Source organism: Archocentrus centrarchus, chromosome 7 (genome assembly GCF_007364275.1).
Source record: "Archocentrus centrarchus isolate MPI-CPG fArcCen1 chromosome 7, fArcCen1, whole genome shotgun sequence".
Classification (NCBI taxonomy): Eukaryota; Metazoa; Chordata; class Actinopteri; order Cichliformes; family Cichlidae; genus Archocentrus; species Archocentrus centrarchus.
In genome coordinates this window covers 1,218,326-1,491,770 of record NC_044352.1, presented here as the reverse complement: position 1 = coordinate 1,491,770, position 273,445 = coordinate 1,218,326, and the positions used below count along the sequence as shown (strand labels likewise).

General features: G+C 46.4%; 6 protein-coding genes and 2 non-coding genes across 20 annotated transcripts in view; 5 read left to right on the top strand and 3 right to left on the bottom strand.

Annotated features, from left to right (window-relative positions):
• The first annotated feature begins 1,823 nt into the window (after nucleotides 1-1,823).
• On the top strand, nucleotides 1,824-10,894 carry commd7 (COMM domain containing 7). Its single transcript, XM_030733125.1, has 9 exons — nucleotides 1,824-1,982; nucleotides 3,684-3,737; nucleotides 3,947-4,049; nucleotides 7,885-7,941; nucleotides 8,032-8,069; nucleotides 8,858-8,948; nucleotides 9,604-9,653; nucleotides 9,730-9,778; nucleotides 10,724-10,894. The coding sequence occupies exons 1-9, from the start codon at nucleotides 1,902-1,904 to the stop codon at nucleotides 10,798-10,800; spliced, it is 600 nt and encodes a 199-aa protein (XP_030588985.1). The 5' UTR covers nucleotides 1,824-1,901; the 3' UTR covers nucleotides 10,801-10,894.
• Nucleotides 10,895-32,114: 21,220 nt separating this feature from the next.
• On the top strand, nucleotides 32,115-172,106 carry LOC115782780 (nucleolar protein 4-like). Of its 4 annotated transcripts, XM_030733194.1 has the most exons (11): nucleotides 32,115-33,431; nucleotides 63,489-63,641; nucleotides 66,845-66,956; nucleotides 73,403-73,509; nucleotides 117,602-117,755; nucleotides 156,251-156,720; nucleotides 160,217-160,408; nucleotides 161,428-161,616; nucleotides 163,734-163,847; nucleotides 164,601-164,838; nucleotides 165,218-172,106. In XM_030733194.1, the coding sequence occupies exons 1-11, from the start codon at nucleotides 33,045-33,047 to the stop codon at nucleotides 165,460-165,462; spliced, it is 2,361 nt and encodes a 786-aa protein (XP_030589054.1). In that variant the 5' UTR covers nucleotides 32,115-33,044; the 3' UTR covers nucleotides 165,463-172,106. The 4 variants fall into 4 exon arrangements, with proteins under 4 accessions (XP_030589054.1, XP_030589057.1, XP_030589056.1 ...); XM_030733197.1 differs by lacking the exons at nucleotides 32,115-33,431; nucleotides 63,489-63,641; nucleotides 66,845-66,956; nucleotides 73,403-73,509 and adding an exon at nucleotides 83,229-83,365; XM_030733196.1 differs by lacking the exons at nucleotides 32,115-33,431; nucleotides 63,489-63,641; nucleotides 66,845-66,956; nucleotides 73,403-73,509 and adding an exon at nucleotides 109,322-109,338.
• A 1,669-nt stretch (nucleotides 172,107-173,775) lies between these two features.
• srms (src-related kinase lacking C-terminal regulatory tyrosine and N-terminal myristylation sites) lies at nucleotides 173,776-197,901 on the top strand. The gene is made up of 8 exons (XM_030733153.1): nucleotides 173,776-174,477; nucleotides 178,801-178,922; nucleotides 186,078-186,244; nucleotides 189,565-189,712; nucleotides 191,831-191,989; nucleotides 194,561-194,742; nucleotides 195,900-196,056; nucleotides 196,353-197,901. Exons 1-8 carry the CDS (start codon nucleotides 174,098-174,100, stop codon nucleotides 196,550-196,552), a joined length of 1,515 nt encoding a protein of 504 aa, XP_030589013.1. The 5' UTR covers nucleotides 173,776-174,097; the 3' UTR covers nucleotides 196,553-197,901.
• An 11,846-nt stretch (nucleotides 197,902-209,747) lies between these two features.
• Nucleotides 209,748-228,165, top strand: LOC115782752 (protein-tyrosine kinase 6-like). Its single transcript, XM_030733152.1, has 8 exons — nucleotides 209,748-210,367; nucleotides 220,068-220,189; nucleotides 220,629-220,792; nucleotides 220,973-221,138; nucleotides 224,941-225,102; nucleotides 225,878-226,059; nucleotides 226,796-226,949; nucleotides 227,638-228,165. The coding sequence occupies exons 1-8, from the start codon at nucleotides 209,949-209,951 to the stop codon at nucleotides 227,829-227,831; spliced, it is 1,563 nt and encodes a 520-aa protein (XP_030589012.1). The 5' UTR covers nucleotides 209,748-209,948; the 3' UTR covers nucleotides 227,832-228,165.
• A 23,102-nt stretch (nucleotides 228,166-251,267) lies between these two features.
• ppdpfb (pancreatic progenitor cell differentiation and proliferation factor b) lies at nucleotides 251,268-255,865 on the bottom strand. Its single transcript, XM_030734661.1, has 5 exons — nucleotides 255,686-255,865; nucleotides 254,347-254,441; nucleotides 254,054-254,131; nucleotides 251,902-251,995; nucleotides 251,268-251,739 (listed from the first exon to the last, which is right to left on the bottom strand). Exons 2-5 carry the CDS (start codon nucleotides 254,399-254,401, stop codon nucleotides 251,625-251,627), a joined length of 342 nt encoding a protein of 113 aa, XP_030590521.1. The 5' UTR covers nucleotides 254,402-254,441; nucleotides 255,686-255,865; the 3' UTR covers nucleotides 251,268-251,624.
• A 660-nt stretch (nucleotides 255,866-256,525) lies between these two features.
• Nucleotides 256,526-256,607, bottom strand: trnas-aga (transfer RNA serine (anticodon AGA)). Its single transcript has one exon. It is a non-coding gene; the product is annotated as a tRNA-Ser (tRNA).
• Nucleotides 256,608-256,820: 213 nt separating this feature from the next.
• trnae-cuc (transfer RNA glutamic acid (anticodon CUC)) lies at nucleotides 256,821-256,892 on the top strand. Its single transcript has one exon. It is a non-coding gene; the product is annotated as a tRNA-Glu (tRNA).
• Nucleotides 256,893-258,294: 1,402 nt separating this feature from the next.
• Nucleotides 258,295-273,445, bottom strand: part of tpd52l2b (tpd52 like 2b) — a 21,314-nt gene continuing 6,163 nt past the window's right edge. Inside the window, exons 4-9 of one of the 10 annotated variants that reach the window (XM_030732796.1) lie at nucleotides 269,077-269,124; nucleotides 265,339-265,440; nucleotides 263,832-263,858; nucleotides 263,277-263,321; nucleotides 261,540-261,588; nucleotides 258,295-260,405 (exon numbers count right to left, since the gene is read on the bottom strand). In XM_030732796.1, coding sequence (XP_030588656.1) covers nucleotides 260,322-260,405; nucleotides 261,540-261,588; nucleotides 263,277-263,321; nucleotides 263,832-263,858; nucleotides 265,339-265,440; nucleotides 269,077-269,124 — 355 coding nt within the window. In that variant the 3' untranslated portion in view covers nucleotides 258,295-260,321. Of the gene's footprint in view, nucleotides 260,487-261,539; nucleotides 261,589-263,276; nucleotides 263,322-263,831; nucleotides 263,859-263,930; nucleotides 264,325-265,291; nucleotides 265,441-269,076; nucleotides 269,125-273,445 lie in introns of those variants that run through there. The other 9 variants (XM_030732799.1, XM_030732804.1, XM_030732805.1 and 6 more) reach the window with 9 other exon arrangements.

Genomic DNA, 273,445 nt, shown 5'->3' with positions numbered 1-273,445 from the left:
GCAAACTGTGGTTTTCAGAAAATTTCAGCCATGTTCATTTTTCCAGCCCATCATCGCTATGAGCGGGCCCTAGGGGGCCATGCCCTCCCACTGATACGCTTGGGCCCGCCCTGGCCCGCCCACCCAAGCCAGATCACAGTCACAGATCTCAAATAAATAAATAGATAAATAAATAAAATAAATAAATAGATAAATAAATAAAATAAGCAAATTAAATAAGCAAAAATAAGCTAATAATAGTGGTGCCCCCCTGTTGGATTTCATAAGCCCCCCTTAAGACTGAGATCTGGTGACGGGACTGGCCCATCGTACTCTCAGCGTCACCCAGAATCCTTCCAGAAGCACTTCTTCCCACTCACAGACACCCTGAGACTCTTATTCTAAAAGTATTCTTTGTAATTACTGTAATTATCCTGAAAATCAGAGCAAGTGCATACATTTGAACCTGCATTATATGGCCACCAGGGGGCGACAGTCATGATTTAGACTTCAGTCGTGAAGTGGAAAATGACCCTCGGCCCTGACCTCTGACCCCGTAAATGCTTTCCTGATGAGTTCGTGGTCTCAGTGACTCATTTCAGGTTCAGGGTCATCTCGTACATTTGAGTGTCGGTAAGGAGGATCCTGCAGAGTGCGCTCACTGGCTAAAGACGTGTGATTGACATTTGGCATTACATCAGTGTGCGCAGATGTGTGCTGCTCTTTTGAACTTTTGGGATTTATAGAAGATCTGTCTTTTTTGCGGCCTCCAAAATATCAATACAATTAGAATAAATAAGAAGTTGTTTTTAATACCTTACCTGGTTAGATGGGGGGGGGTCCAGGAAAGCTGCCAACAGTCTGGATGAGCGCACATCAACATCTGTGAGCACAGCTGCATACTCTCACACAGCAGGGTGACTTATAATAACGCCACGGCTCACAGCACTGTGGCGGTCAGCTGTTTCCACTGCTGACCCCCTCCAGCCTGCTTCAAGGCCTCCACCGCTGCTCCCGTCCCCAAAAATCAGCCATCACAAGCTTTACAGTCCCTCTGACCTCTGTGGTTATGAAGACATGTCAGCGCCTTGTGCTGTCCCATCACTAACCTCCCAAACCCCTGCAGTTCACCTACAGAGCCGGCAGTTAAAAGGGCACTGCACTTCATCCTCCAGCGCCTGGACTGCAGGAACCTGTTCCAGGTAACTTCATGTGAATTTTAGTTCATACCATCGTCCAGACTGTGCTGCAGAGCAGACTCTCCCAGCTGAATGAGTCTGTTCCCACCTGCAGGGGGATCACTGACTTCCTGTCTGACAGGAGGCAGCATGTCTCAGCCCTGGTTCCCCTGCTCTGCTCCACCTGCACCTCCAGCCACCAGTCTGTCAAACTCCTCAAGTTCAAAGATGACACCATCCTCATCAGACTCATTTCAGGTGGAGATGAGTCTGCCTGCAGGGGAGATTGACACAGCAGGAAGGTCCTGGTTTGAATCCAGGGTGGTTCTTTTGGGGGGGTCTGCATGTTCTCCCCACGTGGCTCTGTGGTTCCCTCCCACAGTGCCTGCTGGTGAAACTGGCCGCAGGTCTCTGTGGACACACTGGCGACCTGTCCAGGTGGCCCCCCCTCCCCATGGCAGTTGGGACAGGCTCCGCCCTGAACTGGATTATTTTATAAATAATATGTTAAAAATCAGATTTGAGCGTTTTTTTTGTTGACTTTTATTATTTGATAAATCACATGAAAATCTCACAGACGTGTTTAATCCATTAAATGTAGTTTTAAACCATTTTTAACCATTTTTTAAATAAATCTTTTTTTTTCAGGCAGGCACACGCTGACCCTGGTGCGCATGCGCGCCGACGAACCCGGAACTGCGAGCGGAGCGGTGTGTTTGTTTGAGGGAGACTGCGGATAGAAAGATGCAGCTTCACTTCACTAAAGACGCTTTACCGGACTCTGTGGGCACCGACTTCCAGAACCTGAACAAGCTGAACGAGCAGGTAAATGCGGACGTTTCACCGAAGCAGGTGAGCTTTACAGGAAGTGTCAGAGCTCCGGGCTGACGTTAGCGGAGCTGTCAGGTACCGCAGCACAGGTGTACGGAGCGTCTCTGCTCCCAGCCGCTTTACACTGTACCCCACCCCGGCAGGGAGACACGGGCTGCGGGCTCAGGTGAGCCGAGACCTTCAGTCACGTGACTGCCTGCTGACGAATCACGGGTGGCGTCATTTTGTCGGAAGGTTTATTTATTATTACAAAATAACGTCGTAAAAACCAGGATTACACAAACAACAATCAAACACGGTGAACATGCACAACAACAACAACTAACAATAAACAGAAGCGTTTGATTCAAAAATACTTTCACGGCTTTCTTACACTGAGTCAGACCATGAAGGAAGGAGCTTCCTGAGTGCTGCTTAAAGAAACCTGGATTTACCTGAGCCCAGGTATCTGCAAGGATCAGTGACGTTTATTAATGTCATTGAAGCCGTGGGCCAGAGTATTAAAAACAAGACTGAGATTCAACTGAGCAACACTTACTGCTAACATACCGCTAACACAGGTCACTGTGTGGGAGCCTGTGCAGGCGGCCGGCTCTGGGTTTATTCTGCAAACTCACTTTTCTTTGTGAATCAGCAGCTCATCCCACAGGTGAGCACAGGTGAGCACAGGTCACTGCAGGTCAGCACAGGTCACCGCCTCATCCGTCTACAGAGCTCCACTTTACTGTCAGAGGAAAACTGATGGGGTCAGAGTTCATCAGCACCAGGAGCATCCAAAAATGCTGCTGAGGCTCCAAACACCAGATAACACACACGAGTCACAGCCAGAGCCCCCCCCCCAAATAAACAAAGTCATCAGTAACTGTTAAATGAGGAAGGTGCAGGCAGTCTTTATATGTAAGACGCTCGACTTCAGCAGTGCTTTGATAACTTCAGAAATGAAAACAAAAGAAGTAGAAACAGAACATAAATCTACTGAGTTTAAGTGGCGGCTCCACAGTGTGGAGGTGTGGTGGTTTAACACAGCCTAACGTGGAAGATCCCTGGTCCGATCCCAGGAGGAGACGCAGATCCCTTTGGGAGTGCTGCAGGAAAGATGTGAAACTGCCAAATGAAACAAGTGGAGCTGCCTGCTGTGCTGAGCCCTCAGTCAATCAGTGAAATGAAAAATGAGTTGAAGTTGTTGTAATTTGTTGCGCTGGTGTGATTTGAGTCTTTAGTCCCTTCCCGGCTCACTGTGAGTGCGCCTCCTCACACACGGGAAGGGAAATGACATCAATCCAGCTTCTGCCTGACGTAACGGCTCTCTGACCGGACGTATCCAGAGAAAACGAAGCCCGTCCTGTTGGCTCGGAGCTCAGTCTGCAGTTAAAAACCTTTTCAAAGAGAAGCTGTTGGTGTATCAGCCTGAAATCCCTCCAAACTGTCCTCTATTATGGGCTGCTTCCTTTGGTTAGGTGAGCCAAGCAAGGCAGTTCCAGTATGTTGAGATCTCCTTCATGAGTGATAGGAAGGTGGAGCCCTGCACTCATTTTCAGGTTGATCTGTGTTCCTCTGTTCCCACCCACTGTGGGTAGAAAGAGTAAGATGGTGGATACGAGCGGCCTTTTGTGTCGGCGGTGAATCGGCGCGCCGGCCGAAACGCTGCACGAAAACGTGAAGTTTCTCACAGCAGCTTCTTTTTCATGTGTGCAGCAGTTTCAGCGCCTGATTGGAATTCTGTTCCAGTTCCTCCTGGAGCCGAAAGAGGTGAACACACACACACACATATACAGACACACACACACACACACACATTTTGATGTTAATGGGACTGGGTGATTAGCCTTGATAACTGAACCGAAGTAAAACTTCGGCTGCCCTTTTGTGTGCGTGTGCAAATGAATGCATGCATTTTTCTCTGTGTGTGTGTGCGTGTGTGTGTGTGTGTGTGTGTGTGTGCGTGTGTGTGTGTGCAGACAGAGAGGTTCATGCAGCAGCTCACTGAGTTTGCGGGGGAGCACGGGATGAGTGCCGGGCCTCTGAGGAACCTGATGAAGAGCGTCCTCCTGGTGCCGCAAGGTGGGAGACACACTCATCATCCATTGGACACTTGAATCACGGGCGTCATAAATCCAGCGCTCTCAGCTCTCACACCCAGATTAGGTGTTGGGAATCGTGTTGCTGATGCTTTCTTTTCCCCTCCTTTCTTCTTCATCCAGACATCAACCCAACCCTGTTAACCAGCAGTGTTTGTAGGTGGAGAGTAGAACCAGAGCACGTGTACGACTTTGTAATGCAAAGAAGGATGTGCACGTTAGCTTAACTGGTGATTCTACATTGTCTGTAGGTGTGACTGGAAGGTGGATAAAGGTGCATGAAGATTCATGTATGTGAAAATGTCGTTTTTTAGGAGAAATGTGAATAGTTTTTGAAGCTTTTCAGTTGGAGTGATTATTTTTGTTGCTCCCTGATTACAAAGACCTGGCAGAACTATTTAATAAAGCAGTGATTCAGTGAAGTGAGGAACGCTTAATAACGACATCTCGGATTTAAACCTCTCCTGGGAGGAGACGAGACAGATGTATGTGATGCAGCGTGCAGAAACCCAGCTCCACAGTTTTCTTTTTTTTACATTTTTATATTTCCTACAATGAAAAAAACCTGTAAATTAGCATGAAAGAACAGATTTATTGATCTTAATTTATTTAAATCAATTTTACACTGAAGCTGTCACACTGTTTCTGTTCTCTGACCCTTTGTACTTTAGTAACGATGCAAACAGAAACAGTCACATGCAGCACTTTCACAGGTCATGAAGCTTCAAATTTACTGAAAGAAGTAAAGCAAGTTATTATTGATTAAGATGCATTCTTGAACGGGAAAATGAGTTTTAGTGTCCGAATGTTGGTTCAAGTCTGCCTTCTCCAGTGTGCTGCTCACATTGGTCTGAAAACAGGAACTCAGTTTATTTGCTGAATATTTAACATCATTTTTATTTTCAAACAAGTTTTTGACAGATTTCTGAAATATTTGTGTCTTCTTATTATATGAGAGGTGGGCCACACACACACACCCACACGATCCAGCTGATTATTTATTAAGGGAATTGAATTGAACCAAAAATGATATCCTGATTGGTTGGGGTTAGGGTGGAGAGCTCTCTGGGTATCACTAATTAACTAATTTTGGCCCAGGAAGAGCGGCGCACCGCCCGTCACTACCCCTGAGTCGATGGTTCTGGGAGGTCCTCGGGTCAGCCCCATTGGAGCACTATTAGGGGCGAGATAGAGTCCTGGGTCCTCGACCCCAGTTCCTCCAGTCTGCGTATCCTCGCTGAACCCCGAGTTTCCTCGATGCGTCCATCAGAGCGCGAGGGCTTCAGATAAAAGAGCTTAGGTGTAGAAATAAAAGTGTTTATATGAATGTGTTTGATTGGGTGAATGATGCTTGTAGTGGAACACACTTTGAGTAGAAAAGTAGTGTAGAGTACCGATCCATTTAACGTTTACAATGAAGGACTTTATTTCTCCAAAACTGATGCTGTTTGCAGTCAGAGGAGCTGCCCCCTGCTGGCAGTTGGAAGGACTGCAGGTGTTTGTGCTCCTGGACCACGAGGACTTCAGCAGCCAAACTCGGCACACAGGTTAATCTTAGGTCCCCGAAGGTTCTGAGCCATGTCAGACCTTTAACACCTTATAAAAGCATCCTACCATATTTATTTCACCATAACCTCATTTATTGCCCAAAAGTGACTTAAAGTGACTCATTTTAAGCATAGAAACAGCCTCCTCTGCTCCTATTTTTGTACTTTTCTCAGTGTGATTTAAAAAAAGCACAAACAGACCAGACAACACTGTAACGTGGGTGTGTACCAGTGATGGCCAAAATACCAGATCAGTAGTCCAGAGGCCAGCCGGCAATGACATGGTGGCTACGTCCATCTTTCTGTACAGTCTGTGTCTGGTGCAGAAAGCGGTCTGTTTTTCCTCTGCGGTGTTTTTCTCACTGTGGGATGTGGTCACATGTTCAGAGGTTAACAGGAGTTGAGTTTTGGCCAGTTTTGATTTATAGCCGAGTGTCAGATTTTATCTCTTGATGCCGCAACACTGAACACAGTCGGGGCATATCAAGCTTTAAATTTTTCCCTGCAGTAACAGTTTTCTGAGGCACATGTGTGAGTGACAGTGGGACATGGGATATTACAGACCAGGAGACTGTCAGTGTTTGGTTCAGTGTGATGGAAGCAGCAGGTTCGAACAGGTGTAAGTGAAGGCCGCTGAGACTTTGTTCAACACGTATCATGTTGTCTTTCTCTGAATGATTCCTGCCAGCATGAGAAAATTAATGGAAAATGGAAAACACTTCCCTTTGTTCCCGCTCGGGTTCTCTGGAGCCCCGATGTGCAGCTGCATTCTTGATGATCCGCCCGGCTGCAGTCCATGCAGGTAGTTTCTGATAAGTTTAGCTCTTTAGTGCTCCTCACACCTGGGTGAAATATTTTGGGGATTTTCTGTTTTCAAACTTGAGACCGAAGTGGAGCGATAAAATGTGATCTGCAACAGGAAATATAAAAAAATAAATAAGAGAAACTAAAAGAGTGTGAGCGATTTTCCTTTTCTAGTCCAACTCTAATGAATGAGTCATTTTTACAGAGTCTCCTTCAAGGTTATTATATAGACTTCAGAACAAAAACTGCAAAATAAACAAAGTTTTAGTTTTCATTCAGTTTTAGTAAAACTGTCCATACAGCCAGCCTCAGAAAGTTTTAGAGCATCTCTTTATTCAGACTGAGACGTCTCCATGACTGAGGTGTCTCTGTCGGGGTCTCCTTCTCTGTGACGAATCCCAGCGTGTACATACTGAAAACTAACGCTGAAAGGAATTAAAAAGAGCGGTCTCAGCAGATGACCCCCCCCTCCCAGAGCCTGGTTCTGCTGGAGGTTTCTTCCTGTTAAAGGGAGTTTTTCCTTCCCACTGTCACCAAGTGCTGCTCATAGGGTTATTGTAGGGTCTTTATCTTACTTTATAAAGCACCTTGAGGCGACTGCTGTTGTGATTTGGTGCTATATAAATATAATTGAATTGCATTGAAATTGAATAGAAATAAAAAATGAATTTTCTTTAAAAACTAAACAGAAATGAACAAACCCACTCTGAAACTAATTTAAATTAAATAATAAATAAAATGGCATTAGAACTCCGTGTGTCTCTGCAGTGGGCCCTAAATCTGGCTTTGTGGAGCTAATTAAAGGCGTCCCACAGGGTTCCATTTTGGGACCTAGCTTGGTTTCTTTTTTATAAATGACATATACACTTAAGTGAAACTACTCCTCTATGCCGATGATACCATGGTTTACACACAATGCTCTCTCTTTAGTACAAAACTGCATTCAGTCATTACAGACTCCTCTGTTTACTTTTAAATGCTCACAAAAAAGTTTATGTTCCTCATCCACAGGAAACTGATCATTTTAGTATTTTTACACTTGATAGTAAATCCATTGAAAGGGTGTTTTGGGGGGTATGTATGTTTTATTCAGCTTTTCTGCCTGTGATTTATTAGAGTGATATACTGCATCAGGGTGTCATGTCCTCAGCTTAAGAGTGTTAATCCAGTGTGTTTTTGTCCTGGGTGTCTGCATGTCATGTTGTGTATGCTGCATTTGATGTTTGTGTGCACTGCTGCTTCACTGGCCACGTGTCTCTTGTAAAAGAGATTTGACCTCAGTGGGACCTCCTGGTAAAATAAATGTAAATATATTCAAAATATGAAACCGTAGTAACTCTGGTCTCCACACTGATTTATATGTGTGCATACCTCCACAGTATTTTCCCACGGCACTCAAAACCTGACACTCGACAGGTTGAGTTATGAACAGTAACAGGAAGGTTTCCGTGTCTGTTTTGTCCTCAGGAGCCCTGAAGAAAAACCTGACAGCAGATCAGATCAGAGAAGACCTCCTGACATTAGGTAATCCCTGAGAGGGCTGCAGATTCTCAGTGATTTATTGTAACATTTCTGCTCATGAAGCCAAACCTGTTTCCTCTGGTCATTTCTCAGGGCTGAACGGGGAAAAGGCGGCTCACTTTTCACAGCAGGTAACAAAAATTCACTGATCTGTTGTTACTGATGAAGACATCATCGAGGGCTTTAAATCCACTTTCAGAGCTACAATTCTAATTTTTCCCACTGCTACCAATGATCTGTGGGCTACTTCCCCAGCTAATGTGATTAATAAGTTATACATCATGTCAGTCATTATTGATTTTATCCATCAGTACATCCTGTAATGGCACAAAGCAAAGATGAATTTGCTTTGTGCCATTACAGGATGTACTGATGGGTAAAATTACCGCCCATTAAAGTAAATGTTCTCTGTTTTTGCTCCTGTTCTGTCGTCAGCTACACGCTGCAGCGTTATTTACATCTGCAGCATGAACACGTCACAGGCTGAGGGTGGAAGTGTGTCCTGGGGTTATTTTCTCCGTGCTGTGACTGGAAGCAACGTCAGGCTGCAGCTCACAAACACTTGACTCGAGCGTGAACCATCAGATTTAACTGCTCATTAATAGAAGGCCTCAGAGTGCCATTCCCACACGTGTGTGTGTAACGAACACACACACGTCTTACAGTAACAGTCGACATGAGGGTGGTTAGCTAGCTGTGACTTAGCTAGTCAGCATGGTGGGTTCCATATACACCCGGTGTGTGTGTGTGTGTGTCATAACTGTTTGGACCGGTGCTAACTCACACACATGTCAGCACATGTTGGACACGTACTGCTCTGGTTACTCAGAGTTTAAAAGTCTCTCCAAGCACCTTCTTATCAGATAATCAATACCTTCATCAGCTCAGGAGTCTCACGTTTGTACCTGTATTCCTGCAGTGGGGGGAGCACTACGCAGCGCTGACCAGGCTCGCCCTCGGACAGACTCTGATGGTCAACCAGCTGGTTGACATGGAGTGGAAGTTTGGAGGTAAGACGGAGCGAAACCAGAGCTCGCATCAAATTTAGCTCAAATTATAGGTTCACTTTCAGTCTATTTGTGAGGACGCCCGTGCCCTGAACTCACAGTCTGCACTTTATTTCCATTTAAACTCCTCGGACCTGTGCAGCCAATCAGACCTCGTCGTTTCACATGTAATGACAGTCAACATTTGCAGGGGATAGAAGTATACCAGAGCTGTCAGCATCATCTTTTATGCTCTTATTTAACAGCTAACAGTAGAGAGGGATGGCAGGAGGTTAGGAGCAGAAATGGGAGAGGAAGTGCAGGAAAAGCAGCAACTAGAGGGGCCCTTTAAGCCCAGCTGGGTCTCTACACCTGACCCCCACAATCAGCTGGACTGCAGTATGTTTAAAGAAGCCGTGCAGGTTTACCTATGAAGAGTGCACAGTGGGCGCTTTTTCAGCATTTTGGATCCCTCGTAACTTTACGAGTCCAGGAGATATCCATGTGAAACATTCAGGGCTGAGAAACCATGAAAATATTCACAGCGCGAAGGTGAATGAAGTTACTGCAGACAAACCAGCTGATCCTGAGGGGGTCAGGCAGGAAATTTAAATGTGAAAGAAGCTCCTGAAGGTTTTATCAGCTCTGAAGGCTCAGGCTGTGTTTTGTGATCTTACAGTGACTGTTGGCACCAGTGAAATTCAGAAAGTGGGCACAGTCTTTCTGCAGGTATGACACACACACACACACACACTCTTATCTCGCCTCTTTGTTCGCTTTTGTTGAACACACTCTGTGTCTGCAGCTGAAGCTGGTGGTCAGAAAGGGGAATTCCACTGAAAACGTCTACATGGGTGAGTGAGGCCGCACACTTTAACGCCGTCACACCGCAGACACGAGATATCGTGACCCTCAGCAGGAAGGCTGCGGCCGATAACAGGAAGCTGTGATTTACAGTTAGAGCACTGATGTTTAAGAACAGAAATGGGCACAAGAAGGTGGGACGAAGCCAAAGGAGATCATAAACTGTAGTTTTATGATGATGGATGAGACCGTGGACAGACGCTGCTGCAAGGAAGCAGATGTTATAGAAAAGAAACAGGAACTCATCTGGGGGGGGGCCCTCACAGCTTCATGAATTAAGGCGATGGCCACGTGAATGTTCAGGGCTGACACACACATTTAAGCTGTAAACAAATCAAACAGCCCCACCCTGAAAACTAAATGTGCTCCAGCCAGCTGTGAGCAGCAGGATGGGGGCTCATATATGATAGTCTGAATAAATGTAACCAGCATCAGTGCCTGGATGTTTGGTCTGTTTCTGTGCATTCGCTGGAGAAAAAACCACAAAGTGCATTGTGGGTAAGTGTTCAGGGCTCGTATCAGCATGTGGGAGCATATGAGAGGTGTCCTTGTACCTGGCTCCTCTTATAGCCCCGATTCCTTCAGGGTCACAGTAACTCTGGAAAGCAGGCGTGTGTTGGCACTGCGACGAACACCTTTGATACTCACATGTCCGATCGCATCGATCAAACACCTTCAGGTCTTTTAGAAGTTTTGAAAACTCCTTGAAGGGTCTGATGGCTGCGAGGCTGTCCGTAAATTCAGGACGGCTCTCCTGACGGCAGGGAAAAAATACACCTGAAGTCTAAAAATGGATCGTTTTACCTTCAGTCTGATATTTGTGCTCGTGTTAAATTTGATTTTAAAGCTTCCTCGCCTGTTCTTGCAGGTGGGGAGTTTTTCAGTTTTCTCTCTAACAGGAAGTGTTGCTTTTTTTATTGTTCATGTCTCTGCAGAGCTGACGCTGCCTCAGTTTTACAACTTCCTGCATGAGATGGAGCGAGCCAAGGCCAGCATGGACTGTTTCAGCTGAGTGTGTGTGTGTGTGTGTGTGCGCGTGTGTGTGTGTGTATGTGTGTGTGTAAACTTCATTTACAATAATTTTTAAGTGAAATCTGCCAATAAAGGGGGAGTAACCCGTCATCATCGGAGTCGTTCTCGGCTGTTTTCTTCCTCCGGGCTCGTGTGGGAATGGCGAGGATCACCGGCCTCGTCTGTCAGTAAGATGAAACTTAGTGGGAACATTTTGGTGTTTCCATCAGAAACCCAACCTCACCAGACCGGTTTGATCGAGTTCAGACCTGCTGTCTCCTGCTGATTCAGTGAAAATATCACTTAAATAGGAATTAGTGGTAATAACAGGCTAAATGTAAACAAAATGAGAACCAAAGTGTAGCTAGCAGGAAATGGTGCACACGCACACATATGAAGCTGGAGGCACATTTACAAGTACAAGCACCTTCCAGCACTAATTGTTCAGCCGTCTCACTGTACTCACTAATTAGCTCAGTAACCTCGGAGCGTTTGTCTTCTTGGAAATTTTTTGTGATAATTATCTGTTGATTTATCAGGAGAGTCCTCCAAAAATTCCTCCGCAGTCCTGCTGGATGACAGGATGTCTGCTTTTATTCTGAAGGTTTCCTCACCCGCTCTGAGGGGATGAAGCCTGTGGGCCACATTTTTAAACTTTTTAGAGCACATTTAAAATAAAATAAGATCAAAGGAAAAGTTTGTGATGCAAAAAATAATTCTAATAAAAAATTCTCTGATCCAAAAATGAGAAAAATCAAATACGACTGAACATAACTGCACGCTGGAGCTCCTCAGGGCAGAGAGCCGCTCCTACACACAGATATGATCTTCATCTTCATCTTCGATTTCAGATCCACTGCGTTGGTGTGCAGAGCCACGGCTACACCCACATTCACACGACAGAATGCACTCATATGCAGATCCCATGAACCCGGATTCTGTTCACACCAGAACGTAGAAAACATACAAAAATGAGACGTTTTACTATCTGATGACACATCAGCGCTCCAGGCTGCTCCTGTGCTGAGCTGATGTCAGCCAGGGATGGCTTTCCTTATATGAGCGCATCAGGCACAGTCACTTTGTATGACGGGGAGGAGGGGCTTATAAGTCCTGTAGGCAGAAAGTGGATGAAGGGCAGCCAATCAGAATAAAGCAGGTATTTGGGGGGGTGGGGCTTATTTCAAACACTGGATGATGATGATGATGATGATGATTTAAAACAGGGAATGATACAGACTCCTCTGCTGGAGTCTGGAACAGCCTGGTCCTGTAATAAATGCCACCTCAGACTGTTCTCTTTGGGGGGGGGGGGGCTCCTGTCAGTTTAACATGCAGTTTGTCATTTTTTATTTGTCATAACTCCTCCTCCTCTCCGCCTGTTACGCCTGACTTCATCAGCAGGTCGTACCCTCAGGAAACCTTCCTCCTCCCGTATGTAACATTTACATCCTTCCTTCTGCCGGGTGCTTCATACCGTGACTATAAACAGCTGAACCCTATCGTTTGTTCCTGATCACAGTGGCTGCACAGCTCCTCCTCCTTTCTGCTCACTTTCCCCTCACCTGAACCTCTGAGCCTGCATTAAACGGCCCCCGCTGTGTTTTTCTTGCGATGTTGCGCAAATCAATTCACTGAAAACTCAGGATTCCTTGAATTAAAAAAAAAACAATCTAATGAAATATTGCACACGCTCTGTGGCGTGTCCTGTCACGCCTCGTTTCTGGACTCAGTGTCAGCTAAATGTTGCTGCCCCCACAGTAAATAAAAAAGGGCGTGGGGGTAAAAATGTGACTGAAATAGAAAACAAGGCCAGTCGAGGCTGAATAAATGAGCTCAGGATGTGTTCACCACAGAGAGCTGCAGAGGGTCTGAAACCATGACTGAAGCACCGGGCTCTGAGGACGTGGGTCAGTTATATTGATTTGTGGGCTTTATCGATGATTTGCTTGGCTTGCCCTTTGCAGGCAGAGGGGCTGAGGGCGCAGATCGCTGCGGTCTCTTTGTCTCACAGAGGAAGTTTTTATCAGCTGCAGGTTCACACAGTGTCCACTTTGCCATCAGCGACTGACTCCTTATTTTAATGCCGGGTGAGCCTGGAGGGATCAGCTGCTTTCTAAACCTTCTTTCCTGTTGGCAGATTTACTCCCCGCTGCAGAACATGAGGACCGTAGCTCTGGTCCATCTCTCACTGATCCACCTGCTCGGCCTTCAGCTTCCAAACTGAGAGAGAACAACTCTTTCACAATCATCAATAAAATGATGAGTGCAGCTGTTCTCCCATCAGGCATCCATGAAAACAACAGAAACCAAATCTCCCCCCTTCACCTCTGTTGTGTAATTCACCTCTTCCCCTTCACATTCTTTCACTTTCTCCTCAGGTGTCTCTCCTCCTCCTCCTCCTCTCTTCATGTGGACTCTCCTCTCATCTCCTGGTGTGAGCCAACATGTTCCTGCACGCATCCACTGACGGCTCCTGAGCTTCTCCCAATTGTTCTTCTGGCCTTTAATGTTTAACAAAGCGGAGATAATCCCACAGCTCCCAAAGCTTTCAGGCTCCTTCCAGATGTTTGTCACTTTAGGCTGATGTTAGGTACCAGCTCATTAATGTTCCTTTGGAGAATGAGCAGGTCATTAGGAAATTATCAGAAATACAAAGAATCCTGATTTTAAATCCACAGGAGTAATTTTGAATTTTGAGGTAACGTCATCAAGTTTGTGCTGAGATTCAACACGTCTCTGTTAGGCAGAAAGAAGGTGCATTAAAGGCACCTGGATCAGGTGACCATGAACCCTCCCTTAGTTATACTGCCAAAGGCCCCGGCTGCTGGGGGGTTCCCATGATGCACTCTGTTTATACCCCACTCTGCATTTAATCATTAGTTGGGTTTTCTCTGTATTATTGGAGTGTCTTTACCTTCCAGCACCTTGATCGACTGTGACCATAAAGTCATCATGAACATGCACTCACACACACCATGCATAATTATAACCGTACGCCCACGGTGCATTCAGAGACATGCAGCCACAGTTATAGGTGCAGAAATGCACTCCCCTCTAAAAGATTTAAAACAGATAAAATAGGTTAAAGTGAGTCAGACTCATATTTAGCTGCAAATCCTTTGCTTGCGATGACTGCGTCACATCTGTGACCCTCTGACATCACTAAACTTTTGCATTCTTCTTCTGTGGTGCTTTTCCAGCTTTCACCGCAGCCTCTTTTAGGTGCTTGTTTTGGGGGGGGGGTTACTCTCTGCAGTCTCCTCTTTAGCAGCTAAAATGCTCTGTAGGGTTTAAGTCTGCAGACTAACTAGGCCGGTCTAAAACCTCCCACTTCCTGCCCCTGATGTGTTTGGGTCATTATCCTGCTGCATGATCAATCAGTTTGGCTGCATCTTTCTTTACACTTTTCTTCTGAGTTCATCGTACTGCTGACATCACAGTGACATCATCAGTGAAGATTAATGAGCCCATCCCAGAAGAAGCCACGCAGCCCGAGCCATGACATCACCTCCGCTGTGCTTCACGGACGAGCTCGTTTGGGATCCTGAGCCATCACCATGGTAACGGTTCATCTTTGTCTCATCAGTCCATCAAACCTGCAGCGTACCTGTGTTAGGCTGCAGAGGCCAACAGGTGAGATGTTCTCTCACCCAGCGCACACTGGCACAGCAGACTGTGAGCGCACAATATCCTGCACACGTTTCTGAAACTGAATTAGTCTGACATGTAGTGGAGTGTAACCCCAACACTGACCACAGGTAACATTTAAACCTCACCCTCCACCTGTAACCCCAGGGTATGTGTGTGTGGGGGAGGGCGGGGTCATTTTTACTGTTGGACCTGCAGATGGGAAGAGGAAGTTTATGGGAAATAAGTCTAATAGCGCACAGCTGTCAGCCGCGCCCTCGTTCCCCCGATGGCAGAAACATCCTGTACCTGCCACACCGTAACGCTGAGTTGGACATGCAGTATAAATGTGTGTACACATGATCAGCAGTGCTGTAATTCATTGTTTCTGCACATGAGACAGACGGATTCTGACATTCTGTACTTAAGTACATGTGTTAAAAACTACTCTGGTAAAAGTTGAAGTACTGGTTCAACTTCTGTACTCAAGTAAAAAAAAGTACAGGCTCTGAAATCTACTCAAAGTAAGAAAGTAAAAGTATCTCCTTGGAGGACGTTTCTACTTCTTTCTTCCATCTTTCTCCATCAGAGTGAAGTTATCTCATTCTTTGCTCTCCCTGAAACACAGCAGCTGTTCATTTAGCTGCAGACACACTGTGTGACAAACTGCACACACTTTTTTGTCCTTTACGTTTTCTGTCATTTATTTTCCTCACCGTTCTGGCGTGCAGCTTCTATGTAAAGCGCAACTTCCTCTGGCTCTTTCCGGTCTCCGAGCGTTGCAGGAGCCCCTCCCTCTACCGTCTGCCCCCCCCCCCCCCCCCCCCTGTTGTTGCGACTTCCAAGAAAAAAACGCTCACAATCAGGAGCCGGCTCCACACTGACCGGAAATGCAAACGTTTCTCAGACGCATTAAACCTAAAGTAACGAGTTTGTTTTGGAAATGTAAGAAGTACAAAGTACAGATACTTGTGTAAAACTGTAGGGAGTAAAAGTAAAAAGTTGTCAGAAAAATAAATACTCAAGTAAAGTACAGATACCTGAAAAATCTACTTAAGTACAGTAATGAAGTATTTGTACTTCGTTACTGTCCACCACCATCACTGACCAACACCAGCTAAGGTGGTGGAAGCTTCAGCACCAGTTTATTCAGCTGAATGTTGGGTTTTTGTTTCTCACACTAGTCTGAGAACATGTATTTTCCAGTTAAACATTTGAATGAGATTTTCATCCTCTCATGTGAGCGCGACTGTGATGGAGACGCTTTTCACGCTCTGCTTGTAGTCAGGATGTCTGACCCCACAGGGAGAAAGCAGGAGCACCACGATTATCTCTGTCAGCATCACGCAGGGTAAGTGGGGGTGGTCTCACCTGAGAGAGAGTGTGTGTGTGTGTGTGTGTGTGTGAGATCAGTGCTGATAAAGAGTTAAATGCTCGTGGCTGCAGGTCAGTGGGCAGAGCAGCTTTTCTAAGTGAAACTTTTGCAGTATTCCCACAGTGCTGAAGGCCCACATACAGTATGTCATGTTTCATTGAATGTTTCAGCAGTCTCATTAAACACATGCACTCATGTACTGACATATCTGACTGGTTTCACAGTGGTTTCAATGGCAGGAACCGCACTGTAACTGATGACTGTTACATCTTTGTTACGTGAGCAGAGTGATGGACTGCTACCATTTAACAAAACTGCCTCACAGGTCGCCTATAGCCTGTTTCCTGTTTCCTGCCGTGTACTTTAACCTTAAACAGCCCTAAAGTTCATATAAACATAAACATAAACATTAGACTGTTTAATTTTTGGTTCTGTATTTGAAGCTGCATCCACAGACTGTACAGGAGCATCGCACAGTTACCTGCTGATCACTAACATCCAATCAAATCCCAGAATCTCTCTCAGCAAACTGAAGCTCCGCCTTCTTGGATGGTCTGTTATCTGTCAATCAATCAATCAATCAATGAAATATGCTTTACTGTCCCCACGGTTAATTTGTCTTGGACATCGCACACTAAGCAAGCTGCTTCCACACTAATACACGATAACAATAAGGGTCATGTTAAAAATGTCCATTAAAAAAACAAGAACAAAAAGAACCTGTTGTTTAATAAAATCAATAAAAACAGTCAGAAAACATTAAAGCAATAGAAGACCGATAAATAAGATTACTTTATTGTTACTGTATGTTCAGTGAAATTTCCATTGCAACCACCATGTTAAAAAAAAAAAGATGTATAATTTACACTGTACATAAACAATAAGTAAAATACACAGTAAGTTAAAATTAAAGTAGAACATGCAGGAAGTGCAGGAAGAAAAGTCAGTTCCAGGCTCCCACTGGCTGCAGAGTACGTGTGTGGCAGTGGGGAGGAGGGGGCGGGGGTGAGTCCAGTGTGTGGGTGTAGTGGGGGGGTAAGTGTGTGGGTGTTGCTGTTGAGGGAGGTGTCTGAGTGTGAGTGACTGCAGGGTGGTAGTCCGTATGCTGCTGTACTGCTTTCCTGATGGAAGTGGTGCAAACAGTCTGTGGCCCGGGTGGCCGGGGTCCGTGACGCTGGCTCTGGCTCTCTTTTTGACCCGGCCTGCATATACAGAGTCCAGGTCTGGGAGGGGGCAGCCCACAATGCCCTGTGCTGTTCTTACCACCCGGGCCAGTTGTTTCCTCTCCAGTGCCGTGCAGCTGCCACACCGTCACATTAAGGCAGAGCACACTTTCAGTTGTGGCCTGGTAGAAGTTCAGGAGCAGCTGAGAGGAGAGTCCAGCCCGCTTCAGTTTCCTGAGGAAGAAGAGCCTTTGTTGTGCCTTCTTCACCAGGTGGGAGGAGTTGGTGGACCAGGAAAGGTCAGATGTGATGTGGAGGCCCAGGAACTTCATGTTGCCCACACGCTCCACTACTTCTCTGTCTATAGCCGCTTTTCCACCGACAGGGCTCCGGTGCCGGTGCCAGTATTTGAACCGTTCAGCGGTTTTTCCACCATGAACGCACTCGGTGCTTGACACAGGTTCAACTCCGGCCCCGCAAGCTAGCTGGTCTCGAACCAAGAACACGTGACGAAAGCGGCAGAAGGGCGTGACTCTGCCGTCTCAACATCCAGTTTTCTACCATATTACATGTGTATTACAGGAGAAAAGTGCAGCGATTTTCAGGGCTGTGAATTAGGTTGGGCTCTAAGGCTGAACTTGCTGCTTTGTATCAGTTCATATCACAGATAAAAGGACACAAAGTGCGTACTTGTCGTCTTGCTCTAATCGCTGTCTGTGTTTCCCTCTGTGCTGCACACAGATGCTGCAGTAGTTTGGTTTGGACCCTAAAACGTATTTGCAGCACAGAAAGGGGAGCGTGTTCTCCCACGTTTGTGCGCTTCGGCTTCGTGTCCAGACGAGGACCCGCCCACACTCATACGTAAAGGAGCAGTTCACAGAAACGCGGTGGGAACGCGGGCCCGTTCTTAAGGGGTTAGCTGGTTCATTGGGAACAGCACGGGCACCGACACCAGCACTGGAACCCCAGCGGTGGAAAAAGGGACTTATGTGGAGGGGGGAGGGGTCCGTCTTCCTGGACCTCCTAAAGTCCACGATGACCTCCTTGGTCTTTCCTGTGTTCAGCACCAGCTTGTTGGCTGAACAGCACTGGGTGAGCTGCTGGATCTCCTCTCTGTAGTGGGTCTTATTTGCCACTTTCCCACCGCCGAGGAGCCGGTTCGTGTGATGTTAAAGCAGGTCAGCCCTGATTTTCATGCCATCATTCACAGTGTGTTGAACACCGCGAGTCACCCAGTTCGCACCCAGCTTCTTAAATATGAACCCTTTCTGATGCATATCTGAGCAGAAATACAACACAGGACAAAAATGAGGTTCCAGCAGGTACCGATGAACATGAACACCTGCCCTTTCTCTCCACAGTACACTGTGACGTCACTGTGAGGCGAGGAGCACATGTTTTCATATCTGAGGTTGAAGGAAGCAGCAGATTTAGAGCCCCCTCTGCTGGCAGCATGAGGACCCACAGCATAAAGAGGAAGGAAGTGTCTGTGCAGTTTATGCAGACTGAGCGGTCAGTGTGTGTCTGCGTGCGTGTGTGTGTGTTTTTGTTGATAAGAAAAATTTCTCCTTAACTCATAAAGTTCCCCCTGGGTTTACTGAGAAAGCCGTTTCTCTCTTTGCTAACAGTAATTAATGTCTTCCTCTTACTCACACACACACACACACACACACACACACACACACACACACACACACACACACACACACACACACACACACACACACCAGCTCTGTGTGTGTGTGTGTGTGTGTGTGTGTGTGGAGGACCAAGAAGCCACCCAGAGGAGTTGTTATCTGGCCCAGCACGCTGCCTCAGCTGCAGAGGAAGCAGCTCGGGCCTAAATCATTGAGCAGAAAGATGCAGTTTGACACTTTGGACAAAAACACACGTTCCTGTTCTGTCAGCTGAGACGCTGCAGTTGGGATGCTGTCTCTAACCGGCTCTGGTGGCTGTTTCTGAGTGTCTATGCTTATTTGCAGTCAGTATATCCGTCTGAATGCAGAGTTCACATCAAGGTCCAAACCACTCAAAAACAGGAAGGTCAGGTTAGACTTTACCACAGGTCTGAAATCTTTGGACAGATGAAACCAAGATGAAGCTGCAGCAGGAGAAGAATGGAGAAGGAGAGGAGCAGCTGATGGTCTGAGGCAGCGTTATGGTTCAGACACGCGCTGATGATATATATATTTCTCCCATATTGGCTTCTCTTCATTGGCTCCCTGTTAAATCTAGAATAGAATTTAAAATTCTTCTCCTCACCTACAAGGTCTTGAATAATCAGGCCCCATCTTATCTCAAAGACCTCATAGTACCATATCACCCCAATAGAGCACTTCGCTCTCAGACTGCTGGCTTACTTGTGGTTCCTATGATACTTAAGAGTAGAATGGGAGGCAGAGCCTTCAGCTTTCAGGCGCCTCTTCTGTGGAACCAGCTTCCAGCTTGGATTCAGGAGACAGACACCCTCTCTATTTTTAAGATTAGGCTTAAAACTTTCCTTTATGATCAAGCTTATAGTTAGGGCTGGATCAGGTGACCCTGAACCCTCCCTTAGTTATGCTGCTATAGGCCTAGTCTGCTGGGGGGTTCCCATAATGCACTGTTTCTTCTCATTCACCTTATTTACTTTGTTTATACTCCACTCTGCATTTAATCATTAATTGATATTAATCTCTGTCTCTCTTCCACAGCATGTCTTTCTCTCCCCTCAGCCCAACCGGTCGCGGCAGATGACCCCCCCTCCCTGAGCCTGGTTCTGTTGGAGGTTTCTTCCTGTTAAAGGGAGTTTTTCCTTCCCACTGTCACCAAGTGCTGCTCATAGGGGGTCGTTTTGACTGTTGGGTTTTCTCTGTATTATTGTAGGGTCTTTACCCACAATACAAAGCACCTTGAGGCGACAGTTTGTTGTGATTTGGCGCTATATAAATAAAATTGAATTGAATTGAATTGAATTGAATGATAATGAGCCAAAACACACACAGATGGGATATTGTTCAGTGGCCGAGTCCATCACCTGACCTCACAGCTGCTTTTATTAAATACAAAACTGAAGGCAGAGACCCACAAAGAAGCAGCAGCTGAAGGTGCTGCAGGAAAGGCCTGCAGATGCTGATGCCTGTGGTTTCAGGACTTCGGCACTCTGGGAGCCATTGGTTTGGTTTTCATCCAAGTATTAAAAACAGTCCTCATATTTAAGATGATGTCAGTCTGTCCAGTTACTTTTGGCCTCCTGAAGCCTCTGCTCACTCTGGTTTATTCTGGTTTTTCAGACCAATCATGGCCTCCCTCCCTGCCTCACCTGCACCAACGTCTCTTTGGGCCTTAAATGTAAAAAGCTCTAAAATACAAATTCAACACTTTGGATCCGCCTCAGATATCATTCCTGCTTCATTTGTCATGAAATAACGAGGGGCCGCGCCTCACCTCACCTCACCAATCAGACTGCTGTCTGATTACCTCTGAGGCTCTGAGCCTGAGGGGGGGGTCACACTTAGTTTCAGAGGCTTCATCCTCACAGGCTGAAGAAGACTGAATGTCACCTGCTGAGCCTCAAATTCTCACAACTCTGTAACCTGAGCTCTAATAACCCCGCCCCCACGTCCCTTTCAGAGGTACCTGTCTAATCCCCCCCCTCCACATTGTTCCTGGGATCCTGTTTCTTAGCTACCAGTTTCCTTGGAAACCATACACAGCCCATTGTATGGCGATCCAGCAGCAGCAGTGGGCTGTCCTAAGAACCCCCCCCCCCCCCCCCCCCCCCCACACACACACACCCAAGGATAACATATATATCCCCAGGCAGCCCCCTCCCCCCTCGAGCACTTTACACACACACACACACTCAACTGCTGTGTGTGTGTGTAGCTGTCTGCTCACCTGTGGAGGATAACGTGTGTGTGTTTGTGTGTCTGTGCCACCTCATTAAGGACCAGACTGTTTCTGCTCCACCCGCAGAGCTCGTTTATGGACCCCCGTCTCCTCTGTGAAGTCCTGTCTCTATACGGAGGACCTAAACTGCAGAATTAAACAACAGAAAGAAATCAATCAGTACATAAAATAATAATAAAATGCACCAGAAACATAAAGAAAGATTTAGCATTAGTTTATCAAATCTGTCCTAAAATGATCATTATTTAGTTGGTTATTTAATTATTCGTGATTAATTCTCCATTTTTAAAATGAAATTTATTAATTATAATATTAATTCAAAAGTAAATATCAGTTATTTCATATACTAATTAATTGAGGAATTCCTACATACTTTTATAATTTAGTACATTTACATTATTTTTCATTAATTTCTTTGGTTAGTTTATTTTTGCTTTTGGCATCTTTAGTCCTCCATAACAGCCCACTTATTTACACAATGACGCAGAATGCAAAAATAACTTCGTTATAAAAAGTAATAATGAAACAGACGGCAAAGAACACACAATGAACAAATAAGTTTATTTTATGATTTTCTTCATTATAAATTAATTTAGAAGGCGTAAAACCACATTTCAATTAAGCATATTAATTACTGCCAACATTTTTATATATATCGTTTCAATAAATGAATACTATAACATTTTATTTGTAAGTCCAAATATATATATATGACAGAGAGGGATAGATATGTGTATACAGTGCTGTTCCCCCCCCCAACAGTGAGAGTGCTGAGCCCTTCATCAGGTCTTCATGTTCTCACAAACATCAGCAGTCATTTAAAATCAGTGACACACTTTAATTCTTCTACAAACTCAGAAAATGATCCTACCAGCAGAACAGACCCCCCCCCCCCCAAACACCCCCTTTACAACGCTCAGGAGGGAACCCATCCATCCATCCATCCATCCATCCATCCATCCGCGGAGATGCGCCCTCCTCCGGCCAGCAGAGGGTGCTGCTGGTTAATGAGGAGCAGTCATTAAATGGGCCCAGAACAAAGACGGCAGGCTGAGCTCCGTTTCTCAGTTTTCACTGATGAAATTACAAATATAAAGAAATCTGCAAAGTATGGAACAAAGGAAGCAGGAAATGTTTTTAAATAAGCATCTTTGTCAGGGAAATTCTTATCACTCCAATTTTTATGATGATTCCTGATGTTTAATATCTTCATCAGTGCTATTTCAGATCTTCCTCACATAATTCATCACATTTAGAAAGACACAGTTTGCAGTTTAACGAGCAGTCTGGTTGTTTTCACACAGAGTTTATGATAGAGATTTATTCCTCTGACAGAAACATGTTGAAATGTTTGATTGACTTGTAACGTCGGGGTTGTGTTCGGTGGTGAAGAGGAGGCGGCGGGCGTACTTATCAGGCAGCCAAAACGCACAACCACACTGGTACTGGGAATTGTTACCCTTTAATAGAAGTATTCTTCACCAACCTTGTAAGCCCGGCTGCTGCATTATTATACATAAAAACGAGCAGTGCTCATACAACCCGCGACAAATACAAAGATTTAAGTTAAGAAAATTAGAAGTCCGCCTCAAGCCAAATGTTTTTCCCACGCTCTCTCTACAGAGGAGCGGTGGCGCACATTGGTGACATCATCAACGAAAAGCTTAGACTGTCGTAAAGAGACACCACAATTACGACTGTTACAGACTGCAGCAGCTTTAATCTGCTCATCACAAACTCTTCTGGAAACCAAAGATGCCGTCTCAGTCCTACAGCAGGAAGTCCCTCACAGTCAAACATGTAAACTTCATTTGCAGCTGGAAACACAAACGATGATCCAGCAGTTGTTTTATTAACTGATCATCAGGCTGAAGGTCTGAGCCTGCAGTCATTGTTTCCCTGTCTGAATTTATTCTGGCTCCCTTTCACTTTACTTCCCATTTTATTTTGAAGGTTAGTTCTTCACAAGGCTTTTAATGTTTTACTTCCTGCCTTTGTTCTTTTTCCTGCCTGTATCATGTGATGCGTTGAACGCTGCTGTGTGCGTTCATCCCTCCGTTTGTTCTGACAGGCTTTGTGGACCCTGTTTTTGTCTTGTAGGTCCTCTTTGTGTTTGATTCTGTGTCTCAGCTTGTTTCCAGTGCTGGGATCTGTTTGTTCTGCAGGCCATTCAGATATGAAAAAGAAGTATTTGTTTTTTTCCCTACAGGAAAAAGGTTTGAGGCACTTCCAAACTCACTGTTGGGTATTTTAACTTTATTTGATTCATTCCAGCTTAAACTCAGGTTTGCCTTTAATCCTTTACATTTTCTGACCTCTGTTTCTTATGATGCTGATGATGTGGTCCTGATGGAGGCAGCAGTAAGAAAAGGCGCTGCTGTGGCTTCAGACTGACGTTAACAATGATGTATATTACAAATCAAGCTTTGGATTATGGGAAAAAATCATTGTATGTAAATTTAGCTGTACGCTGTGTGTGAGTGCAGACAGCCGGCAGAGAGTCGCTGCAGGTCACACTTCAGCAGCTCGAGGCACACATGAACATAAAGCAGTCTCCACAGGGTGAACACACAAACTTATATATGGACGATCATCTGTGTGTGTGTGTGTGTTCACCTCAAGGCGCTTTGTATTGTGGGTAAAGACCCTCCAATAATACAGAGAAAACCCAACAGTCTAAACGACCCCCTATGAGCAGCACTTGGTGACAGTGGGAAGGAAAAACTCCCTTTAACAGGAAGAAACCTCCAGCAGAAGCAGGCTCAGGGAGGGGGGGTCATCTGCTGAGGGGGGAGAGCCAGAGATTAATAACTAATAATAATAATAATTGACAGGCAATGTGACATATGTATGTGGTTGCCTACTGCACCACTGAGCCACCCGGGCGCCCCGTAAACATGTTTATTTCTGCTGGAAAGTTTTAACATGGGAGTCTATGAGGACCGACTCACTGCTGCCTCTGCTGGACGGCAGAGGAACTGCAGCACGCACACACACACACACACACACACACACACACACACACACACACACACACACACACACCCTCGTTTTGTGTGTTTGTGTTTGCATGTTTTTACACACACATTAGTTCATATATCTGCATACATTAGTGAGGTGGCCTGTGTGCAGAGCTTCAGCCTCGATCTGTTACTGCATAGCTCTGTGTGTGTGTGTGTGTGTGTGTGTGTGTGTGTGTGTGTGTGTGTGTGTGTGTGTGTGTGCGTGCGTGCGTGCGTGCATGTGTGTCCCAGCCAGGAGTCAGCAGCAGACCTCATCCTCGACGCCCACTCACACTCCCTCTAGCTGACTGGCACCATGGCAACCGAAAGATCCAGCCAGCTGAGCAGGCGAGGCGGCCGGGCCGTGTGTGTGTGTGTGTGTGTGTGTGTGTGTGTGTGTGTGTGTGTGTGTGTGTGTTACTGGGTCAGGATGAGGAGGGTTGTTTTGCAGCAGCAGAGCTCAGAGAGCCTCCGGTGATCTTCACCCTTAACTGGAGGACAAATGAGACGTTTCTGAGTGCAAACAGATTCTTATATTTGCTACATTTTTAAATACAAAACTGCCAAGAAACTGAACACGAGGCTGAGGCTGAAAAAATAAAGAATAAATTCTGTAATAATGCCGTATTTAAATCATCAAAATATGCCAAAAAGGATTATTTACTATAATTATGTATTAATTTATAAACTGTGACAAAAAGTTATACTTAAAGTTTCTCAACTATGTTTATTTATTAATTTTTCTCTCTTCCTATTTATTTCCACAGACTTACCGATCTTACTGATTTTCATTATTACATTTCTTTCTTTCTTGTTGTTAGCGGTACGGAAGATTGAAACAGCCAAAATTACGAAAATAAAAACAAAAAATACATAAATTAATAAATAAATGAATATATATGTAGGCATTAAATTCATCTTTTTTTTTTAAATTTGCTTTTGTTTATTTATTTATTTATTTTCACTCAAATCGGCTCAGCACTATGGAGGACCAAAACAGGCAAAATCATACATAGATAGAACGATGCACCAGAAGTAATATTATCAAAATATCAGGGCCTGATTAATAAATTAATTTGAAAATTAGTTGATATTTATTTTGATTTGATTCCTTCCCTATTTAACCACTTTCCCATTTAATAAGAATAAATGAATAAAAATATCTTTAAACATCCAACAATGATATCCAAAATAAATGAATTGGTGAATGTGTGAACCTCCACCGCAGAGGTCTGAAAACCTGAATTTCTGACAGAGGTGATGTTGCTCTCTCCAGCTGCTCCTCCTCCTCCTCCTCCTCTTCAGCTTCGTCCTGGTTCGGGATGTTCCCGCCCCCTGCGTCTTAGCAACTGTCAGCAAACCGACAGGAGATTTCATCACTTACCGGTCAGAGTCAAACAGGACGAGAAGGAGGAAGAAGAAGAAAGAAGTTTCACGGGGAAGAGGCCTCAGACAGGACACAGCTCTGAGGACATGACGCTGTGATCAGTGTGGGGACGAATACGTCAGAAAATACTGAAGAAACATTATTTAAACATTATTATTATTAAACATTATTCAGGCCATTTCAAATAAAATCTGAGAAATCTTCAGTTCTTGTTTCTGAGATGAAATCCTGTGGTTTATTAAATCTGTGATATCTCCCATCACGCTGACTCTCACAGCTGCTTATAGAGAAAAAATGATGAAGCTGATTTTTGTCTTTAGACTGTGACTCTTGGAGTGGGTGTAAAATTGATCGGGTTGCAGTTTTTAAATGTGTTTTTCAGCCCAGAGATTTTTAGGTGGATATCTGCTGTACTTCTGAAGATGTGAAGGATCAAAAATGCTGGAAAAAATAATAAAAGCACTAAATTTAGACCCCGTGAACACTGAGGGCCTGTAACTCTGAAAGCATTCATTAAATAAAGTAAAAATCAGCTGATTCTGAGGTGGTCAGGTGGGAGGAGTCAGCAGTGATGTTACAGGTACGGTCTTGATCAGAGGCCTGAAAACTGCCATATACTTGAGTTATTTTTAATGGCCACCAGGGGGCGAGGCCCGTGGTTCCTTCGCTCCTGTAGGGGAAAATGGTGCCCCGCCCTGACCTCGGTGAACGCCTTCCTGCTGAGTTTTTATGGGCCGCTCGTCCTCAGGCGTACAGAGTAAACAGTAAACCGTTTACACGAGAACGTTTTCAGTCGCTTTACCGTTTCTGTTCAGACCGAAACATTTAAAAAACGGTCTGTTTACACGGAAACGCACGATGTTGAAAACGCTGTAGTTCCCGTTGCCGGGCGAATGTGCCAGTACCCCCGTTTTCAGGCCGTTCTCGTGTAAACGGGGCTTAAGTCGAGGAGGATTATCCAGCACGTACTCGATGGTTACCGAGTCTTAGATTACACTTTCATAGTCTGAACAACGGCTTCAAAACACCAAGAACGATGACCATAAAACCTTCATCTCGAGGCTTTGAGACAGAACGTCACAGCCTGACAGGTGAGGTCACAACCGGACAGGTGAGGTCACCTGTCAGTGGCTGTCATCCATCTATTACACTGTCTATGGTCTTCATACATAAATACAGATGCCGTGAGACCGGGCATGTGCTGCAATGATGTCACAGGATGAGGTCACCGGCTAGTTTTAGTTGCTGTATCTTACTGGGGCATTTCTTCCATGACTTCATGCTTTTGCTCACTGTGGTCATAATACCGACATCAGCTGGTACAACCTGAGCTTCCTCAAGGTAAGCACATCTCACAGGTGCAACCCCCCCCCCCCCCCTCCCCTCCCCAACCTGCTAATGCAGCCTGTAAAATGGGACCGTTATCCCGCAGTCTCACGCCTGAGATTATACTTTATATCAGGCGCTGGGATGAGAGCGCACTGAGAATCCCAGTGTGTCAGAAAATGGCACTAAAGTGGGATTAATGAATCTGTGCTGAGGGTACGCAAACCTGTCTGAAAGCCTGCACCATAACTCAGGCCATAACCCAGCATGCACCTCACCAAAACTGTAACAGCTGACAGTGACAGCTGCTTCTTCACTCTAAGAATCAACAGGAAGAGAGAAACTCCACCACCAACCAGCAGAACGACGAGTGCACTTCTACATAAACGCAGAAGTACAGCTCAGACTTTAGGGTGCATCCTGTTCCTTATGTTTACCACACACTGCAGCAGCAGCATCCACTGTGAGCTCTACACTGTGACTCAGTCAAGCCTCTCAGTCTGCTGTTTGGACTTCTGGCTGACGGCTGCTGCTGGACGGGTCGAGTCTGTGACCTGGTACTTCTTTAACATCATTATCTCCTCACAGACAGGGGTCGGTTTGCACCACCTGCCTGTGCCGGGCCTCCCGGACAGAAGAGGGGGAGCAGGAGGAGAAACTCGGGTGTTTTGAAACACACTTTCACTTCCCGTGACAGCGGGCTATTTTCATCCTCTGCTCGAGTTTCTCATTTTTTCTGAGTCCTACGGGGAAAGTCAGGGGCCTCCAGAAAACACAGACACACAAACATAACGGCCGAGTTTGGACTCAGCGTCAGCTGTTTGTAGAAAACATGAGCTTATCCTGACTCCTTTCAAAATAAAATCCTTATTTCTGTGACACCAAAACTTTAATTTTCCTTTTGCTGTTTTTTAAACTTACTGAGCTGCTTAATTTTTGGTTTATTCTGTTTTATTGCTGTTGTAACACAGAAGTAACCCAACTTTTGGAAAATCCAAGTAACTTAATATCAAGCTTTTATTTTGTAAATCTCATCACAAAAGTTCTGAGGCTAAGTTTTTGCTGAGATGTCTCAAAATGCTGCTGAGGTGTGTCCCCAGGAAAAAGCTCTGATCAGTGCTGGTGTAGGAGCCGGAGAAGGTGGAACAGGAAGTGAAGCGATTGTGGAGTTTGTTTGTTTTTTCAGTTTTCTTCAGGAAGTTTCATGTTTTCTGAGGAATCTGTTAATCTGAGAGACTCTGAGCTGTTGGTGCTGAAGACCATCATGATGGTCGTCTTCCATCCAGCCACGTGCACCAGGTCATTAAAAACAGATCACTCAGCATCAACTGCAGCTACACAACAGCAGGTGTGACATCATGTTTGTCATGAAGATGAGCATAAACATGCTGTGAGTCTGTTACAGGGGGCCTCTGGGGAACATGCAGGGGTCTGATAACCGTTAACACTAGAACTCCCACAGGTGGTCATTTTGACCACAATACATTATTTACATAAATTTATAATAAATAAATATCATATGTATAAATATAGTATGTAATCAATAAAAGATCAAATGGATTTGTAATGTTACCAATCAATTAAAGATGGTCGTGGCCATGGTCATATCTGTCATATTGATGTCATATTGGTGAAATTGAAGCTTTTCGATCCCTGAAAGCTGCCACCTGCTGTTGATGGGCAGTCGCTCCTGGTGTTCTCGTGAACTTGAAAAAAGCTGACTGCACTTTTATTTAAACCCTAGTGGGGGGGTGTCCCCATTAGAGGTGGCTGTTGACCCATTGTTATTCATCATCACATGAGCCAGTGTGTAGGTCATGACCACAAAGGGAGACCTGTGAGACCTGGTCACTTCAGGTGGCCTCAGTAGGTCACCTGAAGTAAGGTGTGAATGGAGTCTGAGGCACCTCAAAGAATCTGTAGGCTGTGTTGTAGGAAGCTGACAGCTGGTGTCATAAACCACCACCTCTGCTCAACGATGGCCGTTCACAGTGGACATAGATGGCTGCTTTCACTCCTCTTTCAAACAGTCTTTGTTCTTGGTCCAAAATATGAACAGAGGCATCCTCAAAAGACATGTGGTTATCCCAACTGGGCCTTCATCAACTCAGTGAAGATGCACAGGAAAGAAAGTCGGACACCAGCTAACACGCTCTCTTATGCAGCAGGTTTGTCAGAGAAATGCAGGAGAATTTTCTCCAAGCACAACATCCCAGCCACACTCTGAGTCAAAAACTGGTCCTAAGGACAAAACTCCCAAACACAAGCTAAGCAGCATAGTGTCTGCTGTGCAGTGCAGCGAGGAGTGATTGGACCTCTACAGAAACTAAACAGCCGCTCCATAAATGCATAACATAAGATAGAAGATCCACTTCAGCATGACAAAACTCAGCTGTACTTCTGCACCTAAAGGATGAAGGACACTCTTTGAGGATGCCAGTGTTCACATTCTGGATACTTTGAAAGAGGCGTCAGTGTCCACTGTGAACGACCATCACTGAGCAGAGATGGTGGCTTACAACACCAGTTGTAATGACCCACACCTTTTTTTACATCTTAGCTTATGTACAAGAACACATGAATAACAATGGGTCAATGACCTCCTCCACAGGGGACAACTCCCACTTGGGTTTAAACACCCAGGATTCTCCACCTTCTCCAGCCTGAAGAAGCTTCTTGGATAAGAGGGGAACTGACCACTCGCCTTTTTTCGAGCTGTTGAGAAAACCATGACCTGGATTACAGGTCATCAATCAACATTTAGTTGATTGGTAACATTACTGATCCATGTATTCTTTGATGTTTTTTTTATATTATATTGATTTTTTATGAATTTAAGAAAATAATGTATGGTGGTCAAAATGACCACCTACAGGAGTTCTAGTAGTTCTAAAATTCTGGGAGTTCTGGTGTTAAAGGGTTCAGATCTGCACATTAGGGGGTTAAAAAGTAAAAATGAACGTGCAGCAGCATCACTCTGAAGGCCCTCACATCACATGACCCTGCAGAGCTCTTCGTTCCTCTGGTTGAGGTGATGTTTACAGGAACATTTCCTCCAAGCGTTTAATGTCAGACCGTTCGTTTTCTCTGATGACTCCTTTAAGAACAACAGCGCGCTGTTTGTGCTGCTGGCTTAACTGAAAACAAAGCCGGCCTCAGACCAGCTGAGCGGCGCGACGCTCTCGTGGGAAAACCGGCAGTTTGGGCCGAAGAAGTGAGGTGATTCGTTTCATAGCGCTGTGATGTCTTCTGTTAACGAGGCTTAAATTAAAGTGGGCCGTCTCCATGTTTTTTATCCGTGGACTCTACCAGAGCAGCCTAAATACAAACCCACCTCCAAGAAAGTTGGACTGCTGCATAAATACAAGGATGTGCAGATCTCACAAATCCAGATTTTATTCACAAATAGAACAGAGAAAACATATCAGATGTTTAAATGGAGAAAAATAACCAATTTAAGATAAAATATGAACTCATTTTGAATCTGATGGCATTAAAAAGTCTCAAAAAAGTTGTAATGGAGCAACAAAGTCTGGAAAAGTCAGAGGTGCTAAAGAGAAACAGCTGGAGGAAGATTTTAAAGTGAGCAGCAGGTCTAAAAAGAGCATCTTAGACAGGCAGAGTTTCTCAGAGTAAGGATGGGCAGAGGTTCACCAACCTGCAAAACAACATAAAACTGTGAAGACTGTGAAGGTCTCATCATCTAAAGGATTCAGGGTCCGGCTGCTGAACCGGCCTGCAGTCCAGGAACCAAAAACAGGAGTGCTGAGCAGCTGGAATCCTCCATCAGACAGTACGGGACAACATTCCTTTCCCAAAGTCCAGCAGCTGCTCTCCTCAGTTCCAGATGTTTACAGACTGATGTTAAAGCAGAGGATGCTGCACAGCTGGAAACACGGACCTGTGACAGCTTTAGAGACGAGCTGCTGCCATCAAACTCAACATGAGCTCAGATTTTGATTCAAATGGTTCATTTTCTCACTTTAAACATCTGATCTGATTTTATTATTTTCTACTGTGAATAAAATCTAGCTTTATGACCCCACCCCACCCAACCAGCAGTTTATCCTCTGTCTAAACTTGTTCCTCGTTTAAAAGAGTGTTCTTCTGATTGGCTGCCCTCCAGAAACAGAAGCTTTACCCTCACTCGGTGACATCATACAGACCAAAGAGCTGAAAAAACTGTGATAAACTGAGTGTTTGGAGCAGTCTGCAGCCTGAGCTTTGGCTCATTATTGGGAACTTGAGCATCCAGTATTGGAACAGGAATTATGTGACAGGAAATACTATAAAGAAAAACAGGTGAGAGAAACTACAGGATTTTATTGGATGTTACTTATCACTAATTAGCAGGTATCTAATTAGTGACACATCCCACATCCCACTCATTAGTGTGTGATGATCCAATACAGTCTATGGATGCAGCCTGATAACCAGGCTAGCTGGCATTAGCTGAGAACTTTGCGCCTGTAGTCCAAATATGGTCACATTGAAACAAAAAAAAAATCACGGCAGCAGTGAAAACAGTAAGGCCCTGTGCAGGAATCAGTGGGCGATGGCGTGTTGGTTGTTTCCATCTTTTATATACAGTCTCAGTTCATCTACAGAAGCTTTTCTTTCCACCAGCACTCAGGTGTGTGTGTGTGTGTGTGTGTGTGTGTGTGTGTGTGTGTGTGTGTGTGTGTGTGTGTGTGTGTGTGTGTGTCTGCATACTCGGCAAGGAATCAGCTGTGACACAGAGGAACCTTTAAAATAAAGAAACACACATTAGGTTCCACCCATGAAAACCACACAATAACCACCAAACCCACCCTCAGGATTACTTACAATGAGAAATAATAAGATAACAGTAATGAGCCCAGCTGCTGACGTAAAGAAGAAACGGGAGAGTTTGGATCAATATGAGCGACAAGTGCACAAAACACGCCTGGATCTTTTTCATTGGTGCATTCAAACCTATTTTATTTATATCCACCAATGTCACTGTAATAATCCAGTGTGGGCCCAGTGTGTGTGTGTGTGTGTGTGTGTGTGGGGGGGGGGGGGGGGGGGGGGGGGGGCACTGTGGGGTATACTGGGCACGTTTTACGTTTTATGGGGCAAAGCTGAGATGACTCACACAAAATGTTAAAATTTCAGTTTATATAATTTCATTTGCATTTTTTTATCTTTAACTTTGGGTCGCTGACTTGTCCTCCTAAAGTACTCCATGCAGTTACTGCACCCCCCCCCGTCATTAAGCTGATGCTGCATTTTTCACACAGTGAGTCTGGATTTTTTAAAGGGAAGTAAACTTTGTAGATTTTATAGAGACATAACTTGTTACTCGTCTGCTTTCAGCTGACCATGTTAACCTTGCTCCTGCTGTGAAGTCCTAACTGTCAGCGCTCAGCCTGCTGCTGCTGCCTGGGGGGTTAGAGGAGGGTGCAGCCTGCGGGTCTGCTCGCAGCAGCGCGCCGCTCGTTTTTTTTGGTCGTATTTGATACTTCCTGCTTCTGAGCAGCAGCGTGCGGGTCCCGTTCGCTCAGGCCGGCCCGACGCGCTCCGCATGTGTCGCAGTTATTTGTCCGTATTTCAGAGGCGTATCGGCGGCGGTGCTGCTGCTGCGGAGGTTCTGGTGTGTTCTGGTTTATTTGAAAAGCGAATGAAGCGAAGCGCTGCGCTTTAAGGGGCAGAGGAGGAGCAGGAATCAAACAGGTGTCCGGTCGTCTCCCATCAGCCCGGAGGAGGAAGAGCGGGGAAGGAGGGGTATTCAGGACGCTGCTGAGAGGCGGACCGAGCCGCTGGTCTCGGGCACAGGTGGCTTCTGTTTTCCGACACATCGATGGCGATGGAGACCCGACGGCCAACCGCTCGTTTCTGAAAGAAAGCACGAACCTCAGAAGAGGAAGAGGTGGAGGTGGAGGAGGGGAAACTGTGACCGACATCCCCCACGGGACAGGCCGAGCGACCCACGCTGCTAACAGGTGTGTCTGAGGAGGTCGCGGAGCCGCCGGGTCACCCACCGCCCTGCCTCCCTTATCTCCTGTCTCCCTCCTCACATCCGAGCGGGAGCAGCTCTGGAATTGCATTTGCAGTTTTTGGACGTCCCAGCGGGCTTTAATTCCTCTTTTTGCAGCGACCCGCTGGTGTGTAAAAAGCAGAGAGGAGGAGGCGGAGGCGTCCAAACGGCTCATTTTCAGACGTTAATTGAAAAAAAAAAAAAAACTGAGTGAGGGCCGTTTTTTCTCTCTCTCTCTCTCTCTCTCTCTCGAGGAACGGAGACATTTAAACAGGTTCTGTTCGGGTCTGAGCTCAACCACACGTTTGGAGATCTGCTTGGATTTTTTTCACCAGGTTGGACCCGTTCCGCCCCCCGGTGAGGAGGCAGAAAGCCGACGTTTGTCCGGTGGATTCCTTAGAACCAGGCGAACCGGACTGTGAGCGAATTTACGCACAACAGAGCGGCTCTTTCTCCCCGGACCGCTTATCATGACAACGAGGAAAGCCGGCAGCGTGGGGGACGCGGTGACCACCCCCTCCACCAACAACCAGCAGCGGAGCCAGAGTCCCGGGGCTCCGGCGGAGGCGGCGGAGATGTTCGGGGAATTTCAGGACTGGTGCCTGCGCACGTACGGGGATTCCGGCAAGACCAAGACCGTGACCCGGCGCAAATACAACAAGATCCTGCAGACCCTGCTGCAGGGGGACGAGGAGAACAACAACGGGCTGTTCCTGCACGAGAAGAGCGGAAACCACATCAACGCCAAGTTCAAGTTCTGGGTCAAGTCCAAAGGCTTCCAGGTCGGGACGCTGCCGGACGGGAAGAACGGCTCCGCGGACAGACCCGTGCTCTACGTGCCCATCAAGGCGGCGACGGTTAGTGTCTCTTCCTCTTTCTGTCCGAGCTGTTTGTCCCATTGTCATCATGTGTCTGTCAGGCTGCCTGTATTTGAATCAGGAAATAAAAGCGTGAACTGCACAACTTCACCTGGCTCAGTGCCACCGCAGCAAACACCTGTTCCACCTGAGCTCGACCTGCTCAACAGGACAACATGGAGCAAAACTTGACGTTTTTGTCACCCCGTTAAAAAAAAAAAAAAAAAAAAAACAGTAAAAGGAAGAGATGTTTGTGTTTGGAGGGGTGCGTTAATTTTACAGGCAAATGTGCAGCGCTGCCTCATAATTCATGTTTCAGGATTAAACCGAACTCCAGCGCTTCGTCTCACTGCTGGCAGATTCATTCATTTACAGCATTTTGGTGCATGCCACCCTCATCGGGTACATGAGTAACATCTCTGTATATGCACACACACGAAGGTGTGTGATGCACTGCATGGTTCCCACTCTATAAAGGCACCTGATACGTATTTAACTGCTTATTTTATTACATGCAAACCCCATGTTTCCATCTCTGCCTATAGAATAAATGGAATATAATTAATAGTGTAATATTTTGATAACAGTTTAGCTTTAAAAAGACTGATTTGTGAAAGGTTTTGAAGGTGCATTGATGTTATTGGCTGAGTGCTCGTAAATATGCCTGCAGTGTTCCTCAGATTAATCTCATCAGTCTCCTGATTAGATGTTGGGATGATTGAGGCATTTTCTATATGTGTGTGTGGGAATGTGGAGCTCCATATGCCTAATGAAGGTGACGAGCCAAAATTTTGTAATGAATCAATATTCCAGCAGTAAGAGAGACGTGTGCGGGAGTTTGTTCCTCCAAAACACGTGATTCAGGTGTGCAGACACGTGGTTTTTGGGTTAAAAGGACCCGTGTGGGGAAAACGAGCCTCCTGTGTTGTAGACATCGCTGATATAGCATTTCCTTCTGAGTAATTCATCTGTTCATCCAGACCAGCAAAAATACATAAAATAAGTCAGTGTTACAGTCCTGGGGAAAGGCTCCTGACATTTTTAAATATGAGTCATCTTTTCTAAGGTCGCCCACATATGAACTGGTTTATTTTATAAAAATATTTCACTGTTAAAGTGTTTAAATTGGTAGACATTGAGAACCACCCCATATATTAATACTACACCTGAACTCAGGTAATTTCATAAAAGAAGCTCCAGTTCATTAATGGTGAACATTAATTAATAGAAAGACTTCTTTGAACAGTCTAGTAGGAATGGGATCTAACAAACATGTTGCTGGTTTGGAGGAAGTAACTATTGAAGTTAACTCTGAAAGATCAACTGGAGCCAAAGAGTCTAAACAAATACCAGCAGTGCTGAAAGCAGCCGAACATGAAGAATAATCTTTGAGATGGTTATGAATAATTTTTTCTCTAATGTCTAAAATTTTATTTGTAAAGAAATCCATGAAGTCACTGCTAGTTAAAGTGAAAGGAATACTCGGCTCTACAGAGCTCTGACTCTTTGTCAGCCTGGCTACAGTGCTGAAAAGAAACCTGGGGTTGTTCTTATTTTCTTCAATTAATGATGAATAGTAAGATGTCCTAGCTTTATGGAGGGCTTTTTTATAGAGCAACAAACTCTTTTTCCAGGCTAAATGAGCATCTTCTAATTTAGTGAGACGCCATTCCCTCTCCAGCTTTCGGGTTACCTGCTTTAAGCTGTGCGTTTGTGAATTATACCACGGAGTCAGGCACTTCTGATTTGAAGCTTTCCTTTTCAGAGGAGCCACAGTATCCAAAGTTATACGCAGTGAGGATGAAAAACTATTGACGAGATAATCGACCTCACTGGGAGCAGAGTTTAGGTAGCTGCTCTGCACTGTGTTGGCACTGAAGAGCATAATAATGAAGGAATTAGATCCTTAAACTTAGTTACAGCACTTTCAGAAAGACTTCTACTGTAATAAAACTTATTCCCCACTGCTGTGTAATCCATTAAAGTAAATGTAAATGTTACTAAGAAATGATCAGACAGGAGGGGGCTTTCAGGGAATACTGTTAAGTCTTCAGTTTCTATGCCATATGTTAGGACAAGATCCAGAGTATGATTAAAGTGGTGGGTGGGCTCCTTTACATTTTGAGAGAAGCCAATTGAATCTAAATTTTAAATTTTGTGGTTAGGGTGTGCGTGGGTTAGAGTCTCATGGATTGTCTCAGAAACACCATCCAGGGTCCGACTGTCCTGAGTCCAGTGATATATGATCCGTGACTGTACCAGTGCTTTACATTAAAACATGTATGACGTGGTTCATGCTGCATAAACACGAGTGAAGTGATGTTGTATGTCTTACAATTAGCACAGTAAAATTTATTTTACTTAACTAACAGGTTAAAATGATCTTCATCTTCAACAACATCATGTTATTCACTTTAAACAGGTTGAAACACAAACCGTAACTGGACCAATCAATCAGTCCAAATCTGACGGATGTCTTCTTAAAATTGTACTTTAGCTAAGTAAAAAGGCACTAATTACACCGGAGGAGAGGAAGGTTTATCCACAATGTAACCAAATAAAACAATATTAGTCCATTAAAAACAAACCGAGCTCTAAAGAATAAGACGCAGGTCTGAAGAGCTGCAAAGCAAGCTCAGATGTGACCAGCTGGCAGGACCATGCTGCTTCAATCTTCAAGGTCAAAAATCTTTGACCTGAATCCTAAAAACTGATAATCATGATTTCACTGTCCCGTTCAGGTCAAACTAATTAATTAGTATCTGAACAACACTTCCTGACTGAAAACTGGCTCCCAGCTTCCTCGATTTTCAGACGTTCCTGATATCGGACCTCCAGCTCCTCCGTTCTTCCTTCTGGTTCATCCACAGATGTCATGTATGAGGAGCCCTGGTTCATGACTTTTAACCTGTGCGTCTGTGTTTGTGGTCACCAGTTTTACAGTATTTTTGTATCCTTGAGCTTCTCATCAGTCTGCTCTAAGATGCACTGATCAGCCCGTTTATATGACAGGAATATTTTCCACCTTTAAACGTCAGAAAAGCTCTGCTGCTGGAGGTTTGAGGGGGCAGTGGGTGGGTGGGTGGGGGTGGGGGTGGGGGGCAGGGTCACACATCATTTGTTTAATTTTTAAATACTCTGAAGATGCGCTGCTTGGCATCCACACAGGAAGTGATCAGCTCTTCACACGTCGCTTTGTCGTTAGCAGTCGGCCGCCTGCTCATGGTTTAGGCTCTGGTTGCCTTGGTAACTCTCTACCATCTACTACTGTGTCATATGTCAATCAGCAGCATCCTTGGCTCTCATTGGTAGTTGCTTCAGTTGCTTACCTTTAAGTTGGGGAAAGGGTTTAATGCAGGATCTGTCCACTTTGTGACCCCACCTCCAGCTCTTCCCTATGAAAGGCACGCCCACTGACACTAAAACTGTGACCGCGAACACCAACCTCACCGTGCTGTGGCCGTGGGCTGGGAGGACAGGAGGGCTCCGGGCTTACAGTAACGTCCAACATGGGGGCGGGTAGCCAGCCAGCTGTAACTGAGCCCCACGGTGTGTGTCTGACACCGGGGGCTTCATCACATCCACGCTGTGATTGCGAGCTGGGGTTCACACTGGCCCCCTTCATTCAAGTAATTCATTTTATTATAAGCGAGCCTCACTGTCATCTGAGTACATGTGTTTCCAACCCGGGCATCACACATTCAGGATCAGAGGTGGGGCAGAGAGGGGGTAACAGGCCATCAGCTCAGCCACCAACAATGAAGACCCCCCCCCCCCCCCCCCCCCCCAAACACAGCCATAAACATGGACGTCCTGCAGCATCATTAATGACGTCATATTCACACATTTATGAGGTTTCATGTTTTTAAATAATACACACTGTTCTTCATGCACATAAATCAGCCCGGTGCTCACCAAAGGAGGTTTGGCCTGGCCCCAAAGGAAGATCAGCAGGAATGTGATTAAAATATTCTCATCCTGTATTATTTTTTTCTACGTGGGGCTTAATTCACTCACATTCCTGTTTGTCAGAGGGACAGAGGTGTTGGAAGACAGAAACTGTTAGCAGATCAGTCCTGCTTACAAAAGCTCATTAAAAGCCAGAAATAACCCTGATATTACTGCTGTCCACAGAGCGCAGTGCTAACTGTTTAAACTCCTGCTCTTTATCTGGTTTCACTGCCTCGGTCAGTCTGATAGTGTGGCTGGTGACTGTGGGCTGTCCACCATGGATGGTCACCTCCACATACTCTTTGGTATTGACGAGAACTGTTTCTACCTTTCATGGCTGACACCTCTTTAACCCCATGGTTGTGTTGGTGTCACCCGATGGAGTTTGTACCTGACGGTACTGAAGCTTGTTTCTGCCACTGAATTTTAAATTTTTATTTTTTTTTCCAACCATAACTCGAAATTTAATGTTAATAAGTTGAAATTTTAAGTTAGAGTGTGACTCAAACCAAGTCACACCCTAAGGCAAAAAAGAAGACCGACAGATGCTTCTTTTACTCCTCTTTCAAACTATGTCCACTGTGAACAACCATCATTGAACAGAGGAGGTGGATTACGTCTCCAACTTTCCCCCACTTACAGTGCTGACCTCAACCCCCCATCACACCTTTGTTCAGGTGACCTCAATAGATCACTTGATACAGTGGAGTGAAGTCCCACATAGGTTTCACTGAAACCACTGATTGAAATGCGCCACGCCTTCTTTCACACCTTGGCACATATGATTATGCACATGAACAATAGTGGGTCACAACCACTTCCAGGGGACTACGCCCACAGCAGTTTAAATACCTGGGTCTCTCCACCTTTTGGTTTGAGAACTGAAGAAGCCTTTGGGATGAGAGCAGGAACGTCTTCAGGAACTTAAAGAAGTCCAGTCGCCTTTTTTCAAGCTGCAGAGACTGTGACATTAAGCAGTCACGGCCTTCATGGTGGTCATGTTCAAACCTGGTACTTCTGGTTGACCGTAGCCTGGACTGAAGAGGGATGACACAATGACTGAATGAAAGCACAGCTCTTATTTAAAATTCTTTTATTTTTTAAAAATACGTATGTACTGTAATCTCATGTATAACTACAGTTTGGGTGTCTGTGGAAAGCGGGTCGAGGCTCTGATCTTACAGGTCAGTGTGATGCTGTAGTTACTGCTCAGCTAATTTCACACCGTCCTGTAATCATTTAATATTCAGTTTATCAGGCATGTCGCAGACAGGATTGTGAGTCTGTGACTGTCTGTGTCAGCCGCTGGTCTGTTGAGTCTGCAGTATCGGCGGATTTATGTGTTTATAAGAGCAGAAAAACTGCCTGCTGGCAGCTCGTTATGCAGGCATTGGCGTATCACTGATAAAAGAGCAGTGTTGCAAACTTAGCGACTAGATTCAGCAATTTTTTTTCCAAAAAAGTAATTAGCGACAAATTTAGTGACTTTTTCCGCTGAAGTCAGCGACTTTCAGAGAGTTTTGGAGGTAGACCGGACACCTGAAATTCTCTGCTGTCACCGTGTTTGGTGAACATACAGCCTTCATACTGCGTCCCTTCATATGCCCCTCCCTGAGCCTGGTTCTGCTGGAGGTTTCTTCCTGTTAAAAGGAGTTTTTCCTTCCCACTGTCACCAAGTGCTGCTCATAGGGGGTCGTTCTGACTATTGGGTTTTCTCTGTATTATTGTAGGGTCTTTACCTACAATATAAAGCACCCTGAGGTGACTGTTTGTTGTGATTTGGCACTACATATTAGGCAAATTAGGTGATGACATCATATAGCGAGTTCTAGCGACTTTTAGGACAGCCAATAGCTACTTTTCTTTACTGAGGAGTTGGCAACAGTGTAAAAGAGACAGAAAGACGGTAGTGGCCACAGTACTAAAGTTGAGGCTTCACTTTGGGATGTTACAAACCAAAGAGTGACAGCCATCTTTCAGATACAGGCTTTGTTTGTGGTGCTTGTTCTTCATGTTCTCCTGGTACCTGAGCGAGCAGCGAGGAAGCAGTGATCATAAAATCAGAAACGAGCCGGTGTCCTCGCCTCTCGGCACTCTTGCTCTTCGGCTTTCCGTTTGTGCTTCAGCCTTGAGCAGTGCAGGAAGTAGACAGCAGGTGATTGTGGGTCTAACGGTGCGTGTCCTGCTGTTTCTCAGATCTCTCTGTGTGAGATTTATTTATTTCTGTATTGTGTCCTCGTGCAGACTGACGCTGTTTGTGTTTTTGTGCTGTCTCCTACCTGCTGAGCGAGGTGACAAACACTCGCCTGGAGGTGTTGAACTAAACGGGATCTTACCGCTGCTGGATGAGCAGCATCCTGTCTGATGGCGTCACGCTGAGCGGGGAACGACCCGATCAACAGCTGATCGCACACAAACTGACTCACAGGTAGTGCGTGTGCGTGTGTGTGTGTGTGTGTGTGTGTGTGTGTGTGCGTGCAGGTGGAGTGTAGTGCCTGGCTGATCTCTCAGGTGTTCTGTGAGTCAAACATTTTGACTGTAACACACATGAACTGTTACTCTCAGGGGTTCCCAGCACATCCCAGCCTGCATGTTATCAGAGCTGATAGAGGGACAGCTGCAGACACAGCCCTCCATTCAAAACAGTGTGACAGAAAAACCCAACCTTAGATGGATGAATGTTTCAGTCAGGGCAGCAGCAGCAGCAGTAAAGGTGTAAGATGCTCCTCCAATCAGGTGCTTCGTGTCCTCCACCTGTTGTCTTCTTCTTCTGTTAGTCTGTCTTTTTCCTTGCTGTGATTCAGGCTCTTCAGAGCGAGGATGCTCCTGTGGATTTTGAATGATGCTGATTCACGGTGCTGAGAACACACCTGGCCCGTGTCCGCGTTTCATAAATCCAGCTGTAGTTTGGCATGCACTTATTTTTAGTAGTGTAAAAACATTTGTGCCCACTGTCAGTGAGTGAGGCTCTCTGTCTGTCTGCCTGATGTGACCTGTGATGTGTAATGCAACAGCATGCAGTAACATAGAAATGCACTTCAGAGCAGAGCATCAGTGGAGTCTTTTCCTTGTAGTTCTCTCTCCATCAAGAACATTTCATTTAGTCCTAACAGATACAACGATAAAAAACAATTCATGAAGACTTTCGAAGGAAAAGTTGAGGTGTGGTCGTAGCCTTGGCTTCAGAGTCGGCAGCGTCTGTTCTTCAAAAGCTTTAAGGTTTAAAAACTCGAGAACGATCTCACCTAAGGTGCCGTTTACACGAGACCGTTTTCATTTTGAAACGGTGTCGTTTTGATGCGTTTCGCCCTTCTGTTTACACGACAACAGAGTGAAAACGATGTGTTTCAGAAACGGGGTCCAGAGTGGAGCGTTTCAGAAACGCACCGGCTTGCGTTTTCGTGTAAACACTTGAAAGCGGGGTGATTTGAAAACGCTCGACTCGCACATGCGTACTATGGTTGAGACGGCCAGTTTTTCGCGCACGCGCAGACTGATAAACAGTACTCGCGGATTCACGAGTGCTTCTTATGCTTTTCCTGTGTTTTTACCGTTTTGTAATTCAGCGTTGTGTGCAGCAGCGATCCAACCTCATCATCTGTCCACACAAAACCTCTCACATTGGCCGTTTTGTAAGTAATGAACAATTTGCCGCACTACCTACTGTGTCACTCCACGCATGCGCGTCTTGCGTAAACAAACTGCAAAGAGAAAACCAACGCCAACTTGTGGCCTGGCATGGGAACTACATCGTTTTCATCGTTTCACATGTCCTCGTGTAAACGCGGATCGTTTCTGAAACGCCATCGTGTAAACGAAAGGCTGAAACGCATCAAAACGACACCGTTTCCAGTGAAAACGGCTTCGTGTAAACGGCACCTAAGATGGTCAACTTCACACCACTGTTGAAGGACACCTGATGTGTTCTTGACTAGAAACCTGTGTTCAAGAAAGTGTTTTCCTGCAGTCGTCTCAATACGAGCTCAAATGTATGTCGACACACCTGTGAGACCTCCCACAGATCCCCTCTGTGTCCTGCAGCTGGTCCTGCTCGGCTGGTGGTCCCGCTGAAGTGACTGAAACCGAGAAACCTTTCTCTTTGTCACAAACTCCGTCCTTCAGCATTTGTAGGATTTTTTTTGTGCTCGCTCACATCACACAAAATATTTTTTTCTTGTTAAATTTTATATTGTAAGAGTTGTTTTTAATCACCCGGCCACACTTCAGCGAGCTGAGCTGAAACAATGAGGCATCAACGACTCCTGGCAGAAAAAAAAAAACCCTTTCAATTAATTGAATGGGGAACTTTTTAATTAGCTTAATTAGCAGTGCCCACCCCCCAGTCTCACTGCTGGGAGTCTTTGGTTTGTGAAACTCACCCTGAGGATCACACACGACTCTGATTAAGGTAAAATATTGTGACAGTAGTGCGTGTCGGTGTAATCAGCACTGTGACTTCATGGTTTGGGTTTCTATGATTAATAAATGCACTGATCAGATTTCACTCAGAATCTACGTTTATAATGAAAAATTATTACACTGTTATAAAATACAAATTAAAAAGTCCTCTGGCTTGCTCACTTGCTTAGTTATTTATTCATGAAATAAACAAGAACAGCTTTGCATGATCACAGATCAAAACAATCCATCTTTGTCTCAGCCTCTTAGTTTATGCTATGGTTTTAGCTCCTCCTCTTTAAGACAGTCTTTCTTCTGATTGGCTTTCTTAGATGACCATATAAGGATATCTTCTCTCTATGACATCACCCAGATCCAAAAGTATAAAAAACAGTGCTACGCTGAGTGTTTAGAGCAGTCTGCAGTGTTTGTCTCACACAGATTACTGAACATACACTGAGCTCATTATTAGAAACATCAAAGCAACAGAGCAGAATAGGTTCACTTCATTCTTTTAACCGGGCTGTGCTACAGATCTGAATTCATCTGCAAGCATCAAACTCTGGGGCTACAAATCAAAGCTGCAGTTCCTCTGCTGTCCAGCAGAGGCAGCAGTGAGTCAGTCCCCATAGACTCCCATGTTAAAACAAGCAGAAATAAAGATGAAACAGAAACTGCTTTGGTCTCTGTAGATAACTTAAAGTTTGCATTATTAGGGGCGTGGCCTCTCTGACGACAGGTGGATGGTGACACAGGTGGCTGTAGCTGCGAGCTGTCTGCTAGGCCTCCCCTCAGCTAACTGGAGTCCCTGAACTGGACCCCTGCACTGTGTTTGTGCTGTTGGAGCATTTTTAATGCAATGATCTGACCAATAATATGGCTGCTGTGGCTTCACTGGACTAAAAGACTGTTCAAGAAGGCGGAGCTCCAGTTTGCTCAGTGAGATTCTGGGATTTAATTGGGTTTTACTGATCAGCAGGTGTGTGTGTGTGTGTGTGTGTGTGTGTGTGTGTGTGTGTGTGTGTGTGTGTGAGAGACACTCCTTTACAGTGGTTAGCATAGCATGTGGTCACTTCAGGAAACAAAGGACCAAGATGGCGGCAGCTAAAATGTTAATGCTGAGCCGGTGGGTTTGTCTTCTCTGCACATCCCACGATGCCCTCCTTTTTTGAGGATGTTAGTATTTCGGTTTTAATCATCTAAAGATTACTGAAACGTGTTTATGGCACATTTTGCTGTTCGTGACAGTAAACTCATGTTTCTGTGGTACTGAAGGACTCGGAGGCCCCAGGAAACACTGAGTGGTTTGCAGGGACTAATAATAGCTGCTATCTTTACTCTGGTGTCAGGGCCATGTGATGACCACTTCCCCCTCTGTCGGCTGTGTTCAGCGGGAGCAGCAGACAGGAGGAGGCTGGTGTGTTTGCAGCACAAACTGTGAGTCCGTGAACAGATGAAGCTCTCGCGGTGGGGAAACGGCGCTCAGCCTTTGACCTGCTGTTCTTGTTTAAAAGCTGAAGTTTCCATAAATCAGAGAGCCGGCTGGAATCCAGCGAGCTCGGTTCTGGACCCTTACATCACGGGTCTCAGACGGGGCTGTGCTCACATAGAGCTGCTCCCTGTGCTGTAAATACATCTGAGCTGATAGGAGACATGGTCAGGGAAGCTCTGAAAAGACCAACATTACAGGTACAGGAAGCACCCACCTGTGACGAGAAGCTCGTGGTCCTGACAGGATGTAAATATTAATGGTGTCCACGTTGCTGGTGGGGAAAAAATAGGTCGTGTTGGGGTTGTACTCAAATATGTCTGTGTGTGTGTGTGTGTGTGTGTGTGTGTGTGTGTGTGTGTGTGTGTGTGTGTGTGTGTGTGCTGTCAGATTGGTACTGTAGTAAAGATGGAGGTAAGCTGACTTAGGCGGGATGTGCTGCAGGCTTCAGCATCATAGTTTTGAAGGTTGTGCTGTTGCTGAACTGTGGGTGTTTTTTCACTTTGCTCGAGCTGAAGCATCAGCACGTGTCAGCCAATCAAATCACGTTTATTCAAATACCGCAGCGCGGCGGATCTGAACACACCGCAGTCTCGATATCCTGCATGATGCTGTGAATATTCATTCTGTTATATTTATGCTTTTCTCTGTTGTTGCATCTGTTTTGGAAACCACAGTGAGGACCCCCCCCCCCCCCCCCCCCCCCACAGTAACCTGGACCTGAAGGTCTGTCATTTGGCTCAAGCTGAACTAAACTGTGAGCTTTGATGATGAAGGAAAAGTGAGAGCTTAAATGCAGAAACAAGTCACAGTTTGAGATGAAAACCTGATTCGTGGTGGAGCGTATGAACACACCGGCTGATAAAACGTGACAAAGACGCAGAAATAAAGGAGCTGATTTGTTCCCGTCCTGTAGCGTCGCTGTTACAGTCCGGCTGATGGTGGTTTGGCTGCAGAGTGCTGCTCTCTGGGAGCTGCAGGTACTCTGACCTGAAGCTGAGTGCTGGGTGTCTGAAGGTGCGTCATCTCTGTGAGTGAGACCACTGACCCGGCACCTCGTTACTGGTAATTTAAAGGAGCCTCAGACTGATGCTGAATGTGTCCCCCTCCTGATCAGAACAACACACACACACGGCTTTAATGTGAGCTCTGTTGACTCCAATAAAAAAGACTCTTATCAGCACGGCGACGTCATGTTTAGGTAAACAGATGGATGAATGCCCCCTGTGTGTGTGAGTGTGTGTGTGTGTGTGTTCTGAGAGGAGGAGGATGCTGTCCATACATCTGGGGGTCTGTCTGCAGGAGGAGAGGCAGCTTAATTGGGGAGGCCTCCTCTATCAGCCTCAGTGATCTCTGCTATCTCAAAGACTGCCTTATTCTATGATTTTTAGGAGCAGTTGGACCCTGGTGTGTGTGCCTGTGCTAGCCTCACTCTGACTCTAACAGGCCTGTGTGTGAGAACGAGTCTTTTCCAGAGGTCACACGAGGGCCACGTCCCGGCTAAAGAGAGCCTCATCAGCCTGTGATGATTATCTGATCTTCAAAATCATGATGATGGCCAGCTTTAAAAACTCAGTAGGATTGAATTCACCCTGTTTTGTATCTGTCGAACAGTCTGATTCAGGCTGAATCTGTGGAGACGGGCAGACCTGTTATCATATTCACTGCTTCAGCTCTCTCTCCTGGAGACTCTAAATGAGACCTTAAAACACCAAATGAATAATGGTGGGACGATTTATGCCCAACAGGAAGTTCTTGACTTCAGTAAAGCTGGAAGATTTTCACCAATCGAAGCCTCCAATTGATGACTGATCAGTGGAAGGTTTTAAAAACACAAAGCTGCTTCTTTCCTCTGAAACAGCTCCGTTCCCCCTGTGCTCTCATTTTCACCAGCTAAAGTCAAATAAAAGAAGGAGAAAAAAAAAACAGAAGTTTCTAAAAGGTAAAACACTTTTCTCCCTTAATTGGTTGGATGTGAGACAAAGAGAACGTGATTTCTTCCAACAGACTGAGCTCTAAGTCTTAATTGGTGAGGCTGAATTTAGCTGGTTGCCATGCCTTCAAAGATTTCTCAGTAAATACAGCTCGCTGTGTTTAAAATAAGAGCACGGTCACCTGCCGCGCAGCTTCAACTAATTAAAACTATAATAAACTTTGTTCTTAAACTTTGTTATGTTGTAGCTTTTTCACAGATTAGTTTTTATTATGAGGAGTGAAAAAAATGTGTCTCTAAGGAGCTGGAAAAACGATACAGAAGATTTAAAAGGATTAGATCAACATCCAGCAGCACGGCCGTCAGGTCGTCTGCAGCTCCATCAGCAGTGCCACATTTCCATCTGCAGATGATGCACCATGTTCTAAATAACTGAAACCTACAGCTGTACCTTAACTTTGGACTCAAACAAAGATGTGAAGTCGAGTGATTCGACAAAATGATGTGAGCTACAGAGCTGTGATTGGGCTAGGAAGGAAATCAGCATGACTCTGTAGGCTCGAGTTGTAAGAAATAAATGTCAAATTACTGAAAAAGTTCTGGTAGCTCACTGCCCAGACTGCCCTGTAACTATTAAGCTGAAAGTTTTTGTTCATTCACAGAAAATGCTTTATTTATAAAATTTAGATTATTGTGGGCACACTGTAAAAAAACTAAAATTTCTATGGTAGATGGTGAAAAAACAGGAACTTTCCTATAATTGAATCTATTACTTCTTTACTTTGTTGCAGTATGAATGGCTGTCGGGGAGGTCTTCATCAGTAAAAGCTGTAAAACTTGTGAAAATATAGTTTAAATTTCAAAATTTACTTTCATTTTCCAAAGACATTCAGGGGGCCGGATTGGGGTCTTTGCTGGGTCGATTCTAGACCCCAGGCCTTATGTTTGATATGCCTGGGGTAATATTATCAGATGGATGATGGCGGATGAAGGCTAAACTGCTCTTAATAAAACTTCATTTTGTGGGTATGGAAGCTTGTTTCCGCCTCTAAAAAAAAAAGAAAATTGCCATCCTTAAGTCGAAATTTCGAGTTAGCTTGGCCAATCAGGAGGCTCCGTGAAGGTACGTCATTTCCTTGTTACCTGGAAGCAGGAGGCTGAAGGCATCAGCTGTCCAACAGTTCAACATGAAAACACTGATTCCTTTTATGCAGCTCTTTTTTGCTGGAAGGCATTCAAAGGTCAAAGGTCACAAACCAGACGACAGTTTGTTCACGTTTGCTACACACTGCTAGCTGATAGTGTCGCTACCTGATTTTCAGTGCGCACGCGTTGGCGTCATCTGCTTCCAGGTAACAAGGAAACAACCTCTTTCACGGAGCTTCATCATTCGCAGAGCTAACACGAACTTTTGAGATAAAAACGAGTTATTTTCTCAAAATTTCAACTGAATTTCGAGTTAACTACTCAAAATTTAGCAAAAAATTTTTAGTGTTTTGAGCTTCCACAGGAGGGTCCTCGATGGGCGGAGACAAACTTCAGCTGAAATCGTCCCTTTTGGTTCAGCTCTTTCGTGTCTTAGTTACTCTGTGAGGGTTTAAACTCTGACCTCAGAGACGTGCTGCACGTGAGCAGGGCTGATAAAACGCCGCAGAGGTCGAGAGCGACCACTGAAGAGTTTTATTCAAAGAAACAAGAACCAAAGTTAAAAAGTCCGGAGCGAGGAGGCGCTCGGACCGGAGCACGGGCGTGCAGCTCGAGCTCGAGGCTTCAGAACAGGCATCCACACATCAGTGAGTGATGTCATGGCGTCTGCATCCATCTTTTAAAACTCAGAGAAGAACAGGAAGCTCTTTTACAACTCGGCTGGTAATTTATCTTCAGGTCAGGGATGGAAAGCTGAGCTGCTGAGAAGCTCCAAATGGATCCTCGCTCCGTTACCTTGAGTCGTGCTGGTTTTTTTTTTTTTTAACTGCACACACTCGGCTCACCTCCCCCCTCGGTGTTCTCCTGTTGCCATGGTGAACGTCTCCTTTGGCCGCTGCGATGGTGAAAAGAAATTAACACCAGTCTTAATTAGACTGCAAGGCTTCAATTTCCACCTTCGTTCCTCCTCCTCCTCTGCTGACCCTCTCCTCCCTCTCATCGCCCCCCCCTCTCCCACCTGAAAGGCAGGCGGCGTATTAACAGCAGCCACCAGGCATAATTAATGAGAGCAGTCAGTCACCAGTGGCCCTCCAGGACTATGAACAGCTCCAACTTCCAGAACCAAACTTCTCCTGCTGATTAGGAAACTCACAGCCTAACCGCTTTAGCAATGGTGTGATGGACCTGAAAAAAGTAATTTTACTTAATTAGGTCCCAATGATTGTTTTCCTTTGGACACCCCAATTCAGGATATGGTGTAATAATAGTGTAATAATGTGTAATAAGGTGTAATAATGGTGCCATAATGGTGTAACACTACCAAACATGGGTAAAGCCTTTGCAGATGTTTTGAGGAAAGAACTTGACCTGAATGTGGATGGTTGTTAATTGATGGGTGGAGCTGCTATTTGTAGTCCACATAAAGCTGCAGCCCCATTTGGGTTTGAAGCATCATTTCACTCATGTGGGCTTTTTTCCTGGAAGCAGACACTAGGAATTATCCACTGTTCTCTGTTGCCTCTTTCCCACCAACAGGGTTCCGGTGCCTTTATTTGAACCATTAGGCGGGTTTTCCACCGCCGAAGCACTCGGTGCTCGGCCGAAAAACGGGTTCAACTCCGGCCCCGCAAACTAGCTGATCTTGAACCAAGAACGCGTGACGAAAGCAGCAGAAGGGCGTGACTCTGCCGTCTCAACATCAAGTTTTCTACCATATTACATGTGTATTACAGGAGAAAAGCGATTTTCACGGCTGTGAATTAGATTGGGCTCTAAGGCTGAACTTGCTGCTTTGTATCAGTTCATATCACAGATAAAAGGACACAAAGTGCGTACTTGTCGTCTTGCTGTAATCGCTGTCTGTGTTTCCCTCTGTGCTGCACACAGATGCTGCAGTAGTTTGGTTTGGACCCTAAAACGTATTTGCAGCACAGAAAGGGGAGCGTGTTCTCCCACGTTTGTGCGCTTCGGCTTCGTGTTCAGACGAGGACCCGCCCACACTCATACGTAAAGGAGCAGTTCACAGAAACGTGGTGGAAACGCGGGCCGTTCTTAAGCGTTTCACCGGTTCATTGAGCACAGCACGAGCACCGGCTCCTCAGCGGTGGGAAAGTAGCATGTATGTGGGCTGCAGCTCAGTGTGACCTCTCACCTCTGAGGTGGTTTCCCATCATTCTGCTGGTATCACTGTTTTTATTCGCGTCACCTGAGGAGCCCAAACGGATGCCCTGCAGAGCACGGTCATACCGCTTCACTGAAGAAGATTCAAATCTACATGATGGAGATAAACTGACTGCAGATCCGCACTCTAAATGCTGCTCTACATTAGTACAGTTTAATTCTCATATACTGTATTTATCTTTAGATTATTATAGTGGAAGTCTTGTGTACTATGTGGCACAGCTGTTGTAGAATATGTTTGGCCCGCTGTGTGCATGCATGAATAAATAAATGAATAAATAAAATGACAGTTCAGTGCTGGCAGACCTACCTGCCAGCACTGCAGTGGTGACATTTCTTACAGTGTGTGAGAGCTGCCACCTGTTCATGTGTGAAGGCTGAGTGTCGGGCGGCTCTGATAGGTGTGAGCTTTGTGTGTTTGTCGTTTGTGGGCCTGCGGCTCCTGCTGTGGTCTGTGGGCCTCGGCCTGCTCTCATCAAAACAAGTGTCGGTGCTTAAAGCGGAGCCTGTGGTCGGGTCGTCCTGTCCTCGGTGTGTTTTCATGTATGCTGCAGCTCTTGAGCCCTGTCTGATCTGGGCTTTGTTTCTCGCTCTTCAGTCCCTTGAAACTCGAGTTTAATCTGCACAAATTGACATTCAGTAAATCATGAAATCAATCTGCTAATCTCGACAGCACTGCCAGCTTTGTTCTGTCTGTAAAGACGATGAATGGAGCTCCTGCCCTGGAAATATTTACAGTGATCTTTCTCTAACCGCTGGATCCTCTTAAGAAAAGCTCGTTTGAAGGTTTGACGTGACAGCGGGTGAGCCGACGACAGTAGTTTATTCTCTCTGTGTTGTGCTGTTGTTGACACGTGTGAAGGTTGGCGTTTGTGTCGTCAGAGCGATGAATAGCTCGCTGCTTCAGGTGACTCTCCTCCTACGCTGTCAGACACTGAGGAAAAATCAGCTTAATGATTCAGGAACCGCACAGACTCCACAACCCGGGCATTATACTGTAAACCTGTACCATCCGGCACAGTACTGTGATGTTTCTGTAGTATTATAGTATCATTAGGCTTATGTACTATATGGCACAGTCCCACACATTTTATAAAGCCTCTATACTGCAGAATACTGCATTCTGTCCCCTCCCCATTCAATTCAATTCAATTCAATTTTATTTATATAGCGCCAAATCACAACAAACTGTCGCCTCAAGGCGCTTTGTATTGTGGGTAAAGACCCACAATGATGAGTTTAAGTAAATAAATTCATGATATTGACTTAAACCACAGGTTTGTCTTCATGTCCAGGTGGAGCTGATGGAGAATCTGATGGAGAACCTTTAGTTTCATTGGGCTTCCTGGTTTGGAGCAGGCTGGGCTCTGGAGTGAGGAGGAGGAAGCACAGGGAGATGTTCTTGTGGGACGAGGGCCTTCTCATTATCATGCCTTTCCACCCCCCCCTCTAAAAACACATCTCCCTCCAGCATCCCTTCTCTTCCATTTTCAGCCTCCCCACAGACGACCCCCCGCTCCTCTATCACTGTGCCCCCTTCTCTGCCCTGCTGCCAGCACTGCTGGATAATGAGCTCAGTGCTGCTCAGAGCGTGTGTTATTGTGTCCTGTGCGTGCTCCTGTCTGCAGCCACCATAATCAACACCATCATACTGCAATCATCATTATCACTCATCATTATCACCATAATAATCTTCATTGTTTGATCTGAAAGGCTTCGTCGTTTCGGCTCTTCTTTTCTCAACTTCGATGTTTCTAAACCATAATTTAATAGATGGTAACATGTGACATACACAGCAGTGTGTAGTCTATTACTGTTGTATGCAAAACTCCTCAAAGCTTAATCAAAAATATGTTGCTGCTTCAGAACAACGTAGCAGAGGCTGAACTGCAGTTCCTCTGCTGTCCAGCAGAGGCAGCAGTGAGTCAGTCCCCATAGACTCCCATGTTAAACCTTTCCAGCAGAAATAAACATGTTTACAGCTGATACAGAAACTGCTTTGGTCTCTGTGGATGATTTCCTCCTTCATAACAGCTGTTTATAACTCACCTGTTTAAATAAAGTTTGTATTATTAGGGGCGTGGCCTCTCTGACAGGTGGATGGTGACACAGGTGGCTGTAGCTGCTAGCTGTCTGCTAGGCTTCCCCTCAGCTAACTGGAGTCCCTGAAATGAACCTCTGGACCGTGTTTATGCTGTTGGAACCTTTTGGAGCATTTTGACCAATAATATGGCTGCTGTGGCTTCATTGGACTAACAGATCATCCAAGAAGGCAGAGCTCCAGTTTGCTGAGTGAGATTCTGGGATTTGATTGGACATAAAGTTTAAAGAATCCCTGTTTTCTTGCCTGTATTTAGAAAACTTAAAAGGAAACACCAGAATAAAAACATAATGCCAAATGAATATATGCAGCTGAAGTTGTGAGGTGAGCTCTTCCAGGTTTTTTTGTCTAACACGTTTGTAACATGTGTGACATCAGGGCTGGAGGAGGTGCAGAGAGGATGGATGTGATGAGACGGCGGGATGGACAGAAGCAGGTCACACCGAGCAGGAAGTGACGAGGCGAGTCGGTCCGTGTGACGGCAGATTTGGCTGCTGCTGAGAGTGAGGACGGTCTGCAGCATCCTTTCGTTCTCCCAGACTGTAGCAGCAGCTTGTAGATTACGCCTCGAATCACACTCAGACTCACACCAGCTCTGCGCTACACGCTGCATCCTTTCTCTTCCCTCCAGTGACGCCGCTGTGCAGCCACATTCATCCTCTCAAACTATTTCTGTCACTTCTCGCGGCAGCAGCACTGTGGATGGCAGTGAGGAAAGATTGCACATTATTATCAGCATATTCACAACTCATGGGGCCAGATTATTTGTGCCAGCATCAGCTGCTCTGGTCTTTGGCATTAAGGGGAGAACAGTTACTCAGTACACGTTTAAACTATGGATGCAACTATTACTGTGTTTCAGACAGATCATGTTTGAAACATGTCCGAATGGACCAACAGTGCCAAATCATTTGTGGTTTTGCTGCAACTTTAATAAATACCTATGTACTTATAATACACAACAAATACTGCAGGTATTTCTAAATACCTGCAGTATTTGTTGTGCTTGTATGGCAGACCTGTTCAGGCTGCTCTTGTGTAAATGTCTCCTGCGGTGTCTCCGGGGTCTGACTGTCATATTTACGCTGTTGTGTTATCAGATTACAGATAAGCTCAGATGATGATGATGATGGTCTCAGAGGGTTCCTCCATCTGTCCTCAGGTCTGCTTATTTGTGCTGTGCTTGGTGGGTCATGTTATTCATTACTTAAAGGAACCAGCTGTGCTCATAAACCGGCCGATTTCTGTGTTTCTGCGCCCTTTTCCCCGCGGAGCCGGTAAAATGAAGGCAGCCGGCTCTCCTCAGCTCTGCTGTTTAAGCTGAGAGAGGAGAGCTGAGACTGTGTCCTTGCAGGAGGGCTGCTCAATTAAAAATCATAATAATTACAGTTACTTTCATCACTATCATCAAACTTTAAAAGGAAAAACGCGGCACGGTAATCAGTTTATCTTATCTCGTTTTAGGCAGCACAGTGGTGCAGTGGTTAGCTCTGCTGCCTCACTGCAGGAAGGTCCTGGGTCTGAGTCCACTGTCTGGCTGGTTCGTTCTCTCCGGGTTCCTCCCACAGGAAGTCGGAGAGGTTAATCAGCCGTAGGTGTGAATGTCTGTCCAGGGTGCAGCCCGCTCTCTCCCTGTGATGATGGAGTTTATCTGAATAACTGCTGGAAGCCAATTTAGTAATTGAAATGAAAACTTGATGAACTGCACAGCTGTGTGTGTGTGTGTGTGTGTGTGTGTGTGTGTGTGTGTGTGTGTGTGTGTGTGTGTGTGTGTGTGTGTGTGTGTGTGTGTGTGTGTGTGTGTGTGTGAACTTCTGTTGTGATGCATTTTTTTGTGTTTTAGCAGCTTAGCGAGCTCTCAGTTTAATAAAGATACCTGCAGCCTTCCTGATTGGCTGCTTTTCCTCTGAACTCTGTGAACACCTGCCAGGTGAGACCACCTGAAACATGCTGTTGTCCCCGTGATGACCAACTAAAACTGTTTAAGCATAATGAACTTCCTGCTTTGCCTTTCATCTTTTTTACCTTAAATACACACGTACATCCGTGTGCGCACGCACACACACACACACACACACACACGCGCGCACACACACACACACACACACACACACACACACACACACACACACACACACACACACAGCCCTTGGCCCCCTCCCTGAGGGAGATTAAGGGTTAAAATAAGGCAAAATCTGTCAAATCTGGTCTCGTCAAAGCAAATCGGGGTCCTGGTTTCGTGCCGGCTCTCTTCATTAACACTGTTGTTTTGTCTTTGTGTGTCTCTGATTTCATCGGCAGCTGTGCGCCCACAAAGTGAAGTTACTGTTCCTGGCAGCAGAAACAGGAGGAAATGAGAGACTGCGCTGGCCAGAAGTTCGACTAAGAGCATAAAAGAAGTCAGGTGGAGGTTTCTGTGGCTGAGAGCAGGTGAAGCTGATTCCTGCTTCTATTTCTGCTGCCAGGCTGGAGGTTAATTAACGCGCTGTTTGTTAAAGAGCAGCGTGACAGAGGCGGGTAATGAAACTCAGTTTGCTTTTTCCTGTCGATGAGCTGAGCTGTTTTTAGCCTGTAGTTAAACAATAAAAGCACGGTGTTGGTTTGGTAGCTCACACCTTTGTGCCAAACGATGGTCACAGGTGTGGAGGTATTTGGATCATGATGTCATCCCGCGTGTCGTATATTTTGCTGTTTGGGGAGATGCTGCTCGTCTCACTGTTGCCCACACTGAGAGACCGACCGAGCCCCCATTAGGAGTCACGATGGCATATTTATCAGTGTTATTAGTGAGGAGTTTGGGTCCGGTTTGGCCCATCTGTAACAAAGTACCTGATTAAATATATTTCTCTGTCTGTTTGGGTGCAGCCACTCACAGCCAGACGCTTCACTCGTTACCTGAACATCGTTAAACAGCTTCAAACAGCCGTTAACAGACACACGTGTGGATCTGGGAGTATTTCAGATGTTTGTATTTCATATTCATAATTGTGACACCCCTACAGACCAGTGGCACCAGCTGGTGAGGGGGGCACCCTTCACGTGTGCTGTCCACTAGTTGTGTGATGAGGACGTGTTGTGTTTAGGGAACCACGGTTTCTCAGAGGTTGATGTTTTTCTGCAAAGCTGCAGTTTTGTTTTCCACGTTGGCTGAAATGTTCCTGATGTGACGCGTCTATTAAATATTAACACTGGTTCAACTGATTGTTGCTCTTCCTGTGCTGATTGTGTTGTTGAAGTGGGATCTTTTCCTCCTGCATTGCATCATGGTACCTGAGGACTGTGCTTGTGTGTGTGTGTGTGTGTGTGTGTGTGTACATGTGTTGGATGAAGAGGGGCAGGGGTGGAGGATGAAGAGCAGGGGTGGTGGTGGTGTGTGTGTGTGTGTGTGTGTGTGTGTGTGTGTGTGTGTGTGCGTGCGTGGGGGGGGCATTTAGCTTTCACTGAATGGGTACATGTGTATCCTAGCAACAGGCTGGTTTGGAAATGGGATGGTGAGCTGAGCAGAGACCACAAAAAGAGGGGAAATGAGAGCGGGGGGGGGGTGCTAATGATGTGAGGATGGAGGTGCAGCGGGTCAGAGCAGAGGATGGAGGGTGGTGCAGGAAGGTGAGGCAGCGCCGTGGTAACGGCATCAGTGCGTATGCAGATAAGAGCGAGACCACCTGCCTGCACAGCACCTCAGGAAGAGCACCGAGCACACGTGTCCCCGTCGGCCCGCTTCAACCCTGAACTTACTTAATAATTTACTGAAATGAATAATTTATTCAGATTTACTCTACAGATGTTTTATACTGGAATTAATCTGTATTCAAGTATTCTGTGAATACATTGTGACCATCAGTCTGTAAATCAGTGGATTTTTGTTTTATAACCTAATTATGTTACTGTGAAGCATCCAGAAAACTGTTGTAGTTAATGACACTCACGGCCCTTAAACACCCCGCAGGAACACCCCCGTGCAGGAGGTAAAGCGGTCATCCACCAGTCTGAAGGCCGATGGTTTGATCCCCCGGCTCGGAGTGCGAGTGTGTGAATGTGGCTAAAACGGGCTTTAACCGCTCAGAGTGGAAATGCTCTGTATTCAGGGTCCTCGTGTGATGTCACACAGCCTCCTGACTGCTCGCTCACATTCAGTGTTTAACAGGTTTGTGACTCACAGCGATCCCCCGGTCACTGTGGTTGGCAGCAGATTACACGGAGGACGCAGACTCGTCTGCAATCACTTGCTAACAACTCTCTGAGCGTTAGTGTAACTGTGAAAGTGCGACACAAACAGGAAACACAGACCCTTCTCCTTCAGAGTAAAAGTACCACAGCGCTGCAGCCATCAGGCTTCAAAAGGCAGGATGGACTGAAAATAAGTGAAAAAACAGGAAAATGTCCAAATAAAAAGTTTGACCTTCAGAAAGTGTGGAGCACTCTGAGGAAACTCTGCTCAGACCGGACTCTTCGCTTCATCGACGCAAACAGAGAAAAGCTAAACTGTGTGTGGGACTATTTTCAGCTGCTTTTTAATGCAGGTGGGATTTAAAGCACACAGTGAGTGTTGGTGGGAATGAAAGAGCAGGTAAACACGGCCTCATGAATGCCGCGCTGTAGAGGCTGCGGTGGGAAATACTGCCCGCTTCATGCTTTGATTGCCGTAAACATAAAAAAACGAGTTTCTCTGCACCGATCAGGTGGACTCACACTGCAAAATAACCTGAAGAACACAACGAGGGGAAACGGTGTGTGTGTTCATGCAGAGACCTGAAAGTGGGTCATGGGTCTGCGGCTGATGAGCAAAGAAACAGATATGCTTTAATGAGGCGACCCCCACAGAGAGGAGGGGCGCCTGAAATAGTTGTGGTGTGTGTGTGTGTGTGTGTGTGTGTGTGTGGGCCTGCCCTCTCCTCTCTTCGGTCTGACCTCCTGCTCGGACAGAAGGAAGTGGGGGGTTGCTGCTGTTTGTGTCCATGCATGCTGTGCTGTCCTGTGTGCTGTGCCTTAAGGTGTCCCCACAACACACACACAGACTCATATACAGTATGTGGGCCACGGGTGTGTGTGTGTGTGTGTGTGTGCTGTCACATAAGCTAGAGTCCCAGGCCGGTGATGTGCCCTCCAACTGCAGCGAGAAGAGGTGGGGGAGGTCTGTGTGTGTGTGTGTCTATGTGCAGTGTACATGCTTCATGTGTTGTATATTTGTATGTCTATATGAATGTGTTTGACTGCACTCTGTAAGCCTTTTATTCTGTTCTTTGTATTTAAAGTCTGAATTATTTTTACTTTTGTTGAATTTGTACTTTTTGTACTTATTGACACCTTTATTTATTAATTAGTTTTAATTAAGCTCCATACGTGTAATTTTAACAGTATTGAGCTTATTTTTTGGCTAAGCACCCATAATGCAGGTTATTATATTTGAGTACTTCAGAGCTGGGAGTATTTTGGGTTAAAGTGAGTCTCCAGGAAACAAATATAAATGAGCGCTCAGTGGCTGATTCTCTGTCACATGGTCTGAGGACAAACGTCTCCGATCCCTCACCTCTGTCTCTGTGTGTGTGTGTGTGTGTGTATGAGTCTGTGTGTGTGTGTGTGTGTGTGTGTGTGTATGAGTCTGTGTGTGTGTGAGTCTGTGTGTGTCTGTGTGTGTGTGTGTGTGTGTATGAGTCTGTGTGTGTGTGTGTGTGTGTGTGTGTGTGTGTGTGTGTGTGTGTATGAGTCTGTGTGTGTGTGTGTGTGTGTGTGTATGAGTCTGTGTGTGTGTGTGTGTGTCTGTGTGTGTGTGAGTCTGTGTGTGTGTGTGTGTGTCTGTGTGTGTATGTTTGTGTGTGTGTATGTTTGTGTGTGCGTGTGAGTCCAGGAGCCCCCCCCTAGCCTCGCGTGCTGTAAAGAGGAGCAGGTTTGAGTGTGAAAACACACAGATGTGTGACTCAGACTGAGTGAAGCTCATTTATCAGTAAGTTATTGAGTGATGTCATTAACCTGGGTTAAACAGGTGAGTTACACCCCCCCCCATACACACACACACACACACACACACACACACACACACACACACACACACACACACACACCTCCACCCCTGTGCAGCTGTTATGAATTATCCACAGAGACCAAAGCAGTTTCTGTATCAGCTGGAAACATGTTTATTTCTGCTGGGAAGGTTTAACATGGGAGTCTATGGGGACTGACTCCCTGCTGCCTCTGCTGGACGGCAGAGGAACTGCAGCTGTGCAGCTTCAGGGTTGGAGTATTTTTGAAGTCATGGAGGTTTAAGAAGACTTGTAGAAATCTCTGAAGCTGTGCACATAAAAAGAACGGACCTGTTCTAAAGCTTCATGCCTGTAATTACACTTTGTTCTCACCTCCAACCATCATCACAGCCACCCTCACCATGGTCTTCCTCCACCTTCCCTCATTCTTTTGTCTCTTTGTCCCACTTTCCTCTTATTCTCCTCTGTACCATCAGCAGCAGCCAATCACCATCCTCCTTCTCTTCCTTCTCTTTCTTCCTTTTCCGCTTTCACCCCCCCTCGCTCTGCCAAGCAGTTGTAATGGCATTGGGGATGGGTGGGTGTGGAAGGGGTTTGTGGGGGTGCACATTAGAAACATCTCTTCTGTGATAAGCTGCAGTTGTTACCATAGCAACACTTATTACCTGTACCCCAAGATGGGGAGGGGGAGGTAATGGGTCAAGAGATAGTGAGTGTGTGTGTGTGTGAACAGGCTTTGGCTCATTCACTCGTCATTAGACACTCTACATGTGCTGCTTCACAATAATGACCACACACACACACACACACATACACACACACACACACACCTGTCACCCTGTCCTGTCGCTGCCTGCTGGATGTCACATGCATCATACCAGGTGGGGTCGCATCAGTCTGATGTGGATCCAGGCAGCCGTGGACGTATCAGATGCTTTTGGCGTGTCTCAGTCTCCGCTTCCTGTTTCTGTGTGCGGCTGCAGCGCGTCGACAGTGAAGCTCCGCTGATCGATGTGTTCGCCTTCACACGTACAAACGCTCGTTAAGTAAAGTAACCCACAGAGAATTATCAGCAGCTCTCAGCTCTCATTTAGCATTGTTTAGTGCCGCAGGAACCTCAGAGAATTTTCTCAAGAACTTCCAGCTGGGCTTCCTGTTTCATAGGGGCCAGAGTCCAGAATGAAGCCTTTAAACATTTTTACAGGTGTTTGATTGCAGTAAAACACATTTTGTTCTTGGACTCTCCTAGAGCAGCTTTGCACGATTCACAGTTCAGAATAATCCTTTATCTCATAATGGCCTTCGGTGCAGCCAGAGCTGATCGAGGAGAGTCATCCAACCTCCTCTGTGTCACTGCGTTTCAGCTGGGGGAGCTGCAGGGGGCGCTCTGAGCTGGTCCACAGTGACCAGGAATGAATGGAGACGGGGGTGCAGAGCAGCCTGACACTGAGCTGGACCCAGGCCAGAAAACTCAAACAGCCTCAGACTGGATTAAGTTCTACAGCTCCCACTCTGTGGACTTCCTGTCCCATAGGGGGCGCTCTCAGGCTTGGCCAGAATGAATGGAGCTCTGTGGGGCTGCAGAACAAAAAAGTAAACATTGAGGGGGAACATTTTTCTCCTGAGACCCATCAATTCATTTTTGTCCTCTGTGGGGGACATGATATTCAGCCTTATATTTTAAGAATTACATTTGCTATCTATGATAGTCCCACTGTACTGTACAGAAGACATCCTGGGCTTTCTACTGATGTCACATTTGTGGAGGTGTGGCTAAGTGAGCACATGTACTTCCCTTTTCAAAATGGCAGAAATCCCTGCATCCACATTTTATGGCAGCAGGGAAGGTAAGTGATTGATTTTCTTTCAAAAATTATTTATGTTGCTAAAAATTATATTTCCTCATCAGTATGAAAGTCTTAGCCATAAGTTTATGCAATTTAAGGAATGTACAATATTTTTAACCCTGTAAAAATGCAAGTTTTATTCAGTGTCACTTGTAGGGGACAGTGGGACTTGCTAATGGCGATCTTAACCACTTTTCATGCTTCAGGTAGCAGAGGGCTGAGTGAGGCAGAAAAAATCTTAATGAAAATTGTGGAAGGAGAGTCAGACATAGAGCTGTCAGGAGATGAGGAGGAGGAAGGCCAGGTAGTAGAGCAGGGATGCGAAAGCTCAGAGGAAGACATAGCAGCTTTTGAGGAGTCTGAAGAGGAACAAAGTGAAGACGCCCGCCAGCCAATATGGATGAAAAGCAACATGTAAGCTAGGGTCACGGAAGTTATTGGTAATAGTGAGTGCAAAGGAGAATTTAAACTTTTTAAAATTTAGAACACAGACACAATAATGTAAAACATTGTAATGGCAATTACATATGTAATTACATACAATGCATTATGTTAAACTATACCTCTCTTTTTTTCATCAACATAGTTTCAACCCTGTTGTGGAGGAGGATGCCTTGCAGGAAAGTGCAGGGCACAATCACCAAGACTGGAGGCCAATTGATTACTTTAAACAGTACATAGATGACAGCATTTTTGAAAACATGGCAGAATACACAAACCAGCGAGAGGTCCTTATCTCTGGAAGCAGCCTTAACACCACTCCGGAGGAGCTCAAAACCTTCTTTGGTATTTCCATGTACATGGCATGTCTCAGATACCCCAGGATTTGTATGTACTGGTCAGCAAAGACAAGGGTTCCTGCTATAGCTAAGTCTATGTCTCGTAATAGATTCTTCAAGATTAGGCAGTCCCTCAAAGTCACTAATGACCTTGATGTCTCTGAGGAAGAAAAAAAGGAAGATGTCCTATGGAAGGTGAGGCCTCTTCTCTACAGAGTGCAACAAGGTTGCCTCAATCTGCCAAGACCAAAGTTGGTCTGTGTAGATGAGCAGATGATTCCCTTCACAGGCCGGTGTCCTGTTCGCCAGTTTGTACCAGGAAAACCAAATCCCACTGGACTAAAAGTATTTGTGCTTGCCAGTCCCAATGGTGTGGTGCTGGATTTTGAAGTCTACAAAGGCAAGAAAACATTCACTGATCTGCAGATGGGAATGGGGAGGAAATGCAGTTGCTCGGATGGCACAGTCTCTTCCAAAAGGAACACATCTTTTCTTTGATAGGTATTTTACCTCCATCAAACTACTGGATATGCTAAAAACAAATGGTCTTCTGGCAACAGGAACAATTATGAAAAACAGAATCCCTGCACAGTGCAAGTCAAAGATGTCAGATGACAAGAAGTTACTACAACAAGGCAGAGGTGCATCTGAAATGGTTGTCCGAAAACCATCAGAGGTTGCAGTGACAAAGTGGCAGGACAATAAAGTGGTTCTGATGGCTTCAAGTGTCCATGGGATTGAAGGACATCTGCAGGAGATGGTCATCTAAAGAAAGGTGCCATATTCTTGTGCCCAGACCTGCTGTTGTTACTGAGTACAACAAAAACATGGGTGGGGTAGACCTGTGTGACCGCATGATCAGCTTTTACCCAATGTCAAGTCGCACTAAAAAAATGGACCATTCGTACCATCATGCATTTTTTTGACCTGGCAGCCACAAACAGCTGGATTGAGTATAGGTCAGACCCCCAGGTACCTGGGAAACCAGAGACAAAGAAGCTGCAGTATTTTGATTTCAAGTTGCTTCTGGCTGAAGAACTGATTGCGCAGACACGGGATCTAGTTCAGCAGCTTGACAAGGTGACCGATGATGATGAGAGGAGCAATGAAGATGAAGATGGAGATTACATTCCAACTACTAAGAGGAGGCATGTTGAACCCCCACCCAATGATGACATAAAAAAATATGGGGCGCTCCATTTGCCAAAGATGGTAGAGGCAGCACACTCATCATGGTGCAGGAGACAGGGATGCAGAGGCAAAACATTTGTGAAGTGCATCAAATGTAACATGTTTTTGTGTGTGTCAAAACAGAAAAACTGCTTTATGTTGTACCATAAATGAGCTGGTATTACTGCTGTGTAATATAACCAAAGACCCCAGCTCTAGGCCACTCTCAATGATGGAGAATGTATTTTAATCAAAAATCTTTGAAATGAAATCTGTTTTGTTAGAGTATTTTGATGTTTAGATGTGTTTCAGACATGTAATTAGTTATGTAAACACTTTTTAATGCAATTTAACTTTGCTGAATGTTTATGAATTTAAAAAAGTATGAATCTGTTTAGAAAATTAAAAAAGGAAGTTTATTAATTTTACCTTAAGTAAAGAAATTTTTTATATCAAGCAAGACCCAATGTCACCTGTAAGAGACATTTAATAAAATCTAAATAAATAACATTTATGAAAGGAAAATTGTTGCAATATGTTTCTTTAAACTTAAATACTTAAATTATGAAAAAAAAATCTAAATAACAAAACCTTTTTTCTTCTGGGTCTCAGGAGGATTTCTCTTGTAGTAAAATATCTCTGTCCTATAATTCTGGCATCCTCCATTTTGGTTTGGGGCATGAAGCCAGCAGCAGCCTCCTGATAGCATCACCTACAACCTCCACAGCCAGCTGCTGCTTCTGCACACATGGAGTTTCTGCTGGGCTTTATCGACGCCGCTAACGTCTGCCGGAGTTATTGTTTAGAAACGGGCGCCATCAAGAGAGGTCGTCCTGTCATAAACCCTGAACCAGCCAATCAGCACGCGATAGCAGGACGCAAAATCATAAAACTGAGAAAAACTGAAGGAGAGAAGAGCCGTCTTATTTCAGCTCAGACATGTTACCCATGCTGGATTTATGAAAACTCAAATATTTTTGTCTGGAAGCAGCTGGAAATCATTATTTTAGCAGTTTAGCGCCATCATTTCGATCATCTCAGAGCGCCCTCTGCTGCTTCGCTGGCTGAACTGCAGCTACTTTTCTGCGCAAAGCGTGGAATCGCTCCCTCGGTTTGATCTGCTGCAGTTCTTACATGAAAATTAAGGCTTCTCTGTGGATTTTGGGATATTTTATAATAAATAATGCAGCACAGTAGCTCAGTAATTAGCACTGTTGCTTCTAAGCAGAGGGGTTCAGAAACCATCCAGGGCCTTCTTTGTGGGCTTTGTGTGGTTTCCTCTGCTTGTATGGTTTAACTCCGGTTTCTTCCAGGATATAAAACAGTCCATGCTGCGTATCTGGGTCCACTTCCTGGCCGGGTAAAGGTTTTATATTTAAAAAAAAAAAATCACCTCTTTTTAGTGAGCTATGTTGCATTTGTCACCATTTTCATAACATGAAATGATATTTTTTTTGCTAGCTCTGACCATGTGCCCAGCAGGGGGCGACTCCTCTGAACTCTGATTGGATAGAAGGCTATGAGAAAACGAGGCTCCTGCTGGTCTCAGGCCCCGTTTACACGAGGACGATCTGATGGAAACTGAGCTGTTTTTCTGTTTTTGTTTTTGAAAAGTAACGCGTTCAGACGGAAACGTTTTAAAAACGATCGCCGTTCATACGGAAATGCAAGACACTGAAACCGCTGTAGTTCCAGCACCTCCCGTTTACAAAAAATAGCACTTTAGCTGTTTACACGGAGAAACGCTCCGGTCTGGAACACGTTTCCAAATTGTGCCGTTTTCAAGGACTTGAAACGCTGCTGTGTAACGATGGGCCAAAATGCACCGAAAGGCTGCGGTGTACACGGGGCCTCAGAGCTCAGTGAACTCTTTCCTGATGAGTTGGTGCTCTCGGTTCATTTGGAGGCGATGGTCGTTAGAGGCGGGAAGCAGAAGCGGGAGGATTTACTTTTGTTTTTCTCATAAATGCGACAGTTAAGTTTTATCTGGACATAAATTTGCAGCTTTTAGGAAATTTTGAGTCTTCTGGGCAGTTTTTACAGTTTTGGGGTTAAAGGACTCACAGCTCCTGCGCCCGGTTTTAGAAAATACATTTCTTAAAGGAAGGGGTGACTTGTATCTCTGATAAAACCTCCAGCCGAGCAGGAGGAAATTTAGGTCCCCCCGTACACACACTTTTTTTAACTTTCCCTTCACAGTCCTTCTTTATTTTGCAGACACACCTCCCACTCCCACAGCCTTGTGGGAAATCAGGAGCTTCCCATGACTTCCCATTATTCCCAGCCCTCAGTGTGAGGCGGGGAGAGAGGAGGCTTTATCTGTTGGCAGGTTTGTTAATAAATCTTCAGCAGGTGTAGAAATGTTTGTGCGACAGCTCAGTGATCAGAGCGCAGGGATAATACAGACGCTGAACGGACAGCACAGGAAATGAGCGTGTTGAACAGGAAGGAAGCTGCTCCGTGAATGTTCTGATTTTCCATTTGTTTTCCCTGTAAAGCTATAAAAGTGTGATTTACCAATCAGAAGGCTGTTAGCTTTAGCTTTGAATATCAGAGCTGATGAATTCTGGATCCCTTTAAAATCTGCATGATTTAAGACAGAAACAGGCTTCAGATCAATCAGAGTGATCAAAGATCAAACTGAGTATCTTAATCATCTTCTGAAGTTGGAGGCTAAAGCTGTAGCCTCACATTCAGGAGCGATTCCAGGATTCCAGCTGGTTGTAGATTCAGTGATGATTTGAATGGTTGGCCTTGATGTAGGGATTTTTCCTCCACCTTTGCTTCTGATATTCAAACTTCACGTTTCCCCTTAAAGTGACGACTTTGATCGATTCGGTCTCTGTAACATTTTTGCTCAGGAGGGTGGGGGATTTCTAGGGTCAGAGGTCATGTTTGAACTGCATTGTAAAGTCTGTGAATGGGAAGTATTGGTTTGTCGTCCTTTTTAATGTTTAATGATGTGGAAGGTGGACGCAGTCAGAGCTTTGGACGGAGTCTGTCGCTCTGTCCTCGGCTCTTCTCGTCTGTCTGTGAACTTTGAATCAAAGGTCAGGAATAAACAGATTTTCTCTCTCTCTGCAGTGTGTGGACGGAGTGGCGGGGGCCGACCCCTCCCTGAAGCGCGTGGCGGTGGTGGAGGATTTCTTTGACATCATCTACGCCATGCACGTAGAGGTCAGCAGCGACCCCGGCAAAGTGCCGAAGCACGCCGGCCAGAAGAAGACCTACAAAGCTGTGAGCACGTTTGCTTTCTGTCCTCTGCTGCGTCTCGTGGGTCTTCATTCTGTTTTCAGCCATTCCTCCGTCTCACGCCACCTCCGACCTCTGCCCCGCTGGGTGTTTCTCTCTTTCACAACTTGTGCTGTCTGTTGCTTAACCCGAGGTCCTCTCTCTGTCTCTCTTCCTCTTCTTTTGGGCTTCATTCCTCTTTGAGCGTCTCAGGAGAGACCCGGTGGTTTCTGCCTCTAACAGTCTGGTTTCGGTTTCAGATACTGAGCCGGCAGACGCAGAATTCAAAAACCAGTGAAAAAAATGATTGAAACCAGTGATTCCCAAACTGGGTGCACCTCTGCAGCCTCCTGAGGGTCTGTGGAGGGACTGGATGGAAAAAAGAGACGTTACACTGATTCCAGGTGTGTGAGCACCTGCGAGCAGAAAGTGAAGGTTAAACCTGTGGAAACGATGACGACCACATTAACTGCAGGTGAATTCACATGTTTGACCCGCTGTCAAACTCAAGGCTGCCATCAGCACCTGGACTTTTCCAGATGTTTGCTAGCAAACAGCTGTCTGCCTGCAGAACCACTGGATAAGTCTCAGAGGTCAAAGTTCAAACTCAGACGCTTCGACCGAGCTCCTTCGTTTCAAATTAAAGATGATTGAGTCAGTGAGCCGCTGCAGCTGCACATCGCTGAGCAGGTCGATTACCCTTTGACCCCTCTGATGGCACGGATACAGCGAGCTTTCCCCAGCTTGGTTCACTCGTGCTGGCACGCGCTGCGGGCGGGTGACGAGCGGGTCTTTGGACAGGTTCAAACCCAGAACCTTCTTACTGTGAGGCAGCCGCTGCACCACTGAGTAACTGATGGAACTGTACGCTACGCTCCTGTAATGAAGGTCCATCCGGTCAGGTGGTGCTCTCTGTGCTCTGCCCTCTCCTGTGCTTTGTGCTCTCCCCTAAAAAAGCTTCTGAGCTGCATTCAAAGCCCCCACCCCACACACACACACACACACACACACACACAGTGGATGGATCGGGGGGGTTTGGGGTTCAGTATCTGGCTCAATGACACTTCAGCACATGGATGCAGGAGCTGGAAATTGAACCACTGACCTTCAGAACAGCTGACAACCCGCTCTGAAGCCTCTGAATCCTGAGCCAGCATAACTACATGACCTCTGAAGGACCACAGGAGAGAACATGGTAGAACATAGTGCACCATCCTGCCTGATGGGCTTTTTGAAAACGTGACCCCAGCAGAGTTTTTGGGTCCTTGCAGCCACCTGTGAGTGTTACCTGGAGTGGCTGAGACATAAATGGGTATCTTAGCGTACTGGATGAAGAGTTGAAATACAGCAAATATGACACTAACAGCAGTAATTAAATCTGGACTGAAGACGAACGCGATCGCTGAGGATCCTGTTCAAACGGAGCAGCTGGAAGCAGAGGATGAATGATTAATAATTCATATTGTGGACATTTGAAACAGCCAATAATCGATCAATGTTAAACTGAAGGAAAGAACTGAGTAATCCTCGTCCCGTGGATCAGATGATGAGCGTGCACTGCAGTGTGTGACCTGACTTTGTGATGTCACTGATGATCCTGCACCTCAACCCAGACCCGTTTCACAGTGTGTGACCTCATCAGCAGCATTCCCACTCAGGATTCCTGTTCCAGTTTTTTATTCCTGTTCCTTTTATTACTGCTGAATACCTGAAACCTGCACTGAGTCTGCTGCTGCTGGAGGAACAGCAGAAATATGTCTGCACATGAGCCGTCTCAGCTGCTGACACTGCCCTCTTTTGGTGAGTCCGCAGCAGTGCAGCTTCCACAGAGACAGGACGTCGGCAGAGAAGCTGAAACAGAGCACACACACACACGCGCGCACACACACACACACACACACACACACACACACACTGCACAGCAACCCCCATCCAGCCATAATTCCTGTCCTCCTCCTCCTCCTCCTCCTCTCGTCTTTTGTGCTCCTTTTCCTGAATCAATGTTTGATTTAGAACAAATACTCCCACACAGTTACAGACCTCGTGCCCTCGGCATCATCGTGCAGTTCAAGTTTTTCTTTTGTTTTTTATTCTTTTGAAAGCGCCAGTCTATGCGTCTATGCCGACGAGTTATTTTTGGTTCAATAATCAAATGCAAACATTATGTTCACATTTTTATTTTAAAGATGAAAATAAAAGGATGCCTGATGACTGTGAGTGCTCCTCTGTGGTGCAGCATCACCTCAAGTTTGATTTACCTGCAAATAAGTGAGTCCCCCCCCCCCCACATCTTGATGAGTGAGGGGCGGATCTGACTGTGAAACCACACACTTACTGGCTACTGTATGATTGACCTGTCAGAGAAAAACTGAAGAAATTAACAAGAAATTTTTTTCAGTTAAGGAGAAATATAAAAAAAAGAATTTGACATATTTGACTCTGGAGAGCACAGAACTCCAGCAGAACAACTGCGACTGGCTGCGCTGAATTTGTAATTTCGTTGCTGTGGTAATTCGCTGATTAACGGCGATAAATTAGTGAAACCTGCAAATCTGTCGCCTTTACCTGCAGCCACAGTCCAGCCAGAACCTCACAGATTTAAATCAGAAATTTCTCCACACATACGGCGATTTAACTGCAGAGAGCGACATGGACGCTCAGCAACCTCGTTTTTAGAGCTAAATCTAACCAGAATACAGCGAGCTGGCAGCCAGCTGACTCCGCCCCCTGCTGCAAAGACACGTGATGCAGACAGAGTGATTGCAGCATGTTGGCAATCTGTCGGAGAGTGACGGCAGTTGTTTGGAGACAGGTTGCCTCTCATCAGGCAACCTGTGCAGTTGCTTTGCAGTTAATGTCGGATGTTGATGGTGTTGCACGTCTGGGCGACCAGTTAGTTACCAAAGTGCAAAATGTTTCAACGCAGCCGCTGATTATTTAAATGTTTCTGTAGTGTTTCTATGAAACATTATTATAACTCCAGCACCGCCTCTTTCCAATCACGATTCAGAAAGACGCCAAGCTGAAAGCAGGGATGGAGGCGCCACCTGTTGGAGCTAGTCTGCAATTACAAGTGAAATATTCATTGGGTTGAATTTCACACTCAGAAAAGAAAAACCTTTTCTGCCGGCCTTCATTTTAACAGGAGTTTAAGGTGCTGCCTTTGTTTTTCAGGCTGAACTCCCTCTTCCTCTCTGTTTCTCTGTCAGATAGCAGAAACGTACGCCTTCCTGCCCAGAGAGGCGGTGACTCGATTCCTGATGAGCTGTGGCGAGTGTCAGAAGAGGATGCACATCAGCACCACCGGACAGGACTGCAAAGGTACGAACTGACAGCGCTCAGGTTAGGAGAACAAACACGGGGTGATGGGCTGAATTACCCTCAGTGAAGGTTCATGTTGGGACCCCCGACGGGCAGGAGAGGGCGTCTGATGATCCACCCACAGCGTCTTACAGCCCTGTGATAACATTACACAGGTCTGTCCTCGGGTGGGGGTGGGGAGTGGGTGGTTAATTTGTTTTAAAAGCTTGAAAATGCAAATCTGTGGCCCCACCCCACCCGTCAGTCACGCTGATGAGGAGCCGCTCACACATCTCTGCAGCCGCCCGACAAACACATAAAAACAAACACTTTCAGATGTTCCCCTCGTCCTTCCTCACAGCGCTCCGTGCCTGCAGGGAGCGTTTCATCTCCCTCCAAAGCCAGTTTAATGCAAACAGGGAGACGGGAGCAGCAGACAGAGTTAAAGCAGCCTGGTTGGACAGTATTCTCAGCATTCATGTGCAAACACTTAAAAACATGTGGGGAAAAATCATGACACTGTCAGACTTTATGTTCAGAGAACAGAGATGAAGCTGAGCTCCTCCATCCTCGAGCTGTCTGATGAAGCAGACCTTATGCTTCTGTAATAACTGTAATATAAACAAATACTTTCCTCTGCTGTGGATGAAGAAGTAGATGCAACAATGCAGCACAGCAACTAAAGATTCAAGAGCTGTGTGGTCACTGTGCCAGCAGAACAGCAGCCCAGTTACATCCCAGTTACATCCCAGTGCGTGACATTAACAGCCAGAGTGACACACTTCAAGAGAATAAAACAGATACTAAATGTGAAGGTTAGAAAAGGGCCGCTGTGGAGGCTGCAGCGGGAACAGCATCACACACAAAGATCCGATCATTGAACCTGCCTGCTCAGGTGGTGTTCCTGCTGTGGCTCACATCCCTTTATGTCCTCCTTATTCCTCACCATCTTAACCACACAGTCGTGCCCCCGTCATGAAGGCCTCTCTCCATCCCTCTTCTTTACTCTTCGTCCCTCCAGCCTCCCACCATCTGTCTCACTGCTCCCAGCTTCCTGTCCCATCGCAGCATCCCTCCCTCCACCCTCTGTCTTCCCCCCACTTTTCCCTTCTTCCATCTCCTCATCCCTCATTAAAGACGAGTCATTGGACAGTCCCGTCTCTCTCTTCAATTAGCCTAATTAATGGCTTTTAACAAGGAAAATGGCCCTGGAAATGAGCTCATTTTCCACAGTTGGCGGGAGGGGGGGGGGGCTGAGGAGGAGGAGGATGGAGTCCTGTCAGGGTTCATGGAGAGGAGACTCAGACTGATGCCTTCAAAGCTTTTTATTGAAAACATTTCAGCCCAGAAAGTTTTTCTCTGCGATGGTCGTGTGTTTGCTGTGAGCGTCCGACCGTTCCTCTGAGGAAACACTGTGGATAACACACACACACACACACAGAGCATGTCTGTCGTTGGATGCTGCTCAGAGAGGGAAAGCAGCTAATTGCCTTCCTGCCTGGCAGGGGTGCAGCTTCACACACACACACACACACACACACACACACACACACACACACCCTTCATGGTGATGTGCTGAAGTGACTCCCACTAAAGTTCAGCTGTGAATTATTTAATGCAATTAATCAGCACAGAGTGGGGACACGTTTAATTGACACAGACAGCAGCAGGACCACTGTGTGTGTGTGTGTGTGTGTGTGTGTGTGTGTGTGTGTGTGTGTGTGTGTGTGTGTGTGTGTGTGTGTGTGTGTGTTAAAAAGGATGATGCTCCTTTTTGTTTTCTTCTAAATGTCAGATTACATCAGATGTCAGGACCTTAAACTCTGAGGATGAGGAGTGGATCTTTTATCCAGCTCTGCCTCAGCTGTAGCTTCAAGATCTCAGGTTTGGAATTGAGTCAGTTTATTATAAGCACCTGAAACAAAGAGCTGCTAAAAGAAGAAGATAGTAAAAAAATAAAATGCATGAAATAAACACGTCATAAATGTAAGCCACAGAATAAAACCTGAGGAGGTTGTGAGGAGGCCCATCTCCTCTATCAAACAGCAGCAGCTGCTCAGCAGGCCTCAGTATCCTGTGGGTACAAAGTTCAGAAATCAGGAAATGCAACAATAAAATCTTAAAATTGATTCTGAAGCTTCCTGAGAGCCGATGCAGTGAAGCCGGTGTGAGGTGACCCATCAACAGCAGGATGACAGGTGAATAAAGGTCATTGCAGCAGTCCAGAAATGGCTTCACCTTTACAGGTACCTGAGGAAGCCTCAGCTGGGCTGAGGTCCCAGCAGCCGTGGAGGTCAAAGGTCGCAGCGGTCTCTCTTCATCATTCAGGACTGTTAGTTCCATCCCTGCATGGTGAAGAGCAGCTCCAGGATCTGAGGAAAAGGTTCAAACCATTCAAACAAACCAGAGTCTGCAGCCTGCGTTGGCTGTGGAAGAGAACACTTTTCAGATAAACCTGAGACACACTCTGTGCTCGCCTCCTGTTCGTGTCCTCGCTCGTTCCCTTCCTTTGTGCTCTTCAGCATTGATTCACGTGCCTCCTGAGCTCCCCTCTCTCTGCTTTCACTACATCCTGATGTTTTTGGATCCTGGCCGGCTCTTTTCCCGCCCTCGTCAGAGTCTGGTGTGTGTGTCTGTGTGTGTGTGTCTGTGTGTGTGTGTGTGGGGGGGGGGGGGGTACTGGGCATGTGTCCATCCACTTTTACTTTTCCAGCAGCATGGATGGTTGCAGTCGATCAGCTGCAGAGGCTTCTGCAGGCTGTGTTTTAATAAAGGTTACTGCCGTCACAGTGAGGATGAATAAAGTTTGATTACCTGCTATAAAGTGATGCTAAAAGAGGAACACAGTCATTAGTTTGGGTTTGTCCCTCTCCGAGGAGTCGATCAATCACCAATCAATGAGGACGATCCTCTCCACAGTGGTATTGATCTCAGTGTTCGTGTCTCCAGACGTTAGACTCGTCCTGAATGACTGCGAGGACGGGTGGAGGAGACGGAGACGTGAGGACGATCTTTGTGAGAAACAAAGAGCTTGTATGGTTCCTTCAGCTGATGTAGAAACACAGCAGCTGCTCTTTGTCTCCTCCTCCAGCTCTACGGGGTCCTCTAGTGTTGACACAGCATGATGACAGTGGCAGGGCCGAGGAGGAAAAGCAGGAGTGTGGAAATGAAGACACCATGTTTTTATTTTACCGTCCTGTTCGTCGGCGTGTTTAAGAGAGGAGGTTTTTCCCTCTGAGGTATATTTGTAGTTTGGTCTTAAATTTCATTTAAAGTGAGTTTTAATTTGAAGTTGTTTGAACCTGCAGATGTTTCTGCTGTCTGTGTGAACTGAAACAAAAAGGTTCACACACTCTCACTAACAGGTAGTTCGTTTGGACGCGAGCAGCTCTCAGTTTCTGCTGCTGTAAGTTTTTTTTATCGTTACAGGTGCTGAGAGGTCAGAGGGTCATTTCCAGCTCTGTGGTTTTACCCCCGACTCTCTGAGAGCAGCTTTGCATGATTCACAGTTTAAAATAATCCTTCTTTATCTCACAGTGGGCCTCGGTGCAGCCAGCCCCTCAGTTCATCTTCTGGCTGAAATGAGCCGTTTTAGCTCCTCCCACTTTAACTCTTGCATTGTCTCCACTTCTGGTACGCCTGTTTACAGAACACAGGCATCACAAAGTTCAGCCGTACACGTTCCACAGATGTTGTTTTTGCAGCTTCTGCAGGTTCTTGTCTCGCTGCAGGTGCTGCTGAGGCCACTGAGGCCTCGTGGCGTATCCAGCACCGCCCGTGTGCCCTGGTTCCTTTCAGCAGCACCTCCTTCTGCAGGTTCCATGTAAAAGATGAGCTAACATCACATGCAGCCCAGATTTTGATGCCACTTCTTGCTGGTTTTGAAGCCGGTCCACCCGCCGGGCCCCCACAGTGCAGATTGCTGCCAACTTGTCGCCCTGCCTTCTAACATGATGATGAATGCATGGACGCTCTGCAGGAGCACGGTGGCTCTAAAAATCACCCTCCTCGTCTTTGCAGACTTTTAGCCACCTCCCCTCGTGACTTATAGACACCAGCGTGGATGAAGATGGCACAGGTGCTACTCTCATGATTGGTCATATCCAGAATCATTTTCTGAATCAGCAGCTCGAAGGACGACTTGATATTTGGAACATGATTCGCTGCACTCGTGTGGCCCCAGTACCATCTGTATTATGGGGGTGGGGGCTCTCGCTGGGGATGAAGACCAGTCTCGGGGAAACCAGAGTGCAGCACAAACATGACTCCCCTGCTCCCAAAAAGAGCTGGTGCCACAGTGAGGGTCACAGTCCCCAAACACAACGACCTCACCTGCCACCAGGGAACAAGCCAAAAGAAAACTGAACCTGCCTCCAACCTGCCAAAACAGGACAAAAGCTGTCCCTACTGCTACTGTAAAAATCAGAATCAGAATCAGAATCAGAATCAGAAGGTTTTATTGCCATATGGGTGAACAGGTTCACAGCATTAGGAAATTGCTGCGGTACTTCGTGCTTACAGAAAAAAAACAAATAAGTATAAAAAACTATAAGACAATATACAAGTATACAAATTGCAAATATACAGAGATATTAGAGCTATAACTATAGCACAATATTACAAAATTACAAAATATACAGTGCAGAGACTAATTAAAAGATAAAAGAATGTAAACTATATTCCACTAATATGTACATCAGTGCAGTCAGACAGGTGCATAGACATAGGGTCATCAGCGTTTGTGGAGGGTGGTGGTAACAGTCTTAGGGTAATTGTTCATGAGTCCAACAGCAGAGGGGAAGAAACTGTTCTTATGGCGGGAGGTTCTGGTCCGTATGGACCGTAGCCTCCTGCCTGAGGGGAGAGGGTCAAAAAGTCTGTGCCCAGGGTGAGAGTGGTCGGCTGTGATCCGACCTGCACGCCCCAGTGTCCTGGAGGTGTACAGGTCCTGGAGAGATGGGAGGTTACAGCCAATCACCTTCTCAGCAGAGTGCACAACGCGCTGTAGTCTCTGTTTGTCCCTAGTGGTGGCTCCAGCGTACCACACAGTGATGGAGGAGGTAAGGATGGACTCAATGATGGCAGTATAGAACTGCACCATGGTCCTTGCTGGCAAGTTGAATTTCTTCAACTGCCGCAGGAAAAAAGGTATTTACAGTATCTGTATCTGGTACCAGATACTGATACACACAGCAATACACACCTATGAAAATGCAGCCAAGAAGAAGAAAACTCTGAATTATCCTCGTTCTGAGACATCGACTCTCTTCAAATATGAGCTCTAAAGCCTCTGACAGCTAAATGATGCAGAGTATTCATCTCTTTCGTCCTGCCCCTCGATGTGCAGGTGTGAGGAAGTGGTGTTCAAGTGGGCGCATGACGGGGTCAAAGGTGCAGGAAAGTGAGCGCAAACAGCTTCTCGCTGCTTAGATTCTAATACTGTGACATTATCTGTGTGTGTGTGTGGGGGGGGGGGGGGGGTAAAGAGCACGTATTCTATTGATTATTCCATTGATTAATTGAGTAATTGGATAAGAAATATTTTAACTTCAGTACTGCAGTTTTTCTCTGTGTGAAACAAACATGGTGGATGGAGCAGCTACATCTTCACCTGCTGATCAGTTGGTTGATGAAGGACCTTCAGCTGTTTCCCAGTAAAGGTTTAAGGTGGTTACAGGAACAAGCGCTGCTGCTTTGGACGCTAGAAAAATGTCTCCTTTTGCTCCACCTGAGCTCACCGTCTCTATAATGGCTCCGCCCCTCTGTGTGTGTGCGGACAGACTGCACGTAAAACAGCTGCTGCTGTTGTGTTATCAGTGTTTTGGTTGGAAAACTGGGGGCTGCATGAGCGTAATGTTGCAATGCTTTGTAATTATGTTTCTATTTAGTCACTGATCAGGGATTAAAGCATAAAATTTTGACAGAGCCCCTCGGTACCGAACAGGTTACCGTGGGGTGGGGTGGGGTCCCATCTTTACCGAACGATCGCTAGTGCTAATAGCAGCACCTACTAGCAAACTGTGGTGAACGTGATCCTCTCCGATATATAACTGCGGAAATTCTCAGCCCAGCTAGCACCCCCCCCGGCCACACACACACACACACTCTGGTGTAGAGAGCAGCGGAGGTGTGTACAAATGTGTCAGCGATGATCCAATCGGTGTTAAAGGTCGTGTTTTCCAAATGAAGGGACTCCGTCGCAGTGACGGAGAACTTTAATGCTGCTAATGTGGGTGAAACGCTCCGCGGACACGAAGCCACCTGAGCTGCAGAGTTTAAACAAAGCATCAAATCTGTGTCGAACATTTTTTAGAATTGAATTATTCGAGTTACTGGAGGAAGCATTGCAGCCCTGGTGTGCATACACTGAGCTCGTTATTAGAAACGTTATGTGTAATCTGAGCAGGAGGTACGGCAGGGACTCTGAGGATGTTCCTCCTAACGGCTTCTCTCCGTCTCCTCTCCAGAGAACGACAGGCCGAGCTCTCGGGTGTCGGAGGTCATCGACTACAACATGCCTCTCACCACCACCTACATGAAGAGGCTGAAGCTGCAGAGCATGAGCGTCACTAAGGTACGTGAGCTTCAGCTGTGTCTGTGTTTGTGTGCAGGAAGAGCAGAGGAGCAGTCCCCGAGAGGAGACGTTAGCGTGGAAATCTCAGCAGGTCGAACCGTTTGTGACGGCGTGTGGGAGGAAACCGGGAGGACCGCGGATCCCTCCGCAGGAACAAACCTCCCACACGCCGTCCTGCGCTTCAATTAAAGCTCCGTAATGAGAAGAAATATTTGAGTCTGATTCTTGCAGAGGTCAGGAGAGCAGCCATTTTCTTTTATTATGACACAGATTTGTGTTTATCATTAAATGTTCAGATGGAAAAACCAACATCAGGGCTCTCAGGAAGGTTCTGGGCCTCGGTGCTCTCTGGGGGGGGGGGGGGGGGGCACCAGTTCATCAGCAGTGTGTCTTTGTCTGCAATCATTGTCACAATTATTGATCAAACTGAGGACAGTCGTTTCTGCTGTTTGGCTGGGCTGAGGTCAAAGCATCCAGCGAGCCCTGCAGATGGAGCTGCAGATGGAGCTGCACCATTGTTCTGAAGGTTGTACCAGTTGAAGTCATAGATGGTAAAGAGACCTGAGCTCCTGAGCAGCTGAAATCCAGTCCAGAGTCTGCTGTTACCTGAATGACACGAACATGTGAACACATTTAAACAGCACCAACCGTACAGCGCACCACCACAGAGCTGTAGCAGGACTAAAGGACTTGATCACACTGTGCATTACTGTAGGACAGTGGCTCCCAAAGTGTGGGCTGGGGCCCCCTGGTGGGCCGTGAAGGTACAACAAAACATTAGAATCCAGGTGTTTTTATCAATCCGATCAGCTGCTAACAGCACTTCCTACGTTGGAATATCAACTTTATCAGCATGAACCATCACATTTTTAATGCAAGCCATGACAACGGTATAGGAAATGTTTTTCTCCAAGGCTTCTCACAGCTCCAGGGATTTTAGGGAGCCCACAATTGTCCTTTGCGCTCCTTTTTCCTCTTCTTCCCCGTCGGTTTCACCATTCTGCTTTCTGTAGCCTCGTGAAATCAAGCATGAACAGGACCATGGTGAGACCGAGCATGCACACGGTGGACGACACTGGCCGTCCCCGGTGGTAGGCTGCAAATTGTGGGGAAATAATATTATAGTGCAGCGATCTAGCAGGCGAAAACAAGTCAGTCTGGTGTCGGTGACGGGGCGGGCTGCACCTGCTCGCTAACTGCAGTGATAGAACAGTTCTGATAGTGAACCAGGGAACTTCTCAGCCCGGCGCAAGACGACCTCAGCATGGCCCAACGCCGGGCGGTGAACCGCTGGAAGAGCCCTGCTGTTACATTATTTATATAAATGCTTTTATTTATATAAAAAGTGAATTAAAACTGGTAATAGGAGGTCATTAGTTTGTGATATTAGAATAAAATAAAAAGCTTTTATTGTCATCAAACATGGAGTATGATGAAACTGTAGCGGCTGCCATAGTTCAGTTCTTTTCCTTATAAAACTTAAACAAGAAAATAAGACAAATACCGTATGTATGTATATGTATATCAACCAACACAAGAACTTACAGGGAAATAAATAAATGTAACATGACCCGCAGCACACTTGACTTAAGGAGTGGCTGTTGTAGGAGGACTGCTGTTGGTCAGTAAAAACAGAGGGGCCAATCAGAGAGCCCAGCACTAAAACAATAACCTCAGCCCTCAAAGTACCCCACAAACATCCAGCAGGGTGGCAGCAACTCATCCAGGTTTAGAGCTGTAAATGCTCCAAAGGTAGAAGATACGACCTTTCAAACGAAGTCTCACATGTTCACGCCTCGCTGCTCCTACAGACAGACTGCACGATGTCAGGAGCCTTTGTAGGAGAGGCCATCTTCTTCAGCTTCATCCTCTGTGGATCAGATGTTTGCTTGGTGGGGGCTGTGACTAATACACTCAATATTGTTCCCACCACCACCTTTTCATGCCGTACCACTGTGACTATCAGTACCACACACTCGCTGTCAGTCAAATTCCCGGTGTGTGTGTGTGTGTGTGTGTGTGTGTGTGTGGGAGGGGTGTTAGATAACGGGTGGGGGAATCGAGGGCCGAGCTCGTTTCAATTAAGCCGGGCCTCTGAGCGTCGAGTTAATTAGCTGAGGAGAGAAAGGCGCACACACTGAAGTGCCAATTTACTTTGGTATGCCAATATATGTATCTGCCACACACACACACACACACACACACACGCACGCACACACACACACAGACACACACATACGCACAGACAGTCATGCTGGTCTGTTCGGTGCTGCCATGTCAAAGCCGTTTAATTGGTTCATGCTAACATATTGACACGCTTCTCATTATCGAGCTCATGCAAACACATTCTAGTTTCTCTGCATGTTTTCTCACTCAGTCTGAGCATTGTTCTGCACTGTTACAGCTGCACTGTTACAGCTGCATCTTTAAGAGCGCTCTGATCTTACGAACCTTTCCCCCCTGACCGTTCCCGCGGCCTCGTTGAGGGGAGGGTTGATTTTGTTGGGAGGCTGAGTTCGACCCTCAGATTCCTGATAATTATTGGTGTGTGCTTCGAAGCTCACCAGAGCAAAGTAAGAAATGTAAAATTTTACTGCATAAACAGACGTGTGCTGTATTGATCTGCAGTCATACATCAGCTGGGAGCAATAGAAATATGTTGGTTGTGTTTTCTGCCTCCAGCCATTACAGTTTGACGTGATCTGGGTCCTTGATCAATATTAGCCTCCAATATCTGAAGCCGTTTGCCGATATTCAGCATCTCTGACTTCAGGTGAAATTATCAGGTCGTCATTTCAGTTACAGGGCTACGTGTCCATCATAGAGAAGGTTTTTAATGAGGAACCAGGCTTTTATCTACACAAACACAAGCAACACTTGACCAACAACAAATGAATCTGCAGCACTTCTGACAAATTGCTGAATTATTATCAAATGTTCCAGCTTCTCTCCAAGTTTTCTGTAAATATACTGAATGGTTTTTGTGAATGATGGTTCAACAAAAAAGCATCAGCCTGGATCCTGGGACACAACAGTGCTGATGGAAGTTTATCATCTTACTGAGAAACATAACTGACAGATATAGATGCAGATACAGTATAGATATTGAACGTAAGTGTTGGCTGCAGCCATAATGGGACCGTAATTTCCAAAATGATCATCGTGTTTTATTCTCAGTCCCATTAGAGTCGAAACAGGATGGGAACCTCACTGCGACTTGTAAGGAATCGGTGGTTGCCCGGTGATTTGCATTGAAGTTTTTTCACATTCGGCAACTGATTGCAAGTAGTTGCAGTTACTGACTGAAAGTGCAACACCCTCACCCTCTGGGTGACCATTTTCAATCACAAGGAAATTGCACAGGTTGGCTGGTGAAGTGCAACCTGTCTGCAAACAGTTGCAGTCCAGCTCGGCATCACTGCATTCACTCTCAGACAGATTGGTGAAGACTTCTAATTTATAAACAGACAGGTTGCCAACACTTTGCAATCAGTCTGAGTCAGTCTGTGCTGATGACTGCAACTCCTCTGTGATGCACCTCTTTGCAGCTGGTTGGCAGCTGGTTGGCAGCTGGTTGGCAGCTGGCTGTATTGTGGATTATATTCCAGTCTAAAAGAAAGGTTGCTGAGCAGCTTTGTTATTCTGTGGTTAAAATCGCTGTCCTGCAGCAACTACGTCATTATTTGTGGAGAAATTTGTTTTAAATCTGTGAGTTTGTGGCTGCACCCTGAAATTAAGGAGTTGGTTTATTATAATATTACAAACAGATTGCAGGTAATTGCCAGCAGTACGCCAGACCGACTTATTGCCACCTTGATGCACCAAACTTACTTTGCAGACGGCAGCTGACTGTGATCGGCAAACCAACCGTTTCTATCCGGTTTTTAAGTGATGACATTTCCGGGTCACGTGATCAATATGCCGCAATGCTGTGTCCCTGGTTGTTTTAACCGAGCCGACTCGAGGAAAAAAAAAAAAAAACACGCTCAGCTGTGATTTTACCGACGACAAAGAGAAGCGGAAATGGCTGCAGTTGATAAGGTATGTTACAATCATCTTTAATAGCGAACAGTCATTGGTTATGCCATTGCTGTTTATTTAGGAACAGAGACGTATATAGACGTATATATGTGTATGATTTAGGAACATTAGGACCCGGAAATGACGTCGGACTTAAAGACCAGATGGTAACCAGATTGCAGTCGCAGTCATCACGAAACGGCCGACAAACGCTGTTTTGTGCGACTGTAGCACGAAACCTGAAACCGGCAACTGAGAGAGCAGGAGGCTCTTTTCTCATAGACTTCTATACAGTCAGGCAGGTGTCGCCCCCTGCTGGACATTAGAAAGAACACAGGTTTAAAGGTACTTAAGCATTGAGCTGCAAACAAACCTTTGCACATGATTCACGTCCATTTCCTGTTGTTTACCAGTTTTATGGCACATGTAAGATAATATCAGCATTTTATAGTGAGGTCTCATACTGCTGACTGCCACCTCCTCCTAAACACTCACACACCATCAGACTGCCATTCAGAACTGACACAAGGAGAGCTAAGTTTTAGCAGACAGTAAAGTGTTTGTGTGTGTGTGTGTGTGTGTGTGTGTGTGTGTGTGTGTGGCAGGATGAGACTGTGATTATAGTGTTGGGCCCAGAGGAACAGAAGTACAGACAGGAATAGAGGAGCAATGAGTCACTCACCTATAGAAATAACATAGGACATGAGGGAGCATCAGGCTCACACTGAGAGAGTTTGTGTGTGTGTGTGTGTGTGTGTGTGTGTGTGTCTAAACAGCTGAATAGCATTCTTATATAAAAATAGAAGAAGAAGGTCGTAGTCTTTTGTCAGGCTTGTTCTTATGAGTGTGAGTGAGCGAGGATGAGGAAAATGGGTGGTGGGGGGGGGGCATTTGTAGTTTTACCCCAGAGACGAAACGAGCAAAAGGAAAAGAGAAGACGTGAGGAGGAGGAGGAGGATGGACGGCATATTTGTGATGTGTGAATTCTCCATTAGCACTCATCCCAAGCCTCTGTTCATCTGCCCAGCCCTTTATCTTTCCCTCCATCCGCCCCCCGTCCCAATTCAATAAGAAGAGGAAATTACCCAGGATGCTTCCTGGCAGGGGGGGTGGAGAGTGTGGGGCTACTGCAGACAATGTAGAAATGGGTGAGGAGGAGGATGGAGAGATGGCAGGGCGGTGGCTCTGGAGGTGGAAATAAAAATGAGAAAATGTGTAGATGGTGGGATGCAGCATGGAGCAGGAGGAGGAGGAGGTGAAGATGGGAGGAGGGGTGGAGACGTGGTGGTGGTTGGAGGGGGGAGGAAAGAATTAAAAAAGGAGAATGAGGTACTTCATTATCATTTATGGTCTCCCCTTCTCCCTGTCTTCACCCATTATTTCAGATACCTCTGGAGGAAAGACATTTCATTAGTTTTGGGAGGAGGGGTGTGTGTGTGTGTGTGTGTGTGTGTGTGTGTGTGTGTGTGTAGGGGAGGTAGGTTGGGGGTTGGTCTGTCATAATTCCTAAAGCACAGAAGGACAAAAATTCAGAGGTGCTGGTTAGAAAGTAAAATATTGTGTCCAGTTTTCTGAATTCTGAGTCGTGTTGAATAAAAAAACAGATGCAGGTAAAACCTGCAGCAGCCGAGTCACTGCCCACACTGTGACGCATGTAATGGAGTGAAATCAGGTTCATTATGTTTCATCTAGACTGGAGAGGATGAGAACTGAAGACGATCCAAGTTATTATTATTATTATTATTATTAATTCTTTATTTAAAGGGATCGTCTGATGTACAAAACACACAGAGTCTGAGTGCAGACAGACACGTACTGTAACACTGTGAGAGTAGCTGCAGGTACGTAAAGGTAACCTCTGCATGTGAATGTGAGGTGCAGCCTGTGAGCAGACAGTCTTAGGACTGTGCTAAAGCTAAATGAACAGCACGCACTGCTGCTCTCTTCTGTTTGCTAACGAGGGTCTGCCCACTGCTTCATACATGATGTTAGTGAAAAAAGAATCATCTGTAATAAAAAATGGCATGCTGTGTGAGAAGCACGTAAATAAATAAACAGCACAAACTGTTGATTGTGCCGTGAGCTTAATCACATTTTTTTCAACGCAGGTCTGAAAGTGAGTCTCGTATCTTAAGGATTTCTGACAGTTAAGTTTGTATTTGATAACCATGAGGGGTTTGAATACGGATTGCAGGCTGGATGCTTTTAGGTTATTATTATCAAAGTTTCTGAAAGCTGCCAAAGGCAGACTGTATATATGTGATGGTCACATCAAGGAAAGAAGGAGAAAAAAGGTGTCATCAGCATACAGATGTTTGTTAGTTGTGGGCGGCAGAGATGACATTTGTCTGTGTGCAGTGTGAACAGAAGAGGTCCAAGAACGAATCCCTGTGGAACACCTGTGCTAATGAAAACAGGGCGTGACCCGAAACCATCCATCATAAAATAATTTATTGCACTGTTCAGCTAAAGTGACTGAGCAGAGCTTTGGTACCAGAATGCCATCGTGTAGAGCAGGTTTGGTTTTGCACTGCTTCTGAGATGAAGGAAACAAAATGGCTGAGCACCAACATCTGGAGCTGGAGAATTATTTTGGTGCTGGAGATATTTTTTTTTTCCTTAGCTGAAAGGTGCCAAAAACGTCTTTATGTAGGACAAACCCCAGCTTATCTGAACTTCAAAACCCCCACCATTAACACAAATATACTTTTATTTAACCCATACAGAAAGAGAAATTTAAAAAACAAAAAAAGCCAAAACAGTTTTTATGACCATAATCTTACTGCCCCGGGTTTGGTCTCTGTAGCTATTTTTTCCCCCTTCATAACAGGTCTGAGCTCCAGCTTTGCTCAGTGAAATTCTAGGATTTTATTTGGATGTTACTGAGCATGAATCAGTAGGTATCTGCTAATGTTGCTCCCATGTAGTCTATGCTAACCAAGCTAGCTAGTATTAGGTAATAACTTAGCACTCTGCCCTTTTGTTCAAATACGATTACTTCTGGAAGCAAAAATCCAACGTGATGGCAGCAAAAACACGAATGTTGAGGCTTGAGAACGAGTGGGTGACGTCACTGTGGCTGCATTCATCTTTTATATACAGTCTGTTGAACACACCTAATAAACAGGAAGTCCTCCCTGCTACGTTAGACAATCAGCGTCTCAGTCGTTAAATCTGGAAACTATTTTATACCACATCAAATAACTTTTTTGATAAACACATTTAAAAATGGATTCATATTCTCAAACATAGACAGAAACAAATGGAATAAACAGCGCAAGAGAAATAACCACATAAAAAATGACAAGGAATGAAAAATCAATGCAAAAGATTAAAATCAGGAAAACAAGCAGGATCAATTTTTTTCATGGACGCAGAGTCTTGAAAAATAATGAAAAATATTGCATGATTAATGTTAAATAAATCATACATTTTAATGAAAACTTGGTAAAGTTAACAAGGTTTGAAGTCCAGATATCCAGCCAGTCTGTTTACTGCTTCACCAGCGAGCTGGTCTCAGAGGGAGCGTCTCCAAACGCTGCTCAGTGAGCAGTGTTGGTGTTTCCAGGCTAACGGGTGCATCTGCTCGAGAGCTTCACGCTGATCCAAAGGTCGCATGTAAAGTGCTGCTCAGCCTCTTCCTCCTGGCTCTCCTGACCTGCATCGTGCCTTATCCTCTCACCATCTGCCCCGCTCTCTGGTGTATACTGTCCACTAAAGTACGATCGCCATGGAAACGTGAGAAAAAATCCCCCCGGCGCTCTGTAAGTGCTCCGCTCACTCCTATATGTCCTTATATCTATTTATACATTTATTTAAGAGCAGAAACCCTCAGAAACCATTTCCAGGCTCTCTGAAGCCGCTCCGAGACTCTGACAATAAAACTGAGCTCACATTAATAACATCGAAGGTGCCCCCCCCCCAAAAAAACAGTGGACCTGCTATTAAATGCACAAATAAACAGTAACACCATAAATGTGTGATATTCAGCTGTAAGATCTGACCTAAATATTAGTATTTATTTTCTTTAATTTTTATATTTAATTTGACTTTTTTAGTTTTTTTCTGTCTCCTGTTGCTTGGCTGACTGAAGGAGGAGCCGTAGAACTGGTACTATTCTTATATTTAAAAAATAAATATGAATCAAATAAATTAATTATAACCAAAGATTAAATGGAAAAGTAGGATAATTATTACAGGGGTAAAAAAAAATACAGAAGCAAAATAAAGCAAACATTAGTTAATTTAATATTTTATGAATTAATTAATACCTACATTAAAAAAAACTTGTTTTTGTTCCAACATTTGTTGGTACATTTTTATTTGTTTTGTTTTATTTTGGCAGTTTTGGGCCTCCACAGTCTGAAACTTGAACCTTTAATATGAACACCTGTGTGTTTGAAGTGTGCCGTAAGAACAGAGCGAGCTGCACGTTTTCTGTCAGATGATCCATAAACCTGCTCCGTAGGAGGTGCAGATTTTTGCCCCGAGGTCATTTGGAGTCGAACCGTCAGCCTCCTCTGAGGGCCGGCAGGGCTGACCATCCTGCAGTTCCAGCCTGCGCCTGTAGGTGGCAGGTTTGTCTTGCAGTGACTGATTTGTGAGTCTGCACGCTGTTCATGTGTGTATGATCCAGAGTAAAGGTCAGTGTGCCAGAGAAATGAAACTTCCTGCTTTGTGTTTGTTCAGAAATATTAAAATTGTTATTAAAACAGCTTCTGAGCAGCTGCCTGCAGCTGGAAAATGATTTAATATGTACTCCTGTGTACACTTATGATACACCCAGAGGATTGTTTTATTAGAAAATCACAGCTTATGACTGTTTTTATGATTTTGGTTGCTCTCAAGACAAATTTCATTTTACATCTTTAATCCCCGTAAACTGCATGTTTTCAGTTAGCAGTGATGCTCCATCACACTTTTATTATTCGGTAAAAACAGTTTTTGTGAAGCAGAGGAGCTGTGCACAATCAGACCTGCAAAAATACATGAATACAAACAGGCTCAGAAAATAGATCCATATGTCATAAATATTTAAAAAGAAGAAGCCGGCATTGATTAATTAATTTATAAAACAGGATTTATTTCTATTTTATTCACCCACATATTTAATTTTCATTTATTAATTTTATTGTCTAAATTCTTTACATCACATTAATTTGCAAAAATCCACAGAAAGCAAAGAATAAAATAAACTTAAAATAACTGAAGAGGTGGATGATACAGAAATAAATACGTTAATAAATCAAATCAAATTTAAAAGAACGGGAATAATTGTTCCATTTTATAATTGAATGTCTGTTGAGTGCATTTTATTAATGTCTCAGTTTCTGTCGTGTAGCTGAGCTCAAGGATATTTAATCATTTACTTTGCATATTTCTGATCATTTAATTTTGTCGTATTTCCTTTGTTCATTTTAAATCTGTTTGAGTGTATTGAGTCAGTTTTGGACCTCCGTACGGTACCGTGCTCTGTTCTGACCGGGCATTATTTCATGTGCATTAATCTGAATATCTCCTAAAGGTCAGCGGCATCGCTGCTGCTCTGGGACGATCAGCTGCAGGAAGTGACAGAAAAACAAAGGGTGGGGGGGTCAGCAGATGGATGTCCAGCGCCATTGTTTTAAATGGATTTGGTCTCTCTGCTGTGACGTAAGCGTGCGTGGCCACGCCCCTCCGCTTGCCTCAGAGTCTTGAGGGTCCCGCTGTGCGCTCTCACTCCTCCCCGAGCAGCAGGATTTACTGTCCGTGTGAGAGAAGCTGCGGGCGGAGGAATAAGCGGAGAAAGCAGACCGAGCCGGCGGAGGCGGACGTTCCTGAGGGTGCGGGAGTGAAGGTGAGCCGCCGCTGCCGTGCAGGTGTTTTTATTTACGGAGTGTTTCCTGCGTGCAGCCGGAGAGGCTGCAGAGCTGCGCGCAGCGATCAGCGCAGGGCTCTTCCTTTGCTCTCCGCTCGCTGTGCTGCTTTCACTAAGTTGTGTGGCGGTGTTGTGATGCGGGTTGCTGTGGGAGGGCTTCGGGTCCTGATCAGGGGTCCCGGTCCCGGTCACCGGGTTTAAATCCCGGAGATGCTCCTCAGGGCTGTGCGGTGCGTCGCTGCGCGTCCTGCGGCAGGTCTGAGGAGGAGGAGTTGGGTTCGCCTCTGAGCGTGTTCCCGGTGCGGCGCACGGTGCGGCCGGTCACCACGCGCACTGCTCCGTGCGCGTGTGTTTACGTCTGTGCGTGCGTGGGGGTGCTGCGGAATGACCAAGCACCCACGAACTGTGACGCGTGCCAGCGGAGCATGTACCTGTCTGTCTGTCTGTCTGTCTGATGGATTCATCTGCTTCTCTTCTGATGACCTCACTGTCACGCGTGGATTTTAGGAGTTCACCTAGAAGAATACTTAAAATATGAAAACTTTTCTCCAAAATGAATGAAGTGATGAATTCATTTCCAGCCTGAGCTTCCGGCTGAACTTCCGGCTGGACAGCACGCTGCAGGTTCAATCTGGAGTCAATCTGAGGGACATTTCCTGAGTGTAACCTTTACCTTACAGCAGGGGCGTGTCCACAGACCGGGCAGAACTCCCACAATCCCTCTCTGTGCAGCCACAGAGCTCCCATGAACCTGGGATGCTGTGTTTGTGGCAGTTTGGAGAGTTTACCATCGGGTTGCTTTGGCACAGCAGAGCCTTTCACAGCTCGCCGAGCTCAGCTTCCTGCTCTGTGGGCACATTGATTTATCGTGGCTGTGCTGATGAACTCGCTCTGACTCAGCAGATTGTTACAAAAATACCTAAAAATATGACCGCTTGTATTATTACAGACTAATCTGGGAGGACTGTGGGTTTGGGAAGTGATGGAGAAATATTTTAACAGGCAGTCTGAAGAAGGGAATATCATACACAGCTTATAACAGGGGTGTGTCTGCCATGTTTTTGAAGATGGTGGCTGGTGTTCCCACAGAAAACCTGCAGAATAAACTGATCCAGCATTCATATCATCATCATCATCATATCACACACGACAGGCCGGTGATGAAACGATAACACCAAAACATCTTCAGTGCTTTGGGCTGCTGTTAGCGTGCTGCGCATTATGACTCCATCTGATGATTTATTCATAATGTTTATGTTTATAAATGTTTGAAAACACCGGCGCTCACAGGTGAGACGTGCACCTGGACCGAGCAGCTCGTATCGTGATGTCACGACTGTGCGTAAATTCTGGATCAGAAACCAATGCAGTCCAGAACGTTCCTCCTGGATTCAGATCCAGGCTCACCTTTTCCCTCCTCTCCCTTTGTGGGAATGCAGGTGTGTGTGTACACACAAATGTTTTACAGTGTGCGCGTGCTTTGTGGAGCGGACAGATTTGATATTCTGTGTACCTGCTCAGGTGGAAATTAGCCGGGAGCTGAACCTGAGATGGAGCTTCTCTCCTCTCTCAGTAATTTTGTGCTCGGTTCAGCAGATAAAGACTAAAAGTAAAACTCTCCTCCAAACCTGATTGTCAGCAGCACTTAGACTTCAATCAGGAACCAGAAGCCCCGCCCCTTACCTGCAGATTTCACCTTAGATGATTCGACGTCTTCATTAAAGTGAAGCAGGAAATAAATGACTGAACATGTTTCAGTGTTCAGCAGTGACGAGCTCAGCCCGGCTCGGCGTCCTGAAAGGAAACGGAAGCTTGAGGAACGACTGCGACCTGTGAGCGTGACTCAGACCTCAGTCAGTCTGACCCTCTGGAGCCAAGCGTGGCCCGTCCCCATGTTTGGTGTGGGTGTGTCTGAGCGATTGATCGGTCGCACCCTGCAGCTCAAACAGAGTTTGTCTGTTTGTGTTGGTCTGAAACGTCTGTGTGACTCCAGCAGAGCTGATCAGAAATCAGCAGCCGGTGGGCCTCGATGGCTCCTTTCTGCGCAGCTTCCACACTTCTGCTCTGATTCTCATCTGGTTTCAAAGAGTAGTGTTCCCTTCAGAGGTCGGAGGTCAGGGCTGGACGGTTGATTCAGAGCCGGGGCCCTCGAGCCGATGAGAGTTCAGCGCCTTGCTTGAAAGCCCTTCAGCAGCAGGGTGGGAGGCTCTGTGAGAGCCAGGCTCCTCCAGCTGAAGGACGGACTCTTTAGACTCTGCGTGGATCTCTAACAGCATCGAGTGGACCGCACACACTTCATCTGCACACCGCAGGCCGTGCAGCCGGAGCCTCCGCTGCTCGGAAACGACTCCGATCAGATGGAAGCTGGTTTCCTGATGACATCTGCTGGAAGGATTTCAGGCTGTGGCACAAACAGATATCGATCATAAAAATAGTGACAGATTTCAGGAGATTAATGCACATTTCCTGAGATTGAGATTAAATCTGCTAATATCCTTCCTTGGATCAGCTGCTCTGCTGTTACCTGCTCCTGTCGGCAGGTCAGAGCCTATCTGACTTTATCTTATAGGAAGCAGCAAAATCATCGGTTACACAAAAGTGCTGCCAGCGTGATTGTCTCGTTATTTTACAACAACTGAAGCAGCAGTGAGCTGTAATGAATGCTTTCTAAATGATTTATTCATTTACCTGTGCCTGAGGGGCTGCCGGACACTGGCTGCTGCTGGAGTGCCTTTGAGCTGTTTGGAAAAATGAGAAGAAGAAGGAGAAGAAGGAGGAGGAGGAGGAGGAGGAGGAGGAGGCAGAGATGCTGCAGAACGGGACGATTTTTTTATTCTTCTTCACCAGGAAAAATGTGATTCCTGAGATAACATCTGTTTACAGGAGAGTCCTGGCCAAGAACACAGCAGCACAATCAACAGAGCTGATGAACTAGCAACACACACACACAAAGTACAAAAATAATCAAAGTGTATGAAGCTGAGCACAGATGAAGCCTGAATCATCAGTGAAAGTCGGTCTTACAGCAGAAGCAGGGTCATACAAACCATCTCACAGACGGCGTGAGTGTTGGACTGAAGACGGCAACTTTTTCAGTGACTCCGGGTCAGTGTGATGTGAGGAGAGAGCAGAATACAGCAGTTGTTGAGCGTGCAGCGGTAAATGGACGTTTATACAGCACGTTTACCCCGTTCATACAAGCACTTCATGATTAACGAAGCTAAGCTTTTTATTATCTAACATTCACACATTGCGTCAGAGAGCAACTTGGGGTTCAGCATCTTGCCCAAGGATACATTGGCACGCAGCCTGGAGTAGCCAGGAATCGAACTGCCGACCTTCCGGTCAGTAGGTGACCTGCTCTACCTCCTGAGCTACAGCCACCCTACCTACAGCGGTGGGTGAGAGGTTCAGGTTTGTGGTAAATCTCAGCGCTGTCGGCTGCGTGTCAGCAGGGTATACAGTCACCTGCAGCACGGATTTCATGCCTTAGTTTAAATCCTGCAGAATACTGTCGGCTGTTTGAGCTCCATTGTGCTGGTTTATGATGTCCCTGCTCTGATCTCCAGTAATGGTTCATTGGTGTCAGATGTGGCGTCCTCGCCCTGAGTTCGGTTTAACGCCGTTCTGTCGCTGTTTCTGACGCTGAGGTCTTACAGGAACGCTGCTGCGATGAACGTAGCCAGACCCGATCAATCGCTGCGGGAGTCCACACAAACACAGGAAACGCATCATCCACAACACAGCCCGAACACTAAATAACTGCAATAAACATCACAACACATTACTGAGGTGCAATCAGAGGAAAAGAAGAAAAGAAGAAAAAGAAGAAAAGAAGAAAATGGACAGTAAAAATGTGCAAGCAGATATAATCTACCAGGAACTCTGTAGGATTAGTCCGGTGCAGTATTCTGGTGCAGTACTTGTAGTTTTATATTACTGAACACGTCTTCGTGTTTTTGGATTATTTGTCAGATAAAGCAGGAAGTCACTGAAGGGTGACACATCGATTTGTAGCTGTAGTTTTATTTAAAGCTCTCACTGCGTGGCATCTGAGGGGTTAAGGTGTTGTAGTGCTCCTCCTCCTCCTCACCGTCCACCTTCTGCCAGGGGACAGGACGACTAGAGGAGCCTCTCCCAGGATAAATCCTCATGTGAGGGCCTGATTAGCTCCAAAATAACTGCAGTTTTCCTCTGACCTGGCCATGCACACAGCAGGACGCCGGGGGGGACAGCCTGCCTGCTAATCCCCTTTTCCTCTTCATCCTCTAACTCTCCCTTCTGGCTGGGCTGGGTTCCTCTATTTCTGGAGCCTCTGGTGCATCATGGAAATACTCTTTGTCGATTTGAGTTCAGCAGAGATCACCGCTGATCGTTGTGTCAGAGGTCGTGAAGGTCAAACACCCGCAGCCTTTCTGTGCAGAGGATTTTTTCATTAGTGAGTCTCATGAGTGTGAGGGAAAATCTAAAACTTCACCTAGATCAGGGCGGCTTTGTGGGTGCTGTGTTCCTTGACCTGAAACGTGCTTTTGACACCATCAATCACAATGTCCTTCTTGTTAAATTGACTCATTTTAATTTCTCTAATGGTGCCCTCTGCTGGATGAAATCATATCTGTCTGGCAGAAAACAAGCAGTACAAATAGAAAATTCACAATCTACCTTTCTTACCTGCTCAGCTGGAGTCCCACAGGGCTCAATACTGGGACCAATATTATTTAGCTTATATGTTAATGATTTACCCAATGTCTGCAAAACTGCAAAAATACAATTATATGCAGATGATACTGTACTGTATGTTCATGCGAAAACAAAAAATGCAGCTGCTGCACTACTTTCTGACACCATGACACCAAAATCTCACTGGCTCCAGGTCTCCGGTTTACATCTTAACTTTAGAAAAACAGGTTGTATGTTTTTTTCTCGGCTGCCAGCAGATAGCGAGCAGCCATCTGTCAATGCAGAGACATTGGAAGTGGTTGATCAATTTAAATACCTTGGAGTAGTTTTTGATTCCAAATTAAATTTTAAGCATCACGTAAAGAGAATTTCAGCCATAATTAAACTTAATCTGTCAAACTTCAAACATATAAGACCTTCTCTGACAACAGAATCAGCAAAGGCTTATATGCATGCCATGATATTCAGTCATATAGCTTACTGAAAACACTGAAAATTCTCGATAAAAAGCCTTTACAGTATCATTGTTGTAACATCATAACCAAGTACAATATTTTGGATTTCAATAGTTATCAGATTTTTATGGATGCTTGCTTTATTTATAAAGTTTTAAATGGACTTGTTCCCCCTCCTTTAATGTATTTTATAAGCAAAAAAACAAGCAATCCAATAAACACAAGAGCACTGACCAGAGGCGACTGTAATGTACAGCGGCGCAGGACAAACAGTGGTGTCCATTAGAGGCACACAGTTGTGGAACACACTGCCAGCTTATATCAGGAACTGTGGCACCTACTCTAGCTTTAAAAACTCTTTGAAACATTGGCTGAAAACTAACTGGAGGTGCAGTCATATGTAGGGGGGGGCAGAGGGGTCCCACGGGTAGTGGGACTGGTTTCTGAAGCAAACTGTCCAGACTGCACATCAGGATCCAAATGACTAAAAAAACTGCCAGAAACAGAGACCACGCTTGTCTGGAGTTTAGACGTTTAGCTTTCTGAAGTTAGGAGAGATTCTTCTGATCCATCCGGACAACTAAAGGTGGTTCCGCCCCTCCAACCCGTCCCTCCACCCCCCTAACAGGTAACAGCTCACCATCACCCGTGTCATTCTTTCAGAAGGAGAAAGACGGTGGGAGACAGAAACACACGGGTGTAGCTTACCTTCAGGGCCACACGCTGAGACAACACCGCCCCAGACAGACAAACAGAAATGTGTTAATCCCTCAGCACATCCTTCACCAGGCACGGTTAACCTGAACAGCATCACTGGGTACTCAAAATGTTTAAGAGGTGGACTGAATGTGGTTCATCCACCCTCCTTATGCGGACAAGATGGTAGGCATTTCTTAGGTCAAAGTTCAGTAAAAATTGTGGCCCCTTGAAGTGGTCAAAAAGCAAACGTAATTAACAGCAAAGGGTTAATATGATTTAGTCCCTGAAAATCTGTGCAGGGTCTGAGAATTATCCTTAGCTTCAAAAAAGAAACCAGCACCTGCCGCGCAGGAGGACGAGCGAATAATTGATGTATGTTTGCAGAAACAAAAAAAACTGCAGGTACGAGGATTGCCTGAAAGGACGCGGTGCACAGGATGAGTCTGATGGGTGATTCTTGCTAAATGCTGACCGTTAGGAGCAGTCGTCATCATCATCATCATCATCATCATCATAGGAGACTAATGTGAATGCTCAGCCCTCGAGTCCACTGATGCTTATAGGGAGAGACTGTGCTGACCAAAACACAGGATGGATGCAGAGGAAGGGTTTTAGCTTGTGATCCACCTGCCAGGTGCAGGAGCAAAGGACCTGTCGGGAAAGCTCCTCCCTGAGGTGGGACGGGAGCTTAACGCCAGCTCAGCTCCGCCTGATAGTGTTAGCAGGAGAGAGGGAAAACGACCAGAACAAAGCCCAGCTGTAACCTGCTGGATAACGACAAAATCATATTTCACGCACTCGGATCTGCTCCAGCAGCGAGCCGTCCTCCTGCGGCGCTTCACAGTGACGGAGGCGGCAGGTCGTCGGCAGGTCGTCGGCAGGTCATCATTTTCCAGCCTGCAGAGCGCTAAAAGCTGCAGAGAGCATCGCTGTCGTTTTGTTGTTTCTGCATTTTAACTACATGACATTTGTATGACCTTCTGTCAGCATTTCCACGTGATGCGCGTGAGGTAAATGAACTCGCTCACGTTCTGAGTGATTAACTGCGGAGGCGTTTCCTTCAAATTGTCAGAGGGACCTTCATGATTGCTGTAATGACGCTGATGCTCCTCACACAGGGAGAAATCCAGTCAGACCGTGAGAGGAGACGTTCGACGTCCACGTTCGACGTCCACGTTCGACGTCCTGGCTCCTGATTCACACTGAAACTTGCTGACGGGGGGGGCACCGGGGTGGCTCAGAGGCGACCATATACATACACCGCGTGGCAGTGTGGACGCCGCAGGTTCGAGTCCCGGCCTGCCTCTCTCCACTGCATCCATTGAATAAAGCCGTGAAAAACCTGCTGTCGGGGGGCGCCTGCTCGAATCGGGCCTTCGGGGTGCAGCTGTGCACAGAAGCACGGCCGTTCTGTATGTTAGAGACTGTGTTAGTCTGCATTTTCCTGTATTTGAGCTGATTCATTTAAACTTCGTGTTAAAAATGAATGTTTTTGTCAGTCTGGAGATTTTCCTGGTCAGGAGTCCAAAACTGCTTTGTTGCTGCCAAATGTTTAATATGCAGAATGATTATTTTACCTCACAGCCGACTGCTGATGATATTCACTGACTCTGAGTGAAATAACAAAGTGGGCGGATCCTGAGATAAACTTCGAGGTGAGCTTTTGTAGTGTCTACCAATGAGAGTGCAGGATGCTGTTGATTGACATGAGTGGTTATATTGGCGTGTTACCTAGGTAACCGTCCGCGTTCGGTCTCATTCGTGTTCAAATCCATGAATTTATTATTTTCTACTTTTTTTATTATTTATTATTTTCATGTTGTCGGGTAAAAATCTTTGGGGAAAGTTCGGGTTAAACAGCAGCGCTTTGTAGGGCTCTGTTTTCTTGGTTGCCATGGTGAAGCATCCTCGTCTGGAGACAGGAAATAAAGTCCTTCATCACAGACGTCACAGCTCGTTTTCCTGTCGGCGACGAGCTCGTGTTTGGTTTGTGACGTTTGCGCTCGCTTTCAGGTGGTTACCTGACACGCTGGGTGAAATTCGTTGGCTTTATTTTATTTCCCATCCGTGAGGCTGCTGCAGCTCCTGTTAAAAGAGGATAAACGATGTGATCAGATCTGCTTTTGCTTCTCCCCTTCAGCTCCCTCTGAGCGGGCTTCACCTCCTTCTTCTCCAGCTTTCGTCTTGTTTGTTTATGAGCAGCTCGAACCTTCAGGCGGGCGTGGGCGGCGAGGTTGAAGGAGCCGGGGTTCTCTGTGTTTAGCGTTTGTGGGGTTAAATCTTTTCAGCTCTCAGCAGATAAAAACACATTCAGAGTCTGTGAGGAAAACGTGGAGATCAGAGTTTATTGTTTCAGTTAGAAATCAGTAAGAATCTCTGTTACAGTCGATATGGATCACACCGATAACAGTACAGCTCTCTGCTCTTAGTCCTCACTGAGCCTCTGCATACGTTCAGTCATACTGATGCTTTTATTGTTGCACAGTGAAGCCACAGAGACAGTAAACTAGTCAAGAAGCTCACAGGCTTATAATCAGTAAAACTGGGGTACACGTCCCTGTTTTCTGTCAGAGCTCCGCCCACAGAATCACCTGCTGATAGGTCACAGGTAAATGGATCATTTAGGCCCCGTTTACACTCGTTTTGAAGCGTTTACACGAGAACGGAGTCAAAACGGTACTTTTTGGAAACGGCCTCCGTGTCCGTGTAAACGGATGAAAACGCCGCTTTTTGGAAACGGGGGCACTCGCACATGCACACTATGGTTGCAACCGCCACAGTTTTCTGAGCATGCGCTAATAGATGAACAACAATCACAATGGTGGATTCATGAGTGCTTCTTGTGCTGCTCAGTCTTTTGAACTTAACTTAAACTTTAAGTTAAATATCTGCGTACTTCGAGTGGCACGATTCCCAGTCAGTATTTTCCTGTTTTTGCAGTTTTATAATTGAGTGTTGTGTTGATCCAACCTCGTTGTCAGTCCACACAAAGCTTCTCATACTGGCCATTTTGTAAATAATGAACAAATCTTTGCCGCGCATCCCACTGAGTCCCTCCACACATGTGTGTGTTCCATAAACAAGCTTTGGAGAAAAAAAAACCACCGCCAACTTGTGGCCTGGCAGTGTGAACGACATCATTTTCTCCGGAAATGTCATGTGAACGAGGCCTAAGTGGAAAGATTAAGAGAAAGAGGTTCAGCTCTGAGTGCCATAAAGGTCGTATTCATTGTCTCTGAGGTCTGATCGTCGGTTTGACAGAGGTGAGGAGCGCAGACGCTCATTCGGTGTGTTTTAAAGCCAAATATTCAGGTTTTTGTTTGTTGTGGAGATCTGAGATCTTCCTCAGCCCTCTCGCTTCCTTTATTCTCTGAGAAATAAAAACTTAGATGAACAGAAGCTGACTCGGGTGCAGTTTTCATCTCTTTGGGAATCCTTTTCCTGTTTGCTTTCATTAAACCCGCTGCTTTGAAGACCCAGCGAGGGTTCAGCTTTTTCTGTCTGGAATACCCAAGATGGACAAACTTTTAAAAGAAAAACTTGTGTCTGTCGGCTGCAGGACCGCTCAGCGATCGCAGCCCTGAATCACAGCGAGGAGGCCTGTTTGACCTTTGGTGGTTTGGGTTGGACTATGACCTTACAGGAAACAGCCCCACCTGTGTGTCGCTGCATACGTCAGTGTTTGTGGTCATGCAGGAAGTGCTTCCATGTTATTACCTGAGCTAACGCTGCCTGCAGCCACACTGCTGAGTCTGCTCGGTGCTCAGCCGCTGGAACCCTCCAGAGCTCATCCATGCAGCCAGAGCTGCTCCTCCACCGCTCCCTGAAGCTTCACTTCCTCCAGCATCCTTCCTCTTTGTCTCATCCATGATTTCTAATTGTGTAAAGTGTGTGGCCCGGCTGTTAGTCGAGATGGACAGCTCAATCTGCTGAAGCTGACTGCTGCTCATTCCCAGTCTGAAAAATGAACCCTGCACAGGGAAGCTGTTTCTCCAGCCTCGTGAGAGGTCTGTCAGGTGTTTATGTGGTCTTCAGGTAAAGTGTGTGCACAGGTGCGACCTCTGATTCAGGGTCTGCAGATGGTTTTTAAATGGTGCATTTTGAAGCCTCAGTTTCAGCTGTTTTCTTTCTTCCACCTCGGCTCAGTGTTAGACTGGTTAATGAAGCTGTTGTTGTCAGTGTGAGGTGAAACCTGCCTGGTGTTGGAGTTTGTGCTGACTGGCAGCTGCTCAGCACTGGTGAAACTAGCCTGATCCAGCGGTGACCTTTGACCGGACTAATGCGAGCTGTGTTTCCCTTGGATCGCTCCCTGCAGGAGAAAGGGGGTTAATCGCTGTGCGTGGGGCAGATTTGTGACTGACTGGATTAAGTGGAGCTCAGAGTGTTGGACTTCACTAATCTCTGCTATCCATGCCTCTCGCTGGCTGCTGTGGAAGGACTCCCTGACCGGCTGAGGGATGAGCTCGCTGACTTATTCCCTCATTGCCAAAGAGTGTGGAGAGCTTTTTCCTGTCCTCCACCCCCTCCACAGTGCTGCTGAAGAATTAGTGTGCAGAAACCTTTGTTATTAGCAGTGTGTGTTTTAACACTTTACAACAGCTCCCCCTCCCTCGTCCCGCTCTGAGTCAATGATTAGCTGAGACTCAGCCTTTCTGTCCACAGCACTGGGATGAACCTGTTGCCTTTTTGTCCGTTGGTGCTTTAGGATTCCTCTATCAGCTGCAGGAATTATGACAGGTATTAAAGGATGATGTCAGGTGACATTATAAAAGCTCTGGGTGGATGGAGGGGTCGACACATCCTTAGTACTGGAAAACATTTTCTATTTTCAGTTCAAACTATTTTAACAAAGAATATGATTTTTTTTTTAACTTAGTAAACAAATCAAACTTTTACTGACAGCAGAAAAATGTCCTAACATTAGACAGCATCTGCCTTTAAACACTTTAAGGTCTTTTTTTACACAGGCAGAAAGAAAACATTCAGACCTTCGTTTTACTTCATGTGCTGCAGCTGCAGTTTAACTCCAGCTGTTAAACTGTCACGATGATGTCATTAAAAATCGATTTTCTCTGTCAGTTTTTCCTCCTTTGTTTTTTTTCACTTCATCTTTATTTAAAGAGAGAAAACTTTGTTCCATTACTGTTGCCGTAGTTTATTCCTAAAAAAATAGACTTTTTATCAGCTGATTAATCAGGAGGAGCCTCAGGTCTGCAGCCACTAAGCTGAGCACAAATGAAACTGCAGCTGTAGAGTGTAATAATTCGTTTATTTAAAGGCTGTTTTATTCTCTGAGTGCTTTTATGTGTCAGCTTCAGATTTTCCACAGCTGACGGCGACGCCGCTGAGGAAGATGAGCTTTTAGCTTTTAGCTGCTACAGTATATCATGTATCATGCAGTGAGTCTGCCAAATAGATTTTTAAAAAGAGAGGGAGCGCTCTAAAATCCCATAACGACCACGAGAATTTTGAGCTTCCGTGTCAGTTGTTTCTCTGGGACAGTGTGACTTCCTGTTTTCCTGCTTCGCTGACACCGAGCGGCCCATCAGCCCCTCCCTCACTCTGTACTGTCTGTGGAGTTCAGTTTCCATGGTGATAGTTCAGAGCATGCTGTCAATCAAGGTGCACACACACACACACACACACACACACAGACTGACCTCACCATTTTCTTTGCTCCGTGTGTGTCGGCGTGCGATCGTCTCTCAGCTGTTTTTAGTCAAACTTTCCAGGCGGCAGATTCAGCGGGCGGGCGGTCGGACACCAGCGCCGCTCCTCAGATCCGCCTCTGGAGTCTGAAAACAACAAGAAAACAACTGAGAGCGACACAAAAGCAGAAGAGCAGCATGTGAAGCCTTTATGTGGATCAGTGAGTGCAGCCCTGCCTGCAGAGGATCCATATTATAAGGCCCGTTTGCATTGTGCTGCACACTCATAAGCAGCGGATTCAAACCCAGCACATATAAATTTAATTATAAAGGCCCAGAGAACCGAGAACCAAGAGAACCTGGTGTTTTACAGCAGGCTCAGTGTGTGTTAGTGATGGGTTGGTCGCGAACGATCCGGCTCTTTGAAGTGAACGACAGGAGCCGGCTCCCGATCGTGAACCGTTTCTTTTTTCTTTTCGTTCGTTTCTTTTTTTTTTTGTGGAAGCCGCACGTGATTGGTTAAGATGAATGGTAGCATATGATGGTCTACACTGAGCGGGAGGAGAGGGTCCAGGGACACACTGCACAGCGAGTAAACAAACACCAGAGAGGGAGGGGCTCCTGCAAAATGTGCTCGGAGACAGGAAAGAGCTAAAGGAAGTTGTTACATAGAGGCTACACACGAGAACGGTGAGGGCAGTGAGTGACGGAAAGCGTAGCAAAGACTGGACACATTTTAACTAGTGATGGGAATTCTGGCTCTTTTCAGAGAGCCGGCTCTTTCGGTTCCCAAATGGCTGCTTAGATTTTAATTTTTTTTAAAAAGTGTCAAATGAATCACTAATGTAAAAACGTACATTAGGCCTATATCAAACATTTCTTTATATACTCAACATATAATAGAGTGCTCCAAATACAAATTATAAAACAAATGATTGGAAATCAGAAAAATCAAGGGCCTTTGAGGAGGTGGTCCTGTTTCTCCTGCCTGATGACCTGCCCTGTTGTGTTCTTCTAATTCCACTGAGGGATGAACAACTCGTATACGGTATTAAATTTTAAATTTGCAGTCTGCTCTCTATCAGAATAATCCTTTAACGCCAGGCGATCGCTGCTGAATCGCGGGTTTCCTGACCTTACAGGGCACGAACAGCTGATTAAGACGTAGCTTCTCACCTCACAGCTGGTCAAAGGAACTTGATCAGCTGACTTTTCACCTGAACTCCGCGACATTCGTGCTATCAAAAAAACAAACGGTTCCTGAAAGCTCAGAAATTACACTTCACAGTCATGTAGTGTATTACAGTATTTGTGACCGGAAGTCCGCAAATGCCGGCACTTTTGAAGTGCGCTGTGTCTCGTTTTTACATTAGTAATTAATTTTACACTTTTTTTTTTTTACATTAAAATCTAAGGAGCCATTTGGGAACCGAAAGAGCCGGCTCTTCTTTGGGAGCCGAGCCTAAAGAGCCGGAATTCCCATCACTAGTGTGTGTTATCTGGCACATTAGGCCTGCAGCTGCGTGAACGCGACTTTAGGCGACTCGTCCTCAGCTGTCCGGCTGATTTACTGATGAGCGGTTTCAGTGAGAACGCCGTCGTTTGTTCTGTGACTGTTAACAGGATAAACGGTGTTTTGTCATCTTCACAGTCAACAAGGATGAATTCAGGGACACAAACAGCCGGCGCTCCGGCGTGATGCCGGCTTTGCTCCGTATTCAGATTGAGCTCATCGTTAGAAATAAAGATCCGCCGCAGTTACGAGCTCGCGTTTTTAAACGTCCTTTGCTTTCCCACCAAACCCCGGCGCACTGAAGATGATGAGCAGCGTCCTCAGGTTCAGTTTGGGGAGCGCTGGGTTTGTTCGCCCAGAGCTTCTGCCTCTGGGGCGTTCCTGTAAAGAAACTTCCAGAGCAGCCCGGAGCCGATCAAACGAGCTCGGTGGAGAGATGTTCTGCTCGAGTCTGAAGCTTAGCTGTCCACAGACATGCTGAGGACATGTTCTCTCCACCTGAACTCTCACATGTGCTGCACACTGATGTTTTTATTCATGCTTTTTCTCAGGTTGTTGTCTCTGCATGTTCCCCGCAGTCGCAGGTACAGGTAATGCTCAGGTGTGTGTGGATGGTTTGGTGTTACTCTCAGCAGCAGAGGACCTGATATCCCCGGCTCATATTAGAACATAGGAAGTGGCTGATAAACGCAGACATCCGGCTGCACTCTTTGACCTGTAAAATTAGATTTTGGTTGCTTCCAGTGGAGATTTGGTTTCACACTAATAAGCAGAAAAAGGAAGAGGAGGATGGAGACGGATACTGAATATTTCCAGCTCTGTGGCCTCGCGTGTGCCGCCGTGTGTCTTCCATCAGTGGACACGCACACTTCTGCATGTTTGCAGGTTTTGCTCAGCATCCTTGTTTGCCTCGGTTTGGAGGCTGAATTTCTCGGCTTGTTTCATCCTTGTTAGTTTAGCTTCCAGCCTTCGGTTGTGTCTGAAATATTTACTCCGCGTGCTCCTCGTGTCGAGCGTTCCTGCTCGTGGAAAAGCACTGAAGCAGCTGACTTCCTGCTGATAAAGAAGCTTCACATGTATTCAGGGAGTCGAGTTTTGATTGTGCGGGTGGGATGAGAGCGTTTTCACCGGCCTGGGCCAGTTTTGTTTTTATTAAAGAATTAATTTTGCAGTTATCGGCCGGCTGTTTTCCGTCCTGCGTGCGGCTGCAGGACGTTATTATTCCTGTGGGCAGACTTTCCTCTGCTGCATTCAGACTGTGTAACGTGTTTTCAGACAGTTCAGTAATTCACTGGAGTTTATGTAAAAAAAAGGCAAATATGGATTTTTTTGGATCTCTGTGTGTGTGCACAGTGCTGAGTAAAGGCTGGCAGATCTCTGTGTACAAGCAAACCCAGCCATCACAGCCTTATACAGAAGCACAAGTCACAGTAAATGACCCAGAGCTGAGGTTACCACAGGTTATTACATGTTATTAATGGTTATTACAGGTTATTATAGCGAACTAGAATTAAAACTGGGTGTGGTAAACATTTTAGTTACAGATAAAGATGACCGTACAGTTTGCCCTCCATATAATAATCATATATAATAATCACTGATAAGGCTGAAACTAAACTGATTCAAACTAATCAGAAAATACTAAATTTACTCTTTAATATTAGTGAAGCCTGTTTTTGGGAACGGGAAACAGATCCGTACACAGGAAGGCCGGCTGCAGGAATACCCGTCTCACCTGTCTCACCTGTCTCACCTGTCGCTGCACCTCTTCAGGTAGTTACGGCAGGTTTTGTGCAGACGTTTCTTCGGCAGAGCTGCTGATCAGCAGTCAGACGGAGGAGATGTGACTGGTGTTTCTGACAGTAGATGTGTCATCTCTGTCTCCCACACACAGGAACACACACACACACACACACACGTAACACACTCTGTCCATGTATATGTGTCTGAATACAATTACAACACACACACAGCTTATCTAATATCAGGACAAGGTCATTGTGTGTCTGTGTAGAGATGAATAGACGAGCGAGCTTCTCCTCCTCCTCGCTGTCACTCTCTCGTCTCTACTGTCTCTATTCTTCTTCTTTCTCTCCGTGACATTTATGGATCTGTCTTCCTCTCGGTCATTTAGCTCCTGGATACACACACAAACACACACACACACAGATCCTTTTAAACCATGTGGAGAGGCAGACTGAGCGTCCATGTGTGAGCTGAGGTTGTGTAACTGTAGCGGTGTGGCTGGCTGTGGTTGTGTTTCTGTGTTTCCTCGTAGTGGCGACAGATGATGATGATGATGTTCTCAGAGTTTAGACTTACAGGCAGACTTCTTGGTTACGCTGCAGTGAAGCACCGGCTGCGGCCGACCTGCAGCTGACGGCTTGTGTGAGTCCTGTGTGAGAGCTCACACTCGCTGGTTATTTCAGGTTTGGCTGAGACTGAAAGAGCTCAGCCTGGTGATGGTTCAGCAGTGAGACACACAGGTGGATAGATGGATGCACCTGGTTTGTGCTGTCCACCTGCTCAGACAGTCATTGCTGATTGGTTGGTGGCTCAGAGGAGGGAGACCAGCTAATAACTATTTTTAATGTTTTCTAGTCCTAGCTACTCAGATTACTGTGTTTCTATTAAGATGCAGCTCCAGCGTTTGCTTTTTCCCACATTTCATAATGATTTTCCTGGTAATCACAGATGTAAGTGGTCATTATTGCAGAACTAATGTGAGAGCAGTTTTATGGTGTAAGGCAGAGGAGCTGAAGAAGTGTGAAATATGATTCGCTGGTTAGTTGTGTTGGTATTGGTTTTGTCAACCAGAATAACTAAACTAACAAAAACACGTCGGCCTGAGTCTTAATGTGGGGAAACGTAAGCAGCTCAGAGCGCAGCTAACAGGCTGAAGAACACCTTATTACAGGTGTGTTGGCTGATCCGGGATCCTTCCGCCACAGCCTGAAACCTGCAGAGAATAAGAGGAGGAGGTTCTCTTCGATTTTACGGTGAGACGTCTCAGAAAAGCTGGAAGGCAAACTGAAGAAAACTGTAAGTCGGAACATTTTCCCGGTGGAAGGTCGGCTAACTGGAACAGTTGCCTGATATGATCCCAGCAAATGGGCTGAAACGGGAACGTCATCTATCGGGTCAGAGCCGAACCTCAGACCGGACGGATGTTGACGTCGTCTCCACGTGTGACAGCGGTCCACACACACACACACACACACACACACACACACACACACACACACACACACACACACACACACACACACACACACAGACTGGTGTTAGCAGCACCTGTTTTAATCAGTTTATGCTCATCTGGATACATTGTGTCTGACTGGTGTGCAGTGATGTGAGCAGTTTGATCCGAGGATGAGGAGGAGCAGGAGGTCTGACTGCAGATGTTCTTCTTTCATTTTGTTCTTATTGATAAAAAGATCAAACTGCTCCTGAACAGCTGGAAACGGGGACATCGAGGCGTCTCGGTGTCGGCGCAGCTTTTATTTGGGAACTATTTTCCAACCCCGACTAGAAAAGCGAAGAGGGGCATGAGGCACAGATGCCTTTAGTTTGGACACCGTATATGGGGTCGAGCGCATCAGCAGCAGGTAAGTCTCAGGTGATCTCAGAGAGGAGAGCAAACAGATCAACAGCAGCAGGCTGGAAAACAGATTTCTGTGTTAAATCAGTTTGTAGAGTTGGAGCTTTTATAGAGTCTCTCATTGTTTGTTTGAATTCTGTTCCCTTTGCTTTAGTTTGTATTAGTCTCACTGCCTTTTAGCCTTCCACAATATTGTGTCGAGGTCAAACTTCAGGTCTGAATAAAGCACTCGACTCACGGCCATGTGGACCCCCCCAGTTTACTGACAGCATCAGCTCCTCCCCACAGGTCTGACAGCACCGACTGAAACCAGAGATCTCCTCTATGCTCAGATTTCATTCAACTATAAAATATTGCTTCTTATTAGAATTTTAGTTTTCATTTTTATTCCAGAAGCTAAAATGATTTTTCACTGCTCATTTTTAGTTTTGGTTCAGTTAAATAACCTGCAGACAGAAACCCGGAGACGAGGACGAAGATTGAAAGCATTGCTGCGCTCATCCTCCTGAACCCACTCTGCTCAGTGAAGGTCAGCAGCAGCTTATCGATTATGGTCGTCCGTCTCTCTCTGCTGCAAACTCTACGAGGTTTTTATGACCTGACGGACGGACAGGAAGCTGACGGACGGACATCCTCGTCTTTCCCTGGATTTGCTGTCCAGCCGTCCCTTCTGAAACTCGGCCATTCACTGCCTCTGTACTGCTACAGCATCATTACTGTGTCTACATGAGCACACACACACACACACACACACACACACACACACACACACACACACACACGCCTCCTCCTCTTCATGGCTGGTTTTCTCACCAATCAATAGTCTGCAGTGGAGCTGCCCGGCCTGCACCCTGCTAATCCTTGGTGTGTGTGTGTGTGTGTGTGTGTGTGTGTGTGTGTGTGTGTGTGTGTGTGTGTGTGTGTGTGTTGCTTCTTATCAATATCTTCACCTCTCCCTCAGTTCAGAAATGATCCTCTTCCCTCCGGCCCTCATCGATCTCTGGATGCAATCAGAAATAAGACGTTGCTGCTGGACTGAGTGCGGAGCGTCGGTCGGGTCTCCGAGCTGTGTGAGTCGTCACGCTGAGCTTTAAACATGGCCGCCGTCACTTCCTGCCCGTCCCTCTTCAGCTGTTATGCGCTGCTTCCTTTGCTTTGTCACGACAGGAAGTGAGATACCGCTCTCGTCCACCTTCAGCCCCGCTGCCTCTTCACAGTGAACCGATTTTCACAGTGACGGCACAATCAAACCGATGACTCACGAACGCGGCCTTTTAGCACGTAAATGGAGCTGATCTCTTTGTGTCTGAGTGGGTTTCACTTCATCCGGCTGCAGCTGTGGATGTTTTCCTGTTATTCTGACTAAAACTGAAGCGTTTTAACGTGTTACGGTTCTTCTCTGCTGAGTTTGGGCATCTCGATAACGGTCTGTCTGTACATGTGAGGCCAAAGCTGACAGCTCCCTCCCAGGGGACATAACCATCAAAACACCACCTGCTGGTTTATGACGTCTTCAGCTGAATATTTTCAGTGTCACCATCTAGGCGTTTGAAACCATACATGGAGAGCAGTGGGTGGATCTGACACTCACACAGCAGTTAATGACCCTCGTTTGTGACCCTAATGAAACCATAATTCCCCAAACGATTCAGCTGAAAGCACCTGAGACCAGAAACTGATCAGGAGAGAGTTCACTGAGCTCAGGCCAGCCGAGCAGGAGGCTCGTTTTCTCAGACTTCTGTACAGTCGCCCCCTGCTGGGCACTTTGCAGACTGTGGTCTGGGGTGGGTATGGGGGTATGGGTTTGAATTGCATTTGTCCCAGCCCACAGCAGAGAGCCAGTTCCTGTAAATTCATGTTGGAGGAGACGTTGATTGATTCAATAGGCAACTTGATAGGCAAAGATTGTTATGAATATTAAAGCAGCAGATAACAGAAATATACAGTTTCTGGAGAAAACCTCCAAAAGTTCAGTCCGTGCCGATGTTCACGTTAACGAGCGATCGTGTTACAAACTAATCTGAACGATCACGATCGGGACTTTGGCCAGAGTCGAGCGGCTCTCCTCGCAGGGTTCAGATCCTACTGTCGTGGAGCTGCTGCACGTCCATAAAGTAAAATGTGGTGATGATGATGGTGATGGTGACCAGTAGTCTCAGTCTTGTTTCTAAAAATCTATTTATGGCATCAGAATTTCATGAAATCAACATCATTAGAAGAGACATCGGTTTCCATGGAAGCCACAAACATGACAGCGAGTGAGGAGGGAGGCGAGGGGAGGGGAGCAGAATGAAAACACGAGATCTGTGGAGGTGGGGGAGGTGGGAACAGAGGGCTGATGGAGGAGGAGGTGGCAGGATGGGGCAGCAGGAGGAGATGAAGATGGCCTGGTGAAGGGATGGGGGGAGGGAGGCAGAAGTAAAGGGAGATAAATGAGGAGGTGGGGGGAGGTGGATGGGTAGGTGGAAGGATGCCAATTTAAGAGGCTTCAAGGTCCAGCTCTGCAGCACAGCAGCCTCTAAAACAAAGAGAACAAAGAGCGTGAGCACAATGAGATGCACCTCCCTCCTCCACCCTCCTCCACCCCCACCACGTGAGGGGAGGGACGTCCTTAATTGATTTTCTTAATGAAATTCATGTTGGCCGCTCTGCTGGGACTCAGTTTGTGTACTGATAACATTTCTCTAAAACACAGACGTGCACGACGCCCCGAGAGGAGCAAACAGACCTGAGATCAGTGAACCCTTTCAAAATAGGAGCTCTTTTTGCATTTCACAGATTTAATGTCATTAATAATAATTACAATAGTCTGAGGTCCAAAACTGCACGTAAAAGATGGACGCCGCCCACAGGTTTACCTCAGTGTTTTCTTTGTTTCCTGCAGTGACCACAGGGGGCAGCATGCTGAGAAGCTAATGCTAGCTAGCTTGGGTATCAGACTGTATGGGGGCATCACACACAGACACCTGCTAATCAGTAACATCCAATCAAAATCCCAGAATTTCACCAAACTGGAGCTCCGCCTTCTTGGACGGTCCGTTAGTCCAATGAAGCCACAGCAGCCATATTATTGGTCAGATAATTGCATTAAAAAGGCTCCAACAGCACAAACACGGTCCAGAGGTCAGTTAGCTGAGGGAAGCCTAGCAGAAAGCTAGCAGCTTTCTTTTTGCTGTTTGGCGTGTTTTCATGATGTAATGGCGTGTTTCAGGGACGTGATGCTGTGACGCTTTCCCTCCTGTTTCATCAGCTCCTCCAGGCTTCTTAAAGTAAGGCAGAAACACTATGAGCCTAATCTCCTCGGGTCCTGAGGCGGGTCAGTGCCAGACCCGCCTTTTAGTATTTCCGGTGTCAGACGTGCTATTTAGGAAATTATCTACCAGGTCATCCAGAAATTGTCCCGGTTTTCTGTCTTCCTGATAATGAAGCTGCACTAAAGACAGTACAGGTCGTTCCTGGGAAATCCTACAGTGACTGGAAACTTTCATGGCTGCCCCCTCACAATCTTTGCGCAGCCAAACGGCCGACTTTGTGTTACATAAGCTGCCCACCACCTGAATTAATAAGCTAAAATCCTCCACCTTTGAGATGTTCTGCAGCAGCTCCAGTGAGGAGCAGCATGCATTTTTTAATTAAGTGTGTTTGAGCCGTGCATGTCGCACCTCGGGGCAGGTGCATGGGGCGGATCATTTAGTAGGAGGACAGGGATGCACGTGTGTGTGGAATATTTTATTCCATATTATTCCATTTTCAATTAAAAAAATGTCCCCACACATTTTTAAAGTGGATCTTTTGTTCTTTCCCTGTTGCTGTGGTGGATGTTCATATGGTCAGGCTTTCATGTCAGGAGCCCAGTGTGAGTCCAAAGCTCCGGCTGCTCTGAACATCAGTTCATCACTGTTTGTATACGCGGTATTGTCATCACCCCAATAACTCCAGAACGATGTGACCTAGGACGTTCAAATTGATGCCACAGGTGTATCTGCTGAAGCTCTCAGATGAGTTTGAATCTCAGCAACCTGAAGGTCAAGAATCTTGTGACCACGATGGCTCGAGAGCGACGTCACCTAGGATGTTCAAACTGACACAGGAATCTCTTTCCGGGTCTGTTTTGAGGAGTTTCATTGATCGTGAGTAACGACTCTGACTCAGTTCCTAACCTAAAAGGATGTTTTTAAAGGGGTTCCAGGAGCAGGAAGGAAAACGAGCAGAAAACGTTCCCCTTTAACAGCCTGAGAGGAGCTGAAGCAGTGTGACTGAGGAGACAGAGAAGTCCCCTCGGGACCTCAGCAGGTCTTATTGGGTTTTTATTGCATAGGCTGAGAGATTAATCTTTAGTTTAGGATAATCAGGTGTTTGTGTAGGCTCAGTTTACAGTCTCAGGTTAATTTAAGTTAATGAAACTGCATCATTAAATCATCAGGTTTATTAGAGCATTGAACTGTATTAGAAACGTTCCCACACGTACTTAATAATCACAGCTGGCTGATTCCCTGCTGCTCCAGCTGTCTCCCGTTAAACTCTGACCTCTGCTCTCCGTGTTAGTCGTGGATGGAGCGATGTTTGGCACTTCATGCAGAACATGTCCGCGATGGTTCCTGTTAGTTTAGTGGCTGCACTGTGGGTCCACGTTAGACCATCTGGGCAGTCTTTGGAGGGTGTTCTAGGTTTAGCATTTTTTCATACTTAGTGGTTGCTTTTTGTTTTTTAAAAGGCCGGAGAAATCCTGGGACAGGATCCTGTGGCTTTACTGTGACGTCCTGCTCACCTGGTGCAGGTTGTAACAGTTGTAATTGTGTGGTGTCTCTTTACGACAGTCTAAGCGTTGGTTAGTGATGTCACAAGTGTGCGCCACCGCTCCTCTGTAGAGAGCGTGGGAGAAACGTTTTGGCAGATGAACGCATGGATCGAGGGAGACCTCTATTTTTCTATCTCCCCAACTCTTAGTAATGTTACGGGTTGTATGAACCCTGCTTCCTTCATGTATGATAATGCAGCAGCCGTTCAACTGGGCTTTATAAGGTTGGTGAAGAGTGTGTTTATTAAAGGACAACACTGGAATTCCAGTACCAGTGTGGTTGTGCGTTTTTGACTGTCTGCTAAGTACGTCTGCCGCCTCCTCTTCACCACCGAACACAACCCAAATGTTACAAAGCGCTCAGGTCCTTCGATCTGACTCGATCTCTGAGCTGAAATCCCAGCACAGCCACTGTCTGCAGCTCACAGTGCCAGCTCACAGCGAGGCCTCACAGATCATTACTGATCATTTTGCATATAAACAAAGCACAGCCACAGTTACACTAATAAAATCAGACACAGGTCTCCCCCCGTCGCCCTCACTGCCATCATCCACCGGTGACGAGGAGTGAAACTCCAAAGCCCAAAATGTTGTGTTGGTGCAGCCAGACTGCACTGATTCAGGTTTCTACACAAAAGCTGCGTCTGTCGTCGTGTCTGTCGCTCAGAGGATGAAATGTTTGGACGGAGGAGGTTTTCTGAGCAGAGACGAGCGTGAGGAGAGGAGATGAGCTCAGAGACGGTTCCTTCCGTTTGTCCGGTGGCTAACTCGATTAGCTTAGCAAAGCTTTCGGACCAGATCCGGCTGTTCTGCTCTGGATACACACACACACATACACACACACACACACACACACACACACACACACACACACACACACACACCAAATAATGTGCAGACTTATGCTCTGGTTTCTAATTTTACTTTCACACACACACTGCTGTCAGTCTGTAGGTAACACACAGTGATGCTTTCCAGCCTCAGACTTCTGTATCTGCCAGAGTTCATGGAAGGACCGGAGTTCAGGGCACACCTGTCAAGTCTCCCGTTTTGGCCGGGAAACTCCCGTATTTTACCCCTCTGTCCCGCCGTCCTCCCATATTATTATTTTCCCGTAAATTTCCCGTATTTCAATATAATAATTTTGAAAAAGTATTCCTGCCGCTCCAAACTGAATTCTGTCACTAGCCTTGCGAGAATTGCCACCTGCAGTAGCCTGGGAGGCAGTTCTCAGGAGGTTAGTGTAGACAGCGGGAACAAACCCGGAAAAAACACTGGACCTCAGTTGGGCTCAGTGGATTTTCAGACCCCCATAGTGACCTTTTTTCCAAAAAGTGACTAGTGACAGCGACATCCTCTGCTGTCACCGTGTTCTGTGTACATAAAGCCTTCGTACACTTGGGCATCGCCCAGACCTCACTTCGACTCCACCCTCCACCCTCCAACCCCCGAACCTTCACTTAAACACAGAGCCTGCCCACCCGCTCCCATCCCTGGTCCTCGCTTCGGCCTTTATCAACCTTTGAGACAGCCGACAGCGAGTTTTCTTACACAAGTTGGCAACAGAGGCTCAGATCAAGGAGGAGGGTTGAACGTAGTTAGCAGTCTCACCCCACAGTGTTTTCATTAAATTTGATATTCTAACATTAAACAATACGGGACAAAATAGATCTATGTAATGTGGGTCTAGGCAAAGTATAAAGTTATTAAGTTATTTCATAAAGTTCCTTGTACCACCCCCAACGACACAGCAAAATCCGTTCGTCATTGTCCAAGTTATCTGGCTAATGGGCAAACAGAAACACGTCTCCCCGTCGGTGGGCGAGGTGATTATTGCAGGGTCTTTAACAAAGCCTTACAATGGTCTGAATAACAGCCATCATTACAAAGCTATTTGCAAGAGTTGCTGAGTCGATCACTTTGACATATTTAGATCATACAGTGTGACTGCGTTGGTGAGGTCGAACTTCGGACGATAGACTCCACAAAAGCACCAGAAGAACAAGAAGAACAGGTAGAGACGTCATTGGACGGCATTCTCGATGGGGGGTAATGTTCATAGACATATATACGCAGACCCCTCGTTGACTGGGTTGGCCCGCTGATGGGGCGTAACTGTGTGTCTGCCATATTGGAGGAGGCAAAGCTGCGCTGTGAACTAATACAAGTGAATGGACTGAACTTCATTGCCTTTCTTAAAGCATTATTTAAGTTAATGCATTCATTCACACATTCAAATATGCACTAATATACACTGGGAAACTGTTAGGCACAAAAAAATAATTTTGTTTTAAAAATGTTAAAATGGCCAAATACAATCAAAACCAATTCTTCAGTCTTACCTGTGAAAGGTAACCCCATGTGATCCCGTTTTAAATGTAAAATGGTTCGAACAACTCCACACAGCACCAGAGTGCAGCATCTCTCTCATGTTATGTTGGCCGCTTTTGCGTCCTCCAATATGGCGGCGACATTGGCGTACGAGTCAGCGCTCTATGCGGCGTCTATGTATATACGTCTATGGTAATGTTGCTAACCCACAGACTATCAGGCAGTCTCAAAGTTCTTCCACCATGAACACAAAGTGAAACATTCACTCAGTCTAGCTGATCAGAAACCAGCTGAACAACTACAAACATTCACCGGCTGATTCTTTACTTAAGAAACTGCTTTAAAGTTTAGGTGACAGTAAAAAGGTTTAGCTAATTTAACAGCTGGAGGTCATACCTACAAATCTCATTAAAAACGCTTAACAGAATATCCTGATGCTCCTGATGAAGAGCATTCCTAGCTTTAGGATATGGGAGAGTAAAATTTAATTATTTATATGTATTTCAGTTGCAAGCTTAGTCTGAAGGTTCATTTAAAGTGGAGCTGAGAAGCTCATGTCTTACAGTCGGGATGAAGCTAACGGGTTCGGTCTTTAAAACACTGCGTTCACGTAGAAACGAGGCAGGAACCGTCCACGTTAGTAGACTGGGTTAAGCTAATGCGTGATATCTCTGTAAAGGAAATGATTTATTTTGTTCTGTATGAAATTAAAGAGTTTTTGTAATGTCATACGACCTACACTGTTTCATTTATATACTAAAAATATCTTTAAGAGCTCAGATATTGTTGGGATAAATTGCATCAGTCAGCGCTGACCACACAGTATGACAAAGAACAGATGAAGGCCTTCGTTTCATATTGAAACCAGAGGAGATGCTGAATGACAGCTGGACGCTCGGCTTGTTTTATGGAAGTAAATGTTTGCAGGATATATTTCCTGTGGCGCTGAATTTATTTTCCACAGACTGATCTCTGCAGGGATGAGGAAGGGCTGTGGGTCGAGAAACCAGGAGTCTCGGACTGAATGATTTACACCACAAATCATCTTCTTCATCATTTACTTCTCCTCCCTGTACTCCCAACCCGCTGCTCCCTCCTCTTCTGTTTTCAGTATCTGTTTTTTTTCCCTCTCAGATGCTCCTCTCGCCCTCTCCATCCTCCATCCACGGTCCGCAGCTTCAGCCGCTTCCCTCTCAATTCCTCTCCGAAGGATCTCCGTCCACTCGTTTCTCCTCTGGCAGCGTTCTCCCTGTCATTTTCCAAATCTCACCTCCACCTCTCCTTGTCCAGATTTTCTCCTCCTCCTCTTCTTCTATTACTCCGCTTGCAGCTTCTCTCTCATTTCCTGCCATCTATAACGACCCATGTAGGTGTTTCAGTCCATGCTGGACAGTTTTCAGTTTACATGTCTCCTTATTTTAAACCACAGGTCTTAATGAACTGCTTGCACAGACGACCTGCGGAGCCTTTTGCGTGTATCATAATCACGGTTCCTCCTCCTCTTCCTCAGCTCCTATAAGCCGCCTCCGTTGTTCTTTGATGGAAGTTTAGGTTTTGCTGCTCCTCTCACTTCTCTCTTTTTCCATTTAAAAATAGACAAAAGAGGAAGGAGGCTGTTAATTATTCAGCTGAGGTGTACTGTTCTGTTTTACACCTCTCACAGTCATCATCATCACAGTGAGTCTGGGCGGTGTGGTTTCTACAGCGCAGAACAACAGAATTAATTTAGGGGGAAAACTCACAGCTCACTTTGGTTTTCTTTTGCTTTTGTGTTAAATGAAGGTGAACAGCTTTAAATGTGATGAGCAGAAAGGCACAGTTCTGCAGTTTGTTGGCTGACGTCAGTTTAACATTATTAAGTGTCACGGATCCGTTAGCTGCTGAAGGAATCTGGCAAACTAGCCACCTAGCATTTATACTTGGGTAGGATTTTTCCCTGCGATGATGTTAGCAAGAAGATACAGTTAGCTGGCTGGAAGTTAGCTGCATGAAACTGAGGCTAAGACTGAACGCTGGAGGGCAGCTTAGTTAGCGGATCAGCCCGACTGTCTGGTGAATTAGCCGACCGTAGGCTCTCAGGAGACGAGCTTTCTGTGCGAGATGGTTTGAGTCATCCGTGTTAGCAGGCACGCTATCATTAACTGACATTAGCCACACGTGTTAGCTTACCTGCTGTAAAATTAAAGCGCCTCAAGCTGAGGTCAGCCGGCCCTGCTGCATGATCACGGTTAGTTTTCTGAGTGAAGTGAGTAATTTTGATCTAAATAAGCCCAAAGACTTTGAGCAAATTAGACTTTATGGTCATTTTACTACGTAAGATGGGTCAGCAACCCGTGGCTCTTTCAGGCTTATGCTGCGGCTCTGTGCGGCTTGCAGAAGTAAATTATAAGTATCCAATTGAAGTGCATTTTATTTTTGTCAGTTTGTTTTTTGTTGTAGTTCTAAACTGGAACATTATTGTGATCTTGAAATATTAAAATAAAATCATTTTATTTATTAATTTTGTTTTTCAATATATGCGTCACTCGCGGTAGCTGCTACCAGCTTCTGGTAGTATTTGCAGCTCTCAGTGTTTTCTTTTCCGTGGAAACTGGGTTCAAATGGCTCTTTGAGTGTTAACGGTTGCCGACCCCTGACGTAAGAAAACTGAGGCTAACATGGACAAACTAGCCTTACCTAACATTAGCTGGGAAAATGACTGACCGAGCAGAGGTCCCGCCACGAGTTATTTTCACGGTGGATGTTGAGTGTCGTTTTGGCTGAGGTCAGTTTCACCTTATCTGTGTTAGTTTCACCTGTGGAGTTTGTGTTGGAGTTCGTGTTGTGCCAGGAGTCTGCGGTTTGACGTTGGCATCGAGGCACTCGGAGCATAAATGTCAGATCCTTTTAAAATTTGTGAAATTTCTCCTTCAGAAATGAGTCCACAGCCAGTCTGTAAATTAATGTAGGAAATATAACAGATTTCAGCGCCTTTGAAACGCAGACAGAAGAAAAGGCAGCTGTAGGTGTGAGTATGGAAGCAGAGATTAAAGTGTGTTATTGAGTTTGTGCGATCGCTCCAAACCCTGTTTAAGTGTTAATCTATCAGGCAGCAGCGTTCCTGTTCATTTGTATGGAAATGAGGACGTCTCATTACTGAGATCATTAATAAACACCACACACACCCATAAAGAGAAGAAGGCTGAGGGTTAGAAAGTCTCTGAGATGATGCACCTCCAATACTGATATATCATCTGTTTTGGAGGATTGTGGAGAGAATTAGATATTGTTTGGTATTAATCAGTAATCCAATTAAATGTTAAATGGAGCTTTATATCCATCGCATTTTATAAATACATATCCTACCAATGTTTTACTCCACCTCCACTCCCAGCTTGGATTCTACTAAAGATTATAAAGTAAAAAAAAAACCACTCATGAACATTTTAGTTTGCAGAGAAAATAGGTGAAAATATTTCCAAAAACAGCATAAAACTGTGGACACTGTCATTTTTCTGACACAATACTTTAACATGAGTAAATAGTGTATTTGTTTGGGACTATTTGAGTAATCCAACACATCTAAACTCATATACTCGTCATATACTAGTGACTGGTGACAGTCAGTGTGATTGATCCCTCCAGAGAACACGTCTCCACTGCTCTAGAGTCCAGTGGCGGCGTGCTTTACACCACTGCATCAACACTTTGCATTGAGCTTGGTGATATAAGGCTTGGATGCAGCTGCCATGGAAACCCATTCATGAAGCTCTCACTGTTCTTGAGCTGATCTGAAGGCCACATGAAGGTTGGAGGTCTGTAGTGACTGACTCTGCAGAAAGTTGGTGACCTCTGTGCACTATGACCCTCAGCATCCACCCTGCTCTATGGTAAGGGCTCGCGCCTTTTTTCCTACCTTGGCTCGATTGGTGATGCACATGAACAGTAGTGGGTCAACGACCACCTCCAAGGGGACAGTCCCCACCAGGGTTTAAATACCTGGGACTTTCCACCATTTGGTTTTAGAACTCTTAGATAAGAGGAGAAACATCTTCAAAAAACTCCAGTCGCCTTTTTTCAAGCTCCAACGACTACCATGACCAAGATGACTGAGAACCTACGTAGACAGTCAGGCTTGTCATCATTGCAGAGAGATATCAAGATGAGATTCTACAACCAGCAGCAATCCCAGTGTGTGTGTGTGTGTGTATATATATATATATATATATATATATATATATATATATATATATATATATATATATATATATATATATATATATATATATAAATAATTGCCTGTATGTCTCATTTCTTCAGACTTCAATCATCCAATCCAATAAACGACACCAAACAAGAGGCAAGAGAAGATTTGGCAAGTTTTTTGTATGGGTGCGACCCTCACACTCAACGCAATATTTAAGGACTTTCCAACAGTAGATTTATTGCCAAGAAGCATTGTTACAACAAAGAAATAAACAACCAAACACATTTCCTTACTTTTTGTGCTAAGTTTATATTTTATGATTTACCAAGCCAAACGGGTCCTCAGCAAGCTTCAGCAAAGTCCTTATAGAAGAGAAGAGAAACCGTGAAGACCCCCAGCTAAGGGCTGGTATAATACCATGATTGGCTCATATGTTTAATGTTTTGGCAATTAATTGGCTTTTTGGGGGGGCAGGACCACTCTGAGTCCAGATAAACTACAGTGTGATTGTTTGGCAGCTCAGAGGAATAAGAGATAAGAGCATGAATCACATAGAAAACTTATCACAACGCTGATATTTATTTTTCATGCTTTTCTTGGGGTTTGCTGACAGGAAGAGAAATCTGGAGTGTCCTTTATAACATGTCAAAGACGCCTCACTGTGCTTGTTCAATTCTTGCCTTTTTAATCCAGAAAGGACAAAACTACAAGACAGGAAGTCATTAAACCAGAAGAATGACTTCCTCTATGTTTCTCTTTAAGGGAGAAGGCGATCCTCTTTATGACTTCACGTCTTTCAGTGAATCTTTATGAATGATGAAATCCAGCAGATTTCCCTGTTAGATACAGGTCTAATACGAGTCCTGCAGCACTGCAACAAAGAGCTGTAGGCTAACCAGTGATTACAGCATGGAGGTGATGTGATAATTCAGAGTAATGTGAGCTGGTGATGACTGAAGAGCAGATTGAAGCACGGCCTCGTCAGACTTGGTTTACGGATCCGGCTCAGCCTCTGAGCCGAGCTGCAGGTTCACGGGATCGCCCTCAATCTTTAGTCTCTGCAGCCTGAACTTTGAACTCCAGAAATGTGAAGTGCTGTATGTCCATGTGTCCCTCGCAGAAGCAGCAGGTTTTTTTGGACCATCTTAGCCTTAACCTTAGGAACCGCTAACATGCAGCAGGTCAGCAGAGGTCCTCTCAGAGGTTGCGTTAGGCTTCGCTGCGTGCTAAAGATGTTAGCTTTCAGCTCGAGTCTCCTGCAGACTTTTTGGTTTTACATTTCCTCTTCGGTTTCTTATAAAGGGGGAGATGTGATCCTCACTCTAACAGTGGAAGTAGGGCATGCTAGGAGATTGTTTTATCTCTGATCTGCCACGCTTTAAATAAAGTGGAAACACTGTTCAACGTTCATAGGAAACTATTCAGCTCTTCACATACAGGTTTGCTCTACCATCGGTTTGCACTGGCCTTCATTTTCTGCAGGATGGCAGAGGAACTGCAGCTCCTGGTGCCCTTCGATGGAGGCAAAGATGGCATACAGCGAGCTACAGAAAGAAGCTCCTGCCCGTACCTGCACGCTAGAATGTCATATTCCCGGGGATGTGGGTTAAGCTCTGTGGTGTAAATGAGAAGAAATGCAGCAAACTGTCAGTCACTGAAGGCTCAGTGACATCAGCACATCATCTCTTCCTGTATTTTTTAGCACGTGCTGAGCGGCGTGCAGTGACTTTCCTCTGGATTAAAGCCTCTCTGGTTGTGTGATGCAGCAGCTCTTTGCACAGCTGGCCTGCTTCCAGTTGTGCAGTCGTAGTGGCTGCAGCGAGGATGCTAATCCAGCATGACGAGCCCGGGGAAACTCCTCCTCTGAGAGCTCTCGTTAATGGACAGATGTGGGTCAGTGCTGCCACACAGACTCAGCTGCAGAGGTCTGTGGATTCCCCTGCAGTGTTTCACCTTTTTGTTTCATTGTGCAGCAGCAGCAAAAAGAGCCTGCAGATTTTTATTTCCTCTAATGCTCGGTGTTAGCTTGAAAACCCCCGTTACATGTTCAGCGACTGCACTGTGTTTCATAGTATCTTACCATTGAGTTTGCTGTAGTAATGAGTGTTTAACAGTGGCTCTGAGAGAAGAGAGGACCACGACCTGTTAAAGTTTAATTTGCACTCAGCTGAATATTAAATACAAGGCCGCTAATATTTATTGAAGCCCTTTTTGTTTCTTCTTTATTTTCATTCATGCTGCGCCCAGCGTGTAAAAGCTTTTTCATTTTCAGCTGTGGTGGATTATTTTTTATCGTAAACATCTCTGTTTGTGCTCTGCATGCCGAACCATGCTTCTTATTTTAGACTTTATCCACCCCACCCCAGCCTGCTTTAGCCTTTGGGAGAAGCCTCTGTGGCATTAGAGAGCAATCAATGCTAACCTGATCACAGGAGTCAGTGCATGGGTTTATGGGTCAACAATATAAAACTGCATGTATGAATGCATCTACATTGGGCTGCATACAGAAATCTCTGTAACCCTTTTGTTTATGTGCCCATCTGTGTCGCTGCCTTCACGTCTGTCTGCGTTCCTGTTCAGGCTGTTGTCTCGTTGCAGAGCAGCTCTCATTAGCTGAACATTTTCCACAGTCATATGTTTACTGCTGAATTATGCATCGTATTCCTATATTCCCGTACGAGGGAGGATGGCATGTATATTAAAAATAAAAGATTTGGGAATTCTGTGATTTTCTCTGATGTCACTGGGGCGTTTGTGTAGTCCCGCCTCCTCTCTGCCTCAGGTGTGAGAACATGATCCAAACCCAGCGTCTGTGCTGCTCCTGGATCTGCTCGCTGTTTGTTGTGTCCTTGAATCTGTGTGGAATAAAAGGCAGTCACAGCACTCAAGATCTCATTATGGAAATTGCCAGGATCCTGAGATGCTGATTAGAGCTCTGCTGAGAGCTGTGTGTGTGTGTGTGTGTGTGTGTGTGTGTGTGTGTGTGTGTGTGTGTGTGTGTGTGTGTGTGTGTGTGTGTGTATACCTGACAAGACTCTACTCTGAGCTCCTGAGTGACCCAGACACCCTGCAGGCTTGTATCCGTGATCTCATCCTACCCAGAGCTCGTGGTCGTAGGTGAGGGTAGGAATGTAGATCCGTCAGTAATCTCACACCTCACCAGCCTGCCGGTCTCTCGCTCTACGCCCCCCAATACTCATGAGCAGAAACCCTGAGATGCTCGAAGTCCTCTGCTTGGGACAGCAGCTCCTTCCCAGAGTTACTGAGGTGGAGGGTAAAGGTGGAGTTTGTTGTTCGTGACCTTAATGCTGACTCAAAGGCTGAAGTCTGGCTCAGTAACGACGTGTTTTAGTGATGATCACAGTCCACTCAGAGCCATCAGGGAGACTCAAACAGGCAAACATGAAACAGACATTTTTAAATTTCTTACATAAAAGGATAATAATTAAATTATAAATGTGAACATCTGCATCTTGAAGTGCTGGAAGTGGAAATCACAGCTCATTAAGTGCAGCAGCACACAGGAGCAGAGGTTCTTAAATAAAACATGAAATATTGAAATAACCTCTGGTTTCAGATTGCTCTAATTTTTGGAAGATGTTTCACCTCTCATCCAAGAGGTGGAGAGACCCGGGTGTTTAACCCCTGGTGGGGGTCGACCCACGTCATCATCACATGAGCCAAGCTGTGAAACGGCGCGTGGGTCATTACTATCAGGGGTTTGGGGTGAAAACACTGGGAGACCTTGCTCCACCCCATCATGTGACCTGTTGAGGTCACCTGAAGACCTTACTTCAGGAAATATCTGTTTAGCAAAGACCAGATTTAATCAGAAGTGTCACTTTAATGAAGGTGAATGTTTTTCGTTCTCAGCGATCCATTTAAAAAGGAGTTATTTCAGTGTGAGCAGCAGCGAGTCGTGGAGTTTGTGCGGCGCTGTGTTTCATCCACACAGCAGGTTTTCAGGGAGGAAACTCAGACAGATTTGTTTTTGAGCTGGGCTGAGCTGCAGCATCCAGTGTTTTAGGATGCGAGGTGGAGGGAGCGGCGTGTCGGCGTGACGCTTCCTGCCGCCGGCGAGACCCGCAGGTGCAGCTCGCCGAGCAGCAGCAGCGTGTCCTGTTTGATTTGGCGTCTGTCCCTCTGAGCCTCGTGCTCGCTGTTCGCTCTGATGTTCGGGGGAATCTGATGCTGACACCGACAAAGAGGTAAATAAATAAAAATGGTTTCAAACGGCAGGTAAACACAGTTTGATTCATCCAGGTGAGTTTAACAAGCATGCGGAGCGAGAAGCATCTTCCTGTCAGGTTGTGCACTCGCAGTGCAACACGTCTGCAGTGGGTGGAGGGAGGTGGAGCAGCTCGATGGTGGTGTTGGTGTCCCTGTGGAGAATGCCTGTCTGTGGCAGGTTTTTTTGTTGGTAATAAATCCTGAAGCTTTTGATTGCTTCATGTCATTAATGATGCATTATTGGTTGGGAGGAAACATCTGTGCTCCTCGTCTGATCCCATCTTTTTCCTTTCTTTTGTTTGGAGACGAGACGCTGCGTTAGACATCACGGATGCCAAGAATGCAAATATCCAATATTTGTCACTGTGGAGAACAGCAAAAACCCACTCTGCCTGTAAATCCGACCTTTGTGATGGGGTCATTTTTAACTGAGGAAACAAACTGACGTCTGTCAATCAGAGCTGAGCTGGTTTTAGTGCTGCAGCATGAACCCTTCATAAAATCACATCTCACTTCCTGTTAGAGCTTCAAAGGCTAGAAAAGAGTTACTGAACTCAGAGAGCCCCCCCACCACCACCCCCACCCAGCGCTGTCACACTCCATCGGGGGTGGAACGGTTCACAAAACCCACGGTTCGGTTCGTATCGTACTGTCAACACTCCAGAAGTGCCAAACATCGGAGAATCCGTCATTTACAGCGTCTGACTTCTCTGAGAGGCTGTTTGAGGGCCGTGAGGAGCAGAAGTTCTTCTTTCCTACCTGACTCTCTGACACACCGGGCCACGTCTTCATGGACGAGCCAACGTGTTGGATGTGCTGCACGGCGCTTACACAGTCGCAGTTTTATCCATCGCGCGCTGTCATCAAAGTAGCACTAAATCCAAACGGTCCCACACAGCAGGAACGATGCTGATACAGGTGCGTCCTCGAACTCTGGGATTTCCTCGACCTGCTGCACGGGACACTTTACCCTCCCGCCACTTCATTTGTGATACTGCTGCAAAGCTTTTTGTGGATGGGCTGAACTGAACAGGACGGATTTTTCTCATGAACCTTGCATCCCTATACTCCATCATAAATGACTCCATCACAAAGACCAGAAATGTATTTTATTGGCTTTTAAAAACGGTAAAATGTGATTTTATATTTTTGGTCCACATGAAGAGATAATGGCATAAACAGTCTGGATTCAGTTTATGGACCCTGACAGCGTCCTCTAAAAAACAAAAACATTTGCAGAGATATGAACTGTATGTGTGTGATTGTGTAGGGTTTGTGGTTCACTTTGCATTATTGTGAGTATTTAAAATAGAAAAAGTCAATGAATCATCAGCAGTAATAGTTTATACTGAGGACCAAATTTCATTGTGACAGGTGAAAAATGAATGAGAATGATGAGAGAAACATTTTTGGTGACCTTGACCTTTGACCTTGAAAATGAAATCATATTCTTTGGGGCCTCTAAGGAACATTTCCACCAAGTTTCGTCAGTTTTGGTTCCAAACTTTCTGAGTTGTATTGCTGACTGACGGGCGGGGTGGAAACATCACCTCCCTCCCCCCTGTCGGTGGGCTGTTTTCTGATTGGTCTAGAGTAAAGTGGAGCTGTTCCTCCTCCTGATCTCCTGCTCTTCACGTTAAACATGTTTCTAACAGTGAGCTCGGTGTGTGCAGGAATCCCTGAGAGCCCAAAGCTCAGGCTGCACTGCTCGAAACGCTCAGTTTGTCACAGTTAGTTCTGCTCTTGGATCTGTATGATGTCACAGAGAAGGGACAGAAGCCCCATCCATTTTTGCTGTAAGGGGCAGCCAATGAGAAGAAAGTTGTCTTGAAGGGGGAGGAGTTTCAGGCAGGATGAACTGAGCGGCTGGACCGGGGCCCAGTATCAGATAAATGAGGATTATTGTAAACTGTGACTCATGCAAAGCCGCTCTAGAATAATGGGTGTTTCTCTCAGATGAGCTGATGCATGAATATCTCCTGATGCTGTGCTGACATCCTCCTGCTGTTGGCTCTGAACCGCTCGGTTCGGCTGATAAACTGAAATGTTCTCTGTCTCTGTTTTTCCCGCTCAGGATGACAGCTCAGTGAGCAGCGAGGAGGAGGCAGAGATGAGCGAGCCCACATGGCTAGCAGCTGATCTGGGAGCGGTGTCAGACCTGAGCCCATCGAGCCGCAGAGAGAGGATGCGCCACAGTCCGCAGAACGCTCACGGCAAAGAGGACGACGGTAAGAAGCGTTAAAGTCACCCGAGTGCTGCTGCGGGATGAAAACATCGCTGTGTCTTTGGAGATTACGGTTGACTCTGTGAGCCTGAAGGTCACCGAGCGTTTGTCAGCACCGTGATCAGAGGTGATTATTGAGTGCGAGCAGATGGGGATCAGAGCTGCAGAAATCAGCTGTTCTTACTGAAAACAAGAAGTGAGAGGCAGCGCTGCTGCTAATCCCTGCAGCTCAGGATCAGATGCTTCCTTTCAGCTTCAGCCTGTAATGTGCTTTCTTTAAACTCTGAAACATCCGACCGGAGCTGCTTCTTCGCCCCGTCGTGCATTCAGTGGTGCAGGGAGCTGCGATGCTGGCCTAACATCATCATTCATGTGCTTTGGTTGTGAAGAGATGAGTAAAATAACAGTAAAGAGAAAAAAGGCAGGCAGGAAGTTCTTCTCACCTCTGACGGCATCATTTCGATCGTCCTATCGAGGGAAGTGACAGCATTGGTCTTAATTTGGATGTTTCAGAAGCTTCTCTGTTAGCTAAGGGAGGTTCGATCGGTGTGTCACATGATCCTCTTACATCTGTGCCGTTTTTCTGACGTCGCTTTCTGGTACGCTTACCTGGAGGACGAAACACGGCTTTCTTAAACCTCTTGAAGATGCTCTCATAGTTGCTGATCAGATGCACTAAAGACCACTGCAGCAAAGAGGGGGAAGATAAAACACAGAACTTCAGGGAAATCTGAGATTCAGATTTGCCAAGATTTGAGTCTGTTTTACTGGGTTTACAGAGATGATGTGCTGTGCAGGAACGTGTGTTCACAGTGCTGTGAGCGTAGCTCTGCACATCTGTAAAGCTCTGTGATTTGGTAATAACGAGCAGACGTACAGATTCAGACTACGTGGAAGTTTTGAGCAGGAAGCGATGAGCCGAGCAGCAGGCTCCTCTTAAACACATTCAGTCAAAGGTGCAGACTTCCTCCTTTTTGAAACTGTGACTGTCTGTTTGGATGTGCACACATAATAACTGAATGGATTCACAGTCGTGGGCTGTGACTGTGACGCTGCTGGAGGCTGTAGCTGTTGGCTGAAGCCAGCAGAGACTTTAATACAAGCAGTAAAACCAGTTCAGATCGAAGTCGTGGGAGGAGCCGCCGTAAACGTTTCTGAACGGTGATTAGAATAAGCTCGTTATCTGTGATGCTGCATGCGGGCTTCAGCACAGGTACAGAGCTTTGGGAAGAGGAGAAGAACTCCTCACACTCCTCAGCCTTCCCGGGAAGGTCTGTCCCAGGCTCCTGGAAAGGTGGGTCTGTCCATTAGCTGAACCTGAGATCCAAGAGGAACAATGTGGTTTCCGTCCTGGTCGTGGAACGCTCTTCATCCTCTCGAGGATATTCGAGTGTGTGTGGGAGTTTGTCCACGTGCATTTAACCGCATCCCTCGGGGTATCCTGTAGAGGGTGCTGTGGGAATATAGGGTATCTGGCCTGTTATTACAGTCCCTGTACAGCCGCAGTGAGAGCTTAGTCCGCATTGCTGGCAGCGAGTCGGATTCGCTCAGAGTAGAGCCGCTGCTCCTCCACATCGAGAGGAGCCAGTTGAGGTGGTTCAGGTATCTGACTAGGATGCTTCCTGGGCGCCTCTTGGGTGAGGTGTTCCAGCCATGTCCTACCAGGAGGAGGCCCCGGGGCAGACCCAGGACACGCTGGAGAGATTAGATCTCTTGGCTGGCCTGGAAATGCCTTGGGGTCCCCCTCGATGAGCTGGTGGAGGTGGCTGTGGAGAGGGAGGTCTGGGCTTCTCTGCTTAGGCTGCTGCCCCGTGACCCGGCCCCGGATAAGTGGAAGAGGATGGATGGATGAGAAGAATTCGTTAGGCTCTGGTTCTCCTGCCTTCAGTCTGTCTTGGTGCAGGTGCTCCTTGGTTGCTTCACACGATGCTCCTGGAGCATCAGTGCAGCCGGGCGGGTGGATGTGGAGGTGAAGCAGAACAATCCTGCAACAGTGCTGCAGCTGTTTGATCCTCGAGGAGAAGTGAGAAGGAATGAGCTGAGTTTTGTTCTGCCTCCCCACCTTTACCTGCCCTCCTCCTCTCACACATTACCCCTCTTTAGTAACCCCCCCCCCACTAAAAGGCTTCCCGTTGTGAGGAGCCCCCACTTTGAAGACACTCGTTTCTTAATGCTGCAAGAATACCGGCAACCATACCGAGAGGTGTGTGTGTGTGTGTGTGTGTGTGTGTGTGTGCGTGCAGCTTGTTAACACACAGCACTGAATACTGACTCACTTTAAGGTGTCCCTGAGTGTGGAGGTGTGTGTGCTCCTTCATCAGTCGGTCCTTCTTCCTGCTCCTCCTCCATCCTTCATGTGAAAATGAAAGAGAGGAGAACATCGTTTACATGCTGTGTAATCTTTATTTAAAATCTCCAGAAGGACCAAAAAGGTTCTATTTATAAAACTGGAAGCAAACAATATTTCATATATTTGCCCAAAATACCACAGTTAACTTAAACTCCCTGCAGACTGACTGATCTCTGCAGTTTGGCAGACAGTAACGTGAATAGTAAAGTTTTGGGCTCCGTGCTGCTCCTGAGGTGTTTTATCAGAAATTCAAATGAAGTGAAACTACGACCTGGACAGGAAGTCAGAGGCCTTCAGTCCCACAGTGTGAGCAGAAGCTCTTCCTGCTTCACTGGAGGGGGGCAGATTTGGTGATTTGATTCCTTTTTGTCCTTATTAGGAAAGATTCTCTGTATTTAATGTCAGAGGAGGAGGAGGAGGATGCTGATGGTGCTGGGGACTGTTCACGCTGAAATGAGAGCATTGCATTGTGGGGTTGGAGAGAGGCAGCTGGAGGTAGTGAGCTGTGAGACTACAGTAGGTGGCGGAGTGTATAGGGCCTTGTTATTAAAAGGTCAGCGCGCTCCCTACACCTCATATAGACGCCAGAGGAGGGTTGTAGGCGTCCAAATGCCACGGCTCTCAGAGGAGCTGAGAGGCTCGGGTGAAGTGGCTTTCCTGCTCAGTCAGAGTCCAATCCAAGAAGGGAAGAGGCAGAAAGCCTCCTGACCTCTAATGCACACGAGAAATCTGCGACAGGCTCGGATGGATCGAGAGGAGGGCGTTAAATGTACCTGTGATTGCTTTGCTTTCACAGTGGACTCTGAGCCTCCCGCGGTTTCCACCTCTGATTGCCGTCTTATCTGAAAATGAAGAAATTCTGAGCCTCGAACCTGAAAGTTTTTCACCTTTACATCAGTGTGAGGACCCCTCCGTGTGTTCCCTGTCAGTTTACCATCAGCAGTGCTTTGCAATTATTATCATGGGCCCGTCCCCCCGCGCTCAGCTCTGAAAAGGCCTCTGAGAGCAGTGCTGGTCACGGCTCCTGCTGTTTCTGCACTTTCATGAAGCTTTAAAGTAAAAGCTTCACTATTTTAAACTCTTATTGCTGCGCTCTGGCAGTGCTGAAAGCCACTAAACTGTGAGCGGCGCTGGGACTCAGCAGCAGCTCTTTCCTCTGACAGCGAGGAGATGGAGGAGCTGCAGCCAAAGAGCTTGTGGTTGATCTGACTCCCAGTGTTAATATCAGGTGGGCGTTTCCTAACCAGCGAGCTGTCGGGGCATTTAACTGGAGCCGGCAGCTCATTTCTGCACAGCAGATGGTCTGCCGTGTCCAGCTCAGAAGCAGGCAGTAAATCATGTTTAAGAGCTTCTGACCGCCACCTTTGCTTTTCTTCTTATCTCCTCCACTCAGCTTAACAGTGACAGCTGAGGGGGAAAGCTTTTATGATTGGCTCAGGCCGATGGTTTGATACCTGTGGCTGAGGCTGGCTGATGAGATGCCTGAAACAGCCAGTGAGCATGTGCAGTATCAGGCCCGTGTCAATCACTAACATCAGATTAATGAGCAGAGTTGGGGTCGTTACTCTAAAAGTAATAGATTACACATTACTGCTTACTGTTGTTCAAAGTAATGCAGTACGTTACTTTGTTACTGGTCAGAGAAAGTAACCTGTTACACTTCTTTCATGGTAAAGGAAACGTACTGTCTCATAATTATGTTAACAATATAAACCTGAGGCCACCTGCCTGTGTGTGTGTGTATATTATATATCTTTTTTAAATATAGAGTCATTATAAATATTATAATGCAGTTGTCGTGGGCACAGTTAGTGTTTCACCGTCACGCTCGTGTCCTTTCGTTGTATCTCTGCTCCTCGTCTGCTGTGGATGCTCCGCTGTTTTCCTCCTCCCTGCACTCACCCCATCAAATAGTACTAAATCCTAGCTAGTACACGATCATGGACGTTTGCATTGACAAAAACAGGCGTGCTTGTTAATTTACTGTTAACACGATGTAATTTATCAGCAGGGTTTGTCAGCTGTCTTATGAATTAGTCATTAATGCCGGTGGTTTTGGTTCTAAGTACAGCCATGTTGAGTGAGCTCCACGATGTTGGTCCGAGCGTGGACTGTTGATCCATTCCTGTAAAAATGAGCATCGGTGTGAAGATGTGTTTCTCTGATCTGACAGTTGCAATATGAAGAGCCGGTGGCGAAGCAGCGTTAACCTTGACTCGAGCTGTCTGAGTAAATTTATTCAGCTGATGCTGGAGGAGACAACCTTGGACGGAGCTCATGCTGGCCGGCAGCAGAGCTCGATCACCGGATCTGCTCTGCTGTCGATGTTTCGTGACACTCGTGTTCTGCAGCTCTGAGAGGCCTGCATGTGTGCTCTCTAAGCCTCTCCACATCACTCTGGCTCCAAGGGGACTCAATCTTCATAAGTGGCCCCTCCACTGACTCTCATTTCTGGCCAGCAAGCATCCTCTCATCCCTCCCCCAAAGCTTCAGAGAGACATCCACACCAGATCCTCTCTGCTCTGCTGACCCACCCTCCTGAGAAGCTCCCAGCTGAGCAGAGCACCGGGTCTGCTTTCCTGGAGCCTCTCGTTCTGTAGAAAGGAGGCTGATGATGAAGAGGGCTCGTCGGGAGATGGGCTGACATCACAGCACCTCTCCAAAGGGGAGAAAAACAATTCAGAGGATGGAGGGGAAAGAAGACAGGGCGAGAGAGATGACGAGGGTGACATCATGTAGAAAGGAGGAGGGAGAGCATGGAAACAAGGAGAGCTGAGCCAGTATATTGATCTCATGACACACTGAGGTTGAAACTGCCTGCTGCTGCTGTTACAGATGTTCCAGTGAAGCTGGTTTCCCTCTTTTATCTGTAACTTATTTTCCTGGTCCTTGGACCCTCATCGTTATGGATATGTAGGCCACGGAGTTCCCATCTCTCACACTGACAAACTCAGTAAATAACATGCTGCACCACTTCATCAGAAACAAAGGCGCCCCAAAAGCACCTGACCTCACTGATTCTACTGAGAGTAGAAAAGAATCGATCTCACCATCCAAGAGACAAGCAGGAACTTTATGAAGACAGACAGCTCAAAGTGATCAAACTGCTCTTACTACCACAAGAAATTCGCCAATGAGCCGCTGATGCAGCCCACAGGTTCTGTCCGCCATGATTTTCTTCCCACATAATTTACCATAACATTCACTGTAAAACTCTACATGACGTTTGGGTGTCAAACCAGCGAAATGCAGGTCTGTTCTCCAAAGGTGGCAGTACCGTGTCAGTGGAACAGCGGTAGATGTAGCACCGCTCGTTGTGTTCCTGCTTTTTTTAACTGTTCAGTTCTTTATAAACTTTTTGGTTCATGGTGCGAGGAGCAGATTCAGTGCTTCCTGTGGGCCGACTGCTTCAGAGGGGTAGGGGGAAATGAAACACCGCTGGTCAGACCGTCCAGCGTCCTACGCTGCCGTCTACGGGCGAGGCTAGCACTCACGGAGATTCACTTTTCTGAAAGAGGAACAAAACGAGTGGCACTTTTTTTGGTGGAAAAGGTGTTTCCACCCTTTCAGCAGGTTCTGAGGTACCATCGGGCTTGTATTGGTTCATTGTTTTGATGGCTTATCCAATCAGCTCTCAGGTGGTTATTGAACGTGCCCTTTTCAAACAGTTTAAATGACTTCCCACACAGTTCAGCGTAACAAACCATCTGCTGTGTTGGGTTATTTTGTCAGCACTGAGTAGTCTGTATGCAGATGATGCTCTGCAGTTCGTGTCAGACGCTCAGAATCCAGATCTGCAGATCCAGGTCGCTGCTGATCACTTAAACATAATGTGGTCATTGTTTTGATATTTATAAAACAGAATTCATATCATCATACTCTTCCTCTCTGAACCATTTTGTACAAATATTGGAATAATATTGGAATATAATAGTAAAACATAAGGCTTCTTGGTTTGTCCCAGATTGTCTGAACCTGCGTGGTTTCTCTGAAAATGATCTGTATCTAAATCACTGCTTACATATCTCAGGAATTAGCCCTAACCAGGTGGATATTAAAAATATGTAATGCCATATTAAACTGTAACATCCTTTAGTTACTCAACATTTGCCTGTTAGCATGTGGCTAACATGGACCCTGACCCTAACCCTGGATGACAGACTGCAGTGCTCAACCTTTTAACCTCCTACTGTCCACCTGGAAAACTGTAACCCACCCTTGGTGGAGGGCTGAGTGCTTGCTGTGTGTTTTTTACACTTACACATAACATTGTTTGTCCAGTTCTTTTCTTTCTGCCTGCTTTACAGCGTTTGCTGTAATGGGGTAAACAGTTGGTTTAGTGGGCAGCGCTGTATCCAGGGAGACAGATGGACAGGTAGGAGAGTTGGACAGGTGAGCTGTCAGGATACAGTCTTTAAGGATGAAGAGGGAATGTGTGGTGAGGAGAGCAGAGTTCAGCTCACTGCCTGCCTCCTCCCCCTCTCAGGAACAGACACACACATCTAATCTGATGCACACACACATGTAAAGACATCGTGTCACACAGACACACACGTGTGCATGTGTGACAGTGTGTATACATCTGTGTATACATGCTGTCGCAGGCCAGCAGCCCTCCTCGTCTGATGTGGTGCAGCAGGAAAAGTAGGGTGGTGGAAACAAGCGACAGGATGACTTTGATCCCCTCCTCCCTTCATTGCCCCCCACCCCAGCATCTGAAAGCTTGGGGGGGGGGGGGGGATTAGGAAGGGATGAAGGGAAGAGGCCTAGCAGGGAGGATGAGGGTGCAGGATGGATGGAGGGATGGAGGTCAGGCTGAATTAGAGGAGAGGAGAGGAGGGAGCATTAGATTAAATCCTGTATCTCTCCTCCTCCCTCACTCCTACATACTGATGGAGGCCGGCAAATTGAGACCTCCATTTCAGCTCGATGGGTGAAACCAGAGCAAGAGTCACTTAATGACTCTAGGAGAGATGAGGATGTTGTGCTATAAGGACAGCTGTGCTCTACGTGATTTATGTGCCAAAAGTTCAGTGCGGGAAGCCGTTCATCCTTTTTGTGGATACTTTGTGGCCAAATGAGAAAAAAAGATGTGAAAATAAATTCTGTAAAATTAGGATGAACCAGGAGAGGAACCCGGCAACGTGTGGGGAGAGAGGAGGGAAATCAGACACAGGTAATAATGAAGATCAGCAGTAGTCCAGTAAGGTGGATAAAACCTGAACATTAGAGTCATAACAATGATCCTTAAGACCAGGAATAAAAACTGAAAGATTAAACAGGAAGTTTTTAGTTTGGTTTTAAAAGCTGATCTTGTTGAAATGCAGCTTAAATCTCATTTCATGCACAGCAAACAAACACACACAAACCAAGTTTGTGTGTTTGTGGTGTGAGGAGGAGGAGGAGCATCCATCTTAACAGGCGTCTGACATTTCCTCTGCACACTCTCTGTTTTTACTTCTGATCGTTCTCTGCAGCAGCTGACACGTGCACGCTCATCAGGCTGTTTGCATGAGGCTGCACATGCATGAATGTATGCTGTGTGTTTATCATAAATGCTCCAAAGGTGTGTGTGTGTGTGTGTGTGTGTGTGTGTGTGTGTGTGTGTGTGTGTGTGTGTGTGTTTGTGGGGAGGGGCTAATATTAATTGCACAGCCCCATAGCATCTTTGAGTCTTGGGATGTCTGTGTGTTAATAATTAAGCAGAGTGACTGTAGTTGGCACAACAGAGAACACACACAAACACACACGCACGCACACACACACACACACCAACTGGTTTGTTAGGCTGACCAGAGTGAGCTCCAGCTGTGTCCGAGCGCAACCTGTTGACATGTTTATATTGTTTGTTGTGTGTGTGTGTGTGTGTGTGTGTGTGTGTGTGAATAATTAGGTGGTTGACTCGTAGCTGAGTGCAGCAGCCTCCTGCCTGCCTGTAATGAGCTCTGGAGCTGTTAGAGACTCAAACCTCGACACCCTTTAAACAAGCGTCTGACTAAACTCGATAAGCTCTCGGAGCGGCGTGAACCCGCTCGGCGGCTTGGGGGGTGTGTGTGTGTGTGTGTGTGTGTGTGTGTGCCGAGAAAAGGCGACCGGGCGTGCGAGCGTGTCCATTGTGCTGTGGGATGTGGAGCGATTTGTGGAAATGGCCTAATGGGGTTTGCAGCGGCCGTTGCAATTTTCTCAACCCATTATTATCACTCTCACTCTCTCAGCCTGAAAGCAGCGCTCAGGTCACTTATGAGCGGATTCTGGGAAATGCAGACGTCACTAATAACAGAACAAAAAGCCGGCTGATGGAAAATTTGTTAGATATTCACTGCTCACATTATTCTTTATCACTCGGTGATAGAGGAGAAGAGGAATGGTGAAAGGTTCAGCCTTTAGTGTGTCCGTGCTCAGATCCACCCTCAGCCCCTGAACATCGCGGCCGTGCTGCTGCCAGAGTCAGGAGCAGCTCTGAGTCCACCCAGCACAGCTCTGCTCCTGCTTTGGCTTTTATATGAGACAAATCAACAAACTCAAAAATGAAGCTCCATAGGTCATTTCCTCCTTCATAACAGCTGTTTATAGCACACCTGGTTAAACTGGATTAAAGTCTGCATTATTAGGGGTGTGGCCTCTCTGACTGACAGGTGGATGGTGACACAGGCGGCTGTAGCTGCTAGCTGTCTGCTAGGCTTCCCCTCAGCTAACTGGAGTCCCTGATCTGGACCTCTGGACCGAGTTTGTGCTGTTGGAGCCTTTTTAATGCAATGATCTGACCAATAATACGGCTGCTGTGGCTTCACTGGACTAACAGACCGTCCAAGGAGGCGGAGCTCCAGGCTTCTTGGACGGTCTGTGTTTTTCAGTGGTCAGATAAGAAGTGGCATTGAGTTTAGGAGTCTGTAACCCTGTTATCAGGAATTAATCTGCAGTGTACTCATAAATAATTAGCTCCAGCCACTGTTTTTAATTAAAGCTAAACTGAGATCACACTGAGCTGATTCTGAACGCTGCCCTTAACGAGCCTCTCGCTCTCTGACGCCATCGTCCTCTTATTTATCCCTGAGTCTGATCTGGGATCTGATTTTCATTGTGTGTGGAGCTGTCGCTCTGCCTAGCAGTTTCATGTAATTTTAACTGTGAATTACGCTGATCTGCCCCCCCCCTCACCCCTCACCAGATGACCCCTCCTCCCTGAGCCTGGTTCTGATGGAGGTTTCTTCCTGTTAAAGGGAGTTTTTCCTTCCCACTGTCACCAAGTGCTGCTCATAGGGGGTCGTTTGGACTGTTGGGTTTTCTCTGTATTATTGGAGGGTCTTTACCCACAATACAAAGGCGACTGTTTGTTGTGATTTGATGCAATATTAATAAAACTGAACTGAATTGAATGTTGGTGGAAGGACATTGTGCTGCGTCCTGGTCTTTTGGATCACTCCTAAGTCTCGTAATCTGCTGCAAGTTGTATTCAGTATCACTGAAGCTTTTTCTGCAGCACTAACAGATAAACTCTTTTTATTCTGGTGGACCGGGAACCTATGCTTTGACTCCCGCAGTGCCACAGCATCTCAAAGGATGAGGTCAGGGCTTGTAGAGCTGACCTGGAAGAAGGTCATGGAGCTGCAGCTCGGTGATATCATGCTGTAACACATGCTAAGCTGGCTCTCGCTCTCGGGGCCAGGCAGGGTCACTGTGGGGGCGGGGAAGGGTTAAAACTGAGGAGGAATAAAAAGTCTGAAAACTCCGTTTTCCTCTGTCACTCATCACGCTGAGGTCACAGATGTACTGGGAGGCGAGAACATGCGTGTGTGGTACATGTGGAGCAGCGTGATCTCCTGGTGCTGCAGGAGGTTTGCAGCATGTGTGAAGTTTGTGTGCAGAGGTTTCTGTGGGAGAAAGAAATCCTTTGTAGACCTGGATGGGTTCATGTTTACTGTTCCTGCACATATGGAGGATGAAGCAGTGGAAAAGGGGGATGGAGGAGAGAAAGGGGAGGGCAGAGGAGAAGCAAAGGAGAGGGGTGGATGAATTGAAGCTAAAACATCTGGCTGGTTTGGTTTGGATGGTTGGAGCTCTAACATCTGTCTGATCTCAGGCTCCTGCAGGGAAAAACCTCTCCACGGTCTTTCTTTCTGTTTATCCTCTGCAGATTCACGCTTGCTCTCCGCTGTTACTCTCTGCACGTCTCACAGTCTGTCTTGAACATCTCTGGATCTCCGCTCTGTCACAGACGAGGCTATTTTCAGTCTGTCTGATTTCGTGTGCGTACCGTGTGATGGAGAGCGACGCTAAGTAACAGGGAGAGGAATATTAGTCATCGCTGGACTGTACGCTCCTCACAAACAACAGGACTTGCTGCTTTTTCCTCTCCTAAGAAAGGCTAAGTTACCTGCATGTGAAAATATTTACCAGCAGGAGAAGCACAATTTTCATATCACAGCATATTAAACAAGTGCAGAAATAAACCTCTGCTCATTCCCAGCAGACTGTCCTTATTCTTGCCCACCCACATTGTGCAACTCTCATTTACAACCTGAGTTAGAGCAAAAACAGGCTCGACCCCCCCCCACCCCCCCAGTTATCTCTGAGCCAGTCAGGCCCCACGTGTGCGCCTCTTTCTTTTATTACACCGGCCTAAAAGCTCGTGTGTGTGTGTGTGTGTGTGTGTGTGTGTGTGTGTGTGTGTGTGTGTGTTCCCTCTGAGGGGGGCAGCTGATAACGATGGGTACAAATTTCAGATTGGGACATATTTTATGGAGCCAACCTTTGGACATCCTCAAGCCTCTGAACCATAAAACAATAAGAACACACAGCACCACTCCCAAGGTCCGAAAAACACACACACACACACACAGAGGGTTTAGTGAACAAACACACACCTCAAACCTGTTTGCTGAAGTGGGTGAGGGGCACTGTGGGGGTGGCTGACAGGAGGGTGGAGGACTGAAACTCAAGGACGAGGTCACCGCGTTCAGTCTGTGTTCAGGTTAACCCACGCAGCTCCAATCGAGCGTCTGTCACGGTGCACACCGTGTCCAACCTCCTCCTCTTTGTCCGAGCTTTTGTAGTGAATGATCTGCTGTTGTTGCAGCAGTCGTTTTGTATCCAGTGAGCAGATTGTTTTGATGAGCTGGAGCTGATTGATTAAAAATTCATTTAATTTCTAACAAACAAACAGATGTAAAAGAAGAGCCGTGCTGGTTTTAAAGAGCGTGTTAACATGGTGAGGTTTCACAGACGTGATCTTTACCACGTTCAGCGCTTCTGTTCCAGTTTCTGCTGCTTGTCCAGGTCTCGGGGACCTTCCTCTCCCAGCCTCCACCTCCAGCTCTTCTGGGGGAACCACAACAACCTCAGCTGGCTCGTTTTGATGTGTGCGCTCCTCCTAAACGACCGAGCTGCTTCCACTTTCTCCCACTCATGAACAAGACCCCGAGATGCTGCTGATCTGAGTCCAGCATCGAGGACTATAGTGAATGAACAGGTGATTATATTTAGTGGGACTGATTTCATTACGGGGGGGGGTTCACTCGTTCATTTCCTCTGCTCTTTACAAGCTTTGTTTCACCCCCATCTGGTGCAGCTCATCCCTCATGATGTTTCTCTGTGAGTCAGGCTCCGCCCTCCTCGCTGCGGTCCATCTGAAGACACAATGAAAGTGCAAAGTCGAGGACGTTTGTCGTCCTTCACAGCTTCGCTGTTATACAGAGGGAGATGATCACACACGGGTCGGCTTTTGTCTCATTTTATTGTGTTTGCTGCTTTTCTCTGTGCTCTCTGTTCAGTGTCGTCATATCTGTTCATGTATTCATCCTGTGGAAACAGTGTGGGTCCTTATTACTCCCTCCGCCCTGAGCGGTGTTTCACACTTTTACTCTCAGGAACTTTTTCAGGGACCTAAAAGTTTCCTTTGACTGATGTTTGTGGTGCGCAGACCACTGAAGGTCGGTCAGCGCGCTGAGGTCAGGTCGGCGGAGTCTCACTTTTCTCTCTGTGGCAGCTTTTTATCAAACATATATCCAATAAGCTGTACGCCCCAAATACAGGCAGCAGAACCTGGCTGCAGCTAACTCACTGAGCTAAAAAATACCAAACATAAGAAACTGTGTGGAAGTATAGGAAGGTATAAAGAGCGGTTCTCTAACAGATACTGATGGGGTTCCTCACAGATCGTTCTCATCAGCAACTTCCTGTCTGAGGGTCTCAGGCCGGGCTCTGATTGGCTGGAGGACCGCAGGTCCAGGTTTTATTCTGAAGAGTTTAAAAAAGTGGAATATGTGATGAATATTTTGAGCGTCGAGCAGCGCCCGGGTCTCTGACTTTACCTGATCTGATAAAGAGCTCAGAGAGGCCGGATGAGGTTATCTGTCATATCTGAGTCAGAGATTAGAAAATAACCTCGTAACTGTCGCAGAGAAATGAACTGCAGCTTTACTTTCATTCACAGTGATTCATCACATCCTGCAGCTACACCTGTTTCACTAATTAAGAGCAGACACTTCGGCCTTAATAATATTATTAATGCAGTAAATCAAACTTTCATACTTTGCCTCCATCCTCAGCCAAGGCCAGGGCTGCGGTTTCAAACAGACCGAGTGACCGCATGTCATAAAATAAAGATGCAACGATAAAAGCCCATCAGGTGGGAGGAGCCTCTGCAGGTCAGGAAGGTGTTTCTGTGCCTTTAAATCTGTACTACAGAACTGACTCTTAACTGTTAATAAGGTGAGCTGTGATAGGCAGTCAAGTTTTACAGCGAGGTCATAAAGTTTGACAAAATATGGCTGCAGACAGCAGATGGAGAAGTGTGCGTCTGTGTGGGTGGATGTAAATGCAGCGCTGTCTCCAAATCCTGCTCCCAGACTATTGAACCAACACTGTCTGCTGCAGCAGCACCCGCTGAAGGCAGCTGACAAACAGCCACGCTTTATTCGCCTCCATTTCATGTCTCCACACACGACCTCCATCACTTTATGACAAACTTTATCAACAGTTCGCACTATTTGAACTTCTCGGCAGTTTTCAGATGAGACTGGAGATGTCGGATTAAAGCAGTGAAGCCGGTTTAGTTTGGTTAAAGCTTCGTTCCTGTTGGTTTAGTAGATGCAGGTCTCAGCAGCTGTCAGGAGGAAGTTCTCACAGATTTCAGATTTTGGTTGCGGCCGAACTTGAACCTGAGGATTTACAGCCGCAGCCATTCTTTGATGCTAGTCGTCTTTTTCTGTGGAAATGCGCACACTGCACGGGACAAAATAACAGAGTGAAACATGCCCATCAGCTCTGTGAAGTCAGAGGGATAGATTTCATATTGCAGAGTGAAACAAGCGAAATACATCCTCAAATGTTTAACTCAAAGAGGTTTAGTTTAAAAATAATTTTCGTCTTGGAGCTGAACCTGTTGGTGTGACAAACACGGCCACAGAGAAAGGTGGTGCTTAGATTACAGCCCTCAAAAGTCATAATTTCAGCTCTATAGAAAGTTTATGGAGGCCAATAAATACAGCACTTATGTGTAAATACGGAGGAGTTGATGTCACTGATGTGGGACTGTGGAGCGGGGCTTTACTACAGATATGAGGATGTGCAGTGGTGCCAGGCGGAGATACAGTACCCCGGGGTGAGATCTGGGCAGATCCCGAGCCCTTCGGGGGAGTTTGAGATAGATATAAGGCGATGAGGAGAGACGGAAACATTTCTTGGGAAAGAAATAAGACAGTGGGAGTTATTGGTCATATGCATCAGTTCTGAAGGGGAGATGGGGGCTCAAGTGGGACTCTGGAGGGCTTTTTTGGCCATATGTGTGAAACATAAGAGTTGATTTATGACCAGCAGAGATGAGAATTAGGGATGTGATGGTTTCCAGGATAAATGGGGCTCCCGGGGGGAGTGAGGAGCTGATACAGGACTCCTGGGAGGAGAGATGGAGAAACCCGGGGAGGTGCAAGTGATGCAGAGCCAGCCAAAGCCAATACTGAGCTCGTGTGTGTGTGTGTGTGTAGATGGTGTTGCAGGAATGTGTGTGGGAGTGGTGCAGAGCGCGAGGTCGAGGAGGAGAGCATCTCCACAGTCTGGGTCTTTGTGTTCCTCAAGTTGTCTGTGTATGTGTGTGAGTGTGGGAGGAAGGCAGGGAGGAGCTCCCAGCATTGTGTTTCACCTCTCAAGGCCGCACACACACACACACACACACACAGACACACACACACACACTGCAGCAAAAGATACAAGTGAGACATGTAGAGGAAAGCGAGGGGAGATGGATGGAGTGGAAAAGGAGGCGTGAGATGAAGCGATAAGTCGGTGCAGGGAGGAAGAAGTCGGTGAAGCACAGATAAACGATGAGGAAGAATAGGTGGTTCACATAAATATGATTCATATAAAAAACGATGGGGTTTTGGGAGTAGCTGATGATCGCCGCCCGGCCGGCCGGTCCTCTGTGATTTTGGGTCCGATGGTGGGATATGGGAACAGTTATTGATCTGTTTGTTTTGGAAATGTGCAGCTGAGGGAGGACGGCTGACCTCCTGCAGAGCAAATCTACCCGAAGGTACGAAAGAAGTGACCTGAGCCTGAAACCCTCTGCGGTTAGGGTTTCTGGGAGAAAGCCCCCTCCTCAGAACCACACACCGTGGATCAGATTGCAGCTGACGGCTGATTGTTGGGGGTCCGCCCAGACTCAGGTTGCCTAGGTGACCCTATCACATATTCACCTCCCTGTCTGATGTCATTCAGTGGAATCCTTCACTCCCATTGGTAGTCCCGTCATCACTGCGAGGTGCTGATGTCACTGACTTTGGGCTCCGGTCGCTGGTACTCTCCTACTGTGTGGACGCTCGTTAGCACTGCTCGTTAGCACTGCTCGTTAGCGCTGCATGTTAGCCGGTGCAGAGCAGCACGTGGCTGCTGTAAAGATCCCAGCAAAGTTTCATGGCTGTGCGCTTTGGCTGTTCTCCACCTTTACACCAGGTGTAGAGACACACGGCCTGGCAGTCCCAGCATGTTGAATATTTATTGTTGGTGCCTCGATGTATGCTGGACGATGAGGGATACTGGTCATCTGTAGAGATGGTGGTGGAGTCACGAGTGTGTTTGACTCGTGCCACAAACTCCTGCATGTTTGTGTTAAAAAGTGACCTTTACATGTTAAAAAATGACACCCGGTGTATTTGAATGTGATGCCAAAGGGTCCTGTGGAGATCCTGTAGGATCGAGCCGCTGAGGCCTCGGGGCGGTTTGAGCATCCTCGTGACACCAGCGAGTTTGACACAGCAGCATTCAACACAACGAGAGGAAGACTGTCGTTAGTACATAAAAACCTCAGTCAACAAAAGGAGCAATAATATGAAGCAGGCTTTGAATAAATACTCAGCTATGAGGCGTCTCATCCTCACACCTCTCTGTCTGTGCGATGCTGCCACGCGTCTTTTGTCGCCGGCCTTTCGTCTGCAGCCGGCCAAAATTACACAGAGTGGACTTTGTTCTAGAAAACGTCTAAAACCCAAAGATGGTATTATCCTTTAAATTTGTATTTATTTAAACTTTATTTAACCAGGAAGGTCCTGGCCAAGATAGGCAGCAACAGAATATAAGTAAAAAATTACATAGTTAAAATACATGTTCAAAAACATAAAAGAATTAAAATTTTAAAACATTAATTAAGTGAAACAAGTACAAATTATGATATCAGCCACAAAAGTCTGCAGTCTCAATTTAAAGGCACTCAGTGAAATGAATTCTGTCAGTTTCCAGTCTTTCTGTAATCTTTCCACGAGGAGGGTGCAGAGTAAACAAAAGCCTTTTTTTAAATGATGAACTAAAGGAAGGATGACGAAGAGTTTGATGAAGAGAAGCAGAGCGTAAAGACACGGAGGAGAAGAGCAGCCTTCTCCTGTCACGGAGAACAGGAAGTGTGGACTGGAATTGTGAGTTTGGGATCAGGACGTACATGTATTACTGCGAGGTTACACCATCAAACTCAGCCTCCGTCTCAGGTGATTTAAGCTGCAGGTTTAACATGTGTTGTCTTCTTGATCGCGGGGAAGCAGGAGGAAAGGGAAGAGCTGCAGTTTGGATAATGAGAGGAAGAAAGTGGGAGGCAGAGAGCAGCAGAGGTGGAGATCAGAAACACAAACAGAATGATGATGAGAGACTTTAAACAGGGAGATAAAGGGAGGAGATGTCAGAGGAATACACCACCCGCTGACTGATATCTCTGTGATTTACATACTGATGCAGAATAAGGAGGAGTACTTTGAACTGTCTGTGATAGATGTGCACTCTGCTCTGCGTCCTCTTTGAGATGAGGCTGAGGAAGCTGCACGCTAACGTGGACGGCACTGAAATAAAGTCCCGGACACGTGAAGCTAGATCGAGGTCTGGATCAGACTCGTTATGGTCCGAGGAATAACTCTGACAGCTGGGTATTGAAGTTCAAACAATCTTGATTCATTCATGAATTCTTCATCAGCATTTAATTTTGTTAGCACGCTAAGGCTAGCCAGCTCTGGTGAAGGTGAGTTTGTCCTCATAGTTCTTCAAGTCACTGGAAAACAATGAGCTGATTCATCAGGTGGGTCAACGCTGAGCTTTGGGATGAATTAGCCGATGGACTCAGGACGGGACTTTTCTGCGCTGGGTCGCTGACGTCATGCTGAGGTCAGCTGACATTAGGTGGCAGAAAGGCAGCGTAGGTTCCTGCTCATGCTGACTCGCTGTTGTGTTACATCTGCCCGGCGTGTCCTGATGATGATTGGTGGACTCCACCTCTGAGCTAATGAGAGCTGGTGTTGCTTCTGGTGCTGGATAAGAGGAGCTGGGATGAGTGTGAGCGCAGACATCGCAGTGTTGAGCTGCAAGTCCAACCCAGGCCCGTCGGGGGGGATTCCCTTCCATCTGTAAACTCCAAAGACTGAGCAGAAATCCATGCATCCATCCAGGGAAGCTCCAGCACACACAGGAGGCCTGAGGGGTGCTGGAGGGCAACAGAGAGGCCTGTTGTTTTGTTTTAACTTATTCAGTCATAATTACATGCAGCCTATGCCCCCCCCCCCCCCCCCCCCCCCCCCCCACACACACACACACACACATGCTGTGTGTGTCCTGCACAGTCAGCCTTGTGTGTTCGTGTCATGCACTGTGGTCCTCACATGGGTGGATGTGACATCATCTTCAGTGGGTTTATTTGATGATACGAGGCGCAGTGAAGAGAAGCGAGGACAGTTGATCCCATTGCTGTGTTTCTATCTGCACTCACAGCTCGAGTTCTCCTCAGGTTTAATTCTGGTTCTCCTCAGGTTTAATTCTGGTTCTCCTCAGGTTTAGCTCTGGTTCTCCTCAGGTTTAATTCTGGTTCTCCTCAGGTTTAATTCAGGTTCTCCTCAGGTTTAATTCTGGTTCTCCTCAGGTTTAATTCAGGTTCTCCTCAGGTTTAGCTCAGGTTCTCCTCAGGTTTAATTCAGGTTCTCCTCAGGTTTAATTCAGGTTCTCCTCAGGTTTAGCTCTGGTTCTCCTCAGGTTTAATTCAGGTTCTCCTCAGGTTTATCTCAGGTTCTCTTCAGTTTTAATTCTGGTTCTCCTCAGGTTTAATTCAGGTTCTCCTCAGGTTTAGCTCAGGTTCTCCTCAGGTTTAATTCTGGTTCTCCTCAGGTTTAATTCAGGTTCTCCTCAGGTTTAGCTCAGGTTCTCCTCAGGTTTAATTCAGATTCTCCTCAGGTTTAATTCAGATTCTCCTCAGGTTTAATTCAGGTTCTCCTCAGGTTTAGCTCTGGTTCTCCTCAGGTTTAATTCAGGTTCTCCTCAGGTTTAGCTCTGGTTCTCCTCAGGTTTAATTCTGGTTCTCCTCGGGTTTAATTCAGGTTCTCCTCAGGTTTAGCTCTGGTTCTCCTCAGGTTTAATTCAGGTTCTCCTCAGGTTTAGCTCTGGTTCTCCTCAGGTTTAATTCTGGTTCTCCTCAGGTTTAGCTCTGGTTCTCCTCAGGTTTAATTCAGGTTCTCCTCAGGTTTAGCTCTGGTTCTCCTCAGGTTTAATTCTGGTTCTCCTCAGGTTTAATTCAGGTTCTCCTCAGGTTTAGCTCAGGTTCTCCTCAGGTATCAGATTTAGCAAACTAGCATTAATTTGCAGTGGGCAGATGAAAGATTCTGACCCTGCACTTGTCACATTATGTTTGTCTGTATTTGCTGATCAGTGATTAAAGGACTCCACCTCTCAGCTTGGGTTAGCTAATGGAGGCAGTCGGAGTCGAGGAAGGCCTCTTTTTTTTCTTCTTCTTTTTTGCCATCAGGTCCTACACCCGGAGAGCTACAGCTGCCGTTCGATTTCATGTTTTCTGGCTTTAAGAAAGCGAATCGGCTCCAACTTCAGTGCAGCGCTTCAGTCTCTCAGACTGCTGCATTTCATGCAAAATCAATTTTAAGCTCAGAAAACACAAAGACAAATAAGATCAGTGAAAAGGCAGCAGCACTGAAACAGGCCTAATTATGGAGTCGAGCCCATATCTGCTCAGTAAGGAAGTAATTATGTTGCATTAGAGAAGTTTCATTGATATAAAGTCACTTTATGCCGCCTGATGGAAAGAATATGAAGGGAGAGAGCAGACGGACGCTGGGAGGGGCAGACATGAAGAGAGGTGAAGCCTGAGGGGAAACATGAAGGCAGATTTTAACAGAGCCGATCTGCTCCACCAACGAGGAAGCCAATTAGAGACGGAGAGAGGAGCCAAGCTCTCCCAGCCTTACATCCCGGTTTGGATCTCCTCTGTCCCCCAGCACAGACACTGCAGTACATTAAAGTGCATTACAGCGGCCGCTCCCTCGCTCTGGCCTACATACGGTTCACCTTCACATCAATCTTTCATGTCTAACCCCAAAATCATAAAGCAAACCTAATTTACTGTAAGTCAGTACGGGCCTCCTGCTGCAGGAGGGGAGATGGTGTTTCCTTGTTTCTGCAGGACATGGAAACAGCAGCGCTCAGGAGGTGATCTCCACCTGCTCCACCCGTGTTTCCTCTCTTTATGTCATCTTCACATCCTGAAATATTAAAGTAGGTTTGGGAAAGCAGTTAAACTCAAATGTGTCATTCAGAAAGGTTCCCGTGCAGCAGTCGGTGTGAGCCTGGGCTGAAGCTCATCTGCACCTTAAAGGTGATGAGGTCAAATGTTCAGGAAGTGCTGCTAAAGAGCTCATGTTAGCGATGTAACTTCAGCCGGGACGATGGTGGTAAATAATCAGACGTATAAATATTTTTGGCGTCTTTGGCCATTTTTAGCTGCTCAGAGCGAAGCGCAGCCCTCAGACCATCACTGTGATGCAGATTAGTGATCAGTTTAAACGAGGGATGAGAAAACACAAGATCATGTATATGTATGTGTTTGTGGCCTGAGGCCTCAATGCATATTCAGCTACAGCGGACTCACTGCCCTCCACAGTGTGTGTGTGTGTGTGTGTGTGTGTGTGTGTGTGTGTGTGTGTGTGTGTGAGAGAGTTCCTGGTTAAGTCTGTATTGTGAGTCTGTGTGTAGAATTGTTGGCCCTGCTCAGAGGTGAGCTGCAGTCTGTGTTTCATTGCAGCCGTTTGCTAAAATCAAAAAGGTTCATTTTCATTCTCATCAATGTTCATTCAGCACCAAAAACAGAAATGTAGAAATTATTGTAAATTCATTAAAGAAAAACTGAAATATACTTATGACCATGTGATATTTCAGTTTTTCTTTTTTAATAAATTTCTACATTTCTGTTTTTGGTGCTGAGTGAACGTTGATGAGAATGAAAATGAACCTTTTTGATTTTAGCAAATGGCTGCAATGAAACACAGAGTGAAACATTTAAAGGGGTCTGAATACTTTCTGGACCCACTGTATGTGTAAACGTTCTCCTTCAGGTGCACCAAAGCAGGTGTTGCCTCAGACTGTGAAGTCACACATTGTTATTTATAGAGCTCATTTAAGAGGAGCAGGAGTTCAGCAGGAAACAGATGGACTGTAAGCAGCATGTAAAGAAATCATTACTGTTACTGTGAAATCATGACTCAGATTTAAAGTCGACCAATGAAGGATGTTCTGCATCCTGAGCCACGACGTTCCTGATGTTCCTGATGTTTATCCCTGAAACAAATCAACAGAAAAGAACAAACTCTGGTATTAAATGCACAAAACAGCAGAAACTGTAAATCTGCAGGTTTGAGTTTACCTGCATAAATCACAGTTACTTATTTTATTATTTTTAAGGTAATGATTATTTTTTATTATCTTTGAATTGTGGGTTTTAGTGTATGTGCAGCTTTATTGTTTCTTGTTCCTCTGTAATTAATAATTTTATGATCATTTATACTTCTGGCACTTTCAGACTTAATGAGCTGATTAAAGGAGATTAAAAACAATAAGAAATGAATTAATGAATCAGTAATGGATCAGTGATTCAGTGATTGACACGCTGGTCATGAGTTTGGGATTTCTTTCTTTCTTTTCTCAAACGGGACTTCAGATTCAACCTTTCCTTTAAATATTTTCAAAATAAAATGCAGCCTAAGAGAGGAGGCTTTCGGTGCATTTGCAGTTGCGTGACGGTGGCGTTTTAATGATGCGGTGAACTTCCTGTGTGTGTGAGTGCTGCTGCAGCTGCAGCTGCATCTGCGTCTGCGTGCAGCCGGGTTTTAAAGCTGTTTCTTTGTGTGCAAACAGTAAACTGAGACAGGAACTGCGGTCTGCATGTGTGCAGCGTCGAGTCAAAGCTCTCGGGCGAGCCCCGCCCCCTCTGCATCTCTTCATCCATCCCCCTCTTCCTCCCGTCCTCCTCCTTTGTCCGGCGCCTCCCTCCCCTCACCCACAGCAGCATTGATGGGTTCCCTCTCTTCGCCTCCTCTGACGGAGGCGGAGGTGGTCGCCTCCTCTCCTGCTCCCTGAGGAGGCTTCCTGTGTCGTCTCCTCACACAGAGGAGGTGCGGCCCGTGGGGTCATGGGATATGTTCAATACAAAGCATGTCTAATATATGAGAGAGAGACGGACCGCTCACAGGTGTTTGTGCTGTACTCAGTCCTCTGTGCGTGTCTGTGCAGGTCATCCAGGTCACAGTCGCCTCTCCACCATTTGTTTTTTGAGGAAGAGCTGAAACATCTACACACACACACACACACACACACACACACACACAGAGTGGAAAATCAGAAAGTTTTTCTCTGCAGGCGAACATTGTGATTTCAGATTGATTTATCCTCTGAGTTCAGATTCAGACTGGGCTTCATGCTTCTGTCAAACACTAAACGATCAGTTGGTGATTGTTTTATCAGGAAAATCTGCAAACTTCCATCAGTCATCATAGGTGCTAACCCTGGATTTTGGAGAAAGGTAAAACTGACGTTTGTGGGAAAATGTGAATATTGGTGACGTGTCGGCGGAATGATCGTTTCCTCTGGAGGACAGCGGTGAGAAAGCTGAGACATGAGCGAAAACAGGTCGAACAGCCACAGATCATTTAAAAAATACAGTAAACATACAATAAAATGAGCTTCATGCATAAAAGTCCTTTCTCCCTCTGTGGCTGTTTTGTGTCTGGGCAGAGGAGGAGCGAGTGAATAGATGAGATAGATGGGAAAGATGGATTGGATCTCACACACACAGTCTGATCAGACTCAGTTAATATTGCATCATGTGGGCAGCAGAGAGAAAACAATGTGAGCCATCAGCCGGCGGCTCGGATGCAGCGGGAATGCTGTGTGTGAACTGTGGAAATAAGACACAAACATCCAAACTCAGCTCACACCACAGACTGTAAATAAAAGATGCAAAAAACAAATCCCATCCTCATATTTTAAAGCAGTGTGTGAGATGTGATGAGCACTTTTATTCAAACACACATTTGGGGCGCAGACTCGTCTGTCTGCTCGTCCCTCGGCCGGTTCGTTAATGTTTGTTGACTTCTGTGGTGTAACGAGTTTATCTGAAACACAGTGAACATGTTCAGGTGAGCTCCTGTTTTCAGGTAAGAGTCACTGTTGTTGTGAATGAACTCATTAATGAGACTTCAGTTGTTGTGATTCTCCTCTTAAATTGCTCTCCTGCCGTGGATGCAGAGGTGTCGTCGTTTCCTGCTTTGAGATGTTTGCAGTGTAAATGTTTGACCACCACCTTCGTACCTTCTGGATGTGCTCTCTCTGCCCCCATCGAGCTGCCGTGTCCGGGTTTGGCTCCGGGTCACATTTAAATAAAAAGAGCCCCGTGAAGGCTGTGCTGATCGCCGTTATAATTGCTGTAAATCGATGCTGTCAATGTGGATAATTGCAGTCTTTGCACTTTCCACTCGTACCTGTGTGCTTTGTTGACGAGTGTGAAATGATGCTGTGATTTCAGATTGGGAGTAAACAGGTTCAGCCTCCTCTTCATCCTCTTCATCCTCTTTCCCGCTGATCCGCTGCCTCTTTATTACTCTCTCCTTTTCCTTCTCTTCCTCCTGCTCTCACAGCGTTGGCGACACATGGGACCTCAGAGCTTGTAATTTTCTTCATCCACCCCTCTGTTTACTGTGGCTGCTCTCTGCGCCTCTATATCTGTCTCTCCTTTCTATCACTGTTCTTCTCACAGCACTAAATTGGCTTTTTGTCTCTGGATGTTAAACCTTACAATAAACTCCAGTCGCCACAGGGAGGATCTCGTTCCTCTCCTTTTCTTCTTCATCCGCGGCCTTTGTTTCCTGCTGCCTGAAAGTCTTCTGAATGTTGAACAGCAGCAGAAACACTAGTTCTCGCTCACGATCACAAACGGCCCTGCGGAGTCGGCCGAAGCAGCAGGCGGTGTGGACCAGACTGAGGGGTCGCTTCGCCCAGGATCCCACTCTGATGCTGATGATGGTGAAGACCAGCGCTTTCTAGTGTAGCAGGTACGATCAGGATCTCGCTCATCTCCTTGTGCAGCTCTGGGCGGCTGTGAATCACTGCTTCAAACTGAGCCGACGTTCATGTGGAGGGTCGCTGCTGTGAAAACCACAGGAGGGGCAGCAGTGGGACCCAAAAACAGGAAGCTTCAGTTTGAAGTGTTGTTAAAAAGTCCAGGCTGGAAAGGAGCCGAGAAACGGCAGAGGCGGGATGATCGGGAAAAACGGAACCAAGGAACCAGTAGGAGAGCAACACAGTGAGGCAAACAGGTGAGAACAGGCAGGTAAACTGACTGACTGACGAGGGGAAAACAGGACTGAAGATACACAACGCACTGAGCAACCAGTGAGGACAGGAAAGAAACAAAGACAGGAAGTAAATCACACCAAACACTCAAAGAAACTGTTACCAGAATAAAACAGGAAATGACTAAAACACTGAGACCAAACTGCATCCTGGGTAGTGATGTGGGGACCTCTGCGAGGAGCAGCAGTGTGTCAGATTATTAGTGATTTTTCTGCATCTTTGGTGTGAGGTGTTTTTGCCTTTTCTGGGTGGAGTCATAGCTTTGTGATGCACCTTGAGAGCATACAGCATCACATGGTATAAATGATGTTTCTATATTAGCTGGAAGTCTGAGATTTGAATCAGCTGTCACAGGTTTTCCATCCACCTCCCAAATGAAGCATCAGCCTGTTTTCTTTTCCTGCACGAGCGCTCAGTGTGGATCTGTCAGCCTAAGTCTGGTGCAGCTCATTAAATTCAGCAGAGAACAGGAAGTTATCTGAAGATATTTTTGATTGAACACTGATCCCTCTGTACTGGGAGCAAGGCCGCCTTCGCCCCGGGCCTGCTCGCCATCTGACCCACGAGCCTCTGGAGCCTCCATCAGCCCCCTCGCCCGGGGCGAGCGAGGATGAATTACAGGGGGTGTGTGTGACGGGAGAGAAACAAACACCAGAGTGTGTGAGCAAGAGGAGAAACCAGCTATGTGTGTGTGTGTGTGTGCGTGCGCGCGTGTGTAGCGTGTTGGCATGGCGGCCTGCTCGCTGGCGTTGTGCTCATCCCATCCTATTAGCTCGTTGACTGCGTGCCCGGATCCTGCATTACTGTGCTGACTCTGGATTACGGCGTGACAGCTATTATCTCACCTCATTATCCTCCACGCCTGTGATGATGAATTTCATCATCGCTTGAAAAACTGACCTGGGCTTTCCCCGCCTGTTGTGTAAGTGCAGCTTTTGGCTCAGCGGGTTTGTGTAAATCACTCAGTGGAAAACTAGAAGCAGCGATGGTAAATATTTCATCCCCATGTTTGGATCGCTCCCACCATTAAAGACAGAAGAAGCTGTCAGGCATTAATTCTTAATGATGGTTTTTGCCCCCACGCTGCAGCTGCGAGATACCGAGGAAGGACTGTGGATTATTTTCTGTTTAGAAAGGTTTGTGTATTTCTTTTAAAACAATTAGATCTCACACACATTAACCTGAAGAGCTGAAAAATGAAGCTCTAAAACCTGCAGTTCCTCTGGCTTCCAGCAGAGGCACCACAGTGAGTCAGTCCCCCATAGACTCCAGTCTGATACAGACTCACCGCCTGTGACTCATCTGTTTGCATTATTATTAACTGACAGGTGAATGGTGACACAGGTGGTTGTACCTGCTAGCTGTCTGCTAGGCTCCACCTCAGCTAACTGGAGTCCCTGAACTGGACCTCTGGGCCGTGTTTGTGCTGTTGGAGCCTTCTGGAGCATTTTTAATGCAGTTATCTGACCAATAATATGGCTGCTGTGGCTTCATTGGACTAACATAAGAAGAGGGCAGAGCTCCAGTTTGCTGGGATTCTATTTGGATGATACGGATCAGCAGGTATCTGTGTGTTTGTGATGCTTCCATGCAGTCAGTGCTAACTGAGCTAGCTAGCATTAGCTCATGGCTTATCATTCCAGTTGTCCAAATGTGGTCACTCTATGAAACAAAGATGGTAGGGGTCAAAATGCTGAAACCGAGACTTTAAAAAGGAGTTCAAAATGCAGTAGGTGATGTCATGATGGTGATGTCCATCTTTTATATACAGTTTATGATTCTGACCTACTGTGAGTCAGTTTTTTAATCATTTTAAATAACAACAAAGAAACTGGCTTGTACAATATACTGGCTCACACAGTCACAGCTGTGGTATATTTGTTCATTTATTTAAAATAGCTATTAACTCAATCATCATAATTTAGGCTGGAGTTCTGCTGCCATTGAACTGAGCAAAGAGGAGATAAATGATCCCTTCAGTCCTGAAACAGATTCAGGATCCATGAAGCTACAGCACCGTCACGTTTCAGCAGGAACGACACTGAAACGCAGTCTGAGGCTGCTCGTTATAATAGGCTGTGTGTTGTGTAGCATGATGCTGCATGTGAAGCGTCACCCCCTGAGTTTGCACACAGAGGTTTGGGTATCCAGTGTCCGACCCTCGTGACTGTTCGGGTGTGTCTGAGCGGCACAATGAGCCAGTGTGCATGTGAGGGTGTCTGCAGGGCAGAAGGAGCTTATAGACAGAGCATACAGACACTACAGTGTTGGCTAACAAAGGAAGAGTGTGTGTGTGTGTGTGTGTGTGTGTGTGTGTGTGTGTGTGTGTGTGTGTGTGTGTGTGTGTGTGTGTGTGTGTGTGTGTGTGTGTGTAAGCAGTGGCAGGCTGTGACAGCAGTGTCTTTGTTGCTGCTCTGCTGACTGTACCATCCTCCTATTCTGCTCTGCTGACCTTCAACACCCCCTCTATACCACACACAGACACACACAGACACACACACACACACACACACACACACACACACACACACACACACACACACACACACAGACCCACACGCTGCTGTTGGTTAGCGTCCTTTCTGTTAGATGAATCAGGTGTGTGAGGCCTGGCTGTCAGCTGCCTGCTGATGAACGTGGATGTTTCTCAGTCTCGCTGCTGTTTGGAGGTCTGTGTGTGACTGACTGAAGGAGGTAGACGCAGCAGGTTGCTCCTTAATGGCGCTCAGATGAATCTTTGTGGTCTTGAAGCGAGCCGTGGAGCAGGTGGAGGGAGAAATGGTGAAGTTTTGGGTTTGAGAAGGTTATTAATGGTTTCTGTGTGGAGGAGCGTATTGGACCTGAGATCACCTGCTCTGTACTTCTTAGTACATAAACCTAACGATGATCTCAGGACATTTTTGGAGCTCTAGTTTGTGCATCTGTCTACATTTTGTGAATGCGAGGCTCTGTGCAGATGTTCACGTGACTCCCAGGTTTTTGTGACCTCAATAATATTCATGTTTCTTGGTACATGTGTCAAAAAGGTCTGGATGTACCCAAATATTCAGATATTTAATTCAATTCAATTTTATTTATATAGCGCCAAATCACAACAAACAGTCGCCTCAAGGTGCCTTGTATTGTGAGTAAAGACCCTACAATAATACAGAGAAACTCCAATAGTCAGAACGACCCCCTATGAGCAGCATTTGGTGACAGTGGGAAGGAAAAACTCCCTTTAACAGGAAGAAACCTCCAGCTGAGCCAGGCTTCATTCATGGACAGTGTGCAGTTTTTTAACTCTCACTGGGGCAGTTTGTAGCAAAGTGTTCTCCAGCTTGGATGACAATTAGCACCACCAAGTTCTCATTTGAGAAAAGGTGGAGTGCCCACACCAGGTGGGGTTGTTCATGAGGTAGAGGAGAATGGAGCAGGAGGCTGAACGATGGATTGGTACAAAGCTGGCAGTGCTGTGGACGCTGTACCAGTCTGTGTCAGTGTGGAGGTGAATTTACTGTTCGACCTACCTCCTCACCTTCAGCTGTGACCATGAGCTGCTTCGTGAGAAGCAAGGAAGCTCACATCTTCTTTCAGCAGATGTGAGCTTCCTTGAAGGATGTCTGGGCTCTACTTTAGGGTGTGGAGCTCAGAGTGGAGCTGCTGCTCCTTCACACTAAAAGGAGCCATTTGAGATGGTTCAGCATCTGACCAGGATGCCTCCTGGACACCTCCCAGGTGAAATGTTTTGGGCATGTCCTACCAGGAAATGGCCCGGGGGCAGACCCAGGGAAAAGCCTCAGTGTCTCCACAGAAGAGCTGGAGAAGGTGACTGTGAGGAGGGGGTCTGGGCATGGCTGCTTAAACTGTACCGGTGGATGGGTGGATGGGTTGTGCACCATGAATTTGTCCCTGATGCTGCAATGCCTGTTGGGTATGTTCAGTCCTCCTCTCCAAAGATCAAATTCCAGCTACCAGCTCTTCATTTTGCCTCAGCAGCGTGAATCCAGCATCACAGATCAGCCTTTCAGGAGCGTTTGAGGTGTGGCCGGAGCACACCGACACATTCGGTTTTTCCTTCTCGAAGCTCTGAACTTTTTCTTCCAACCTCGTTTGCACATCCTCGCTTATAGTGTCTGTAAGAAGTACATGCAGAGGCCCTCTCTGGTCTCCTGCCCACATCCATGACAGAACCAAGCTCTGCAGGGCAGAATCATCTGCTTTCACCTCCTCCTTCCATCACAGCTCTCCTTCTGTCCCTCATTACGGGGATACCTCAGTAATGGAGCTCCAGCAGTCAGAGCAGGACAGAGAAGCCAGAGGAGGAGCAGAGAGAGGGCAAGGAGCTGCGAGCTCAGATGAAGGCTCATTAGAAATCTGAGTGACCGAACAATAAAAAGCAAGGATTAAAGGAGCTCAGAGAAGATGCAGGTCGGAGCTGCCTGAGCGTCCCTCCATCACCATCCATCTAACTGATCAGGCTTTTAGCTGTCACTTCCTCTCTCTCCTCATCTTTTAAAACACTTCATCCATCTTCAGCTGCCTTCCTGTTTCCAGTGCTGCAGCTCTAAAGAGCAGTTTAATGTCTTCATGCTGTTTTCCATTTGCTCTAATTTTATAGGTCAGAGAGGAAGCGATGGTCTGTCAGATGCACTGATGCCTGAAATGTGGGGTTGCTGAAATATGAAGGCTAGTTTGGTGTGTGATTGTATGAAAGCATGTGCGTTTGACAGCCCGCTCTCATCTTCACGGCATCAACAAAGGCTGCTTTGTTGAAGGTGTCCCCGACGGGGGTGTGCGACACGCTGGACGCAGCGAGGCCCGTCATCAGTCCGAGCTGCAGCAGCCGGCAGGCTTACGGATGCAGATTCAACCCAAACCAGCGACTCTCCCTGAACCCTGCATGACAGAAGGATGTGTGAGGCCAAATGTCTGTGTGTTGTGTTACTGTAGTTTGCACATTAAAGTATGAAAAGGTGGAAACAGACTGTAAAACAGGAAGTGACCCATTCACTCCTGGTCACTGAGGACTTCCTCACCTCTGCAGTAACAGGAAGTGGGATAGCTCCCGTAGTCTGACTCTGCTGCTGGCTTTTCAGCACACACACACACACACACACACACACACACACACACACACACGTGTGCGTGCATATGTGTGTCCAGATGGTCCTCTGCATTTTCAGTGCAGGTGGACTGTCCAGGTGTCAGCGCAGTGCGGGACCCCTCAAAGACATTGGAGGACATGTTCTCCTTCCTGCCCCCCCAGCCCTGCAGCACTCTGTGGGGGGTTTGTGCTTGTTGTGCAGGTCACACCATCATGCGGCTGCTTTAGGTGATTTATTTGCATGTCATGTACGTGTGTTAGTGTTTTAAAGCTTTTAAAGCAGCTTTTCAAGGAATCCAGGCTGGAAACTAACAAACTGATGCTGAGGCCTGTTCTGGCTCATGTACATCCCTGTGAGCCCAGAGCTGCTCTAAACGCTCACAGGAAGGTGTCAGAGGGAAAGTCCCGCCCACCTGCTGTTCAAATTGAAGAACAGACAATCAGAGGAAAGGGGGAGGAGTCAGAAGATGACCTGAAGCGCTGCACCAAAGCTCAGTATAAGATAAAAAAGGGTTATTTTGAACTCTGTGCAGCTTGAAAAAAGGCAACTGGACATGTTTGACCTCTCATCCCAAAGGCTTCTTTGGTTCAAGGTGGAGAGACCCAGGTATTTAAACCCCAGTGGGCGGAGTCCCCTGGAGGTGGATGTGACCCAAGTCCAGCCGGCCTTTTTCAAGCTCCACAGACCACCATGAGCTGGATGACTGAGAACCTGCAGACATATTATTTTGAGCTGTGGGTCGTGCACAGCTGCTCCAGCAGCCTCTAGTTTATCTATGAAATAACTTCAGTCAAATTTGATCCTGCTGGAAAAATGGATCCATGTGAAAGTTTAACAGCTGTACAGCCGGGCTCAAACATCACTCTGCAGGTCAACACAGCACACTGCAGGGAAAACTACACAATAGACAACATTTTTATTACTGATTTAATGTCTCATTTCTGAATTAAATCAATTTTTTGATGCTTTAATAAATGAATGGAGTCATCATTTATTGAATTTTGGCAGTTTTTTTTTTCTTTTTGGCTGCAGCTGCTTTTATTGGCTGTGGAGGGAGACAGGAAATGGGGGAAGGATGGGGGAACCTGGACGCCCAACTTTAGGCACTTTTGACCTTCCATAGATCTGAAAACAAAGAACAGGAAATAATCAGGTTTCATAATCTGGATTAAATCACAATTAAAGGAAAACATGAAGGAAACAGAGATCAGTGTGTGTGTGTGTGTGTGTGTGTGTGTGTGTGTGTGTGTGTGTGTGTGTGTTTGGGAGGGTCGTTGCTATGGCGATGCCAGGCGGGGCAGGGCTGCAGGGTGCGTCCAGCTAGCGCGCAGCTCGTGCCGCGTCTTAGCGGGATAATCCATTGTAATCCCACGCAGGGGAGTCACCAGCTCAGCCCCTTCACCTCCCCACCTCCTTTCTTTCTTTGTGCCTCCCCTCAGCTCTGCCTCCCCTGGGACAGGAGGAGGAGGAGGAGGAGGAGTGAAGGAATTAGCATCTGTTACCATTCTTGCTCAGGCTGGCTCCTCTGAGGGGGTGAGGGGGAGAAAAGCGGCGTGCTATCACACCTCGAATGAAAAACGACCCGTTAGAGCCTCTCCTCTTCCTCCCTCCATCCCTCTTCTCCCTTTCATCTGCCGGAGCAAACCGAGTCAGCCTCCCTGTTTCCTCCTCTTTGCTGGCTTCGCCCTCTGTTATTTTCTCCTCTTTGTCTCCCCCACTCATCCTCCTCATCCTCCCCTGCAGGTTACTCCACAGTGTGGAGCCTGCTAATGACACTAAAATCAATGCAGTGCCCCTAACAGCTGACAGATAATTGTAGGAACATAGAAAGGAAGCCCGTCTGCAGCGTTTGTGTGAGCGTGTGCGTCTACGTCCCGCTCAGAAAATGAACTCAGGCTGCAGTTAAATGAAAATCACTTTTAAACGGCTCATTCCAGTCAACAAACCTCTGAGAACAGGCCGCGCGCCTCAAGATCCATCATTGTATTCAAGCATCATGACAGTACAGTTACACTAACCTCACACAGTGTGTAACATTTAAATAAGATCGCACACGTCAGGGTCTGAGGAGTGTGTGTGCTTCTTCCTAAACGCTGGATTTCCATCATTAAAAAGCACAGCAGTGTGTGGAGCATCAGCAGCAGAGGGTCACGTGACTGCACCCCTTTAGAAGAGGATTTTATATATATATATATATATATATATATATATATCTGAAGGATGTAAACAATAAGACTGGACACAGAATACTGCACATTGGGGTGAGTTATTTACACACTATGAAAGTAGAGTATACGTGTGTGTGTGTGTGTGTGTGTGTGTGCGCGCAGGAAGGGCATCCCTGGCTTTTGGGACTCATTCCTGCAGCACTGTGTGAGTTTGTTGCTCAGTGATGAGCTGCATTAGTTTTGTGCAGTAATCATTTTTGAATACAGAAACGTGTGGCGTAACCTCTGCGTGTGGTGCAGCATCATTACATGAAGACTCAGATCTTCTTCCTTTTGGATCCTGTCAGCATTCAAATGAGATTTTGTGACCTTTTCAGACTCGGCCACACGCAGAGTTCCTGATGCGTTTTGAACGTTCCTGGGATTATTTTGCGGAGCGGGAAAGTTCTTGGAGAAAACCGGCTTTAACAGATTCCTCACTCTGTGCGACGGCTGACAGGGAATCGAACTCTCGGCGTTTTACTGCAGCGTCCTGTACCATCCGATCATGTGACTCCGTGATGCACAGGCTCCATACATGAACACAGCAATAAGCAAGGTCACAGATGGATCTCAGCAAGCACACACACACACACACACACACACACACACACACACACACACACACACGTGTCTTTCAGTGATGGTTTAAAATCTGATGCTGCTTCCTTTGTTTGCCAGCAGAGAAGTAAAGGACATTTCAGGTCGTGGTTACAGGGCAGGTTTTATCACCTGGTCAAAGAGGAAGAAGGTTCATCATCATGAGCGTGAAGAGTCTCACTGCAGCATCTCACAGTAACAGTATCCATAGAAATTTGGGGAGAAAATAGCGTCAGATAAATCGTGTGTGTGTGAAGGTGGAGTGTGAGTTATAATAGAAACATGCACATTTCACAGTTATGTATAACACTGTCGTGTGTGTCACTGATACAGTATCCATATGTCACTCTTAAATATGGCCTCCAGTTGCTGTGATAATCGGAGCCACAGCGCCCCCTGTGACGTCCACGTGCTTTGGTGCCGTTCAGGAAAGCCTTCCTGATGCGACTGCGTGCATACGGACCCGTTCCACGTTGGCAGCGACGTGTTCAGAGTCACGTCTGTAGGGGGCAGCAGTGCAGAGGACTGAGTGAGGAAGAGGAGGGTGTGCAGGCGGCCCGCTGCTTCTGCAGCTTTTACATTTTCACTGCATAGAAACAATCTGCCTAATTAACACGGGCACTTTTTAATCTATCCACCCAGTTTAAATCAAACGACCCCCCCCATCAGTACAATAGAGCTGATTTACCGAGCTGCCCCTGCTGCGTGTGGCTAAAATACCTCGACATGATTATTAAGTCAGAATGAGCTGATCTACGTCTCGCTCTTTAATTAAGGGGCCGTTGCTCTCAGTTCACCGTATATCTTCTGCCTAATTAGAAATGACTGCAAGTTGACTTCACGCGAGCGTTTGGATTAAAAGCCTCACAGGATGAGGAGCTCGTGTTTTCAGTGTGAATTAAAGCTGCTGGATCAGCGCGCCTCTGTGAAGTCCAGAAATCTGAAGCGTGTCACTGCATCTGTTTCAGCTTCAGAGAAAGTCATGTGATTGCATTTAACTGGAAGCCTCTGGGTCGGGTTTAAGCGCTGAAGCTGGTTATTGATGGTGGTTTGGGGTCAGTTTGAGCCGGCGTGTTTGCTTTGGTGCCTCGATGGTTTTTGTTGGGTTGGTGTCGTTCCCTCGGTGGTTTCTGATCTTCAGCAGGAGACAGAAAAATGTCTTTAATGAAATCATCAGCTGAAATGAAAATGAGCCAAAAACTGCTTAAAAAGGCCGTTATTAGGACTTTGATATGCTGGCTGTTCACGCTGGCTGAGCACTGAATGGAAACAGATACGCAGACAGAGAGCTTCTAATTATTAAACAGCGTGCATCCTGGGTAATGACATCATTCATGGTGAATGTTAAAATGTTTCACACAAAAACTCAGACATTTCTGTTTGAACCTCAGCTCATATCTCACTCACACACACACACACGCACACACACACACAGACCTCTTCACGTAATTGTCAGTCTGAGATGTCAGTGCTGATGTCAGTGCTGATGTCAGTGCTGATGTCAGCGCTGTTCGGCGTGTTTCTGAGCCTCAGTATGAGCGACAGCGTAAAAAGATGGGTGGGATTTATCACCTGCGCGGCGGTCGCTCCTCCCAGTGCCGCTCCATGCTAACATTTCCACTCTGAGTGGGTTTTTGATGGTAAGCAGGACATTTTGCACACTGTAAACAGTTCTGCACATGCACTGATGGAGACGGCAGGTCAGCTGATGCAGCGTCTTCCTCCTCCTCCTCCATGTGGATTTGGACTCGAACACTGATGGACTGCCGTGGTTCACCTGTCTGTCCAGCTTCTCTCAGAGGAGTGTGTGCTGTGTGTGTGTGTGTGTGTGTGTGTGTGTGTGCTGTGTGTGTGTGCTGTGTGTGTTAATGATGCGAGGAGACATTCACCCTCTTAAACAGACCAAGTACCCCTCGAGCCTCAGCCTAACACTGATGTTCATCACGTCTCTGCACCGCTGCCCGGGGGGGAGTGGTGTGGTGGAGGAGGGAAGGCAGAGATGATGGAGATGAAGGAGAGGTGGAAGGTCACACTTTAGCTGCACTTCAGTTTGTCCTTGAGGAAGAACCCCTGCTGAGTGATGAAGACCTGAAGGCATCACAGCAACACGTCTGTCTGATTACAGCCTGACCCAGACTCGTCTTCCTCCCAGCCTGGCTCACCATCTTCATCACCTACAGCAGGGGTGGGTAACGTCATGTCAGAGCGCACCAAAACACACCAAGGGAATCGTTCACTTCCTGCATCGTGTAATCTGTACACGAGCGTCTGTATTTCATGGTTTTCCCACTGTCAGATCTCCACAAACAGCAGGAGGAAAGTTACTGTGGAAAACACTGACATGCTCTCTGAGTGCATCAGTGTGTTCAGTAATACAGAGGGTGATTTTCAGTGTCTACAGATAAGTACTCATTATTGGCACGAGAGAGGGATGCAGAAGGATGCTGAAGGAATGGATAATATGAGGAAGAAAAAGAGCGGGAGGACCACTCCCTGTTTAGCCAGCATGGATGGAGAGAGGAGGGAAAACATGCAGAGGAGAGAAGAAATCCCCTCACAGTGCAGGGATGGATGCAGGGATGGAGGGATGGATGCAGGGATGCAGGGATGGATGCAGGATGCAGGGATGGAGGGATGGAGCAGAGGCAGTGATGGTGGCCAGGCTGCTGGGGGGGGAGATTTGTGATGAGGTGGCAGGAATTAGGTTGGACTTCACTTCTATACATGAACACCCCCCCCCCTGTTTGGACAGTAAACACCAAGTTTACTAAAAGAATTCCCATTCTGCTGCACACAGATAAGAAATAAAGTGAGAAACATTTTAAAGGACACAGAAAGCCAAAAATCTCCCTCTGGCTCTCTCCCTCATCTTCTCTGCTCTTCCTCCAGCCCCACGGCCTCCTCCTCCTCCCACTCCTGACCTCTTTCCTGCTGCACCTCCTCTCTCTCTCCATGCAGCAGTTTGGGCTCCACCCCTCCATCAGTCCCCCACCCTGCGAGTGACACTATCCTCACTTTCTCTCCCTTACAGTCCAGCCACTTCTCCTCCTCTTCCTCTCCCCTGCTTCTTGCCATCCTTCAATTATCTGTAATTTTCCCACTTTGGGTCTCTGTTCCCTGCTCCGTCTCTTCACACGCTGCATCATTTTGTCTCTAATTAAAGCAGAAATTGGAGGAAAATGTAGGCTAATGTTTAAAATGTGGAATATATTTGGTGCTCCTTCATGTGTCTGAGTGTATTGAGAATGATAAAAAGCCAGCAGTGCAGCCGTCCTGCCTGCCAGCCTGCTCCACACAAACCATTTATTCCATGATCACTTATTTAGGAGCCCGGCGGCCTGAGAGGAGACGGAGACAGGAAGAATAAATGGACACTGAGCTGCTTCTGTGAGGAAGACTGAAGTGTTTAACTCCAGCAGAGCATGTTTTAGTGTTTTTAAAGCTTAAAGATCCATTCACAAAGCTGTAATCCATCCAGATCCTCCACAGCAGGTACATCCTTCATGGTTAACAGTCAGAATTAATTCAAATTAAACACGTCTGACAGAATTTCTAGGCGTAGCCAGGTGGCGGAAGGCTTCTTCCTTGGTGGCCTCAGAGTCTCATCTCTGCTTTTTGGAGATGATGCGGTTCTGTTGGCTTCATCAGGGGGGGGCCTCCAGCTTGCAGTGGAACGGTTCGCAGCCGAGTGTGAAGCGGCTGGCATGAGAATCAGCACCTCTAAGTCTGAGGCCATGGTCCTCAGCCAGAAAAGGGTGGAGTACCCTCTCCGGCTCAGGAACGAGTTCTTGCCTCAAGTGGAGGAGTTTAAGTATCTCGGGGTCTTGTTCACGAGTGATGGGAGAAGGGAACGGGAGATCAACAGGCGGATCGGGGCTGCTTCTGCAGTGATGCGGACGCTGCACCGGTCCGTCGTGGTGAAGAGGGAGCTTAGCGTAAAAGCGAAGCTCTCGATTTACCGGTCGATCTACGTTCCTACCCTCACCTGTGGTCACGAGCTTTGGGTAGTGACCGAAAGAATAAGATCGCGAATACAAGCGGCAGAAATGAGTTTCCTTCGAAGGGTGGCTGGCCTCTCCCTTAGAGATAAGGTGAGGAGTGCGGCCATCCGGGAGGGGCTCAGAGTAGAGCTGCTGCTCCTCCACATCGAAAGGAGCCAGTTGAGGTGGCTCGGGCATCTGATTAGGATGCCTCCTGGCCGCCTCCTGGGTGAGGTGTTCCGGGCATGTCCCACCGGGAAGAGGCCCCGTGGTAGACCCAGGACACGCTGGAGAGATTATGTATCTCGGCTGGCCTGGGAACGCCTTGGGGTCCCTCCGGATGAGCTGGAGGAGGTGGCTGGGGAGAGGGAAGCCTGGGCTTCTCTGCTTAGGCTTCTGCCCCCGCGACCCGGCCCCGGATAAGTGGAAGAAAATGGATGGATGGATGGATGGATGGATAAACACGTCATTAAATGTACCAGAAATGACATCGAGAGGAAACATAGGTATTTATAATGTGTTTAAATGTAACATAAATACACTCCTCTGCCTTCACACACATGAACCTGAGTAACATCCATCCTTAATCCAGAGGCTTTAATATGATGTGGGCCCTTTGCAACTATAACAGCTTCAACTCTTCTGGGAAGTCTTTCCACAGGTTTAGGAGTGTTTATGGGAATTTCTGACCATTCTTCCAGAAGCACATCTGTGAGGTCAGACACTGATGTTGGAGAGAAGGCCTGGCTCACAGTCTCCGCTCTTATCCATCCCAAAGGTGTTCTATCAGGCTGAGGTCAGGACTCTGTGCAGGCCAGTCAAGTTCTTCCACACCAAACTGGCTCATCCACGTCTTTATGGAGCTGCTTTGTGCACTGGTGTGCAGTCATGTTGGAACAGGAAGGGGCCATCCCCAAACTGTTCCACAGAGTTGGGAGCATCAAATTGTCCCAAATGTCTTGGTATGCTGAAGCATTAAGAGTTCCTTTGACTGGAACTAAGGGGCCGAGCCCACTCCTGAAAAACACCCCCACACCATAACCCCCCCTCCACTAAACTTTACACAGTCAGACAGGTACCGTTCCCCTGGAAACCACCAAACCCAGACTCCTCCCTCAGATTGGCAGATGGAGAAGTGTGATTGATCCCTCCAGAGAACACGTCTCCACTGCTCTAGAGTCCAGTGGCGGCGTGCTTTACACCACTGCATCAACGCTCTGCATTGAGCTTGGTGATGGAAGGCTTGGATGCAGCTGCCATGGAAACCCATCCATGGAGCTCTCACTGTTCTTGAGCTGATCTGAAGGTCACATGAAGGTTGGAGGTCTGCAGTGATTGACTCTGCAGAAAGTTGGTGACCTCTGTGCACTATGACCCTCAGCATCCTCTGACCCCACTCTGTGATTTTACGTGGCCTACCACTTCATGGCTGTGCTGCTGTTGTTCCCAATCAATTCCACTTTGTTATAATCCCACTAACAGCTGACTGTGGAATATTTAGCAGTGACTGGACTTGTTGCACAGGTATCATCCTATCACAGTACCACGCTGGGATTCACTGAGCTGAGAGCGACCCATTCTTTCTGTACTTCCCTTTTGTGTTTCTGCTTCATTATGTGAACGAGCGATTGGTCATTCAGAGCGTCACTGATCGATCGACTGAACTGGGAGATGTTCAGTTAATCCAGATGAACATAATAGGGCAATTAATTAAAAGGTTAATAATACAGAAGCAACTTAAATCAATTTGTCACATTTTGTAAATAAATAAATTAATGGCCATTTAAATTTTTGCCACAAACATCTGTGAGTGAGCCAGCATCGTGGATCTCCCACTTCAGTGCTGGAAGAGGAACCAGCAGCAGCCTTTCTTCATGAAGATGTCCTTAAAGTGAGCTTCTCTTCACGTCCGGCTGCAGGGGTGGAGTTTCTAATAATGAGCTCAGTGTATGTACAGTAATCCCTGTGAGTTAAAAGCTCAGGCTGCAGACTGCTCTGAACACTGTTTATCACAGTTCTTTACATTCTTGGATCTCTATGATGTCATAAAGGGGGAATAGAAGCTCCACCCACCTGCTGTTCAAAACATCTGTAAATGAGTGGAAGCAAATCAGAGGAAAGGGAGAGGCGCTAATACAACATGTTTAAGACAGACAGGCTGCAGAATGAGACCAAGGAGGATTATTCTGAGCTGTGAATCATGCAAAGCTGCTCTGGAAGAGTCCGACAATAAAAAGATTTTAATGTCAAAAAGTTCTTAGTTGAAGGTTTGTATTGTTTCATGCTCTGATGATGATGATGACGCAGTTCAGATGAGGTGTGAGGATGAAGAGCATTCATTATTATGGTGTGGTGAGGATGGTGCCGGCTGCCACCCCATTATGTGCTGAATAGCAGGGAGATGCTGCTGCACCTGCTACACCTGAGCACACCTGTGTAAAGCTGATGGGGGCGAAGAGGTTCCAGGTTGATCACGCTGCAGTTTATGATGGAGCACAGAAACATTAAAGACATCAAACTAAGTCTGAAGGAATCTCAAAGTCTGATAAGGTTTCCTCATGAAGGAAGGCTGCCACCTGCTGGACATGTGATGAACTTACTTCTGTTTGGAAAGTGCCTGAATGTCATCTCTGTCATATAAGTAATGATTTTATAGCAGGGATTTGGTTTCAATAAAGTGTGTGTGTGTGTGTGTGTGTGTGTGTGTGTGTGTGTGTGTGTGTGTGTGTGTGTGTGTGTGTGTGTGTCATAGCTTTTTAACTTAAAGGTTTGTCCTGAGTCAAGCTAATAATGCATTGTGATGGTGTTTATTGCAGTGCCTGGCTCTGACAGGGGGCGCTGATAGATTCTGTTTGTAGCTTCCATGGACAGAACCAGTTGTGATTGACAGGTCATTAGCCAATGAGCAAGCAGTTAACAGTCTGCCCCACCCTTACAGTCATATATGGTTTTTTGAAACCGGTGACATCGCGGTAGCTACGTGTGTCTCAGTTTTGGAGCCTCTGGTGGATGTTAGTGGAACTGCAGTTTTTTGGTGCTCATTAATCCGAGTGTCAGATCCTTAATAGGAAAGTTGAAATCAGAAACCTCTGTGAACTTTAACCTTCCCCCGTCTCTCTTTCCAGATGATTCGTCCTCAGAGAGCGGCAGTGGAAACGGCCTGCCCGCCCTGACCCCGCCCTCCTCTGCTGTGACGGACGCCGCTGTCATCAGGGAAGCAGAGGTTGTTAATGGAAACGGCGGCCCTGCCCCTCTCGACTTCAGCAGGCCCACTTCCTCCTCTTCGTCCTCTGAGGACCAGCAGCCGATCAACCTGAGTGACCCGCCCCCTCAGCGCCTGCCCCTGCCCACCTCGCACCTGCCCATCACCGTCTCGGCGGCGGCCGCGGCACTGCTCGGTGCGCTGCATCCCAACGCGCCCGAGGAGCTCCGCAGGAAGTACCCGCTGGCTGCCAAACCTCCTCTGGCTCCTCATCCGGCCCTGCCGCTGCCTCTGCCGCACACACACACTCCTCACAATGCACACACTCCCAACACACAGTCTCACACACACACCGCCGAGCTGCGATTGGACGGCAGGGAATATGGAGGCAAGGTGAGACCACACACACTTCCTGTTCTGTGATTACTCTGTTTCACTCAGACTACCTGCTTAAAGTGTGTCTGCTCTTGCTGATGGTGGGCATGGTGGAAACATGTGCAGCTTCTTCAGGCGTGGATCAGGTGCTGAGGGGAAACCGAACAGGAAACTGAAGGAAAGCTTCGGCTGTTTGCAGGCTGCACGGCTCCATTTTATCCGTTTATAGCACCACAGGGTTTAATGAGCTGCGAATGAATGAACGTCCACCGTGTCCGCTTTAATGAACTCTACAGCACGAAGATAAACGTCCTGAGAACACTGAGGTGATGTCCTTTACACCTCAGGGAACGTTCCTGAAGGTTTCTGGAACAGGATTCAGACTGTGCTCTCAGGTGGAAGTCCTCTGCTGAACTCGCTGCACGACCACGTCTGTACCTGCAGAGTTTTTCGGTGTGCAGCTGCTCGTTTCCTGCCAACTTATCGACTGTGTTTCTGTCCGCGGGCCTCCCTGGATGAAGCTCTCTGCTTTGTCATGTGGTGATCAGCTCTGTTCATGTGCAGCACGTCTTTAAGCTCAGAGTTTAAAGCATCGCGGTGTAGCAGCAGCCCACGGCTCACCGTGTCCCAAACCCCGTCTGAACACTTCAGAGGAGAATCGCTCCCAGTGGGTGTGAAGCTGAAGCTCACGCAGCAGCAGATTAATGACCGACCTCCTGCTGTGGACGGATCATGTCAGACGTTCGGTCTGTGTTCCTGCCATATGATGGCATTTCAGACAGTTCAACCCTCATCAGTGAGTTTCCTGATGTGTTAGCCTGTCCGTAGCTCTGTAGCTAGCTCGGCTCTTTGTTTCTAGCAGAGCTGCACAGTTTGAGCACGGTGTACCGTCCTTAGATGGAAACCTGCTCCTAACTTCTAACTGGACCTTGTAAATGCTCTTATTCATGCTCGTTAAACTTTGCTGTAGCAGCTGGAGAACAGCCACACTGATCAGTTTACTGAAGCTGGGAGAATCGGGACTGTCTCCGCTCTCAGTGAGCCTCAGAGTTTAGGAAGGAGGGTTTAAGATCTGGACTTGAAGGAGCTGGATTTAAATTTTTAGGCTCTCAAATGTTTTTCAGCTCTCAGCCAAAAGGTGTCTTCAAGAATCTGAAAACGACATCCAGTCTCCTTCAGCTCCTCAGAGTGGTTGATGCTACATAAGGGTCTCACCTGGTCTGATCTGAGAGCCCCTCTGATTGGACGGAGTGTGTAAGTGGCTCTGAGGATGAGCAGGAGCTCTCAAAGGTTATTACAGCTTTTTCAAAAAGTTGGAGGTTGAGAAACAAAGAAATCATAATGGAGGGGAAAAAGTGATTTAATGTCTCATCGTGACTGCCATTAATACATCTCCTCCTCTGCTTCCTGTCGTCGCTTTTGTCTGCAAACACATGGCTTTGTTGGAGAAAACACTCACTTTTCTCCTTCAGAAGAAGCCCTTTCAGCTTCAGCGTGAAAAACTCAAAGAACTGTCAGACAAACATGAAATTTTCATTTGATTTACCTAATTGGGTCATCCGTGCTGGCTTCTTCTGGGGCGTCTTTGTTCAGACATGAAAGGAGCTGCTGTGATTTGTAAAGAGGAGTCACCAAATGGAATTAGAAAAAAAAAAGATGGAGGTGAGGAGGTGGAGGCACGATCAGAGGAGATTGCCCTCCTTCCTTCCTCGTCTCGCTGCCTTTGTGCGGCGCTGAATAGCAAAGTCTAACAACAATGCGCGGCGGCCTTGGAGGGAGTGTGTTACCGCAGACGGCTTCAGGATGCAAACACTCACAGAGAGCTTTTTATCACTGCGAGAGCCAGAAAACTTTCACACTTTCCAGCCTGTCAGAGGTGTGTGTGTGTGTGTGTGTGTGTGTGTGTGTGTGTGTGTGTGTGTGTGTGTGTGTGTGTGTGTGTGGATGTGCTTCATCTTTCTCTCGCTCTCCATCCTGCAGCTTCATCACCTCACACTCCTCCCATGTGTAGATCATATTTAGACATCATCACTAAGTTTGTATCAAAGGTCACATGACTAAATGTTTTCCATCTGGCCGCCCACGATTATCGTGACCCGATTATCGTGACCCGATCACTGTGACCCGATCACTGTGACCCGATCACTGTGACCTGATCACTGTGACCTGATCACTGTGACCCGATCTGTAACAGGAACCCGATTTGTTCTGTGGATGAGTGAAAAGAGTTTCTTCCTGTTCTGCCTGTCACAATAAAAGTCCTCGCCACACGCAGTCATGTGTCCACCGTGTTTCTGTGACAGTGATGAACAGTCACTGTCACTTCATACGTCTCAAACAGATTTCAGGGCTGGTCGCAGGTTCTGGATGGGATTAAGCTCCGGGGAGTCCAAAATGTTAATCTGATGATCTCCACGCCTCAGTGACCACTTTGCTTTGTGACATGGTGCTCCATCGTGACACACAGACTGTCATCAGGCTGCTCGTTGGTTGTTGGATGAAGCTGAGGACGTTGTTAAAGTGTCAGTCCTTTAAGGGCTGCGATCATCCCGGAGCTCTGATAAGGCACGCGTGGATCTCCATCCATGGATTTGGCCCAGAAGCTAAAATCCAGCAGGCCACAGAGAGAGAAATGTTTATGATTGATCTTCCCTAGATCATAAAAATAAGTTAGCAGAAAGAAGACCTGCTGATCAGAAACGGGATAAAATGACCTGCAGGAGGAACATTTTACAGCTCAGCCCAGGATTAAAATCTAGATTTTTTTATCAATAAAAACTGTTTTTCTTGTTTCTGTGGTGGAAGTGAAGGTTAGATATTTTACTTTAGTAAAAACCAAAGTCTGATTTTGCGATCCGTGAACAGGAACGACTCCTTTTAAACAGTGGTGACAGGAAGTGCATGTTTCCAGCATACAGGTCGGACGGCCGCGCTAACGTCAGCTGATAAACTGATGTGGAAAAATTCGGATGAATTATCCGAGCTGATCCACTCGCTTTGCCGCACAGGGTTCTAGCCAGGGCTCGATCACCCGGCGCTGCGCCGTGCTGAGGTCATCTTGCGCCGGGCTCTTGCGCTATCACTGCAGTTAGCAAGTGGGCACGCAACCCCCCCCATCACCGATACCAGACGCAGGTTTGCTGGTTTCCTGACAGCGCGATGGCGTCCCGGCCTCCGTCTACGACTTTAGTTTTTGGAGATGAAACGTGGGCGGCCTCTTCCTGCCTGTGAGAAAGAACAAAATGACTGAAAGTGTTTGTGTGTGAAAACAGCCTCATGCATGAGTACGATGATCCGTTATTCTGCAGGCTGACTGATAATTACTGCTCGTGGTGATTGTGTCTCCACCAGTGAACTAAATCTTTATGTGTGAGGACCTTTGCATTGGTGAGCTGTCAGATCCTAACAGGGCTCTTAATTAGTGTTTCATTAAGGAGAGTCCGCCAGAACAAACGAGCCACTTAAAGCCCTGAAATGTGTAAAACGGTGTGTAAGTAACCGTGTGTGTGCTCAGTCCCCACAGTACAGTTCAGGCGGCAGCTACGACAGCATGAAGATGGACTTAAGCGCCGAAGACCTGACGGTGGGGCGTCACGGTAGCCAGGGCGCCCCCGACGATGACGACGACGACCACGACGACCACGATGACAACGACAAGATGAACGACACGGAGGGAGTCGACCCCGAGCGATTAAAGGCCTTCAATGTGAGTGAGAGAGGGCGAATGATGTCCAGCTGGAATCGTTTATCCTCAGACGGATAAAGAAAAACGTAGAACCTGTGAGAACCTGTCAGAGTTATCGATCACACACAGGATTCTCAGCAGAGTAACTCACTGAGGCCAAAACACCTGAATTACCTGAATTTTAGAAATACGATTTATTGAATGACCAGAACTGCCGTTAGTGCAGATGATGGCGCTCTCCACCACACAAACACCTGCTCAGTGAAACCAACCATCAGGACACCATTTCTCTACAGCTACAAACACACAAGGGCTGGAAAATACCTGCTAATCAGTAACAGCCAATCAAATCCCAGAATCTCACTCAGCAACCTGGAGCTCCGCCTTCTTGGACGGTCTGTTAGTCCAATGAAGCCACAGCAGCCATATTATTGGTCAGATCATTGCATTAAAAAGGCTCCAACAGCACAAACACGGTCCAGAGGTCCAGTTCAGGGACTCCAGTCAGCTGAGGGGAAGCCTAGCAGACAGCTAGCAGCTACAGCCGCCTGTGTCACCATCCACCTGTCAGTCAGAGAGGCCGACAGGTGAGTTATAGGCACCCCCATACAGCTGTTATGAAGGGGGAAATTATCCTCAGAGACCAAAGCAGTTTGTGTATCAGCTGTAAACATGTTTATTTCTGCTGGGAAGGTTTAACATAGGAGTCTATGGGGACTGACTCACTGTGGCGCCTCTGCTGGACGGCAGAGGAACTGCAGCTGTGGAGCTTCAGAGTTTAGTCATCACGTCATCTTCAGTCTTTAACAAATGTCAGCATTAACCTAAAGCAGTTATTAGAGACTAATGTGCACAAATAGACACAATTAAAAGGATGTTGATAAAAGAAATGCAGTGAAAAGAAAATGATGCTAAAAAGTCAAACAAGTATAAACACTTAAACAGTGAATGGGTTTTATCAGTTTAGCTTAGCTCTCATCACTTTAGCTCTGAGTCATCTTCCAGCTCTGCAGCGCTGCAGCTGTGCTGTTTTTCTGCAGATGTTTGTGCGTCTGTTTGTGGATGAGAACTTGGATCGGATGGTGCCCATCTCCAAACAGCCCAAGGAGAAGATCCAGGCCATCATCGAGTCCTGCAGCAGACAGTTCCCAGAGTTCCAGGAACGTGCCCGCAAGCGAATCCGCACCTACCTCAAATCCTGCCGTCGCATGAAGAAGAACGGCATGGAGGTACAGTGACACCTGCTACTCTTCTTCTCTGCTTGTTTCTTTAATCTGGTCCACACTGGAGGTCCCTGCAGGGGTCCAGAGCGTGTCTCAAAGGCTAGCAAGCATCCAGCCTGTGCTCCTGCAGCTACGTGGATGCAGCATCGCTGAACGTCTGTTGCATCACATTTGAGCTGAAACCGAGAGCTTTTAGAAGAGTTCTGAAATAGCAGTCATCAGCTCTTCAGAGTTTTGATTTGGAGGAACGTAATTATCAGTATTTGGATTTTCAGATCTCCCCTCAGACGGCTCTTAAAGATGAGGAGAGTCGGCTTTCAGAGTTGTTCCCTTTGGCCTCACGGTTTACAGAACTGTGGGAGCTCTTTCACTCCTGTTACATTTAAGTTAAAAATAATACGAGCTGCTGAATTTGAACTTCAGAAAACATTAGCTCAACAAATCTAATTATAAGTAAACAGTATGTGCATGTGCCCACCGCACAGTTACAGGAATGCAGACCCTTAATTAATCTGCAGGGGTCTCAGTCATGGACAGAAGTTTAGGATGGGTGGATGGGTGGTGCATGGCAAAGGGGGTCTCCTCTCAGAAGTCCTGCAGGAGTGAAGGAGCTTCCATAGGTGAGCATACTGGGACAGGTGACGCTTGAATAGCTCATTACCATCATTTCAGCACCTGCAGGGCGCAGCAGGAGAAAATGGAGGCACCCGGTGAGGTCGCCCAATGATCCTGCAGATCCAGCCCCCCCCCCCCCGCTGTTTGGAAACTGGAACTGTCTCATTTTTTGTGAGCAGCTTTCCGGTTTCTCTGCTTTTTCCAGCATGAGCTGATAGTTTGGAGACATGGCTGAGTTAGTGTGTGTGTGTGTGTGTGTGTGTGTGTGTGTGTGTGTGCGTGTGTGTGTGTCACAGACCTGATACCTGCTCTCTGAAAGCTTTCAGGCTGATAGCCGTGTAATTCCCCTGCAGCCTTTTTCCCGGCCTCTCTCACTGAGTGCAGATGTTACACATGTGAAAAACATTCCCGACTAAATTGGAGTAAAACAGAATTTCTTTCGTGCCTTTTCATCTGCAGACGCTCACAGGAAGCGCTCGTGCTCTGGGTTTAAGGGTCAAGCTTGACTGACATGCTCAGAACAAGCTGTGTGGCCAGAGGGGATTATGGGTATATAACTGTTTGAGGTGCAGCTAAAATGCAGCGCACAGCTTTGTGCACGTCCTGCAGAATGTGTGTGTGTTACTGAACTGTTGGATCATAGCCTGTATATAAATGATGGACAGGCCTACGGTTAGCTGGTTTTAGACTCGGCGTCAGCGCGGCGGTGTGCGCAGCAGAGAGATTTTATTCAGTTTCAATTGTCAGTGAAACTTTATTATAAATGTTTTAACTTTATTCTAAATAAAATGGTTTTATACTCGGTGAGTTGCATCTCTGCCCGATACGCCGACCTGATCTTTGGTGAAATATGATGTACCTGTAAAAGGGCTGTAACTATGGAAACGACATGTTCAACTCAGTTTGCTCCAGATGTGACGCACAGCAGAATATACAGACTAATAAGCTCTGCACGTGTATCAGGTGACTGACAGGTGAGCGGAGTCGGCGGGAGCCACAGGTGATCACAGCGACGCTGCGCCTCACTCTGAGTCAGGAGCAAAACACCAGAAACAGTTTAAAGCTGGTTTCTGGGCGCTGACGCCGAGCTCAGAGTCTCCTGAGATAAATGTAATCAGTGCAGCGGGGTTCTTCTCTGAGCTCGAGGCCAGTCATGAGAAAGCCTCTGCTGCCCCCCAGTGGTGAAGAGTCATAATACACTGTGATAGCTGATGTTACTCTGCAGCAGCCTCTGTCGTCTCTGCTCCTTTCTTCTTATTCATCTGCTGCTGCCATTTCCTCTGCTTCTTCCTCCTCCTCTGTTTTTTCTTCTCCTCCTGGATCACCAGTTTCCATCTCTTCCTGTCCTCTTCATCTTCCTCTCTCTCACCTGTAAGCCTCCTCTCTGGTCTCCACCTTCACATGCTTCCCAGCAGCTGACAGCTGTTTCCGTTGTTTTTCTGTGAATGTGTTTTAAATGAAACCAGCAGAGAACCTCGTGAAGCTCAGTGATGTTCTCTTGTTTTCAGACTCGTCCCACTCCTCCTCACCTCACCTCCGCCATGGCTGAGAACATCCTGGCGGCTGCCTGTGAGAGCGAATCACGCAATGCCGCAAAGAGGATGCGCCTCGAAGCCTACCACGTAAGTTCCTAACAAATCACGTCAGTTACTTCAGAGTGACCACATATTAACCACAGGCTTCACTGAGGGCTTCCAGAGGGGGGCGCCGTCTCCTTTCTGATCATCAGCAGGAGCAGCCTGAGGGAACGTCACAGCACTCGATGTGACGCAGCAGCAGCCCTGCTGATAAACTCTCTCATCTGTTCCTCAGCTGTCTCGGAGGCTCTCCTGTCCCGCTCATTAAAAAAGATCATGTGACTGCCGCACCTCTAAAAGCTGCTCTGATCCGAGCTGTTCAATCCCGGATAAACTTTGTGATGAAGCTTTGGATTCTTTGGCAATTCCCCAGGAGAAGATGACCTGTCTCAGGGTTCCCAAGCCTGTCAAATTTGACTTCCTTAAAAGTGATTTTCATTTCAAAAAACTTAAAAATGTTTTTTCCTATTTTTTTAGTCAGTGTGAGAGTGTGTCCCTGAACTCACAGCACCTGCCTGCTGGACTCCTCCCTCCACTGTAGAGGTCTGCACTCTGGTGGTCTTCATTCAGTTTTCATGTACCCCCCTCCCCAACAGTAAATCACTGGAGGAGGGGGAGCAGATGACCATGGGGGCATGGCTGAACTAATGATGGCAGCCCTCAATCTTAATGCAGGTTTTTAACATTAATGGGAACCCTGCTGTCGGTGTTATCATTCCTGCTTCCTGCCTGGAAAAACAAAGTTCCTGACCTGTTTTATTTTGTAAGAAAAGCGCTGACTTCCTGTTCCTCCCTCAGGATGAGCAGATCTCTCTGGATAAGCCGTCCGGCGTTGGAGGCGGTCTGAGAGAGCCGGCGTCCCTCGCCCACTCCGCCTACTCGCTGGCCGCCTCGGCCTTCTCCTCCCAGGACTCCCAGCTCTACATCAACGGCGCCGGCCTCAGCTACGGTTACCGTGGATACCCAGGGCTGAGCACCACCATGCAACACCCCGTTTCCCTGACGACCGGCACCACCGCTGCTGCTCAGACCAACGGTAAGGAAAACAGGACACGTGACAGAGGGCGTACGAGAGGAGAGAGGGCGACAAACACAGGCCATCCTTTATTTACAGTCTGTGGGGGTGTAGTAGGAATGAAGTGAAATCTGTTGGTGACAGTTTGGATGATCTCCAAAGATCGGCCGCCCCGTACCGGACTCCCATGTTTCTGCACCCAGATTCCTGGTGGGAGCAGCCCAGGAACGCTGGGATGTTAATCAGGCTGATGTGTTTTTACTGAGGTGTTTCCTGTCCAAACGTTATTGAAGTAAATACTTCCTCATATCATTAATGAACGTTCTGCAGTAGAGAGAAATGTTTTAATATTCCTGCAGTGTGACTGACTCTTCCTTCTCACCCTCCTCTTCCTCTTCAGGCCCCACAGACCTCAGCATGAAATCTCTCTCCTCCGTCACCATCGGTAACTCCTCCTCCTCTGCTGCCGCCAACAGCCTCGGTGGGCGGGGCAGTGGGGGCGGAGGAGGGGGCGGGGCGTCGACCCAGCTCAGCCAGCCGGAGATCACGGCCGTGCGTCAGCTGATTGCCGGCTACCGGGAATCAGCCGCCTTCCTGCTCCGCTCGGCGGATGAGCTGGAAAACCTCATCCTGCAGCAGAACTGATCTCACACACACACTCACACATACACACATACACACACACTCACACACACACACACACACACACACACACACACACTTCCCCATCATGTTTGTTTCGTGGCCGTCTGTGTCCTCGTCCCTCCTCATCCTCACTGAACTCTGGACCTCCTCGTTTTAAATCTGGGTGCAAAGCCTTCTCTTTGACCCTGTGGCCACTTTCTGGGGTGAAGGCGAAGAATCCCAACCTAGAGAACCTCAATCCACCCAATTCTGCCTGAGGGGGAAAAACGGGAAGTCTGCAGGAATCTCTTCCTCTCACAATCAAAGAGTGTGGACGAGAGGAGGAGGAAGAGGAGTGGAAAACGGAGACTTTGTGGGAGGAAAGTGCAGTTTTTGAGTTGTTCCTCTGGGAGTTTTGACTTCTGATGATTAAAAAATGAAAAAATAATAAATAATACTGCTGAAGCTGTTTGTTAACGGATGCTTTTGGTTCCTCCGGCTCGACGTTTTCTCTTTTTGGAGTCGGTATTTTGTTTTTTAAATGAAGGGAAGAAAGAAAAGACGGTGGAAAAGAAAAAAAAGATGAACTTTTTGTGCTCGCTTGTATATAAGCTCTCTGTGTCCTTCAGCACTTTCCCTCACCTCTAACCTCACCCCCATCCTCCCCCTTTACCCAGGGAGCAACCTGCTTACTTATGCATCCAAGACGCCATTTTGACCGCCAGGAAATACCTCAGATCAGACCTGCCAATCAAACGCTCCTGCAGGTGAAGCCGGTTTTCTCCACCTCCTGATGTCATCAGCGTTCCTTTCTTTTCCGAGGAGAGTCGAAGTAAAACAAAGTGTCCGTGTGCTGCTGATGGGAGGGAGGGTGTGTGTGTGTGTGTGTGTGTGTGTGTGTGTGTGTATGTGTGTGTGTGTGGCAGGTTTACCTCCCGCTTCTACTTTTCCCAAATGTAGACGCCAACGAAGCGCAGCATCGTTCTGTTTCACCCCCGTCCCCCCTCCTCCCCTTCTTTTGGACCTACTCTGCGCCTCTTCTTCATGGACCTAAACATCTCCCTCTTCCTCAGGTTTCAGAGGATGAGGAGGACTGCTTCGTCCTGCTGTGTTTGTCTGTTAAACTCTGAGATGGCCATTACTATTATTGTTATTATTACTATGATTATATTGATGAACTTTCATGTTGCCGCTGCTATTTAAAAACCGGACCTTCTGCCATAGACCTGAAACCTCAACAAAGCCGGGCGGTAGCTAGCCGCAGTGCCCCATGAAAACGCGATCAACCAGCCGTCGGCGGCGGCGGTTTGGGTTCAGCTCTCCTCTCTGTGTCGCCGGTCGGTCGTTTCTTTGTTTCTGCTTCATAGGGCTCGATTCATGTGCTGTTTTGTGACTTTCTAACTGTGAATCTTCTGTTGGGACCCTCCCCTTGTTCTCTGCCTGTCGGGGGTGCGGTGAGGGATGTACAAACTTTGACCTCTTCAGGGGTAAAAATAGTCCCGTGTAGATTACCGATTATCTGTTTGTTTAATGGTGGGGTAACTTGTGATGTAATCTGTAAGGAAGGAAGCAGCAGAGACCCTGAGAAGGAGCGCCTCCTTCAGGTGTCGTACCTGGTGACTGCTGTGGGAGCAGTTTGAGTTTTTAGGGAATTTTCTTATTTGCTTTCTTGCTGAGTTTGATGAAAGATTGACTTCATTCTCATATCGTAAACTTCCAACCCTGCAGTTCCTCTAACATCCACCGGAGGCTCCACTGTCAGTCAGTCCCCACAGACTCCCATGTTAAACCCTCGCAGCAGAAACAGCTGATACGTGGCCGCTCCTGGAAACAGGAAGGAGATAACACGATTGAGCCTTTCAGACAGCAGCAGTTAGCTTAGCTTCAAACTCCAGAAGCTGGGGGAGGCAGCTAGCTCACTCATTAGCATGTTATGTCCTGTTTGATGAAGCCATACTAAAAAAAAAGATAAAAAAATAAAACATAACATGCTGATTGGTGCCCTGTGCAGGTGAATGTAAGCAGGTTTTCTGAGCTTTGGGCAGAGCCGGGCTCGCTGTTTGTTCCTGTGTGCAGCCTCTGAGCTAAGCTAGGCTAAGCTAAGCTAAGCTAGCTGTGGCAGCAGAACTTCAAACTTCTCTCTGGAAGAAAGCAAATTATTTCCTAAACCTCAAACTTTCCCTTTAATTCTGTTTCATTGCAGGTTTGTTGCTTAAAGAGAATTTTGATTTTGTTAACTTTAGCTTCAAAGTGCGTTTTGAGCCTCGGCGTCTCGGCTCGTTAGGACCTCGGGCTCGTTAAGCTCCTGGTTTCTGGGCGCCTGGTGATCAGAGGAGAAGATGAAGCGTTGCTCTGCTTCTGCTGTGGTTTCTGCTCAGTTCGACTGGTGATTTTTTTGCACACTGAGCGAAGCAGCAGTCATGTGATTTGAAGGGGCGGGGCTCTCTGTGAGTATATGCATGTTTCCTTGGAGGGACCACCCCCCTTCCCCGGCTGTAGGTGAGGTGCCCGCGGAGGGGGAGGTGTGGTGGGGTTTCTCTGTAATGCAGCTGATAATCATCCTGGACTTCAGCAGGTTTGTGACGTAGCTCGCAGCCTCCACCCAAACATCCACACGCTCGCCTGCAGCGTCCGTCTTTGGCTTCAGATTTGATGTTTTTGCTTTTCACAAAGTGGAAAGCTGCGCTCAAAGATCACCGAAAGAAAAACTGGAGACAAATATGCAAAAAAAACGAGAAGAGAAGAAGAGCGGGAGGGGACGGCTTCGGACCAGTGCTCCCAGTAACTGAATGTAGTCTTAAAGCATTTAAGGACAGAGGACGATCAATCAAGTTTTCATTTCATTTCTCCTAAACTTTATACGTCCTCATTCGGATTTGAGCTTCGACACGAGCGTCCCGTCCTGCTCTTCCTCCGTCCGATCCTCACTGTGCTCTCAGATACTGCCTCCGCTTTGGCTTCCTGGTTTTCCGAGTCAGAGCGACTCCACACCTCCGGATTACTGGGATCGGTCCAGATGTGCTGTGGGTGACCGACCCCCTCCTCTGGCTGAGGGACCTGAATCACACACAGTAAACAGCACAACAACAGTCGCTTTAACGCATTTTTCCAACCACGCACGAAGCCTCGGCGGCAGAAGTGGGACCCGAATGCGTGACGATCCCTCGGACCACAGCGGGGTCGGGCGGGTTTCACCAGTTTGACCTCTGCTGCTGCTGCAGCCTCGAACCTCCCAAATGTGGCTTCCTGCTTCCTGCAGGATGGCGCTGGAGTCTCCGAAGGTGCCATTTTCTCTTGTATGGAGGAGTCTGTGATCTTCTGCTCACAGACTTAAAGAATCGCCTTTACGGGACTTTAAACGTCAGAAGAGCGCTGTGGAGTCAGAGCTCCAGCTGAGAGGTTTATGCAACACTTCCCTTGAAATGCTCACATTTGAACCTTCTCTTCACATCAGGTTCCTAATCCTCCTCCTCTTCCTCCCTCCTCATCCTCAGTGCCGCGAGCTAGAAGCGCCTCTGACCTTTGAAGTGGCGTCTGGATCATTGTTAGTTTTTATTGTTTCTTAAGGAGAACGTCATCTCGCCAAACGCGGTGATCGTTTCTCAGAGAAGATCTTCTGAAGGTTCAGACCTCAAAGCCACACGGCAACAGCCGCAACCACAAAAAGACAAAAAAGCAAATGACAATCTGTAGAAAGGTGGAATTTGCTCCCTGTTTGGTTTTCGTTCCTGCTGTCTGAGCACAGCTGGACACACCGGGAGGATAATCTGGGTCTTTTAGCCATACTCCTCCTCCTCCTCCACCTCTGCCTGTTAACGTCTCCGCGGCCGAGCAAACACATTTCTATCTGATTTCTATTTTTTAGTATGACATGATTCTTCTTCTGATTTCTATATTTTGTAGTGTGAGTAAAGTGGTCTTTTTATATCGCAGCAGTTTCGCTCTGAATGCCTCTCCTGCACATTCAGCCGACGGGACCCGGCCGGCGAGGGGCTGAGCTCAGAGCTGCACTCTGAACTTCATCGGCTTTTCAAAGACGGAGGGATCTTTAGCTTCCCCGTCCTCCACAGTGTGCTTCTCTGTGTAAAGGTCCTGTTTACAGCGCTCCAGACCGCGTCCAGCATCCTGCACGAAGGTCACGGCGTCTCGTTGACCTCTCAGACTTCTCTTTAGAGACGCCTCTGGTACGCACGGAGCAGCTGAAACTGAGCAGGAGTAACCTCCAGTAGTCACAAAGAGAGACTCCTGCAGCTTCTCCTCTCCAGGGGAGACGGTGCCGAAGTGGAGACCCTCCACTTCATCGAGGAGACCCTCACCGTGAAGCTGTTGTTACTCAGAACGATCTGCAGTTATTTAGAGGCCGCACTTCTTTCTGTATTTCTGCCAGTTTAAGAGTCGGTCCTCATGAAAAGAGAGAACTGCCATGGTGACCCTGAGGTCAAACAGTCCTCCAGCATAACTCGGTTAGCTGAGCATGAAGTTCCTACCTGTGTCCAAAGGAAATCCTCCCCTCAGCACCTCTTAAGTTGATTAACATGCTTCTTTCATTATATCAGCTGATCAGGCCTTTATGACAGGGAGGCATGCTGGATGGTCCTGATTCGAAGTCCGTTAGTGGGCACAAATATTAAAGAGGATGTTTTGGGGGTCGTAGTCGTCTGCTGGTCGGCTCGTGGTAAAGTCTTGAGTCACGTGTCGCCGCGGAGGACGCGTCAGTCTTCAGCAGATCGAGATGCTTCGGGGCGGTTCGTGCAGTCGCGCTGTGATGCCAGTCGGGTCCCATCAGCTCTGAATCAAAGCTCGAAACACATCTTTAAAAAGAATCAAAAAGGAAGGAGACAAAGTAATGACCTTTTTTATTTTTCTATCTGTACAGCTTCTGTCTAACTATGAGAACGGCCTCGTGGCCCTTTGGTTTCCTGTGCTTTTCCTTTCTGTCTTCAGCTGACTTCTTTGTACCGGACTCGTGATTGTCTCGACGTCCTCTGCCGGGCCTTTGTACCTTCAGTAATACCAATGTGAAACCTGTAACTCTCCTCATGATTTGACTCAGTGGAAGTGTGATGTTTACATGTACAGATTTTTGCGATTCTTTCTGCTTCTTTTGGTTTTCGGTTTTCTTTCCCTTCATCTTTCTGCCCCTTCATCCCTCGTTCCCCTCCTGAGTTCCTCTGACTCCTTCCTCCCTCTGAAGGGAAATGGGACTGAGACTAAATACGATTATCGGCATTTCACACGTAAGCATATCGACCTGAGGAGGCCCGAAAGTGCCAAAAAAACTTAACTGGTAAATGCCTCAAAATTAATTAATATGGCATTAAATGTAACAAATTAAGATTGGAAATTAACCTAGGCTTTCATTCATTTATGACATTTAGCCTGTATGTATTAATTTTCCTTTTTATTTCCCATTTAATGTTTCAATTTATAAGTAAATGAGGTATAAAATGCAGATGAAATAATGTACAAGATTATTACATTAATTAATAAAGTGGAAAGTTAAATTGAATTGGCATGCAGGTACCCGTACAGCAGCCGGGTTTAGGCTCAGCTAAATGTTTTTCAGAGCAGTGATACTTTTGTATTTCCACTGTTTAAATTTAAATTTAGTTAATGATGGTAACGTGCAGCAGAGCCTGGCTTTATGCGAGTCACAGCAGGTGTTGGCCACACCTGCTGTCTCGCCCACGTTAACTTTTTTTGTTATGGGGATGCATTTGATTCCGCATTAATGTAATTGAGTTTTTGCTGCAATAATTTTGGCAGTTTCAGTCCTCCGTAGAGCTCCTTGGGACAGTTTCAGCGGTCACTTTCACCTGATTGGATTTTTTCCCGTTAGCCGCGTTAGTATTGAATTAGAATTGGAAATGCTAACATGCCTGGGAAAAAAATGTGATGGAGGTCAGCGAGGTGTCCCCGTACGGTCATTTGGGTAGGGGTGGGGGGGAATTGAGTTCTGATTGTTTGGCTCTGAAGGGGTGGGGGTTGGTGACCCTTGACCTCTCAGCTAACTCCACAGCACACAGAATCCCAGCGGGGCCACAGCGACGCTCCACGATCCGGTGGAGACGATTCCTCAGTGAATGAAAAGCCATTTCGGGCGTCGGGTCTTCGGTGTGTTCGTATATTTAGCAAAACTTAAACTGCAGATGGCGAAACTCAACCTCAGGAAAAGAAAAAAGGACATCACTTTTATAAAAGCAACTGAAGGCCCATTTCCCTCTCTCTTTGATACCATATAAATTATATCAAATCAATTCTTTTTATATTTATTGTGTTTATTATTCTTCTATATAACAGTGGATACCTTTTGCAGTACCTGTGGCTGAATATTTTGATTCTTTAGAAAAGTGTTGATAATATATGTGAAGCAACTTAAATGACGGAGGAAAAAAAGAAGAAATCTGGGGTTATCCTTATTATTTCTGTTTGTTGGATAGCGCTACGATGACAACATATCACTCTGGTCCATGATGAAGAAACCAATGATTATACAGACCGAGCTTTCTTTGTGTGATGTCACTGCTGAGGCTGAAATGTTTCTGGACTTTAAAAAAAAAATTGTGACCGTTCAGTTTGTTTTTTTGTTTGTTGGGTTTGTTTCCTCCCGAGCTGTACATCACAAAGCTAAATATACTAATAAAAATGGTGTGCTATCTATCAAACATCGGTGTCCACGCTCACTTTGTTCCCCTCATCAGTGAGAGCAGGACAGGAACTGCAGCTTTTTCCTCCACAGCCTTCATGTTAGGAGCTACAGATCACATTAAGAGGCTTCCCGGCCTCCTGGGACCGCTTACAGGAAACCAGCCTGTTTAACCCCGTCAGTCTGAGACGGGCGCGCTTCCAGGCTGAGGTCCAAATAACCGAGCAGGAGCGATAATTTACTTTTTTTTATTCAGTTTCAAATCACAGTTTTGTTTAGAAATGATCATGATGTGGGTTAGAAGCCTTTCAGTGTTATCCACATTAGGGAAGTCACATGACCCCCAGAGTCACTTCATTTCACAGCATAATGCAGACTGTATATAAAAGATGGACGGAGCCACCCTGATGTCACTGCCGGTTTATGAATCACCATTTTCATGTCTGTCGGCTTGATAGCTGTCACCATCTTTGTTTTAATTTCCTGAAGTGACCATATTTGGATGAGGGCGGCGTTATCAGCTAATGCTAGCTAGCTTGGTTAGCATAGACTGTATGTGAGCATCTCACACACACACACACACACAGATACCTGCTAATCAGTGTACAGCTATTATGAAGAGGCAAATTATCCACAGAGACCAAAGCAGTTTCTGTATCAGGCTGTAAACATGTTTATTTCTTCTGGAAAGCTTTAATTTGGGAGTCTATGGGGACTGACTCACTGTGGCGCCTCTGCTGGACACCAGAGGAACTGCAGCCCTGGCTTGTTATCCAGCCTGGAGGCAGATGTTAGGAGTTGTTAGAATTACAACCAAAGACATATTTGGACATGATGGCGTCTCACATCATTAATACAACAAACACAACTCAAAGATGACAGATTTATGCGGCGTGCTGTGACGGCTCCGGTCCTCAGGCTGGTACCAGTGCACTAAAGTAAATCCCGCTTCAGCAGCAGTGCTGGTGATGCTACAGTAAAATGTACCGTGAGTAGTTTAACTTTTCAGTATGTTTTCCTGTGTATGTTTACTGGAGTAAATGCTGAATGCAGGGTTTAAGGAGTGAGTCACAGTGGACTGTTTCAATAAAGCAACAGCCAGCAGGTTTGGTCCTGGGTGTGTCCTCAGGTGTGTCCTCAGTTTGTCTGACTTCACCGGGAGTTACCAGCACACCTTTTTCTCTTATGTTGTCGTATCAGGACTGTGATCCAATAAAAAACACGTTTATGCTGATTTTTGATGGCGGTTTGTGTTTTATTTTGAAGTTTTGATTCATCAGATCTCCAGCAGAACTTTAAATTCCTGACAGAAAACATGAATCAGATGTTGGAAATGAATTTTCTTCTGGTGATTTGACATCATTTCCTCTCCAAGCAGCTTCTTCTGATGACAGAAGCTGCTGGGACGCGAACACACACACACACACACACACACACACACACACACACACCCTCGTTATTATTCCCGCACCACCGCCCTCTCTGACTCACACCTGCTGGGCTCCTCCCCCCTATCAGCGTGCAGGTGTATGAGCGGCGGGAGGTGCGCCGAGCGCCAAACCCGAACTTTTTACGCACCGTGCAGCCGCCTCCCCTCCACCTTTCTCCACCTCCTGCTGAGCACGAGCAGCTGCAACGTTTCCCTGCAGATTAGCGTGGATTAACGTTTCCTCCGGAGCCATGCTCCCGCTCCCGGCTCATCACCGGGTCCCTGCAGAGAACCGATCCGACTTGAATGGCCTCCATTCCGGTTTCCGCATTCCCGCAGCCTCCGCGCGCACTCTGCCGGCGCGGAGCTCTTATCCATGATCTGAACAGAACAAACCGGTTCCTCCGGTTAATCTGGCCGCTGCTGCTGGCGGCGCACTATGCTTCCACTGAGACGGAGAGAGGCGAGGCGGAGGAGCGACCGGCTGGTGCCCGCAAGCTGGAGAAGGCTTTTTGTTGAGGACTGAGAGGCTGCGGCGGAGCTCATCGATCGGTGCTGGAATAAAAGCTTCATGTCCCGGGATGGAGGGCTGCTGCCGCTCCTGTATGCCCTGTTTAGACGGGCTCTGGAACTGGATATGGCCCGACTTACGCTACCCGAACATCCCCGAACACAACCATGTCATCGCCAACCCGATGGCGCGAGCCGCCGAGATCCCCACCGTGTCCGGCGACATCCGCGTCCCCGCGCCCAAGAAGCGGCCCCCGCAGCTGTACGCGGCGCTCTTCGACTTCGAGGCCCGGAGCGACGACGAGCTCACGGTGAAGGAGGGGGACAAGCTGTCGGTGATCGAGAAGCGGGGGGACTACGTGCTGGCCAAAAAACTGACCGGGTCCCTGGAGTCCGGGCTGGTCCCGGCCAACTACGTGGCTCTGCTGCAGGACGAGTTCGCCAAACACAAGTGAGTGCTGAGCTCTGCGTCCCGCAGGCTGCTTCCTTTATTCTAACCGGATCCTGTGCTGCTGACGGGGAACATTCAGCATCAGGCTGATCCCAGCATGCTGCCGCGCTCCGATTAGAAGGTCCAGTCTGACACAAGCTGCATCATGAACATCACACATATGAGTGTACAGATATTTAATCTGAGTCAGTGTGCTTCAGAAAAGATGAGATTCTCCAAAATAAAAGCTGACAGACTGGACCTCCTGATGCTGATGTGAGGAATGATGGAATGTGATGAGTTGTTTTGGGCTTCCTCCAAACCTCTGCCAGTCTGTGTGTTCCTACAGCTTCAATCAAATTAGACAAATTAAGACTTAAAGACTGAAATTTGAAACTTAACAAGAAAAAACATCCGTAAATTCCTTTGACAGGTTTGAAGCACAGCTGTTCAGGTTTTCATGGTTTGGTTGATGTTCTCACTTTGCCTGAGATGAAGGAAAGCAGAACCAGGGTTACAGGTCACCATGAAGATGTTACTAACATAAAAAAATTGCCTGCACCCTCCAGTGTAACACAATGACACTGGTTACACTGGAATCCAGTTCATCTGCAGGCCTCGTGACTCCTGAACCTTTCTTCCTGCCATCAGCTTTCAGGAGGTGTTGTTTTCAGGGTGCTCTCAGGGCTGGACGTGGAAAAACTGCAGTCCAGGTGGATTTTCCATGTGTGCTGTATTTGCACATGAAACAAACGCGTCCCGGTGAGCTGCTGCTGGATTTCACTGCTTTGATTCTTATTGAAACACAAATCCTAAACGGGATCAAGTGGCGTCATTTCATATCCAGACAGCCAAAGGTCATGTTTGGACATGGATGTATGTGAAGTGGAAATTTCCTGACAGCCCTGAGGCCCAGTTTTAGTTCACTTTACAGGCAGAAATAATGCTGGGCTCACTTTGGTGCTAGTGCCATGAAAACAGTGCCATCTCTGTCAGAGATTAACAACAAATGATGATCTGTAATATCAGCTGACTTATTTTGACTCCTTACTGGAAACTTTCTGACAGTTTAAGTTTTTCTCCAATAAATCCTAAACAAACTGGAGTAAAATGCCAGAAATGTGCAGGTCAGTGTGAAGCTGGGGTCACAGCCAGTAATCCAACCACACGACTTCGTGCTGTGGACGGATCATATCAGACGGTCTCTGGGATGAAGTTTGCTCCGTGCTCATCAGGGACCTAAACATGAAGCTTTACTGAGAGCATCCTCCATCTTCCCTGGGCTGATGTGTTCATATTAGCCTGACCGTAGACATCATTATGTCCAAATATCACTGCTGTTTAGTTTCTGTCCATTTTTAACTCTGAGTTTGTTTGGGTTTTTTTTGTTTTGGGGGGGGGGGGGGGGGGGGGGGGGGTTGAATGAGTGACCTGGAAATGGTTTAAACTCGATTACATCTCTAAAAGCTCAGAAGTCAGAGGAGCTCTGTGAGCAGGAGGATGAAGAGCATCCTCGTGGCATTAAACAAAGTCAGATGTGTGATGGTAACGGGCCTGCATGTGCTCAGCAGCTGCAGGTCCTCCATTATTCATACAGCCTGCAGGGAGTCGTCGTGTTTCAGCTGAGCGCGCTCCGTACGCCCCACTTCACCGTCAGTGTGAATGCTGCTGACCCAACACAGTGCTGAAACCACAGAAGACTGCTGCGTGTTTGTCTGACAGCAACACAACAGGAAGTGCTCAGAATAACAGGCATTTCAGAGTAAAACAAAGCTCACATGAAGACAGGTTTGTGCTGTTTTTACGGCTGTTCCTGCAGCATCACTCTGAGCCACATTTCAGGCAGTTAACCTCATCCAAAGTCTGCAGGTGAAAGCGGTGCAGGCGGGTCACGAGGATTTGGACCGACAGAGTTCAACAACATCGGGGAAGTTAAATGAAGCAATCCAGATTTTCAGCTTTAAACAAAAAGGGAGTTTAACAAAAATGTTTCAGTGATTATTTCTGACTTTTATATTCCCTCAGCCTTCCATTTTCACATGCTCAAACCTGATTGGACAAACTGACTGATGCTTTCTCAGGTCAGGTGCTGCTTGTTTGTGGGTCTTTATGCCCTCAGGATTGTCTTCAGTCAGTTGGGAGCATGCTCAGTCAGGCTGGTGACCGGCTCGGTCATTTCTTGTTGTTTTCTGAGGATGAAAACTTTAGCTTTTATTTATGAGGGTTGAAATAGTTGTAATCTGTCAGAACGTCGTGATCTGTATTTGAATCATGTTCAAATGCATTTTGAACCTTGAGCTAATTTTAGACCTGAGCAGGGATCCTCCTGTGGGGAAGGGTTTTCTTCACCATGGAAAGGATCCTGCGATCATCCTCCTCAGGTGTCTTCTTTAAGACTCTTTAAGACTAAACTTCCTGCTCTGATAGGTCAGGTTTGTTTTTGGCCTAATGAAAGCTTTCATTTCTACTTTGGACCGTGTATCGAGGTTTCCCATGAACAGCTAACAGATGCAAAATCTTTTATCTCCTTAATTAGCTGGAAGCAATGTGGAAACAGGTCACACCTGCCATGAAACCACTTATCAGTCAGTTACACTGAGCCTGTGAAAATGGAGTAGATAAAAAAACTAAAAACTTTAATGGGATATATTTAAGCTTGATCAGTGCCCAAATAGTTAATCCAACTCTAAATGGCACAGAGAGACTCTGAGGAACTCCGTCTGCCAGAAGCTCGACAGGAAGTGTGAGAGTTACTCTCACTGTTTTAACACCCAGCAAAAAGTGACCTGAGAAGATCCGACTGCCATTAAACTGTAAATAAGTGACAAAGCATATGATGAGAATTTGGTGGTAATATCTGCAGTTTTTTTACCTAATGCTAGCTAGCCCGGTTAGCATTGACTGTATTGGAGCATCAGTCACAGAGAGATACCTGCTAATGCCGTACCATCGTTATTTATAAAGCACTTTAAAACAACCACAGCTGACACAAAGTGATGTACATTAATTTTTGTTTATTTATTTGTATGTTTTAAGTAACTCTTTCAGGTTAAAAAAAAAAAAACATTGTAAAACTGGAGGCTGATCAGTAACATCCAATCAAAATCCCAGAATCTCACTCAGTAAACTGAAGCTCCGCCTTCTTGGACGGTCTGTTAGTCCAATGAAGCCATAGCAGCCATATTATTGGTCAGATAATTACATTAAAAAGGCTCCAACAGCACAAACATGTGCAGAGGTCCAGTTCAGGGACTCCAGTTAGCTGAGGTGAAGCCTGGCAGCAGTGGCAGCGCCAGGGGGGCGCTGGGGGGTGCTATAGCTCCCCCTGGAAAAGTCATAGCACCCCTGTAGCACCCCCAAAAAAATAGTTAGTGTCTGTGAGTGTTGAGACCTGAAAGAACAAATGATCCTTCATAGCCCCCCCCCCCCCCCCCCCCCCCCCCTTAGCACCTGCAGAAAAATATTTCTGGAGCCGCCACTGCCTTGCAGACAGCTAGCAGCTACAGCGGCCTGTGTCACTATCCACCTGTCAGTCAGAGAGGCCACGCCCCCTAATAATACAAACTTTATAAAACAGGTGAGTTCTAGAGATACCCCCCCCCCACAGCTGCTATGAAGGGGGAAATTAACCAAAGCAGTTTCTGTATCAGCTGTAAACATGTTTATTTCTGCTGGAATGCTTTAACATGGGAGTCTATGGGGACTGACTCGCTGTGGCGCCTCTGCTGAATGGCAGAGGAACTGCAGGCTCATATTTCCACCTCAGAAGATGAAATGTTTTTCAGTAAACTGCAGCAAAAACCTATATCTGAGCCCTTTGAAACCACCAAGGAAGAAACCAAAGACAGGAAGTATGTGACATTTTTGCCTGGATACATGACAAAAACTAATAATTAGTCATTAATCATCTCTGATATATTTTCCTCCTGTAATACATCATAGTCTCTTGTTCAGAAACCTTCTGCTGGTTGGATGATCTTTGTTTCTGTGGGAGCCTGCATCAGAGCCTGTAACCTTAAATCTCTTTGCTCACTGGTTTCAGTGAAACCTGAGCACTGTGCCTCTCAGACCCACCCTCTGATAACTTAAAGTAAATACAGTCCGGTTAGGCGGGCCTCTGTAATGCTCTGCTTTACGTTTGCTTCAGCATAATCAGCATGCAGAGCTGCAGCTGCTCTGGTCAAACTGCCTGGACCTCATTCTTTCCCTCAGTCTCATCCTGAAATGTGCCTGAAATTGTTCCTCCTGTATGTCCGCCTCTTTGACGGCTCCTTTTATTCTTTCTTTCCATCCACCCACTCCCTCTCATCCCGTTATCCTGCCCTCTCCATCCCGTCTGTGCAGGTGGTACTATGGGAACATAAACCGTGTGAAAGCTGAGAAGCTGCTGCTCACCTCCCAAAACAATGATGGCTCCTTCCTGGTTCGCATCAGTGAGAGTCACAGTGACGAGTACACCATCTCTGGTGAGTGAGATCCATCCATCTCTGTGCTTCTCGGTGACCTCTGACCCTTGCTGCTTTTGTTAAAGACAAACTGCCTGAGGTATAAAAAGTAAATAAGTCCCAGGAGAAAACCACAAGTATGCAACACTTTATTTTTCTAAGGAAACTTATGGGCAGGAATGTGATCCCGGCCTACAGCCCAAGGCCCAAGGACACCACGGTCAGGGCTATCAGCCCGGCTCTGGACAGAAGGGGGGGTTACTTAAAGAACAGGCAATCAGCTGCATGTCGAGTTTGAGATTTCCAAAGTTCCCACCCACCAGGAGAGGCCTGGTGTTAGTGGGGAGTGTTTCCATGCTAGGTCCTGGGAGTGCAGCTCTGTCCTAGCTGCTTCCACCTGCTGCCCACCTCCTCCCTGAAGCAACACATGGGCTCCTCAGAGGCAGCTCAGCCCACAGTCTCAGAAACCTGCTCTGAGACGGGGTCTCAGTTAAAAACGAGTCCTCCTTCCAATAGAAGAGCCACACCATTATTTAAAGACCACAGAACAAACCATCTTACTCTAAGGTGCATGTTTCTCTGTACAGCTAATTTTACAGCTCCTTCCTCCACTGCACTTCCTGTTTCTTCTTCCTTCATAGGAAAGTGCTGCAGACACAGTCGCCTCCCTCCAACGCTCAGCTGGCAGCGGGACCAGAATCCTCGCTCCTGCATCCACACCTCCCTTCTTCCCGTTTTTCCTCTTCATTGAACTTCCTGTCATTGCCTTTATTCTCTGTTTGTTTCTTTGTTTTACTGAGTCGTTTAAATACAGTTTGAATGTGAAGTTTAGTGAAAAAAAGCAGCTGAGGCTCGGCTCGATAAACCACACTTACTCTGGCTGATGTTAGCTTACCTGCTGCTTCATGCCCAGTACATCAGCTGGCTGGCTAACCTCAGCACGCTCTCTAACGTTGCCTCTGTGGAAACCCTCAGAAGTCCCATCAGTGGCTCACTTATGGGCATACGCTCCGGGACTGAAGAGAAACTAATGCTAAACCTGCATTCTCTTTAGCATCCAGCAGGGGGCGACTCCTCTGCTTTGATTTTGATTGAAGTCTGTAAGCCAGAGATCCTCAACTCCAGGCCTCGTGGTCCGGTGTCCTGCAGCTTTTAGATGTGTCCCTGATCCAACACACCTGAATCAAATGGCTGAATCACCTCCTCAGTATGCAGTCAAGTTCTCCAGAGTCCTGCTAATGACTTCTATATTTGACTCAGGTGTGTTGAAGCAGAGACACATCTAAAACCTGCAGGACACGGACCTTGAGGCCTGGACTTGAGGATCTCTGCTGTAAGCAAACGAGCCTCCTGATCAGCTGATCTCTGAGCTCACTAAACTTTCCTGATGAGTTTATGGTTTCAGTCCCTGGTTTCAGGTCTGAAGCAGGAAGCAGGAAGCAGGGAGGGTCTCTGACAGAGCTGCTTGTTTGGCGACGTTACTGATTACTGCTCTCATGTCTAAGCGAACGTTAGCTAGCATTGCTTGCTGTTGATGCTGGGAGAAAAAGTCACATTCTTCAGATTTTATGGAAAGTTCATCCCAAGTCCTTCAAGTAGAAATGGGTCCACAGGCTGTTAGAGGTCCCCAGAGAGGCGAGAAGGTCTCAGTTTAACTTGTTTTACAACATTTGGTGATTCAGAAGTGTTTAAAAATGTTAAAAGATTAAAAATGGGGCATGGCTCATATTTAACCACCTGCTGCAGGACTTCTACAGCAGGTCCATTTATTTTGGATTTATTCACATTTATCACTGTGTGAAACCCAAAGAACTCACCCACATTCATAACTGCATTATCAGCACATATAAACTCATTCATGTTGTTACCAAAATACTGTTTTTAAACAGGAAATGACAACAGATGTTGATCTGATGTTGATGAAAGACCTGATATAAAGGCTCCAGAGTTTGATAGGCTCAGTCAGCTCTTAATGCCAGCCTGGTATTAAAGGAAGCCGCTGCAGTCGTTGAATCATATTGATCTGATAGATTCCAATGAATTCATGTAAACAAGGAGCCTTCCCCACATGAATTAGCTATGGAGTTCCACAGGGTTCTGTGCTGGGACCAGTTCCATTTACACTATACATGCTTCCCTTAGGCAGCATTATCAGAAGGCACAGCATTCTTTCCCCTTGCTATTCAGATGATGCACAGTTAAAAAATATTGTAAATATGGGCAGAATCATCGCAGGTCAACAACATAGCATGACACAACTTTGAGAGTCCTGAGTGCCAAAAAAGGAGCAAACAATCCTTAGTGATTGTCACACCCTTTCTTTATTCATTTATTTAACAAGGACAACTGCTGAACATTGGTATACCAAAACCGACGCAAACATGCAGATTATAGCAAAACTACTCATTTCCATCTGTATTCCTGGGGCAGGTCAAATAAAACATGGTGAATATGTCTTACTAGCATCAGGACGGACCTTTGCAAACTGCTCGTATTCACAAATCTTTTTTTGAATTAGACTTAGAAGAATTTATTGTCATTATCATAATGATATTATGATGAGCTTTATTATTTTGTTATAAAGGGCCCAGTCATTTGGCCCGCCCCCGGCCCAGGTCTGATTTGTTGCACTAGTGGCGCCCCTGGTACCTGATCTCCATCTCAGAGATATCTTGATGGAACCTTTCTCCATGCTCATCGCTCACATCACCCAAATTCGGTGGAAAGAAGTCAAGATGAGAGTGAAGGAAGTGAATCTTCATTTACTTTCTGCAACCCATGTTTGAATGATATGAGCATGTCATCAACTAGTTCTTCATAGTTTGTGGTTGTCCAAGAAATTCTGTCCCACCTGAACAATTGATTCCCGTGTTCTTGGTTCAAGGGTCTGCGCTTAGATGGAAAGTCTTTGTCTCTAATAAGCTCATGGACTTGGGGTCCATCAAAGATCCAGCTTTAAGTGTGGCATCACTTTGGACCTCCCCAGAAACACGATTCATCACTGGATGTAGCACTAAAACTTTGTTTTTATCTACTGACAGATCAAAACAGTCACTATAAGAAACTACAAATTTCTGGCATTGTTGACCCTCAGTATTGGCAGTTGAACTTTAGCTGATTGAATTTTAATGACCATATTTGAATTCAGCACCTCAAAATCACCCAAATTATTGCTAAATTCTGTTCAATTTCACAATTAGAAAATCTTAGCACACTCTACATTTGTGTGAGAAGCACCAGTACAGCAATACATGAGCTAAACATTGACGTGCATAACTCAAGAACCTGACGTACTAGAGAAATTCTGAGTATAGATTTAGAATCAGCACACCTGAAATGCCTGATATCAGGTATTTTTCTCCAGGTAGCAAAATCGTTGTTGACCCGTGTAATCTGTTGGGCTCTACTGTCCATAGATGTGCTTTAATTTTTGGTGATGTTATTCCTGTGTTCTACAGCATGTTTCAATCAGTGTGTGTGTGTGTGTGTGTGTGTGTGTGTGTGATGCTGTCTTTGTATTTTTGACACAAATGGAATTTCATATAGGACGCAAAGGTTTCTGCTATTATTTACTGCTTGGCTCTAAAAAAATCCCAGAAGCATGGTGTGATCAGATGGATGTATTACTTTGGCCTCTGCTGTGACTGTGAGGGGTTAACAGAGCAGGTCTGACCGGTCTGACAGCACTGTGACTCTTTGTGTCTGTATGTGAACGTCAGGGTTGTGACATTCCTGTTTGCTTTTCGACCGTCTTAATGAAAGGTTTTCATCTGAATATTCTCACCTGTCATAGTCATTGTTCTTTTCTCATTACGCATGCTTCCTTTAAGTAGTATAGTCATTAGAAATGCATTTCATTGCATACATTTCTATTAGGGCTGGGCGATATGGACCAAAAGTAATATCTCGATATTTTTTAGCTGAATGGCGATATACGATATATATCTTGATATTTTTTCAAACAAAAAGACCCTGCAGAGTCAAAGCTACGTGTCCCAGATGTCACACAGACATTTTTATTAACATTCAGGTGTAGATGTACATGAGAAATCAACTATTGGCATATTTAAATAATAATGCTCCTCAAATAAATTAATGCTTTTTTCCTCTATGAAAAAACTCACAGCTGTGCTATTAAAATGTAAATAGTGCAAAAACAGCAAAAGGCTGACTGACTCTTTACAAAGCCAGTCTGCTGAAGTCTACTTCACTGGAAAGTACTTCCTCCTGTGTGTACTCCTGTACATCCAGTACTGTGACAGACTGAATAAAAAAAGGATTTTAGCATCTCAGAAAATCTATGGACGTATGCGCTGACGTATCACAACAACGGGCCCACATGCTCAATGCAGCGTCTGCAAGCACCCGTTAAAGACCCACTTCCGCTATTAAGGTCACGTGACTTACGGTACAAACCAACTTCTGCTGCGCATGGCGGCGCTCTTACCTGCAGCCAGGGACTCTTGTGGGTCCAGGCGATGCCCAAGTGTACGAACGGATGCAGTATGAAGGCTGTATGTACACAGAACACGGCAACTCTCCGACCTCACCGGAAAAAAATCGCTAAATTTGTCGCTAGTTGCTTTTGGGGGAAAAAAGTCACCAGCGGGGTCTGAAAAGCTGCTAAATCTAGCAACAAGGTCACTAAGTTGGGAACACTGGCATGCGGTCGCTTCCTGCATGATTAATGGGTGAAAGGGGGGGGCAGTGTGAAGCTGTGCAGAGGCAAACTGGGAGAAGAGAAAGGTGAACTGGTGGAGCTACAAGTATGATTGTAATGCGACATAGACTAAATCCAAATAAACGATATTGTATCATCTTATGTCGCGTATGAAAATATATCGATATTTTTAAAAAACTCGATATATCGCCCAGCCCTAATTTCTATGCAGATGATACTCAGGTACATTTATCTGAAGCCAAAGACAGTCATATTAAACAAACATATTATTAACATATTTTTACAAACTCAGACACAGAAGTACACTTAGAAAGTAAAAAGAGACATTAATTCAGATTATGAACACTTGTATGATTGTGCAGTAACCGCTGATTTCTAGATTTGAGTTCAGAGATGCTTTTCCTCCGCTCTGTGGGTTTAAGGTTTGTGCTGCTCAATAAGAAAAGCCTGACTGCCAGTCCAGTCCTCTGTGGAAAACACTGGATGTGCCAACATGAGTGAACTAACTGATGAGTGGGGTGGGGGTGATGGGGGAGCCAGTGGAAATGTACCCATGTTTTCACTGTTTAAGAAACTGTTTAGTGAATTTCATCCAGTGTGTTCAGCGCTTACTGAGTCCAAATGGTGGGACAGTTTTTCACATAAAGACTTATTGTGAATCATGCAGAGCTCTGATGGAGGAAATGAAGAGAGCAGTTCTGCTTTAGCAGCTAATTGATTCTTTTTGAAGTGAATGAGCTCGCTGTGGATAATTTGAGGCTCCAGCTCGGTGTGAGTGCATTCAGCTCTCCAGCTGTAGTAACCTACATTCAGAAGCCTGTTCTTGGACTCAATGAGCCGGCTCTCTGATGAGGATTTGGTGCTGAGCACTTGTGGGATTTGTGGCCTTGAAGTCTCTGTTATTGCATCCTCTAGCACATACTCTGCCCTTTGTTCTCTGTACCTCCTGCATCTGCAGCTTTTCCTCTCCATCCTTTACCTATTCCCACCCCCCTCCTTCAAGGTCCTTTCAGTCCCAGGGGAAAGATGCTGCAGTTAGATGCTCAATTTTCCCTGTGCTAGTCCTGCTGAAATATGCATCATCAGGGCTCTGCACTAAGCAGTGTGGCACAGTGAACCTGCACACTCATCCGTCTGATTTAATGCCGGCATTTTCTTCTCTCACCCATGAAAACATGCACATGTTCCTGAATGTAATCTCATTACATGTAACTCTGCAGCATAGCTGCATCTGTGCTTCCACTGTGTGTGTGTGTGTGTGTGTGTGTGTGCATACTCAGCCAGTATCTGAGAGCATTTGAACAAATGCTTAAAATGACTTAAATCCAGAGTGTTTCTAACAATTTCAAAGCATCGTTCAAATTTGATTAGCATATTTTAAATTATTCTGACCTTTGAATCCAAACAATATTTTTTTAAGCTTCCATCCAGAGAGACTGTTTTCAGTGAACATTAAAAGCCTCTGACATCATTTATATTTAGTTAATAAAATATATATTTTATTAGGAGAAAGCACAAAGTTGAACAAATGATGGTAAATGTGTTAAAACATTTTCCTGAATTTTGTTTCTCTTTAAAGGTCTGTAATTGTGCTCCCTGTCAGGCTGGTTTATGTGTAAATCTGCTGACGGTAACACTGTGAGACAGTAAGCTGTTGTTGTTGTTGTTAAGCTGAAGGAGTCCTGTTTGTCAACAACTTAAATTTCAGATGTGACTGCTCAGAGACTGCATGTATGAGCTCACCTGATGTAAAGGTGATTTTAATGAGCTTTAAACATCGTTCTCCCTGCAGGTCACGCTGCTGCTGCACAACGTCACAGCGTCGTTAACGGCTTCATGAACATTGGTCAGCACGCTAACTCACACATGAATACACTAAATGAACACACGTCACTCTTCATCTTATCGGGGTGGCTGTGGCTCAGGAGATAAAGTGGGTCACCTACTAATCCAAAGGTTGGTGGTTCGATCCCTGGCTGCTCCAGTCTGCGTGCCACAGTATCCTTGGGCAAGATACTGAACCCTGAGTTGCTCCTGATGCGCTCATCGCAGTGTGAATATTAGAAAGAGTTTAGATGAAGAAAGTGTAAATGAGATTAGATTAGATCCACCTACCACCTTTGCTACGATGCGCAGCACACAGCTCAAACCTTCAGCCATCGCTCTCAGCCTCTATCAGCTCTGTTCATGCAGCACGTCTTTAAGCTCAGAGTTTAAAGCCTCGCAGTGTAGCTGCAGCCCACGGGCTTACCGTGGAAGTGAAGCTGAGGGTCAGGACTTCTGTAATCCACACCACACAGCAGCAGGTTAATGACCGACCTGCTGCTCTGGATGAATCATCTCAGACGCTCTCCTAGATGAAGTTTGGTCTGTTTTGAGCATCGTCTTCCTGTCATATGATTGTGTTTCTCCGACTGTCAGAGAGCCTCGACACGCAGGATCGTTTTTACTTATAAACACTTCCACCCACAGTAACTCCTCTCTGTCTCCTACAGCTCGGAGCGAGGGGAAAGTGTTCCACTTCCGGATCCAGCGCTCCTCCATCGGCGCGTATTTCGTCTCAGATAAGCTCTCCTTCGGCACGCTGGGAGAGCTCATCTCCTACTACCAGAGGAACCCTCGCAGCCTCGGGGTGCTGCTGGAGGAGCCGTGCTCCCAGAAGGTAGGACTCCCACTTCTGTCACTGCGAGGACTCAGGAAGATGATGGAATTTTAATTAGAACAATTAGATGAAAATTAACAATTTCCACAAGAATTTAGTTTTACTCTTAAATTTACTTTTTACCTTTTTGTTCAGATCAATTTTAATTTATACAGCGCCAAATAACAACAAACAGTCGCCTCAAGGTGCTTTGTATCATAGGTAAAGACCCTACAATAATACAGAGAAAACCCAACAGTCTAAATGAAGGGAAGGGAAAAACTCCCTTTAAACAGGAAGAAACCTCCAGGAAGAGCTGAGACCCAGAGATTATTAATAACTAATGATTAAATGCAGAGTGAAGAATAAACAGAGTAAAAAGAGGTGAATGGAAAAAAAAAACTAAGGGAGGGTTCAGGGTCACCTGATCACCTGCAGGAAACCTTTGCATCAAAGGTCTTCCTGCTTCCTGTTCTGGAGAGCATGCTGCATGTCTGTGCATGTCAGTATCACCGCAAACAGACCTCTGGAAGGAGCAGCTCAACACGTTTCTAGGGTAAAATATTTGGAAGCGTTTCAGAATAAAAGCACGCAGTGGCATAATTATGTCATCTCTGAGCTGCAGCTTATATGAAACCTGAAGCGAGCTGTGGTCTTTATTCCCGGCTCTTCAGTCCAGCGGGAGGTGATGGAGGGCAGCGCCCTCACCGACGCAGCTTCACCCCACAGTCGGGGACGTTTGTCTGCAGCTCTTTCTGCTCAGATCTAAAACATCCATCAGCAGCATTTTCTCCACCAAAGGCCAATCAGTGACTCCTCCCTCTTCTCTCTTTACCGAGGCCATGGACACTGAGGCAGAAACACAAACGCATCACAACATGTGTGCGCGCGCACACACACACACAGACGGAGTGTGTATGGGGACTCTGCACACACCAAAGGAAGAAACTTGTGCACACGATGATGAGATCAGGTGTTGCTCTGATTGAGTCTCAGCTGTGAGCTTTATCTCTGCTTCAGCTGCTTCTGACGCCACTTTCATTTCATAGTTCAAATGTCTGAAAACATGAACGCCTTGAGACGGATGCAGTGGCGTAAGTGCAGTGGACGTCCCCCTGCAGGTAGGGAGCGAGGATGCAGCACTTCAGCCTTCCTTTTAGCGTCTCACTGTAGCCGCGCTCTCGCTGTGGCAAACAAACCAGCTAAAAACACACAAACTGTCCTCACAGGAGGTTTGAAGGACTTTTGTTGGTATTTTAAAGTGAAATTCTGGCTGTAAGAAAAACAGACTCATTAATAATGAAGTTCTCAGTCTGCTTCTCAGCTGAAGACACACGCACACACACAGACACACAGAGAAACCATAAAACACACAGTATGAGACCCAGATATCCTAAACAAGGAGCACGGCTAAACCTTCATCCTCGGAAACATCTGGAACTCCACATGTGAAGAGTGATGCTGAAGGTCATTAAGGTGGAACCAATAATAATGGCAGTAATTACTGAACATCAGTGGACAGCAGAAAATGTCTGTTTCCTGGTTTCTTTCAGGTTGTTTTTAGATATGAAGACATAGGTGTCAAATCTAAAAATAATGCTGAGTGCAGCTTTAAGTAGAGCCCACTCCCACTCCTCTGTGCAGCTTATTAATCCACTTTCCCTCCTGCACAATAAACGTGGTCCACAAAAACATTTCAGTATGAGTGCTGTTTGTCTGCGTAACCCCCCCCCCAAACATAATAAAAAGAGTCTGGTTGTGTAAATGTGCAGTAAAAATCATTCAGACTGGGCAAACTCCCACACACTCGAATATCCTTGAGAGGATAAAGAGCTGGTCCAGCGTTCTGCAACCAGGATGAAAACCACATTGTTCCTCATGAATCCGAGGTTCGACTAACGGGTGGAGCCTCCTTTCCAGCACCCTGGCATAGACCTCACCAGGGAGGCTGAGGAGTGTGATCCCCCAATAGTTGGAGCACACCCTCCGGTCTCCCTTCTTAAAGATGGGGACCACCACCCTGGTCTGCCAATCCAATGGCACTGCCCCAGATCTCCACGCGATGTTGCAGAGGCGTGTCAACCAAGACAGCCCTACAACATCCAGAGTCTTCAGGAACTCAGGGCGAATCTCGTCCACCCCAGGGGCCCTGCCACCAAGGAGTTGTTTAACCACCTCAGTGACCTCACCCCCAGTGATGGGCGAGTTATCCCCCTCGTCCCCAGACTCTGCTTCCACTACAGAAGGCGTGTCAGTGGGATTCAGGAGGTACTCGAAGTATGTGTTAATGTGATGTGTTAATATTTCAATAAGGTTCCAGTCAGGGACTTTGACGATATCAGAGTTTGTATTTGAACTGTACAACATGACGAGTATGAACCTGAAGCATTCATAACTGATGGTTTCTGATGAGCTCCAGCTGCTTCCTGCCATTTAAAGTTGCTGCTTTAAAGAAAGTCGAATGTTAAATCTCCTTTTACTAAATGAGACGTGCTGAGATGTTCAGCCCATCCTTGCATATTCTACACATGATAAATCAACACAAATACATAAAAACAATCAGTAAATTTTCCTTCAGTGATTGATTAAAGTGTGATCTGAGGACTGTTCTTCACCTGAGGCAGATTTATTCTCCCCTTTATAAACCCTGAACTGGTTTGATTTAGTTATGAAGGAGATGATTCTTGATTAAATCATTTTTATAAATGCAGCCTTTGAGTCCATGAGAACCCACTGAAACATCTGCACCGATTTTCAGAAAAGCAGCTGAACGACCTGAAACTGACCTTCAGTCCAGTTTTTTATCCACAAATCACTTTTAATATTCTGAGCTGATGAGCACGTGTAATTCCAGATGATTTGTTGTGATTTTATTTACTGAATTTCTTCTGAATCATCTCACTGAGGTGCTGATTTGTTTCTTTGAAGCTCAATAAAAGTAAAAATTTTCCGGAGTCTTTGTGCCGTTTATTAAATCCTCACTGATGCATCATCTCAAAGTCGACTGCGCCTCACCCTGAAAACAAACCTGTTAGTGTGAGGATGTTCTCGATGTCGTGGCCGTGCTGCAGGTTTGGGCTCTGTGAGAATGATGGACATGACGAGCTTCCCTGTCACGGTTTTATTCCCTCTGTGGTCCTCTTACAGATGAACGTGGACTTCAGGTCTTTTTAGAGGATTTAATGATTGTTGATTATCGGATGATAATATGATTCAGTGAAGGCGTGCTCTGATTAAACAGTTTCAGGCTCGTTCTTCAGCTCCTGCAGTTTCCACTGTGAGGTTTGAGCCTGTGTTCTGCAGTGACCGCTGTGTGGACTCACCCTGTTGTTTCTGTGCAGAGGGAGCTGTTTGACATGGAGCCGTGGGAGAGGCCCCGAGAGGAGTTCAGGCTCCTAAAGAAACTGGGAGAAGGTCACTTTGGGGAGGTGTGGGAGGCTTTCTGGACCACAGAGAAAAGGAAGGTGGCCATAAAGACACTCAAACAAGGTAAGACGCACCTGCTTAAAGAGCGTCACTCACACTGAAGGTTTATCTTGTTTAATCCGCTGGCTCGTGTTCATGGACATGAGTCGGTACAAACTGCTCGGGTCGTGTTGAGTAAAGAAAGCACTGACAGGCTCGGTGTCGCTGCCTGTGTCCACGAGGACGAGCAGCTGCAGTGTCCATGAAGAAAAAAGGTGAATAAAACAGCAAAAGTGTTTATGGGGAGGCGACACAGCGAACCTGAATCTGCAGCTTTATATGCAGTTAAACCTGCATCGTTTTCTCCTCCGTGGCTTTCAAACCTTCACGCTTTGCTTTCTGTCACGTTAACGTCTCCCCACAAACACTTTGTTGTGCTTTGTGCTCTTTTGCAGCGTTTCTTGAGTTGCAGTGTGTTTGACCTCTCGGGGCCACCGTAGCAGCTTTAAATGTGATTGTTTCACTCGCTGCTTTTTAAAGATGTTTCAGTGTTAGAGATGAGTGACACGAACCAAAACTCCGATCTCAGTCATTCTGGGCTGCATGTCGACACATGCTGCAGATCTGTTTTTCTTCAGACAGGTGAGAGGTCAATAGGTCACATTTATTCAAAAGCAGGCTTGGTAAAACCATTTTCCCTACTGTGTCTTGAAGCATGTCTGAGGCTCTGATCTGCAGTCAGCGAGTTACCTGCAGGAGGTGAGAGCAGGCCACGCCCCCGAGCAGACTCTGTGTGGGTTTGAGCGGATGCTGCATCACCTGCAGTCAGACAAGTTGCCAGAGTCCATTAACAAAAACAGGAATCTGACCTCGTCACCTGCCGCCTGGATTGGTAGGTCGGTTTGTTTGGAGCAGCAGTTTTCTGTGACGTGGAAAGTCCTGTTTTTGTGAATGGAGTCTGGTACCTTTTGAAAAGCATCATTTCCAGGAAACAAAATACGTCTGCGTGATGAAGGTTAAACTGGAGGTGGCAGTGAAACCTCAGATAATCAGCCTGTCTGTGACTGTGCTGTGACACTGCAGATAAACTCTGACCTTCACTTTAAGGCTCCTCGTTAGCAGTTTGACTTCCTGAGCTGATGCTCCAATCTCAGTGAGAAACTGCTGATTTGTTAGTGAGATTATCTGATCTTTGCATGTTTTGTTTGAAATGTTCATACAAGCTGTAAATGTGTCAGGGACTGCAGGAGGAAATATCTGACAGACTGAACATCAGTGCTCGTGTTGCTGCACACTGCCTGTTTACGCAGAATAAACACAGTGTGGATGAGCAGGCATGTGATTGGCCAACTGTGCAAAACTGTTGATTCAGAGGTTTTAGAGGTTGAAGCTAAATATGGACCAACATGATGAGATGGAGCAGCAGGAGGGAAAACCTCCACATTCATTCAGAGACTGCATCCACAGATGCCTGCTGATCAGTAACAGCCAATCAAATCCCAGAATCTCACTCAGCAAGCTGGAGCTCCGCCTTCTTGGATGGTCTGTTAGTCCAATGAAGCCACAGCAGCCATATTATTGGTCAGATAATTGCATTAAAAAGCTCCAACAGCACAAACACGGTCCAGTTCAGGGACTCCAGTTAGCTGAGGGGAAGCCTAGCAGGCAGCTAGCAGCTACAGCTGATGGCGTCCACCTGTCAGAGAGGCCACGCCCCTAATAATGCAAACAGGTGAGTTATAGAAACATCCTCCCCCATACAGGGCAGGATGTTATGAAGGGGGAAATTATCCACAGAGACCAAAGCAGCTTCTGTATCAGGCTGTAAACATGTTTAACATGGGAGTCTATGGGGACTGACTCACTGTGGCGCCTCTGCTGGACGGCAGAGGAACTGCAGCTTCATATTTCAGCTCCAGATGATGATGGTTTGTTGGTTTAACACAGAGACAAAAGGAAGTGGATGAGATTAAAAATGTGAGGGTAAAAGAAAAGCTGCTCAAATGTGCAGATAAAATAATGACATGAATTTTTTGTCTCCTAAATTGTGAAATTCCAGCATAACTGCAGCAGAAACAATAATTAAAATCTCCCACTACAAACTAAAATGTCAGTAAAGTGTAAACCGACAGAACAAGGACGGCTAGTAAGAATTAAACTCTCAGGAGTTTGTCTGTCCTCTTCCTCCCCGTCTTCCTCCAGAGGACACAAAGGAGGACGAGTTTGTGAAGGAGGTGCAGGCGCTGAAGAGCCTCCATCACCCGAAGCTGATCCAGCTGCTGGCCATGTGCTCCAGAGGAGAGCCAGTCTTCATCATCACCGAGCTCATGAGCAAAGGAAGCCTGAAGTCCTACCTGGCCTGTGAGTGATCTCACACTCACACACACCTGAGATCAGAGGGTCACAAAGGTGTAAATCAGTGAGTTCCTCACTGACTGAAGGTGCTTTAAAACAACATTATTGTCACATGAAGTGAAATTCAGTGTCTGCATTTAAGCTGGTTATGGAGGTTCAGAACAGCACAACATTCATCCATTCACTTCTTATCCTGTTCAGGGTCGGGGGGGCCTATCCCAGCTGACATAGGTCGAAAGGCAGGGTACACCTGTACAGGTCTCTGATTATCTCAGAGAGACACTCACATTCACACCTGTGGGCAATTTGCAGTTTCAAACTAACCTAACCCCAGTAAGTGCAGGTCTTTGGACTGTGGGAGGAAATCCACGCAGACATGGGGAGAACATGCAAACTCCACACAGAGAGAGGGAGGGGCCAAGGTGGAATCGAACCCAGGCCTTCCAGATGGTATTCTAACTGTGAGGCAGCAGTGCTAACTACCGTGCTGGCCCACGGCACAACATGCAGCAGCTAATAAGTGCCCGGGCCTTTGTCGGGGGCCCACAGTGGTGCTAACAAGTGGAGTCAGGCCACCTCAATTTTCCATGCTAGGATTCAAACCAGCATCCTTTCAGTCATAAGTCCTCTTCTTCTCCTCTAGGCCACCACTCCCCCGTTTACGAGGACGCTGGGCTGCAGCTTCAATAACGTCACCTCCCAAAATAATGGCTCAATCATTTGGTTCAGTTTTTTTGTGTTTTCTGAAAAGCAAAGAGGTTTCAAACAGGAAGTCAGTTTGTTCCTGTGAGTCTGAGTCTGGGACTTTCTCGGAGAGCCTTCTGAAACGGCATTTAGGCCGAGTGACGTTAAAGCTCTGCCCCTTAAATCCACAGCAGAAGGAATTCTAATCTGTCCTCTGGCAGTTCAAACATCGTTCAGGCGTTTATCAAAAGGCTTTAATCACAGCAGCGGGCGGGGGGGGGGGCTCGTGGCAGGCGACACTTTTTAGTCCTCCTGCTGCACAATGATTGTGCTGAGAGTGTAATCAGTGCTTCGTCCTCAGCATCGTGCCGTCACCTTCAGCCTCCGGTGTGCAAATTACAGCAAACGGAGTAAAGAAGACTTCACCTGCAGATCATGGAGGAAGAACCAAATGCTCTGCAGACTGTTAACTGGGTGTGTACCAGTTAACACTCTGGTACACACCCACAGCTTGGCTTCTGGGAATGGGAGGCTGGAACTCTAAAGACAAACACTGAGGTACATGTAGGGTAGCACCTGATCCAGGTGAGTCATTCTGCTTCCTGTTCACACCTCTGTGTAGAAAGTAGCAGCAGGTGGTTCATATGAAGGAATCAGATACACGACTGCTTTATAATCCATTTGATCGATAACTAAATTAGTCATTAATGGTTGTGAACACACACACAGACGCGCACACACAGACAGACTCACAGACAGACCTGATTATAAACCACATTTGAAGCCTCTGATGAATACATTCTTCCTGTGATGTGAACAGTTTGTTCAGCAGGAGGAAAACGAGCTTCGAGTCTTCCAGTTTTTATTGTTTGAAGATGTTTAGTTTGAGTTTTTTATTATTATTTGTTGCCTTTATTGGACAGTTTAGCAGTGAAGAGGAGAGGTCACGCAGAGAGAGCGGGGGAGGTCACGCAGCAAAGGGTCGCAGGTCGGACTCGAACCCTTCAGCCGAAGGGTTGGCAATAATCATGAAGCTGAAGTTTAGACCTCTCTGAAGGTCACCGGGTCATCCCATCTCATAAACACATCGATGAAAGCCAAACTTACAGACTCAAACCAAGGACACGTCCTATTTTTACTCTAGAACATTTATGTATTTTTTTTTAGAAGTCTAATTGTTATTTTAGCTAACTAAAACATTTCTGTCACACCTAGTTTTAGTTTTTAGGCTCAGCTCTGTGTGATGGCACTGAACTCTTCATAGAAAGGATGTCCTGGATTTCTGCTGCTCTGTGTGGACCTCTGTTCTTCAGAGACCTGCAGCCTCCCTCCTCGTGCTGCCACCGGTTCAGACCGGTTCAGACCTGACATGACGTCCTCCCTCGATAGCGCCTGTTTCCAAACTGTGACTCCAGCAGGTGTTAGCAGCGTAGTTAGCCATTTAGCACTGAACCTGTCGCTGGCGACAGAACGTACTTCAAAAGTGCCGCCGTTTGCAGACTTCCAGCAAAAATTACAGTAATATCCAGTATGTTGGATGCACAATTCCTCAGCTTTCAGAAACCGACGGGCCAAACTGTCACATAAATACGGTAATTCAAAGTAGGTTTGCTCTGACGTCTCAGTGGTGATACGCTCTGTGTGGACCAGCTGTTCGCGGCAGGTAACGGGCGCTTCTGTTAGAGGGTTAAAGCCCAGCAGAAGCTTCATGTGTGCAGAAGAAGCAGCTGATGATGCTGTCAGAAGGCAGCGACTCGCTTTAAGCCCCAAAACACAATGGAGACCAAACCGGCTCAAACTGAACCAAATATCTAATTACAGAGAAATCTGTGTCACATGAACAGTGAATGGAGAGAAATCTGGCTCTCTGATTGGCTCTCTGTATCTTCTCAGCTGCTGAAGGCCAGGTGCTGACCTCGGCTCATCTCATCTACATGGGCAGTCAGGTGGCAGAGGGCATGGCGTACCTGGAGGACAGAAACATCGTCCACAGAGACCTGGCTGCCAGGAACATCCTGGTGGGAGACGATCTCGTCTGTAAGGTGGCCGACTTTGGGCTGGCTCGCATCATTAAGGTATGCAGGGGGAGAGCGGGTCCTTGATTTAAATGTTTGACACAGTGCTTCAGATACTCGTGAGGCAGTAATATTTCCTGTGGGGAAAACAGACGCAGCTTTTATTTTGGAGGAGAACCCTGATGTTTTTATGGAAAAAGGTTCCAGCTGTTTCCATTGTGTGTCTGCACGTCTGACCGTTTTCCTCGATGTGCTGCTCTTCTCACAGTCCTAAATATTCTCCTGATGTTTGATCCCTGGCTCAGTCACTCCGACACATAGACGTGAGGACTCGAGGCAGCAGAAGTTTAACTGAGACGTCCTTCAGAGCCTCGTTTTAGAGTGATTTCAATGAAAGTTTGAGAGCAGCTGCGTGTTAAAGTTCAGTTGCAGCCCGTCTGCAGCTCTCAGGTGGAGCATGTTTTAGCTTTTACGGCGTGGAGGAGGTCAGAGCTTTTTAATCCCACACACAGAAGCAGTGAAGGCCACAGTCTGACCATCTTACAGACCTGGAGCATCTTCTGAAAAAGAGGACGACCTGTCTGAAGAGTCCTCCTCCCTCCACAGTTTGGACAGTTGTTGGTGGCCACGCCCCTTTTATACTTTGAAGGCTGAAACACTTGAGACACCTGAGCTCCATCTTAGCTTCTGCCGCAGGCTCCTGGAGGACGGAGGAGACGAGGAAAAGCCCTGGAGGACATCTTTGTTGCTTGAACGTGTAAATGAGCTCATGTGGAGCGTGCGTCTCCTCCGGCCCCTCACCTGCAAATTTGTGTCTGGAGGCTTTGCAGATGCTCTTTACCTGTGACGCATGAAACCCGGCTGCAGGGAGAAGTCCTGATGCCTTTGAGATTTTCTGTATTAATTTGACTTAAACATAAGCAGAGAGGCTCGCAGCTCCTGAGCTACCCTTTCAGTGCTCTCAAACTGTAATTTTACTGCTAATGCTCAGGCTTCACACATATGCAATACTGGATCTGAAGCAGAGGTGCCTCCCTTTGTAAAAACCTGCAGCCTCGACCCCCCCCCCCCCCTCGCTCCATCTCAGGTGGGGTGGGGGGTGAAAGTGTGAGGAAAAGGAAATAAGGAATGAGGAGATCTGGCAGCAGATCCGGTGAATAGATTTGAGTTAATCTGGAAAAGGTGTTTTAACCCTTTGTTGTCCTCCGTGTGTGCAGGACAGCGTGTACACAGCCAGCAAGAACACAAAGATCCCCGTACGCTGGACGGCGCCGGAGGCGGCCCTTCAGCAGCGCTTCTCCGTCAAATCAGACGTCTGGTCGTTCGGGGTGCTGCTGTATGAGATGATGTCACGAGGCAAAATGCCTTACGAAGGTACATTTTGAAGCTATTCAAAGCACGCAGCCACATAAAGACTGATGGAGCAGGGAGCTTTTAGGACAGCCTGATAATAATGAATTACAATAGTCCAGCCTAGAAGTAATAAATGCATGAATTAGCTTTTCAGCATCACTCTGAGAAAGGATGTTTTAAAAAAGCAGTCCTACATATTTGTTTAATATGTGCACTGAAGGACATATCCTGGTCAACAATGACTCCCAGATTTCTAAGATGATGCCTCGTTTCTGTTTTAACCCTCTCTCCTGTTCCTGCTGTGTCTGTGCATCCAGGGAAAAGCAACAAGGAAGTGTTGGATCTGCTGAAGGGCGGGTTCAGGCTGGCCTGTCCAAATCGCTGTCCTCCAAATATTTACCGCATTATGATGGACTGCTGGGCCGCCGAGCCCTCCGAGAGACCCTCGTTCCACGCTCTGCACAGCCAGCTGGATTCAATATATGCCAAGATATATTTTAAGACCATAGAGGTGTAGGACATGGGCAGAAGAAGTGCTTAGAAGACTAAAGGAAGACACAGGGTGAAGGAGATGGTACCAAGTACCTCCTATAATGAGATGGAGGGCGTGGCAGTAAAATGACTGAGAAAGGAGTGAAGATGCACTCGTACCTGAAACAAGGTGAACGCCAACCGTCGGCACATCCACAGAAGCAGCACTTTTTCATTTTCTACCCTCTGTTTTATAAGTGAGACGTCATCACTTCAGTGCCATGTCTGTGTGTGTGTCGGGACTTTAAATGAATCGCGTGTGTTTTGACTGCAGAGCCTTCGGGCTAAAATAGATTTTGTGCAATAAGCAGTAAATGCCTACTGGGTCATTTTGTTTTAGCGGCTCGGGTCCAGAGGCAATAAAATCTGTCCGGTGCTACAGCTCTCTGACCTCTGCTCCTCACACCGCACTCCGGGTTTTTGGGGCATTTTAAACTGATGAGCAATGAACTCCCAAATTCCCGTTTGGTCAGATGGGCTTCGTTACATACAAATCTCCTTCCTCTGGTTAATGTTGGCTAACGAGTCCAGGAGTGTGTGTGTGTGTCAGTCTGTTCACACAGTGGCATGAAAACGGGTTTAATACACGGACCAGAGCACACTAAAGAAAAAAGATCCAAATATAGAAGAAGAAATCTGCCCAATCAAACAGCAGCCTCTGAGTGACCACAAAGATCAGCACAAAGAGAGGCTGAGGAGGAGCCGTCAGCCGCCTGTCCCAGCAATTAATTCATGTGATTACAAACCTAAGGAAGCTCCTTCCAGGTGCAGGTATTCAGCTTCCTCGTTTGCATACCCTTCTGATTCATCACGCCACTGCTTCTTTGCTTCCTGATTACACACGTGTAACGCCAACGCGCAGACGTCTTCCGGTGTGGACAGATCTTTTATACGCTGCAGATTCAGCACGCCAGCAGCTGGCTTTACTCTCAGGACAGAAGGAGCTCCGCTTTCAGCCATCAGTTTGTGTTCTCTGGCTTCGTGGCTGCACTGTTAATGAGCCCACAGGTGTAAAGTATTCTGCTGAGTCTTCCTGCTGTTACGGGGCTTCATGAAGGTTCTGGCAACGTGTTGCATATTGAAGCTCCACAGCAACATCTCCAGAGCAATATTCCCACTGAGCCGTGGGCTGCAGGGCCATGTGTGCAGGCCTTATGACACTCATGCTGTCTAAAGGCCAGTTACAGCTCGAGTGCCTATGTTTACAACACACACACACACACACACACACACACGTCACTCCAGGATGTGAACTGTAATGCAGTACACTGATCAACACAGATGGTGACTCAGCCATACTCAGAACACTCTTTGGGGGGGGGGGAGGATTTCTGAACCACAAAATTGTGCAACATAATGTTGAAATGTGCAATGTAATTTGAGCACAATGCAACTGTGGTCTCTTATGCACGAGCAACAAAGCCAAGTTCAGGAGCCATAATCACCAAATCACACGTCTGAGTTTTGACCTGTGACCCCAGGTACCGACAGCAGTACCAATAAAGTATTTTAAATACTGTGTGCTTCTGACCCTGATACTGTTTGTCATGACTGACAGGAGCTCTACTTCTCTATAGATGACGTCACCTGGCAGCGTGCCCTCTAAGGTACAGTAATGACTTTCTGAGGTGTGTTCGTCTCTTTCACAGAGAGAAGATATTCAGAGCACGCAGCCACACAAAAGACTAACGCAGCAGCAGTGGGTGTTGCATCGTCACACCCCACTCCAGCCGTGAGGCTTTTCACACTAAAGAAATATAGATTCACCTCCGACCATCAGAAATAGGCTCACTAACAGAAGGACCGGCTGCCCTGGAGACGGTTTGGAAAGTACTCAGTCCAGAGAGCTGCAGCCTAAAGGCCTCTGCACACTAGCCTAAGGTTAAGCTAGGATTACATAAGCCCTGCTGTAGATTGGTCCAGGGTGGACCCCGCCCCCTGAATTAGCTATAAGTGGGTAACAGCAGCACTCAGTGTTGCCAACTTGGCGACTAGCAACAAATTTAGCGAATTTTCCTGGTGGCAAAGGCGCCCGTTAACCTGAAGTCTGCTGCTGTCGCCGTGTTTTGTGTACATACAGCCTTTGTAGTGCGTCCCTTCGTACACTTTGATATCACGCAGGCTGCACCCCTATACCGGAACCTCATAGGTTGGACCGTACCAGAAGTCACGTGACCTCCAAAGCAAAAGTGGCTCTTCTTCATGTGCTTCTTCCTCATGATGCAGCTGGCAGATTTACATAGCGCCCCCCCCTTTGTTTTTTTCCCTCCTACAGCCTCCATTATAACTACATGAAAATGACCAATTATGCAAGTTAGGCGATGATGTCATATAGCGACTTTTAGGACAGCCAATCGCTACTTTCCTTACTGCGGAGTTAGCAACAGTGCTAACAGTTATAGTATCGCTCAAGTAGCCACTCACACAGTGATGTGGTTCAGCTTCTACTTCCCACTGTTCAGGTCTGCTTGTTGGGATTTTAAATATTTTTACATATAAAAGTTTATGAAATTCCCAACTTATACATAACAATATGTATTCCGAAATACTAGTGTTCATAAATCCACTTAAAAGATTGCCAGACTTCTGGGTACACGCCCACCTGACAGTACCTGCTGTGACCCACACTGCTATATTTCAGCAGATTGGAGCTAAACATAAACCAGCTTTACCTTATTTTACCTCATTTCCATTACTCCCAAGCATCCTCAAGCCTACGTTACTGTCAAATTCATGAATTTTTTTTCTACCCAAAATTCCAGTTATCCATCATTTCAAATTAAAGTTAGATTCCAACGGGAAGGGTTTCAATTTAATCTCTCTCTACCAAAATAAAGCTTTTGCAGTTTTCTTTAGAATCAAACAGCCCCCCCAAACCCCGCTGAAACTCACCCCATTATGAGCCATCCTGGCGACTTCATTTGGCATCATTTTGTAAATGTTGAGTGTTTGGGTTGCAGTCGGTCACGTGACCGTGATACAGCCTTCTGGTTGGTTGCTGGTGTAAACAAAGCCATGTGCTGCATTCAGGGTTTTCTTGAAAGTTTGAACTTCCTGAAAAAAGCTATGACAGCAGATTACAAATAAATGCTTTTCTTGCCTAGTCAGAGTCCTTTCTTAAAATAAGGGGGTCACAAAAATGCCACCTGGACCAGTGACGTGCGGTGAGGGTCGTGACTGGTGAGGCACTGACGTCATCACATCAGATTTACAAACATATAGCTTATTCACCATTTGATTGGCAACAGTTGTTTTGTTTAACATTAACATAGTCTGAAGCAAACCTTTTAGCTCCGGTGTTGGTCTTCCTTTAATTATTATCTTCTGCTTCGATTGAAAGTCCAGTTTAGAAAATTCTTTCAGTTGAGTTATGTAATCTTCCATGTTGAACATAAGGCCAAGCAACAGGAAAAACTAACTGGCCTTGCTAACTGTTTATGGTAGCTTGCCGCCGAGGAGTCGTAGAGTCCCTGGGATCACCAGCGCCCCCTACCATGAGGCACGAGAACTGCGTGCCTCACCTAGTGTCTCTTCGCAGCAGTTTCATGATCGCTCAACACAAGAATGCATTACACACACATACAGTTGTTAATGAAAAAAACAAAAAAAAAAACTGTGCATTATATACACCAGCTAAAATATAGAAATTTAGTTCATATAGTAAAAGTGTTAGAACATTTTAATAGCCACATGCAAAGGGAAAGTAATCCGGTCTCACTGCATAGCATGCCAGCACAGTTAGTAGTCATTGGCAATGACTATACTGAGCCGCACCACGGATTGCGCAATCCGTGGTGCGGCTCGCCGGGCTGGTGCCTCACCGTTCGTCTCTTAGTATTTGACCGGCAAATGCGAAAATTCAGCGATTTTGAAAAAACTAATCTAAAAATGGTGTAGTTAAATGGAAAAGAACTTTAAAATACAAATCACTGAATGAATATAACCATTTAATTTATTTTTTAATTTTATATTTCCACGATGACAGGTGAGGCCGTGCCTCACCTGCCTCCCCTGACTGCACGTCACTGACCTGGACCTTGACAGCACAGACAATTGAAAAAACAAAAAAAAAGATTTTTAAACTTCTGTAAATTAAAATTTGAGCTACTATGAACCTGAGCTTGTAAATATGTGATCTACTGGGTACAAATTATGAAAAAATGGCAATAAATCTGTTTAAATATACTTAATCTTTATTTTCTATGACTTCAAAAATGTTACTAATTGCAGTTTTGCATTGGGGAATGGGGGGGGGGGGGGGGGTCCTTACCTCGCCCACCGACTGCTGCAGGGAGGTTACGTTTTCAGTCGCGTCGGTCTGTCAGCGGGACATCGCAAAAAGGTTTGAACCAAAACTGATGAAACTTTGTGGGAAGATTCCTTTACAGGCCCTACAACATATGATTTCATTTTCAAGGTCAAAGGTCACCAAACATGAACTATTACTGTTGTGGATTCAGTGTCTTTTCCTATTTTAAATTAAAATGCTCACAATGATGCAAAGTGAATTACACCCCCCCCCCCCCCCCCCAAAAAAAAAACACACACACACACACACACACACACACACACACACACAACTGCTACTCATCCACGCTGGTCCTGTTTTAGCTTTCTGAGGAAGAATCCATCCATGTGTGCCAGCTGCACTGAGCGGTGAGGCACAGCACAAGGCTGGGATGGAGCGCCCACACCTGGACTCCACCTCTACCATCAGGATGAAGAAGGCAGCACAGTATCAATAAAGACAGCACACCGCGGACACGCTCTGTTTGAGCTGCTGCCATCCAGCACACGGACCAGAACAACAAGCAGGAACAGTTTCTGCCCTAGAGCGGTGCCTCCCACCACACTACACACTGGACTACACATGACACAGCAACACTACAAGACAAACACATACAATATGACAGCGAGGGAGGGGCTAAACAACACTTTAAACTGGCTAAACTCCAAAGTCGAGTTTCCAGCAGGTACAAATGATGTGAGCGGTCCTGGATTAAAAAATGAATAAATAAAGGTTATCAATTCAAATGGAGTAATTTTTGACCAGGATATGTCCTTCAATGCACATGTACCATACCATACCACTTTATTTATAAAGCACTTTTAAAAAGAACAGGGCTGACCAAAGTGTTGTACAATAATCAAAACAGGTCAAAAGGCAATGAGATACAGAAATAAAACAAAGGTGTATCTCGGGGTCTTGTTCACGAGCGACGGGAGAAGGGAGCGGGAGATCGACAGACTAATCGGGGCTGCTTCTGCAGTGATGCAGTGCACCGGTCCGTCGTGGTGAAGAGGGAGCTTAGTGTAAAAGCGAAGCTCTCGATTTACCGGTCGATCTACGTTTCTACCCTCACCTATGGTCACGAGCTTTGGGTAGTGACCGAAAGAATAAGATCGCGAAAACAAGCGGCAAAAAGAAGCTTCCTCTGAAGGGTGGCTGGCCTTTCTCTTAGAGAAAGGGTGAGGAGTGCGGCCATCCGGGAGGGGCTCAGAGTAGAGCCGCTGCTCCTCCACATCGAAAGGAGCCAGTTGAGGTGGCTCGGGCATCTGATTAGGATGCCTCCTGGCCGCCTCTTGGGTGAGGTGTTCCTGGCATGTCCCACCAGTAAGAGGCCCCGTGGTAGACCCAGGACACGCTGGGGAGACTATCTCTCGGCTGGCCTGGGAACGCCCTTGGGGTCTCTCTGGATGAGCTGGAGGAGGTGGCTGGGGAGAGGGAAGCCTGGGCTTCTCTGCTTAGGCTGCTGCCCCCACGATCTGGTCCCAGATAAGTGGAAGAGAATGGATGGATGGATGGTGTAAGAGATTTAATTAATTAATTAATTAATTAATTAAGAACTATAACAGTGTCTTAAGATTTAAGTCAGAGTCTCACACTGGGTCAAAGGCCAAGGAATAAAAATGTGTTTTTAAACGAGATTTAAAAACAGCAAGTGAAGGAGCCTGTCTGACATACAGCAGTAAACCATCCCATAATTTTGGAGCCGCAACTGCAAAAGCTCGATCACCCCGATCACCCTTTGGTACAAGTAAAAGCGTCTGGTCTGCTGACCCAATGGAACGAGGTGGAACATATGGGTGCAGCAGTTCAGATAGATAAGATGGGGCACAACCATTAAGAGACTTAAAAACAAATAAAAGAATTTTAAAATGGATTCATAAATGAACCGGAAATCAGTGAAGAGAAGCTACAATTGGGGTGATGTGCTCTCGCTTGCTTGTACCAGATAAAAATCGTGCAGCAGCATTTTCCACCAGCTGTAGACGAGCAATGGAGGCCTGAAGTGCATTACAGTAATCGAGACGAGATGTTATAAAAGCATGTATTACTGTTTCTAGATTAGGTTTTGAAAGAAGAGGCTTGATTTTTGACAGTCTTCTCAGCTGAAAGAAGCAGGATTTCACCACTGCGTTCACCTGAGCATCAACCTTAAAATCGGGTCCATTTTTACACCTAAATTAGTGATGATGAGTTTCTCAGGAAAGGTCAACACAGGGGGTACTGCTGGTGCCACTGGGTCTTTTTCTCATTTAAACTCAGAATATTTAGTGACATCCATGCCCTGATGTCTCTAAGGCATTCAAGGAGAGGCTGGACAGAGCATGAACCAGTGTGTTTCAGTGGGAAATACACTTGACAGTCGTCTGCGTAACAGTGAAAAGAAATATCGCGCTTCCAAAAAATAGTTCCAAGTGGCAGCAGGTATAAAGAGAACAGGAGAGGTCCCAGAATGGAGCCCTGAGGACCCCCCACTGGGGCGCTGCACCTGTGATGCCCACACACCACTCCAGCCTGGAAATGAGGATCTCATGGTCCACAGTGTCAAACGCAGCTGTTAAGTCTAATAACACAAGTACCACACAGTCACCAGAGTCAGTTACTAAAAGAATATCGTTAAAAACCTTTAACAGAGTGGACTCAGTGCTGTGATGGGTTTTAAACCCAGACTGGAACACTTCCAGAATTGCATGTTCATCCAGGAAGGTCCTTAGTTGGGTGAAAACAGTTTTTTCCAGGATTTTTGACAAAAATGGTAGCTTGGAGACTGGCCTAAAGTTTGCTAAAACAGAAGAGCCTAGGCCAGGTTTCTTCAGCAAGGGCTGCACAACAGCTTGTTTAAAACTTTTTGGCACCACACTAGAAGTCAAACTGCTATTAATAATGCTGAGAATGAATGGGCCAAGGGCAGGAAAAACTTGTCTAACAAGCCAAGAGGGGACAACATCAAATGGGGAACCTGATGGCTTCAAACTGGAAACCAGCTTCTCTAAAAAGGAGAGCGAGATTGGCACAAAGTGGTCAAACTGAGCTGAACAGGGTATTAGGGTAGATGGATCATGAGAAGGTGGTGAAATTAGGGCCCTAGTGCGTATCACCTTCTCTAAAAAGAAGTGAAGGAATCGATCACAAATTTCACTGGAAGCTCCCAGATGGACGGGTTCATGGACATTTAGGACAGAGTTCAGGGTGGTAAAAAGCACACGGGGGTTGTGAGAGTTAGAGACAATGATATCTGAAAAGAACTTCGACCTAGCCGCTTTCACAGTTTTCTGATAACACTGCAGTCTTTCTCTCAGTATTTCAAAATGAACCTGCAACCTGTCCTTTTTCCACCTCCATTCAGCTTTCCTGCACTCCCGTCTAATGGCACAGGTATATTCATTTAACCACGGCTCTGGTCTGTGCTTTAATTTCCTAATTTTTAATGGAGCTACAGAGTCCAGGACGGTTCGGCAAATAGAATTAAATTGGAGGGTCTGCTCCTCAGCACTGGAGGCCACAGAAAGGTTTGAGGTCACTTAGTGGCCAAAAACAGCAGAGAAATGAGGTGGTGGAAGGTTTAAGAGCACGGAAGTGCCGAACAGGAGCGCATTTTTTAGCAGGTTGACAGAGAGGAACAAAATAAAAAAAACAGGCATATGATCTGAGAACACCGCATCACCAACTTCCAAATTCAGAACAGATAAACCAGAGGATAAAACAAGATCCAATGTTAAACAAATACAGGTGCTGGTCATAAAATTAGAATAGACTGACATATTTCAAATGTTGTTTCTTTTAATTTTGATGATTATAACCGACAACTAATGAAAACCCAAATTCAGTATCTCAGAAAATTAGAATATTGTGAAAAGGTTCAGTATTGAAGACACCTGGTGCCACACTCTAATCAGCTAATTAACTCCAAACACCTGCAAAGGCCTTTAAATGGTCTCTCAGTCTAGTTCTGTAGGCTACACAATCATGGGGAAGACTGCTGACCTGACAGTTGTCCAAAAGATGACCTTTGACACCTCGCACAAGGAGGGCGAGACACAAAGGTCATTGTTAAAGAGGCTGCTGTTCACAGAGCTCTGTGTCCAAGCACATTAATAGAGAGGTGAAGGGAAGGAAAAGATGTGGTAGAAAAAAGTGTCCAACAACAGGGATAACTGCACCCTGGAGAGGACTGTGGAACAAAACCCACTCAAAAATGTGGGGGAGATTCACAGAGAGTGGACTGCAGCTGGAGTCAGTGCTTCAAGAACCACCAGCACAGACGTATGCAGACATGGTTTCAGCTGTCGCAGTCCTCGTGTCGAGCCGCTCTTGAACAGAGACGGCGTCAGAAGCGTCTCGCCTGGACTAAAGACAAAAAGGACTGGACTGCTGCTGAGTGCTCCAAAGTTATGTCCTCTGATCAAAGTCAATGTTGCATTTCCTTTGGAAATCAAGGTCCCAGAGTCTGGAGGAAGAGAGGAGAGGCACAGAGTCCATGCTGGCTGAGGTCCAGTGTAAAGTTTCCAGTCAGTGATGGTTTGGGGTGCCGTGTCATCTGCTGGTGTTGGTCCACTGTGTTTTCTGAGGTCCAAGGTCAACGCGGCCGTCTACCAGGAAGTTTTAGAGCACTTCATGCTTCCTGCTGCTGACCAACTTTATGGAGATGCAGATTTCATTTTCCAACAGGACTTGGCACCTGCACACAGTGCCAAAGCTACCAGTACCTGCTTTAAGGACCATGGTATCCCTGTTCTTCATTGGCCACAAACTCCCCTGACCTTTAACCCCATACAAAATCTATGGGCTATTGTGAAGAGGAAGATGTGATACACCAGACCCAACAATTCAGAAGAGCTGAAGGCCACTATCAGAGCAACCTGGGCTCTCATAACACCTGAGCAGTGCCACAGACTGATCGACTCCATGCCACGCTGCATTACTGCAGTAATCCAGGCAAAAGGAGCCCCAACTAAGTACTGAGTGCAGTACATGCTCATACTTTTCATGTTCATACTTTTCAATTGGCCAACATTTCTAAAAAATCCTTTTTTTGTATTGGTCTTAAGTAGGGCTGCAACGATTCATCGACGTAATCGATGATGTCGACTACAAAAATTTCTCGACATGGAATTTCATCGTCGAAGCGTTGTACTTTTAAACCCATCCATCTATAGACCCTTTTACTGTTTGTAAACAATGATGACGTAGGTAGCGATGCACGCGCATTTTGAAAATGGAAGTACAGCGGAGTTCAATAGCGTTTCAATCTACGAGAAGGGATCATCAACGAAAGATCGTGAAAACTACTTGCAAAACTTAATTTTGACCACCGTCAACCGACTCCGATCCCTGTGGTATGTTAGCAAGTGGCCCAGTAACGGTGGGCGGATATATGCGTGTATTTGGTGGAGAAACCCAGCATATACACTGGAGAGAATTTGCAGCGTGTACAAGTCACTGGATGCTTACAATTATGTTGTTTGCAGCCGTGTACCGAACATCAAATATCCTGACACAGAGTTTTGTGTCTTGAAGGCAGAAATTCTTCCAAGTGAAAGACAAGGAAACAGGAGCGCTGTGTATGAGGCACGGGTCATTGTAAACAAGTCAGAGAGCTACGTCCTCACAGCGGATTGTACCTGCATGGCAGTGTGAGTACTTTATCAAACTGCTTTTCTAGCTTGTTAAGAGTTTTCTGACTGCAGATATTATTGATTTACAATGAGAAAAAAAAAAATATATATACTGTTCCAGTCACACTGTGAGACTCGCTCAACCATTCATATGTGAGTCTGCTCAGACTTTTGACTGGCACTGCATTTTGTAATCTATAGTGTGATTAAATATTAATTTAAAAATGAAGACTCTGCATCCAGCGATGCCTCACCTGTAAATAGCCACACTACAGTTTAAAAGCCAAATAGCCTACCAGCTAATGCAGATTAGGTTAGATACCTGACATCCCGGTATAAACAGAAGATAAATAACTTTACCTGATATAAAATGGGCGCTTCAAACGTGAGCATTTCTGATCCTCTCCTCAGTCCAATTTTTATCAGTACATTTGATGGCTTGTAACCACAGACGCCTCCGTTTTCTCTCAAACAGCCGTGATCCCGTGGGATTCGGTACAACTTCAGTCCACTTTTGGTAGAGGAGAAATTCTGACAGCCAAACACGCAACAGCAGACATTTTGATGCTGATATCGCTTTTAAATCACGTTTAAACGCTGCGCAGTCTCCTCGTTCTCATTGATTTGAATGGAGCAGCAGTTCACGTTGCCAAAATGCGCGCGCATCCTTTGATGACGTAGGCTGTAAAAGGGTCTATTTTGGTCCGCCTATCGTGTGATTTTGTAATTGCAATACACTACAGGAAGATATGTGGGGCGGTATTGCCTCCGTTGTCTGCCAGCAACAACAATACCAACGAAGAAGACAGTAACAAACATCGTGACCCTAGTGGCGCAGAGAGGAGGGAGGAGAAAATGAAAGAAAACGGAGAGACTGTCAAAGGTGTGGGAGCGTTTGACAGGAACCAAAAATCACGCTGAATGCAGAGCAGAGCTTTCCTTCCAGCAGCATCGCTGCAGTGCTGAGCGTTTAAAACCCTGGAGCGGTGACGTCAGCTCTGGATGGGTACGTCAGTGCGTCACTGACACCTGTTAATGTTTGTACAGGTATGTTTCTGTTAGCTTACCTGAAACAAGCTCTCATGGATGAGGTTTGCTAAGCACCGTCACTTCAGTGATGTTAGCTAACGAGTGAAGGACAACAGGAGCAGCTACGTTGGCTCCTATTTTTTCTTCATATTAAAATCAGCGTTTATTCTGAATAATAAACCTGAGTCATCTGTAAACTTTTCAGCTGTTTTGGACGGAAAAATCTTTTTGCTTTAATTTGAAGCCTTATTTGAACTTTTGGACAGAGGCCAGTTTTACTTATTTGCACATTATATTTTCATTTAAAAATAAAAATTGCATTTACTTTAATATACATTTTTATTTGATATTTATTGTGATGTCACATTAATGTTAAAATACATCTGATTAGTTTCAAACTCGTATTTTTATGGGTCATTATTTTAATTGTGAGAAGAGAACAAGGTGATGTTAACAGGTGGGCAGGCTTGAACAGGTGAGTTAAGACTGAAATAATCGTTGACTAATCAACTAATCGATAACAAAAATGACAGATTAATAATCTTTAAAATAATCTTTAGTTGCAGCCCTAGTCTTAATATTCTAATTCTATGAGATACTGAATTTGGGGTTTTCATTAGTTGTCAGTTATAAATCATCAAAATTAAAAGAAATAAACATTTGAAATATATCAGTTTGTGTGTAATGAATGAATATAATGTAGAAGCTTCACTTTTTGAATGGAATTACTGAAATAAATCAACTTTTTCATGATGTTCTAATTTTATGACCAGCACCTGTATGTATATGTTACCTGTATGTATATGCTGCATCCTAAATGCACAGAGGAGCCTTATCGTCGACCCTTCCTTCCAGCAGCTGTAAGACTGTATAACCATCACTGCTCCCAACAAAAACCACAATAACCTACACATTGTAGGATAATATATAATATACTGTAAATAGTCCGGCCTGCTAAGGTTCAACACACAGGCACATCATGTACATTGTATATAGTGTTATTATTAGTAGTAGTAAGGTTAATCTTGTTTGTTGATTTTATATATATATATATATATATATATATATATATATATATATATATATATATTCTTTTCTTAATAGTGTAAATTATTGTATTTTTATTTATATTTATAATAACTGCGGCTGCTGTTACACCCAAATTTCCCCTCTGTGGGACAATAAAGGCTGTTTCTTCTTCTTCTTCTTCTTCTTCTGTTCGGCTTCCTGGAAACCTTTCTGCATGTTCTCCTGCAATATGCAAAAGAACATGTGGTGGGACAGAAATGTGTGCACACACCAGGAAACGTTTCCAGTGAGCACCTGTAAGTAAACATTTAGAGATCACATGACTCAGGGTAACCTGTTCTACCTGGGCAGAAGCTTTGGCAGCAGATGTGTGCCAAACTGTTGGCATGTTCAATTACAAACTGAGAACATGCTAACTGCTATTTAAACACATCTTTCTCTTTTGAGGAAACTGACTCGTGTGTTTATGTAACAAGGTGATTGATTGATTTTATCCCCATGGGGAAATGAAAAACAAGCCAATGAGTTAAATAATTATGTTAAAAATGGTGATTAAAAAACACTAAAAACAGGATAGACTAAGATCATCCAGATTGTAGCAGGAAGCAAACTGTGCAGAGATGATTTGAGTGGTGATGAAGATCTCCTGCAGCTCTCAGCTCTGCAGAGAGGAACCGGCTGCTGCTCCTCTGCCCACCCAGGAGGGGGGAGAGGCCGGCTGCTGCTGCTGTGTTCAATGCTCCGCTCTCCACCGCAGTCTCCAGTCTCTGGCCATCACACACAGCCAAGGACCTCAGCCTCTGCAGGAAGGAAAGAAAGGGCATTGTTGGGGGCGTGGCCTCTTTGACTGACAGCTGTCTGCTCACCCTGAGCTGGACCTCTGGACCCGTTTGTGTTGCTTTGGAGCATTTTTAATGATTATGTGAGCGATAATATGGCTGCTGGGGCCAGGCTATAATGTGAGACCCCTGCTGACGGAGCTGTTCTCAGTTTCTAACGGTTCTGTTTTCAGGTTCCTTTTTTATTGCTAGTGTCCTGTTTTTGTGTAGCTGGCCTCAGTTGGGTGTCTCCATTATAACGTGGGTCGTTGTCATTACTGTAAAGCAGCAGTGATGCAGGCCAAACGGCAGGCTGCCGGTGCCCGTTTAGTTTGCTCAGCTTCAGCGGCTCCCGGTGATCCGCCCGCGGCATCGCAGATTTGTGACGCGGCTCTGAGAGGCGGGGTTCCCTTTGCTTTCCCTGGAGGAAGTTAGCAGCAGCGCTGCTCAGCAGACTCACTCTGCACTTTCTGTGTGAGGCATTCCGGGCGTGTTTAGCGCTCCGTTCTCTCTACCTGTCGGACAGGTGTAGTGGGCTGACTAATCCGAGCCGCAGCGACGCAGAGGGCGCAAAGCCTGGGCGGAAGTCGTTCATGGTCACCTATGGATGAGTGTCTGCGCAAAGCTTGCCCGTGTCTGGAACCGCTGTGGCAGAGGATTTTCGAAGAGAAGGCTCCTCAGCCTGGAGGAGGAGGTGGTGATGATGGTGATGGAGGACCAGGAAGCGCCAGGACCGACAGCAGCGGTGACACTTCGAGGGAGCAGCGGGAGATCCCGAAGCCGCCCCCGAAGCCCCCCAAGATGACGGTGCCCGAGGGCGCCTGCATCTACATGGCACTGTGGTCGTTCGAGGCCCGGCACCAGGAAGAGCTCTCCTTCCAGGACGGGGATCTGTTCAGCGTGGCCAGCCGCAGCGGAGACTGGTGGACGGCGGAGAAGATCGATCAGAACGGGCGGGTCGTGGCCCAAGGGATCGTCCCCAGTAACTACCTGGCGAGGGCCGAGTCCGTCCGGGTGCAGCCGTGAGTGCAGCTTTTCTTTAACCCCTCTCAGCCCTTTGCAGCACCTTTCACCCCGCTCACTGGTTCGGTCCGATGCGCACTGGGCTCGTTACGCAAAGCAAATATCAGTAGGTCGTTGGCGGAAGCACGGGAATTTCCAGGATTATTTTTGTGTGTGTGTGTGTGTGTGTGTGTTTGATGGCGAAAATCAGAATAAATAAGTTTCATTGCTGATCGTGTCCCAGTGCGCACACACCGATGGATTGTGACCAAGCTGCACTTGGTGTTGGCTCTCACTGCGGTATTGTATCACTTCCTGTTCCTGTTTCGGAGCACAGTGTTTTGCTGTCTGTTAGCTGTTATATCTGTATAACTCGATTTATCTGGATAATAACATATTTTAGTGTAATCTTCGCCTACTTTAAATAGCATACTCTGTGCTGAATCACCTGTATTCACATTACTCACTTTATTTGTTTTTAGAAATTCGCTAGCTTAGCTCAGCTAGTAGCTTAGCCCTTAGCCGACTCACTACCAGCATGGCTTCTTCTCCTGTCTCTCCTGCACTTTCCTGCTCTGGGTGTCACATGTTTAGTTACTCCTCGGCCTCCTTTAGCAGTAACGGTACTTGTAATAAATGTAGTCTGTTTGTAGCTCTGGAGGCCAGGCTTTCTGAACTGGAGACTCGGCTCCGCACCCTGGAAAATCCTGCATCTAGCCAGGCCCCTGTAGCGGGTGCGGACCATGGTTAGCCGCAAAGCCGCCGTTAGCTCCCCCCCAGCAGATCCCGAGCAGCAGGGAAAACAGGCCAGCTGGGTGACGGTGAGGAGGAAGCGTAGTCCTAAGCAGAAGCCCCGGGTACACCACCAACCTGTTCACGTCTCTAACCGTTTTTCTCCACTCGGCGACACACCCGCCGAGGAACAAACTCTGGTTATTGGTGACTCTGTTTTGAGAAACGTGAAGCTAGAGACACCGGCGACCATAGTCAAATGTCTTCCAGGGGCCAGAGCAGGCGACATTCATGGAAATTTGAAACTGCTGGCTAAGGCTAATCGTAGATTTGGTAAGATCGTTATTCACGTCGGCAGTAATGACACCCGGTTACGCCAATCGGAGGTCACTAAAATTAATATTGACTCGGTGTGTAACTTTGCAAAAACAATGTCGGACTCTGTAGTTTTCTCTGGGCCCCTCCCCAATCAGACCAGGAGCGACATGTTTAGCCGCATGTTCTCCTTGAATCGCTGGCTGTCTGAGTGGTGTCCAAAAAACGACGTGGGCTTCATAGATAATTGGCAAAGTTTCTGGGGAAAACCTGGTCTTGTTAGGAGAGACGGCATCCATCCCACTTTGGATGGAGCAGCTCTCATTTCTAGAAATCTGGCCAAATTTATTAACCCTCCTAAAAACTGACTACCCAGGGTTGAGACCAGGAAGCAGAGTTGCAGTCTTACACGCCTCTCTGCAGCTTCTCTCCTCCTGCCATCCCCCCAAAACCCCATCCCCATAGAGTCGGTGCCTGCTCCCAGACCACCAAAAACCAAAGCTAAAATCAGCAAAAAGCTATTTAAGCATAAAAATTCAAAAACAATAAATAATACAGCTTCATCAACTGCACCAAAGAATAAAACAATTAAATGTGGATTGTTAAACATTAGGTCTCTCTCTTCCAAGTCCCTATTAGTAAATGATTTAATAATTGATCAACGTATTGATTTATTCTGCCTTACAGAAACCTGGTTACAGCAGGATGAATATGTTAGTTTAAATGAATCAACACCCCCGAGTCACAGTAACTGTCAGAATGCTCGAAGCACAGGTCGAGGAGGAGGAGTAGCAGCAATCTTCAATTCCAGCTTATTAATTAATCAGAGACCCAGACAAAGTTTTCATTCTTTTGAAAGCCTGACTCTTAGTCTTGTCCATCCTAATTGGGAAAATCAAAAACCTGTTTTATTTGTTATTATCTATCGTCCACCTGGTCCTTACTCAGAGTTTCTGTCTGATTTCTCAGACTTTTTATCTGATTTAGTGCTCAGTTCAGATAAAATCATTATAGTGGGTGATTTTAACATCCATGTAGATGCTGAGAATGACAGCCCAACACTGCATTTAATCTATTGTTAGATTCAATTGGCTTCTCTCAAAATGTAAAGGAGCCCACCCACCACTTTAATCATACTCTGGATCTTGTCCTAACATATGGCATAGAAACTGAAGACTTAACAGTATTCCCTGAAAGCCCCCTCCTGTCTGATCATTTCTTAGTAACATTTACATTTACTTTAATGGATTACACAGCAGTGGGGAATAAGTTTTATTACAGTAGAAGTCTTTCTGAAAGTGCTGTAACTAAGTTTAAGGATCTAATTCCTTCATTATTATGCTCTTCAGTGCCAACACAGTGCAGAGCAGCTACCTAAACTCTGCTCCCAGTGAGGTTGATTATCTCGTCAATAGTTTTACATCCTCACTGCGTATAACTTTGGATACTGTGGCTCCTCTGAAAAGGAAAGCTTCAAATCAGAAGTGCCTGACTCCGTGGTATAATTCACAAACGCACAGCTTAAAGCAGATAACCCGAAAGCTGGAGAGGGAATGGCGTCTCACTAAATTAGAAGATGCTCATTTAGCCTGGAAAAAGAGTTTGTTGCTCTATAAAAAAGCCCTCCGTAAAGCTAGGACATCTTACTATTCATCATTAATTGAAGAAAATAAGAACAACCCCAGGTTTGTTTTCAGCACTGTAGCCAGGCTGACAAAGAGTCAGAGCTCTGTAGAGCCGAGTATTCCTTTCACTTTAACTAGTAGTGACTTCATGGATTTCTTTACAAATAAAATTTTAGACATTAGAGAAAAAATTATTCATAACCATCTCAAAGATTATTCTTCATGTTCGGCTGCTTTCAGCACTGCTGGTATTTGTTTAGACTCTCAAAGACTCTTGAAAAAGTAGTTGTGTCCTTCAATGCACATATTAAACAAATATGTAGGACCGCTTTTTTGCATTTGCGCAATATTTCTAAAATTAGAAACATCCTTTCTCAGAGTGATGCTGAAAAGCTAATTGATGCATTTATTACTTCTAGGCTGGATTATTGTAATTCATTATTATCAGGCTGTCCTAAAAGCTCCCTGAAAAGCCTTCAGCTGATCCAAAATGCTGCAGCTAGAGTCCTGACAGGGACTAGAAAGAGAGAGCAGATTTCTCCCATATTGGCTTCTCTTCATTGGCTCCCTGTTAAATCTAGAATAGAATTTAAAATCCTTCTCCTCACCTACAAGGTCTTGAATAATCAGGCACCATCTTATCTCAAAGACCTCATAATACCATATCACCCCAACAGAGCACTTCGCTCTCAGACTGCTGGCTTACTTGTGGTTCCTAGGATACTTAAGAGTAGAATGGGAGGCAGAGCCTTCAGCTTTCAGGCCCCTCTTCTGTGGAACCAGCTTCCAGCTTGGATTCGGGAGACAGACACCCTCTCTATTTTTAAGATTAGGCTTAAAACTTTCCTTTATGATCAAGCTTATAGTTAGGGCTGGATCAGGTGACCCTGAACCATCCCTTAGTTATGCTGCTATAGGCCTAGACTGCTGGGGGGTTCACATAATGCACTGTTTCTCATTCACCTTATTTACTTTGTTTATACTCCACTCTGCATTTAATCATTAATTGATATTAATCTCTGGCTCTCTTCCACAGCATGTCTTTCTCTCCCCTCAGCCCCCCCTCAGCAGATGACCCCCCCTCCCTGAGCCTGGTTCTGCTGGAGGTTTCTTCCTGTTAAAAGGGAGTTTTTCCTTCCCACTGTCACCAAGTGCTGCTCATAGGGGGTCATTTTGACTGTTGGGTTTTCTCTGTATTATTGTAGGGTCTTTACCCACAATACAAAGCGCCTTGAGGCGACAGTTTGTTGTGATTTGGCGCTATATAAATAAAATTGAATTGAATTGAATTGAATTGAAAGCGGCTCCGCGGGCGGCTGAGGGCTGATTGACAGATTAGACTGTAATAAAAGCCAGAATCAAACTTAGAAGTAGAAAAGCTTCAGCCCAGAAAACCCTTAAAGGCCTCATCAGTAAACGCTGATTCGTTCATGTGTGCCCCCAGTCCCTTTATACAGAACAGCATCATGTTAGGTTTACAGGAAGAAACTAAAGCTTTAAAGTTAACGATGAGAAAGATTTACACCCAAACGTGAAGGACAAGAAGAATGAAAAAGCAACACATACACAGAAATACTTTTAAAATGTGCAAGTACATTAAAAGTACTTCAGCAAAGTACTGCAGTAATCGCCAGTTAACAGGAGCAAACTCAGGTGTTTTCCAGTGTCATCGCAAGCAGCCGCAGCAGTAAATACATGTTTAATGGCACAAAGTGGGAGCTTCACCTGTCCACACCTGTGCCCACATTTATCATGAGAAACTTTTGAATGTGTAATTCTCAGTATTGAGTTTTATGGCTGTTCTGCTGCAGACGCATAAATCAGTGTGTGTGCAGGCTGTGAAACACCTTTATTATCCCGGCAGCGTCCCTGCTGGGGACTCAGCCCTGCAAACGCTCCCTGTAACCTTTCTCCTGTATCACATCAGTACGGTGTGCACAGAGCGCTCACGAAGGGCCAGTCTGGGACTGAAAGTCATTTTCTGATGGAGTAACGCAGGCATGTGGAGCCTGTTTCCAGCCGGCCTCGGCCCTGCGCTCCACAGCAGAGGTCTGCGAGCCCGGCCCACGAAAAGTGGAAGTTTGTGTCAGTTCTCCTTTTTCTGACCATCACTTCTTTGAAAACAAGCATGCTGTTAAACAGCAGCAGAAGCTTCAAAACATGGAGACTTATTAACAAGAAATGGTCAAAAGTTCATGTTTAACATTTGATCCTAATTTTTGGGAGCTGTTTGTGTGAACTTTTTAGAAGAAAATGGAGCTGAACAATGAAGCAAAGGCTGAAGCAGCAAGGCTGCAGTTCCTCTGCCGTCCAGCAGAGGCGCCACAATTTTAATGCAATTATCTGACCAATAATATGGCTGCTGTGGCTTCATTGGACTAAAAGATGTCCAAGAAGGCGGAGCTCCAGTTTGCTGAGGGAAATTCTGGGGTTTTGATTGGATGTTACTGATTCGCAGGTATGTCTGTGATAACCACGCTAGCTAGCATTAGCTGATAGCTTAGCGCTCCACTCTCAGGTGTGGTCACTTCTGGAAACGAAGGAAAATTAAAAATTGTGGTGCTAGAAACAGAGCTGCTCGTTTTATGACGTCACACTTCCTGTTCCTGTGTCTAACAGCAGGTGAGCTGCATGTCCATCCTACCTCTGTGCAGCGCAGCGAGAAATGCCACATCAGGCCGTGTTTGTGTGTTTTAGCTGTGACGCAAACTGAGACACGCGCACGCACACACACACGCACGCACGCGCACGCACACACACACACTCGGGCGGCTGCCTCACCACTTCTCGTTTTGCCGTCCTGTCTCACAGCTTATTGCTTCAGCAGAATGGGAAGTGTGCAAAGTGTGGCTGTTCCCGTATGTCAGCAGGTGCTGCATTTAATTATAGAGGGCTTGGATCTGCCCTTAAAGCCCTCTGTCCTGATTTATTTATCTATCATTAATCCTGCAAGGCCACAAAGCAAAGCTACAAACTGTGACATGACTGAGAATCTCAGATTCAATGATGTTTAACAGCCCAAACCAAAGAACCCGAGGCGCAGACCTCACATCATCATCCATTAAATCCAAAGCAGCGTGCCAAAGGATCACAGAGCCCGGCGGAGCAGATGGAGGTGATACGTTTGTTTCGAGGATGAAAGGCATGCGTGTAATTCATGTTTCCTCGGAGGCCTCCGAACCTCACACTCACAGCTGCACTGCATATTTTCAGCCTTGGTTTATTCGGTGTTTCCTGACAGAGCTGCAGCTGGTCATCATTTTCATTTATGTGCTGATTATTGAAGCCTTCTGCACAGCAGCCGATTCAAACTTTCTTAGCTGCTCCTAAAATCCATTACAGGTTCCAGTAAATGATGGTGGGGAACGTTTTCGCTACCCCGAGAACCTGGAAGCGAGCAGCTGGGGCCAAAATGTTCCGAAAAAGCAGCAGAAGTGAAACCGTAACGTTTGACGTGAGGCTCGTTGATCCGCCCGGCGGCTGCTCCGTGTTTCTGTGCCGCCCATCAAACACAGGCCGACACGTACACCTGAGGATCGGCACAATCACAGCAAAGCTTACCTGGCAGGCCGGCCGCACCTGTGTGAGCCGTTACTGTAACATTAGAACTTAATCTTTGCTTTGTTACAGGATTTAATGAAGCACCAAATCAACACTGAGACCAGCGTTCATACTGCTGCAGGGGTTAGGGTCATCTCTGATTACACACACACACACACACACACACACACACACAAACACACACACACACACAAACAATATCTCTAAAATCAGAAACATCTGGTCTCCTGTTTAAATCCTGTTTAAAGGGAGAAAGAAAGGAAAGCAGCGCCTCTGCTCTCCTTCTGTGTTCATGTTCAGACTTCTGTCAGTCACCTGTACAGGAAGTGTCCTCCTCGCAGCCCTGGCTGCCTCCCGTCTCTGTGGTGACCACATTACATTTATGCAGTGATGTCACCACCAGCTAAATATCTGATACCCTCCCATCACTCACAGATCACAGACCAAACACACGATCAGACCTGCTGGGGGCAGATTCACAGCATCACACTAACCTTTCAGTATGGACTTTAACCTGCGACCAGTGAGGTCTATTATCTCATCAATAGTTTTACATCCTCACTGCGTATAACTTTGGATACTGTGGCTCCTCTGAAAAGGAAAGCTTCAAATCAGAAGTGCCTGACTCCGTGGTATAATTCACAACGCACAGCTTAAAGCAGATAACCCGAAAGCTGGAGAGGGAATGGCGTCTCACTAAATTAGAAGATGCTCATTTAGCCTGGAAAAAGAGTTTGTTGCTCTATAAAAAGCCCTCCGTAAGCTAGGACATCTTACTATTCATCATTAATTGAAGAAAATAAGAACAACCCCAGGTTTGTTTTCAGCACTGTAGCCAGGCTGACAAAGAGTCAGAGCTCTGTAGAGCCGAGTATTCCTTTCACTTTAACTAGTAGTGACTTCATGGATTTCTTTACAAATAAAATTTTAGACATTAGAGAAAAAATATTCATAACCATCTCAAAGATTATTCTTCATGTTCGGCTGCTTTCAGCACTGCTGGTATTTGTTTAGACTCTCAAAGACTCTTGAAAAGTAGTTGTGTCCTTCAATGCACATATTAAACAAATATGTAGGACCGCTTTTTTGCATTTGCGCAATATTTCTAAAATTAGAACATCCTTTCTCAGAGTGATGCTGAAAAGCTAATTGATGCATTTATTACTTCTAGGCTGGATTATTGTAATTCATTATTATCAGGCTGTCCTAAAAGCTCCCTGAAAGCCTTCAGCTGATCCAAAATGCTGCAGCTAGAGTACTGACAGGGACTAGAAAGAGAGAGCAGATTTCTCCCATATTGGCTTCTCTTCATTGGCTCCCTGTTAAATCTAGAATAGAATTTAAAATTCTTCTCCTCACCTACAAGGTCTTGAATAATCAGGCCCCATCTTATCTCAAAGACCTCATAGTACCATATCACCCCAACAGAGCACTTCTCTCTCAGACTGCTGGCTTACTTGTGGTTCCTAGGATACTTAAGAGTGGGAGTGGGCAGAGCCTTCAGCTTTCAGGCCCTCTCTTGTGGAACCAGCTTCCAGCTTGGATTCAGGAGACAGACACCTCTCTATTTTTAAGATTAGGCTTAAAACTTTCCTTATGATAAGTTTAGTTAGGGCTGGATCAGGTGACCCTGAACCTCCCTTAGTTATGGCTATAGACCTAGACTGCTGGAGGGTTCACATAATGCACTGTTTTCATTCACCTTATTTACTTTGTTATACTCACTCTGCATAATCATTAATTGATATTAATCTCGGGCTCTCTTCCACAGCATGTCTTTTCTCCCACCCCCCCCCCCCACCCCCCCCCCCCCCCCCCCCCCCCCCCCCCCCCCCCCCCCCCCCCCCCCCCTCAACCCCCCCCCCCCCTGAGCCTGGTTCTGATGGAGGTTTCTTCCTGTTAAAGGGAGTTTTTCCTTTCCACTGTCACCAAGTGCTGCTCATAGGGGGTCGTTTTGACTGTTGGGTTTCCTCTGTATCATTGTAGGGTCTTTACCCACAATACAAAGCGCCTTGAGGCGACTGTTTGTTGTGATTTGGTGCTATATAAATAACTGAATTGAGCTGAATGCAGCTCAGCTCAGTGTCCAGTTTGTCCAGTAATCCAAAAAAAAAAAAAGGAACTAACAGTTCACACACTGCAGGCAGTGCCATCTAAAGTCACCTGTGATAGGTCACATGACCTACATACAGTATCTGTCATACGTATCAGAAGATCTGCCATCAGGCATCTCCATCATCAGTGTGAGAAAGTCCTACACCTGTATTATTAGAAGCTGCAGTTACACTAAACCGGAGCTGAAAGCACAGATCATCACAAATACACCAACAGCTGCATTCATGTGACAGAAGAATGAAGGATCTAAAAGTTCACGCTGTGACAGAAGGAGGTACCGCCCCTCCTGAACCACACAGGCTCTGTGACACTGTGATTCATACACTCTGACTTTTCTCATCATCATCATCATCTCTGATGGCACATCTGTGTTCAGAGGTCTGCATGTTTTAACAAACACATCTGAGCACCTACATCACCTGACTGGTGATGTAGCTGTCCCTTTAATCGCAAAGGTCTCACCTGTATGTGGATGAGAGAAGATCTTTGTTTTTATAGAGCAGGCGCTGCTAATCAATGCATTGATGAAGTGATGAGCCAGAGTGAGCGCCTATAGAAGCTGAAGTTTGTGCAGTTTGCAGGTCCGGAGCGTTCAGGTGTGTTAACAACGCCACATTTTTCCCAGGAGTGGACACCCCAGCAGATTCACCCCACTCAGAGCGTGCAACACTCACAAACCCAAGAGCTCCATCTGAGACTCCACAGGCCTCACTCCTCACAGTCCCTGAGAGGCCCATGATCTCCTCTGTAGTCAGTGAGGGCGTCCGTCCCACAGCTGAAGCTGGGACCAAACCGGGTCACCAACAGGACGATGGTCCAAACACAGCAGCAGGAACGAAGGAGCCGCAACAGCCCAGAGTCCAAACCTCAGTCTGAGCTGAAGCTACGCTGTGGAGGAGAGTGGACCAGACTCCTCCACCGTGATGAGACAGACTGATGAAGCCATCACTGCAGCTACAGCTGCTGAGTCAGAGGGAGGACTCAGTCACATGACTGTAGGCCAAACACCACAGACTGGACTGTGTTTGCAGCTTCAGCTCCATTGAGCACCAGTGCTGGGTCACTCTAACTTTGTCTCCAGTCTTTATTACCAGATTCAAATGTGCACACATAAAAACGACCACATGCAAACAGAGCCGTCCGAAACCACCTCCACTTCCACACAGCCCTAACCTACGTCACACGGCTGAGTCACACACTCGGTCCACTTTAAAGATGTCTTTAATAAACTGACCGGCACAGATTTAATAAGGCGGCAGCTCACCACCCAGGATCAGTCTGAGATCAGGAGATATTAGTTATCATTCACACCATGCTGAATTTGAATATTACACACAGCCACCACCTGATGAGCATCTCTGTCTCCATCCAGATGGTTTTATGGGAGGCTGAGCCGCTTTGAGACCCAAAGTCACCTGATGGCACCGGGAAACAACGAGGGAGCCTTCCTCATCCGAGAAAGTGTGAAGGACAACATCGGATACGTCCTCTCGGGTATGTCGCCTGGGGGGGGAAGGCTCAGTCCATTCAGTGAGCGGTCACATGATCAGCAGAGCGCCTAAAACTGTTTTTAGATATAAAAAGTTTTTTTTAAAAATCCCAGTTTTGACACGTATGATTTTTCAGATTCTGCCCAGAAATTAAACCTCCTGATAAACTCTGAGAAATAAAGAATTAATAAATAATTCATTGTTCCTTTTTTCCTGGTTTATTCAGTTTTTTATTGGAATATCAAACTAAAACTTCACAGTGTTCTTATAACTGACATTATGGATAGAAATAAGTTATAAAGAACCTTTTAAACATTTTCCAAAGTGTGTGTTATTGCTGTTTTCCTCACTTATTGGATAACGGCAGCAGGACGAGTTTGGAAGTAGAATCCATCTCCTGAGGCTGCTCTCCTGCCCGGCTCTGACTCTCAGTCTTTCCACAGTGAGGTCGGGCAGTGGGGTGAAGCACTTTAAGATCCACCAGGCGGGCGACAGTAAGTTTTACATCGAGTCCGTCCATCAGTTCGACTCCCTGATCGGCCTCGTGGATTATTATTGCGCCCACAGCCTCAACAACGCCGGCCAGCTGGGCAGGCCCTGCAAGAAGGTGAGACGCTCCAGGCTCAGCTATTCCCGCCTCCTGCGTGTGCTGACGGGAAAGCTGGGAATAAGCAGCTTTCCTCAGTCCCTGGTGTTTGCAGCCTGTGTGTGCAGCTTGATTTACGTGGATGTGAATGTGCTGTGTTCATCTGTCTGTTTGAGCTGCACGTTTCTGTCCCTCTGTCAGAAAAGGCCGGAGACCCAGGATCTGAATCACTATACGGTGGACGAGTGGGAGCTCCCGAAGGAGGAGTTCACCCTGGAGGAGCAGCTGGGCAGCGGCTTCTTTGCCGATGTGTACCGCGGGCGCTGGAAAAACCACATCAGTGTCGCCATCAAGATCCTCAAAAGCGGTATGTTATCATTGGAGCTGATCACAAACACTCGCTTCTCTTCAAAGATATTCAGAATATCAAGATGAGATCTGTTTTTAGCTCAGAATCAGCCTTCAAATATATCTGCTCACCGCTTCACTGTGGACATGGACCTGCCGGGTGTCAGTTTCCTGACACCAGGCAGGTCTCACCCCTGACCTTTATGTGAACAGATCCTCTGACAGCTTCACAGAGACTCACTGTTCTGTCCCTGCAGCAACACAAACCCAGAATATTACCATTATACTGAGACTACGAGGCAGGATCCAAAGATTCGTGCTCAGCTCCTCGTGCAGCTCTTCCAGCCTCGATGAGATCTGACCGCAGAGCCGGCCTCTCTCCCGGGGCATCGAGTAAAGCCCGTCTGTCAAAGCCGTCACTGGGTTAAAGTAGGCGGCAGTTCAGGAGCCCCACCAGGAGCATGACCAGGTTTTTGACATTAGTTAAATTGAATTTGTTTTAGCAGCATGGCAGGTACGAATGAACACAATTTCCAGGGCTGTAAAAACAGAAGCTGTGCTGGAAGAGGTCCAGAGCTGCACAGGGAGCCGGTCCTGAGGAGAGCCTGGCCACATTTACCTGGGTTCGGTTTTTGGCTTTTTTTGAGCAGTGGGTAAACGTCTGATCACAAAGATGTTCAGTTTAACTGAAGTGTTTAAAATCCACGATCCCCACTGAAACCTGCAGCTGATGCAAAGATTCAGATGAAAACATTTAAATAATGCAACGTTATCATGACACACTTTCCACTGAGTCAGAGACACCGACGCTCCTCGCGATCCAGCTCCGCTGCTGCAGGGCAGACCTGTGTGTCGTCTACCAGTCTGAGAGCCCGGCCACGTCCGTGAGCCTCCCGAAAACATGACGACTATCAGGGTTTAGAGAAACCACCAAAGCACGAAGAAGCTCATAAACCCCAGAACAGCGGCCGTGCTTCCCACAGATTTGCATATGTCAGCGTATGCTGCAGGAGCAGAGGATTGGTTTTGTGCATACGTGATAACCTGGACAAACTTTCCATGGAACAAACAGCTGTTTCTCTGGTCGCACAATGACAGCTTTGCATGCAGCACGTCTTATTTAAATGTTTGAGCCTGTAAACTGCAGTTACACCTGCATCAGCCAGCCTTTGTTTTTACTACAGGAACACAATCAAGCAACAGTAAAGTGCAGCGAGTTTTACAATCCTGACGAGCCTCTGATCAGGGAAGAGAAATTTTTTTGTTTTTTTTGTCAGCCTCAAAAACAGATCAGTCACCGCGGTCGGGTTTAATTAGCATGATGCTGCTATTAAAACAGAAGCAGCTGAATCCTTTTAACAATGACCAACACAGTCCACCCACAGCACAACAGACGAGCAGCCCAGAAACACGCAGAGCAGATCAGGAAGTGAGTAACCAGCTAACCAACATTTACCAACCTCTCACTGACCTGAAGGAGGACACTCGGATCAGTGAGACGGTGCAGATCAATCTGCCGGCTCAGGGAGCGCAGGATTTATCAGAGGGAACACAAAGTGTTTCACCTTCAGCAGCTGAGCTGTAGGATGAGTGCCGCTTTCCAGGAAAATATGTCCTCATAATATGTGATTACAGCGTAATGACAGCTAATCCTGAAACCAGAAACCCCGTCCAGGGACCACCTGCATCAGGTTACAGCCTGGTCCAGGACCACCGAGGAGCTGCAGTGAGAATGCCCCCCAGTGTGGGGCGATTATAAAGGGGTCAGGCCCCCCGTGTCCTTGAAGTGATTGTCTGTCCCTGACAGATGGGGTAGCAGTGGAGCTTCTGTGATTGGTCTGTCAGAAGGCAGTTCCCAGGAGAGACCAGGGTTATAATAGTTTTGGATTTTACAATTATCGTTAGTTTTAGTTCGCTTTCAGAGTGGTTTCACTCATTTTTATTTTAGGTTTAATGCTCAGTTTTAGTTAGTTTCAGTATTAGTTTTAGTTTTTCATACTTTGTCAGGTGCAAGATTCAAGGAACAAGAGACTATTGTGTAATGAAAACTCAACCAAAGATACCGTTTAAAGAAATATACTCAACAACCAACTGTTCACAGACAGCAGCACTACAGGCTAAATGTGTGTAATATAAGGACACACATGAACATCAACAGGCAGAAACAAAGAAAAACATGAACTCTGAAACTCAATAAATTCTACAATAAAGTTCAGCGTCAGTGCAGCAGATTAACAGCTACATGTGGTGTTTGACTGAAGGAGTCAAAGGTCAAATCCAGCTGCATCCTGATGTTCTCACCACCTGATGCTGCTTCTGTTTTGGAGCTAGCTTGGTTAGCTGCTCTAATTAGCCTTCAGGGTCTTTGCGGCCTCTGTACACAATGAAGTGTCCGACCTCATGTCCACATTTCTGCTTGTGTAGCTGGATTGTGTGTGTTAATACCTTGTGCTCGTGCGCAGGTATTTTAATGCGGTGCCAGCTGGGACTTTTCTTGGTCCTCCTCTTTGTGCTCAGTTTTTTGGCTGCAAACATATTTGTCCCTGTTTTTCCACTTTCTTCATTCCTTCACGTCCATCCTCCTCCAGGAACTTGCTGACAGTGAGTCCTTATATCGATGTTTTGATTATTATTCCTGATTGTTATTCTCTCACTGATAAAGTGGCCGGAAACGCTCAAGAGCTAAACAGGTTAATCACAGCGTTGCGGCTGTGTGGACCCGACGAGTAGTCACGTTTCTCCACAGGTGAACGCCAGGTTACCTGGTAGGATCAGAGCGGTTTCCGTGTGCGCGCTTCTGGACGTTGATGTTGGTGTTTTTTCCCGACTGCAGTGTTCCTCACATTTTTCATCATCCACAACAACACACTCGTTTCTCTCTGTGCTGTCGGACTCAGAGGAACTCCGATGCACTCTCTGCTTCCTCTGCAGACCGCTGCCATTACCAGCGCGGTGAGCGCGCACCGCGCACAGCGACCTGATGGCGCTCCCAGCTTAAACTCGGAGAGCGGAAAAAATGATTTAATCAATCCACAAGACTTTAAAAAAAAACAAGTAAATGAATGTTATCGATAATTTCAGTTAGTTTTATTTAGTTTTTAAACTCACAATTCAGTTTTAGTTAGTTATCTTTTTTCCTTTTAATTGTAGTTTTTATTTATTTCAGTTAACGACAATGTTTGGGTTATTCATTCATTTTTTTATTATTATTACTATAATAACCCCGGGTGAGACACTGAGTTATGAAAAAAAGAACAGAAATGATTAGACGAGCTGCTGCAGAGATTTTTTAACGCCAAAGAGAAGACTCTGACTCAGCGCCACCTGTGGGCAACACAGGTGCAACTACACTCGGGTCCACCTGAGTGGCAACTTCAGGATTCAGACATTATTCAGCTCTGCCTGTGATGGCTGAAACAGTCAGTTTAAAGGTTATAGATCTGTTAGTGTGAGCTGCAGGAAGCTCCCACAACTCCAATAAACCAGAGTTCAGTCTCAGAAATCACGCTGGGCCTCCTCTGTTAATGCCCACAGCTGTGATTTAACAGCTGGATTCTTGAGTGACCTGAGGGTGATCTCTCTGCCCTCTGAGACACACTGCTAACAGGAGCATCCACAGACACCTTCCAGTGTGCTTATTTTGCAGTGTGTTTGTAATTACCCATCAGGACGATTTACACAAAGACATTCATTTTGCAAAGGTCTCAAATGATAAACAGTCATTTTTTCCATCTTTGAGCAGTTTGTGTTATTTTCCCCTCACTCCTGTTTCCTCTTTTCTCTCTTCCTCTTTTCCATTTTCTCCATTTTCCTCCTCTCAGACTCGGAGCTGAACCACAGAGAGTTTTACAGAGAAGTTCAGATCCTGAAGAGTCTGCGCCACCGTCACCTCATCGCTCTGTTCGCCGTGTGCACGGCGTCCACCCCGTACTACATCATCACTGAGCTCATGGAGAAAGGCAGCCTGCTCAAGTTTCTCAGAAGTAAAGCTCAGTTTTATCTTTCAGTCAGGTTTAATGTGCTGGGTAAGGCTTTGATTCCAGCTTCCTCTCAGCCATTAAGATGTGTCCAAAACTTCACTGTTTCGATATTTTAAACATATTTGCATTTACCAAATTACAAACAAAAGGACACATCTAACCTATCTATATCTTTCCTTCACAATCCAGAGGCTTTAATATGATGTGGGCCCACCCTCTGCAGCTATAACAGCTTCAGCTCCTCTGGGAAGTCTTTCCACAGCTTTAGGAGTGTTTATGGGAATTTCTGACCATTCTTCCAGAAGCACATCTGTGAGGTCAGACACTGATGTTGGAGAGAAGGCCTGGCTCACAGTCTCCGCTCTAATCCATCCCAAAGGTGTTCTATCAGGCTGAGGTCAGGACTCTGTGCAGGCCAGTCAAGTTCTTCCACACCAAACTGGCTCATCCATGTCTTTATGGAGCTGCTTTGTGCACTGGTGTGCAGTCATGTTGGAACAGGAAGGGGCCATCCCCAAACTGTTCCACAGAGTTGGGAGCATCAAATTGTCCCAAATGTCTTGGTATGCTGAAGCATTAAGAGTTCCTTTCACTGGAACTAAGGGGCCGAGCCCACTCCTGAGAAACACCCCCACACCATGACCTGAATAAGCATCAGAAAAATAGGAGAAATAAATCCCATTTAGACCCAGAGCTCTACAGACGTTTGGAGGTTTAATTTACTGTGCAGTTTGTATTCCTGTCCTGATAGCTTCATCTGCATCTTTCTCTGACTCAGGTCCAGAGGGGCAAATACAAGACGTTGCATCCCTCATTGACATGGCTGCCCAGGTGGCTGATGGGATGTCATATTTGGAGGAGAAGAACAGCATCCACAGAGATCTGGCAGCTCGAAACGTCCTGGTGGGACAAGACTACATCTGCAAGGTGGCCGACTTTGGCCTGGCCAGAGTCATTAAGGTACGCAGAGAACGGGAGGGACGGCCCTCCTTCAAGTAACATCATCCAAGCAGCTCTAAGCATTTCCATTAGTACCAACTGAGCGCAGCTCGACTCGGCACGGTTTGTAGGCATTTCCAGTAGTACCTGGTACCAGGTTCCAGTAGTACCTGGTACCAGGTACTACTGGAACCTGGTTTTAACACAACATTACCGCTGAAGCAGCGTTACCTGCTCCTACTAGCCATGAACAGCTGGTTAACGCGGCTGATCGAAGGAACTTTGAATTACTGTAATAACGCGACCGTTTGTCCTATCAGAAAAATTCAAATGGTTTCTGGAAGCTGAGAAACTGCACTTCACACCCAACATAGAGTTATTACGGTAATTGTTGCTGCAAGTACCTGAACAGCAGCACGTTTGAAGTACACTGAGCTGATTACAACATGTTCTGCAATATAGGGTTATACTTAATGATAACTTTCATCCATTAAAACATTGTGCGGGGGACTTATGCATTATGATGATATTAAACTAGCCTTAGCTATATTAGCTTGCCTCTATCCATTGTTGTGTTTTGAGTCGCATACAAGTCGAGAGACTACTGCCCGCACTGCTATATCGACTCCACCCACACTGAGGTGGTCCTTAATTGCAATAGAAACACAACACGACTGTGGTGAGCTGAGTCGACTCGCGCTGAGTGGGTACTAAATGGAAACATGGCATAAGACAGGTTTCTCTTTCCACCCTTTAGGAGCCGTTTTACATTTCAGAAGAGAAAAAGATTCCCTACAAGTGGAGCGCTCCCGAGGCCATCAGCCACGGGAAGTTCTCCAACAAGTCAGACGTCTGGTCTTTTGGCATTTTGCTTTATGAGATCATCACCTATGGAGGAGTTCCTTACCCAGGTGAGTAAAGGATTTGATCTAAACAAAGCAGTTGAGTTTCTCCTGCATTCATTTGAATAAAAAGTTTAGCACCTTTACCAGAACAGTGGGGATTATAGATCTCGCCATAATCAGATCTGTTCAAGGTCCATGCTGTTTTCACATGACTGGCTGGTTTGCACAAGGTAAAGTGATAAACAAGTTCCTGAAAAGCTGCACAAATCTGGAACTGCAGAATGACTTAATTATGAATTACATAATTTCTAATAATCAATCAGTGCCTGAACCTTCAGAATATGTTTATTTAATACAATCTTAACTTCATACTATGAATATTTTCAGAGCCCTCCAAGTACATTTGGGGGGGGGGTAAATGATTTTTCCAGCATTTTCAAACCTTCATTAGTCCAACAGCTCTGAAACGTCTCTGATCGTTCACTCGAGGAAACTTCACAAAGGGCATTCTGGGTAAACTTTCAGGCATGTGGGATAGGTGGCTGCTCAGAGCAGTGAGAGCAAATTTGAGACCAGGGTCAAAAGTTGAGGTGGAATAACAACATGTCGCTGTGTGAGGGAGCTGATGAACTACAGACTAACATGGGTGTGGGTTTGACAAAGCTGGTGCCACACAGAGCTCAGCTGCATCTGCAGATTTCATCTTCATCACTTCTACATTTCTTTTGGCTCTCCATCTGCTTCTGTCCCTCAGCTTACAGTAACCAGGAAGTGTATCAGCAGGTGACGATAGGATACAGGATGCCCAAACCGCCCAACTGTCCAGACTTCCTCTATGAAACCATGTGTCGGTGTTGGAGCGCCGAGCCGGCCCACAGGCCCAACTTCAAATCCCTGAAGGCCCAGCTGGAGAGCAGCTCCTACGAGTTGGAGTCAGCACATCCCTGAACTGCTGCGGTACAGACTGAGCCCGCAGAGGGCAGCAGAGAGGCAGATACCGAGCAGGGACTGCAGAGCTGTTCACTGAGGACTCCTTTAAAAGAGCAAAGCTCTGAGACTGTGTGCAGATCTGCCGAGTCTCCGTTCACAGCTCCTCCTCCAGACCCTAACCCCTAACCTTTGAGGACTTTTACAGAGGACTTTTTTATAAACAGCTGTATCACTAATTTTTGAGCATGTTTATTTGGTCGTGTGCTGAGAATCTTTGGGTTTCACTGTTTAATGAGTCATTTTTCACTATTTTCTTACATGGTTTTGGACAGAGTTAATAAATTGTGTGCTTCACCTTTAAAAATCAGTTCACTCATTATTCTTGGTCATTACTAGTTACAGCTAGTAATCCAAGGCTGCAGGGCCCTGGCTGCAGAGCGGTTCACTGATCCTGGCCTCCAAAACTACAGACTACATCTATTACTTCAGTCTTATTTATATAGCGCCAAATCACAACAGTCGCCTCAAGGCGCTTTGTATTGTAGGTAAAGACCCTACAATAATACAGAGAAAACCCAACAGTCTAAACGACCCCCTATGAGCAGCACTTGGTGACAGTGGGAAGGAAAAACTCCCTTTAACAGGAAGAAACCTCCATCAGAACCAGGCTCAGGGAGGGGGGGGGGGGGGGGGGGGGGCAGAGATTAATAACTAATGATTAAATGCAGAGTGGAGTATAAACAAAGTAAATAAGGTGAATGAAAAGAAGTAGTGCATCATGGGAACTAGGGTTTAATATTTTTCCCGAAAATGACATGAATCAAATCCCAGGAAAAGACGAGCAATTTCCCAGGAATCCCAGGAAAAGTTTTTTTTTAAATTTTAATTAGGCCTTCTGTAGCCTGTCGGGCTTAACCTATTTTGATATTGTAGAGGTAGCTTTCCAGCTATGTCCTGTTATGCCCTGTAGGGGGCAACGTTGGCTTGATTAATGCAATAAAACCTACATCTCGGCATTCGAGTGCTCGAGCTATGTGGTGTTGTATCGCTCCTCAACACTGCCTTAACAGTGAAGGGACCTCTCTAACACTCAAAGGGAAGTTATTCCATAGTTTAGGAGCAACGATAGAGAAGGCCCCTCCGAGCTTCCTTCTGGATCTCAGTACTTCCAGGAGCAGCCGGTCCGCTGACCTGAAAGACCAACAAGGTGTGCAGGGGGGAAGAAGCTCAGAGGTAAGGCGGGGCAAGACTGCGCAAAGATTTAAAAACAAAGATAAGAATTTTAAAATGGATCCTAAAATATACGTGAGGCCAGGACAGAGGTCATGTGCTCGCTCTCCTTCGAGATCCAAAGTCACGCAGCAGCATTTTGAACCAGGTTAACCAAACCCTCACCCATTTAAAATGTCCACCTTAAATACAGATCAGTGACGACGGCTTTAAAATATACCTCCAGGGGTCCCAGGTCAACAGAGGGGGACTCACAGGGGCCACTGGGTCCAAACACCATCACCTCTGTTTCCAGCCAAGCTTCCTCATCATCATCATCTACAGGCCAGGAGATGTTTTATGGAAGGCACATCGTTCTGCTTCATCAGCCTAACAATGAAGGAGATCTTCTGAGGACAGAGGCAGTAAATACAGCGAGTGATGAGATAAACAATTTCCTGCTTCTCAAACACTCAGCGTGTTACTGGCAAAGCTTTTATTTTGTTGTCACTGTGATACACTTTTTAAAGTGGATGTTGAAAAGTATTGTTGATCATCATCCTCATCAGTGCTGACATTTTTCTGAGCTATAGCACCTTAAACAGCTCTGCAAATTTAAAACGTTTTTTTGATAAATTTAAGTGAAATTCATTTATCAGAAACAAATATTTTTATAAAAATTTTAAGTCATTCAGCTGCAGTGTATCCTTGGCCAGCAGGGGGCATCACAATCCCAGTATCAGAGCCACTTTCTAACGTGTGTACACACACACACACACACACACACACACACACACACACACACACACACACACACACACACACACACGGTGTTTGTGTTTATAAAACAATGTTTATGAAGGACAAGTGGAAAAGTTCTGAGCAGAGAAACTGATGACGTTTGGATCTCAGTAAGATTTATTCTGAAATGAGACATTTCTTCTGTTCATGATTTTATTTTGAAAATCAGGATGGGGATAAATAAATCTGATCCTCAATAAACTAAAGACCAGTTTTCTTTGCTTCACTTTTGTGCGCTGTAGTTGTAAATTTATTCTGTAATTTACAGAAACGTGAAAGTCTGCGCAGCCATGCGCAGACATACTTTCCCGTGCATGCGCAGACTCATTTTGATTTTGCTGTCTGAGCTCGTCTGCTCGGCTCTCCGTGGAGCCTCGTTGCTGCTCTGAAGTCTGCATTCAGAGGCAGGTTTGTCAGAGTGAACCCGAGCAGGTCAGCCACACGCTGACAGGACGGGACATTTGTGACACGTTTATGTTTAAGGTCTCTAAATGTGGTAGAAATGTAAATAAAGGCACAAAGACAGGCGCCTGAGCCTGAAGGACGTCTTTGTGTGTCTGCTGATGCCATGAGGTCACGTGATTGGTTTGGGTTGATTTCTCTGATGTTCTGGATGGATCTGCGTCCCAGAGGTCGGGCTCGTCACCACTGAGAATGAAACTCCTGCAGTCGACGTGTGAAAATTGCAGTGAAATCATGAATTACTGCATTAAAGGACGGCGTTATTCCTCTGCAGGGACTTCCTGAAGGACTTCACTGTGTGGTGGAGGACAAACTGATCTGAATCCAGGGACTCGGTTCATGTATGGAGGCAGTTTTCAGCCTCAGAGATACTGTTGTAATGAGCATTTAATACTGCAGTGAAACATGGAAAATCCTCCGATGATGTGCTGCTCTGAGCACTCTGATATTTCGAGATAAATCTCTACAGTCTTGCTCAGGAGCTCTAACAGTTCATATACAAAATCCAAAACTTTTCTCCTGCTTTTTGATGTTCTAATGAAAGAAAAGCAAAGCTGAGAAACGGGCATTAGTGCCCGTGGATCGGGAGCTGTTCAGGAATCTGCTCGTTTCCAGGCTTACATCAGCTCCTGCAAGTAACTGGGTCAGCAATGCTGGACATGTGACCTCCACATACTCGCCAGCTCTGCTGCTCAAGTTCAAGTTCAGACAGCTCCGAGGTCAGTTATAAAAGTGCATCACTGCGTGAATAATAAACTTGATGGGCCTGAATTTGACTGCAGCTTTGTGTAAGAGTGCAATCTGTATGAATGAAGGTGTCCTGAGTGCTAAGATGTGTGTGTGTGTCCTGCAGACTCAGTTAACAGGAGCCTTTAAATGACCCTAAAGGTAACAGGTGTGTTACAGGTGACTGTGATGCTGCATAAACACTCTAACAGTCTCTCTCCTCCGGCTGTCTCTCTGTTTCTTCTGCATCTCTTTATTCTTGGTTCTCCTCCTTTGGTCAATATTTGATCTTCATCCTGTGAGCTTTGAGACTGGAGGCTGATCCTTTAAACATCTTCACTCTCGGGGCCACGTTGAACCACTCTGGTGTACAAACACACCTGAGTTTTTCAGGTTAAACACACTTTAAGTGTTACACAAGAGCACTTTTTAATTCTCTGTTTCCAAAGAGTGACTCAGGTGGAGGAAATCCAGGAAGTGTGAGCACTGATGACTGGTTTTGGTGGTGCAGTTTATTACAGTCCAGCAGCAGAACATGCATGATGGTGGACAGCAGTACTGTGTTAGCTATTTAAAGTAATTAGAGCAACGTTTCCAGAAATAGTCCTGAACACACACAGAGCATGCCCCTTGTTCACTGCGATCATGTGCTCCACGGGTGAATGGGAAATCTGCCAACAGCCAAGGTTTCCTGGTGTTCCCGTCCATGAACCCACTCACCCTGGAATGGCAACCTGGCACCACAACGCCAACATGCCCACTCACATTCCAGCCTGAATGTGCAGCACGGAGGAGGGAGTTAACCTCATGTGCCAAATGGGGCACACAGAGCTCCTCTATAGGCATTTATTAGAACACACATACATATAATCAGACCTCATAGTACTGTATCACCCCAACAGAGCTGCTATAGGCCTAGGCTGCTGGGGGGGGGGGGGGGGGGGGGGGGGGGGGGGTGTTCCCATAATGCACTGAGTGTTCCTTTTCATTCGGTCTGACTGTTGGGTTTTCTCTAATTATTGTGGCATCTTTCCCTTACAATATAAAGCACCGTGCTAAATAAATAAAAGTGAACAATTAAAATCTGCCATGTTTGTCAAACTATTAATATCATCAGCGTACAACAGCTGGGATCACAGGGTTGTTCAGGAAGTTGATGCTTGGTGCTGAAAAAGTGATGAACTCTGAGCACGCAGACGTTCAAGAAAACATACATGACATACATGAAACAAACTCCCAGAGTGCACCGAGGCAGCAGAGGGCCTCAGGTGTTAACCCTTCATTAACTCATCCTACATGACGCACGACTAATGTTCATCAGCAGCTTTGGAAGGAGCCTCAGGAAGAACAAGATCTGCTCCAGCTGCTCCTCAGAGGCAGCGATCTGTGAGCCCTCCTCCTCCTCCATCATCATCATCCCTCCAGGTAACACAGTACTTCACCTCATCAACAGGTGACTCCTAAAGAAGAGGGTTAATTAGGCTGCTTCAGCACTCTGTACAGAGCAGAGGCAACATTCACAGCATGCTTGTCAAGTCTCCGTTTTGGCCGGGAAACTCCCGTATTTTACCCCTCTGTCCTCCTGTATTATTATTTTCCAGTAAATTTCCCGTATTTTAATAGAATAATTTATAAAAAGCATGAGAGAACTGCCACCTGTATTAGCCTGGGAGGCATAATATTGGAGACAGGTGCATTTGTACCACCCAAAAATTACACAGCAGAGGGGAAAAATACTTGATTTTGAAATCTTTAACTCGCATGCTTTTATTTTGAAGGTGCAACACAGCATCACGTCACTGGTGACAAATGCATTTTTGACCAGTATTAAATGTTTTCCACCAATAAAACATATCAAACTTTGCACTTGTGTGTGCTACTAAATTATTTTTGTGCTACTGAAATATTTAGCTTGCTAGTACCAGAGCAGCCACCTGATAAAGTGAGCCTACAGCCTGGAATGACACGGTCATTATGTTTGGTGGTTTCTTCATGTCTTATGATTAAAAAAAATATACATATGTAAATTATCCATGCAATAATATAGGTGTACACAGCACTATTTTCCAAGAAAAAAAAAGAAGTAAAAGATCAAATAGCATTATTTTATGCTTTGCTCCGAGTATTTATGGATCTGTCAGGTTTCCGATGTGTGCCCCCCCCCCAATAGTAAACTCATTCCTACGCCCTTGTGCACAGATGTATAGGAACTGTTCATCCATCAGTGCAATTAGAACAAAACAGGGCAGGCCATATCAGGTAGGAGAAACAGGATCAATCCCTCAAAGGCCCTTGGTTTTTCTGAGTGTCAGGCTTTTGTTTTATAATTTGTATTTGGAGCACTCTATTCTATGTTGAGTATATAAAGAAACATTTGATATAATGTATGTTTACATTAGTAATTCGTTTTACACTTTTTTATAAGTAAATCTGAGGAGCCAAAAGAGCCAGCTCATCTTTGGGAGCCGGATTTCCCATCGCCCAAACCCCGGACCTCACTTAAACACCGAGCCTGCCCACCTGCTCCCCCCGCTCCTCGCTTCGGCCTTCATCGACCTTTGAGACAGCAGACAGTGAGTTTTCTTACACAAGTTGCAGCTAACAGTCTCACCCCACAGTGTTTTCATTAAATTTGATATTCTAACATTAAACAATATGGGACAAAATTGATCTATGTAATGTGGGTCTAGGCAAAGCATTAAAGTATTTCATAAAGTTCATTTGTAGTTCTAAACATATTTATGGTGTATTTTTCTTCACTTTTGTCTCTATAAAGAGGTTTTTCCTCTCTCCCTCAGCCTTCATTGCAACTGACCAGTTACGCAAATTAGGTGACGATGTCATATAATGACTTCTATTTTCAGCAGTGGAAAATTTCCCGTATTTTTAAATACAAAACGTGACAGGTACGACTCTGAATGAGGTAATAGATCAGCTCACTTCCTGTTTGTCACTCTTCCTGTCTGATACGCGTCTCCATGTGTCTCAGAGTTGTATTCATGGAAATCTGACACTTTAAAAAATAAAGGCACGTCACATTTGACAAAGGTCAAGTTCGGAGTTCATCTTCAAAAACATGTTGGTCAGGAATGGTTTCACAGCAGCAGCGTTTACAGGATTTTTATTAGTTTTCTTTTGATTAATTAGACTTCTAGTAGGCGCCCCCTGCTGGACATCAGAGACACTTCAGTTCTATCAGGCCACACTGTCACAAACAGACTCCACGAGGGCGGATGAGGCCCCGGTGCCTTTAGTCCCTGTACTCAGGTCCTTCAGTGGCCCCCTGTTCTCCTCACAGATGAGAGCTGCTTCACATGCAACAGGTGCACGAGTCTGGAGACAATGGAGACGATAAGCTGCCTGCAGCATCACCCAGCACAACCAGTTTGGTTGGGGAGGCATTTCCTTGGAGAGTCACACAGACCTCCACCTGTTAGCAGTGTTAATTTCGTTGAACTATTTTCGTCAACGACCCTTTTTTTCATGTCAAAAATGAGACGATAGCTAAATAAAAACTACCTAAAAGGATAAAAGAAAGAAGACAAAAAAGCTTGGCGGGGACGACATCCAATCAGAACTGATTTAATTCTGTGAAAGGCAGGGACGAGTTAGGAAAACATCCAATCAAACACACAGCTGCACAAATTTGATCTAAACCCGGGAAGACCAAACTAGCCTGTGATTTGTCGTTAGGCACCGCGAACCTGACAGCACTTCCGGCTGTGCCATCCCGGAGCAGCTGCAGGTACCACCTCATGCTGCCAGCAGGAGGACACCAGCAAAAAGCAGAAGTAGATGAGGAGGAGTGAAGAAAGAAGAGTCTGTGGACACCACCTCCTAACCTCTGGGGGGGTTGTCTTGTTGCCTCTCCAGTGCACCTGTTGTCATGTTGATTTGCACCTGTGCAGGTGAAATGGATCCACATTGGTTTCTGCTTCCTGATTGTTTGCAGTGCAGGATGGGAGTTGAACACTGTGATGTTACACTGACCTGTGGAGGATTACTGGCTTATAAAAAGGCACCCATGGAAATAAAACTGAAGGCAGACCCTTCGCTTGTGACGTGCTGACTGAGTTTAGTGACTGCAGCAAGTTAGAGATTCATGAGGAGGGCGGGAGGGAGGAGGAGGAGACGTCAGATAATGTGATCGTGTTTGAGTCCGAGTGCTGTGAGCCTGCAGAGGGGAGAAGACACAGGACCCCTCTCTCCTGATTCATCGCCTCGCTGCTTTTCACGATACCTGGATTTATCTGATCTGAAGCAAACACTGAGCGAAGGTAAGGCTTTTCTTTGTTACCGTCTCAGTGAGTCCCTGTGGTGATGCTGACGTCCCTCAAAAACATCCTGTTCAGTGAGACAGTGCATCAGTCCGGTGCTTTCTTAGTGGAGACACACAGCAGACCGTCAGGAAAGAAAACAAAGACTATTATTATGAAAATTACACAAGAACAGGAAGTTCTGTGGTGTCAAAACTCAAAGAGCCGAGAAGATGACGTTTAGTTTGCGTTCCTTTCCTGGAAACTTGGCCTGAGTCACAGTCTGTGAAACTGATATAAACCATCTGTCTCTCTCAGAGAGACGGGACCAAACTCACTTTACAACCATAAAAAATCTGAAATCTACATTTTTACAAACTAAACTTCCAGCGGGCCTCAGTTCAGCCCCGATCTGTAACGCTCTGTGGTGCTTTAATGCTCTGTTTGCACGATAAACAGCACGCTCAGAGCGAACGAGCTCGCTGAGATCTGAAGGAATAAACCTGCAGCTCGAAGGTTAAATGACTCCTTTAACCTTTGGCTGGAAAACTCTTGGCAGACGTGCACGAGCTCGGCACTGAACCGCTCCTGTTACAGCATCGGCCCACTTCTGTTTATCTTTATTACTTTAGGTCACTTTGTTCTCATCAGCTCAGATTACAAAAAGCAAACAGGTATGTTACCAAGAGTCAGAATCATCCACCTGTCAGAGGCCACGCCCCTAAAAAAATGCCATTTAAAATTCTTCTCATCAGGCCCATCTTATCTCAAAGACCTCATAGTACCATATCACCCCAACAGAGCACTTCTCTCTCAGACTGCTGGCTTACTTGTGGTTCCTCGGATACTTAAGAGTAGAATGGGAGGCAGAGCCTTCAGCTTTCAGGCCCCTCTTCTGTGGAACCAGCTCCCAGCTTGGATTCAGGAGACAGACACCCTCTCTATTTTTAAGATTAGGCTTAAAACTTTCCTTTATGATCAAGCTTATAGTTAGGGCTGGATCAGGTGACCCTGAACCCTCCCTTAGTTATGCTGCTATAGGCCTAGTCTGCTGGGGGGTTCCCATGATGCACTGTTTCTTCTCATTCACCTTATTTACTTTGTTTATACTCCACTCTGCATTTAAGGTTTTCTGCACCATTGGGCCATGTGTTAACAATAATTAACAGGTCACTGGTTACTCTGTCCCCTGATATTTTAAACAAGCTGTTATTCATCCCCTATTAAAAAAGCCTAATGCTGAGCCTTCTCTCCCTCACAGTTTTAGACCAATTTCAAAATTGCCTTTTATGCCAAAAATCTTAGAAAAAGTTGTGGCCAAACAGCTAAATGTTATGTTAGCTAAATATAACATAGTTGATAAGTTTCAGTCTGGGTTTCGTCACCTGTACTCCACTGAAACTGCTCTTCTTACAGTATCTAACGATATTTTAATGAAAAGAGATGCAGGTGAATACTCTGTTCTTGTACTCCTGGACTTAACAGCAGCGTTTGGCACAGTAGATGGTAACGTTTTAATTGACAGGTTAAGGACATGGGTGGGCCTCTCTGGATCAGCCTTAGATTGGTTTAGCTCTTACCTCAGACAAAAGCTTCTCAGTGGCTGCTGATAGTTTTGCATCCTCATCTGCTGCTTTGTCCTGTGGTGTCCCCCAAGGCTCTGTTTTAGGGCCTATTTGATTTACTCTGTATTTATGACCTCTCAGGGACATTTTGGGCATGTTTGAAGAGGTCTCCTATCATTGATATGCTGATGATATTCAGCTGTATATTTCTTTTCTCCACAGAAAGTTAAAACAAACAAACAAACAACAACAAAAAAACAAACTATTCTTCCAAACTGTGCTGAGGCTGTAAAGAACTGGAAGCTGCTAACTACCTTTCACGTAACACTGGGAAAACTGAAGTTCTTGTTTGTGCCCCTGACAGCGTTGTTCCCACTGTGATTAATAATCTTGGTTTTTAATCATCAATGGTTCAGTCGAATGTCTGAAACGTACGCGGTACATTTGACCAAGCTCTTAGCTTTGAAAAACAAGTTAATAGCCTTGTGCGATCCTGCTTTTTTCATCTATGAAATATTGCCCGCCAAATCTGAAATGGAAATTATTCTTCATGCTTTTGTCTCCTCTCAGTTGGACTGCAGCTGCTTGGTCACAGGGGGTCAGTTTGACGGTTGGGTTTTGTCTGTATTATTGGAGGGTCTTTACCTACAATATAAAACACCTCGAGGTGACTGTTGTGATTTGGTGCTGTATAAATAAAATTGAAGTACTGTAATTCGCTGTACATCGGTCTCAGTAAATCTTCTTTGGATCACCTGCAGTTGGTCCAAAATGCTGCTGCGAGGTTACTTAATGGACCCCCTAAGTGGGATTGTGTGACACCCATCTCATCTCTGCAGCAGTGTCATTCTCATGTTAGACTCAGTGAAGTGTAGACCGTGACCACATCACTGTCAGACTGACTGCAAGCCTGCAGCCCTGCTACATAACCATCTCCCTGACAGCAGTTATCTTTGTTGACTGTAACAAAAACAGATTATCAGCAGCCGTAATCTTTATCGCTCGGTTGCAGCTTCTTGTCAGTTAAGTCTAATCTCTGCTGTAAAGTGTAGTAAACAAGGCAGTAATTATGCTCTCCAGGGTTTAATGTGTAATGGAAACTGACTTTAACCAGATATCAGAAACAACAACAAAAACAGCGCACATGCAGTCATATTTGGGCCGCATGTATCCTGAGCTTATAATAAACATACAGGAGGACGCCACCTGTGACAGTAAAGCCGTGTACCTGTATGTGACACTGACCTACAGGTCAGGAGGTTGTTGTGCAGTAAGAGCTGCATACCTGTGTTTATGAGGCCAGCAGGACGGAGGAGTTACAGCTCGTTCCTGTAATCTGCAGTCTCAGACCTTATTGCTGTGCCATCAGCTGATGAGGCAACTCTCCTCGATATTCATGTCATTACTCGAGATTAATGGAGCAAAGTATGCTCTTATATCAGCGGGAGGCTGTGAAAAGCTTTCATGCAGATATTCTGCAGTCAGCTCCATCTTTTACATACACGTGTCACATACTGCAGCCTTAAATCTGAGACTCCCTGATGCAGGTTTTAGAAGGCGTCCACGTGCCCATCCAGCCAAACCAAAAGAGCAGAAACCTCATTAAAATAATCGGGTGAGATTACGTGAGGATCGGGGCTGCTCTGAGTGAGCCAGCGAAGCTTTAACTCTTCAAACATCTGATCGGACTGCAAACAACAACGTTACAGAAGTTACACCTTCAGCCTGCTTCTCCTCAGTTCTCCACAGCTCCTGCTGCGGTGGTGGAGGTTCATGCTCCTGATGTGTGTGCTCAGTGATCTGAGCCCAAAGCTCAGCCCCTTTGTCAGGACGCATCCAGCTCAGATGCTGAAGCAGCCGAGTGCTGTGGAGGCTCTGCTGAGCTCCACCTGAGCGACCCAGCCCGGTTTAGGAGGACGCCCATTCATGCTGAATGAACCTGTGAGCTCTTTGCTTCTGTCACGGCCCACAGCTCCCGGTCACAGGTGAGGGTGAGAACAGATCAGCACATGGACAGCTTCACCCTCACACTCAGCTCTCCATCACCTCATCCCTGCAGATGCTGCACCGCCCTGCCCGTTACTCCTCCCTCCCTCCGTCCGAAGTCCTCCCCGACCCGGAGCGGGTGCTCGAGCCTTTTCTCTGAGAACCACCGCCTCAGACTTGGAGGTGCTTCAAACGGTCACAGGGTTAAAGCAGCGGGACCACCACTTCTGCAAAACTGACCACCGAGCGGGACCCCCTCTGTCCCCTGGTGTCCATAAAGCTATGCTGACCCAGTAATCACCTGTATAGTTGCTGCTTTCTGCCTTTCTATGGGCTTTTTCCCTCTGCAGTTACAGACTCGGTGCTGTATCAGGATATGAATGTCCCATCTGAGATTCCTTTTGATCCACATGCTAATTTATCACATTACCTGGCTGACAGGTGACCTGCCTGAGCGGCGTGACAGAAATAAGGAAATCAGAAACAACCATTCAACATCATCGTCCCGTCAGAGGGAGAAACCCTCCGGTTACAGGAATGTGATCTCCAGCCTGCATACGCTCACATGTAGGTCACAGCAGGCCTGAAATAAGACACTGCACAGCTCGCAGATAAAAACTGCAGCTGACCTTTTCATCTGGATGCTAACCCCCCCCCCAAAGAGAATAAAATTAGCCCCGCCTCCTCTGAGGACGAAACCTAAAAACGGCCCCGTCGCCCCCCAGAGGAAGCCAGGTCCTGCTCAAAGCTCCGGTTTGAGCTGCTTCTTAAACAGAGGCTCACACTCCAGGTGGGTCTCTACTGTTTTTATTTCCTCATTTCTGTTCTTCCTTCTTTTTCCTCCCTTATCTTTGTTCCCATCTCTTTGCTTCCGTCCTCATATTCCCTTCTTTCAGTCCCTTCTTTCCTTGTATCCTTCTATATGCCCCCCCTTCCTTCATCTGTTCTTTGCCTTTCTCTGTTCCTCCTTTCATTGCTCTCCTTTCCTCCTCCCCTGTTCAGTTTATGCTTTTATTCAGATCTACTGGAGGTTCAAGTGTTTTCTATTTTTCCATCCCGGTGTGGCCCACAGTGCGCATGCATCCCAGCCACACCAGTGTTTGGAACATGAGAGGCAGTCTATAGGAGCGTGTAGGCGGCCTCGACCTTTTCCCTACATCTGACAGGGCAGGCGAGCACGCCGCTCAGCTTTCACAACACAGCAGGAGGAACGCTGCAGATCCCGGCCCGTTTCCCAGGATTATCAGCTTTAAACACACAGTAAAACTCAGACCTCTGAATCCGGCGGGACCCGGATCCAGCCGTCGCTCCATGTCGATGTTCAGTGTCAAACTTCCATTAAAAAAAAAAAATCTGAACTGCAGTCAACACGTTTACCGAACCAAGAGATAAAGACCCCGTTTAAGAGGTCCTAACTCCACACAGGTCAGAGGTTAATGGGTCAGGCCAGCCTGTTTGGACTCCCCGTCCCTTCACTACAGTAACGTCATGCAGCCGCCTAACGAGAGGCTGGCCTGTGCTGAGAGCTTCCTCTGTCCCACAAAGTAACTGCAATAATCACAGCACTGTTGCTTCATGACACCGTACCAAAAATTAGTCCTAATATTTGTTACTGATTGAATACCTCAGGGTGGCCCCTACAGGGCCCTAAAGCACGCTGTTATAACAGCCTGTCGCTCCACACACACCTGTACTCAGATCAGCCCACCCCGACCTCAAACTGGCCCTTCAGTTTGATCCTCAGGTAACCCGCTGTCTGAAACAAGCTCCTCCCCTTTCAAAGAGAACTTTCTTCTGATTGGCTGCCTTAGATGACCATGTAAGGCTGTCCCCCCTCTATGACGTCACTGAGATCTAAGAGTAAAAAAACCTGATAAACTGAGTGTGCAGAGCCGTCTGCAGCCTGAGCTTTGGGCTCAGGGGGATTACCAGAAGGCTGAGCGTGGGGTTGGCGTCCGGTCTCTCCCTCGCCACCATCCGTCCCACCATCATCCCTGCGTTACTCTTGTACTGCAGTTATTAATTTTGAGCTGGGAGCTGCAGACAGTCCCGTTTCAGGGAAGAAGCCTGCTGTGTGGGTCCTTCGTGGTCTTCCTTGTCTCGCTCCCGTCTCTGCGTTCCAGCTTTGTAATTATTTCCACAGTTAAAAGTTTGTTGAGCTGCAGCAGCAGTTGGTCATGTTTAACATGAACACCCACCTCTGGAACAGGTGAGATACAGTATTGTGCATAAGTCCTGAGTCACCCCTCATTTCTTTACATTTAGCTTCCAAGGGCTTTCAAGGTTCCTCTTTGGACATCAGCTGCTTCCTGGTCTCAGTGGGAGGGCGGCTGTCAGGAAGCCGTTCTTGAGGAAGGGGAACAGAGTGTAAAGGCTGAGGTCTGGTAGGACGACCCCCCCCCCCCACACACACACACACACACACACACACACACACACACACACACACACACACACACAAAACACCAGCTGCTGATCACACGGCTCAGTTAGTCTCTGCCTGCACGCCTGTGCTGGTTCCTGATGCTGCTTCCTCAGCATCGCACAAAGCAAGCTGAGGTTCAGGGTTCAGAGTTGTGCCCGTTGGTCCTCTATGCCGTCTGCAGGAGACGGTCGGAGGCAGAAGCCGGGTTTGAGCTCAGATGTGCAGGCAGAGCGTCACTCAGGTCAGCCTGCTGGCTGTGGGTGAGGTACGCTGCTGAGGGTTATTGTGGACTCCTCACACTTATTTTAGCATTATTCACTAAATCTGTCACTTCAGGACAAAAGCTGCACAGAACCTACAGCTAAACCTGATAATGGAAACTGGGAAGGCCTCAGCTTTTGTTTTAAGCTAGAATCTGAAACAAAAAGTGTCTCGTACCTGGGGGGGGCATAATGCACATTTTTATATTCGGATTATGTAACGGCTCATTCAGAGAAGGCCAAACAGTCAAATCTGAGTTTACAAAAGCAACAAAGGGGAGAGGCGGCCAAACTGGAGCCAGAGGGTTAAAAATAAATGTTCAGTAAACAGTCCTTCAACACAGGCAAATATGCTGTTTCTAAAAAAAAAGGAACTTATCTAAAACCAACAGCACTGAACATCAGACCGGACGGGGACAAACGGCGGCCCCCGCTCTATGATTCTGACCTCAGGACGTCCTGTTTTTACAGCTTATCAGGACCAAACCTGCCAACATGCTCACACTACACAGAATCACCTCCACAGATTTCCAAGCAGTATTATTTCAAAAACACAGAATACCAGGAACACTGCTGACACATAAACACGCCGAGGACGTCCTCCTCCATTTCCATAGGGGGCGCACTGGCATGGACAGCTGCGGTAAAATCACAACGCAAAAACACAACCAGGTGTCCTGAACCCACACAAATACTGAGCTCAGACGACGCTGAGAGTCAATTCAATTTTAATTATACAGCACCAAATCACAACAATCAGTCGCCTCAAGGCGCTTTGTATTGTGGGTAAAGACCCTCCAATAATACAGAGAAAACCCAACAGTCCAAACGACCCCCTATGAGCAGCACTTGGTGACAGTGGGAAGGAAAAACTCCCTTTAACAGGAAGAAACCTCCAACAGAACCAGGCTCAGGGAGGGGGGGGTCATCTGCTGAGGGGGGGCTGAGGTGAGAGAAAAAAAGAGACATGCTGTGGAAGAGAGCCAGAAGTTAATAACTAATGATTAAATACAGAGTGGAGTATAAACAGAGTGAATAAGGTGAATGAAAAGAAACAGTGCATCATGGGAACCCCCAGCCTAGTGTGTGAAGAAGACTCCCCATTTACATGAACAAATTGGAGTCTATCAAATAAATATGATTAAAATTGATTCACATCATTTCCATGAAGAAATCTGTGAGAGGCAGTCAGCCCCCCAGCCGCTGACATCACGCTTCCGGCCCTGTGCTCAGAAATGTGGCGCTACACTGCTGACACCTTTGACCCCGGCCTTATTTTGGTCTTTACAAACCACAGCTGAATGTTAACACTGGACTTTCCATTTGGCTCAAACTACAGTTAACGCTTCATACTGACTGACGGCCATCGGCCGGTCCCGCGGCCCTGATTCAGGTCTTCAGTCAAACCGTGAGCTGAAGATTTCCTGTTTTCCCCCCACGTGTATGATATTTAGTATTTTTAGGTTCTGAGTCGTTGCTGTTGGCAGTGGGTCAGAGGAAACATTTGATTGGCTGCATACTGATGTAGACCACCTCTGGCCTGGTCTTTGCTGAACAGCTGCTGAGCTTCACCATCACTGCGGTCCTTACGTGGGCTCGACCTCCGCGCTGCTGTGGAGCCGTTTGCTTCACACTCGCGTTGTCTCTCAAATGAATCCTCGAAATCTCTGCTAGACGTTTCCTGGGATTCACGTCAGTGTTCAATACCCCCCCCCCCTCCCCGTAGATCAGACTTTAAAAAGAAAGTAGTGTTGGAGTGTTTTGAGACCTGAGCAGGCCATGAGAATAAATGCAGGTCAGAGTTCACTTTAGAAGCACCAACTTTTCTTGAGCTAAACTCCTCGAAACCAGAAGAAATCTGCTAAACTCAGGAGCGGAAATTCAATCCGAACTCCTGCTTCTTCCAAAAACATGTGAAAGTCATTCCCGCTTTCCCGATGATCCACATTCCTCTAAAGTCACTATCGTGCGTCTCTCCGTCGGCTCCTGATCGGCTCTGAAGCCCGTCTGGGTTCGTGGGCGACCCGCTCTGAGCCAGCCGATGGCCTCGGATCCTCAGGTCGGTCTTTTTAAATCGAGGCGTCGGTGATTCCGGCCTGAGGACGTGAAGCTCGGAGAGTCTGAACAGCTGATAAATTTTCTTCTGTTGATTCTGAGGATGAATCCATTTTATTAAAACTTCTGTCTTTAGAACTTTGATTTATCCCGTCTGTATTTCTGCCTTTGCTGTTAGAGCACTTTGTTAAACTTTGTTACACGTTTAACTGTAAATACAGCAAAATGAAAATGTCCCCGAGCCTGACCTTTGACCTTTGTCCATCTGTGTACAGGATGCGGCCCCTGTAGGTGAGCACACACACACACACATCTGAACAGCCATGACCAGCGTCAACTCTCCGGCCTGCCTGCTCGCCCGAAACCACTTCTACAGGAGTACGCACACACACACACACACACACACACACACACACACACAGGCACACACACACACACAGACACACACACACAGGCACAGACACACACACAGACACACACACACACACACAGGCACAGACACACACACAGACACACACACACAGGCACAGACACACACACAGACACACACAGGCACACACACACACACACACACAGGCACACACACACAGGCACAGGCACACACACACACACAGGCACACACACACAGGCACACACACACACACACACACAGTCACACACACACAGGCACACACAGGCACACACACAGACACACACACAGACACACACACACAGGCACACACACACAGGCACACACACACACACAGACACACAGACACACTCACTAAACGTTATTTTTAAGCTTGTGAGTCCGTATGAATGTTTGATGTGGAGCAAAGGTGTGTTGGAGCATGTGTTCCCATCATGCTCGGGTGCAATCGGCAGCAAACAGAAAACGACTCCGTGTTCTGAACCTTTGACCTTTGACCCTGCTGCATGAACTCCTGCATAAACATTTCTCTCCATTCACTTCCAAACTGGTTTGTCTGGTTTGAGCTCTGCTTCTCTTATACAACCAGCAAACCAACAGGGAGGGTCTTCATACGACTGGACTCGTAGATCAGAACATTTATTCACCCCAGATAAAGAAGCACCTTGCTTCTGATTGGCTGCCTCTCTCAAACAGCAGGTCTGAACAGCAGTGTTTAGAGCAGCCTGAGCTTTGGGCTCTCATATATGAACATCGACCGCAGGAACAGGAAGTAACACATTAAGAACAGCCGTGGGTCTGCTTCAAAAATAAGCTTTAAAGCCTTAAAGCCAATAACTGACATTTTTGGGTTAAAATCCACTCAGTGGAGCCGTTTTCTCCTCTTGTAAAGGGGAAGTCTTTGGAAGAGATGGCTGGTTTAAAAAAAACAAAAAACAAGCCAATCGAGGAACTAATGTGGCAATCTTTCAACATTTCCAGCTGTGTGTCTCAGTACTCAATACTGTGCTGATCAGGGAACAGCAAGTACAGGAGGAGAAACGGAAAATTACCTCTGACAGACGTGCAACCCGAGACATGCTTCAGACAGTCAGCGGGGATGATTCAATAACAGACTTTAGGACACGTTTCACCGTGCCCCCCCCAGTGTGTTTGGATCGGTGAGCAGAAAACAAACTGACAGCCAAACTGTGGTTGCTCGTCTGGTTCTGACAGCACGAGTCAGACGTCTTTGAAAAGGCTGATTAAGGTTCATTAAAGTGATGGATGCTTCCACTGAGACTGAACTCCAGGGCGTCCTCAGGCCCCGGGGGTGATGTAACAGTTTGGTCTAATGGAGGGTGGGGTTTGGCGGCAGAGCGAACCAGCTGAGACACGATGCTTTCTTCCTGCTTCAGTTTGCCCCCCCCAGCCTCTCAGTGTCCAGTTTACAGCTAAATGAACTGAGATCGATGTGCCGCCTCTGTTCACTGCACACTTTGTCTCCTCTCTTCAGGTTTACCTCCGAGCGCAGAAGTGATGAAGCCCACCTTCAGCTGTCAGAACAAACAGAGACCCGCCACGCTTTGGGTCACCGTGGAAACAGCTCCAGGTAAACCTACCGGGTACACACAGCTGAGTTTTCAGCAAAGCTGTTCACAGTGCAGGGATTTGCTCCTCTGCAGGAGGTCTAGGACTCACGGTTCCAGTTGAAGTCAGTGTGCAGGCCAGTCAGCAAACTGGGACCATCAGGCCTCGTGAGGCCTTCTTCAGGCCTGCAGCCTGTGCAGACGTGCTTCTATAAGGCCTCAGGAAACCAACAGCGTGCAGCCCCACAGTGACGATGCCACGCACAGGGTGAAAAGTGGGCGTAGACGTCACAAAGAAGAACAAAAATAATCAAACCAGCGGCACGAGAAGCTCAGATTGGCTGCAGTGGACGGTTTTCATGGCTTCACTGCAAAGGTCTTCATCTCCTCCACAGCAGGAGCAGCAGCACAACGACAAAGCTGAAACAGCCCACAACCACACCTGCAGTTAGAGTCGTTACACCCCAACAGCTCTGCATCACAGCCCCCCCAAAGAAACTCCACCACAGCCACTGAATGAGCTACACCCAGCACTCTGTCACTGCTAACACTTATACAATAACTTCAACCAAACACCTTCTACAACGATATTTACATCGTGCTGTAGTCTCTGTATAAATCAGACTAACGGGAGTCTGAGGGCCTCAGTGTGGAGCCTCTAGTGGGCGTTAGAGGAACTGCAGCTTTTTAGCTGATGCAGTGAGGAGGAGACAGGAGAAGGTGTGATGGAAACCAAAGAGAACATCTGATCCTGACTGTAGACAGAAACAGCAACTCCCACTGAGCCTCAAACACCATCAGGGACAGACAGCTGCAGAGAGAGAACCTGAGATACTGAGCGCTCATTTATTCACTTGTTAAAAGCAGTGGAGGAGACCACACAGCTTCTCCTACAATAAAACATGTTTAAATGCTGTAATGACCCACATGAAGTTCTCTTTTCTCTCCCATCAGGACTGCCGGGTCTCGTGGGAGCCAAAGGATTATGGGTCAGCATCGTCCTGGGCTCTTCCTCCTCTGTGCCTTACTCCACCTCCAAACCAACCAACCCTGCAGGCCAGCGAGCCAAGTAGATAAAACAAGCACACCTGAGTCAATAAACTGAGGAGAGGTTATTAAGAAAAAAGTCTGGCTCATCTGAATTCTCATTTCCTGTCAACTCTCGGCTGCTCAGGATGTGACCGGCTCTCCACTCAGAACAACAAGGACGAAGTGCTTCAGGGAAAAATCACTCACATATTTCAGAGACTTTTAATATTAAAGCAATCTGGAAACCCGTGTGACACAGCCTCTGGACAAACCAACATTCTTCTGGAGTATCCGGGACATCCAGGAGAAGAGTTCCTGCTCCGTTTGTCGGTCATCGTTTGTGGCCTGAATGATAAAAACCTGAGTGACTGTCAGATGAGAGCTGCTGGCTCTGAGACTGCACTTCAAACTTAAACATGTGGGGGGGCTAAATTCATTCATTATGAAATGTCGGGCGCTTCAGCGCAGCTGGTAGCTGCTGTTAGACTTGTCAATTAGAAGTCGTTAACTAATGATAGCCCTTCAGATCCAAAACGGTGACAGCGCACAGCTCGACTGACCTTTCAAAATAAGAGTGGGTAAATTGATTGTGGATGGCATAAAAAAAAAAAACCCTAAAAGTTATAAAATGATACCTGCCACCCAGCATGTCTCTGACATTACAGACATTAACTCGAGTTTGTTTTACTGCAGTGAGTTTCAGCAAAGATGTCTGCAGCTCAGGAAATGAAACCCTGACAGTGCTGTGAGAAACAACAGTCTCTAAACTTTTTCCCAGTCCCGCAGCAAACTGAATGTACAGTGAGATAATGCAGGATTCCCTGCCCTGATTCCACAGATGTGGACTTAAAGCAGACTTTTTTCCACTGCAGTTTGAGGGAAGAAGGTGCCTCTGTTTGCACCTCCTAAATTAACCTTCAGGAGAGGAAACGAAACCCAGATTCAGCAGCGACACTGAAATTTCATCACACGCCCAGCCTCTGCTGCCTCAGCTTAGCTCGTTAGTTTAGAAACGAGTCCATGAATCACCGGTGTCAATGACACACACACACACACACACACACACACACACACACACACACACACACACACACACACCAGAGGCCGACATTAGTCTGCATTAAGCGCTCTGATACTTATTTTAGCCTGTTCACAGTGAGTGTACAGAGACATGACAGAACTACTTTAAGGTCTCATCACTGACAATGTGGCTCTTTGTTGATTCAGTCACTTATCAATAAAGGTGCCAAATATTCTTGTACATTTAGAGTTTTCTGCCTGTGTTTGTGAATAAAATAAAGAATTAATGATGCTGCAGCTGTTACTGATTCATAACATCTGGACCCGATAAGGAGGAGCCGAGAACCGCTCCTCGAAGCACCCACTGACCTGGAAAAAGTGCAGCATGGAGGACAAATGAGCCGCAGAACAAATCCTCTTTTCAGCCCTTGATGTGGTTCGGCAGAGGCTGCAGAGCGGCACATTGTTTGCTTTTCCTGTGTTTCATAGAAACACACAGAGAAAACCATGCGTCAGGCTTTCTGCAGAGCTGCAGTCAGCACGCAGAGGCTTCTCCACGCAGCAGGACGGCCTCCTAAAGCCAAAGCCTCCAAAAGAGAGCGGACCTTTGTTTCTGCTTCAGCGTTACACACAAACCACAAGCTGTAAATTGAAGAAGGAGGCAGCCACCGTGCCCCCACCCACTGGTTTTAGGACTCCTCAATTTGAACCCTCAATGACAGCACCACTAGCAGACCAAATCAGAGCCGGGCTGGAGGCGGGGCAAATGACCGGGCCTTTTATACCAAAATAATAAAGATCTGTGTCCAGTTTTTGTAACTTGGCTTTTCCTTGCCCTCTTTTTTCCTTTTATTGCTCGACACTGCGGCTCTGCAGCCACGCTCCATGTGAAATCGGTCGAACCCAGCTAAACCACAAGCCAGCAAAAATGAGTATCAGAGAAACAAGCTCAGGGCTCACACTGATTCAGCATTACAGTGAGTTATATTTCTCATGCGCTTTATACAGTAAAAATCGCCTAAGTCGAAGTCGCACAAATCGGGTTTTTGCTCTAGTCGGATGGCATCTGCAGGCCCTGATTTTTGCTAACATTAATTCCAATAAAATCATTACCTAAAGCCGTCCGATTTTCACCAACTTGAATGAAAAATCTGGTCCCATTGTAATAAATTTCCAATAAAATGTGATCGCATAAGCTGGATGAGTTTAGTGCTAAAACCCTCAGCTCCCGTCCGCCCACTTCCATGCATCGGCTCATTCATGCACAACTACACACACTAACAACGCCTGGAGAACGTTTTACTGTTTATATTAGTTCATTTCACCGGGGACAATCACGGCAAGCCTAAGCTACAAACTCGCACTTACAAGCAAAATTTCAGATTATAAAATTTGCAGAAGCAAATCCAGAGATGAAGCAGAAGCAACTGCAGCGAAATTCAATTTTAGACCCCAAACTGGGCCATTTGAATCAGACTGAGGTGATTTCTACTGTATTTGTTTTTGCAGCAGGCAAGTTTAAATGTTACCATGGCTCTAACAGCTGACCAGAGAGCCTGCTGTTCATGTTGTGGCGGGATGTTACAGGACGCTGCTCATAGAGCTGCATACGAATACACAGTGGATTCACGTTTATTATTCAAGTTAGAAAATATCACACTTGATTATAGTCATATCTTTTATTTTGACGTATTTATTCGCCACACCTTAAAGGCCGGTCCGTGGAAATATTTTCTAACACTAAACCGTTCCGCGACTCAAAAAAGATTGGGGACTATTGTTGGTGTTAGCTGCAGTTAGCTACTGTTAGCTGCAGTTAGCTACTGTTAGCTGCGGTCAGCTACTGTTAGCTGCGGTCAGCTACTGTTAGCTGCAGTTAGCTACTGTTAGCTGCAGTTAGCTACTGTTAGCCGGCGTTACTGCAACATTCTTCGAGGTGGATCTGCTGCTATCGACTCGGACGCTGAGCGAATAAATTCTCCTACGATGTGAGAATCTAATCTAACTGTTTATCAGAAGAAAGTGTGATTATAGGACACTCGGCCTCACATTAGCTGGTACACAGTTAGCTTATAGCCGGCTCCTGTCAGCTGTTGCAGGGCCGCAGATCTCATCTGCTGAAAAACAGGAACTGCGACAATATCGGGAATAAAAGAGTATCTTTATGTATGCTTTATGCTACAGCTATCAAGAGCTGAAGTCACATGCTGGTACAATATTGGAGTATTGAGTATAAATACAGCAAACAGAGTAACTGAATTTGATCGAAATAATGTTTCAGAAACATATCAGCAAACAGCCATCCTGATTCACAGACCCTGACTTTTCTCCAGTCTTCATCAGACTGAGCTCAGTTGATGATTCACCATTGAAGCCCCAAAAGAGGAAGATGATGATGACGATGTTGGTGCACCAAATGTTCGAGCAGAACCCACGCGGTGACACGCGCACATGCGGTGACACGCGCACATGCGCAGCATCAGCAGGAGCGAAAAGGAGCTCAGAGCAGCGTACAGGTGTTAGCATTAACAGCCTTACCTTTTCAGGTGAGCTGAGGTAACGCGTTGAACAAACACGGTTTTTTACCCTGGAAAGCAGCATCGTGTGACCAGCTGTCTGCTGAGTCAGGGAGGGGCCGCTTAAATACCCCACCCCGTTACAGAGGGTGCGTTTGATTTCTGCTGCTGGGTGGGGAGGGCGCTCACAGGGTCTAATCTGACACCCCCCCTTTATTCGTGTCCTTTCAGCCTTCATTTCTCAGCCTGATGCTGTTCCTCTCCAGCTTACTGACACCAATCAGGCCGCGCACGCTGCCCTGATCCAGGCATCCATGATGGTGATGATCATATTTTCTGGTTTTGTGCACGGTTTTCTGAAGAGGACGACCAAATTATTCCCATAAAAACAGAGTTTGGAGTTTGTGTTGAGATTTGAGGCTGCAGTAATCAGTCTAACATGGTTTTTAAAACATTTTCTGCAGTCCTGCAATAAGTTTTAATGTCACTGTTGGACTGAAAGTTTTCCAGCATAATTTACAATCACTAAAATCTACTCTATAGACTAGAGTCCATATTTACTCTAGGAGGGCACTCAGAGCGCAAACGTCGCCCACCCCAAATTATCTGTGCAGATGCTTTGCTGCAACAAACCCACCCAGTGTGGTCTGTAAGTGATCTTCAGCATTCATTAGATCCTCCTCGGATCATGAGCAGAGCTGATGCTCCTGAATTCTGAGTGTTCCTCATAAGGTCAGACGCAAATTTATGAACAGTCCCTCTAACAATGCTAGAGAACCCTTTCATAAAATCCTGGATCATCAAAGATCCAAACTATTGTTCCCCCAACACCTCCAGAAAGGCAGACCAACACGACCGAAAAGGTCACCTCCCTGCTCCTGGGTGAGGTCATCTGTGATATGATGCATTTACAGTCTGTTCATCCTGTTTGCCAACAGACAAAAAAAGATCCCTGATCTGAGCTGTTTGTGCAGGAAGGTTTTTTATTAACGCAGGTTTTGATTTGGACAGTTTCAGGCTGAGCTCATCATCATCAGCAGGAGGAGGAGGAGGTGAAGAGGCCTCAGTGTTTGCTCTGTCCCTGGAACAGGGCTGTACAGAAACCAATGAAGCGTGCCCGCCCGTCTCCAGCTGCAGGCAGACTGAACAAACAGACTCAGAGCGGCGTTGGGCTGCAGTCTACTTTATTTCATTGCAGTGACAGCGTGACAGTGAGAAAGGTTAAGAAAAGCCTGTGGCAGCGCCACACTCAGGCTGAACAGTACAAACACACATTACAAATGTTAAAAAACAAACAGGAGCTTATCGGCTGCTGCGGGGTTTGTGTTTTCATTTTTGGTCATTAATTTAAAAAAAGTGAGGTTACAGGAACAGAAGGTGCAGCCACACTACGATCATGTAAAAAAGGAAAAAAAAAAAAAAAACTAAGGTGGTAAACGGGACTTCCTCCCGTCACCTAGCGTTGGCTGATGGTTCGATTCCCCCACCAGGTGTGGCGGCGTGGACCTCGGTGAGACAGCAGGATCACGAGGAGGCGGGGCTTCCTGCGTCACTGCTCTCACTCACCTGCCGCTGCATCGCCATCTCCCGGGCAACGCAGGTGATCTGACCGTTTGTCACCACACCTGAGACCCCCGCCCTATCAGAAACAACGAGGGGGTGTCAGACTGCTGCTGTTGATACAGTTTGACTTTCAGTTTTCAGTCTTTCCATTTAAACACACTGCAAAGGTATACTGTGTGTGTGTGTGTGTGTGTGTGTGTGTGTGTGTGTGTGTGTGTGTGTGTGTGTGTGCCCTTACTTGTGCTGTGCCTCCTCAGTCAGTGGGGTCATCCCCGGCTGCTTCCCGAAGAAGAAGCTGGACCACCAGTGACCAGAGTCCTGCTTGGGGAGTCCTGCAGAGACGGGAAGAGTTCACGTTTGAATGTCTGGTTCCTCCGTTTCCATCCACGCTGCTACAATCACAGCCGGTCACGGGTAAAGGCCATGAACTCTGGAACTTCTGTGACCTCTGAACCCACTAAAGCTACATTTAAATTAGACTCACTTATTTACAGATTATAAATCCGAAGGATTAGCAGCCTGTGCTTGTTTTACATAAACTTTAAGTAAAAATGGGTCACATGTTTCCTGTCTGATAGAGCAGCTCCTCAGGGCTGCAGCTCCTCTTCATTTAGTTTAAAACACACTGCACTGCCTAAATTATTCCCTCAGCCACCCAGATCACAGGATTCAGGTGTTCCAGTCACTTCCACAGGTGTATAAACCAGCAGCTCAGCATGCAGACTGCTTCTGTAAGCATCAGTGAAAGAATGGGTCACTCAGCTCAGTGAATCCCAGCATGGTGCCGTGATAGGATGATACCTGTGCACCAAGTCCAGTCACTGCTAAATATTCGAGTCGGCCATGAAGTGGTAGGCCACGTAAAATCAGAGTGGGGTCAGTGGATGCTGAGGTCATAGTTCACAGAGGTCACCAACTTTCAATCACTACAGACCTCCAACCTTCATGTGACCTTCAGATCAGCTCAGAGCTTCATGGGATGGGTTTCCATGGCAGCTGCATCCAAGCCTTACATCACATCATGGAAGATCAAAAATTCCCATAAACACTTCTAAACCTTGTGGATCGACATTAAAAAGGAAACAGAAAAAAGGGTCTGCACACTTCAGACTTGAAGTCTGAAGAAGGGCAATTTATGGCCCAAAGCGTCACCCGCTAAGGTTTGTCTATTAATTATTAAAGCGCTTCACTGGTGTGTGGACCCTTTTCTCTGTTTCCTTGTTCTATTTTTTGGCCCAGCACCCAGCCTTTAATTATCTCTGGATGTGCGTCTTTCCTTTTCTCTTCAACATATTAAACCCTATAGATTAAGACTGGGATGTTACTGAGGGGCGTGTGTTCTGTGTGAATGCAGACGAGCGAACAGTCTAATGTAGGTCAGTTATTTTTATAGTGAAACTAAGGTTATGAGGACAAAGAAGAGAAACATAAGCAACAGGAAATCTGCATCAGAGCTGCTCTATAAACACCACAGACTGTCAACACTGAGGTTTCCTAAACACCCACACACCACCCCCCTCACAGCACTGTACATGAAAGTAGGTGAAAGGGGAAAGTGGGTGTGTCCCGTTCACACTGAACTGTGTGAACAGTGTGCTGCGATGATGCGTCAGCAGCACAGATGGTTTCCTCATCATTCAGATGAGTCTGAGTCTCAGAGGAACGCGGCTTTATAAACTCAGCAGTGTAGTTTCCCTCAGCCGGGAAAAACCAGATCAGACCAGTTTTCACTGCAGTGACTCAAGCGGAGGTCTGCTGAAACGCTGCAGTCCCACAATCACCCAGACTGAGGCTGAGCATCACGGTGATGTTAGACTCAGAGCTGCTGTGTGAGCGCACGAACAAACATCTGGATCAGGTCACATCATCCTCGCTTCAGGACAAAGTTCCTGCCAGAACCCACTGCCAAAAACAAGTCACTGTGTGTGTGTGTGTGTGTGTGTGTTCTGTCTCAGAAAACCCTGAGTGCAGCATGTCATTCAATTTTATTCATATAGCACCAAATCCCAACAGTCATCTCAAGGTGCTTTATAGCATAAGATAAAGACCCTACAATAATACAGAGAAAACCCAACAGTCAGAACGACCCCCTATGAGCAGCACTTGGTGACAGTGGGAAGGAAAAACTCCCTTTAACAGGAAGAAACCTCCAGCAGAACCAGGCTCAGGGAGGGGCAGGACCAGGCTCAGGGAGGGGCAGCTGGGTGGGTGTGGGGGGAGAGATGGGACAAAGCCACACGGCGGCAGTTTGACAGTGTGAAGGGTTATCAGACAGTGTGCTGAGCTGCCACAGAAGCTCCAGGAGCTTTAAATGAATCCCGTCTACACGTGTTTCCGCTGCACGCTGTCCCATCATTCACACTGAACAATCAAGGGTTCTTTGCACTGACCTGGATGGTGAGGGATGACCTCCCCGCTGTACTCCGAACTGCCACAAGAGCTGCTGCTGGACGTAGAGCCGATGCGCCCTGCAGAACACAAACCTCTCATTATTGTTCTCATTTAAATCCAGCCGCCTTCTGACCTTCTTACATAACGAGCCGCGCTCCTCCAGTGGGAGGGACGGACCCAAAACCGTTTTAATCAGCGGTTACAGAGACAGCCTGAAGCTTTGCTCTGATTCACTTCACAGGAAACCACAGTCTAAACACATCAAACTGCTGACTCCTCATCTGCTGCTCACTTCGGTAGTAGTCAGTGGTCGCCACGAGAGAACCTCCTGCTGGGATCGCTGCCATCGTTTGGCCGTTGGTCGCTGTGCGCTGTGCTGATGGAAACCTGCAGAGGACAAAAACAGGATTTTATTCCCAGCAGCAGAGACGGATTTCCCACACAGTCGCTCTCAGTATATGAGCTGTATCAGCAGCAGCTTACAGTCGAACCTGCAGTTCTGTCTGTGCTTTTTTAGGCTTCATCAGGTTTTCACCATTTTAGGAATCAGCAGGACTCCATCAGCTCTCACTAAAAGCAGTGACAGAGTCACATGACTGACAGTTGTTCACATCTGCTCCTCTTCATCTTTAACTGACCCTGGCTGTAGCTGCTCCTCTCACTGCCTAAACCAATCAGATTGTTCTGTGGGCGGTGCTTCATATTAACTCATTTTATCAGACACGGATTAGAAATAAACACTGATACCAATAATGGTAAAAATCTGATGATCAGCCCACAGTGGTGTTTTCATTGTTGGATTAAACAGAAATCCGGTCAGATCAGAGTCGTTACTGTAATCCTGCAGATTATGTGAGTAGTTAGATATTCCTGTGTAATCTGAACCTGACACACTGACCAATCACTGCGTCCTTCAGACACCTGTGAGCCCAGACAGATCAGTGTTTTATCATTGCTGTGGCCGCCCTGTCACTACCCTGTAACAGGAAACACGGTGTGCAGATGTGCATCAGCTGATTAACCAGAGATCCCGTATAAACATCTGCAGCGGAGCAGCGAGTCCGGCCGCCTTCACTCATCATCTTCACAGTTTAACGAGCTCCATGTATCCACACGGGCAGCCATCGGCAGGAACCGTCACGGTCACGTTTCCCAGTCACAGTACGTGACGTTTTCCTGCAGTCTCTGCAGCACGTACACACTTCCACGGTGATGATGTCACCGTCCGCCTGCGTGGGGCTTGTTTACAATCAACGACCACCGCAGCAAACCGACATTTGAGCGTTATTCTGCCCATCGGAGGCTTCCTGGAAGCGGCCGTTTGGAGCGGAGCCCCTGGGGTAAAAACCCGCAGATGGGGCGGAGGAGAGAGGACATTTTGTCTCCGGATTAATTCCGGTCCTAACGGCCCAGCAGCCCGCTGTTTACACGGCAACACCGTTAGAAAGATAAGGATTAGAGCCGAGGGACAGAAAGCCGTTCACCGCGACACAAAACACACATTAAAATCACTGATAATCTGCATTTTCCAACCGCATCAGCCCCTCGCAGCGCCCCGCTGCCCCTCACCGACACAAACCCCTCACAGTCGGCGCTAACCACCATTTTCTCACCGCGCCGCGAAGCCTCACCTTGTACGGACCCAGACGTGCTTGATGTTCGGGAGCACTCACTTCAGTCAGTCGGCGAGGCTGGGGGAGTGAACGCTAGGCGACGGGGCCCATTTGAAAAGAAGTTTTGGGTAAATGAGACCCTCCAAGGTCCGAGCGGATTTCAACGATGCTGTTTTCTGCAGGAGATGGAGCTGCTCGCGCTTTTATAGCTCGCAGTGACGTAGCCGAGTGAGAGGCGGGGCCAAGAAGGTCACCGCCCCTCGGCTGTCGACGCGCTGAGTCAGCAGGTTTCCGTGGAAACGTCCTCGCACATGTCCGGATTTCAACATCTCCGCCCGAGCCTCCACCCTGCCACAGTACACGCTCGTGTCCCTGTGACGTCTCCGCTGCCCACGAAGCCTTCAGCGTGACTTTATTTCAAATGGTTTCAGCTCATTTCTCCTACTTTAACCTGTTTCAAACAACACGCGCATTTTTCTGCAGGTGTCTGCCTCCTTTTCTGCCTCCTTTGCTGCCTCCTTTGCTGTCTCCTGCCCCGCTGGTATCCTCAGCTCCGCCACCGGCGGCCGGCGGCGCCCTCTCCTGGTGAAACTATAACATTGATTTGGGAGTTATTAAGGGAAAAAAAAGGGCGCTTTTCAACCCACGTTTCTCAGTTCATTGCGTGGACTGGTCCCCGCAGTTTATCCTCATTAATGATGTTTTAGTCAGAGTATTAGATATTATTACTGCAGTTTATACCTTTAGTAGTACAGTCAGTTTCCCTGAAATTAATACTGTGATATATTTAAACAGAAGGTGTGAATTGCGCTTCTATTTTAACCTTTTCTCGTGGTCATTGTTTTTGCGCAAAACGCTCGTTGTCGGCAGGATTCGAACCTGCGCGGGGAGACCCCAATGGATTTCTAGTCCATCGCCTTAACCACTCGGCCACGACAACACGCACACGTTTGGCTTTGTGCTGTAAAGAAATCTCGCGATAGCTCAGTCTTTGGCCGTGATGAAAATCTGAACTCAGGGGCTTCGAGGACGCAGCCGCTGAATTCGGACCCCCGCGGGAATGCCGCTTGTTGTCGCTGCTAGCACCATGAAAGGACAGAAGATTCGTTTGTGTGAGTATTTAACTCTTTATCAGAAAACAGCGCATCAGCTCTCCCTGGTGGTCTAGTGGTTAGGATTCGGCGCTCTCACCGCCGCGGCCCGGGTTCGATTCCCGGTCAGGGAACACACTTTTCTTAGCGCATCATTGAAAAGTATGGTAGATGACTTTTTGGTAAATTTAGTTTAGACACATAGAACAAACCAAACACATTTAACCTTCAGTTTAAGGTCCACAAACCATCAGACGATTTATTTTTGCAGCTCTGAACCGAAGCGATTTAGCAGCTCAGGAGAAGTTACTCCAGATATCTGTTCGTCTTTTGCAGCCTTCATTTGAACTTCAGCCCATTAAATTCATCCACTTTTCTATGAATTAAAAAAGGAGACTAAACTGCAGAGCCAAAGTCTCAGTGATTCTTAAAGTATTTATTGCAATTTAGATTTTAAATATTTCCAATAAATTCATACATAGCAGTGAAAGGCAAGAAGAGGTCACACGACAGTGATCGGCCTCATCACCAACAATGAGACGGACTACAGGGAGGAGGTCCAGCACTTGGCATCATGGTGCACCAAGAACAACCTATCCATCAACACCAAAAACACCAAGGGGGTCATTGTGGACTTTAGGAGAACCGCTGGAGGCATGCACACACTCACACACACTCATCCAGATCAGGTGGAGCGTGTCTCCAGTTTCAAGTTTCTGGGGGTCCATCTCTCCGAAGATCTTTCTTGGTCAGTCAGCACCTCCATCCTGGTCAAGAAGGCTCACCAGAGGCTCTTCTTCCTGAGGAAACTAAAGAAGGCCCATCTGTCTCCTCAGATCCTGGTGAACCTCTACCTCAGCACCATGGAGAGCATCCTTACCGGCTGCATCAGTCTGGTATGGTAGCTGCTCCGTCCTGGACCAGAAGGCTCTGCAGCGGGTGGTGAAAACTGTCCAGCGCATATCTGGTTATCACTCACTACCATCGAGGTTGTTCACAGTAAGCGGTGCGTGCGGAGGGCACGCGGCATTGCCAGGGACAGCTCTCACCCAGGCCACAGACTGTTTACCCTCCTCCCCTCCAGGAGGCGCTACAGGTCCCTACGTTCCAGAACCAGCAGTTTCAGGAAGAGCTTTTTCCCCTCAGCTAACCTGCTAAACTCTACATAGAAATGACCCCCCCAGTACTGACCAAACACCCCCACATCTACAACATCGCCACTGTATCTGTATATACATATTTATCGAACTTATATATATTTAACATCTGTTCATAACTGTCTATATATTATATATACGTTAGTCTATCTTCTGTATATTCTATAATGCACTGTGTGTGTGTATATATATATATATATATTTATATATATATATTTTCACATTCTTAGCATATATAGTATATTCAGTTCATATCTGCACTGCCCATGCACATACCTTGCACTTTACTACTCTGCACCTCTGGTTAAACTGCATTTCTTGTTACTGTGTTCAATGACAAAGTTGAATCAAACCTAAAAAAAGCAAAACAAGCACACTGTTCATTTAAAGGAATGCTTTATTGATATCCAAACATATACCATAAACCAAAAATGTTTAATTCACCATAATCTTCCAAATCTGATCCCTTTAATGATCTACATGAGAGGCCCAGGACCTGGATAAAGCTGGAAGTCCTCAGTGAGCGTGCTCGTTGTGTGCTGCACGTTCCCAAACTAAGAACTCTGTCCAAAAATTGCTCACGTGCAGCTTTAAACGAGGAAAAGCAGTTTTAAGCCTGAGAAATCCCATTTTGCTCACACTGATGATCAATTTTCCACTGCGTGTAAGAAAAATGTGATTTCTCTCACTTACAGGAGCTAAATAATGACTTCAGGAGGATCTGTTGTAGTGTGCAGGGGTTGGTTTAATCTTGGCAAAGGGCAGAGACACAGAGTCTGTAACAGATATTTAAACTGAGGGCATTTTACCGATAAGAAACCCACCTCTGAAAAGCAGAAGGAAAGGAAAACAGAAGCCAGCTACCAGGTCATCATCTACACAAAGAAAAGCAGCACACAGCAGGCAGGACGCAGCGCCGGGACGCGTTCGTCCGGATCCGTTTGTCAAAAGGAGAAAATGGGTTTTTGGCAGCGCCGATTGGAAAGCCTCGGCCTCGTTATCGGTCACATTTTGGCAAAACCGACGAGTTTCAGAGAGCGCGGCTTGTCAGCGATAAGCGTGATCACAGGTGAGCGCGGCCTCATGCTGCGTCTGCTGGCAAACAGGTGTACACACACACGGCGGCGCGCTGACACACCTGAGAAGAACGATCGGGGTCCGAGTGTCCGCTGCTCCTCAGAAACCACAGCCTTCCCTCCAGGAGCGTTTCTGCTTCATCTTGGCAAAGCGCAGAGCCTCGGGGGGAGACTAATATTGGCACCGAGCTTTTAACTGATGGCATTTACACAAAATAACGAAAACAAAGTGAAAATGTGTTTCTGTTGTTGAGCAGAATGCAGTAAAGTTTAAAGGTGTGGTCGATGAGCGGAGCATCCCTGAAAAGGAGAAAGCAGCTGTTTTGGGGTCATTTCTGCAAAGGAAACCCTCCTTTATTGGCCAGGTCCTGAAAACGAGGTCGCTCACACGGCTGAGTCAGTAAGGCCGACAGAGAAGCGGTGACACTCAGCAGGAAGCGTTCGCAGCCAAGCATCGCCTCACAGCGACTTCTGAGCGCTAACGAGAGGAAGGAGAGCGGCCGGCGAGCCTGACGTTCAGCGGCGCTCCTTCAGCTCGTTACGGTTTCACAAACGGGACGCTTCGTCTTTGCCGACACGTCTGTGAAACTGAGCCGAGTTTGTTCCTCCGCCCGCGGCAGCGTCGTGTATTTACTGGGTTCATAATATTGATAAAGGTTATGTAAAAACATTCTGCAAAGCTGTGTAAAAGTTTAGAGAATACAAAATGGCTGAAGGGCGTCTAAGGTTTTTACATTTGGGGGTTTTTTACACGAGGCCTCGGTGGCTGCGTGGGTTCAGATGGATGTGCACATGCATGGAGCAGGTGGAGGAGGGCGGCGGTGTCCTGGATCCTGACCCCGCCCCTCCTCAGTCTAAGCGCTAACCTGTACACCTGCCTGTGTTTACACAGAGAGAGCGGCGGGGGGCGCTGTGCAGCGTGTGCTCACAGTGTGAATGCAGAGAAGGAGAGAGAGCAGGTTTAACCACAGTTTACTTATGCCTGTAAAAACCTCCTCCACCTGCAGAAGCCCCACCTCCCAAACTACACCTGCGGGGTGACTTCTTTTGATGAGCATGACCCTCCAAAGCAAAAGCTGTTAAATTTCAGAAGGTGACATCTTTTAGCGCCTTTTCTTTAGCCGGGTGGTTTCTGAAACTTTAACGAGTTTTAGACAGGCGAAGGAGGAAGAGGAGGCAGGCGGTGGCGTGGGACTCTGCGCCTGCCACTAGCTACAGAGCGAATGTGTTGTTGAGGTGGAGGTGGAGGTGCGGCTCTGCGATGAGGTGGTAACAGTACAGTCTAAGGTCGTGAGGAAGGTGGTGGCGAGGAGGAGGGGGGAAGGTGCATTCAGAAAGACGGGTTGTCCTGAGTGGGGGTGGTGTCGGTGGGGGAGCCGGGGTCCCCGTTTCCTCTCTGACCGACGACCTTATACTGAAGAGGAGAGAGGAAGAGGAAACAGATGAGGGTTAGCGCTGACTCATCAGGTTCTGTTTCTGCCTCGCTCGAGTTTCACTGACGAGGAAACAGAAAAAAAGCAGATCAACTTTCTTCAAACCTTCCTTCAGACACTTTAAACATACTTTTGTAAAAACTTGTTTAAAACCTTCTGAAATTAAAAGAAAAAAAGCTGACTTCCTGTCCCACACAGCGCTGCACGCAGTACCACTCTGAACCACAAGGTGGAGCTGTGAGCATTGGCTCACAAAATCGATCCCTCACACTGAGCAGACTCATCCTGTATCCCAGGGGTCGGCAACCTGTAATACGGAAAGAGCCACTTGAACCCGATTTCCACGGAAAACAAAATACTCGCGGAAGCTGGTAGCGGCTCCCGCGAGTGACGCATATATTGAGAAACTAAAATAAATAAATAAAATGATTTTATTTTAATATTTCAAGATCACAATAATGTTCCAATTTAAAACTACAACAAAAACCGAACTGACAAAAATAAAATGCACTTCAGTTGGATACTTATAATTTACTTCCGCGAGCCGCACAGAGCCGCAGATTAAGCCTGACTGAGCCGGCTCTGGAGCCGCGGGTTGCCGAGCCCTGCGGTATCCAAAGGAAACTCAAGGAGTTCATTTTAATGTTTGTCTCAGTTTTCGTGATTCTTTCACTCAGTTACTGTATTTGTCAGGAGGGCAGTCAGCACAGACACCCCCATCATCGACAGCCACGCTGCGATGACACATTTAAAGACACTTCCTGTGTTAAATTCTTCTCAGACGTTTGGTTTTATTTTGGCAGAATAACCTCGATCAGCCTGAACGCGTCTCAAACCCGCTGCGGGACGTCGGACACACGGAAGCTTTCAGGAGAAAGTGCTGCCACCTTGTGGTGAAAAGTCTTCATTAAACTTTCCAGAGTTTAACCTTTGACTGCATCGTTATCACGTGAACAAGATCTAAACCTGAGACTTTGTGCTGCAGCGTGTTGGACAGCCTCAGATGTGGGAATAAATTCCTCTGAGAAGCACGTCACAGCTGCCTTTAATAAGTTCTCCACAATAACATTTAATGCAAGATTTAAGGCCCAACACCTGCAAACACTCGTGCTCACCTTCAGGTTCCCCATTCTGTCCTCGAATGACTTGAAGGTTGGAGAGTTTCTGCGGAGCAGAGACAGAAATATTACGATCCCAGCATCATTTTCTTTTTTTTTTTTATTACAGCCATGGCTCAGAAAGTGGGTCTCTGTGTAAAATGTAAAAGAACGCAGTGATGTGCAAATCTCAGATTTTATTCACAGTGGAGCTGAGAATTAGATGTTCAAACTGAGAAAATGAACCATAAGAAAAATCTGAGTTCATTTTGGATCTGATGGCAGAAACACGTCTCAAAGTCAGGATGGGGAGCAAAGGCTGGAAAAGTGAGAGGTGCTGAACAGAAACAGCTGGAGGAACATTTAGCAGCTCATCAGGTTGATGGACAGCAGGTCAGTGAGATGTTCGGGTCTAAGAAGAGCCTCTTATAGAGGTTCACCAACCTGCAAAACACTGCGTCTACAAACTTCCAGAATAATGTTTGTTAATGTAAAACTGAAGACTGAACGTGTCATCATCCACAGTAATGACATCATCAGAGAAATGTGTGCGCAGGGCCGAGGCTGGAAACCTGTGATCTTCAGGCAGCACCGCATTAAAAACAGGCCTGATTCTGTCCTGGAAATCACTGCATGGACTCAGGGACACTTCCAGGAATCACTGAGCGCAGCTCCACACATGCAGGTTCAAGAAGAAGAACCTGATCCAGGACCAGCGCTCTCTGAGCCAAAGCTCTTTAAAATGGACCGAGGCAAAGTGGAAACTGTTCTGAGGTCAGAAGGATCCAAATGTGAAGTTTTTCTTGGAAAACAGCAGCAGGTGCTGAACCAACCTGCAGTCCAGACCTTTTGGAGCCTCAGGAACCAAAAACAGGACAAAGCAGCCCCAGGACTGCTGAGCAGCTGGAATCCTCCATCAGACAGTACGGGACAACATTCCTCTCCCAAAGTCCAGCAGCTGCTCTCCTCAGTTCCAGATGTTTACGGACTGATGTTAAAGCAGAGGATGCTGCACAGCTGGAAACACAGACCTGTGACAGCTTTAGAGACGAGCTGCTGCCATCAAACTCAACACGAGCTCAGATTTTTATTTAAATGGTTCATTTTCTCACTTTAAACATCTGAGTTTATTATTTTCTACTGTGAATAAAATCTGAGTTTATGAGACTTCCCACAGCAGCCCGACTGTTCTGGAACTGAGGCTGTAGAATAAAATATATGTGATAAAATACATTAAAAACCAGGTATCATCCAGACCGTTTGTGAGGACATATGCATGCATGCATAAAATGAATGCAACCAAATAAAAACTTCATTTGAATAATCGCAGGTTTTATATTTCAGAGGCACTGAGCTCAGCGTTTAGTCCGGAGCAGGTAAAACTAACACTCCTACAAAAAGGGTAAAAATATAAAGACTAGAGAAAAAAATGGAAATCAGAGAAAAGATTCAATATTTCACAGCAGCATCATAAACTTCAACAATTTAAATAAAAAAATAAAAACTTTCCCGCTGCCACTTTTAAAGTGCTGCAGCAGAAACATGCAAACAGTCATTAGTGGACAAAATATCAGATCAGCTGATCAAATTCAACCTTTCGATCAGATTTAATCACACCTGCCTCTGCACCAATGAAAACCTCATTCCTCAGCTTTCAGAGCGTCACAGATATTTTGTCCACTCAGGTTAACGTTTCCTCAGCATCAAGGCTAAGGTCACAGACAGGTAAAGGTACAGGTGTGTGTGTTACGTTACCTCATGGCGGGCATACTTATCGAGTGGCGAATGGAATAGTTGCTACTTTGAAAGCGTTAAAGAGAAGAGACAGAAGTGTTACAATGCAGGAAGCAGCGACACACACACACACACACACACACACACACACACACACTAAAGCAGCTGTTACAGGTGACGGTGGTCATCAGTCCTGCACTCGTTCTGATTGGTCCTCACAGCTACCTGCACAGGTGGCTGAGGCTAATGAGACATTTGTGTTAAACCCGTTAAATTAAAGCTGAGCTGCTGAAGTACGAGTGCATCACCCTCCAAAGACCTGCCGCTCACTCCGACCGTCCAATCAGAGGACTCACTCCAGATTACAGGTGAGTCCAGCTTTATCACAGCTACTGAAATAACCTAACTGAAACCCCATAAAATAAAGATCAGTTTTATTGATGCATGAAAGCTGAGCTCACCTCACAAACTTTTATTCATGTATTCATTAAAATCAGAGCAAAGAGCGACACACATTCAGCTAAGCTGAGCCTCTGATCACGCCACAATGTTTCAGGTCACATGACTGAGCCTTACCTAAAGGAGTTAGAGAAAGGCAGCGCCCTGCAGGTCAAACCAAGGCAGCAATAAAGAAGAAGAAGAGAGCATGAGCCAGAAGCAGTGCGTACACACACACGTACACACACACACACACACACACACACACACACACGTGAGACATCAGCAGGTAAATCAGGGAGAGCAGCAGGGACGTGTCTGCTGTTTCTGATCAGCTGACACTCAAACATCAGCTCCGTCACTCAGAGATGAACTGATGCTAAAATGATGAGGGTTTCTGCCAGAGTTCCTGTGAGCCAGGCAGCAGCTGGGCCTAAAAGCTGCTCGTCACAGAAAGGCAGCAGGAGGTTAAAGGTCAGATAGGTGGCGTTTCGCTCGTGCTCGCTGTGCTGATGGACATGTTAAACATGGAGTCGGTGCCCTCAAACTGATGACATAAGTGAGCAGCTTGAGAGCGTCTTCACCCCTCTGACTGAAGTCACAGTTTGGTGTAGACGTTTGTTCAGAGTTCGAGGGAAACAGGCGACACTAAAGCAGGAACATGCAGGACGACAGCTCAAAGATCTCTACGGAGGACTCGTGCAGGGGGGGCACACACACAGACTCACAAAGAGCCGACATCAGCGTGAGCTACATGAACTGCAGTGTGTTGCGTGCAGACGGGTTAGTAACGAAGGGTTAACGTGTCCTGTTTTCCAGCCCCACAGTCACATGACAAGTCTGAAACAGACTAATGAAGAAACCAAGGTGTGGCTTCAGGGTGGGATTAACAGCCTACAGGTGAGGGGCTGGTAACCAACAGGAGACGTCTGTGAACATGTCGAGTTAAGTCAGAAGGAGGTCTGATGAAGGAGGTCAGTTTGTTCATCAGACCTCCTCAGTAGAGCATGCAGGGTTAAAGATGGAGATGAGAGGAGCGTGAACGTGCTACAAGAAGAAACGAGCAGCGGGTTTTAACCTGATGGTGTTTCTGAGCTCGTCTCTGCTCCATGGAGGTGACGGCTCACACAGGGCCTCAGTGTCTGTTCGGGGCTTAAACCTCATCAGTGTTTATTTTCCTCAAACTGGAGGAGCAGAACCATGAAGTGAAACTGAGGGAAAGTTCAGAGTCTGTGAAGCTGTAGCGCTGATCTGGATCCTGGATCTGAAGCTGTGACCCTGTAGACCCTGACAGTATTCTTATTGTTTTTGGATGGAACGATCATTTTTGGACCCTTTAACAATAAATTCAGGACAGGATAACTGTAACAGCCCCCCCCCCCCCCCCCCCCCCCCCCGCATGTCATATCATCATATTCTTGTTACGGTTTTACTAATCTGCAGTCATGAGAAACGAGGGTGTTAGAGCTCTACTCAAGCACCCAGCTGCACATCTGAATTTCCTAAACCCCAGTTTATCCTGATTTATTGATCCTCATAAGATTTTAGCTCCAGCCGTGTCATCGGGTTTGGGACCCGTCCCCTCTGCTCATTTGTTCTTGTAGCCGAGTCGGCGCGGCGGACTCTCGGCCCTGGTGCACCGTACCTCATGTCGCCGAGCTTCCTGCTGATGGCCGTGCTCATGGTGGACAGAGCTGCAGTCGTCTTCTGTCCTGCCTGGGAAAGAGTCTCCTGAGTCTTCTTGTATCTGCGGAGATGAAGAGGAGGAGGGAGGACAGACGAGATGAATGATGAGAAGAAGCAGGACAGCAGGAACAAACAACATGGATGGAGAGAAGGAAAAAAAAAAACAAGGCAGACGGATGTGAGGGGAGGACGGGAGGACACAAACACAGAGACATCAGTCCAAAGACAGAAACTACCAATAAACGAGTGCTGCAGTCAGTGCTCAGCAGCAGTGTTAGTGTCCACACAGAAACACAGTCGAGACGTTACAGGACGCCACAAAGACGCTTCCTATTTAAACACATCAGCAGCAGTTTATTCACCACACAGGGTTTAAAAACAGGACAGCCTTCTTTGGAAGAAACTGTCTAAGAAGAGGAAGAGCCCCCAGTGTGGAAGAAACCCCCGAGTGCTCACAGCAGCTATGATTCAGCTGTGAGCCTGGAGCTGTTTATGTCAGTCCCATCTCACAGGCCAGTTTTTCAGGGTCTTAGACAGAAGACACGAAGAGATCCGAGGTTCAACAAGAACCTTCTTACTGGCTGATTTGATGTTGATGAATGGAGGCCTCCATCAGTCCAAACCGAGCATCAGACAAGTGTCCAGCAGAGGCAGCAGTGAGTCAGAAATCAACATGTTTACAGCCTGATACACAAACTGCTTTGGTCTCTGGATAATTCCCCCTTCATTACAGCTGTTTATAGCTCACCTGGTTAAACTGAATTAAAGTCTGCATTATTAGGGGCGTGGCCTCTCTGACCGACAGGTGGATGGTGTCACAGGCAGCTGTAGCTGCTAGCTGTCTGCTAGGCTTCCCCTCAGCTAACTGGAGTCCCTGAACTGGACCTCAGGACTGTGTTTGTGCTGTTGGAGCCTTTTGGAGCATTTTTAATCCAATGATCTGACCAGTAACATGGCTACTGTGGCTTCATTGGACTAACAGACCATCCAAGAAGGTGGTGCTCCAGCTTGCTGAGTGAGATTCTGGGATTTGATTGGATGTTACTGATCAGCAGATACCTGTACAGTCTCATGAAGAGGGCTAAATGCTAACTTTGATTCTTCTGGAATGTACTTTTCCTTGTATATGTGGGTACAATGATAATAAAGTTGAATCTAATCTAATCTAATCAAAATGCCACAAACCAAAGTGCAACCTCACGGTGGCTTTGTCCATCTTTTAGATACAGACTATGGTCCCAAGGACCTCCGGTCTACAGGGTCCTGGCTGAGGACGTTTAAAGAGGCACACTCAGTAATGATAGTGAAACCTTCCGTTTCATGCTGTCATTAACAGAAACTGAAGCTCTGCATCATCAGCATGGCGCTGCATAGATACAGCATGCACTCACTGTACTGGCTCCTCACTCCAGGCTACCTTTATCAAACCCTACAGAGATTTTTAACAGTTTCACCACAGAGACTCGACCAGCAGGGAAGCTGTTTGTGTACCAGGTCAGGAGTTCAGCTCAGTTCATAAACCTCAGAAATGCTTCTTCAGATCAAATCTCCACGCAGGGGGTTAAAGTTCAAACAGATCGGGCACATCATCATTACCACCCGTGTCTCTAAAAATCAAATGGCTCGGCTGACAGCAGCCGGCTTGTTTACTGATGGTTTTCACCTGACCAGTTATGAAAAAGACAGGAAGTGAGCAGTCCGTTTTCATTCCAGCTTCGGTACATTCCTGCAGTCTGAGCGAGCTCCCGTTTACCTCTGCTCCCAAGAAGGAAAAACAACAACGTACGGCTTCAGGTCACAAACGAAACAGAGCTGCACCACACTTCACTGGTTTCATCATTCACACAGTCACACAGTAATGCGTGAGAGTCACTTTTTGAGTAACCACTCTGTAGGTCAGGAGGTGGAGCAGGTTGGTGGTTCAACCACTGGCTCCTCTAATCTGCACCTCAAATATCCTCCAGACCTCTGCCTGATGCTGCAGGTGGAGCTGTGAGATGGAGCAGACAGAGGACACCATACACGCTGCTACAGTCACAGCAAACATGGCTGATCGTGGAGCAATTGTGACTGAGAACAGAAAAAGAGGCTGCGACCATGTGACTGTATAATCACTGAATCTGACACAGAGACCACAGATAGAGATAATACTGCGCCTGGAGCCAGTATAGGGCAGCTTCAGACCCTGAGGAGAAAAAGGAGGATTATTTTGAACTGTGAGTCATGCAAAGCTGCTCTGCAGAGTTCAGATGGAGCTGGATCAGAACAGGTTACTTTAAGGTTACTGGAATTTGTTAAAACTCCTCTTCTTGACAATCTGATGTTTCCAGGTCCAAACCTGCTGCTCATTTTTCATGCCTGGAGTACAACACAGGAAATGAAGGAGTTTGGTCATTACCATAAATGGTCATTATGTCAAATTAAAAAGTAGAAACGAGCAGATAAACACACCGACGCGCACACGCAGGGTCTGATCACACAGGCCTGATACACTGCAGCAGCATCCACACGTTCACACTGTTTCTACTGAACAACATGAATGCAAACGGCCTCTAAGGCATCAGGACTCGTCTTCACCCTGAACGTGATCGGTGATGCAGAGCCGAAGGCTCAGGTTTCTGTCTGAAACACACAACTAGGAACAAACAGACTCACATCGACAACAAAGAAAACCTGTGAGAAACCAGACGGATGTGTTAGTCTGTCAAAGGTGAGTACAGTAACAAAGTGACAGCATTAGAAGCTGAGGCAAAGCAGAATCTGTGACCTCTGACCTGCACCAAGATAAAGAAGGATGATTTTAAACTGTGAATCATGCAAAGGAGAAAAGTGTGGAGCTGGAAACAAACTTGTTTTTTGCTGATCCCAGTTTAGTTTCTAAGAATAACTAACGGCTTTAACCACATTATTTGACACTGACATGTTCGTAATGAAACCTGCGAGGTTATCAGTCACAAACATGTTTTTAACTCTGAACTCTAAAATTTCTGCTTTTCCCCAAAAACACAGAGAGCTCAGAGCTGACGATCATTTCATGCTAAAGCACCACAGTCTGCAGAGCTGCAGGCTCTGACCCGTCTGCGTGGCTGTGCGATCGCGCAGCGTTCGGCCTCTTTGCTCCTTAAACATCGCCGACTGAGAGCGGCGGATCGCGTCGAGATGGAGTTAACAGACGTTACTCTGACTGAACGACTTCTGTGTTTGTGCACTGACCGCAGATTACATGCTGCTGTGTCAGTGTTAGCCCAACACGTACTCCAGATCCTGGGAATCAATATTCCCTGGCATTACATACGATGATGCTTATTTTCACTTCCTGTCAGGTGTCACTCGTAAAGGCAGACACATCTGACAGTGCTGTGCTGGTCACTGGTTACATCTGTTAAACCGGCCTAACTTTAACTTTTAAATGCTCTACTATAATAATGTGTACTTTAGATTTTCTCCCTGATTAATAACTCGATCTCAGAAACATGCTTCACTCATTTCCAGGATTTCCAGACTCCAATGGTCACTGAAAGTCACGTTTCAACATGTACTTATAAAACTGTCTCCTGAATTCAGTCAGCTTTACTGCAGCACCCTCAACACCACAGCAGCAACAGAAAAACAGAAAATTCCCCCAACAAACCCAAAGTGAAAGAAACCTTAACTCATCTACAGAAACAAGAGCACAAAGAGGAAGGGTTCAACTCACGCTTCAGAGTGGGTAATGTCATCCAAAGTGGCCGAGGCAGACCGATATCTGAAGACACAACAGCAGGATAATGACACAGGGGAGAGACTCACAATGACTCACAGTACAGCACACTGCAGCAGACTGGCTCACACATTTATGCATCTGTTCAGTCAGTGAGTCTGAAATCTGCAACATTTCATTTTTTCAGGAGGACGAAGACAAATTTAAGTGTTTAAAGACAAGTTCATGAAGTTAAACTGTTACTACGGGATAACGACTGCGACCCGTGGCAGGAGAGAGCTGAACGCTCTCAGCGCTACACCGACACGCACTCAGGTTTACTTCAGATTACACAGCTCAAAATAAACCATCATTCAGCAAACAGGAGACAATACAGGCGATTAAATAATGAGGCCCGCGGGGGGCGGGGCCTGGGATGGTCTGCTGTCATATCAGTGGAGGAACCAGAGGAACGGCAGCGCCCTGATCCCACTTTTCCTGGTAAAAACAGAGAGGTCAGAGGTCAGAACTGGTGGATCCTCTGCCCTAACTCACATGTGGCACTTTTTTAGCTGATATTAATTTTCTCAGCGAGAGGCTGGCGACGCTACACAGCTGACCTTACTGAAGTTCACGCCGCCTCCATTTCTGAAGCCTCGGCTCACAAAACGCTCTGCTGTCAAAGGTCAGGGGGTCAGAGGAGGCCGGACGCCGCGATACGCCGAGTAGAAAAAAATAAACTCTCCATATTGGGAAATGAAGCCGCTCCAGGTACACGGACACAGGTAAACACCTCAGACCTTCCACAGCAGGAGAGGATGGGCGCGTTTGATTTTAAAACACACAGCAGGATGTCAAAGTGTTCGGCCTTTGTTAAATATTCCCTCATGATTCAGAGCTTTACAGCCCATTTCACACCAACTCTTCCTGTTAAAGGGAGTTTTTCCTTCCCACTGTCACCAAGTGCTGCTCATAGGGGGTCGTTTGGACTGTTGGGTTTTCTCTGTATTATTGTAGGGTCTTTACCTACAATACAAAGCGCCTTGAGGCGACTGTTTGTCGTGATTTGCCGAATTATAAATAAATAAAATTGAATCAGAATCAGTGCAGGACAAACAATGAGCTGAAAAAGGAGGAGCGTGAAAAAAACACACAGGCAGACTTTTGTTTCCCTCCAATCACGGCCCTGCAGACAGCTGAAGTTATTTTTACATTTCTTCTTCAGCAGCAGAAACCGGAGACGGCCTACAAGGCCGGCCTTTCTGTCCGACTGATATCGGCACAACGCCGCCGACTGTACGGCACAGAGAGCCTCACAGACCAGCTCTGTCCACACAGCCTCCGCTGGTACCGTCTCACCGCACAACAATATGAACACAAACATCTCTGTCTTCACCTTCTTTGTCGAGGATTTACTCTGAAAAGAAGCTCGATCGGCTGACCCGCAGAAACGAGCTTTACGGGTGCAGAAAGAGAAGCCAGTGAGCAGCAGAAAAGGCTAAAAATATGTGTATGAAATTACACACATGGCTGCAGGGAACATGTAACTCACTGCTCCTCAAATGCTCCGATTCTGAGTCACATCCTAATCAAACAGCTGAGCGACGCGCTCGAGCTTTCATGGAAACCTTCTGAGTTTGTGGCTCCAACATATTTATAAATTCATATCTCATGTAGTTCAGTTCAGCCCTCTCTGTGCACGTCACAATCCTGCCTCCTTTCCTGCACATCACGTCATGTGACCAAGCAAAACACGTCCCTCCTCCCCCTCTCACATTCCTGTCCTCCCACTCGTTCCTGCAGCGGTGAGTCCGAGCCGCCCGCCTGCAGATAAAGTTTCCCGTGCTCTGCTCCAGCACTTTCAGTCAAATGACAATTATCCACACTTATTGTGTGTCTGTGGACAGACACACAACTGGAAACTGACACCGGTGGCTGTGGGTCTGTTTCTGTGTGCAGAAATAGAACAAACAGTAGAAAAGCAGCGCGCTGCACCTGCTGCTGTTTGTGAGCGCGAGTCAGCAGCGCTGTCCTGTCAGGTTACAACCAACGAGGAAGCTTCCATCAGCCTCGGCCCTTAGACCCCGCCGCGGCATGGAAACATCACCCATCATGACTACTGTCATCAGTACTGCGAACTGGAAATGTAATACTAGGATCGATGAATTTAAAACAACCTTTTAGAGGATTCCCTTCAAATGCAACTGTAATTCAAACAGAAACAGGTGTCGGGGCACCGAGTCATCCTGCAGGCAGTTTTAAGGCCAGGCTGAAAGGCGTCTTTTAGTTTCCACATCCATGAGTCAGGCAGGGCCCTCGTGGGTCACGGTCACACTCATTTCCTCCTCAGACAGCGAGCGTGAGGCTCTGCCTGATGTTGGTGTTCCTGCTGCTTGTTTGTGACTGCACGTCTGCAGGAGAGTACAACCACTGCTCAGCTGGTGTTTTTGTCCTTTAAGGTCAACCCTCACGGGCTGTCTGAGGCAGGAGCCCACCGTCTCCTGCCTCAGACATCCCACGGTGTTTCGACTTATAAAGATTTTGAAAGCAAAGCTCTGGTTCTGCCTCATAAATCAAGCGCACCCGTCTCCCGGACACATCCAACCACAAGACGTCAAACAAGCAGCTTCTGTCCTGTGAGCTCCACCTTCTTCTTTAACTGCTGTTTTTATTTCAATTATAATTAAAGACAAAAGACTTTTACTGATTTGATAAGTGCCTGCCTTCATAACAAACAATATGAATGTAATTATTTACCAACATATGCATGAATATGGTATTTGATTAATTCCCTCAGCCTGATCTTGGTGACCAAAAACAGGCTGGAGCTGAGGCTTTAAGGCAGGAATGAAAAACCCAGGTGTGCTTGGATCACTCCAGGGAAGAAGCCAACACTCAAATGAAGTGAGGAAAAGTCTTCCCTCTGACCAGCTTGTTTTCGTGCTGACTACAGTTCAGTGAACGGCCATCGGTGTTACAGAGACCAGTCCAAACCAAACTCATGTCACGGTTCATTTTCTCTGCAGTTATTCTCTGAAACTCAGACAGCGCCGGCTTTCAGCACGGCTGTTAAAAAAAGCAGAGGGGGAAGTGTCTGAAAAAGCTAAAAATATGGAGGAACACTGATGTGGAGAGGAAGTAGAGATGACACACATCATCACATCTGGAGGAAGAGAGGACACCTGATCTCTGAGAGGGGAAGTACCACAGTGATGCTATCAGGACAGCAGCAGCCTCTGAAAAACAAGTCCCTGTGTGAGCAGCTTCAAACGCCGGCCCTGCTGAACCCTCTTAACCTCCAAAGAATCTCATAACCAAACACTAAAAGGTGAGTCACAGGCCAACGTGCACAGACAGCCTCAGCTGAGGCAGGTGTGCAGCTCAGGCTGCTGTGGTCAGGACAGAGACACCAAATCACACCTCAGTGCTACAAGTTCAGGAAACAAAATCCTCACAGCAGGAGCGCGCACACACACACACACTCATGAGATTAGATTTATTGTGACTGCATATGTCACAAGTACAGTGCAACAAAATGCAGACTGCACCTAACCAGAAGTGCTTGAGTGGTGATAAAAGGGAGCACTTGTTAGCAGCCATGCTGGTTTTTGTTTCAGGAAGCGACCATATTTAGACGAGTGGCTGGAGCGCTAAGTTATCAGCTAATGCTAGCAGATACATGCTAATCAGTAACATCCAATTAAAATCCCAGAATCTCACTCAGCAAACTGGAGCTCCACCTTCTTGGTCTGTTAGTCCACAGCAGCCATATTATTGGTCAGATCATTGCATAAAAAATGCTCCAAAAGGCTCCAACAGCACAAACACGGTCCAGAGGTCCAGATCAGGGACTCCAGTTAGCTGAGGTGGAACCTAGCAGACAGCTAGCAGCTCCACCTTCATCCATCCAGTTCACATGAACTGCAGCTCTGAATTTTTTCCTGGCATTACCCAAAGGAAGTGCATGTGCTGCGCATGTAGCACTGTTAAAATGCTTAGCACTCACATTGCAGAGCTGCACATGTGCAGTTAATGTGACTGTTGACCCCCCCGGAACAGAAAGCTTTAACGTTTAGCTGATTCTAAGAGACCCGTCTGAGTCAACACAGGCACAGCTGCAGACGAATGTTTGCCCTCTGAGCAGCTCCCAAATCAAACAGCTGAAATGTTCCCAGGCGTGGTTGGTAGCTGGGTGGAGGCTGAGCAAACGTCAGCGCGTGAGAGCGCAAACAGAGCGAGCAGCAAACACAGTGTGGACTCACACATCCCAGCGGGTCACCCTCTCACTCCACTCTCCCAGCTTCTCGGTGGTTCTCACGTAGCTAGAAACACAGACATGATGGTGTCAGCTCAGGGCAGGCTGAACTCCACCTCCAAATCAGGAACA

Coding starts and splice junctions, on each gene's coding strand:
- LOC115782752 (XM_030733152.1), top strand. CDS start 209,949: ATGGATGAGTGTCTGCGCAAAGCTTGCCCGTGTCTGGAACCGCTGTGG. Junction 210,368..220,067: donor GAGTCCGTCCGGGTGCAGCC/GTGAGTGCAGCT, acceptor GTCTCCATCCAG/ATGGTTTTATGGGAGGCTGA. Junction 225,103..225,877: donor CCTGCTCAAGTTTCTCAGAA/GTAAAGCTCAGT, acceptor TCTCTGACTCAG/GTCCAGAGGGGCAAATACAA.
- srms (XM_030733153.1), top strand. CDS start 174,098: ATGGAGGGCTGCTGCCGCTCCTGTATGCCCTGTTTAGACGGGCTCTGG. Junction 194,743..195,899: donor GGCTGGCTCGCATCATTAAG/GTATGCAGGGGG, acceptor CCGTGTGTGCAG/GACAGCGTGTACACAGCCAG. Junction 196,057..196,352: donor AGGCAAAATGCCTTACGAAG/GTACATTTTGAA, acceptor CTGTGCATCCAG/GGAAAAGCAACAAGGAAGTG.
- ppdpfb (XM_030734661.1), bottom strand. CDS start 254,401: ATGGCAGCGATCCCAGCAGGAGGTTCTCTCGTGGCGACCACTGACTAC. Junction 254,132..254,346: donor GACCACTGACTACTACCGAA/GTGAGCAGCAGA, acceptor TGTGTTCTGCAG/GGCGCATCGGCTCTACGTCC. Junction 251,996..254,053: donor GGTCATCCCTCACCATCCAG/GTCAGTGCAAAG, acceptor CCGTCTCTGCAG/GACTCCCCAAGCAGGACTCT.
- LOC115782780 (XM_030733194.1), top strand. CDS start 33,045: ATGACAACGAGGAAAGCCGGCAGCGTGGGGGACGCGGTGACCACCCCC. Junction 66,957..73,402: donor CACCGGACAGGACTGCAAAG/GTACGAACTGAC, acceptor TCTCCTCTCCAG/AGAACGACAGGCCGAGCTCT. Junction 164,839..165,217: donor CGCTGCTGCTCAGACCAACG/GTAAGGAAAACA, acceptor CTTCCTCTTCAG/GCCCCACAGACCTCAGCATG.
- commd7 (XM_030733125.1), top strand. CDS start 1,902: ATGCAGCTTCACTTCACTAAAGACGCTTTACCGGACTCTGTGGGCACC. Junction 1,983..3,683: donor TGAACAAGCTGAACGAGCAG/GTAAATGCGGAC, acceptor TCATGTGTGCAG/CAGTTTCAGCGCCTGATTGG. Junction 8,070..8,857: donor CGGCTCACTTTTCACAGCAG/GTAACAAAAATT, acceptor GTATTCCTGCAG/TGGGGGGAGCACTACGCAGC.